The 261,041-nt window shown below is 41.0% G+C and overlaps 1 protein-coding gene across 4 annotated transcripts; it reads left to right on the forward strand.

The window, feature by feature from the left end:
• The first annotated feature begins 99,953 nt into the window (after window positions 1-99,953).
• On the forward strand, window positions 99,954-219,438 carry MCTP2 (multiple C2 and transmembrane domain containing 2). Of its 4 annotated transcripts, XM_051796688.1 has the most exons (24): window positions 99,954-100,075; window positions 114,773-114,876; window positions 115,666-116,202; window positions 121,426-121,488; window positions 122,580-122,688; window positions 134,287-134,429; window positions 135,222-135,298; window positions 136,448-136,559; window positions 138,444-138,479; window positions 146,880-147,044; window positions 148,838-148,968; window positions 156,010-156,196; window positions 156,923-157,016; window positions 160,769-160,871; window positions 162,546-162,648; window positions 171,656-171,757; window positions 172,713-172,787; window positions 173,571-173,690; window positions 196,712-196,834; window positions 199,663-199,704; window positions 209,812-209,921; window positions 212,292-212,401; window positions 214,811-214,908; window positions 217,142-219,438. In XM_051796688.1, exons 3-24 carry the CDS (start codon window positions 115,729-115,731, stop codon window positions 217,208-217,210), a joined length of 2,646 nt encoding a protein of 881 aa, XP_051652648.1. In that variant the 5' UTR covers window positions 99,954-100,075; window positions 114,773-114,876; window positions 115,666-115,728; the 3' UTR covers window positions 217,211-219,438. The 4 variants fall into 4 exon arrangements, with proteins under 4 accessions (XP_051652648.1, XP_051652646.1, XP_051652650.1 ...); XM_051796686.1 differs by lacking the exon at window positions 99,954-100,075 and having other exon boundaries at window positions 114,603-114,876; XM_051796690.1 differs by lacking the exons at window positions 99,954-100,075; window positions 114,773-114,876; window positions 115,666-116,202; ... (3 more) ...; window positions 135,222-135,298; window positions 136,448-136,559 and having other exon boundaries at window positions 137,760-138,479; window positions 148,903-148,968.
• Window positions 219,439-261,041: the final 41,603 nt, after the last annotated feature.

The raw sequence follows: 261,041 nt of genomic DNA on the forward strand, positions 1-261,041 counted from the left end.
GGTTAATACAAAGATTGCTGGTGAGCAGCAATCTCACAGAAGTTATTTATTTATTTATTTTCCTGAGCGATACAATGCTTAACAGCAAAACCCAAATTTCCCATTTTAAGTGAGGAAGAAAGCAGGATTTGGATTGAGAATTCCCCAATGGAGCTGAAGCAGAGGAGGCAATTGGTCTGGTTCCCAGGCTCTCTCCTACCCCAGAGGCAGCCTGTGCTTATACAGCCACTCTGTATGTACTTTGAGAAGGTAGACCAGGGAGTTAAAACTGCGGGGACCAGAAATAATGAATCAGTATTATTAATTTGGCCAAGTGCTTGAGAATGTGGCACTGGTTTCAGATGAAAACAAAAAAAGGAAAGAAAAAGAAAACAAAGAAAAAAAGTGTAAACATGTTGGCAAGGAGAAAATCGATCTGCAGCATGGATATTTTTAGCTCATATTCTCTACATTAGGGCCTTCTCGGATTTTGAATCCTAATGTCTGCTTTACCAAAGAGGATAGCATTCTCGCTGAATTGCAGGAAAGCAACACTGCCAGACTATTATCACAGATGATGTTACAAAAGAAACCACTGATTCATCTGCAGTGACTGCCAGGAACTCATGCAAGTCCCACAAATCATGCTGCTGGGCAGACTGTGCTTCCAAAAGTGGCTATTAGAAGTGCTGGCTGATTTCTCGCTTTCTGAGTTAAGAATCGATTGGGAAATGGGAAAGAATATTCAATGCTTTCAGAAGTTGCTTTCTGATTAATTTCTCTCTGAATCCAGCTGTCTCCCTGGAGTCTTTCTTTTAGACTTACAATGTATGTTTATTTCTATAATCTACTTTTCACCTGAAAAGAATAATAATCCCCATTTATTTTAAGCTTGGCTGAACACGCACTAGATTCAGAAATTAATTTCTCCCTGCTCTTAGCAGTTAAGCTCTGAAGGATAGAACCTCAGCTGCTATAAATTGTTTAGCTTCATTGAAGGGTATTGCCCTGTGTCTTTAACCTCTGGAAGCAAATCTCAGCTTAGAAACCATATGAAAATTGATTTTACTTGTCATGTCATTATCTTCATTTTGGTAAATGGTGTAACCGATGCACTGTCGACTCAGTCCTGTGAGGCTCTGAGTGCACCCAGTGACAGAGGAAGCACCTGCCAGTGAAGTAATTTAGAGCCAAGGTGAGGGTGCTTAGCATCCTCCAGAGGAATACTTTATACCTCACCTTTTGGTGGCACTGTTTCAATTCTGCCAGACTCAGACCTTTGAATCTCATACATCCACCCTGCAAAACTCAGGAGGTGATCTTAAGAGCTCTGAGATGATTAAATAATAACACATGGACTGACTTGCAGTTCTCCTCCTGGCTTTGAAGCCTGCAGAGATGTTCTGACAACAATTAAAACTACTTATAATTAGTCAGTTCAGGTTGTTACCTAGGCTCTCAACTCCATCAAACTTTGTGTGAGGCAGCAAGAGCCCTTTCCAGGATTTAGCACAGTGTCTGGTGGATATGGAAGAGGACAGTCCTCAGACCACAGTTTGTGACTGAGCCACTTCTGCAGGTTTATGGAGCAGAGGGTGCACTGAAACATTTGTCAGGGTATTTACTCCAGTAAAGGCTGTAATCTGTGAGGATGATATAATCTTTGCAATTGGAAACATCTCTCCTGATGAAGGAAGAGTCCCTTAAACTGGATTTGAAGGCCATTTAATAAACCAAGTATAAGAAAAATAAATTAAGTATAAAGGCTTTTATAATATTTAAGTTTTTTTCTGTATTTTTTTTTCTTGGTCAGCAGTAGCAAATGTGGAACAGGGCTCAGAGGTCTCAACACTGCTTCTGTAACCCATGAAATCATAAAAACTACATTGGAAAGGACTTTGTAAGGTTTTTGTGCTCCATGCCTCTGGCTGCAGGCAGGATGTTGGACCTGCTGTTAGAAATTGCCGATGATGATGGTTCCATACCCTCCTCCGGCAATTTATTTTAGTGCTTTAGTGGCCTTGCAGGTCACACATTCACCCCGGTCTTAAATCATGGCTCTGCTGGTGATGGGCCCGGAGGAAGCATTTGGTGCAGGAGGGGAAAGTATCACACAGCCTGGCATGTTATTGCAAAATACTGCAGACATGGATAAATTGGCATCTCTGCCTAGCACTGCCAGCTCTGGAGTTAAGGAGCTGGCCTTGTCTGCCCAGCATATTGCAGGATAATTTATTAACATCTAATGGACTCTCTCATTTCTGTCTCCTTGTGAAAACCAAAGGGTATTTCTTTCCCTTCCCCTTCCTCCACCTATTCTCTGAAATGCTAAAGCATCTGGCTGCCTCCAAGCAAGGACAAACTACAAACATGTGGGTGTAGGAGCTTTTCCCCCCCTCCCTCCTGAGCTGTGCAGCTGCAGGACAGACTGTTCTGAGGCTGTGAATGGCACCTTCTCCCCACGGCTGCCCTTCGATCAGAAACAGCCCCTGACTCTCGTGGCTTGATTTAAGGGGTCCTTACTCTGGTGCTGACCTGATTACCTCATGATGAAATGATGTGGGGCCATGACACCGAGGCATGATGTCATGGGCCCTGATGTGTCACCAGAAGAAATACAAGCTTCCTGGTGCTGGAACTGTATTACAAGGTGATTTTTGTTCCCCTGTGCCTTGATTTAAGGGTAGGTAGTGCACTTACTCATCTCTCCCCGCTGAGACCACCACAATCACTAACTCTGCTGGCAATCTCAGTGGTACCCTGTAGCATCACACCCATACGGGATGGGAGGTCTGGATGTGCCCTAAATGGAGGTATTGGCTGTCGTGCCCTGGATCTGTGCACAAAGCCCTGCTCATCCAGCAGCTCTGCGCTGCTCCCAGACGCCTAATTAGATCGAAGCCTGAAGTCTCTGGATATCATCCCATACCTTTATTTGGAATGATTTATCATGCCGTCTGAATCAATCCCTGCAGAGAGCTGTTATGAGGCCTTGTTCAACATGCTGTACACACCCCTGTCCAGTGCAGAAAATGTTCTTGGCAATGTAAAAACCACAGAATGGGAAACCAACCTTAAGGGTCTTTTGCTGCCTTTTTCTGCACACCAGCCATGCTTTCAATGGAGAGCAGTCTCCAAGGTCTTTGTCTCCCTGGATGGACACATTGATACAGGTCATCCAGGATATTGACTTCTTTAAGAGTCTTTTTATTTTTGTGTCTTCATTGGGGATTGATGAAGTACTTTCCATAATCCCCAGGCCACTGGCAGATGGGGGTAGCTGGCAGGTGGGACCCCATGAGAGGCTTGTAGACAGGTTGGCTCCCTGATATGTTGGGGTGGGTGGCCAGAGTGTTGCTGGCTCTTCCAGGCAGAAGCTCCTGGTGTGAGCATCTCTCTCCTTGCATAGGTCCATGGAGAAATATTCCCCTTTCCCAGTTTTCAAGATCATATCATTAAGCAAATATCTCCTGGAGATGATGCTCTTACCTCTGTTATCCACATGATGACATGCTTGCTGTGCTCCTTCCTGCTCAAGACCCAAATCTGGTCCCGTTATGGATCCCACTCAAATTCTCAGGAGTGCAGGATTTGAGGTACAAGGCAAGGAGAGAGCAATTGCACATAGAGACACAAGAGCCATCTCTGACACAAAAAATACCCTGCTAGAATTTATATGTCTTGCATGTTTACCTAGTGAGCAGTGCAGGATTTCTGCTGCTGATTTCACTGAAAAAAATCAGGATCTGAAATAAAAGGTGACACAATATGCTGCTTAGGTTTATTACTGTCAGTTGTTCTGAGCTGGGAGATAACTCATGGCAAGTAATTTATATAGCACTTTTACTTATCCTGCCCTTTATCTCATCTGTGGTCAATTTGTTGGAAGTCCTTCTAATTAGAGTTGTCTTTGCCAATCACATGGTTTATTTGTATTAGCTCATTGGCTAAATGTAGCTCTTATAAACCATTAATGACATATAACTGTTATGAGAATAGGAAGAAGAACTCCTTTCAACTGGAAATAATTTTTGCATTATTTAAGAAAAAGGGAAGTCAAATGAAAAAAGATATTTTTTTTTACCAAATGGAGGTTGTTTTTTTATTTTTAATTTCTGAGGCTTTAAAAGATCTGCCACATAAAGCTGAAGTAAATATAAAACTAAGTGCAGCTGAAAGCCCGTATTTTATTCCCTAAATGCCAAGGACAAACATTGTTATTCCCCACCACTACTACCCATTTTACTGTCAAAGTAATTTCACATTAATCAGCCCAAACTTGTGAAGTGTTTTGGATGGAGGAAAAAAAAAAAAAAAGGAAAAAAAGTCAAGTCTGTAAAATCTTTCCTAGCTCTATACATGATGATAAATTTGAAAACCACTTTTCTGCAGGATAGCAACATTATCCTTAAATGCCTTTGTTCCTGCCAGAGACCTCATTTGCTGGAGTATTTGCAGAAAAGGAAGCACAAAAGAGAGGTGAACAAAGGGGAAGTGGTTGAAAGATTGGAGTGAATTGGAATATCCCAGATGGCAAATGGAGGGCGAGAGGGAAAAGACAGATAACAGTGCCACCAAGATAATGAGTGATTCAGCCTTTGCCTGGGCTGAGGAAGGAGCTACTTTGATGTTTCTTCTCCCTGGTAAAATTGGCTGATGAGTTGCGGGTGAGTAAACGAGAAATACAACAGTATCTCCCTGTTTTGCTTGGATATCCCAGTGAATGTTGGTTCAGGGCTACAATCTTAGAGAAAATCCTGCCAAGATTTACCACGTCTTTGCTTTGTGAGCAATAGGTTTGGTTTCTTGGTGCTAACACAGGTCCTTGCCCACTGGCCCCAGGTTTTGTGCAGCTTCCAGCTCATGGGAATCTGCGTGTGGCTACCACAGGGCTAAGCTTCAAAATTACTGTGAAGAGCAGCCTCGTTATAGTCAGCTGGGGATCTGCCTGCTCAGATTATCCATGTAATCCATGCAATGTGAGATTAGCATCCAGACCTCGAGAAAAATTTGGGTGTGGGCTTTATTTATACTGATTTCCCTACTGATTGAATCCTCCCTACCAAAATACCCCTCAGCAAGTAACTTTGAACCTGATTTTCTCCTCTTCATTTCTGCCATGCTAAATAATTTAAACTCCTAGGGAGTTTTGCCTCAGCAAACCATGCAGGGACCAACACGACCTGACCAAATTGTAATTATGCAGACACGTCTGCTAGGAAGGAAAGCTGAGTATTTTCCTAACTGCAGCATCCTCCTGCCACCTGGTCCCACTGCTCCAGACTAAACCCTTTGACACACGTGTCTGTGCTTTTCATTCTGGGAACTGACTGTTTCCCCCTTTCCTTCCCCCTCCCATCCTCACCCTCATTTCTTTTTCTGCTGAATGTCAAAGTGGATTGAAGAAGCAGCATTTTATTATTTATTTTTAACACTCTTTGGCATAAATATTGTGTGGGGCACAGACAGCGTGGGCTAAATCGATACCGGAGCAGTTGGGCTGAGGGGCCATTCACGCCTTGAATTTAATTTCACAAATGGATCTATGCAGCTGAAGACAGGTTGCAAAGAGACAAACAGCCCTCTGTTCTCTGCTCTGCCATTCCATGGCCCTCGGAGCAAGAAGGAAACCAAACTTACCGTGAAGATGTTGACTAGTTTCAGGCTTTGCATAAGCAACAGCATTAGAAAAGCTAGATGTGGAATTCAGACTCGCCTGGGAGGAAGCCAGGTCTGGGTTTGGATTTGGGTTCTGGCTAGTCACAAATCTCAGCCCTAGATTCAAGCCTCTGGTAGGTTTGGCAGTGTTTTGTATTGTTTGTTTATTAGGGCACAAGGACTTACATTCATCTGTGCTGTTTTTTATTTAAATCAGTTAAAAACTCCGGGGGTTCTCTTCACTTTTCCTTCCCCAGTAAACTGACTGTGGGGCAATCTGGTGCAGTAACAATCATCTGTGCCAGCAGGGAGTGCAACCCTGTAGCTGGAACTGCTTTCTAGTTATGGAAAAGAGGAGGGAGAAATTGCATGTGTGAAGCCTAATCCAGTTCCTATCTGTAACAGTGGGAATCTTCAGCCTCGGTCTGTAAAACAGGCTCTGGCTGCAAGTACTCACCCCAAAGCACAGATGCATTTGGAGCCTTATCTAAGTTCTTCAGTCACATTGTGCCTTCAAAAAGGGGTGAAAAAAATCTTTGCTGTGCAGGCTTTCTACTGAGATTTCTCCCAACCCTTCCTCCCAAAACGCCAAGGCAGGGGGATGCTCCCTGTACTTGCTGTGGCCACTGCTGGTGCCAGCTGGAGCTCAAGGACAACAGAGCATGAAAAGGAATAAATGGGATTTGGGGGTAGCATGGCTGGTGTGTTTTGTTTTACATATGTGCATGCTGGGAATGTCTGAATTGTTAAGTAACCTCTAACAAACTTTACTCGGAAGGTCTGTGCCATAGGATGGTGTTTTCTCCTCTACCTTTTTAATTTTTAAGGTGTTTTCTACCAAACACAGCCCAGAATCTAATATGATGATCATTCCAAAAGTAACAACTTATTTGGAGCTTAGTCTAAACATCACCTCTGTTTTTCATATAAAGTGTTGTTGGATTTATTTCTTTAGGCCTAGACAGGACCATTGTGAGCTCTTCTCTTTTCCCCTTGTGCCAGGTTTTTATTTCTTCCAAGTAATAAATAACCGTATAAAGACTCTTTTAGCCATGGATTAAACAGTGCAACGAGTGACAACATGGTCTGAAGTTTCCTGTGCCTGACTTTGTTCTTCTAAATCTGGTGGTGATATGGAATAGCCTAATTTTCCTTATGTCTTCCAGTATGCAATGCTACTCCCTAGTTTTTCCTTTGATTGATGTTCCCCAGTAACCATGACACTGAGCAAATACCTGCTGTGGCATTTAGCAATCTGCAGCCAGAGCAGTAGTTTCACCCTCTCTGTGCCATCCCTTTTCAAATGTTCCCTACTATATGGCTGGCATTTTCCATTAGGTGAGAAGTCATGGTTTTATTTTTCTACTTGGCCATTGCTGACACCATCCTGTGATGCTCCTGCTCCCATGTGCACACAACAGCCTTACCGTGAATTTCAAGGTAATTTCCTCACATACTTGTTGTCCTTGACTAGCATAAAACAGCTAAACCAGGAGAAGTATTTTGGGATTTGCCTGTTGCTTCTCCAGGGTAGGCTATGCTGTGAGCAATTTATGCACATGGGGTGGAAGGAAACACAATAGGAATACGAAATATTTTTCCTGTGTGCAGTGAGAAGCGTTGATAAGAGCTGCATTTGGAGAGACCTGTGCTATGGCTTGAGCTGAGCTTACTCACAGCCTGCTTCCTTATGCTGTCCATTTGTCATTTTATCTTCACTGGCTTCAAGGAGTCTTCCAGTTAAAAAAGTTTCAGAATTTAGGAAAAAAGTCATATTCCAGAAATATTCTTCTTCTCCTCACATATTTTTACATGCATCAGTATTAAATTTGTTGTGTCAGCACACATTTTTTACAGAAATGTTTGTAATAGGACTCATTCTGGGAATCTGCAGCACACCCTAGGAAGTCTGCCCAGTGCACAGCTTTTGACTGAAACAGGAAAAAAAATACACCTTGCATGTTTCACTCACCACCAAATTTTGTTTGAAAGTGCCTAATACAGAGTTTTCCTGTTACAGTACTAAGAAAACAGTAGGTTAAACTGTAAAATGAAGTAGCAAAGTGAAGTTAGAAACCCCCTTTCCTGGGAATGTCCCGGGTACTCAGCTGATGGCATCACTCTCATCCTGGTGCTCCGGGCACAGCCATCGCCTGCACCAGCAGCTCTGGGGGTCTGCTCCCAGGGCTGTCTTTTAACACAGACACAGTGAGCTGCACAAAATCTGTCCTCAAGCACATGTCCTGGTGGCCAGAAGCAGCTTCGTAGCAGTTGCACAAACCGAAATGAGTCACAAGCTGAAAAAGCAACATCGTTGTGGTGGTGAACTTGAGAGCGTGCCCATCACAACCTCCCCCGGTGCCAATCAGATAGGTTTCACACCTTGTGGATCCTCATCCTTTATCACTCCTGCCATCATTTCAGCTACACTGAAAGGGCAGAAAAGCATGAACAAACTGTTACACTTGGCCTGACAGACATCTTTACCTTCAATTACTCCTCTGTAAACAGATTGAAGATAACAAGTGCAGCCATCTCGAATGGCTCTGGTCGAAGCAGCAGCGGGTTGCTCAGGACCTGCTTGCACCTGCCTGCTCACCCTCACTGCAAAACCTAAATGCATTTCACTTCACCTCTTTGATTTCCATCCTCCTTTTGTTAGGTATGAGATTAGAATTATTTACACTCTTGTCTGACAGCAAAAACCCTCAAGGAAAAATGTGAGATGCGCTGACAGATACCAGTCACTATTTTTAAAGAACGCCTAAAATCATTCTTTTTTTCCAACACTTGCTTTATTTCTGAGTTTTCCATTCAGGTCGGGTAGGACTACAAGGATTACATTTCAGGTTTGACATCTGGCTCAACATTTTCCAAGTAACACAGCCCACCATGGCCATGGCTTGCCTGAGTGCCGGTGGCCAATGAAGCAATGGCTATTTGTCCTTCAGATACCACCTCTGAGTCATCTCCTGCCGTGATTTACAATGAACTCCTATTGCTACAGTGGCAACTAGATGTGTGGCAGGTTGTGACTCTTGCTGCCCACCACCTTATTACTCTTTTGAATTTTGCAAAAGCAGATCTATGATGAAGTACCTTCATCTGTTGTTACATCATCTTTCATTTCTGTGTTGTCTGACAGAGGGGTGCCTTTTTTAATGTGTCTACAGAGTGTCTCCAGATATGTTATCAAGATGCCTCAGTAAATAGGGCATAAATAACATTACCTTTTAGCAGCAGTGCCGGTAGCTGAAGTTGTCTGAGGATATAAATGAATGTTTTTTGTCCAACTTAAAACATGTTATACTTTGTTTGGTGGCTCAGAAGGATGGTGCATATTTTGCCTGTAGGCTACTGAGTTAGTCTTTGGGAGAAGGCAGCATTTTCTCAGCTGAAACACAAGCTCTGTGCCTGATCTCTGTCCCTCTGAGTTCTGTGACATTGCTGTTGCTTTCCACGGAGCTGAATCAAGCCCTTATCACACAGCAGTTGCCAATCCTCCTGGAACACCAGGAGCCTTATTAGCACATCCAGACACGATAAGGATTTTGATTTATTCGTCAAGATTTTTCCAGCAGCAAATAGAAGTGCATCCCCTTGTTTCACACTAATATGCCTGTACAATCACCCCTGCTGTTTAGATGAGGGGCTGATTTCCCTGCCAGGAATCCTTCTTTTGTGCAAGATCCTTTTATTCTTCTTGGAACTTTGAAGATATATTATGATGCTAATTAATTCCTTTCTCAAGAATAGAGTAATTGCAAGTATTGGAAGCAACTTCATCAATGTGGGAAACGAAGGCAAAGAGATGCTCTTTTTCTTTTTCTCTCTTTTTTAATTATTATTATTATTATTTTTATTTATTTCTCTTTTGAAGGCAAAGACCACAAATTGGTCTGATTTGTGGGTTCTGACATTGACCCACTGGGAACTAGTTACATGGTCAGATGCAGCTGGATGCCAACTGATTCTGTCCAAGCTTTGGGTTTGCTTAGTTGAGTAAATTGTTATCTGTAACCCATCCTATGCTAATTTGAGTTAGTGAAATAATCTGGTCTCTGGGGCAGGATACCCATTTTTTTTCCTGTCCCTGGGCTGGAGTTCCATGGCAGGGGGTGCAGTTATGCTGCAGCATCACAGTTACAAATATTCTTTCATTTCCCACCTTCAATTTCCTCCCACTTCATCCTTTTTATGGCCCAGCTGCTTGTCATTTAATTTGCATGCCCACGTCCGTGCCTTTGGGTGCCTGCAGGAATGAGGCTGCTCAGCAGGGACACAAACTCTGTACATCCCTCAGGGCACGTTGGGAGCACAGTGAGCAGGAGCTTGGAGCAGTTGCTCGTGGAGCAGCCAGTAGGATGGACAGTGTCAGGAGAGTCTCCCACTGAACATGCCATGCACAGACCCCATTGAGAAGAGGGGCTGCCTGGCTGCCACCTCCTGCAGCAAATGGAGAGGGCCCAGACTCCCATCTCCTGCCAGTTCACAGCTGGAATTGGTGCTACTCACTGGGATTTTCCTGGTGAGACAGAAGCAAATGTTCATTAGTGGAAGACATTAATTCATTTTTGCTCAACAGGGGCTTCATGGCCATGTGAGGGGTGGATTTGGACATTTATGGTTCCTCTGCAAATCTTGGGAGAAGTGGTAGGATGGCTGCAGCATAAACTTTCTGTTCTTTATGGATCCTCTCCTGGGAATCCCTTGACCTTTTATATGCCTGATTTATATAATCCTCTCAGAGGACAGATTAAAGGGGGGATATTATCAGCCAATTAAAAAGTTCCCTCCTGAGGAGGGTGGAAAATAGCATACAGATGATCTATTTTTCATACAATGATTACCATTTTGTTGCTGGATGTTGCACTGAGGAAGATCTGTGCTGTCACATGCCCCTCCCAGACTGAAACTCTGGGAAGAGAAACCCTGTGGTGAATTCCTAAAGCTGTGTGGGTAATTAAATACTTGATGGGTGTGAAATGGACCTTTCTGATAAAATGCAACCATCAAAACTTCATTGGCTATATCCTTATTTGCCCCTAGCTGTTCCCTGCCAATTGATATTTCGGTCTAGATGATTAAGTAAATAATTTTTAAAGCCAAAGGGCTGTTGTTTTATTGCTCTTTTCTAGGAATCTCCCAGCTAACACCCACACTACACAATCTCTATGGTATTTACTCACAGCTTCATCTGATCTCCCTCTTACTTCCCTACTTCCAGCTGTTCTTTGCATCCAGTATGCTGCCAGTTATCTTCAAAAGAGAATGTGTCAGCATGTACTCATGAAGATATGCAATGCCACAGTATTTACAGCAGGGTTTTTGTCACACATGTCATATGGAAAATAAAAGATGCTGCAAATGGGAAACAGTTGCTGCAGACTCCAGGGTGTTAAGTAAAATACTCTGTAAAGCATCTTGTGAAGAGGGAAAATTTTGCCTTTCACAGATAAAACTGTGTGCTTCTGAGGTTTTCAGGTAATTCTAGTTCAGAGAAATTTTTGAACGGGGACATTTCTGCCATAGCATGTGGAGACTGTTGATCCGTGACTGTAGACCTGAAAGAGAGAACCAGATGACAGAACAGAGAAGGAGTGAGGCAGGACTGGAGCAAATCTGATAATGGTAACTGGGAGCTTGGTCCTGGGGCACAGCTCCAGGGTACAGCTGCCTTAGGCTGCAGGGAGAACCTGTCCTTCCAGACAGACACCAGCATGAGAGGGGGTTGCTCGTAGCGTTGAGAGGCTGTTGGATGTTTTAAGAGTCTCATTTTCCCCTGTGGTCCTGGGAACTGTCTCTACTGCCCACTTGTTGCTTCATCTAAAACTGTCTTTCAGAAGAGGATCAACTATCACAGCTTCCACCAGCCTGGTCTTGGTGACAACATCAGTAGGATATTTTACTACCATTTGTGGGGTGTCTTGATCCTATCCCAATGGGTGAGGGTGGGTTTGGACACCTCCATGGAGGCTGATGTGCTCATTTGGCTCCATGGGCCATGGGGAGGCCACATACTGGGGCAAGGACATTGCCTATACTTAGTTGCTGCCAGAAGCTGTGCAATGTTCTGCATCCCAAACAGAGTAAAGGCTTGTGGGTTTACAAAGCTGTGGTTGGACAAGGTCTCCAGTGCAGATGCATCCTGTGGAATGAAAGCTCCCATTATGTTGCCCTTTTAGCATGTGTCTGCCTCAGCCGGAATGGTGCTCATTAGTTCATGTCCAGTCACTCCTTGGCTAATCCATCAATGCCAGTCATGATGGATGTGCTTGTGAGGAAGGGCGTTGGTGCCTGGGAGCTGCTGAGTGTTCAAAATCCAGGTGGGACAAAAATTCAACCCATCATTCAATGACCTCAGTGGTGCCAATTCAGCAGCAGTGGTGCTGGATGGCTTTGGAAAGCAACAGAACTTCAGTCCTGAGTGTGTTTCCCGAGCTCAGCATGGTCCAATCTACATCAATCAGGTAAATTATTACCTCTCAAGATCCTTCTGCAGTCTGTGCTCCTTGCTGGATATTTCATTTTAGTTGCTTATAAGCCTATAGGCCATGGTGGTCACAGGTCATCCTCTGATTGCTAGCCCAGGACTTTTTTATTAAGGGCTGCCTGCAATGATGTGCTACAGGTGCTAAACCTCATTTCAGTCAATACACCTGCCACAGAGATCCCACCTTAGATTCTAAAAGATGTGTGGATGCACTGGTACAGCTTTTTGCCTAGATTATCTGCCACTGATGGCTTTATGGGGTGCAGTGTGGAGAGGTTGTAGCGTCTACACCTCAAATCCTGTGTTCACTTTTGGGTACCTCACTAGAAGAAAGTCATTGAGGGGCTAGAGCGTGTCCAGACAAGGGCAACGGAGCTGGGGAAGGGTCTGGAGCACAAGTCTGATGAGGAGCAGATGAGGGAGCTGGGGGGGCTCAGCCTGGAGAACAGGAGGCTCAGGGAGGTCCTTATTGCTCTACATAACTACCTGAAAGGAGGTTGTAGCCAGGTGGGGGGCAATTTCTTCTCTCAGGTAACAAGTCACAGCACAAGAGGAAATGGCCTCAAGTTGTGCTAGGGGAGGTTTATTTTGGATATTAGGAAAAATTTATTCACTGAAAGAGTGGTGAAGCATTGGAACAGGCTGCCCAGGGAAGTCGTGGAGTCACCATCCCTGGAAGTGTTTTAAAGTGTGTGGATGTGGTGCTTAGGGATGTGTTTCAGTGGTGGTGCTGGGCTAATGGTTGGACTTGATGATCTTACAGGTGTTTTCCGGCTTTAATGATTCTGATGAATCAGTTTAGGTTGGTGCAGGGGTACCAGAGGTGTTTGGTGATTTGGAGTGAGGGAAAACACATGCAACTGTAGTGAGGGATACCTGATTTAGGACACACATGGAGTAACAGGCAGCAGGCGGCAAGTTAGAGATGCAATATCTACATTTACTGTATTTAAAATCTTGAGGTGCCATGTTGTTGCAAACCTGTAAAGTGCATCATTCTGTGAACTGGGACATTGTGCTTCATTTCTTTATTGTACACAGTCATTCAGCTCCTGTACAGACAGGCTGATGTGCCCATTCTGCTCTTTGGTGTTATCATTCAGGTCATACACTTACTGCTTAATGTTCTGCCACTGAGCTCCTCAGGCCTGTGAACTGCATTTTAGACACTGACTCTCCTTAGGAATATGCTCCAGGTTTGTTACCAACATCATGGATTTGACCACTGTGATAGATATCCACCAGATGGGATGGGAAGGAGAGGAATTTCTTCATTTCAGCACACAGCTGAGTGCTGGTTGCAGAGTTTGTGCTCCCTAAAGACTTTTGAAGAATGATCTTACAAGAGCAGACATCTTACAGTCATCTCAGATAGTCCTTTCCCTGGTAGCTATAATAAGAAGGACAAGATTTTTAAATAGTCAAGATTCATGAAGAATAATTAACACCCTTTCCTCTGTGTGTGTGACTGTACCCTCTGAACTGGGACCCTGCCAGATCTCTGAGTTCAACAATATCAGCATGTTAGGGGAAAAATTAATTTTGAGGCCAAAGAGAGGAAGACAGGATGTAAAGGAGGTGGAAGGGACACCTGAAATGATAGGAGTTTTCAAGAATTCCAGATGCTCTCGAGCTGAAATCATAAGAAATAATCACTTAATATCTGGGTAATTTGAAAAACAGATGACAAGGATGGTAGAAAACAGCTGTTCCAAGGAGTCTAACCAGGTTATTTCTCAGAACAGGAGAAAAAAAACAGTCCTGTCAACTGAAAGGATGATTTAACTCCTCATGTGCTCATGAACCCCTTTTGCACTGTAATGATACTTGCAGATTCTGAGGCTATTTTCTTGTTCCTCAGGACAACGTGAATCCTACTTGTTCCCAGTTGTCTCCACCCCAGCCAGACCCCATTCCCCCTTATTAATTACCACTGGAGCTCAAGGCAAGTGCAGCTTTCACAGCAACAGCCACATCTATCCTTTTCCATTTCCTTCCATTTCTCATAACCATGCCAGTTCAGTTTACTGTGTTTGGCTTCTCTTGACAGGAGATCTATATTTTTCAGCTTGTTCCATACATTTTACTCATCAGCTCTCACCCTATAAAATTTCCTGGAGTAGGAGAAATTTGGAAGGTGTCGTTTTACAGCAGAGTATTCCTTGTTACCTGCCCTCTCCAGCCAGGACTCTCCATTGCTGAACTTGAACATCCTTACTCCCCAGATCTGGAGTTTTATTTCTTTTTGTTTGTTTGTTTGTTTGTTTGTTTTATTTTGCATTAGTTTAAATCATGATGAATCCCAACAAATTCATTGTGAATCACGAGTGAAAATTTGGTACAGCAGAAAACAGACTCACGTCCTTTTATGGTTTAAAGTGTAGCATTCCCAGCGGGTAAATATCCTGTAGTATCACTGTGGAAGAGCAAATATATGAAAAACCACTTAGTACCAATAAGGATACTAATGTAGTTAAAACATTAATCTTGCTGCAGCTGTTGTCAAACCTGTCATAGGGCTTAAGGTGGTTCTCTGCAACTCCTCGAGAGAAAACAGCACGTGTGTTTCGTACGATCTTAAGAGGAGGAAACTGGATCCGGGGCATTTTTCATTTAGATGTACAGAAAGACATGTGCTTCCTCCCCAGGATTCTTGCAGCCTGTTCTCATCTGCACAGTATCTGTGAGAGCTTGGACAACCCTGGGGCTGGAGGCTACAGAGAGCAGGTGGTGGGAGCTGCTGGGGACGCTAAGCTGTAGGATTTTGTCAGGATGTTTGCAGAAAATGGGAAAAAGTCCCATGAGAAGCGACCACTAATTTCTTACAGGATGCTTGAATGTTGCTGGGAGCAGCAACAGATGTGTCCTGTTGAACCGCTACCTTCAGTACTTTGTGTTGTTTTGTTTGGTTTTTTTTTTTCCTCCAGGATCTTTCTTTTGGGCTGATCCACAGCAATCAATACCTTCCCCTCATTGACCTTTTGTAGCCCTCTCTGCCTGGTGTTTTAGCATTAGTCTAAGTTCCATTTCAACTCCAACTAATAATAATTTATAGGGGGAAGAAGAGGGAGGAAAGACCATTTTCTTGATTGCATGGTATCCAGAAAAAATTTAAAAGTTGGACATAAATGATGCCAGTAATTGAAAGCTTCCAGGATTTTTAGGAAAACCTCAAATTTCTAGGCCTGCAGTAAAGGAGAAGGCAACCCAGCTGGGTGCAGGACACAGAAAATGGTTGAAATCACAACCTCTGAATGCTGAGGAGAGGGATGGACCCTGTTCTTTCCTTGTATGACATTTCTTGGCATGTCAGATGGTTGGAAGTGGACATGGTGGGATCACCAGCAGCTCTGTGTTGGAAGGAACAGAGGGATTTGCAGCGTATTTTATGAAAGTTTCAACTGTCTGCAACTGTGGAGAAGTAAAACTCCTTTGTCTGATGTCCTTGCAGCAGTGAGACCCTGGTAGCTGTGTGATAAACTCTTCCTTCATGGAGGAAAATGTTCCCCTTGGGTTGAGGGAGACAGTAAAAGGTTCCTGTGGACCAGGCAGGAGGACATGGTGATGTAGATACAACTTCTGCAAATGATCTCTTGTAATAAATATCTTAAGCTCTGTGAGAGAGTTGTATTTCCCAGCTGTGATCGTCCAGTAGGCTGCACCCTAAAAGCTTCATTTCACTGTACGCTTGCTGATTTATTAGTGTCCCCTTCTCCAAACTCTGGAACCCCAAATCCTGCCATTGAGGTGCCCCCATTACTGACTAGGTTCAGATTACTTGATGCCTCTTCACAGATGTGGCTTTTCACCAAAGCTGCACGTGCCTTTTAGCTGGGAACACAAAGCCAGTGTTTCAGCATGGGAAAACTAACCAGTATGTTTTCCCTCTGCATAAAAAACACTGTCACTGGGGATGAAGGGTGAGACTGTGACATTGCAAGCATTCAGGTTAGTGTGTCCTTAAGGGAGACCTTCTTTCAGCTGGAGGTCACTGCTATGAGCTGGGACACTGCAAATGAGTGTCATCCAAAATTAAACAGCTGAAGCCTCCAGTTTTACCCAAGAAATGTCAGTTCCTTTGAGGCAGCTGAAGTCAGATGTTCAGGGCAATTCCTGTCATCATCTTAATTACAGTCTGAGTTCAGGGTTGGTCATTGATGTGGGGTCGGATGGGCACAACAGACTTCTGCAAGCATGAAACACTGCAGTTGATTGTCATCCCAGGGCTGTGCTGGGAGCCTTCACTGTATCTTTCTTTGCACAGAGCCTTGGCCAGAAGCCTGGCACCACGCCGGCAGACTGGTCCTATTTCTATTTGTTGATAGATCTCTCTCATATCTGATACCTTGATTAACATCCATTGATTTCTCATCTTTCTGCTGGGTGGAATGGGTACTCTGAGCAAGCAGCAGAGGAGCTGGTGTCTCTAGGAGGGGTTACTGCACTGCATTTAAAACCCTCGGTGTGAACCAGCGCTAAGCACAACATATATTTCAGGACTTGCTTTTCCCTACCACTTCGTGGCTTTAAATGGCAAAATATTTTTGCAAGGACAAATTGCTTTGCAGGTACCATGCTGAGCTGCTGGAAAGGCTCCAAATGCCCAGAGGGATTCAGAATGACTCCCTGTATCCCCGTCAGCAAGGCGAGATGACTGAGCACTTATTTTCCACATATGAAAATTAGAGGAATGTGAAGTATTGACAACAAATTGCAGCACTGCTTCAAATTCAAGGCAGTCATGCTGCTGGAAGGCTCAGAGATTCACAACACCTCAGCTTCCCTAGAACTAAACCCTGAGTATTTTTTGTTTTTAAAGCAGCAAAATTAAGACCATTTTCAATATGCACAGGCTGTTTCTGAGTAGGAAACAGCTAAAGGAGGACTGTTCCCTAGCAAATATCACCTGTGCCAATATGATGAGGTTTGAATAAACCTATGATTCTGCCTCAGGATATGCCACTAGATTATAGAAACTGAAGAAGAATTTTATGTTACTGAATGCTTGGCGACACAGATAAAAATCTCTCCCTGACCTCTTTTGCCCAGTTTCAGTCCCCAGTGTTCCCCATTTGTGAAGATGTAGGGAGTGACTGCAGCATCATAATCTCCCCTCTTTTCCTGGCAATAGAAAACCTGTATTTGTTCTCCAGTTTCTCATACTGGGACAATGTGGTGACCCTCTGCATGCTGGATATTCCCCACTGGGAAGAATAGCAGAGATTCCAGCTTCTCTCTGCAGCATTGGCTCCCATTCCCTCCTCTCTCTACCAGTCACCTGTCTCTAACTTACCTCGGTTCACAGCAGAGGGGTACCTTGAGCTTTGGGTTTTTAACCCTTTTCTCCCAGAAGTGCCAAGGAATCTGACTCACTACACGTGTGTTCAACATGCATGTTATTTATTAGGATCAGCAGTTCTGTAAAGTTAGGCAAGAAGTTGCTTTTCAAGGCCCTGGGTGGCTCTAAACATTATTAAACATGGTCATTAGAACATGCTTTTCCAACCATTGAATGGCTGTGAACATTAAATATTTTGGTTTAATAAGTGCTTGCTTTTTCAGCTGCTGAGTGCCCTAATCTTTTTTTTTTTCCCTCATTAAAAAATGTTGTTTTTCCAGCTCATGAGCCACTGAAAATACTGTTCTGTTTTTTTCTCTTCCTTTTTCTTTCTTTCTTTTTTTCTTCTTTTTCTTTTCCTTTTTTTTTCCTTAATTCACCAATCAGTTTATTTTTATTTAAAAAAAAAAAGGAGTGAGAATTTTGGAGCCTTTGGCTAAAATAACTTGTTTTCAGCTACTAGGACAAGCATAGGGCAAGGCTTAAGATAACATAAAAATCAAACCTTGCTTGTGTGAACAAGTTCCACTGAGATAAGAACATGCAAACTATCCAAACATCAGCAGATTGTCTTCTCTGTGTGCTTTGAAAGGATGGATGAATCACACTGCTGCATGCCAGTTCTCCCACCTGCCAATCAAGCATGTCCTATTGTGTCATCCCTATAGATTCATGGGGCAAGATATGAAGCAATCCTTGGGTCAGAGGTGAAGGATGTGTGTTTTGGATGCAGAATGAAGAAGAGACGTTTGACTCAAATTTCATTTCCCGTATTTGTTCTCTATGGGAGGCCATGTTACATAAGAAGAAAGGTAATTAGGAAGAAAGGTCTTTTCCTAAAGCATTAGACTGGAAAAGCTACTTCTGCTGTGGGCTAATTGTATGGCCACGGGAAAGTCATTTGTGCCATGACTCTGTTACCTAACCATCCCAATCTTCTAGGGGTGTTCCCTATTCCTCACCTGACCTCTACCTGTCTTTCCTGGAAGGAAGAGTTCTCCTCTGGGTCCATTATTCTATCTGCTAGCACCACAAAATCTTAAGAATTACATCTCAAGAGACATTAACTGCCTCTGTTTAGGCAAATGAATTGCAATTGTAGTCGTTTTGCCTCCTTTTCCTATAATACTAAATTCCAGGAATCTGCTGGTGACACAAACTGCCCCTTACAATGCCACCATCCCCGCTCCCATAAGTCCCTGATTTTCATGGTGGCCTTGATGGAGGAGGAGACACTGACAGCATGGAAGGCAGCTGACAAGTGGCCAACACCTTGCTCAGCTGGGGAGCTCTCCTTAGGGAGCCCAGAAGTGGCAGCTTTCCCCTGTGGCTGGGGCATTTGGCTTTCTGCAGCTTCTAAATCACCCACTTGGAATGCACTGTGCATCAGCCTGGAAGGGAGTCAAACCGTTTTATGAAAGCTGCAATTAGTGGCTTCCCACAAATAGCATCTAGCACTGACAAGTGGCTGCTATGTAATGCTGTTTATGGGCTTGTTTCAGGTAATGGAATTTCACTGCCTTTCAGGTGCTCTCGCCACAGGAAGCACATATTTTTTCAGCTCTGTGATTTTTTCCACTAAATTGCACAAATCATTATATTTGGGCAAGTGCATTGGAAACATTTTACTCTGCATTTATTTTGCAGCTCAAGTCCTTCATGGAAGGAAGAATAAATATGTTCTTCTAGGAAAACAACTGGGGCGAGAAAGCAGAGAGAGAGAGAGAGAGAGAGAGAGAGAGAGAAAGAACCAAAACCTGGTCTTCACATGTAGTAAATCAGTGTATCTGTGCTGACTTAGTGTACCTGTGCTGATTGTATTGGCAGATGAGTGAATCCAAAATTCCCCCTCCTCATCCCCAGTTGTGGCAGTTTCTACCAACCACTACTTGAACCCATGTGTGGGTCTCCATCCATGCGGCTTCCTTGGGAGCCCGAGGATGTGATGTGGAAGAGTTTCTTTTCTCCTGTGCTGTTATATGCAATTGCTAACTCTGTAGGAATGGAGCAAATCAACCTGAGACTTCAAGTGATCTCTGTAACTGTAGTGGATTGATTGAATGATGTAGAAAAGATAGAATCTTTACAGTTGGGAAACACCTCTAAGATCATTGACCCAACCATTAACCTAGTACCACCATGTTCACCACTAAACCATATCCCCAAGTGCCACATCCACACAAATTTTGAACACTTCCAACACGTTATGTTGTGTTTAATGTGGGAACAGAAGGCAAGGGTAAGTTACATCGGTTCTGGCTGGCTGACATAGCACAACAGTTTACCCAGGATGATACACAGCCTCCAGCAATCCACAGTCCCTCCCCGTGTGGTCCATGCTTAGCAGAGTCCTGCTGGGCTGGCTGCACTGGCATTTGATAGGAAAAAGTATCCCACATGAATGGCAGAGAAAAGAAAGCCTGTGAGACGTGATCACTTACACTGAGCCTGTTAGGTCATGGTTAGAGGCATAAAGAGCATTTGTAAGGAAAGCTGAGCACCAAACTGCATAGCATCCTCTTTTGTACGTGAGCCTTGCTGAAATCATAAGCCTCAAAGGGAAAAGAAGGCCATGAACCCAAGGAACAGGTGAATCAAAGGCAAAGTAGTTGCTCCAAGGGAGAAAACTTGAAATCAAGGTTGCAGAAAACCACGGCTCCTAATAGGATAATGCAGGTAATACTATCACACAGCACTAAAACAATACAGAACTAATTAGCTCAAATATTTGCTGACAATGTGGGTTTTGAGGAGGGGGGGCATGGGATTTCATAAAACTTAATTAACTCATAGAGTAAATCAGTTTTGTTCATTGCCACAACGGAGCCAATCAAGATAGGCTTACTGTTTGCTCATTTGGAAAACGATTAGGATTCCCATTTAGACTTAATTACAGAGCAAAGGTTGACAATTATCATCTTTGTGGAAGCACTGGATGCCACAGTATCTCAGCTGAACATGTGCCTGTAATTATAGACATCATTTTCTTAGTAGAAAATGTAACCCACTTATTACCTGGATTTCATGCCTGTAATTACAGATAGTAGAAATAAAAAAATTAAGAAGAGGGTTGGTGCTGAGTTACTTTGGATCTTTTCATAGTAAATGACTTTAAGCCACAAATTAAAATGTTGGTTTTTACTTTATACACCTCACAGAAGGGGATTTGTAGACATACCAAGGATTCAAACTGGCCACATGGGTCATATTTTGACACCGTTAAGAGCAGCACTGCCTCAGCTTAGTTTGGTTCATAAACCCTTCCTTATACCTCCCTGAAGTTTCTTGTATTACGCAGGCATGTACTTATCACCCGAGTCACTGCAGAAGCAAACTGCTGAGACAAACTTGGTCAGTCACTTTGGAAAATCACAGCTGGGTCTGAACCACAACCTCATAGACTTACCCTGCTGACCGAAATAAACCACATTAATATCAAAGTTTGCAAGCAGTGCTTGACTACAGTCATGTTTAATACTGCCAAGCAAAATGATAAGCAGGTAGAGATTCCTCCCTTTTGCCAGCCTAAAGCCCTCCAGGAGGCTGTTTCAACTCATCGCATCCAGGGGCTGCACCATGGCTGAGATAAGAGGAAAAGAAAGTTCAAAACATTTTACAGATATTAATTACAGATAAGGCAGGAGGTAGAATGAGGACATAATAAACGCAAGCTTGATTCAATCTGGTTTGTCACTGTCCATCAGCCTCTGTTTATCCCACAGGCTTATAAAGAAGCTGTGGGAGATTGTCCTTTGCAGGGAGCAGCAATGGATCAACAGTTCTGAGTACTAAACAGGCATCATCACATTTAACAATAAAGTTGAATTAGCTCCTTCCCTTAGTTTTAAGTGCATTTATTTCCAGACCAGGGTTAGTGAGGAGGAAGTAGGCAAGATTCCAACTTTCCCACATTTGTTTCACACGGGACATGTCTGACCTTAGATTAATGTCTGACCCTCCTGGGGGAAATGGTGCAAGTGACTTTGGGGCCAGGACATCACATTTGCTTGGGTAGTTTTGTGACTGCCTACCAGCTGAAATGTTCGGTTTGCCACAGATAGCAATGATTTGCAAGGAGTAGAAAGAAGAAATGAGTTTCCACTTATATATCCTCTTGATTTTTCATGATGCATGAGGAAATACAGCATTCAAAAGTTTTTCCTACCTTTGCTCTGCTTCTTTTGAAAACCACCATTTGCCTCCTGAAACAAACATTGCCTGTTAGGAGGGGTAAAATCCCAGCTTTATCAGCTCAGACAATTCCTGTGCAGCATAATCAACAAATAGTGTCAGCAGGACTTCAGGGAGTGCATTTTTGTAGCTGATTCCTGTGGAAAAACAGCTGGGAGGCTGAAGGCAGAAAGGTGGTTTTTTTTTTTTTTGGTTCTCCAGAAATATTAACTTGTGGTTTCATCCTGTTTTTTTCATAGGTGTAGATAAAAGGGAAGAAAACAAGGTTTTGAGCGTTGGCTGTGTCCTTTTGAAAGTTTACTGTTCAGGTGCTTTTAATATTGCCTGAATGCTGAGCATTTTGTAAGGAGAATAAAAACAGTCATAAAAATAATAAAGCAGGAAAAATAAGTCCTTACATTGTTTGAGGTGCTTTTAAAGCTGAAGGCCTTTGCTTTTATTTTGTTTCTTATATCACATTCACCAGAGCTTTATGTAGCCATGGAGCCTGCATGGTATTATTTTGTTGCTTTGGAAAAGCTGAGAGGGTGGCTTTTTTGATGTCTTGGCTCCCAGCTGCCTGGCAGCAAGAAGCTCCTTCAGATGTCAGCAGAGAATCCTACTCATCTCCAGGCTTAAGAACAAGCTAAAGCCCTGGAATGCCAGACACTGCTTGGTGTGACAGCAGGAAGACTTCCACATGTCTTTTCAGATGGGAGCTCAGTGCTGGAGCATCTCGCTCGCTCCAGGCAAGTCAGAACAGGGCAGCCGTGCCCCTGCCACAGTTTGCAGTGCAGGATGAATGAGATTTCTTTTGAACTGCTGAACTACAAATTCCCCTCCTGGCCAAGCTGCCGTGGTGGGTGGGACTACAGGAGAGAAGAAAGGGTTGCTCAGTGAATAAAATACCAATAGGTGTGCATGTGTGGGTGGTGGGAGCAGCTGACTTGCCAAACCCACTTGAACTCACTCCACCGAGCTGAGCGCAGTTGGGAAATCTGGCAGGGTTTGCTTCCCTGGTACCTGACAAAGCTAATTTGGAATGCCTGATATCTCCAACCAACCCACAATTAAGCCATTAGTTGCAATGATCAAGGGTTCAAAGAATTGCAGAGCATTGAGAAGTATTCTGACTCGTTTAAAACATTTTAAAAGGATAATGGTTTAGAAGAAAAAGTGTAAGGAGAGAGGAATCCTCTTAACAGAAGCAAGAAGGAGGAAATGAACAAAGCAGAGATTTGTTAGATGCACCAAATCAAGCCTATTCACTGATTTTGTGCAGAACTTGTTGTGCCACTTCAGTGTTTATTTATCCACTACAGGAGTCCCAGGTATGAAAACAGACACAGAAACTTATTGGCACACAGGTATCCATCATCTGGCAGTAGAGACATGGGAGAGCCCAGGCAGGAGCTGCAGTGCTTTATGTGACTCTGCCTTTGGAGTGAACAAAATCAAAAGCTTAAAGATGGGGTTTTGAGTTCAAAGCCAACACTGTAATGTGTGGTTACAGGTCACTGCCCTTGGGAAGATGGGGAAAAAAGATTCAGGAGCAAAGAAACACATGCTGTAAACAACCTCCTGCAAGCTTCACAGAGCTACATCTATGTCAAACTACTTCAGCATCAGAAATCTTGTATCACATTTGCTTTCCTCCCTCACCCATCTTCAGTATGATCTTTGTCTTTTTTGGAATACAGTGCCAAAACTGTGTATTTCTGTCCCAACCAGAAGCAGTCTGAACATTCCTGTAGTTTTAACATTCCTGAATGAGTTTCATAAATGGAAGAAGTTATGACTTGTAATTGTGAGTTTTGAGAAGCAAGTTGATTTTCATATCCTTATCTAAATTCAGGCTGTCTGTGTATGTTAAGTGATTACTCTTTTTTTAAGTCTTGGAGATGCTGCCAACTTAATAGTCATCACCTTGCAGAGGTGTAAACATCATGAGAAGTCAAGAAAAGTCCATTTTGTAGTATAAAGGTTTCTGGAAGTTAAGCCTAGAACAGAATGTAAATGGACTTTTAAGTTCCAAGCATAAGTAGCTGAGAGCTGTAGTGTTACAGAGGTGCATAAAAAAATTGTTAGATTATTGCCATCATTCTATGTATAAAACTGAGCAGAGGGGGACTTTTTTCTCGCTTTGCTTTTTACTGCAGGTATTTTATACCAGTATTCTTAGCTGTGCTATTCAAAGGTGAGAGTGAGTTGTGAAAAACTCTTACATGGAGCAGGGATTTGGTGACTAATAGAGAAGACCTTGGTTGCATACAGGTCTGAGATGTATCAGTGTTTGTATTCAGCAAGGACGAGAAGCAAAGCTTGAGCTATGCTAAGCTCCTCCACAGGATGACTGTAAAATTGTTTTTAGGGAAGATCCAGGTAAAGCTCCTGCAAAAAAATAATCTAAGTGCTCAAAACCAAGCAATCTACTTTTGATACAGAGTACATCATCTTAAGGAGCTGGAGAGATAGAAAATTAATGGTGAAGTGGACCAGATCACCTTGGCTTTGGTGTTTGGAGCTTTTGAGTGCGTTACTTTGAAAAAAAGGTGCAGAAATAAGTGCCTTCTGAATATGCTATTAACTCGAGAGTATTTGGAGGGAGAGAAGCTTGTTGTACATGAAAAATATCCTTGGGAACCAGTGCTAGACATTATGCAAAGTGAATCTGGCTGAAATGATGGGGAGCAGAACAGAACTGCTAAACAGGTTTGTTGTGGCTTTACATGTGTCTTCGGCGGGAAACCTCCAGTGCTGGGCAGAGAAAAGCCTGCAGAGGACTGTGGGAAGAGGCAGAGCCAGCTTTGAATAAGAACACTTCATCCAAGGATATGATCCAAAGAAACATGGTAAATGGGTCCAGCTACATCTTCAGCACAGCTCAGTGCTGTGCACTGCATGTGCATCAAGGCGTTGTTTGCTCTTGGCTACAGTCAGACTGTGACGATCAATAACTTCTCTCCAAGGCCTTCCAGTTTTCCCTGAAGGAAATCCTGGAGGTCACCACTCCAAGTCACACCTGATTTGCAAGCAGACAGCTTCTGGTAGGGGAAAAATGAATGTCCAATTTGTTTAGCGAGGAAGTATGTTTTGAATCTCAGTGTAATCTGACTCCCTGGATCAAGAGAGATAGTGCATGGGTTTTGAGACAGAAATATATCCTGTTCTTGAAGTGGTTGGGAAAAAGCAGTAATCTGTGTGGGAAAGCTGGAGAAATGGCAGGAGGGAAAAGAAAAATTACATGCATTAGTGGTTTATGCCTTCCAGACATTTACAAACTCTGGGTAATGCAACTCAGAGGGAATTTTAGTCATTCCAAGGAGGCTGCATGATTTAAGAAGGCAGAAGGGTTGCAGTTTGCTTTACGGTTTAACCCAGAAATAAAACTTCCATCACCCAGTTGAATATCTGGAAGGAATTTGGGGGTGCATTTTTAGGAGCACGGACATTAATAAGGCATAGGTTTATTGCCTCTGTGACCTATCACCTCGGCATCGTCTGGCCCTGTGCTGCTCATGGGATGGAGAGGTTAATGTGTAAAACACACCACAGCTTCAACAGACTCAGGGAAACAAAGACAGTCTTGAGGTTGTTGCACTTCTGATTTTTTTTGCAGATGACACTGCTCTTTCTTTCTACTCCATGACTTCAAGATGACCTATCCAAACCATTTTCCCTTGCTGGCCTACTCTCTGCCTTCCAGAGAGAGTTAAACCAAGGCAGTGTGCAGCTGAAGGGCCAGTGGCCATCATCAGGCCATGATCTAATTAAGCTGAAACTCTGACTGCTACAAGTTCCTTTAATATTCTCCTACCTGTTTCATTCTGTACTATCTTCCAGTCCTTTTCCTAAATAGCTGATACCTTTAAAAAGAACCTAGAGTGTTCCTTGTTGTATTCCACTCACAGAGGCCACTTTGTTCTATTTAGTACATATTTTTATCTCAATAGTGGGATGAGTTCTCGTAGCATTTTTCTTAATAACCCATACTCCACATAGAATTCTCCCTCTTCTACTCCATTTTATTCCCTCTTTGTATTTTCCGTATTTTTCACATTCCAAAATGTTTTTCTGTCTTGGTTTTTGACATATAAACATCAGACATATATCAGTACCAATGAAATCCCTCAATCTGTTTTATGATGAACAACAGATGAGAATGACAGCAGTGAAAAAAACCACCAAGTATTCTCCTTTCTTGAAGGACATTAAAGGAATGGAAGAAAAAATATTTGGAACTGGGATGAGAACTTCAGTCTACTGAAGGGTTTAATTTTTATCCTTATTTTATTAGGAAAGGGAAACAGAGGCAGCAGGACTTGCCCAAATGAGTCATTCAGCCTAAGCAGATGTGCTGGCATGATTCTGGCATCTTTCTGAAATACCAAGACTCATTTTGATTGTGAAATACTTTCTGAAGTGCATTATCAGGGAGCCTCAAAGGGGTTCATTTCAGAGCTAGCGGTTTGAAGCTCTTCTGATGTGAAGGAAAAGTAGATAATACCTCATATTTCAATCAGACCATGAGCAAGGAACCCGAACAATCAAATTGAGCTCCTTTGCCCTTTATGCCATACTTCACATCTTACAGCACTAGGAGAGAGTCTGAGCCAGTGGAAGCTGGAGCAAACTTGCACTGTTGCAGCAATGAGTAGGACTGAGAGTAACTGAACTTGGACTCACAGGGAAATTTTAAGAGCTTTTTCTGATCCATCTACTGGGGGAATATCACCAGGATAATTTAATTCCTGTCACTTCAGGTGTAAAGTGATTTTAGTGACAATGGAAATTTCCAAAGGGATGTACTCTTAATTTGCTTCCTTTCTTCAGCCCCTCTTGGGACAGCTCTCCAGAGCAATTGGCTTGTGGTTCAGGCTGTAATTTAGTTCGTGGTTGAAGTCCTCCCTCTCCCATGTGCTCTCACTGTCCTCAGCACTCATTCCAAAGGGACTCTAGCACAGATAACTGGTGACCATTCCTAACCCTGAATTGCCAAGATAAAACGTGGGGTTGCAGTGTCAGGTCCTGAGGGTAATTAAACACCTGATCACAGCTCCTTTCCATTCCAGGTACTTCAGAAAGCCAGAACAAAATGTATTCTGCGTGGCACCAAAAGGCAACATAGAACTTCAAAATGCACCAGGAGCTGCTCAGCCAAGGCAGCAGGGAAATCAACACAGGATACTAAATTAACTTCAGAAGCAGAGTGAGTGTTGGGTTGATGCCCTCTAGTCATCTGCAGCTGCCTTGTAATTTCTGGAAGAACTGTCACCTTCCTGCTGGTTCAGGTGTGCTTCATGGAACTGCCCTCCTCCTCTGTCAAATGCATGGCCTTAGGAGTGCTCTGAAGACTTTCAGACCCTCCTTAGCTAGGAGTCAAAGTCTGAATATATTTTACATCCTAGTAAGATCACACAGAGGAGAATATGTGCTGTAATGAATAAAACATGAGGCGTGCAGAGGATGGTCTAAAAAAACCCGTTTTAACCAGTTGTTTTGATTTTCCTATGGATAAGGTTGCCATTGTTATTTGAAAAATGTGAAAATCAGCTTTTTTAATAACTTTTTTTTTTTTAAGAAGGGGGTGGAGGAGTCTGAATGGCAGGTATTTTCACTGTGACCATTTTCAGAAAAATGCCTTGCAAACATATTTCTATGAAGAGCACACAAGGCTTAGGCTGCTTCGACAGTAGCCAAAGCAAGCAGCAAAACATGTGAATGCCTTCAGACTGCTCCCAGGGTTTTGTTCTGCTGCCAAAAGCTGGGACATACCCTCACAACATGAGGCAGCAAACGTCTCTGGCTTTATGTGCTCACACATGAGGTGGGTTTAACATAAGAGGCTGTTGTGCTCCCCTTGCTTCTCGCCTTCTATTTCTCCTTTAAGGTCCTAGTCTAAGAAAATAATATGGAATAATTCTGGATCTAGTGATACTCTAGGCAGATGAAACAACTTTGCCAGTTGCAGCACATATTTATTGAAACATCTGGGCCTGTGAATGCTTTGGAAAGACCAGTTCAGTGTGTTTCACAAGGCTGCTTCTGTCTTGTGCCTGTGGATGGCTGGATATTGAGAGATTTCTTAGATACTGTGTGTGTTTCCTAAGGCTGTTCAGAATATAGGGTCGAGATGATGGAAGGACGTGTGGTGTCTGCTCAGGAGGATCTGGCTAGATACAGGTGTTTTCCTTCGTGTATCTTTCTGCCACTCAAGGAACTTGGGATGACCTCCATATCTTGTGGGTGGGATGTCATGCCCTAAGCAACAGATGAATCCCATCATCACAGGGCAACCTTTCTTAACCTCCCTTTCAACTTGCCTGTTCCCTGAGATCCTCCTCAGCTAATAGGAGTTAATTGTGTCCAGGGTAAGGAAATCAGCTATAATTCCTGGCTGCAAGGGTTTAGGCCCTTAGATATCATCATTGGCATTGGGAGCCTGCCTTCAATTAAAAGTAGTTGGCTACTGTTTGGTGAATATAAACCTCTTCAGGCAACAGCTAGAGTTTGTTGCTGTTCTAGTACCCTGGAGGAGGTGAACAGCTGGGGACTGCTGCACTTGCACCTTGAGCCCTTTTCCAACCATCAGCATGATCTGATCTTCACAGACACTTTGATGGACATTATCATGAAGCAAATGTGAGCACTTCCCTTACCAAATCCTGGTTCCCAATTCATGCAATAGCTGGAGATATGGAGAGTCTGCAGAGCATATTTTCAGGATGAGCCTTGAGGAGTCTGCCCAGTCTGTATGAAGTATGTGTGTCTGCTGGCAAACATAAAATCCCCGAATCTATTAAGGTGGAAATAGATCATGTCAGAGAGAAACTTTGATCACCCATGTGCAATTTCTCATATGCAGATGTCAGCTTTCATAAAGCCTATGGGTTCAGTTTCAGATTAATGTGAAAGTTTTGCCCTCATTTATTTTTTATCACTTAAGAAAGGTTGACTGGATTCTTAAAATGTTGTCAGTCCTGATTAAATCAACTTTTAGAAATCATCTGCTAGAACCTTGGCATGAATCTGTGTTTGGAAATCTTCATTTGAACTGTCTTCTGCTCCACTTTTGCTCATACATTAAAACAGGTGGACAGTAATGCTCTGTCATCTGCTGCTTTTGGGTTATGTGGATCTTAAGAGATGTTATTAGATGAAGAAGTGATTTCTGAGGGTTTTTATTTGGAGAATTGCTTCTGTGGGTCTCTTGCCTGTGCAGGAGTGGGAGCAAGTTATGAAAGCTTTGGAGCTGTATCAGTAAGTCCAAAGCCTCTTACCCAGATCCTCTCTAGTCTTCCCCCCCTTTTTCTGCTTCTGAACAAAGAGCTACAGATAGAGATCACAATCCAGTGCTAGGAGAAGCCGTCTTCTGAACATGTTCATGCATGTTGAATATTTCCCAGAAGCAAATGCATTTTTCTAATCTCAAGACTGCATTGTGAATTGAGATCAAATCTTAAGCAATAGAAATTCACTGCCAGACTTCCCCTCTGCTATGTACAAATTCTGCATATGAAAAGTATCAGGGTGGGATTCATCTGTACAAAATTGATTTATTAGAACTTGTGCAGCCAGGTTTTATTCACATGGCACTGGAGGTCAGCAGCATGGTTTTACTGTGGAATGGCATCACTGAAAGGTCTAAACAGAGTCAGAAATGGGAAGAAACATCTTGAATAATGATGAAGTGAAGGTGTGGAGATTTCTGCCAGTTGTTTCAGGCATCAAATGACTCGGCTCTGTCTGATCAGCTTTGAAAGTTACTATGTAAGATTAAAAATTTTTAGATGCTAAAAGCTTATGTTTTTAAAAGATCTGTTTTTGTGCTGCACCTGTATTTCCACGTGGTACCCAAAGGATAACAGTCTCTGTTGTTGTCTGCAGCCACCCTCACTGTGAGAGCTGTAAGGCTGACAGCTCTGGCCTGTCTCCTTCTCCCATGTGGGTATTTTCCCACTTAGAGCTGAGCTGGCCCCAGCACCCACCTTTTAAATATCCTCAAAGAGTTTCAGACAGGAAGAAACTCCTGGATGCTTTGTGGGTGACCCTGAGCATCAGCTGAGTGAGACCTCTGTGTGCTGATGTTAAACCAAGCACCCCGTTGTCTCTGAGCTGTCAAGTTGTCACTGGTAGCTTGAAGAGCCCTTATCTCCCCTTTAAATTGATGGAAATCACAATAGCTTAGTTTCTTATAGGCCAACGTCTTTATACTGGGACTGCCAAACTAAGGTAATTTATACACAAACATACCAAGCCATCAAAACCCAAAGACTTTTGAATTACCAATGTATTTCAAATGCAAAATCCTTACTATTCAATCTTCTTTCCTGCTGTGTGACATAAAACCAGATATCTAATCACACTCTCCGTTAGATTTGTTTTATATTAAAATAGTTTGCTTGCTTTGCTGAGTAAGCTACTCCTGTGTCTGGTTCTGATTACAGGATTTCAGTCACATAACCTTGAAGCAGACAGAGACCAGTGGAAGTAGCTTCTTTAAAAGTAGGATTAAACTTCCTTAAGAGTGGAATTGAACTTCTTTAAAAGTGGCATGAATCAGACCAGCATAAGCACAGAGAGCTGAATCATGCTCTCTGTGTTTGCATTCACAACCATTAAAAGGAGATAAAAGGACTTTCAAAAAGGGATGGAGAGATGTCATTTGAGGAAAATGCAGAGATAATCATAACTGAGGATGATCCTCATTTGGTTTTTAAAGTGTAAAAAAAGCTGGTCAGTGAGGGAATGGCTTAGGCAGAATCATGGATTCTTGTGAATTTATATTGATTACAAAAAAAGTGAAATTTAGGATGTACCTGTATGTGGAAGGTGGTTCGAATGTTTAAAGCAGATCTAAAAGTCTGTAGGTAATTTTACATTCAAAGAAACAGATCAATTGAATGTTTGCCCCTACAGCAAAAAACCTGGTTTTGGTCTGTGTGTGTAGATGTATTAACTCAATGCTACTTACTCACAGAATTGTGCTGAACAACCTGAAACCTTCAGCATAATCAGTTATTTACAATGGTAAGAGCCATAATTCTTAATCATTGCAGGTGTGCCCGTGTCTGGGTGAAATGGGGGACAAATTTAAAATCTCATTCACCTGATGGATGTGGAGGGAGAGCCACGGAAGGTGAGGACACCCTACCCAGAAGAAGCTTCCACCTTGCTGTCAGTGTCCAGGAAGCCTCTGTGGTGCAGATGTGACAGCAACAGCAAAACCTGTTTCATGGTCCTGTCCCTTGAAGGAACTGTGAGTATCATTAACCACACAAAAGAGCTGCTGGGGGGCCAGGGAGAAGAGACTTTATCCATTCTGGTGTAGTGTCATAAATCCCATCAAAGTAAAAGCACAGCGTTGCTATCTGTTGTTTTTCTGGTTTAGATTTTGTTTTTAAAACGTTTCCAGCAAGTTGGCTTATGGTTCTGAAACCCTGTAATTCTTTGACAGAAAACGTTTGTTTTAGTCTGTTAATCAGAACTGTGGCTCCAAGTATCCATCTGACACAAAGGACTTGCGTGAGTGGCTGTGATGAAGCATGGAGAGGATTATTATAATCCTTGTCACCAGGGGAACCAGCTTCAACAAAGCTTCATCTCCTCAGGTCCCTACCACCTGGCAGAACAACTTTGTTGGGCATGGGACGGATCAGGATCTGTCCTGAGGTGTTGCAAGTCTAGAGGCTGTTGTGCTTAGGGTGGGAGCTTTTATTGTGAGAGAGTTTGGCTTTTTCATGTCATTGTGGGCAACAGAAAAAACAATGGTTCATTCAGGTTGGAAAAATAAGGGAGCTCTTCATCAACAGAAGTGTTCTGGAGTAACCTCTGAACACCAAAAGTGATGACAAAAACTGGACTGCTTTTAAAACTCAGACGATAAATGAGTGAGGTACTAGTGCTAAGGAGCTATAGTGACCCTAATCAGGGTTAATTATTTTACAAGAGATATTAAGCTTGATTAGTGCTGGAGATAATTTCACCCTGTGGTTCTTGGATATGACCTGTGGAGTTACTCCCTGATTTGCACTACTAGAGAAGAAGGACGGAGCCAACATATTTTCAGTGTATTTTTTGTACTGCCGTGTTCAGATTTTATAGAACCCTACTGGTTTCCTCCCTCTTAAACACTTTAAAATTTTCTAACATAAAGTGTTGTTTGGAAACCTAGGACTATTCAGGAGGGAGGAGGTGGTGAAGTAGCCAAAGGTGTGTGATAAATTAGTGTAATTACTCAGCTTTGCACTATAGCTCAGAGACTGCACTGCACGTGCAGTGGATGTACAATATGCAGTAATAATGGTAATATATCATCAGTATGATCAGAGATGGACACGTAAACACCATCTGAAACCCACACCATTTCTAGATACATTGCCTTGCCACATCTGGCTCCATGCTAACAGAATGGGGCTTTCATGCTATTTTTACTCCAGACTTTCTTTTCATAGGACTTTTGTTTGACTTCCTACCGCCTTTCCCTCCTCCTCTTTGCTTCTGACTGCACTCCACATGTGCTTGGTCATGACAGTGAACGTGTAAACTCACATCAGCAGGCCAGTCACAGAAGGAGAGAAAATTGTAAACTCTTTTTTTCCCCTGAGACTGTTTTGTCCCCTGTTCCTCCTGGCTGAAGGACTTGGTTTGGTTATTTCAATCTGCTGAAATTGCTGCGAAAATAACCTTCCAGACTTCTTGCTCTGGCCCTATCTTTGGATGCTCACTGCAGAGCAAAACTCTCTATCACAGGGAAATTGTTTTCCTTAAAAGGTTCATATACCTTGGCACATTCAATTCATGCCCTTTTATCCCAGTCTTACCCACTTAACTCTCATCTACTGCTCCTCTATTGAAGTTTGGAATAACAGCTATTTCATAGAATCGCATAATCTTTTAGGTTGAAAGGGATCTCTGAGATCATGGAGTCCAAACTTTGACTGATCACCCCCTTGTCAACTAGACATAAGTGCCATGTCCAATTGTTTCTTGAACACTTTCAGGGATGGTGATGATTTGTTTCACTTAAGGCCAGTTACCCAAGTTTGTAAGGGACAATTCCAAGTGAGATATGCCATTCTCCAGGAGCAGAGGTATGGCAGTGGTTTCCATTATTCATCTGTGTCTTTCCACAAATGTTCACTGTGCAAAGACCTCTTTCTGGGGGAAGGTAACTTAATAGTAGAAAAATGTGTGAACAAGGCTCATGGTTGCTGTCTTCATTCTTCCTCATTGGTAATGAAAACTAAATTTGAGTGGTTCTAAGAGCCAGATCTTTGATTTTTGACTGGTTCCTTGATCAAGCAATACTTTATTGTACTACATGATTTCTCAGCTGGGAGATAAACACCACAAATAACCATTGAGCAATCTGTGAGAATAAGCATTTTCCTCCCATAAGAGATGGTTTTTAGAGAGATCTCAGTAAGATGATCTTTACTGTAGAGTTTTGTTCTACTTTCCAGTTGTACAAGTCCTGTGTAGTCCATGTTCAGGAGGGTGCAAAACGTTCAAACCAATTATTTTTATCCTTTTCTCCTCTTTTTGACAGCAATGTGAACACAGCATCACACTACTAAGAGTTTCTGCAAAGATACTCACCCCCATCTTAAGACGTTTCTAGGGAGAAGTGTTCAGTCTTTGTACTTATGCCACACTAATATGAGAAAATTAGCATTCTTCTTTACTCCCAGAGTGAAAACTTTAGAAAGTCTTTTTAATAGACTTTTGTCTTTCTGAGTGGCTTGCCCTGTGGTGCAGCAATAAGGAGTTACGAGCAACTCTTCAATGAAATATTTCACTTTGAACCCCGATTCAATATATAAGCATGAGTCCATCTGCAGTGAACTATTTTAATATCCCTTGATCAGCAATAATAACTTCAATTAAACCAAAATTAAGTTTCTACTGCTCATTTTCAGATTTATTTTTTTCCTTAAAGCAGCTCTGTTTAAATGTTCTTATGAAATATTATGAGCCTGAATGATTTCAGATGAGAATACCAAGCCAAAATTGGAATTTCTCTGAAAATATTCTAAACAAAATGCAGAACCAAGTGTTTGTTTCCTGGGATTCCCAGTAATTTGAGTAATTTATGCAGTAGCTTCTTCACAAGTTGTTTTGAGGTAAATATTGGTGGCCAAAAGCAGAGTCATAGGTCAAAAATATCAGTGAATAATGGATGGAACACGCTATAACACAGTGCACAAGCATGCTTACTCATGGTCTCTCTTGCAAAAAAATGAGCACTGCTCTCCTTTACACCTTAGTGTCTTTGATAACCACATTCAGGTAGCAGCTTAGTGAAAGTCCTGTAACAACTGGGTAGCCTAATTGTCTATTGCTGTTTCCTCTCCCTTGTGTTTTTATGCACTCTAACTAATAAGGACGTTGCAAATACTCAAGCCTTGGAAGTAAATCTTTTTCCTTTGGAATTAAAATAAACACCATTCAGTCACAACAGCTTTAACTTTTGTTCCCTCTTGTTTTGTCTTTTGCTTAAAACAATAATAATAATAAAAACCATTCTGTCTTGGTTAGGCATTTCTCGAGTCAGTACTAAACTGAACACAGAAATGACTTTCTATTGTCTGCCGGAGTTATTAGAAACACAGAGATGTCCCTTTTCTAGGGGCATCTAGAATAGGGTCATGTACACAAAATGTGCTCAGTTAAATGGATTTTGCCTTTAGAGCACCCCAGCCCAACTGGAGCACATACACTAGACAGGACTGTAGAGAGATGTTTGTAATTTGATCAGAGATAAACCTGTAACTGCAATTCTGTATCAGATTTCCAGATTATGTCAGGTTCATTCAACTGGGTAATTCAAAGACCATCTGGGTTTGAGGGTTGTGCAGGTTACAGGAAGTGAGAGCAGTGTTAATATTGTCAGTGTCTACTTTTGTGTGGGCCCTGTGGGACAGTGACTTCTAAAGCTTCTGAGATCTGATCTCACAGTACCCTCACCCTCTTACAAGACTGGTTTTGTGCTCCAAAGTAGGTATCTATATTGATTTTTTGCCAATAATCTACAACAACCTTGCTACTCGTTTCTTGGTCTATCCTTCCCCATCCTGATGTCCTGGTTAGGATTTGCTGGTTACTGACTATTTGAGATAGATTGATCTGCATTTGGCTTTACATTTGCAGTACAGTTAACCCAAATTTTGGCTGCAGGTGAAGGTTTTATGTTACCACTTATAGGTAGAACTGTGATGCTGAGGTGCAGTGAGGTGCAGTGATGCTCTGTGGTGGCCAGAAGGACTTATGTATTCATGGGGTCATTCAAAAAGACATACAAATTATAAGTGAAGTCCAGGAGGTGGAAGGGATATGTTTCCCAAATTTACACATTTCATTGTGTCTCCCTACAGACTGAATGATTGCAAGAGATTTGCTTTGTAACATAGGGCAGGTTAATTGGCATAAAATGGATGGTCCACTTAGAAAAAGAAACAGCATCTTGATGTTATATTGACTTTTTTTAAATGGCTTTTCAAATAAATGATTGTTTCTTTGTGATTCTAGGAGATGATATGTACCTGCAGTGTAAAGGGACTGGGCACAGTGTCCAAAGACACTGCTTTACTGTACATTGTTTTTACCACATTCTCTATATTTGAGTAGGAAAACCAAATATCTCTAATCACTAAAGCTTTAGTTTTAAGTTTTGAACAAAACTTGAGTTCAGCTCCTTTATTGAAATCTATCCCCAACAGAAGGAGTGTAACCATTGCACACTGAACCCACTGGAAGGGTACCGGAGTAATTTACTTCCTTTTATTCTCTGCAAAGATTCCTAAGCTATAACATGTGAATAGCATAATTTGTTTCAAATTCCTTTTCTTCCTTCTCTTTAAATTGCCTTTGGCAATTTTAAGCCTTCAAAGACAGCAACAGTTTCTTAACAGTTTTTGTGACAGTCTGCACTACTGAAGCAAGACTTTAATCAAGTTCAGTAGCATCCAAATATGATACCCTGTGCAACTGATTGATTAATTTTTGACTTCCCTAGATACCTCAGGAAAAGTGTACATATTGGAAAGATGCAGATATTTTTCATTCAGATATTTACTTTTCCTAATGTGACCTTATTTGTTCTACTGTGATAAATAGAAAGACGGTAAATGGACATCCTAAATCTAGACAGTGAATTTCCTGCTAGTCAAAACAAGATTTTTAGGTGTTTTTTTTTCACAGTACCAAGGATTAGAATAATTAAAAACAAAACAAAACAAACCACAAACAAAAAACCCCAAAACCAACCAACCAACCAAAAATACACACACACAAAACAAAACAAAAAATGCCCAAACTTCTATTAAAGCAGCTATTTTACCAAAAACTGGAAGAAAATGAGTTTTGCAGATCTGACTGCTTTACAGCTATTATGAGATTTATTTAATTTAAAGGAGGATCTTGAAACTGAATCTTCTGTCTTGAATATAATAACATAGCATCAGCCCTATTTTTTAAATTCCCCCGATGTGGCTGTTCCAGTTTGTTGATCTTACCCACCCAGGAAGTCCATTACTCTGGCTTGTCTCTCTCTCCTGAAAGTTTTTTCATGAGAATTGTTGAAAGCTTTCATTTTTGTTCTATTGTGGAATGAAAATCAAGTGTCAAAATCATGACAGCTGGGGCTTTGGGGTTCTCTTTTCCCTTTAATGGAATGAGATTGCTGGTTTTAATCTGCTTCCACGTAATGAAATGACTTCTGTATTCAAATTGGCACTACTGAGAGGAAGACAACTGTAGTTTGGTATTAGTTCCCTGGGACCTGCAACCTACCTGGCAAGGAAACCTACTCAGGTAGGTTTTACCTCATTTAAATGCCATTATTCCAAGGACTTGTCCAATCTATGTACCCTGAAGTGGGAGAGACACCACAGAGAATGGAAAGATGGATGGCAGGTTGGGATGAATGCCCTGGTTAGATTCTCTGTATTAGATTGTCGTGCTTTTCCTGGCCCAGTTGCTAACATCTAACACATTTTTAATACTATTGCCTGTTGAGATCCTATTAGAAAATGATTCAGAGTCTGGAAAGTTAGGGGGGGAAAAAAGTTAATTCCCTAGAAATAATACGGTCATTATGTGTATACACAATTCAATATGTAACTTGGGCTTTTTATGGCCCCTCTACCACCCTGCACACCAGCTTTTTAAAATTGCAGTCACATTCATTATAAAGTAAATGCCTAATGCAAGTGATTCTCAAAACAGTTTGTAATTTAAATTCCTATTGGAAATAAAAGTAATGACCCGCAATAGCTCATTAGTGGCTTTGCAAATGTTCATTATTTCCTTTCTCTTCGTCTTTCTCCTGGTTTTCTCCCCTTACAAAAAGACAGGGGAGTTTAAAGGTTTAGACTACCTTTAGAGCTATTTGTCTCTAATGACCCATGAAAATGAACATTCGATTCCTGAATGAGGAAATCATCATTCCCTGGTGTTTCTGAGGGGATAAGTGTGTTCACTTAGGAATCTATAAGGAAGCCAGATATTCCAGTTGATTTTAAGAAATTATTTTATATTTATGCCTAGGGGAAATTGTAGATGATTTTAAGAAATTATTTTATATTTATGCCTAGGGGAAAATTTTTTTTAAATTGTTCTAAAATATCAAAAGAAATGCAGAGCTGGCTAAGAAGTCCCTGAAAAGATGGATAGAGAGAATTTGGGGTTTGAATTCAGGTTGTTTTTAATGATACCCTTGATGCTGCTATACTATCAAAGGTTTATCTGGCTTCCCATTGTTTGGATATGCACAAGGAGAAATAATTCTGTGATTTTAAGGAGAGGGTAGCTGCCCTCTCTGAGCCCTACACCAGCTTCCCCCTGCAGCTCTCCTGCCTTGCTGACTCATATTTGACTTGCCATCAACCAGGACCCCCAGGTCCCCTTCCTGGCACTGCTTTCCAGCATCTCAATCCCCAGTCTGTCCATACATCTGGGGTTGCCCCATTCCAGGGGCAGAATCCAGCATTTTCTTCAACACAGCCCATCTCCACTGGCTTCTCTTTTAGATGAAGACTTAGCATCTGCCATGCAGATGATCCTTAGATTTCTGGGGAAAGGACACAGGAGAGAGGCAACATGGGGTTGCAGTGAGATTCTGTGTTGTCTACTCCCATGAGCAGGATTTAAATAGAGTGGTGTTATCCTTTAAGGCTCATCCTTAAAAATATGCTGCCTTGTTCACCTGTCCCTCAGCACCACTCCCTGTTTGTCTCCTTTATGGTGGCTCATGAGGCAGCATTCACTGTTGCTCTGGAAATGCTAAAGTGCTCTGTGCCCCAAAATCCTTGTAGTAAAAATTCTGTGGGATTAAACCTGCATCCCACATGGCTCAAGCACGCTCTGCTGTAGGGTGGTGCTCAGTGAGAAAAATGAGGGGAAAAAAATCTTATTTATCTTTAGTTTTTCTCAACCCCAGTGATTTTTTCTCCTCATTAGCAATCGAGACTTGGAGACTGTCAGTTTGCTGCTGATTGCTGGTAGGGGCAGGCCTTAAAGCAAACCTCTTTGGAATATAAAATAACAGATTGCTTGCTTGCAGAAGTCTCTTACCAGAAGTTAAGTTTCACTGACTACTTTCTGTGTATGCAAAGGGATTACTTTGGCAACATATGCATGAAACAAAACCTGGTAACATGCTTAAAAGCATTACCTATTGTTGGAATTTGGGTTATTCAGTATAGTCATTAGATCGCACCCAATAATTCTGTAAAAATTGATTTTTCCATCCTAAGGCCAATTCACTTTTATTGCATTGCTTCAAGCAGGTTCCTCCAAAGCACAATGCTCCTCTGTGAGCCACCAGCACCATGGCTGCTACCTGGTTTGCTGATGCTTATATTAGGTCATCTAAGAATTAGGTTTGACTGAGTTTGGACAAAACCAGCTCATTTGACCTATGTTGCATTACTTTACTTTTAAAAAGAAACAAGTCAGGAATGTTCTTTCTCAATGCTCTGATCTACTTCTTGCCTAAACTCTGAGACCACTTCTCTCTGACTGGTGAGACCTATGGCAAGCATCTTCTTCCCCCTGTGCTGGAAGGTGGCTGCTCTCAGCCTGTTCTTACCTCTTAAACAGAAGGTCAATTCCCAGTTTCTCATAACTTGCATGCACTTCAGTTTTTTTCTTTTTTTTTTTTTTTTTTTTTTCTTTTAGCTGTATGCTTTTTCAGATCTACTTAACACACCCACTGGCTGCTTCCTCCTTGTTTGGTGTGTACTCTGGTGTGTCACTTGTTTGGCTTTGCCCATCAGGATGGTGTCAGATGTGATACTAACCACCTTTTCAAATTTGTACCTTAAAACAATATGGTTCTCACTTTATTCACTATAAACTGACTACACAGTACCACCTGCTGATGGACCAGCATCACAAACCTGGCTTTTATTGCTGGTTTTTTTCCCAAAGGCAGAGTTGCCTTCTTGGGAAGGGGCCCTATGTAAGAGGCAGGAATGCTCTCGTGTCATCTGCTACCACTTAAAAAAGGATAATGTTGTGTCAGAAGGAGACTTGTGCCTTAGAAGAAAGAGTGAATAGCCTCCCTTTTTTCAGAGCCTAAAAGGGCAGAAAAAAAAAAATAGAGCATAAGCCAGCATAGGCCCAAGGCTATTCTGATTTACATCAGGATCTGCATAGGCTCAGTATGGCTTACAAAGCCTAGGAATCATCTACATATACTTTCGTCACTCACCCCAGACTTCAGGAATGACGTATCTGAATATCAAACTCATTTTACTTCGTTAGTCTTCATTAATATGAGAGCTGATCTTGGTCTGATCTCTTATTTCAAAACCTTTTACTACTGAGGCACCAGAACTTTGTCCTCCCAAAAATTCAAGAAATAAACTTGTGTAGTTTCAGGTTAGGAAGAAGGCTTGCATTTTTATTCTTATGAGCAATACAGTGAAATATTGATTATGGTTATTCAGTTGTTGATTCTGAATCTGTTGATCACCCCAGAATGTTCCTGGCCCAATAAAAGTTTGCAGAATTGTCCCTTCCTAGGGAACAAACTCAGTGTAATCACAGCCAGATAAATGTCAAAGAGAAACAGAGCGAAGCCAAGAAAAAGAGGTGACAGAGCCAGAACTTGGTATTTTGCAAATCCAGATTCCCATCTCCTTCAATTATCTCTCCCACAATCAAGAACAGTCTCTCCTATGGCCAATGCTGCCACTTTCAAGAACTTCCTCTCTCCCCAGTTTGCATGTTTTTTTCTTTCTCTCTTTTTTTTTTCTCTTCTTTTTTTCTTCTTTTAAGATGTGAAATACCCTGGTGCATGGGTTTTGGTTTAGGAAGGCTTGCTTTTTTCTTTTCATTTCATCAAGACAGAGTTCCATTTGTTCAGCATCTGCACAGGACAACATCTGGAGCCCCAGGAAATTCAGCTGCTCTGTGTATGACGCTTAAATGAAATTACTTTTTCATGCACTTCAGAAGAGTATCAAGAGCATCTCTCTGACCAAACAGGGCCTTTTGTTCTCCTCCAGCAAGTGTTTCTCATTAAAAATGTCATCTCCCTAACAAATTGCTTCTTTGCCTATGCAGCTGGGGTTATTGTTTTCATGGGTTTGTACTTGTGTGATTCTCTAAGGGAGCAGAGAGCTAGGAGCAGCAGGGCTTGGTTTCTTCTCTCTTTGCCCTGCGTGTCATGTTTTGATTTCCCACTTTTAGGGTGCAGTTTCATATCTTTACCTCTTCACTCTTTCAGCACAGCACTTGGTCTGCCCACACAAGGCTGCTGGCTCAGTCTGTGTGAAGCACAGGCAGCAACTTGTGTGACTGTCCCATCTCTGTTCATGAGGACTGTCCTGTGGGGCTTTGAGCAACCTGGTCTAGTGCAAGGTGTCCTTGACCATGGAAGGGGGGTTGGAATGAGAAGATCTTTAAGGTCTCTTCCAACCCAAACCATTTGATAATTCTGTTTTCTGGGGCTGTTGTGCTTGCACAGGGATGGTAGGTGAGAGTAAGGAAAAAGCAAAGTAATAAGTGTCTGTTTAAAGCTAGAATATAAAGGATGGCTTTTAAGTGAGACAAATCTCTTTCTTTTGTAAGAAACACAAGGTTTGGTAATTTTTCCAGGCATTCTTCCCAGGAGTATGTGGGGCTGTGGGGTCTGCAAGAAAACCTAAATTACCTTTAGGGGTTTAGGAAGCTTGCTGTGACTTTTCATGAAAACTCTGACTGGAAATAAAACTCGAGGCTAGTTTGGCTAAGAGAAGGAGCTGAAGGAGCTCAAAGGGAGACAGAATCAGTCTGTAGCTACTGCACCAAGCTGTAATAGTGCAGAGTATATGAAGTCCCTTACAATAGTGAGAAACACTGTGATAAACCTCGCCTAGCAACATAGAACTGAAGGGCCTATATAATTTCACTGAAGAACTGCTTAGAAAATGTCAAAACTTCAAAAAATGTTTTACAGGGTGGACATTATTTAAATGTCATAAACCCTCATTTTTTCCTCATCTCTGACTTTTCAACTAGGATTGCCTCCTTTATGCAGTTTGAAAAGTCTTCCTGCCCACCCCCCACTGAAGAGAGATATATGCCAAAATCTTAAATTTCAGGTTGGGAGAGACCTATAGAAGTCTGGTCAGCTTTGAAGTCTAATTTAAATGGCAAGTTATAAATAATCTAGAAGCTCCATCTTACTGCCATAAGTGTTCCCTGCATGGTAACACACCATCTGCTTAACCTGAGGTCTCTTTCTTGTAGGTGACTACAGATTACTCCTTAATAATTTCACTGACCATATAAACTTGCTGGGTAATCAATTTACACAGGCATAGTGCCCACTTTCACAGTTCTAGTGTTGGACCCACAGTGTTTGTAGTTTTTCTTCCTGTTGATTTCCTGAGTCATGTATTTTCCTGATAATTCAGGTTTTCAATTTTTCAAGTGGCAGGAGCTACAGAGAAATGTTGAAAGGCTCTTGTCTAGAGAGTCATAAATGAGAATGTAAGTGCTATTCCTTCATATTTATAATTCTTCATAAATCTTGTTACTTAGATATTCTGATATTTAGAGTTTCAGCTTGTAATTCCAACTTCTTCATTTAAATAGAGGATAGAGAAAGTTACAAACTTTTTTTTTCTGTTTCAGTAAGTTGTTTCTTAATGGGATGATTTTCTAGGTTTGTTTCTCTATTTCATCTGGGACACAACCAGCCATTTAGCTCACAAACCACAACAGTTACCTCTGGTTGTCTCAGGCGCAACTGATTTTACCATGTTACCTTTCCTCCTCCCACTTCCAAGCAATGAAAACAGTTCCTCCGTGTTAAATATAGCACCAGGCAGCCGCCCTGTGAGGCTGCTCCATGTCAGGCTGCAGCAGAAACATTGGGCACCACACTGTGGAAAATAAGTATGTAGCAGTTGTAAATATGCATGTATATTTATATATATAAAATAGTGCTAGAACCCACAGTCTGTAATTTGTGGGTGACCTTTTACTACACGAGGATAAATGGTTACAAATGAGGACCTCTGGTCTTGGCTGTTGTAGCCTATTTTCTTACTTCTGTTAGTAAATCGAAAAACATGTATATCCATGGGGTTTTTAGAGTGTAACATTTGGCTTAGATTTAAGCTGGGATAACTGAACAAAGTGGAAAACCAAACAAATAAATATGATTATCCTGCAGTGTTTTGTTTCATGGAATCAGGTTCTGAAATAAGCAAAGTGTGTGGGATACTTTAAGGTCTGTAAGATAGACACTTGCTATTCCCATAATGAAATCTGCTCCCTGAATTAGGTCTTTGTGCTATTAGGAGTTTTTTCTTCTGTCTATTTTGTTACAAGACTGCATTTTTGCTGGACTCAAGCAGCATGTTAAACTTTGGATTTTTGGAGGCCCTTTTGTGATGATGTTGGTGACATGATGCCCTCTTCTTGAAGGACCGGCTATGATCAGAGATTAAGCTCAGTTTCCAAGATCCAGGGTGTTTCCTGAACAGGCAGCAAAATGAAAACAAAACAAAAAAGCCTCCAAAAATAAAACCCCTGATAGAACATCTGTATGTGGATTTCCTTTTTTTCAGCTCTCTTTCTTCCTTTCTTTATCTCCATCTCGACTAAACCTTATTTAAAATCTCTGCTTCATCATCTGGGCTGTACCATACACATTTGATCTCCAGGTCAGCTGTTTATTACAGAGGAACCCTGGCTTGGTGGATGACCACGAGTCTGGCACCTCTGTTAGTGCCTGCAGGACTGGAAACTGAAAAAGTGTGTTCCTGAGAGGTAACATCACAGGGTGAAAGAAGGAAAGTGCTGCTGGCATCTTAGAGGAAGGAGTACATAGGTAGCTGGACAGGATTGCTAATGGCGACAGGATTTTAATTTGGTTACAGCTACCTAAACAGTTGCAAACAGCGTCCAAACACCCAGTAAAGCTGTGGGGGGAGAAAAAATACCCTAAATCAGTGGTGATTTCTGAGATGCCTAGAAAGATATATATCTTTTGAATTGGGAAGAATGGGAAGGGAAACAGTGTTATGAACACGACCGTAGCAAGGATGTGTGATGCACTCCAGATCACACTGTGCTAGTGCTGCCCTTATCACCAGTTACTGTTCTACCTTCCTGTGAATCCTCATGTCCTGAGTTAAACCCAGGGGCTCTTTGCACACCTAGGATACAGGAATTAATCTTTGCAAACAGTTCCCTTCTCTGTACGATCCCCAGTCTAACTCTTCTGCTGTATAGGTTTAAGGAACTGTTCATCTCTGCTCTCCTGAAACGTTTCCCATCAGTATTTTCCTTGTTCTTATACTGAGCTTCCTGATGGTTTATTCTTCTGGTTATCACAGCAATTTAATACCCAACTGTTGCTCATGAGAGAAAAGAAAGGTCAACAAAAGCAAGGTTGGGATATCTTTGGTTCTCATCTTTTTTTTACAGTTAAAAAGATCTCTTTCCTAAGATGTGAAGGGATGTTGATGCTGTGAATGTCATTCAGCTTATGATGGAAAAGGGGAATGGTTTTCATTGTTTCCCAAAGGTGCTCTAACTGGATTTGTCTCATTTCCTCTCCAAGTTTGTTCCACAGCTGCATCTCCAGCCAGGAGACTTTGTCTCTGGCTTTTGCACTTTTTGTTCTGGACTTTGTGATCTGCACTGTCATGGATAAGTTTAACTGTCCAGCCAGCGCAGACATGGACAGGAGGTTTGCAGTGTACCAGACACTGCACCAATTACTCTGAAGATAAGCCCTGAGGACCTCAATTAGGAGAGGCAGACTCAGAGCAGGTGGAAGTCATGAACTGGTTTGTTGCAGGTGAAGTCAGACAAAGGAGCAAGTCACAAGGGAGTCCTTGCTTTTGTTTCTATTTTCCTTGAGATATTGTGTCTGAATCATGGACACTGTGCACACCTCCAACACAGACACATCTGGGGATTGCAGGTGCCTTTTCTCTCAGTTATTGCAGTTGTGTAATTTCTATTATTTTGTTTTTAATATATGTTTTTTGGTGCAAGATTCATTATTATGGCTTCTGTGCCTAAATCCTGCTCCCTGAAGAGGTGGGAAATCTCATTTCCAGGAATTTGTGGCTGTCTCAGCAAACTTAAGAGCTCACTAAGATTAAGGATATCTTTCTGCCCCCAAGTCCTCCCTTTCATTCCCTTTTACTATAACCCACATTTGGGCAGACAAGGTGCTTATGCTCAGCTGCAGTCCCCTGGGACCTACACTGACCTTCACTGTGGATGTAGTTTCCATCTTTTCCCTTTTTGGCTTCAGCACCATTTCCTTCTCTCACAAATCAGGTCCTCCTGATTAACATCTGTGTGGGGGGCAGATAAACTGGTTTTTCAAAGCTGCTTATTAAAAACAACCTCCATTATGCTCCATTTCCTTCTGCTACCAACTGTTTGCCCATTTTTTAACACAAGGGTGATTACACCTTCCCTGCCCTCCAAGGCCTGGCTCCAGCAGTCCATCCCCAGCTGACCCTGTTTCTTCTCAGTGCTGCCTGGCCCTACCTCACAGTACTTGGCAGCACACCTTGTTCTGAGAGGTGTTTCAGTTACTGATGGGTGAGTGACTTGATTCAAAGTTTGCTTTGGATAAGCTCCCATAAATTGTAATGCTTGACTGTAGGTTATCCAAACTATCTGGGCCTCTTGAGACTCTAAATTGGCCTGGAAGATCTAGGCTGTTTTCTGAGATTTTGGCACTTCCTGATCCCAGAGAAGCTGTGGATAACATGGCAACAGGCTCTTGCAGGAGAAGTCAGGATTTTGGCTTCTTGTTTTAGCTGCATCCTGCAAAGGAGTGAGCAAGCAAGCAAGCCTGTCAGAACCAGGTGGTCCCATCAGCCAGGTGGGAGCTGTAAGGAGCCCTCTGACTCCTTATACTCGAGATGTGCATTGACAGGACCTGCTTGTTGGCATTTGAAAGAGGAGAGAGTGGAGAGACAGTCTGTTGGCACAATGCTGCATCTGGCACCTCAGGACACGAGTCCAGGGGTAGATCTGGACTACCCTTGTGGAGGAGTGATGCTGCACCACAGAAGGTGGCCTGTGGAGCTGGCTTTGTTCAGAAAAAAACCCCGACACAATAGATGAAGCTGTGACTGACAAATTAAAGTGTGTGGTTTTGCTTGCGCTACAACCCCTCATAACGGTGTGTGTACAGACAACTGGCTAATGCAATATCCTGTCTGTAGGGAGAGCAGGAGATTTGGATGTGAGCAGACCAAGCAGTCCCTTGGCAGAGGCTCACCAGTTCCAGCGTGCAGGAGTTTAGTGACTTTCAAGCCAAAAATCTTGTCCAGATCATTAACAGCCACTGATGAACCTTTCCTCCCAGACTTTGTCTATACGGTTTTTAAACACATTAACACTGGCCACTTATAATTACTAAGGCAGGAAGATTGATTGGGAGAGAGAGAAAATCCTGTCTTTTACAGATCTCTGTAAAGATCCTGCTGTTATAAAAAAAAAAAAGAAGTGGTCAAAGATTTGGATATGTTCTGTAGAATAACCACTTACTCCTGTAACTGCAGTTGTGGATGAATTCCCTACAGAATTTGGGGGTGGGATAGAGGTTCTACCTGCACTGCCAAGTCTGTGAGACAAAGAGAGCAATCCCCTGACCTGATGATGTCATCTATTTTCACTCAGCTTTGAATCCACACATCTCAGCCCAAAACCACTGGACAAACAATCATTTTGCCAAACACGGACGTAAATTGGGAGGTGAGGGCAGGAAACTAACCGTAAACCTACATTCCCTGTACGTTATAGTATCTTCTTTGGAGTAATTTACAATGTTTTGATGTTTTTGCTTTACACACTGCAACCCTCCCTCTCTCCAGCTCTACTCTGGTGTGCAGCCTTTCCTGCCCACGTGGTATCTGGTTCATGCAGACGTCATGAAGTTATTGCTAAATCACAGCTGTCTTGCCAAACAACTGGCTCTTCCTCTTGCCAATTTTGTTCAGCCTCTGAAAAACTACAGGACTTGTGCTGGGCCTCACTCAAACCTAAACGATGTGCTCAGTTACAGACACAAAATAAAATGCAGGACAGTAATAAAGTAGTTAAGTTTTGATTAATTCTGGGAAAGGGTTAATGGGATTTTTTTTTCTTCTTCTTTTTTTTCTCCTCTCTCTAAGGGGGGGAAAAAAAAAAGATAGAGCAAGAGATCCAAGTGGACACAACTAGAACAAAGCCCTGTTTATGATTAGTATGGCTGAAAATATCCATGTTAGGCCAGGTGCAGATGGCTAATTCCCCCAGACTACAAGCCAATTTAAACCATAATTCCTGAGATAGACCACTTTTCCCAACATTAATGGGAACCAGCTGCCTCCTATTAATAATATGGATGATTACAAGAAAAAAAAAGTGGGGGAGGGAATAGTGGAGTTAGAGAAGATATTATTTTCCAGACTGTTGGCTGTGTCTTGCTGAGGACAATATGGAAAGCTATGGAATATGAGTCTTGAAAAACCTGTCAAGTTAAATACGCACAGTGTGTTTGCTTAGAAGAAGGATGGAGTTATCAGTGTACTTCTGTGTTTTGGTGACAAGGTTATTTAAGGGGTAGTAATTGTACTTATTTAGTTATTTGCTGGTTCTTTGCTTTTGCTTTCCCTTTTCCTGACACTGGATGGTTTTGATTAGCTTCCCAGGAGGGGAGCCCATTGCCTTTGGTACATTGAGCCTGGCCGCTCCCACTGAGGCCTGATTTCATGTGAGATTGTGGAGTACATCAAAGCAGAAAGACAACAAATGATCTGAAGTGTTCTCCTGAGAGCCTGACTTGCTGGTTCAAGAAATTTGTTCAGGCTTCCATTATCGTTGTGCCTGTGTGAGATGAAATGTGAGGACGTGGCAGTTCATGGCGTGTAATAGCAACGTGTCTCAGGAGCGGGGGTTTTCCTTCTGTGTTCTTTATGATTGTTTTCCATCAGTTGTTTTTGGAAAAGTGGGTAGAATTTATTTAATAAAAATAAACGCCACAATTATTTTACTTGTTTGGAAGGCAAAAGGAAAATTCCTTGGCTATACTCCTTCTTCCCTGTGTGGACATGATTCTTAACACATGGATCATTTCTTAGAGATTGATCAATAAAAGAGAGTCACTTAAAATGTCCCTCTTGCCCCTGCAGGAGGTGAGGAGGAGCCTGTGTGCTTTTCCCAGTTATTCTGCTAGGATTTTGTGGGATTCTTGGAGACATTTAGCTACCCTGAAGGTACAAAAGGGTCTGAAGCCTTCTCAAATCATGTGGGTCTTGTACATACCTACTGCAAATGGATGAATTGCAAGGGACCCTCAGAACTTTTCCTGCTTCTCTCTCATTTGTAAGAGCAAGTGGGTGAGAAACACAGACTAGGACTCTGATTCTTTAATAACCTGATCACTTGACTTTAAGACAGAGAGCCAGGAACCATGTTTCTTGGGAACAATTTCCCTTATTTAGACTATCTTCTGTCCTTTGCTAGGTTAGAAGAAGAGCCCTTTTCTAAGCCAGGAGCAAAATGTCCTCTAGATCACCAACTCTGGCAACTCTGAGGAAAAAAAAAATCTGTATCTTTTGATCTTCTAGCTAAGTCATGAAAATAAGGACATTCCAGCAACACATCTCAGTGACACTACTTTGTTTTCATTCATGTCTTTGTTGCCCAGTCCTTCCATGGGTCACCAGAACATCTCTCTGGGGTATTTACTGTGAATAAGAAAACCTCTACTGTCCATATCCAAACTTCAGTAGTATTTAAAGCAGACATAGCAGAGGTAATGAGAAAGAGATTATTGATTTTGTGTATGTAAATAGAGCATAACTGAGTTGACAATGTCTCTTTAAATAATTGAGAAAATCAGCCTCAGTTGACAGTAGTTCACTAGATAATGAGACTAGTAGTGGAGGAACATGAATAATTAGAGAGTGGGATTCTTGCTTCATGGAATTGACCCTTGGGGGCTCAAAGAAAGAAGGATTTGTGGCTGCTCTGAAATGCTAGTGGTCTGGTCCAGCATTCCTCTTGTCAATACAAACCTTGTGTTTTTATTGGAAACACGTGTCAAAACAAAACGGCATTTGAGGCTGCTGCTGAGAGAAGGTGGGCAAGTCCAGAGACAGCAAACCTGTTTTTCTGTTTGTTGCCAAAAATACCACACCACTGCTGCCCATCATGCTCAAATGGAAGGACAGATGACAAGCACCCTCATAATAAAGTAATTCTTGCTAGACTTGTATGTACAGATAAAAAAATATCATACACTAGTGATTGTGACACTACTATGATGCTATTTACACTCAGAAAATTAGAAAAATCAGGGTCACTATGGCATCTTGCTATATTTTGACGATGTCTGGATTGAGAGCTTACATTACAGTACTTCCCTGGAGAAAAGCTGTTGCAGCAAGCAAGGATTTATCTTTCCTGGACAGGCAGAGGAGCATTCAGTGAAGACCTGCCAGTCATATGTCATATTTAACTCCCTATGGGTTGCCAAAACATTTTGAAAACTTTGTAAATTTTGGGTATTGGATCCATTATCTGCATCACAGAAAACTCAAAGTAAAAAGCTAAGAGTCCTAGTATCTGCTGTTTACACAAGTAAGTCTTTGGGTTTGTTAGGTTTTGAGGGGTTTTTTAATTGAAAATTATTTTGTTGGGCTGATGTTAAACATCTGCCTCTTTCTCTGCCCTCCTCCCTACCCCACCTCCTGAGATGGTTTTATTTCATGGGTGAATTAAATGGTTTGGGGAGATAAAGAACCCAATTTGTAATGTGCTTTAGGGGCTTTGAGAATGAAAGGCAGGGATTGAAGGAGAGTATTTGGTTATTAGTGTCTCCATATTTCTTTCCCTTGATCTACCTGTCCCATCGTGTTGTCAGATCTTCACGGTTGAGATTTGAGGCAATAATGGTGAAAGCTGGAACATGTGAGCCCTATTTAAGCCCAGCACCATCATATTTCTGGAGTGAATCTAAGCCTAATTGAAAAGGCAAGTGGATTTCTCTGGCAATAGAAAACATCGCTGTCATTGGCTTTACCAAGTTCAGTTAAACAGAGAAGAGTATGCTCTGGCATCTTTCTTTGGTTTCCATTTTAAATGTAAAATTAAAGACATATTTCATCTGTTGTAGGTTTTAAGGATGATTTACAAACTTAAAAAAAAAAAAAAAAAGAACTCTACAGCATACATCATACAGGGATGCCAGGAAATGTCTTCCCTCATCTTAATATCATCTTCACAACAGTTTCTGCAGGCTGGCTTACACATCACCTTATGGGCAGCATGTAGAGTTGCAACCATTCCTCATCATGCCTGTGATCTCTTCTTATGTATTTCCTATTGCTCTTGAATAGTTCAAGAAATAGAAACTATTTGCTTCCAAGTTCCAAAGGATTAGAACCAAGTTTTGGATTGGAGGCCCGTGGAGGTGGGATGAGAGGAGCCCCATTTCTTCCCTGCTGCCACAAGCACAAGTAACTTTGAGACACTCTCTTTGGGGGGTCAAAATGTCTGAAGGCTTTCAGGCACAGCTCAATCTGTTTTCATCTTCTGAGATCATTTTCAATCATCACTTATTTTAGACATATTTCTTTTGGTGAGTATCCATTTTCAGTTTAGAAATTGCGGATGACTTTTTTATAGTGGATATTCCTTTTTGTTAGTTTGAACCACCATGTGACGATCGTCCTGTGCCTTTTAGAATAGAATTTATGGGAAAGTTTCACCCTCAGTAATAGTTTTACCAAAAGGAATTTCCATTATTAATTAGTTGCACAAGCTCAATTGATTCTTTAATGGAAATCACAAATAGATACCCATTCTAGAAATCTAAATCCACTTGTTGTGGTCTTTTGATCAGGCACTTTGGTTTTATTTGTGTCTGATGCATTTTAGTGTCCTCAGTGCTTACTGACGACAGGCTCTGCTATGAATCAGGAACATTTTAGGAAAGGTTATGACAAAATAAAAAATTCTGGAGATCCTCAAATTGAAGAAAGATAGCACTCAGTCATCTCTGGATGGCTGCTTTTGAAGACCTCATCTATCATTTGGGAATTGGCACAGGCAGCCCTTGGATTACAGTGGAATTATAAGCACACTCTTTTCGCAGCGGTGGCACAATTGTTTTGAAATTAGGCAGATCTTCTGTGTTTACTATTTGGCAGGTTCTGTGTTTTTGGCTGGCAGCCACACTGAAATGTGTTTAGTTTTAATTGACAGCCATGGTCAACACTGCAGATCCCAGGTAGGTACTGCTAATCCTGACAAGGCAAGGCAGAAACAGACAGCAGGCTGGTGTTCCAGCCAGCTAGAGACTCGAGCCTTTGGGAAGCAAAGACATTTTGCCTCTAGACAATTCTGAACCTCAGAAACTCACCCTCCAGTCTCATCTCCACCTCTGCACCTCTTTGTAAGCAGCCCACAGCCATGGGAGCTGTCAGCTGTTGCAAACAAAATCATTGTGTGATCAGCTTTCATAGAGTGTTTTAGGTTGGAAGGGACCAAGCCTCCCTGCCATGAACAGGGATGCCACTTACTAGACCAGGTTGCTCCAAGCCCCATCCTGGCCTTGAACACTTTCGGGGATGGAGCAGCCACAGCTTCTCTGGGCAACCTGTACCAGGGCCTCACTACCCCCACAGTAAAGAATTTCTTCCTAATACCTAATTTAAACCTACCCTTTTTCAATTTAACTGTATTCCCCCTTGCCCCACTGCTACAGACCCTTGTCCAAAGTCCCTCTCCAGCTCTGTTGTAGCCTCTTTAGGTACTGGAAGGTGCTCTTAGGTCTCCCCAGAGCTCTATCTTTTTCTGGCTGACCAACCCCAGCTCTCTCAGCCTGTCTCCACAGCAGACGTGTTCCAGTCCTCGGGTCATCTTTGTGGCCTCCTCTGGACTTACTTGCTCAGATCCCCATCCTTATTATGCTGGGGTCCCAGAGCTGGGATGGGACTCCAGATGGGGTCTCACAAGAGGGAATAAGAGCAGGAGAATCCCTCTTTTTGTCCTGCAATGGGAAGCCAGGTACTTGTATCCTTGTACAAAAGATCTTATTAGAGCACAGAGACATCCCAAGTTGTATTTTCTTGGATTTAAGACTTGAAAGCCAGAACAGTTATACACAGACCTGTAGTTTAAAATATGAGACATTCCAAAAATGCATATGGTTAGATTTATGTAAGCCACAGTTTGTAATGGTTTAGATTTAACCTCCTAGTCCTTGTGAGAGAGTTTCAGTCTTACTCTCAAGAGAGTAAAAGAGTAACACAGAACATTTACAAAAATAAAATAAAGAAAAAAAAAAGGCAAACCAAAACATGTGCACAGACTTAGAATGGCTTAGTCATGACATCTAATTAGGGACAGCAATGATTTTTGTGAACCACAGAAATTTAGTTTCAGTTGGCATGAAATTCCACAGAATAATGCTTGTGACTATCTCTCAGTCTATCTGTCTCTCTGTCTATCAACTGCACTCATATGCTTCATTATTACTGATGCATTCCTTCTTGTGTTATTGTCTTCTTTATAATTTCTCAAGGAATTCTTTACCTTCCCCCTTAAGTGCCTTGTATTTCAAGTAGCTGCTCAACAGAGCTCCACAGCACAGGGACTTCCTATCAGCATATAGGTCTCATCCTTATTACTCTCTTATGTCTCTGACAGAGAAGAATAAACAGCATCAAGTTAGACACTACCAAAAAAGGACACTGAAAGTGGAGATTAAAAGCAAAGGAAATTTGGTGTGTCACCTGGGAGTACATTGGATGATTGTTCCATCCTTGTCTTGTGGGATGCCCTTGTGGGAAAGTAACCCAACCCTGATACTGTCAGTGACAGCTTCAAAACACGACTTCAGTGAGTCAAAGTATTCCCCAGCCTCCACATACAGTTACTGGTGGTACCTCTGCAGAGTGACGTCTTCAGAACAGCACAGCATTTATAAATTTTCATTATTTCTGAGAGCTGGTTTTTTTCAATCTGAGTGAAGTTAAAGAATATTCCCCAGTTTCTCATTTTTAGTGGGCTTGTGAGATAGAGGTGGAGACCTGGCTGTTCCAAACTTTCCAAAAGGCATTTGCAATAGTAGAGTAGCCCTATTTTCTCCTTCAATAGGCCTTTAAACTGTGCAGTACTTGTTCATCAGCCTCAGACTTTGATTTGGCACTGCTATGTCGTGCAGATGTAGCAATCACATTTGTGAGCCTGGAACTAATTAAAAGTGGAATATTTTAGATCAGTCATGGTGAGTGTGGCCAGATTTACAGGGAGAATACAAGGGCGCTTAAGCAGCAGAGTGATCTAGCCTTTTTAAAATGTTCTTCCTTCTACATTGGTACGTTACCTATGGGCCAACTGGGTCGGACCTTTACAGCACTGTCTTCATGCACACTCTGGCTGCTTAAAGGGGAGCTTTAATAGGACACCAGCATTTCATGGTTTGCTACATTCCAGATGCATGCAGATTTGTCTCTAAAGTCTGCCTGGCAAGACATTACTTTTTTTTTAATTCTCTTTTTTAAGAGGGCACGGTTGCCAAGCTTGTCCATCAATTTAACAGGAGACAACAAGTTAGAGGCAGTGGAGAATAGAAAAATCTGGAGATCTAAACAAAAAGCAGATGAGGAGATAGACGTGGCTCTAGCCCTCTACAGCCATACATTTGACAGCTGCACAGAATGGGGTAGGGCCATCATAGGTGATACTGTTACCTAAAACTTGGAAGCTGCACTGATTTCCAAGAGCCTCTCCAATCCTATGAACTCGGTGTGTGAGTGACTGAAGAGAGAGCTCGCCTGCAGACAGCACTGCAGGGCCTTTTGGGAGGAAAGATTATCCACAGAGCAATTATATGGTGGGTCACCATAATTTTCTCCTTGCTCAGCTCAACATTTTCTGGGCTTTTCTGCTCCTGGCTGCCAGCTCTGCACCTGCTCCATGCTGAGTCAAGCTCAGGAACAAAGCAAAAACCCTGTGGCCTCTCATGGTGTAGTCAGGGCTTATTACGGATCAGAGCTTTCTCCCTTTCCACCTCACCAACAGCTCTCTCTGGCTGTGACTGGCAAGTGGTGTGCCATGACACCAGTCACACACCAATTACACCACTCATCACAGTCTGGTGGGGACATCAGGTTCCTGTCACCACAGCTTTCTGTCACCTGGTTGTCTCCTGGGCAGCACCAGGCTGTGAGTGCCCTGAGTCAGGATCTCTTCCCGACATGCAGCCTCTAATGGGCTGTTTGATCACATCCCTGTGGGACTGCCTCTGAGCAAAGAAATAAATCACATGGATGCCCTAGATGTTGCTGCTACTGGAGAATGGAAAGCTTACATGTGGGTTGTCACATCCCTATAGGATGCACAGATGGCAAAGCCATCTGATTTGTGTATATAAAGGTGACTTCTTAGTCCCAGTACCCCCAAAGGTTTTTGATTTGCAAGCCCCGAGATAAGCAGGTAAGTTAGTATCATATCATAATAGTTTTTAAAATTATTTTAATTCTGAAAGACCTTTAAAACTAATTTGTAGATAAACTGGTAAAGTGTTGAATGCAGATGGAGGCACATGGGAAGGTGGGTGTGGGGTGTTGCACCGTGTTTTTCAATCCAAGGGACACACTGGCACCAAAAGGCCCCAAGTGTTTCTGCAAATGTCTCAGTTTATCACCCCCTCCAGCAGCCCCCCTAACAAGCATAAATAAATAAAAAATCATCTTTTCTTAAACACGGCTTGGCTTGCATTCTCTGCAAGGGTATCTGTGCAGCATGGCTTATATTACCATTAAACTGGAGACTCTGCTCAGCAGCATTGTAGGTGACATGATCCCTGGCTGTGGTGTATCCAAACAGATTGTTGTAAGGCCTTGAATAAACATTTTGTAAGTCTAGCTCTAAAGCAATTTACATCAAGCAGCATTTATTGCATGGATGCCAACTAGTTTCTTGTGTATTCCTGACAGAGCAGACAGTGTTTTCTATCAAATCTGTTGGGTGAAAACACAAAACCTATTAATAATGTGGCAGGAACCTGACTGAATGCAATATTTATGGCTTGTGCATGTGAAAGTCTCATCGAGGGTTTGTTTATTTATAAAGAGTACATGAATTCTGTGGTTAATGTTTGAAATGGTAAGAAAACATGAATAATTTTCAGCATTTTTCTCACAGGTACACCTACCCACACACTTTCATTCCTCCTGCAATATGAAGGGTTGATGCTTTTCTCAGAATAAGTTGAATGCAGAGCTCGTCAAAGCTGGTCCATCCATTGATTTCAAGAGGTTTAGTCGGGGGTCAATGCACTGTAGTAAAGAATTAGACTAAAGCATTCAAAATCTAGAAAAAGGAGCAAATTCCCAGAGCCCTTAAATTTTTCTTGTGTGTTACTGTGGTGAAATCTCAAGTTCATCCTTTGATTTCAGTGATGAGTTGAAACAGTGCTGCAATGGAGCAGAACCAGGCCTTGGCCGGCGTGAGGTGGTGAGTTGTGTGCTAAGCACCTTAAAACTGAACCTCGTCCAAACCCCAAGTCCGCAGAATGGAGATGGAAATTTCGTGAAGCGAGTCTTCAGCTGGAGTATTCTTGCTCCTTTTTGCTTTCACACAAATTAGCAGAGTTCTAAAAACAGCGCCTAAAGCTCATTTCTACTGGCAGGGCCGCTATTGATCGTGTCCAGAAAGAGGAATGGAAAGACACGGCAGAACTGGCAACGATCCTGAGCTGTGGGAGTTTGGATCTAAACCTCGATCCAAACTTTGCTAAAGATCAGGAAGGGTTTTTTTGTATCTGGAGGTTGGATTTAATCTCTTGTACTTGCATGGAAAATCCATAGTGCTGGAGTACGGTGTTTCCTCCGTGGATGAGATCTATTGGATCTGGTGCTCTGGGGTTACTGGCTTGGTGGGGAAACTTTTATGCTGGGAAGAGCGTGGCCTAAGGAGCATCAGCAGCATCTGCAAGGGAGAGGGGGCTCCAGCCATGGGAACCAGGAAAGCAAAGAATATCCCAGTGTTCCTAAATAATGTCCCAGCTCAAATGTCTCATCTGGCTTTTTTCCAGAACGGCCTTTTTTTTTTTTTTCTTCTGTTCTCTCAGCTGAAGCAGGTATAGTACTTAAAACCTGATTTAAAAGTTGACTTATGAATAGGGTGGAAAGATTTAAAAGTTGACTTGTGAGTAGGGTGGAAAGTTTAATCAGCATAAAGATTTTGGTACCATAGTGATTAATATTTGCTGAATTTCTGAAGCTTTTTTTTAATGAGTTGCAACTCATTAAACTAATTAAACTCATTGATTTCAACCAGATGTTTGCACCTGGAAGTGCATTTATTATCATTTATTATTGGAGAGGGACTCTCCATCAAGAACTGAAGTGACAGTACAAGGAGTAATGGGGTTAAACTGAAAGAGGGGAAATTTAGGTTAGATATACAGGAGAAATTCTTTACTGTGAGGGTGGTGAGGCCCTGGCACAGGCTGCTCAGAGAAGCTGTGGCTGCCCCATCCCTGGGAGTGTCCAAGGCCAGGTTGGATGGGGCTCTGAGCAACCTGGTTTAGTGGAAGGTGTCGCTGCCCATAGCAGAGAGGTTGGAACTAGATGATCTTTAATATCCCTTCCAACTCAAACCATTCTGTGATTCTATGATTTACTATTCATTGTTTTTTAGTTTTAAGCTCTTCTGCCTCTCCATTTAAAACCCAGAAATACTAGCATGCGATTGAGCCAGCCAGTATCATCATTAATATTATTAAAATCAACTAACAAAATATCATACTGTACAATTTGCAACAAGACAACAAATTGGCAATTTCTTGTCCAAACTGTATGGTAAATATGTTCCAGTAATGGGGGGTTTAGCCGAAAGCAGGAGAGAAAAGACCACAAATAAAATCAATATTATTGTAAATATTACTTGCCACAAGTAATTTGAAAAGCTCTGTTTTCATCCAAAACATTTGTTTTAAATTATATGTTGACATAATCTGGAAATAATTATGATAGACTATTTTTAAATTAGTAGTACACAAAGGACTTTCTTCTTTATGTCCTTTTTTACATCCAGTTTCTGGTTTCTGACATGCTAAAATAGACTTGGATAAGGACCCATATATGTGTGTGTGTGCATGTAGCCACTTTTATTTATTTATTTTATGGCTTGGACTATGGAATTGTGTTCTTTGGGAAGCAGGTGGTTTCCAGCATTTGCAGAGATCTGCATGTTAAACGAGTTATGTTTGGTATTGCAGGAAAGTATTGCTACATGTATTTTCATGACATTCCTTTCAAGCATCTTTTCGGGGTTGTTTCCAAAAAAAAAAAGTGATTTGCTTTCAGAAATGAATGGCTCAGCTAAAAATAATGAATATGTTATAGCTAATGTGGAAACTCAATATGTCAGGAGGGATGTGGAAAACTTTGGAGTAGACTGAGCTGAAAGGATAAATGATCCCAAGAAAGAATCAAATGAAGCTGTGTCAGAAAGTCCAACTTTTACCGGTGTTAGGACAGTTTGGAAACTACAGATGAAAGATCTCTGCTTCTTGAGAAGGATTCAGAAGAACCAGGTTTTGCTGGCTTTGGTGAATGAGTCAGTTGGTGCTTGGCCAACCTGTACTCACATTGGCCATCTCTGGGCAAAGCATCCAAGGTGTTGATGGTGCCCCAAGCCCTGTACCCCTTTATGGGATGGCCAAGTGTCCCACAGAGGCTTGTACAAGCAGGGAATACTTGTAGTTTCAGAGACAAACACAGACTTGTGTGCAGGATGAGTGTTTTGTGTGATCTCCTCTGCAGGCTGTAGTAACATTAGAGATCTCAGTTGAGACTGAAGTTTCCTTGCTGTTGTGACAGGAAGTCTTGATAGTAATGCAAATCAAGAGTTGCAGTTTCAGCAGAGCCCTGTACAACTGGTTGACAGTCCTGTGGGGTGGCTGCCCTGTCCCCACCAGCACACAGTATCTGTACCACGGGGGATTCCCCATGGCTACACGCACTGTCATGTGTGTCTGTTGTATTTGTGGTTTTACCACCAAATATCACATTGGCTAAGAGTTGACAGATAGTTCTGATGGGTGTCAGCTCTGCTTTTGAGAGCGTTCATCTTACCAGATCGCTCTGATCAACTATCCAGTTTGACTACCAAAATGAAAATTAAACATCCTACCCAGCAGGAAAACTAATTTGAAAATACATTTTTACCCTAGAGCCATCTTTTACCTGCAAACTTAATTGTGTTCCTTTAAGAAGATAATTAAGTATCCTCATGGCAGACCATCAGTATTAACAAAGCATCTCTACAGCAGATAGACATCATTACTAATACAATTGGAGGTGCAGGCAGGAAAATAAATTGGTTGTCATTGGGACATCATCAGTATAATGAACATCTGACATGAAGACTCTTTGTTTCAGATGACACAGACATAGATGAGTAGGAAAAATTGTTAAAATGAACTGCAGACAGGACATTGCAGATTGTATCTGTCTCATGAAATGTTATTTGCTGCCAACACATCACAGTAAAGAAAGTCTGTTCTACCTGGGAATAGATGAGAAAAATAAAGTGAAGAGACACTTTCAGGTATGTCCTGAGAAACTCTGCTGAATAATGCAGTTTGATTCTCTGACTGGTTTTATTGCATCTCGGTAGCTACTTTCATTTCAGGCAGGAAATTGGTAGCTTGCCTGTCTTTTATTTCCATTTACTGCTACAGCAAAATTGAACCTCTGCTTTTTGGAACTATACCATCTCCAAGAGAAATCAGTAGTTAACATTGTCATTCAGACAAATACAAAGCAGAGCTGGTTCAAGTTTTGTGAAGCCTACGGGGAAATTTTGACATGCAGAAGTGAATACCCAAATACCCTCGGCTGCCTTGGGGATTTCCGGCAGCGTCTGCAGGATGCAGGGAAAAATTCCAGTGTTGAAAACAGCTGAAAATGTTCTATAATAGTGTCCCAGCTCAGCAGTCTTTAGTCTCACTTGTCTTACGTGGATTTAAGCATGTGTTTATTGTTAAGGGTAGATGCTTCATCCAACAAGGACCCACTGCTTTTCCAAGAAGGACTGTAGCTCCTTTTCTGATTCATAAATTGTTTGGGAAGTGAACCTAGACTCTTTCAAGTCTTTCCTCTCAATATTCATTAACAAGTTTGGACGATGTGTACTCTTTGAATCAGTTGTTTCCTATTCAATTCACATGATGAGTGAACTAAACCACAGCATATAATTCCTTTTCCCAGTTTTAGATGACTGAAACGGAGTGAAGGAGAAAATTTTCACTTTCTTTACTTAGAAAAGTTTTGAATGAACAACTGCTCATGTCAAAGATATTAGCAAAGGGCTTTATCAACATACTCACACAGATCCCCACTTGTCAGGATACGTGTGAGCTAAAACTCCACAAGTCAGAGCAAAGTACAAGAAGCAATGCCACAAGGAAGCATTTTTATGCAAATAGAGCAGCTCAAAGCACTGTGCACACCCTGAGCATAGGAGGCATAAATAACCCTCTTCATGGAATGCCTCTGGCCAGAGAAAACAGAGTAGACAGAGCCTAAGTTTACATGGAACGTGAAAGTGATACAGTGTCAAAAGCTCAGATAAACATCCTAACATTTAGATGCTCTCCAAAGTTATCCAGCCTATCTGGGCCCAGCTCATTCACCTCACAGTGTCTTGAGAAATGGTTTTCCCACAAGGCTGCTGATACTTCCTGTTGTTTGGCAGGCAGGAAATACAATCCAATGAGCCTTTCTGGCTGGAGTTCATAATTTTTGGTAGGAGAGAGAATCAGGAAGTGCAGAGGCAGAGTTAGAGTGTAGAGCAGGGTGCTGGCACTGGGATGAGGGGGGAAGAAGGGATAGTGAGAAAGAGAGTTAATCAAGTTTTCTAATGCCACAGGAACACACTAGTTTTGAAAGTTATCAGCACATGTGGGGATGGGATGCTGTGCCAGGCAGCAGCAGAATGTGCTTCTGGAAGAGCAACTCATCCACTCACTGGTCCAGCCCAGGTAATAACACTTCCCTGTGACTGGGGAATGCAGCAGGATGAGAAACTGCTGAAATGAGAAGCTACAAATGCAGTTTTAAAAAGAATTTTCTATTTAAAGATCCCAAATCAGTAACTTTAATCTTGATGCTGTTGTCATTGCTCAGTGTATCTGGCATCTTGAAAAGGCTTGTCATCCATTTTTTTAAATTATTATTTATTTTGTTATTTTGCAGGGCTCTAATCAAGCACTGGACTGCCTCATAGCCTATCTATCACCTTATTGCTCCAGGGTAACAGGGCAGCAGCAATCACCTCTGGTGACGGATTAATCCATGCACATCTGTGTTGTTTTCCTACAGTGTAAGCAAATGGAGGATTCTTTGTGTGCAAGTCTGAGGCTGTGTACACATGTGTGTGAACTCTCCAAAAGCAAACAACTTGCCTTTAGAAAACCAAATTCCAAGCTAGAAACCAGCTCGGCACCTGTGAAAGGTGTCTCTGTGTTTCATTTTTGATAAAAGCACAACCCACAGTGACTCCAACCTTAGGATGTGGTGAGAAACTGAGAAGAAAAGAAAGATGGAGAGTGGGGGAGAAAGGGAAAAAAATAGCCTTCTGAAGATGAGTTCAGACACACCAGATTTCTTTGGCACAGACATTGCTGTCATGAGCCTCACAGATGTTTAGTGTTTGAGTCCCTGCTTTCTTTTCATTGGCTCTGAGCATGAAGATTTTGAAAATGTTTGGAAAGTGTTTCAGATTGCAAAGCTGACCAGTGGGTGCCCTCAACAGCACCTCCTTCATATGCTACAGGTTGACAGTGCAGGCGGGAGCCTGTCACCTGAGGGCTGTCACCAATCTGTCACTAACCTGCATCTGTTCACTGGGACATAAACATCAATGATCATTTTCCTCCACTTCAGCCATTTCTTAAACTCTTCTGGGAAAACAGAAGGCGGCCACTGGAAGGACAGGGACTTGGCATTGTAAAAAGGGAAGGGAAAATCTAGTCTGGAAGCTGACTACTAAAAGTAGGCATTGATTTCCTATCAGAGGGGCAATGTGTTCAAATTTGCTATGCTGCTAGAGATTGAAAGGCATTTACACAGTCACTGGGGCTACCAGGTGTGCTATGTTCAGATGAAAAAATGCTTCAGGATTTGTTCTGAAGTCCTGGATTTCATTTCACCAACTCCAGCCATCTGGCTCTGGCAGAGTCAAAGCAGCAGGAGTGACTTGAAGCTTGGTGGCCTCGATGTTTCTCCTGTGACGCTGTCAGATATTTTGCTGTAGGAGCACATGCTCAGGCATAAGGAAGGAACTAAACTGTTCTGTTGCAGATAGTATCTAAGTAGCAGAACAGGTCTTTTTTCTACTGAACATGTATATCCTTGAGTTGCAGTGGAAGAGGAGTGCAGCTACAAGATGAACGGAGAGCAGAATGACATAAGGAATGAAGAAACTAAGAAATGGAGCAAATGAAGTGAAAGCTGTATGGGCTGGTCTCTAGTGTTCACTGATAGGAGTATTATAGGATCTCCTGTCAGGTCTAATCAAACCTATTGAGTTGACAGATGCTGATTCAGCACAGAAACTCCGTGCCTGATCTCCAGAGGAAGATTCACAAAGGTGACCCTGAGCCTCTGCAGCAGTGATGATCACATTCCTGGGGCTGAGAACCCAGGAACTACTCAGACAATGGAAAATAACTAAGGAAAACATTAATGATGGTGTCTTATTGATAGATTTAAAGCGCTACACCTCCTCCACCAGGCCACTACAGAGGCCCAAGAGGCTCACAGCTGGAGAGAGATTGAAGCCAAACTGAGCTGCTCTGCATCACCTTCACTGGTGATGACAGGAGCGGGACTTCAGCATCCCTGGGGGAAGCTTTGCTTCTGAGAATAGCAGGTTGTGTCCTTTTAACCTCCAAAGAGGTTATGTAAGTCATGTGAGCTCTGAGTGTCTGGAAAGGACCAGATACAGGAATAATTGCAGTGGTGCTACCAAAGTACCTCAGCAGACTGACACATGATCTATACCATGAGTTGTAGTGTTTGGTCTTTGTTGGCTGGTCATTCAGAGATGCTGATTGCAGGCAGAGGGTATCACATGCAGCACCTTTGGGTACTGCTTGCAGTGGGCACAGGGAGGAGCCACAAACTTGGCATAAACAGAAACATGAGCTACCTACTGCCCCTTGCTTATTCTTTGCTTTTAGCTCAGCTCCAAAGCAGCATGATACAAAATTAACTGAAAAATGTTTCAATATTCAATATTCAAATGTTCTTATATGTATACACTAATGTACTTGTGTGGAGACAACACATATGTAACACAAATGTGTTTGTTTATCCTGAATGGCTGTGGTTCTTTAATAGCTCTATCCCTTTATCTCCACAAATAAATAACACTATTACATCTGATCTCTAATTATATTCTGAAGACCAATAACCCCCCCCAAATGTTTCTGGATGTTTTTAATTAGAATAAAAGCCAAACAAAACAACCAAAAGAAAACAAAGGGGTTGATAGAGTCTCGCTACCCCCTTGCTGAGGGTTTGGAGTAGAACTGGATAAACTAGTTACTGCAAACATTTTATGATTTTAGACCTGTCTAACTTCTCTCAGTATCCTGCAATTATTTTTGTATGAATTTTTTGTTCGTATTTTTTGTACATATTTATATTCTTTGAAATTTTGGATACATATTTTGTATAAACATGATTCAACACACTGGTAGTAAAGTACTACAAGCATTTGTGTGACACTCAGTATCCTAGTATATGCTTATACTTGGATAGCTGACAACACCATAAAAGACTGGGTGAAAAAAACCAGAGATTTTTCGGTGGTCACACAGGCACTTGCCTAAGTTATTGTAAGGATGCAAAAGTGGACATCATGACCCAGTGCTATTTTAGTATAAAGAATTATGTGTTCTTAATTTCTGTTAATTATTTTTTCAGATTATGATGAAGTTATAGTTTATTTTCAATGGCATAATCCATGTTCAAAGCTATTTTACCTTTTCTCCTTCTTTTTCTGATGATTTTCATAGGAACAAAGAGGTCCCTTGCTATAATGCAACTGTCTCAGGGATGAAGCACTTTTGGTTAACCCCAGCACAGAAGCAAATGAGATCTGTGTTGTAGACAAAGAAGCAAAATCAGGAAAGAAGAACTGAACAGAGAGGAAGAATTTGACTTTTGATGGACCTCTTTAGAAAGTACCAAGAGATCTTCAAGAAGGCAGCAGGATCAGACTTCCCATTGCTTGTGTATTGCCTGAACTGCATGAGTGAGCTTCAAGGAGAGTAGTAATGAAGGAATAAAATAGCTTACAATGTACATCAGCCCTGGAAAACAGAAGCATTTCACAAATGGTTTCACCTTCTTTGACTGGTAATATTCAACAGTGATGTACAATTACTTCTTACTGTAGTTGTTTTGTTGTATCTGAAACACAAAGCCTTCACTTTAAACCTGGTTAAAGAGTAAAACAGGAGAATGCAGCAATTTCCAAACTAGCCATTAGCTCAGCAGCAGGGTTTTCTCAGGCTGCTTTGATAGAGGAAAAAAAAAATTAAAATGAGAATAGTTTAAAACATTTGCCTCAGGGGTTGGAAACCTATTTTTCAGGCTGTTTAACTTTTGTCATTCTCAGTGCATCTGTTCGAATTAGCTTCAGACAGTGAAATAAATAGGAAATATAGCCCAAGGGTCCTTGGTTTTGTCAGATGGGACTAAGAAAGAAGTGGAGGAGAAGAAGGAAGTTTGGTTCATGGAATTTTTGCTGACACGAAATCAAACCTGACTCAGGGTAAGTTCATTCAATCATTGCAAACAGTGTAGAAGAAAATGCCAAATGTGATGACACTGGATGGAAAGTCCAAGATAAGATGTGTGAACTTCCGCAGGTTTGAACTCAAAGTTTCATCACAGGAAAAAGAATGCCAAGTAAATCTGGGAAATGGCTTCAAGGGGGGGGGGGGGGGGGGAAGAAAAGATTATTTGCTCACAATACAAAGTGGCAAAGCAGCTGAGGTATTTGCTGCAACAGAGTGCTAACTGGGCACATCAAAGCATTATGAGTCATACATTTAGATCTTAGTGTCTCCATGTCACAAGCCATTACTGTTGGTTCTAGAGAGCCAAATTAAGGAGGAACTTGGGCACTCACACATCTTAACCCAAGCTCAGTAGAGCACCTCTTCTCAGGCAGCATTTTGAGCAATTGTCTCCTTGTAAACCCTACTCATTAAAAAATCCTGGATTCTTGGTTCCTCTTCTCTCGGAGTACTACTAGATCATGGAAGTGTCTTTGTTTCCAGACTCCTTTTGTATCAGTTTTCTCTCTCCTCATTTTCACAAGAAAACCCTTCATTCCTGCAATGATGTAAAATATTGGTTTGTCACTGTTACGATTTAAATATATGCATGACCATAGCAAGATCAATAGCATCTTCCCACCTTTGTAAGGCTTCCCTCACCCCCTGATTTCCATGGTTTGATTCCTGGTGGTTTGGAAAAGCCTTTTCAGTCTCTGTGTTTGCAGTAGATGAGAAGCACAGGATATCTTGTGCACTGGACACTCATAGATGGTGATGGTTCTGGTGTAGGTGTCCTACCTATCCTGACCAACCAACTGCCTACCCGAAAATGAGCAAAGACTAACACCATCTAGGCTGGGACAACCCTAGAAATATGCCTGTCTTTCCTCCCTAGATCTTCTGGCCCTGCTGGCAGTGAGGTCCTGAGGCTCCTGGCAAGGTGACTTCGTTTCACCCTGTCTTTGTAACAGCCTTCCTGAGTGTATGTCCATGACTGCCCAGTAGGGTAAAGGACCTATCGTGGCATAGATGAACACATGCAAAGAATGTGCTCCTGATTTGATATGGTGGTTAAGGAGGATAATTTCTGATGCCAGCTCTTTGCAAGCAACAAGTTGACATCACTTTGTCTCCATTTCTACTCTCAGTAATTTACATCTTTCTCTCAGTCATATCCTTCTCTAAATGCCCTCCATTACACACTATTTAGTTCACCTGTTGTTCCTCTGTATCCTCTGTGTGCATGAATCAGGCTGTTATCAACAAGAGGAGCGTATCTCTTCTCCTTTATTGGATCTGGAGTTGCTAATACAGCCATTACCCTTATATCACAGAAAACAATTAACAGATGTTTGTGCTCATTTAAGAATAACTTTGCCTTGGTTAAATGTTTGTCTCTTACAACACAAATCCTTGCACAGCACACCTCTGGTCCAGAGCCCTTCTGGAGCACTTAGAACATCCTATAGATCAAGCAGGAAAGGCATTCCTCTAAGCAACTTCCTTAGAAAAAATATATTTTTATGTCACGAACTTATCTTGCTATTTCTGATGATTTTTCTCTAAGTCTTAAATTCCAAAATGTCTAAAATCAGCATGGAAATACACAGACAAAAGAAACTTAATGCTATTTTTCTCTAATTTGCACCTCTAGAATATTTTGTGAGAAATAAAATGCACTTCACAGCTCTCTCTGGCATGCACTATAATTACGATCAACATTTCTATGTATCATAATAATGGTGATGATGATAATGATGGCCACTGTTTCCACCTCTTTGCTGCAGGAAAAGAGCTGACTGCAACAGGATGTGCTGTGAGCTGGATTTATTCCTAGATTTATTCCTCCCCTCTCTCACAGGTAAAATAGGTCAATATTCTATTACAGTCCAAACATTTTTAACTTACTGTCCTCATATATTTTCATATTCCAGGTGAAAAAGCCCCATGAAAATAAAAATTGAACTTCAGAAAAAAGACTCATTGCAGGTGTAATTTTTAAAGTTTTCTCAATGTATATTTTCCATTTTTTTTCTCCAGGGTTTTTATGTGTGTGCACTTTGCCTTCTCAACAGAAAAAAACCCAAAACCTGAGGACTGAAAACAGAAGGAAACAAAACAGATCTTGGTGCTTGTCATTTATTTGCATTGTGGGAAAAAAAATACACAATGTCTTTCCCCAAACAAAATCAAGATTAATGTTTATTGCAATATGTGCCCCTTTTTGACAGGTGTGTCTTTTCTGGAGTTGTGTTGGAAGCCATGTAGTCCAACATCTTAACCCTGTCCTTGGGACAAGAAAAGAAAATGCCAGTGTGATTGTATTTTCTGGGTAGAGCAAACCTCTTACTTGGCAGCCACATATATTAGAGCAGAACTATTATAATTGTCTTGTCCATTTATTCAAATTACTCTAACAGAGAGTATTCATGGGTTTCTTCAGCCTTCTCTAACAGTAGAGAAACTGCAGTGAAGGAAGGAGATCCTTCTGTCTGTGTCCAAGGTTAAGACAATCTGTAAGAAAGAATGAAAACACTGAGAAATTAGTATTTCACTTCAGTAAGGTCTAAATCATTATCTGCAACATTTTGGATAATTCAGCACATTTCTTGAGCTTATTCATTCCTCTCACTCCTTTCTCTGCTGTACCTCAAGCTGCAGACCTACTTTTCCTCCTGCTGCCTTTAGGATAAATCAGGTGTAGAAGCATTGGAGGTCCAGTACTGGAGAAATGCTGGTGTGAAACTGGGCTGAGTAGAGACACATCACTTACTGGGTGCTACATGTCTCCAGATCCTTGCAAAGACCTCAGGCTGGGGATAAGTAGCACATGGTGAAAAATCCATAAGAAACACAGCAACATTTTAGATGAAATGGCTGCACTTTGGGGTTAATGGCCAGGAAAGAAGGGAAACAAATATAGTCCTTTCCAAGGAACAGCCTTCTGTCCTCAGTCTGATTATGAAAATATATTGCTCCTCACTGGAAAATAAAGCTGTGAATTCATTATTAAAAGTGGGACCAATCAATGTCTTAGCCTTTTGATTTAAACATGGAAACAGAAATTTTAGGATTAAGCATATTAATTGTTCTGCTGGTATGTGATATTTGCTATAAAGGGTCAAATATTTGAAAGCAGTCTCCTTTTCCTTTTATTACAACCTACTACAGAAGAAATTGATTATAAACACAAACTAGAGGCAGGAGGGGAGAGAGAAAATGAACAGCTGGAGTAGGTAGCAAAAAGAGAGAAGTATGAGGAAATGAAATGCAAAAATACACGAAATGACATCTGCTGTAGAGGTAACACAGAGGAAAGTATGAACTTGGATTCTTTGAATATGTTCTTGTTGACAGGATCCTGGAATTTGTATTCACCATTATTTCTTTCTCCAAAGTGTCCATATTTACTTGAACTTTTGATATTCACATAATTTACATCCCAGAGAATGTTCATTCCCTGCCCTTCCTCCAGATGTGTGGGCTGAGAGCTAAAATATCTATATTTTATAAAAATGGAATGAAAACTCCAAATCCATAACAAATATCACTGATAATGTACAAAATGATAAAATCATGTTTTCATACTTTTATGAGGTTGGGATTTGTTGTTTGTTTGTTTTTTTTTTCATCCTGCCAGTCATTTCCTCTTTGACAGACTCTGAGGGAGGAGGGTAAACAGAGACATCAGATAAATAGCTAGAGGTGGCTAGAAATGGCTAATGCAAAAATAACGACAGCTCAGACTGTCTCTTTATGCTTTGCTTGTGCTCCAGCTCACACTTATGGAATTAATTATGCTATTGTGGATATTTTTTGTCAAGCACCATTCACAGGAGCTCTCACTGCCCCAGAGCTGTGTAGCTAAATCACAGTTATGGAGCTAAATTGGCAAATTCTTCAAACTTACTTGAAAACGAAGTATGCGGTCAAAGGTACAGGTGAAAAGGCTGAATGGGCTGATGAAAGGTATTCCCCAAATGAAGGAAATCCCGTCCAGAAGAAGAGGTCACTTCATCTGCAAGCCTTAGGCACTGCAGGGATAATAATCCCCAGGTTCAAGCGTTAACGGGAGAATAAAAGACAAATGAACCCATTTGTCATTTATTTCCAAATAAATGCAAGTTTATTATGAACAAAACCTTCACCCTGTCTCAACAGGCAGATCCCAGGGGGTGATTTCAGGGCTGTTTTCCCTGGTGAGTGCTAGCTCCAGGTTTAGGTGGGTTTTCTGCTTCACTTCTTCAAGGTACAGCATTGGACTGTTCAGAGGCTGGTCAGTGCTTTGCATGTAACGCTCCTACTTTTGGTGAACAAAGCTCTTTGTAACAATTCCACAGAGTTTTCTTGTAAAGAGATTTCCTTAAGTTAACAGGAATATCTACAGTGATGCTGTGGACTGTGAAAGAAGCCCATGTAGGTGTGTTTTTACTGCCTTGGCACAAGTCTGGGAATGATGTGGATGCAAAAAGGCTGACGTTAAATTAGCCAAGATGGAAATTACATCCATTAATTGATTAAAGTATTTTGCTGATACGCAGGGAGAGACACACATGGTGCTAACAGAGAGTGGTTGGACCTGCCCACCTGTGGTCAGGAGAGATCTACTGGTGACTCCCACCCCCATGGCACCAGACTGGGAAGGGCTGAAGAGCACCAGTTTATTTGCAATCAAGCAGCTGGGAGGCAGAGTTAGCCAGAGTGATTAGCCCATAAGGACTGTGACACAAAGGAGGTTTGATTTGCCTGTGGGAGGGAATCTGTAGGCTGTGCTCTTTGGATGAAGGCTTGGAGGGCTCCTGGGCTGGGCCTTTCAGTGTCCTGCTCCATCCCAAGGGCAGCTTCGCTCTGAAAGGAGCTGAGAATGGCTATTTTATTAAGGGTGAGTAATTTTGAGGCTTAAATATCATGTTTATCTTCCATAGCTATGATAGAGCTGCTATCTAGTCCTTGAGCTGAAGCCTGGTCTATGTTTTTTGGCTGATGGAGACTTCCTAGGTTGGCTACTTTGCAGGGGGGTGGAGCAACAGGTGCTCCAGCTCATTTCCACTAAGTTCCATCTTATTCCCCTTCCTTGGCAATACTGGGATGAGAGAAACAGCAACAGCTCTTCAGCTGCCTGGGCTTTTTGTGAGATTCCATGTACTGAGGTCAAGCTGTTGGGATGCTTGGTGTAGGTATCTGAATGTGAACATCTGAAAGCTGTGGAAGTGGGATAAGATGTGGGTCTAGGTCTCTTGAACAGCTTGATGCTCTTGCCGAGGAACTAGGCAGATCATTCTCTGATCATTGTTGAGACTTGAGGGTCTGAGTTTCCTCTGGAGCAGTGGTGGCAACGAAGCGAGGGCTGGAGTACTGATGGACTCCTCTTTTCAGTTTTCCAGTGCTCACCATTAAAGTGTTTGAGGGCCCTCCAGAGGAGAGGGAGAAAAAAACATGAACAAGAAAACCAAAACAACAAACAATCTGGTTTCTGTAGTCCACTGCTGAAAAACAAATCAGTGCCTCTGTTCTGCGGCGATAAGGAGAATTTGATACACAAATACACTTCGGTTTCTGGTTTCCCAAAGAATCCAAATAGGAGGCAAGGTAATAACTAAAAAAAGAAAAGCACGCAGACCTTTATAAAGCTCCAGGCTTGTGGCCTGTTTTGCTGTTTCCCTGCCTCCTCAAGCCCAGTACACCTTCAAACATTCCTGGCTGAGGTAGATATAAAAAACCCCCATGTCTAATTTGGATTCATAGAGCCCAATCCTATCCTAAACAAACAACGCTGCCTGGAACTGCCTGCCAGAGAGCTGGCATATCTTGCAAATTAGCTAACACTAACAATAATGTGTTTCAAGAAGGAGAAGAGGCTGAACTTGGCCCTCACTCACCAGCTGAAATGCCAGTAAGGGGATGTGTGCCCCTTTGAGCCTCTCCTTGTGGAGAGGAAGGATTTGCAGATAGCAGGTTGCTTGACCCCAGCACTGAACCCTTTGTGGAAGTAGGCTGCAAGCTGAGCTGGGAGAATAATTCCACTACAAATTGCTCCAAGTGTTAAAGCTCCAGGGAGCAGATTTAATAGCTGCCTTCAACTCCTGCATTGGTTCGTCAGATTCTGGTTTATGGGCACAGCTGGATGATGGTGAGAGAAGCCAGGGAGGGGAGACTATCCTGCACTTAAATTTGTGGAAAAATTAGTTTGCACTTGTCCAGGCTTTCCTTTGTGTTGATTCATCCCTGTAAGTTTAGACGCATGGAGGAGAGGTGCAGGCTATGAGTGAGGAACTTTAATCCGGCCTGCCTGGATCAGGAATGTGGGAACCAGCACCAGCCAGACCTTACACGCTTTATGAACAGGGAAACCAGGTTTCAACAGCTTGGTCTGGAATTTGGGTGGCCATATGTAAACACCAGCTTAGCTTTCTGGTGGGGGAAAAAAAAAGTCAGGACTTCAAGCTTATATTTGTCTCAGATTTCAAATGGTGAAAGGGAGAGGGTGTATAAATGCCAACTCAGCAAAATAAATGGTTCACACAGAAAAACCAATGTCAGGAGTGAAACCTGACTCGCTGAGAGCCTCTTGTGTACTAAGGGCATGTGCTGTAGTGACAGGAGAATATCCCTGCTGCCCCCATCATAACATAATCAAAATGCTACTTATTCAAGTGTTTAGAGATCAAAATGCCAAGAGGAAAGGAAGAAAGATATCTCTTTGAAGATGGGAGTAAGTGGAAGCTGAAGTTTCAAGTATCAGCTTGGGGAGTATGAAAGGCAAACAGGAGTGGTCCTTACTGCAAGCCCAGCACAGCACATCTGCCTTATACCTGCAGGGCAGATCCTCTGACTGCTGAGCCGTGTTGGCATCTCCTTTTGGGAGGGAGTTGCCATCCCAAATGGATCCACGGGGTGTAGCTGGGAAGGAAGTACCTTAAGATCATCTGTGTCTGTTAGCTTGTGTGCAAATGCTTATCTCACCTAGCAGGCTTTGCCAAGCCTCACTTAGGAAACACTTTCTTGAGGTTCCCAGTATTTGTTTCCATTTTCCTCCCACCCATTCCTGTCCCCAGTGCAGGATCACTCTCTAGATCTCAAGGCTGGTGAGCAAGAACTGGCAGTGCTTTTGCCAGTATTTGTTCCTCTTGCCTCCAGCCCTGGGCTTGAGTGTCAGTCCTCTTTCACTGAGGTAAAAATTGTGTAGTCATATAATGCCCACAGAAAAGCTGGTGGTGCTGGAATGGGCTCTGTCCCTCACTTCTATCAAATTCAGTTCTTAGCAAGAATAAAACTTCCTCTTTTAGCTTCTGAGAAAAGTAACTACTCCAGGTCCGAATCTTTTAATTGCTCAGCTGTTGTTAGCCATTAAAAATGGTCAGAAACCAGAAAAATTGAGACAAGGGGAAATATTAGGAACGCACTTGCAAAAACCCCCTCAAACCACCAAACAAAACACCCCAAACTGTAAATGGCTGCACCAAACAGAAACAGACAAGTTGTTCAGATGGCAAAAATACTCTGTGCTTATCTAATACCTCTTCAGACCATTTCTAGACGCCCAAGGCTGTGCAAGTTTCCACCTGCTTGTTCATGAGCTTGGCCACACTTTCTGCTTTCCAGCCCCTGATCCAGTGCCAGGGTTCAGTGATGCTCCCAAGTCAGTGGTGTGGACCTGCCTGCACAGGCTGGGCATGTGGGAATGGGGCAGGTCCCCCTGCAAACCCACCTAGCCAGGTGCGCCAGGGGGTGTGCAAAAGCCACGGGGGATTAAAGGGTGACAGAAAGCAAAGTGAGCATGTTATGCTGTGACTGTCCCAGATGTGCTGACATCTGCAGCAGTTCAGGAGCTCACGTGTCTTTTAGCTGGTTTTGTCCATCCCAAGGGATGTGGAATGCTTGAGGCATCAGTGTTTTACCTCTTGTAGGGAGCAATGGGCTGTCTCCCAGCAAAAGGGCTCCTTCCAGGTCCAGTCTCTCTGGAGGCACTTTACCTGTGAAGGGGGCTTTGTCAAGCTCTGCAAGGAAAACTTGCTTGTTACAGTCAGAAATTTATGGAAATAATCTCGTGGAAATTTGGAACCTGTCTGAGAGTATTTGTTAACTAAAATCCAAAGAATTTGACAGCTTTTCCAGAGCCTTCTGAGTGCTAATGTCCTTTGTTGCAGCAGCTGTGGAGGTCCAGCCCCAGAAGGTAGGCAGTAAGTCAGGAGCAGGGTGGCTGCTTGGGGAGTAATCCTGTCAAAAAGAAGTATGTATGTAAGAAGGGATTTCCTTCTATGGAGGAAAGGAGGAGGCATCTCTATTGATCGAGTGTTGGGGAGCTGGAGATCCCCTCCATCATTCAAAGTAGCTTCTGGGCCTTGTTATTGGCTATTCTAGGTGGGAACACATCTGTGCATGGACCATTTAGAGCAAATTTAGCAATGCTTGTCTAAGATGCCCTTCTTTTGCACAGTCTAATTTTGCAGTTTTGACTGTTTTGCTGTTGAACATCCTCCTAAGGTAAATGGAGCAAATCAGAGTGAACATTCCTGACAAATTTAATGGCCAAACATATTAGCAGCTCTGAAATGAAATGCCTGCACATCACATGAATTCATTTCACAGTGTTTATATATTTGTGGAAATGTCTTTGAATTATAACCCCAGCTTTAGCAGAGATGATTTCTTCCTCCATTATAAAGCAGGTTATGTGGTGATAACTTCTAGACCCCTATGAGCTACTGGAGCATGTAATTATCTTGTTCCACTTATTAATGATGAAAGGTCTATGCAAGTCTCAGAGTAGCTGAATGTACTAAACTCAGTAACTTAAAGAGGCTGTCTAAATTTAATTTAGTTTAAAATTTAGTTGCTGACTTTAAATAATCTTCAAATAGGAAATATAAATGTTTTAGGGCATTTAAAACTTTTCAAAATTATTAATAGATATGGAGTACTGGAAATCTAAACTTAACTTTGTGGTGCTAACATAGGAAACTGAGAAAGTGGACTGTAAGAAAAAGAAGCTGACCAGGCTCTACTCTGAAATGCATATTGCAAACATCAAGCTAATATGAATTAGGACTCAGACTTTTAATTGTGAAGTAATATTATTGGTAATGGAAGATATGTTAAAAATGAGTTTCATCTTGACATCCTTGGAAGGTGGCCAATTTATGTAGTTCTGGGCTAGAGATTTGCAAACCTCTGTTCCCCAACCTTCCTAAAATGGCATCAGTCATTTGATGATGTCTCCCAGCTACAATCTTGCTTCTCCAATCTGCCATAATAATGCTAATTAGTTCTGTATGTAAATAAACTATTGTTGACAGGACACTTTAAGCAATTCACATATGACTCACGGAGAGAGAGAAAGAGGTTTTAAAAATGATTTATCCATAAACAGAGATTCCATATGTCCTAATCTGGCATGGATTTCTCTCCTTCTCTTTATAGCAAGGAATGTGTGTATGCCTGTAAAGCAGGGCTATAATGTGACAATTTGTCTCGAAGGGAAACCAGGATTTATGGTACTTAGTGGAGACCACAGAGGTAAAATGAACAGCAGGCTGTATTTAATCATTTGAATTTTCAAATATTTCTTTTGCTTGGGTAAATGTGTCTCTGTTCCTTTTTGGAAATGTGCTCAGCTGGCAGATTGGTTCCTATAAAGGTGTCTGAAAATACTGCAGGCATACTTAGTGATGTGCATGCAGGGAGTGGGAGAGGGGACACTTCTACAGGAAAGTGTTTGGGCCCCAAACTCTCTAGCTGAGTATACTTCTGGCAAAGTATTAACACTTCCTTGAAGAAAATGCACTTATTGGGTGGCCAATGCACATTTCTGGAAATATGGACATATTGCACTGATCCCAGATAAATGCCTTAGGAAATCCAGGCAGAGCTAAAAAAAGGAATTGTGAAAAGTTAAATACTATTTATTTCTCCTGTAGGTCCTGATTCTGTGGCCTTAGCTATGTGATACTGTTCCAACCATGAGAGGAGTTGTGCTGATACAAATGTAAGAGGGAAATGTACCCCTTGCAGGGTTTGAAATTTTCACTGGGAATGAAGCTTAGACCAAAGTACCTTGTATATGGGATTTTATTTTTGCCCCTGTAGTCTGGACTGGAGCATATATAACCTTCTGGTGATGCTGTTTTTTCTCCCTGTCCCTTTTATGTCTTGGTTTCCCTTTACTGGTTTTTGGTTTTAGCACGGGTCACTGATGTTACCCTAAGTAACTTCTGTAACATGCTGATTCTACTCTTATTTTAAATCAAAGCCAGGGTTCTCAGAACCACAAGATTTCAGAATATGGAGCTTTGGGTAAAACAGCCAGAAATCATGGAGTTTGATATTTAAAAAATGGCAGCATGGATTACCTTAACAAAGAGAAAAGGCAGAGTAACAGCCCACAAACCAGTGGCAGGTGGTGTTTGTGCCTTCATAATTTGAACAAGACAATGCTGCACATGTGACCCATAAAATGGGATGAAGCAAAGTGCTACTGGCAGTGACTTGTGATGACAGAACAAGGGATTTAAAAAAAAAAGCAGAGTTGAATTTTGATTATGAGGGGGCAAGGCTGGCACCTGCAGGGAAAAAGGCTGGCTGCTTATTCATGGCAAAGATGCCAGCTTTGCTGCCAGTGGAATTGGAGCCTGTTTTCTTCACTCAGAGAAAGAAATCTCTCTAGGGGTGACAGTGGTTTGATTGGGATGGCTTGTTCCAGCCTTTGGGCTGCGAGTCCTGGTGAGGCTGCCAATGAAGTGCCAGCATGGAGCAGATTTGTCTGCTGCAAACCCATGTCTGCTGAGAATTGGAGCAGGCACTGATGCACTGGCACAGCTGCTTGTGGGAAAGGCAAAGCCAGAACTGCTTTTGCCTCCTCTCTTGAATTTTCAATGACTTTCCCCCACTGGGCTGTGCAGGGGGGAGAAATAAAGGCAGTGGGTTGCCCCATCTGAAGGAAGGGATCAGTCAGATCCGACAGTTTTGGGGCCCTTTCCTATTGCTAAAATACATCACTGTCTCTGACCTTTGCTTACCACTTAGGCTTTTTTGGTGTAAACACATGGTGATGATAAAAGTGAAATAAAAGCAGATTTTTGGGAGGCAGAGTAGAAATTTGGGTGTGAAGTTGGAGCTGCCTTTGCCCAGGTCTGTCAGAATTTCCCTTTTTGCCCTCTGCAAACACTTGACAGTTTAAAGAAGGATCATAGATCACATTTTTCATGCTGTTGTCGTTAATTAATGCTTGAAAGTTGAAGTGAAGAGTTGGGCTGCTGTGAGGTGAGTAATGTGTGTTACTGAGTGGTGATCTGCTGCCTGCCAGCACACCTTGGCTACCTGTGCTAACTGGTTTTAGCCACAGAAAAGAGCTTGGGGTTATGTTGTGTTTGATCCATTTAAAAACAAAGGAAAGGGAAATTCTTTCCCATCTCTAAACAAATTCCTTAATGAGCAATATCCCCAAAACAGACTGAGCAAAAGGGTAACTAACTATTTTGGTCAAACAGGGTAGTCCCATCCCAGAAGCCAAGTCATTCTCAGGGAGCTGGGGTTCCTGGAGAGTATGGATTTTAAGAGTGAAGGGTGAGCTCAGAGATATGACAAGGGGGATTCCAGTATAATTTTTCAGGGAGTTTTGGACACTTCTAAAAAGTCAGGTGCCCAAGAAGCTCTGTGCTCTCATGTAGTGGTAGTTGCTCTATGAGCTTGCATTTGAACACCCATGCAGAAATGTCAAATATCCCCTACATTCTAGAAGAGTTTCTATAAAGGGATGATTTTTTAGACCCCAGAAATTCTGAGTCAAAGCAAGATAAAAGCATAGAAAATCCTTTGCTCAAATTAAGTCTTAAATTTTAATTGTTTTGAGGCAAATAATGTGACTGTATTTGGAAGTTTAAGTATAGGACAAGGCCACTGAAAATTCATCTCCTATTCCCAACCCTCTGCTTAGTTTTTCTGTTACAAATATTGAGAGAAAGGCTGGTGCTGTGAAAATCTTGTCATATTCCTCCTGGGAATCTTTTGTCCCAGAGACCAAAATGTGAAATTCAAATTTTCCCTGTGTGCAGCTCTTCTACATGGGCATAAACTCTGAACAGCAAAGGCAGGACTATGGCCAGGGCTGACTGAATAATCAGTTACAGAATTTTTGCAGAAACACCCTGCAAGAATCCTCCCAAAATTTCTAGGTTTTATGTGAAAATATAGGTCATGGGGAAAATGTAAAATTTGTTTTGCAGGTGCAGCTGGCAGTTTAGTTCTCAGATTACCTGTGTGTGTTAGCAGATGGTTGTGGTTGCTGCTTATCTTCCCATCCTTTGGAGTGCATTGTTAAAGGCTAATATTTGCAGTGATGGCTGTGGATTCCCCTGGCAGAGTCAGAAGTGTGTGGGCATAAAAATGCTGATGGATTTATGTGAACTTGTGTTACTTATTAAAAGTCCCTATTGAAAGGGACTTCCTATTCAGGCCTTGTGTCGCCGTTTCTTTATCTGATGTGAAGTTCTATTTTTCCTGTGGTGATGCTTCACTTTAAGTTTGATAAGTCTTTTAATGAAGCATCTACCCAAGCCTACGAACACACAGAAGCTGTACTAGTTATCCCATAGACTGTGTGAATTGTCAGGGACATGGGTGCTTTTTGTGAGAGGTGAAAGAAATTCAGCTTGCTGAAAAGCTGTTGATGACCATGAACGCTGCTGTGGGAGTGTTTGGTGTAGGCTGTGACAAGGAGGTACCTGAGATAAGAGAGCATGTTTCAGGTGAAGTAGCTGTTTATTGAAATCCTGTTGCCTCCGAGGAGGCAATGAGGCTGGGTGGTATTTTAGGACCCTGATTTCCTGTTGACCTATAAAGAATTCTTCAGAAAAATGTGGCAATTCAAGGATTTGGTGTTTCTTGGTGCTATTAGCATATTCCGTTTGGATGCAGTGGAAAGGTCAGCTATCACTGCAATTGGCATTAGGACATTGTTTGGGTACCTTCTAAGCAATGCATTTTGCTCTGGTGTTCAAGCAGTTCCTATAATCCCTTCCAATGCCTGGAGAAAGAGGGAAATTGGATCTGGCGTGCCAGAGGGAATAGGAAGTTAAAAATTCAAGTGAATCAACAGCAACTCGCATTCAACAAAAAGGTAAAAAAAAAAAAGAAAAGAAAGAAGATATTGGTATTGTTCTTTCAGTGCCAAACAGTCACTGCTCTTAACAGCTATTGCCGGGAGAAGCTGTGGCTGCCCCATCCCTGAAGTGTTCAAGGTGAGGTTGGATGAGGCTTGGAGCAACCTGTCTAGTGGAAGGTGTCCCTGCCCATGGCAGGGGGTTGGAACGAGATGATCTTTAAGGTCCCTTCCAACCCAAACCATTCTGTGGTTCTACAAACCAGAGTACACCTGCAGCTTGGCTGCTCTTCCTTAGTAAAGTAGTGGGACCACCTAAGAAATTCCAGTTCACCGTGAAACAGGCACCATGTGGGTGGCTTTGCAATAATTGCAGAAAGAAAGACAGGAAAAAAAAGGATACCAAACTGGTCTGCAAAAAAGGAATTGCATCGGAACAGGTGTGGATAAGTGATGTAATCTAGAAACTCTTTGGGTTTATTTTGCACCTTCTGAAGAGCTTGTCTGAACACAAACTTCAAAGTGGATCAGAAAGTGAGCCTGGCAGGATCTAAACTTACACGTATTACTTGAGATCCATGTTTTGTTCCAGGCTCTGCTACTGGCCTGGAAGGAAGAAGAAACTTGGAGAAGATATTTCATCTGTCTTTGATTTCCTGTAAAATCAAAGCAGTGATACCAGCTACCATGAAAACATGTGGAGATAAGCTGGAGGAAAGTTATTAATTATACTAGTAAAATCACTTCCATGATTGTATGTGGCAAGTTTCCCAAATTAGGCTCTTGAATTAGCTTCTTTTGGTAAATAAAATTCCCTTGTTTATGCCTCTCTACATCTCATGTCCGGAATACAAGAGAGATCTCAACTTTTTGTTGCTTCCACTTAATTGGATTAGTCATCTACCTCCAAAGGTATGTGCCTCAGGTCCAGTTCTTGCTGACAACCAAACCAATGGGCCATTACATGAGGTAGATGGAATCCAGCATCAAAGGAGAGAACAATTTGGCCTGGATAGATGCCAGGACCTTTTTGTGCTTAACCAAATACCTGCATGCATAGAAATTTTTCTCATTGCTGCTGGTGCTTTCTTATTGCATGTTGGAAAGGATTAAAACCTCTGCTCATGAGTAAGGTTATGCTCCCATTATCTCCAGTGCCCAAATAAAAATTATGTGGGGTTGTTTGTGATGTCAGAGATCACTTCTCACTTTCAAAAGCTGGTGGCTCTGGGGAATGAAAGCCAGTGCTGTAAAAAAACTACCAAAACATGGGATTTTTAGCAGTGCTTCTATATGATCATCTCTTCATCTCTTCCTGTCAAAGAATCAATGAAGAAAATTAAGACTTATCATTGCTATAATGTGACCAGAGGGGGTTGCAAGGACATGGGAGTGCAGAGCTCTTGCTTACTTCTTCTAATGAGGCTCTTGCTGCAAAATAGCTTCCAAAAGATCTGTGAAGGTCCCCTGGAAAGCCTGTCAAAGATATGACATTTGCAGTAGTTTGTGTTGCCCTGGTATAGGTCTCAGGAGTGTGCTCTGTTCTCCTGGCTTTGGTAGCCCACAGCCAGTGTCCCTGTGGAAGAGCCATTTGCTGTAGCAAAGGACCACTTGCAACCCGAGAGCAATTCCTAAACAGACACTGGGAAAGCTGGAACTGTGCTCAAAGTACATAGAAAAGCAGAAAAAACACAGATAAATATCCGTTCCAGCATGTGTGAGAAATTAATCCCCAAGACCTCTATGGAGCTGAGTGCAGCTGTTTTGCAAATTGACCCCTTTGGTTTCTACATTGAGCCAGATAGCTCAAGAGAATTGTGATTACTGTGTTATTTCTAGTATCCTCCCAGGAAAACTATCTTTGTGTATCTTTCTGCTGAGGACTTTGGAAGCAGTGACAGAAGAAAGGTAACTGGGCTCTGCTGCTTCTTAAAGTTACTGTGAGGCCAAGCAAATGCACAGCTAAGGTAAGCTGGAAAGATCTGCTAATCAAATTGTTGTTGCTGGGCAGAGCCCACCCCCCTTTCTGTGCATTAGTCTTCATGTTGAAACATGGGATGATGATGCTGATCTTTGGATTACTTTGTCTGGAAGATGAAAGTAACATTTGAGCACTTCTTAGGTGATGGGACCTATTTGCTGTTGTTTCTCCCTCATTATCACTAGCACAGAAAATTGACACCTGTGTTGCAGTAGTGAGCTAACAGGAAGAGCAATGAAATCATATGAGTTTGCAAAAAAAGGTCAGGCCACCTTTACAGATGCAGCATTTCATAGAACATCTGCTAAAGCTGTGAGAGACCTGTGCTAACTTATTGGGAGCAAGGGTGTTGGGCTGGGGCACTCTTTACGGCCCACAATATATTTACAGCTACTTCTCCACCAAATCGAGTGCTCAGGTTTTTGTGTTTTGGTTTTTTTATCAGTCCCTGGCTGCCTCCAGTCCTCCTGCTTTTGCTGTGCTGAGATTCAATTTTTTCACAATCCGTGGGGCAACTTGCCCATACAGATCAGGCAGGTACAAAGACTCCTCTTGAAAGTCTTGTCCTGGGGGTCTGCATCTGTAAAACCTGGCTCTATAAAACTAGCATTTGGTTATGGCTGTTCCCAGCATAGGATAATGTATGAAGTCAGGAATTCCAGTGTTAGTAGTGGGTGTGGATTTGCCACTCTGACTTTTTTCTTTTTTTTTTTTCCAAGGAGAAGATATTCTTGCTTTATTTCCAGAGGCGAGCCTTTCCAAAGCTGTGAACACAAGAGATTGCCAAATATTAGCTTTCAAGGTTTTAAGTCACACAGTGTTTACTCGAGTTACCTCTTCTTGAAGTCTATATAAAGAGTCATGTTTGCTCAGGCATACTCCTAAAAGCCCCAAGACATGGCTCTGGAAGGAGGTATGCAGCAGCAAATGTAAATATTGCTGTTCTTAAAACTGGAAGCCCTCTGAATAATCTATAGAAGGAAATAGTAACATGAAGAAAAGACCTTAGAAGATTTGGAGGAAACTTTATAAGATTTGGAGGTGAAGAACACAAAGTAGTACCTGGAATGGACAAAATACAGAAATTCAGTGATATTGTAAATGCAACTTCTCTCGGCCAAGGCTTAGCCCTGCAATCACAGCTGCTCTCTTCTGTTCCCCTGTGTTTCCCCTTGCTGTCACCAAGGCAGCATTTTCCTGTATCCCAACCTCTGAAGCAGTTGCTGGGAACAGATTTAGGGAATTTGCTGGCCAAACTATGGTGGCCTCCTGCTGTGGGAGGACAGTTGGAAACAAAATATTTGTCGTACTTAGCAAAGTGATTCCCTCCCACCTTTTGTCAGTAACAGGAGTCATTTTTCTGAGAAGGTTGTGGAAACGTGAGCTGAATTTCAGGTGCTCTGTGATATGATAGTCGTGAGGGGAATTTTCATGACAGAGTGAGTAAATACAGTGCAAATAAGGAAAAACAATTGAATTAAAATGCAACCACAGTATTTACAAGTCTCTCTCCCTGCCTATATATGCAGTTATGCTGAGACAAAATTCACATCTTGTTTCCTGCAGCTGAGACAAGTAAGCAGAGGGCTGGGTTGGCTGGGGAGAATATTTGCCCTTGCCATGCGACTTTTTCTATGTATCAGGAGGCAGCCCACCAAATTTCTGCTTCCTTTCTTCCCTCTCTGTAGACTGCTATTATCAGCCTTCCCACAGCAAGGGCAGGATGTAAAGAAATGCAGCTGAAGCATTTCTATGCTGCAGCAGAAAACCCTGTGCATGAGTGAGTGCAGAATTACAACACTTATCAGTGTATTTATCTAACGCTGTGCTGCCTCGATGAGTGAAGGATTGCTGCAGAGCTGGAGGCAGCCGGACTAGCTGTGGTCCTGCATCCCACAGATGGATTTATGGTTTCCCGGTGCCATCTGCTGGCATAGAAATTGCTTGTGCACCGAGCCCTCCAGCTCCTCTCTCCCATAAGCAGATGCGGCAGCTCTCCACGTCTGTGCAGGGGGTGTAACCCCAATCCACCTTTTCTGGATGATTTCTTGAGCTTTGCAAAGCAAATGTTCCCTGCAGCCAGGCACCTGTAAAACTGCTCTGCTCATAGTCCCTACTGGAGTTTTCTTCATCTGGGTGCCCCGTAGGCTTTCCAAACCTCCCTTTTTCCTGCTGTAGTGCTTCCAAGCGCAACTGCAGCTGGAGCTGTTTTGTAACCTACCAGGCTAAACTTTTAAATCCATGTCGTTTTGAGGGAAAGGGTTTGTCTTTGGTGTGGAGTGATACTGCTGGAAAGCTTTGAGAGAAATGGAAGCTTGTGGGTTTTTTTGGGTTTTTTTTGGTTTTTTTTGTTTTTTTTTTTTTTTTTTGGTTTTTTTTGTTTGTTTTTTTTTTTTTGTTTGTTTGTTTGTTTTTGTTTTTTGTTTTTTTTTTTGTTTTTTGTTTTTTTTTTGTTTTTTTTTTGTACAGGTCCCTGAAAAATACCACAAAATGAGTATCCACGTGGCAGAGGGTGTAGGGAAGTTTGTCCTTTTCCTGTCTTGCAAAACGGACCCTGGCAAGCAAAGATGAATTTTGATAACAACATTAGTTAGTGATATTCCTTTGCTTTTGCTGTTATCACTCTAGATAACCTGGTGGAGCTGGTTTTATGCTTTAAACTGGCATCACTACCTCCATCACAATATCTGCTCAGGGAACTGATCTCCAGATCTTCCTTGCTGCTTGGAAGAACACTTTGGCATGTTTCAAACACCTGGCTGTGCCCACGTGCACTGCATGAGCCTAAAGACAGGATGGATGTCAAAGCAAAGTCATTAATTCACTTTTAAATCTTCCATTTTTTTTTCAGAAGTAATATATCATTTTGTGTAAACACCACCAAAAAAAAAAAAAGACTTGCTTCAGGCACCTTGCTTTGACTTCAATCCAGGTTTGCCCCAGGCTTCCCTTATTTCTGCCCAGGGAGATGTAGGAAACTTGCACTAGTTAAACCACAAATAAAGTGGAGTTTCTGACATGTAAATTCTAGTATGACAGGAGTGGGTAGTGACAAGACCTAACTGGGATCTGTATTAGCATGTTTGCAGATATGGATCAGAGGCTTGAAATCCAGATGATGTGAGGATGAATGAAGAGGAGAAATTGCTAATCAAATTCTCCAGGGCTGCAATGCAATAAACCAGGGTAACTTGATGGAAAAGTTAATCAAGCCTTCCAGTCTGTTTTTCAGCTACATCTAGGCTTCAATTTTTCAATCCTTATGCCTCTCTGTCACATGGACTTTAAAAGGAAGGAGGATGTCCATGAGGATCAATGAAATATCTCATTTTTATGAAGCAAGTCCAGTAATTCTGCTGAATAGATTTCCCAGAGGCTTCTTTCTCTTAAGTGGGGAAATATTGCAGAGATATTCTCCATCTTCAGACCATGATTAGTATACATAATGCCAAAGCAGAAGCATAACACTGCAGTGGAAATGGATTTTTCACCCCTTTTTGTTCAATAAGTAGTTAAATTTGAGGGTTGTTTTCTCTATCTTGCACATATATAAATCAGTTTTTCTGAGTTTCAACACCTGATTTTATGCTGAAGGAAATTGGTACTTGTGTCCACTGTCATGTTTATCAAAATGATCCAATTAAATGCAGAATATTTATCAGTATAAAGGGTTCATAGGCCTTAAATTATAATGGACCATGTTTGTTTTTTTTTTTTACTGAGATGTCTGGATTGCATTATGGGGGGGGAGGTGTCCCCTTCCTTACAGACTTCTCTGAACACAGGAATCTTGGGTATTTTGTATCTGTAGGATGAAAGGAGCTGAGCAAGTTCATAAGTGAAGCTGCAGGTGTTGGCTTTCTACAAAGTAGAAAGTTTTTCTCTGAAAAATGCAGTGTAAAAACACAGCAATAGCTGACATACTGCTTCCATTTTGAATTTGAGCCAATACTTAACCCTAAAAAAAGTGACGATCAAGCACTTTGGGTTCTGTAATACTTTAGGCACATCACTTTTCATGTTTCAACATTGGCCAGGTGGGAGACAATGCACAGAATTGCTGCTTCAAGACTTAAAAGGTCTCTGCAAATGAAGCTCCTAATTTTTCCTTCTTTCTTCCTAAAATTTGCTTGCAGGTTGTATGTGAAACATTGTTTTGACAGGAACAGCCTGATCAGTTTTCAGGGAAAATCATAAACTGGCAGCAAGTTGTGTGCAGTAATGGAACCAGATTACTTTAAGACAGAACTTTTTTAGTTCCTTCTTAGATTTGTAACTTGAATACCTACAAAGGGGAGTGTGCATGTATCCTGGGTCATCAGTAATATAAGGATGTTGTTAATTCTTCTAGGCCATGCAATAAATAAATAAAATAAAAAAAAAAGAAGAAATATTTAAGTGGTCAGACCTTGCACCGGGCATAATCTTCAGATACTGTTTAACTTATGTTGGTCCTAAATTTGGGGGATTTGAAATGGCATCTTTGCCATTCTGTTGCACTACATCTTTGGGAGAGCTGGACAAAGCAGGAGGATGCTCTGGCTGCCTCCAGCTGGATAAAATACAGGTTTGATTTGCTATTAAAATAGAAACAAAAGTTCAGGAGTCAAATGGAAGCAGCTGCCCTTGGAAACTCTCATGTTGTCTGCTCCTATTGCCTGAAATTTTTTACATTTCTGTTCATGTCATGTAGGCTCCCAGGACCTGGGAACTGGATGGCTTTGAGATGCTGCCCTTGCTTTGGGCTGTCTCCCTGCAGTCAGCAGTTATCTGTGAATAACAGTGACTGCTGCTCTGATGCTTTATGGAGGTTTGCTTACACTAGGCCTCCAAGTTCATGGGGAATAAGTCTCTATGCCATAGCCAAAATGGGATCTGGAAGAAGGCTTTATGTGTTTCCATGCATCAGTGTTAATATATGCCGGGAGGAGACATGAGAGTCTTTATACTTTGTGTTTTCATTTTGCCTCTGCACTGTTTTGCACTCAGCTGACTTGGTTTTGGGGCTTGATCAAAATTTCCATGTGGTTTACCTCAGAGATTGTTACACTTGATGGTAGGAGAGGGTTTACCTGTATTTGAATTATAAAAATAGTGAACTATTTAGGGGATACAAAATAGGAAGTGCTACAGGAAAACAATGAGGACTCTTATTTAGCAGCTAAATGGTAGAGTATGGTAGAGGGAAGACTGATTTTTTTTGTGTGTGGTGATTTTTAAGGTCCTTCATGGACCACTTTCACCATTGGAGGTGAGGGCTGCAGAAAACTGTTCCTTGGGGATGCCGAGAGCTCCCATTCAATTTGCTTTATTCTCACCAGGATACTCATGCTCAGGTTCTAATTTCTCAGCTTTCCCATCAGTTAAAATGTATATTTCTTTTATAGTACCGCATTTTGTATGAAAATAAGCAACATAAGCCATCTGTATAAGAAAATACAAGGGCTGGAGTCTGTGATTGTAGCCGTGGAGTTGTCTGAATTACAGCGTCTTGCCTTGAGATCTTTGCTCCCAATGGCCACACTGTGGCAGCAAAATCCAAACAGGTTTCCGCATTCTAAATCAGTGTATCAAAAGTAGGAATGAGCCCATGAGAGCTTGAGCCCATGCTGCCAAGGGTAATACTTGAGTGAGATGAATCCTGCTGCTGGGAAAGACTGATGGGATTCATTTCTAGCAGTGCTTGATTCCTTTTGTGCTTTGCTCCTGGAGGAATTGGACTGGCTGGGAGTGACACAAACTTTTCTAGACAATTCTAATAAGTTTTGGTTCAGTTTAATGGTTTTTCAAGGAAATTAATAATTTATTTTTTTTTTTTTAGCATCTCTCTAAGGCATAATGGAAATCAGTCTGGTTTTGGAGCATATTGCTTTACTTCAGTCTTGTCATACTGTCATTTACAGCTTCACGGTCCTGTTAGGCTGTGTACTCTACAAACACATCATAAAACCATTCCTTAAGTAATCCCTGAAGCCTAAATAAAAAGCAATAAAGAAAGGACACTTCCATCACAGATAAGTTACCAAAGCATGGAGGCAAAGGAATACTTCCTTTTTGTGGCTAAGGTTTTGTCTAGAGACAACTAAGGAGCTGAATCTCTTTTTAAAGAGCCCAATTCCCTTGGGATGAAGTCTTCAAGTGTTTGAATGCTTCTTGCTTAAACTACACTGGAAATAGCCCAGGTAGGAGACTGGAAAGCAGTCTTATCACAGCCCTCTAGCACCATAACATCTGTGGTCCCAAACCCCCTTGCTGCCCCATGGCCTAAGCCATAACCAACAAAAAAAGACAAGGTTGAAAGGCAACTAATCATGTATTATAAAAGAAAAATAGCGCAACTCAAAATGGATTTTTACCTCCTGATCCATAAATCTTCACAGTTTCTCTTCTTGTCTAGAAGGACAGGAATTTCTTTGGAACCAGAAAAAAGATGTTGGCTGTGTCTGTAGCGTGCCTAGCTCAGCAGAAGGGAAATGCTTGCTCATTATTTGCAGCCACAATTAGTATAGGACACTAGTTAAAGGAGGAGATGTTTGCTAAGTAGTCACCAAGTGAGATATGAGTGTCTGGGAGCAGTGAGGAGCAGCACCGGCAGAGCACTTGCTCGAAGGAATGTGGCCATACAGGAAAACAGGGCAAAACACCACCAGGTGTGCGAACTCTGAAGCAATTTTTTTTTGCCTGCCTTATGAGTGGATTAGAGACAACCTGAATATCTTCCTTAATTAACACCATTTCCTCTATATGGAGTAATTTACTAGTTTAAATAGGAAATTATATAGTACAATTTATTAAGTGACTCATCAAGTAAAGTAAGATGGATTCAGGCAACCAGTTTACGCCTATCCTGTAGGAAGGGGTATCTGAAGCTACAGTCACATAGATGTTCTGTACACCTACAGCAAAGACCATTGCTTTGGGCTGTACCTCTTGCATTTGATCATGGGCCTGTTTAATACTTTTGTTCTCTTGTCTTTTCAAGTTCATCAAAAATTAAGCATTACAGACCTGTCAGACTGACGTCAGTGCCAGGGAATTTTATGGAGCAGATCATCTCAAGTGTGATCATGTGGCACATACGAGACAACCAGGGGATCAGGACCAGCCAGCACAGGTGTGGGAAAGTTAGGTCCTGCTTGACCAGCCTGATCTCCTTCTATGACAAGGTGACCTGCTCAGTGGATGATGGAAAGGAACGTTGTCTACCTATACTTGGCCTTTGACACCATTTCCCACAGCATTGTCCTGGAGAAACTGGCTGCTCATGGCTGGGGCAGGTGTATGATTCTGCTGTTCGTCTTCTTAAAAACTGGCTGGGTTGCTGAGCCCAGAGAATGGTGGTGAGTGGAGGTAAATCCAGCTGGTGGGCTCAGTACCAGGACCAGTCCTGTTAAATATCCATTTCTGGATGAGGGGATCAAGTGCTCCCTCAGTCGGTTCACAGAAGACACCAAGTTGGGCAGAAATTTTGATCTCTACAACTACCTGAAAGGAGGTTGCAGAGAGGTGGGGGGGGCATCATTCTATTCTCCCGAGTGACAAGTGATCAGAGAAAAGTAAATGGCCTCAAGTTGTGCTCTGTGTGTGTGGGGATTACATTGGATAAAAGAAAAATTTGTTTACCAAAAGAGCTGTCAAGTATTGGAACAGGCTGCCCAGGGAAGGGGGTGAGTCACTGTCCCAGGAGGTATTTAAAAGACATGTAGATGTGGCACTTAGGGACACGGTTAGTGGTGGATTTGGCAGTGCTGGATTAATGATTGGACTTGATGATCTTAGAGGTCTTTTCCAGCCTTAACAATTCTATGATTCTACAGTTGAGATGTATTTATCTTGCAGCTTACAGCAGTTGGAGGTAATAAAGAGCCTATTGCAATTTTAAACTTTTCTTTCTCTCACTAACTGTTTATAATACAGAAAAGCAGTTCAACCCAAAATGGATCTTTACGTCCTGGTCCATAAATCTTCATGGTTTCTCTCCTTGTCTAGAAGGACAGGAATTTCTTTAAGGTACTATAGATCAAAATTAATGCTTATCTGTGTTCAAGGTTGAACATGAGACCTGAACACTGGCATAGCCTCTGCAAACTCCTTATGATTTCCCACTATATTTTACAAATGACATGTTCTAGCATGAAATTTGTAGTTATTTAATTGCAAATAGCTCTAGGAGAGCTAATCTGACCATGAAGATAAACCTGGAAGGTTAGGTAAGTTTTCCTTCTGGAGAAAGGAATTAGACATAAAACTTACAACCCCATTCATAAGCCAGCCTCTGACGAGCCTCTTGCTGTTCCTGGGAGGGTACAAATGCTTGTAAAGTATATACACACAAATAAAGTAGATATGCACAAATGCCCTGGACTTTACCTGATACATTTTCATGTATCACTGTTTTTCTTCCTCTTATATGTTTATTCTCAACCCCCATGATAAATCTTTTATTTCCCTCCCTCATTTGGTGGTCAGACTTTCATCCCCCTCCGTGCAATGCCAGCCTTGGAGCAGGAAGGGTTTGGGTTTCTCCAGGGTCCAGTTCCGTCAGCTCAGGGAGTTTGTGGTTGGGCTTTTTCCCTGAATGCGTCCAGATCCTGTTATTTGGTGTCATTCCTGCTTGCACATGTTCTCTGAACTTTTGCTGGCTGTTTGCATAACCAGGAGCGTATTTCCTGGCTGGCACATGGCCCTGGGATCTGTTTATTAGCGGGAATCTTGGATGGGGGTGAGTTGGCATTCAGAGCTATAGGCTCGTTCTCCACATGCTCTGCAGGGTCTCCCAGGGGTGTAACTATTTGTCTCACTTAAAGTCAGCCTGTGACTTGATTTAATTTCTGTCCTGTCCCCCCTCCCAACTATCGGCCTGCTTATGCAAATAGAAGATTCCCACCACGATCCTGATGATCTGAGAGAAGCTGTCTGGTACCACATTGCCTATTTCAGTTCCTCTCAAAAGTGTCTGTATGTTATCCACCTTCTCACCATGCAACTGTAAACTAACAGTGTCTTGAAAGCCACGTTTCTGGGATGTGGGATCATTTATGGAATCTGAATACTAATAATGCCTCAACTGCACTTTGAGCTCAAGATTTTGGTATTTCTATATATCCATTTGTTAGCACAGTCTTTCTCTGATTTTCAGATTTTGTGTGGATTTCTTTCAGACTACAGTTCTTCCTTTCAAGTCATCTATCTATTGAGTGTCAACTGAGCATCTTTAGTGTCTCAGGCAACTCAGAAGACAGTATTTCTTTGCTTTTCCCTCCCGTGCTTGCCATTTCTATTGCTCATGCTTAATGGCTGTTTAGTACCACAGCTGCACAACTGCACTTCCCTCACCCACTGTACCTTTTGTCTCTTCTGTCATCAGACCTGCTCTCTCTGGTTTTTGGACCTTCCAGCTCATCTGGGGCTGAAAACTGCAGTTCAACCACAAGGGAGGAGTGTTTGCTTGATGCTGAGATGAGAACAACCTAAGCCCATTTGCTTGTTGCACGCTGCAGAAGTGGCCTTCTTCCAATATGAACAGCAAACAGACACAAATCTGCCAAAAATGTAGCCAGAAAACAGCCTGTGCCAATGGCTTTGGAGCCTCATGCTGGAAGATGCTCCAGATGGGTTACTATTCAGCTTCCTCGTGTAAGAGTGGTGCTGTTCTGAGTACTATGGCATGAAGTTTAGTGGTAAAGAATGTAGAAGAAATCAGGTGATGCTAATAGGCTAACAAACCTTTTTAATATTATTTAATCCAGGTGTAAAGCAATTCCTATGCAAGACAAACAAGTGGAGAATCTGAGTTTTCTTTTCAACAACAGCAGCTATTTTTTTCTGTAGAGTTGAGATGCTCTGACCATTTAAAATGGAAAGTTAGTTAATAGTGCAAATGTGTATTTGACACATCCACTTACACATGCAACAGAACCCATGGCCTTCTATAACCAGAAGGAATTATGTTATAACAAGACTATGATGTGGTTTTTCCCTGTCAGTGAGAGGCAAAGGAAGAGAGGGAAAACAGTCATTTCAGGGGGAGGAGAAGGAGAGACTTCCATCAAGTCTGTCTTGTATTGCCAATAGTGGAGAGAAATATTTCATGTTTTTTTATAACTTTACTAAATCATATGGGAATGCCAGATTCTGAATAAAGAATAGCATGGAGGAAAAGAATGACTCAAAAGTCGATCTGTCTTACTGAAAGCACAGTTAAACTCTGTGCACGCACTATTCCTGAAACTGTTTTCCCTGCTCTTAAGGTTTATCCTTGGAGTCTCTGAATTACTAAAGCTATTGGAGGAAATGAATGTTGGAGTCTGTACAGGATGTTTGTAATTCTTCTAGTGGTATAAAAATAACTTTCCCAGTTTTGATTAAATTGAGTCCTCATAAAGATCATTTTGAGTGTATGTAATGAAGTTTGGCAAATTCCTAAAGATATTTTCTATTTAACTGCTAGTGTTAGAAACAAGATTCTCTGTACATCATTGCTATATCAGTTGTTAGGAAGGATAGACTTGTAAAGAAGCAGCATTTTCCTTCATACTTAGTTTAGCAAATGTGAAAATCAGCATAGTAATCTTCACTTTTAGATCAGACTTTATTCCTTGCTCATGGATTTTTTTAGGTTTTTGAGGTTCCAGACTCTTAAAGGCAGTTTATTTCCTTCTGGAAATGTGACATTTTGATCTTTTAAAAAAAAATAGTCCTAGATTTCATTTCTCTGTAAAAACTGTAGAACTTAATTTGATACCTATGTAAGTTTTCACTTTTTCTTCTAAAAGCACAAAAGGTGGTGGTGCAACACTTGCTCTTTGGATAGGCCAGAAATTAGAGCAAGTCTGCAAGCATTAAGGATGTTTATGCTGTATCAGACTTTCTCAGCACTCTCATTCCTTCTCACTAAGGTTTAAAGCTATGTAAAATACAGCTGTGTGAAATTTTCATAAAGGCAAATGAAGCAATAATCCACACTCCACTCATGTGGGTTTATTTCCCATGCACTGAGAAACAAAAGGGGGAAATGTTTTCATCTTGCACCATTTTTAGATAGACAAATTCAATCCAAATATTAATAAAAAATCTTTAGAAAGGAAATTCACTTCAGGAGGGAAGCTAATTGCTTTGTAAGAATCCACATCTGAGCTAGTTAATCTGCTCTGTCTTTGAGAACCAGGACAAGACCAATAATTCTGTTGAGAAGGTGTGATTTGAAGAAACCATAATGAACCCTATGGTGTGATCAGAGTCCTTATAGCTAAGATGCTGGAAAATATTACTATTTCCCAGGTGATCCGTGTCCCATCTCACTGCTGGAAGTTGTTACCTCATGGGAGGCTCTGGCAGAGTGATCTGGTCCCCAGGTGGACTGAGTTGGGTGAGTAGCAAGTTGCAGGAGGATCTGGAGGGGCAGGAGGCAGACACCAGTGTTTAAAAGGCTGTTGAAGCCCAACTTCTCTTTTGTAGCTACAGAGGAGAAGGGTTCAGGCAAACCTGATTGTCAGCTTGTGTAAGCCAAACAGCCACTCAAATTTATGCAACCAGTTCAGGTTTTTCCAAGTGATGCAAAACTAGGCAAAGTGGCACAGCCTCACTGAAACTCTGGGTTTCCAGAGCTGAATGAAGAGCAGAACTCAAAGGCCAGGCTGTTTGGGAAGAGTTTTGTGAGACCTCAGGGACAAGCAATGGCTCTAAAATAGTTTTTGTGCCTCCTCAGAATGTAATTGTTTAGCAGAATTGCTGCCAAAGGCAGTGAAAGGGGCAGGAAGATTCATGTTGGGTGCTTGACTACAGGATTAGAGGGAGTGGGAGGGCAACCTTGAAGGCATCTTCTAAGTAATTAAGTTGAGCTGCATCAGTATGAAAAGGCACTGTAATTTAGTGCAATAACTGCCCTTGTGCTATTCCAGCCCAGTGAGCAGTGGAGGTGTCTGTTCCTGTGTGTCCCTATGGCCCCATGCCTTGAATTGCAGCAGCTGTGGCCTCTCTCCTCTTCCAGGTGGAACAGGTAAGTGTTTGGATGCTGAAGACCCTGCTCATTTCAGCTTTTTTGCTTAGAGTATCTTTGCTTTTCCATCAGGATTATATCAGTCTTGAATTTTTTCCTCCCCATCTAGTTATGGAACATTCTGAGAGTATTGGCCACAGGCAGAGAAATGGTGTGAGTCAGTCTGGGCATGGAAAATAATTCAGATATTGACTAGAGAGTATTGCTCTTTTTTGGAGGCTTTAGTACCTATACTGTCATGGACCTTTAGAGTCTCTTTATTTATTCTGATGTGGTACAACGTTCTGCTTTCAGGGACTATCTGCTATTTTTACAAAGTTACTCTCTTCATGTTTAAAATATCTTCCTGCTAAAGGAATCTAAAAGAAGAGAAAATATTCTTGATGGTTTTTTCTGAGTTTTTGTGAGAAACCCTGTTTTCTACAGCTTGTGATCTCCTGTGAAATAGATCTAGATTGGTCCTAAGGCACCAAGGCATAAGGTGTTTTGTGGCATCTGGAATAGCAAGTAAGAGTTGTGGGTATCCCTCTGGACTGATCAACTGAAGTAGGGTTGCTTTTGACTGCAAAGCTGAGTAATGATGATCTACCTTCTTTTTGAAATTCTGAGGTGTTTACTGGTGTTGGGGAGAAGAACTTACACTTTACAAGAAAACAAATATCTGTCTCTTTTACCCAGTACACATCCCTTTTCTCCCCATGGTCCTCTATCTAACTCTCCAGGTTACTTGCATGTTTTCAAGGTTAGAGTCTGGAGGGGTTCCCAGTTTGCTCCACTTGGGAACCATTGCAATTATAATTTCACACTTGGCCTTCAGCAGAATGGAGTGTCTCATCTCTTGGAAAGGAATATGCATAGGAAAACAAATAAAAGCACTTACCAGCTGGTGCCTGGTGAATTATACTGTTTGAAGTTCAAGGATATCGAGTATAGTACATGCTGATTGGCATTTACGTGGATGTTTGACTGGCATCGTTTGACACTTTCTAGCACTACACTCAGACAGACATACACTAGTGTAGTTTCTGTCTTGCCATGTGAAAAAGATGCTTAAACTGTCATGAACTTTCCTTGTTCGCTCTAGATACTTGATTCCTTCTCACCAACAAATGGTCTAGGTTGGTTCCTGTCTTTCTTGATCCCACAGAATTGCTTTCTTTGGTCCTCATGTCATAAAACAGAGGTGGAGACAGCCTGTAGCAGCAGCTGGCTGCCAGGAAGGCCTTGATTGCTGTGTGGTTCTAGCAAGGAGGAGATGTGGTGTGATTTGCTTGCCTGCTGACAGCCCCTAAGCTCTTGCATTACTGCTGGACAACTCTCCCTCTTTCCTCCTCCTCCTCATCACCCGGCACCCAAAAAGTGGCTTCAGAAACCATATGTGAGGAATAAAAGGAAAGTAAAATGATTTAGTCTTATCCTCCTGGTGTAAGAGGTGTCATGTCACAACTTCCTTCACCAGCTGCTAGATCATAGTTTGCAACATGGAAATGCTGTCTGTGTTGAAAGAAAAAGTTAACATGCAGGAATAATTTCCCCAGAACCACTGCATATTTGGAGCCCTGGTTCCTTCTGAACTTGACAAACAATGCAGTTGCCTTCAGTTGTCTCCAAGATTTAGGAAAAGTAAGACATTTTGGTGTGCACTGCAATAGTGGTAAAAATCCTCTTTTTGAAGAACCAAATCTTTTCTAACTTGGCTGCTTAGTCTTTCTCAATACTAAATTATTTGCATTAGTTGGAGACTCATAAAGGAAAAGAACAACAAGATGCTTAAAGTATACATAATGTTGAAACATCCTGCCATGTGATTTATAGAAATGCCACAAAAATGTATGTATTATGCTAAGCATTAGAAAGCCCTTCAAAACACCCACACTCAACAGGTTGTTTTTCTCCTCTGTTTTCTTGTGCTGTATCTTAGCTCTAGATATTGAGGATGGTAAATGTACAGATACAATCTGTTTTGGTCGTTCTGAGCCATAACCTTTATTCATATCCCTATGCAAAGCAGAACATGCTTTTATTCCCAACTTATCGATGCCTGTATATCTCTTATCAGCTGTGCTGAAGCCGGATGTGTAAAGCACCTGACTGTCAGCTCTGGCTGTTACCTGGAAACATTACTCAACTTTTAGTGCTCTTTCACCCAGCTAGTCCTTAGGTTTATATTAAAAACCTCACCAGTAACCTCTTGGGTTTATCAGGGAGGCAGGCAGGGGAAAGCAAGCTCAAAATACTTTTCTGTATACATATTTATTTTATATCAACCTTAAGCTGCTGAGACAAGAATTAGGTGGTTTTTTTCAGGCTGCAGTGCCATAAATCTCTAGACTGGCTCCTGTAGTTTATTGGGACTGAATGGCTGTGCTGATCCTCCATAAACAACTTGGACATGTGTAAGATGAATTTAATGAGTGTTCTCAAAGCTAAATGCTACCTCTTGCTTCTACACCTCAAATTCATCCATTTTTTATTTTTATGTTATATCAGAGGCTGCTCTGTGCTTTTTTTCCCCTCTAATTATCTGCACTCAAGCTGAATTCTGTCAAGCCCAGAGGAAAGGGAACATAGCTGTGTACACAGAGGAGAGGTTTCCACCTGGCCTCACTTGTGCAAGGGTTTAAACTCCCAGTCTAAACACCTGGACTGTTAAACAGGAGGGATTAGAGACTTGTGCTCAGGGATTGTTTCATTTGCTTTTGCCTATGCAAAAGGCTTTTGTGTTTCATGTCCTGTCTGCAAAATGTTCAACCTTGTTCTAGGAAAGGCTCCAAAGTAAATTAGAGCAGCCTCGGGGGCTGTTTTAAATCATAGCAGCTGAGGCCTTACCCCAGCACTTCACACTCCACCCTGTGTCTCTTCCACCAACACTTTCTACAGTAACCTCAGATCTTCACTTTTTCGCAGAGAGAACTCTTTGCTTTCCATCACTGGTAGGTTTTCCTAGGTAGGCTGGGAAATCATCACATCTGGTTCACAATAAGGAAAGGGAATGAGAAACTGAGCCCACTGGCTTTGCTGGGAAACGGACAGTCACCAGTTACTGTAATTCATCATTCCTGTTTATATTCTGGAGTGCACAGGCTGACGAAGTAGGAAAAACACAGCTAGAATAATTGCTCCTGGGTATTGTGCTTTCATTTGCAAACTCAACCATTCCTGAAGCTGCTGAGGACAATTTCCCTGAACTTCCAGCATTGTGCAATTGCCCATATCCCTTCTCTGGAGTTTCCACTTTTCTCAGCTCTGACAAATACTGGTCCCTGACGGAGGCAGAGCAGGGAAACTGATGGATCAGTGGAACGATCCATTACCAACAAATCCATAGTTACAAAAATAGGCAGTTATTCTTATCATTTCCTTGTTCTGACACAATTTCCTGCCCTCCTCTTAGGCTGTTCTGAAGATTGCCTGGATGACAGACCTCCTTTGAAGCCTGTCAAAGCCCTCTGCAGAGCACCTCTCCTATTAGGAATTGCTGTCTTGGAGAACAATGGCTGAGAGTGGGGTGAGGAGCTGTGCTGTGTTAACGGCCTTTGATCACACCTGGCAAGTGTCCAACTGGGGCCTGCTTGTGGGCACTGCTGGTTTTTAACATTTCTGATCCTATCGCACTAAAGCACAGAAACTGTGCTCTGCTTGATGAGTTTTATTATCCCTCCTACAGATTTAGTCATCTCCAGCCTTCTTGGAGCAGCTGAGAACAGGAGAAGGGATGGGGGTACTAGAGATGCTCCTATATGAGCTAGTTAGGACATGACTGCAGCAGCCAAGGGAGGAAGGTGAACGAGTTTAATTAATAGGGTTCTGCTAGTGCAGTTTATTTTGACAGAAGAGGATTAATGAGATCTCACAGCTGCAGCTCTGCTGACAGGTCTGTGTGTGATAATGTCTGGCTTGGGGTGGTAGTGTGCAGATGGAATTGATAACCTCCTTGGCAAGTGCAGCTGTCCTTGGCATAGGAAGTGTGATAGCCTTTAACAATTCCATCAAGCCCCTTAGGGATCTATCTGCTGGTGGCTCTAAGAATATACGTGACATTTGGCCTGGCTTTGCAGGCTGGTCACCTTTAACTTGTCATTCTCAAACCATGTTAAGCTTAGTTACGGTAATTCTCAGCTCACCTTTGGTAATTTCTGGGTCTTTAATATTAAAAAGTAATTCCAATTAAAAGGCTAGAGTCCATAGGTCAGTGCTTTTTAGAATGGAGTCTTTCTATTTGCTTATGGGATAACACACTGGGAGAGCAACACCAGGTGAGGCTCTAAGTAGGTTTGTGGCCATGCCTATATGTAAACACTTGTTCCGTTCCAGGAGCCTTCATATTGAATAATTCATTCAACATCTAGATTTATGTGCAAGACTAATATCCCTCAGAGTCAGCATTTCTAGTTGGTCTGATTAAACAATGTACTGGAAATATGTATTACCAAGAGGGATGGGGTCTACTGTGCTCAAGTTTTAGACTTTGGATTTTCAGCTTAGTGAGATTTTTGTACCATAATGAAGTGATAAAAAATTTAACGGTAACAGAAATAAAAACAAGAAACTATTTTTCCTGATTCAAGTCAGTTGTGAGGAAGGCAAATCTTGTTTCTTAGCTATCAATTATTAGTAAACACTGTGTTAAAACCTGTGTGTATAACTTTCTTCCTTCAGCTATCCCAGATTGCAATTTATGAGCAAATACCAATTCCAAGAGACGTGGTTCAGGGTAGGAAAATACTCTCTTAAACGTGCATTTTCCTAAAAACAGATATACAGGAAAAAATACCTTACTTAATAGAGTCTGGAAAAGAGTAAAACTCTTACATTCATGTCCCTATTCTCTAGATCCAGGACTAGGTCTGGAGTACACCATTAACCTCTAATTTGTGTTTGCATGTTCTTCCCATGAGGATCACTTTGTGAGAAAGCAGGAGTAATGATACAACAATAATCTGCTCTCAATAACTGTACTTGAAAGGGAGAGGATATCCAGGGGAAATTTTACAAAGAAAAAAAAGAAAGACTGGGTTTTTTTTTTTTCATTTTCCTAACCCCATGTTCACAACTTATTTGTGTTGTTCAGACTCTCTATAGCTTGTGAGGTGCCAGCATCACCTATTCCAAGGGCCAAATGCCTCCCTGCAGGAGGTGGCTGGGAGGTGAAAACTCCACGGATCCAGTTTTCCCCTTTCAAAAAGTACAAGCAGAAAACCCAAACCAAAATAAGTCACTCACCATCTCCTTCCCTAACAAACACTTCGATATTACTGGAAGGATCAAATTTTCATATTTTATTCCTGACTGTCACTGGTTTCCCATCTGAGCCAACCATCAAACTAAAACTGCTCATGTCAGTTTTCCTTATGACAGTACTTCTGAGATGTATGATTAATGCTGGTAAGTTCCTTGGAGATTCCTGGATACAATTCCTTGCTCAAATCCCTAAGTACCCTTTTGCTCTAGAGGTTTTCTGCTGCTCTCATGAGCCCACAGACTCACTGCTCAGCTCTGCACTACTCTTGGGATGAATCAGAAGCTGAATTTTCAAATGTTCTAAAAGTTCATTGTTTGCACAAGAAACAGTCCCCTGCACTGCTGCTCAATAGATTGTCAGAAAAATGACTGATATAAATACTTAATTATAAGTTCTGTCACAAAATACAGCCTGCTTAAATAGCATTTAAAAGCTGTTAATCCTGAGTGGCTGAAGCAATTGTCTCACATCTTTGTTCTTTCTCACCAGGTACAGCTGATCAAAAGGTAGTCAGAACTGTTCAAATGGTGAAGCTGCACAGAAACAGGGCATGGGATTGAAAGAGAGAGAAGAGGAAGCTTGAGGCTGTGATGGTTTCATTTCTTTGAAGTTCAAGCTCAGGTTTCCACATGCGGTATTTCCGCTGTTCAGACAAAAAATGGCCAGTGACATTTCAGAGCAGAGAACCCAGCCCTAAAGAGAGTATCACACATTTAGCTGATAAGGTGAATCATGCTGACGTTAAATGGGATAAAAATATGTGGTTTTTCAAGGTAATCTGTTGGAGCTGAAAGTGAGTAGTCAAGCCATAACTAATTATCGTTATTCGTGCATTAATCTCAAACTATTGACATGCTTAAATCTCCTATGGTCTCGAGTGCATTTATTTGTGCAGTTGCACAGAATGGCTTAAATCTTGCAGTTAGCTTAGTTTGCATTCTGGGAATGGCTTAATGCTTGCAGACCTGAGGAGCACTCTTGGTCCTGCTCCAAATTCTGCCTGTAAACCAGGTGCTCAGCTGCAAGGAAAATGAGCTGCTACTTAGGGATTTGTAATTCTTTGTGTTGGGGTCATCAGGACTCCTAGGACCCACTTGTCCAAAAGAAATAAAACACAACACTTAGCTCTTGCAGGAGATTTCACTTTGGGTTTTTAAAAAGCCTTTTGAAGTCCCATACCTGAGAGATTGTGCCCAGGGCTAACAAATGTCCAAAGCAATCTTTTAAGCAAAGTTCTGTAAACAATTCAGTAAAGTTGGTGGTGAACAGGTGATGAGTGCAAACAGAATAGCACAAAATCATGATAAAGGGATCTTCAAAACTTCTGGTGGTGTTTCCAGTGAACACCTTCTACCTATGAGATAAAAGAAGGAATCCAAAGTCCAAGACTTGTTACCAGACATACTACCTATAAGGTCAGGAGAAAGGGTGTTTCAACCTACATGGGAGGGAAATTTAGGTTAGACATATGGAAGAAATTCTTTACAGTGCAGGTGGTGAGGCACTGGAATACATTGCCCAGAGAAGCTGTGGATGCCCCATCCCTGGAAGTGTTCAAGGCCAGGTTGGATGGGGCAGTGAGCAACCTGGTGTAGTAGAAGGCATCCCTGCCCACAGCAGGGAGGCTGGAACTAGATGAGCTTTAAGGTCCTTTCTAACCCAAACCATTCTGTGACTGTTTTCTTCTGTGATTGGATCTTCCTGTGCTGCTGCACCCTCCTGTGTCTTCCTCATAAACCTGAAGATGTGCTGCTGTGAACAGGCTGTGCAGACGGGTGGGCTGGATACCAATGCTTCACTTGCTGCCTCTTTGAAAGGTTGAAGATGAGCCTGTGATTAGGAAAGGAGCTAAAACTATTATCTTCAGCAGCCTCAAACTGATCCACATTGGCCAGGTTTTGGTAAAGGTTGATGAGGTCAGTTTTTTTGTTTCAGCAGTTAGAATACAGGGGGGGAAACGAGAGAGTTGCATTTTTTCCCTCTGTTGAAAAGACAGCTTTTCTTTTCCTCATGAGAAAATGACATATTCGCACAAAAAATGAGTAGGACTTGATAACTCCAACTGTAGTTCTCAATTATGTGTTTTTTTGTTCCCTCAAAGGAATTAATAATGCCAGCCTTAATAAAATCCAGAAGAAAAACCTTTGAGTACATGAAGAGAAGGTGTACAGTGGCTCCTTGTGAGTATTTCTGGAAAGCTAATAACAATAATAATATATAATAAGCAATAACAAGAAGAAATCTTATGCACACTTAAATTTCTCCTACTGGAATATTTTTGTTTGCTGTGTTTTTAGCTGTGCTCTTTTTTTTATGATGTGTTTTACAGTGGGATTTAATTAGTGCTCATCTTTAAGTCCTATACTTAACAGAGTACTGTTATAATAATGCATATCTTGGCTCTCAATGACTTCAGATTACATTGGATGCATTCACAAAATACCCTCACATTGATGTTTTCGTGACACTTCCAAACTGTCATGTTTTCTTCTGTCTTTCCCTCAGCCTGCCAGTGATGGAAAGTTCCTCTCCCAAGGATCTGTGCAGTATTATCCTCTCTTTCTTTTCTTGGTTATCAGCAAAGTAGCAAAGAGCCTTGATACTCAGTATGCTGTGGCCTCATCAGCATACTTAATACAGTTACACGATGTCCAGGAGAAGAAAATTTCTCAACCTAATATTCTGCAGAGCCAATATTTGGGTAGTCTTGTAATAGTTAATTCATTTATCTTTTTATTGCCACTAACTTGTGGCAAGCATTCCTCATTTGGGTGGATATTGGGTATGAGAATTTAATTTCTGTATCTCTTTCTCCCGTTGCATCCAAGGAGCACTGTTACATTTCATTTTGGCAGACATACACAAGCTACTTTCTTTTCCTACTCCAGAAATCAGCTGCCACCTTTATTAGATTGCCTTTGAGCATGTTTACAGTTTTTTCTCTCTTGGCTGTAGCCTTTGGCAGAACATGCACAGAACTATATTTGATACACATTTTGTGGGATCACAGACCCAAAAGAAAAGTATTTTGAAGACCGTGTTGTTTTAGTTCTAAACTTATCTAATTATTTGAATCTGATACCTTTCTTGGTTTAGATGAAAGGAAGACAAAGACATTAGTGGCATAAGTTTTCTTTCTTATCTGTTTTCAGTTGAGGTTGCTGATTAGTTTTCTGTTCTCAGCCAACTTCCCCTTGAATTTTTGATTGCATGAGCTGAGTAAAACTGGCCTGTTTAGCATTTAGCAAAACTTTGGGAAGTTCTATGCACTTTACGACTTGCTGTATGCTTATTGTTGTAATACTGATTGCAGTAACCCATGTTATTGTTGAGGTTGTGCTGGAACAGCAGGATCTGGCCATTTAAACATGACCTTTAAGTCAGGAAGCAAATTGTCAATTTTTTTTTTTAATGCCCTGTTCCTCTAAAATTGCTCATGTGTCCAAACAATAATCTTACTGATGTGTAGCTCCTTAATCCTGAACTGCTGGCTCCTTGATCCTGATTTTGTGGATCTGTGTAGGACTGCGAGTATGTCCGAATTCCCGCTCTCCAGATCTGGTTGAAAAAATTGGAGTAATGGCTTTTATATTTTCCCCACATTTTTATTCAGTGATTAGTGAACAGTTTTTTGCACTGTGACAAACCCTTACCACATGTCCACGACAACTTCTGTGTAGCAATGGCATAACGTGGTTGCATCACCAAGTTTCAGTCGATGGTGTGAGGTGAGTGTCACTACGTCAGCTATGCCTTTAGACAACATGTAATTTCTGATTGGAATCATATGTCTGGAATGTAAATATACTCCATCACCAAGCTTTTCTTTCCCCATCCCATTGCTCTGCACCTCATGTAGTGATACCACCCTCAATGGATGTTAAACACCACAGGTGGGAGTGGTGACGTGTGTGAGCTCTCTGGGAAGGTGTGTGGTGGAGTGTGTGACCCAGGGTGCTCCAGAAACACCCTGGTGCTGGAGGTGCTGTTGGGAGGTGTTTGCCTTTCCATGCTGTGGTAAACTCATGAAGAAACACGTGTGGTGCCATGTTTCAGCTGCAGGTAAGCATGTCAGCTCACCCAATCCTGCCTCAGTTTCCTTGCCTGGAACACAGCTACCGTCCTTGGCTCCCTTGTCAGGCACCTGGAGATGCTGCCAATAAAACATGTTGGGAGATGCAGCCAAGAACAAGTGTTACGTGGCAGCAGTGCCGCTGTTGATTTTATTTCCCTTGGCCCTTCGTCATTCCTGTAGTTTCCTTTCTGGCTCCACCCTCACCCAGGACTCTCCCAGGAGGGAAGTGCTGCCAGTCCCCTGCCCTCTGCCACCGTCTTCCCCGACGTCCCTGGGTTTTGGGGACAAAACTCTGGGGTTTTAGGTTTGGGTGGGGGGAGTGCTTTGGTCTTGGTGGGGAGTGGGCGGGAAGGATAAAGGTCCGAGAGGGGACGGCGATGCTCCGAGGCAAACGACCCTCGGAGGGATGTTCCAAGAGGACGCCCCAGGGGGATGCCCTGGGGAGGCGGTGCGGAGGGGATGCTGGCGGGGGCGGGTTGCAGGAAGCCCCGGCGGTTCGGGGGCGGGCGGGGAGCTGAGCGGAGCTGGCAGGGAGGTGCCGGCAGGGAGGTGCCGGCGGGCGGCACCGCCCCGGGAGGCGGGAGGGGACGGGCGGCGGTGACAGCGGCGACAGCGACACGTGCCCGCCCCGGGACCGCGTCCGCCGAGCGAGTCCCCGGCGGCGATGGGCGGCTGCGGGCGCTGTGCGGACCCGGCCCGGAGAACAGGTAACTTCGGCAGACAAGTGACCTCGTCAGACAGGAGACCCCGGGCGGGGACCCCGCTCCGCTCGGGGAGAGCTCCTTCCCCCCGCCCTCCGCCGCGGGGCTCCGCTGTGACAGAGGAACCCGAGGAACCGGGTTGGGGGGCGGTTATGTAGGTTGCTTGTTTGTTTTGTCTTTTTGTTTGCTTGTTCTTCTGGATATTTGAGGGGTTTCGCCCGTTTTTTCGCCAGCCGAGTCGCTCGCTCTCTGTCCGTGCTTCCCCCGGTCACCCGACAGAACTAACTTTGCGGTGGGAGGCTCGGGGTTGCTGCGCGCTTTGCTTTCCTGTCTGTATCGCTTTAGTGATGCTGCATCAGGTGCTGCTCGCACCTTGTGTGGATAAATCTTTGTTTCGGCTCGTGTGAGAAAACGATGCTGGGGAAATCCTCTCCTTACCCAGCCAGCTCGCACTGAACTGATTCATCCCGATGTGCGTTTGCTGACTGAAACTGAGTTGGTTGGTTATTGACTTTGACTAAATAAATAAACCACTTAGTAGTAATAATAAAACAATCCCTAAACTGAAAACAAACAAACAACGAAGAAAAACATTCACAAAAGTGCATCAGTGGAGGGAAATTGCTTTAAGAGCACCTTTGAGGGAAATGTAAGGCGTAAGATACAGTTCTTTAAAAAAGATCTGTTCAAATGATTGCAAATGAAAAACAATGTGATTTTTCATTGGTGTTTGCCTCCCACTGGCAAGAAACCAGTTGTTGCCCTTAGTTTTATGACAGTCAGTTGTTCAAAGCACACTGAAAGCTGAATTGCTGCTGCGTGGCATAAAGAAAATAGAAGTTCTCACCTGGATATTGTAGTATTAATTTCCTGTGATTAAGCTGTAGAATTTGTCATGTATTTTGCAGTGATTTTGATTTGTTCTCAGGAGATGATACTGTTGAGTGGGTCGATTTGGCTGTCAGGATGAATGGGTGTATTTGAGTAATAATTTTACTTGTTTGATTTCTAGCTGCTGTGCAATACCATCATAAAACAGCTTATCGTAAAGCAAATAAGTTTTCATATGCTGTAGAAGATGGATTCAGTATTTGTAGTTTCACTTTCCAGTAGCAGTGGGAAGAATAATTTGAAGAAAACTGTGCAGAGAGGAAATTTTCATTTTATTTCTCAAAAATTTTAGCATTTTTTTTTCTTAGGGGTGTTAGATTTTGTGCTGAGAAAAGATTTTGTGTTAAGAAAAGTTTAACTATGATTATGTTAAAGAAGGTATAGCATAGTTTGTAGATGTGTGTATTTGAGGTGTCAGTTATAAACAAGGGCATGAGGAGGGGCACTGCTGTCCTTGTCAGGAAAGTGGGTATCTAAATAGCAAATGGATTCTTGTAATCATCCCCTCTTGGGCTGGTGCATGAGACCATAACAGTGCTAGAATTGTTGCTTATCATGTCATTCGAGGTAATTAGTACCATAATTGTCTCAATTTCACTGCAAGGTTTTTTTTTTTATATTTGGTTATATAAGCAACTGTTTTTGGATTACCTGCACTGATGAAATATCTCTTTCTTGAACAGGTGATTATTAAAAAATGTACCTACTCAGGCAACAAGTGATCCTAAGGAGAACAGTGGTTGTGCTTTGTTGAAGTTTGCTGGAATGTGATGAAGCTGGGGTCAGGCTTTGTGTGTGGCTGAAGTGGGCTGGGAACAGGGGATAAACCTCATCCCAGAAGCTTCTTTGTTTCTCCCACTGAGATTTCCAGGCAATACTGAGTTTTTGATACTAAGAAGCTTCTGCTCCTTTAGTCTCTACTGTGCAGATTTGACCATCTCATCTTACTAGTTTCTTACTGATAGCTGAAGGTTGCCATGAGGCCTCCACCAGTGGCCATCAAATACATGCAAGATGTGCAACAGCTTGTGCTGTCCCTTTGTTATGAGAATTTTGGGGTTTATGTGCTTTGTTCACCAACACCTATATCATGAACTGGGCTTTTAATTCCAGTGTCCAAGGTGCAGAGAGTTGGGGTCTCATCACTTCCATGTTGGCTGGGGTCCCTCTGCCTGGGCACTGGGGAGAGGGAAGTTTTACCTTAGTGGAGGAGAGCAAAGCATGCCAAATATTCTCTGCATTTCCTCTGTGTTGTTTCCATTTTAGAGTGGAAAATTGCTCCCGATTTCCTCAGATTTGAAAGATTTACATTGGCACCCTTCCCACATTCCCATTTTACTTCCATTTGTACTTATTAGATAACACGCTTGTATAGATGCTTTTTATAAGAAAAAGATAATTTTTTCATCAATCTATTCCTGATGAAGTTAAGCACTTAAATGTTCCCTGGGTTCAAGGGATCTGTTTCTTAGGACTAAACTGGTGTTTGCAGGATTGTGAGGATGTTGGAAGCAGGAGTGCCCTAAACTCTGATTTCAAATTGTGTATCCGAGTAACAGCTGTACCTGAGTGCACCTTTATTTTCTAAAAAAATCAAATCATAGAACCAGATAGAATATTCATATTTAGGTACTACTTGTATTTCAATGGCAAGTCTTTCTTTCTGTATTCCACTGCAATCCATGTAAGGTTTTCTGTACAATATGTGAGAATTTAACACCCCACTGTCTACTGTGTGAGAGTCCTGATGAGGAACCGTAAGAGAAACTGGGCCACGTCTCCCATGTTTGATCAAGTGATTGATCATCTTATTATCTGCCTGGCAATTTCTGCCTTGAAGAAATCAGCTTGGGTGTAACTACAGGTTTACCAGCATAGCCATGGCGTGGGCGGATTGCTGCGTGGGCAGATGGTTTTGGTCCAATTTAGGGATCAGTAGTAAGGAAGCTTTGTCAATGGAAACTTCACTTCTGTTAGATGTCCCCCATCTTCCCTGGCTCATGTGAGTATAAGGCACTAGGGATATGCAGTCTGTCTATCCTGCCCTGATGATGGCACCTCCTAAGGCAAACTTGACTTTTGGCACATGCCTGTGGCCACATGCCTTGCTGTGCCAGGGCAGGGTAAATACTTGCATGAGTATAATTGTGTTTACACTAACTCTTCATATATCTACTCTGGAGTGATATAAAGGAGGATCTTGCTATCATTTTTTTAAGATATTTAGGAATTGCTAGTTTTTCTTAATCAAAAAATTCAGTCCTTTGAAAAGCTACACAACCAGAGGTAATCTTCAAACTGTTTAAACTATTCTTTCATCTGAGAAATTATTTGGTAAAATATTTGTTAAGACTGTAGAAAATAAGATGCTAATTAACTTCTCTTGAAACATTCTTAGATGGTTTTGAACTTGGGTTGTTTTGTACTACAGTACATTTTCAGGCAAATCAATTATCTCAGGAAAAAAAAAGTCTATGGTGTGTGCCAGTTAAGTTTGGATGGGGTAACATTAACCAGGCTCCTTGAATGAACTGTGCTTTTCAATTAAGAGAGCTCATTAGAGAGGAGAATGCAGAAGTGGGTGCAATCTGAGTGATGTGGAGTAAGCAGAGAACAGTTACTCCTAATTTCACATAACTCAAGGTTTTAAAGAGGTGAGAATAAATGAGCAAGATTCAGTGATTTTTCTTTCCTATGGTACTTTTCAATAAAAGTGAAATGCTTCCATAGCTAAATTATGTTTCTGTTTCACACAAGCATAATTTGTGTATGGAACTCATTACTGCAATATCTTCCTTTAAGATACAAATGAATTTTAGAAGTTGTTTGGCAAATTAATAGAGAAAAAGTATGCTGGGACTGTTAATCACAAATATGCAGATACAATTTTTAGCTGAAGCAACTTTTAAATCACAGATTCCTGGAAGCCAGGAGATTATTTTGCAGGCAGAATCACGGTATAATTTCCTGACCTTATATTCTTTCCCTGAGCATCTGTTTTCAGTCAGAGTTAGAGGCAGCTTATTGGGCTAAATTGATATTTGGAGTGATGTAGTCCCCTTGCATGCTATGTGTGACGGAAATGTGGATGGGTTTTCCTGAGATCACTGCTACTTTGTCTGGAATGGTTCCAAGCAGGTGAAGGTTAGATGTAACTTCAGTTTTCACACTGGGGGGAAAAACGTGAGGTAAATAGTGTGCTCAGTGTTGTGTTTCTTTAAATTTTGATTAACTGGCTATTCATAACTATAATCTGTTAAGAACACAGATTGAGCTGACCTTTTGCAAGGCTACACTACTGCTGCGAAGCTCAATTGTTTTATCACTTGTGAAATGATTGGATTATTGTGTGAAAATCTGGAGGATGTTATGATTTCAGTTTTGATTTCTATTTTCTTAAATGTCTACTGCTTTTCCAAGGAGCCTTTTTTATCATCTTTATATAAGCAGCCTGCTGACCTTTAGGCATTTTTTTTTAACCCTTTCTTTTGATACTTTCACTGCCTCCTGTTAAAACCTGTGTCAGGGCTGATGGGGACAAATTGTGTGTTTCCTCAGTCCTTTCCCCTTGGCTGGTGCTTGTCTAAGGAAAACAGATCCTTGAGCTGGGAGTCTTCCAGGCTGCTTGTGGAATTGGAGCTGGAACATTTCCAGTGCAGTCGTGTAGGTGTCTGACCTCCCCTGGCACCAGAGAGGACCCTTGTGTGGGTAGGTTGGTCTTGTAGGGGAGCCTCTTGGTAACACTGTCTGGTGGTCCTTAGTTAAACCCAGTTATTTTGCTTTCTTGCTCCTGGTTTGTTGGTTAAGAGACGGAGCAGAGGGACCCAGGGGGTGACTTTTCTGCCTGCCGTGGTGGGTGCCTGTTTCATATGTATTTACACAGGTGCTCCTTCACTAGCTTGTTTTCACTTTCCCACAAAAAACAACTTGCTAAAATGCGAGCTAAATACTAACGTAGGTTTTGAGATCTTTTGTTTTGTTTTGTTGGCCTTTTGGGATGGGGCAAAAAAAAAAAAAAAAAGGGGAGATCTTATTCATATCCTTCCTTTCTGGGAAGTACTTGTACCCTTGACAATTCTTCCTGTTCCCCACTCCTAAGAATTACAGTTGTAGTCTGTGAAGTAAATTTTGTTTTGCTGGAAATTTTAGGTCTGGGGGAATTTCATTGTTTTGGAAATTCTTGGAATTGTATAGCTTTGTTGCCTTAAGATCTGAGAAAAGAGCTAATTTAGAAATAAGAGATTTCTAACTTTGTGTAACGCTGTAAATTAAGACATAGAAGCAGCTCTTTTCAGGATTCATGAGTGTGCTTTCATTCTTCCCTCCCATATAGATAAGCCCTGCTCTAGAAGTAAGTTTCTAGCCAGCACAGGGTATATAGTCTATGTCGTTTGAAAATCTTTTAATGGAGATGAATGGAAACGAGATGGCCATGCTAATTTATTTGAGCAGGCATTTGTCGTTGTTGCCATTGATGTGGAGGTGGCGATGATCTGGAGCTGTCAGCGAGGATGGGGCAATCTCTCTCTTAGCTCATTTTGTCGTGGCTATGTTTTGGGTTTTTTTTAAAGCCTGAGTCATTTGTGTTTAAGTGAGGAGGGATTACAGAGCTCAGTTCTTTGAAATTTTATTGGACACAGGTTCCCCTTGAAGTAAAATCCTATTGAACGTAATGTTTTTGACAATTTCAAATAAAAATATCCAGATGAATGAGCATAACTCACCTCCTTGTTGCTGCTTCCCTGGGTTTCAAGAGGAATGTTTTTTTGCTGTCTTCCCTCATGGGAAACATCTGCAGAACCAAATGGCAAGTCATTAATGCTCATTCAATAGCAGGCTTTGTTCCCAGTTTCTTGTACTTGGAAACAATTAACTGTAGAGTTTTGTTTTGTCTTGTTTCTCTTTTTAAATGCGAACATCTAATTCCAGTTATATATTCTAATGGATTTTGTAGAAATCCTGCTATTTGAGGTTGTTTGTAATTATTTTAGAATATATACTCCCTACCCAAATTCGGATAGTGGGAATAGTGCTTTTGTGGTTGGGATGTGATTTTATTTTATTTTTAATGTGTAAGTGGCTGAATTTTGTTCATCTCTTTAAAACTATAATTTAAGATACAAATCTCTTTACAAGCTAAAGGAAGACGTTTGTATTCAGTTCACAAAGATTTCTGGTCTCTCACATCAACCAAGCAACCTTGCATGCTTTATAGTAGCATTTAGCAAAAAATCTGTCTGGTCTTTGGTACCAAGCAAATGAAAGCTGGAGAAGATCATGCATTCATCTACTTGGGTGTAAAAGTTGTTTGAATCAGAAAACTTTCAAATCTGTATATCTGACTGTGAGCAGTTTGTGTTTCCTGTCCATATCTGCTGGACACAGGGAACTGGAATGAGAATAGTTCTTAAATCCATTAAAAAACATTACTACATCTTTAAAGGTTTTTATTGACGCCTGTTGAAAAATTTTGGTTTCGAGCCAAAACAGGAGATTGCATAATTATGACAGCTGAATTAAAATACCTTTTAGTCAGTATTCACCAGAACTATACATCCGTGATTAATAAACTCTGTGTTTTGTCAGTTAATTAAGGGCTAAGTGGTCATAATTTGTTCACTTAACATTTACTTTGAGAATATATGAATGGGGCACGGTAATGACAAGTGTGGTGGTCAGCTTGATCTGTTTTAAACTATCCTGCCTGAGGCTATGTATGCATGAAAGGAGAACTAAAAACAAAAAAACCCACTGTGGTAGCAGTGTACAAAGGAGCAGCCAGTGTGGTTGGGCAGCATGAGAAAGAAGCTGTAGATATGCTTATGGGAAGGCATTTAAAGTTTAGCAAACTTAACCCCACCCTGCCTATGGCGTATTTACCCCAGATGAATCAGAACCAAGTCGTTTCTTAACCACTGTATAATGTGTCTGCAGGTTTTCACAGAGCAGGTTTGTCACATAGAATCATAGAAAAACTGAAAGTGAGTTTTAAATTGCTTCATCAGGTGTCATTCTGGCTCAACAATGCCAGTATTTCTCTTTTGGGGAGCTTTTCTGATTAGATCACTTCCAGGAGCCAGAGTTAACAAAACCGGGCTTTGCTATACTTGAGGTTCTCTGAACTTTTGCAGGTAAAATACTGAACAGTCCACTTATTCATCCCAGCATGATATTCTTATATTTTTATTTTGGACCCCTTTATTCCAGCTTAAAATAGTTACTGGAGTTGTAGTTGTGGTTTTCTTTATAATGATGCCAGTGTTTAGGGACTTCAGCTTTAGCAAACTGAAACCTCAGTGTTAAGACTTTGGAAGTGCCAAAGTGTAAATGCCAGTGCACATAAGTTAAATTTACCAACTTTATCTGATCTCAACTGGAAAATAATGCTGTAACAGAACCTGGAGACAAGGTGCCTATTTCTAGTGCCAGGAGGCTGAAAACTCAGATGGTATAAGGAAAGATAAACCTCAAGGCTGATTTGTTTCTGTGAGAAATGACTGGCATTTAGAGATGTGTGCTGGCATATGTTTAGTCTCTACAGTTGGAAATAAAAAAGTTTAAAGGAGTTAAATGAGTCTTTAGGTTTATGCTCCCATTTGCATGCTGAACATTTTACTGTCATGACTTCAGGGGAGCAGTGTGACTGACTTGAGTTGTATGCATTGGCTTAATATTTAAAGTGCTAGATTACTGTCCAGGATGAGACCTGCAAACACTTACCTTCACCAAGAGCTTCCTAAGGGCTTTCTTTGTATGTGGGTTTTCCAGTCTCCCTTCCAGCTTTCTCAGTGGCAATGCACAACCCCAGATCTGTAAGTGCAGTGATTTTCTGTAAGGAGGCTCGAGGTTCTTGCAGAAAATGAGGACTATTACTGGTGCAATTCCCTCCTTCGGGGCTCTGCTACAACACACCAACCTTCCTTTAGGGACAGTTGCCTTCAGCCTCCTGCCTGTGGTAATTAAAAACCTGCAAAAACACTGGGTCATTTTATCTGGAGATACTCCCAAACCGTGTGGAGATGTTAAATGTGAAAGGACATTTAATCACGCAGGTCAATACAGATTCAAAGTAAATCTCAACTCTCCTGTGTGTCCAACTCTCACCGTGAGCTCTGGGCCTGGCTTGTGCCATTTTGCTGTTGGAATATGCCCTGGTAAGGAAAAAAGAGGGCAAACCAACAGTTTAGTGTAGATTTTTATCCTGCTCAAGTTATCATCAGGCCATTTTTATGAATCGGAAGTGTTCTGTTTGGCAAATTGTTGTTAAATAAAGGGTCATGCAGAGCTTTTAATAGATCTTTCCTCTGTAGTCACTGAGTTTTGATAAGAAGTGTGACAGTAATAGTAGTTATTTAGGGAGCAATGCTGGTGCACGCAGAAGTAATTTGCATATGGCCACAAACTTCTTTTATTTAAATATATTATTTAAGTGATAATAAGAGGCACTGGTTGATTTGACCTGCAGTGGAAATGAGTCTCCAATTTCCTTCCTAGGTTTGTTTTCCCTGAGAGTTATGGAAAGGGAGAATCTATTTCTGTGCACCTCTTGTTATAAAAATAAACCTTTTGTTATGAGAGAGGGGAACAGGGGGTTGAAGGAGAGAGTGAGGAGGGAGGTGGTGCAGGGCTGGATTCCCACTGGAGCTGCTCCAACGGGTACCAGCTCCTTCAGTGTTTGTGTATCTGCCTCTTGTGTTGTTCCTCATGTGAGCCCTGATAAACCTCATTTCTTTTTGGAGCTCTTCTTATCTCTCTATTGCTCTGCTTGTACCTACATCTCTCCTTCCTCTTGCTGCTCATCAGCTTTCCCTCTTCCCCTGCTCCAGGTATCACCATTCCCAGGGATCACTCGATGTGGTTGGGAACAATGAGGCAAATTACAAAACAGATACAGTCAATGGTGAAGAGCTATCCCAATTTTTGGTGTGATCTCAGCACATGGCATGGTGCATTCCGAGATCAGGATCTGTCAGTCCAGGTTCTTTCCTGGAGTCTGGTTTGAGGTGCACATCATCCCCTGTGGCACAGGGCTGCAGGAATCAGATCTTCATGCATAGGTGTCCCTGGAGAGGTCTGATGCTCAGCAGGTGTGTTTGCACTGTAAAGATCAGATTTGATTGTACCAGCTTGGTACAATCCCATGAATTAGACTGAGAAGATTGAAAGGGCCTTCTGGCTTATACAGGTACAATTACAAGCCACAATATTTTGAAGGAAGCTGAAAAAGTGGAAGGAACTTGTGAAACATTTTTGTAAAAATACACCCAAACACTTCCTCCTTCATTTCCTCCACACATACTCATCATTTTTCTTGTATTTTAGAATAGACAGAAGCAAAATGAAAGCAATACTTTCATAAGCTGGAGGCAGGTGTAGGTTTTTTTCCCAGTAACTTTCACTATCAGATGCTATTTTAAGATGCTTGTAGCAGCTGGTCGTTCTGTTACTTCTCATAGCTCCTGTCTGCTCATAAATGTTGAGAAAAAAGCTCTCCAGATTGTGCAAAAGAGCCTCTAATGAGTTAAAGTGCCCTTGTTCCTCTCTTGTGTGATAAGTGGAGGAAGATGTGTGCTTGTTTCATGTGTTTGTGAAAGATGAAGCTCATCACATTTGAGCCACTTAAAAATCAGAAAGCCAAACATGGGATATAAAAGCCCAGAGCCTAAAATCTAGGGATCTGTAAAAAAGCCCAACCCAAAACAACAAAACTCAAACCTAAATTAGAAAATATTAATTCAGATGTCTGTATTATCTGCATGTAATAAACAAGATTTTTCTTAAGCTTTGTATTTACCTTGAGTTCTATTTGTCATCTACTGCAAGGACTGTAGATTTCTTTCACCTCACATCAAGAAAATAGGGCTGATTTATTTTGGTTATCTTATTTCTATTGAAGCCTATAAAATTGTCTCTTATGAAGCACTGGTACTAATTTGGCTGACAGCAACAGGTCAAGTTCCTATTTTACTTCAGTTTAGCGTCCTGCTATGCTTTGCAAATGAGTCTGTTACAGCAGAGCAATAGAAGAGCAGGATCTGCATCCACAGACTGGCATCATTTGAACCTACAGGGAAGCTTAAGCACAAATGCAATGGGAAGATTTGGAAGCTGGCCAAACCTTGACCCTGCTTTAGCAGCAAATCACCTGTGGAATGAAGATGTTAGCTACACCACAGCAGTGTGCTCCCTTTGATGCTTGTTAGTGCTAAAAATAATTCCAACACTGATTTCCCTAGGGTAATTAGCCTGTGCAGAATCAGATTGAGATTAGACTTTTTCTAGTGCCTTATCAAATTTAACTTCAGGTATTTACCATATGCTGCAGGAAGAAAAGGCTGTCTCAGTTGCTCTATATTAAGATGTATGTGTCTAATTCAGTGTCCTGCGTTACCTTCTGGGATCATACCCAGGGAGAAATGTCCTCGGGCCCACCTACCTAGGTCAGCCTTTCGTTTTGGACTTGTTTTTTTTTCTGCAAAGGAAGTGCAGCGCTGGCTTGAAGGTGTTGATAATCCAAGGGACATCCTGCCCCTGGTAAGGTATTCCCTTTTCTTTTCAATATTATATATGAGTGTAACTAGTGCTGGGTTTGGAATGCTCCAGTACAAACTGGAGTTACTTTATTTGGATGATATTCTCTTATTTCTGTGTCTGTTGGTGCTTAGCATAAAGTTACTGTATTTCCAGATAAGGCACTGAAATAAGCCACTGCAAAGAAGGAAGTTTTGGTTTCTTTAGAAAAAGTCATTCCTCTCAGTAATGATTTATATTTGACTGTGTTTGAGATCCAATCATAATTAAAAACCTGGAGTGCTTGGTATGATCTGTTATAGAAATAACCAGCCAGCACACACAGTGGTTGTTCTGCCAGCTGAGAGCTATTTTCCTGATATTTTCTTTTCTCTCTCAGGGAGCAGTGGTTTAATTTATGGCTTCTAGGGCCAGAGAGTGGAATTTATAGCAAAAAGATAAAAGAAGGGTATGAAAAAAAAGACCTAAGTCCCTTACTCCCCTTCTCCCTTATCTCCTTCTGGATGTCAACCTTGTTTCTCAGCACACTAAATTCAGAAATTATAAACCTAAAGAGGTTATACTCATATTAGAACTTTCCATAGCCAAATACTATTTTGCAGAGCAGAAGTGTAATTAGCTTTGCTTGTAATTTTTACAATGTCTCGTGTGTTAGGTTTTAGGTCAGTGAGTGTGCCAGGCAGGCAGAGATTGGGCTGAATATCCTATGCCAGAACAGCCAAAATCAATAGAGGTTTTACAGAGGGAGTTTCATTAGTTCCTTCTAATTTGAACCTATTTTAATATGCATCCAAGCGAGGAGCATCTTCCTAACAGTCTCTGATGCATGTTGGTGTTTTCAGCTGTGATGGATTGCTATTTAGTTGTAGCTGAAAACATACTGGCTGAATCAGACCTTAGAGGTGGGTGGTGCATGCACACTGACCCAGAGTTTTCACCTTAATTGGATAAACAAATTGAGTACAAGGCTTAATAGATTTATGGAAGCTGTAATAGTAGTGGTGTGGTGCTCAGCAGTGTTTCTATCATCTTGCTGGTTTGGGAGATGATGCTTAAAAGTATTAGGAAGAAGTGTCTCATGGTGCCTCAGTGAGCATCGTGCACTTCTGGGTGTGCAGGGAATGGTTACAAAGCGAAGAAAGACAATCTGTTTCATAATTTCCAATGTGTAAATGAATTTGGGTTTGTTCAGTTTATTTGTTTAGTTACATTGGGCACTTTTATAATGTTTTCAGACTCTCTTGCAGTATTTCTCACTTGTGGCTTTGCTGGCTTCCTGACAAGACAGTAAGTGAAGTAGAATTGCAGAATGATTTCTCTAGGCTTTCAATTGCATTTGAAATATCTCGCAGAGCCACCTGTTAGAACATCTAAAAAATAATTTAAGTCTAAATATTATAACAATTTAAGAGAGTACATACGGAGTGTTACAGTGAAGGAAAACAAAGCACATTAAAAAAAAAAAAAAAAATCCCAAGGACCATAATGACAAGATACTTAAGGGAGGATAAAATGCTGGAAATATTTGTCCAGTCATAGTGAGCTGTAAACAACTCTTTTATCACTAATCCTTTCCTTCTTGCCCCTATTGCCCCTAAACGAGGAGACAGCAAAAGAAAAGGATACAATAAAAATGACACGTGCAATCAAAGTGGTCTCTCCATAGGAAAACATTAAACTATGTGGATTCTTCTGAGCATTTGAGATTTAGCAGCATATTAAAGAGAGGGCTGAAGAAGATGGGCTAAAAAGATATTTTTTTTTTCTCACTGCATAAAAGCAAGGAGCCATTCAATTAAAACCAACAGAGTTAAAATTGATAACAGGAAATGTTTCTGTTTGAATGATTACTGTTTGCAGATTTTTGATACAATATGCCATTGAAAGGTAGAGAATAAAGAGGCCAAGCTTAGACCAGGAATTTGGCAAAGTATGTCTTTTTTCCTTGTGGTTGCTTAGGGAATATTTGGCAATGTGGTTGGCAATGAACTTCTGAGGCTGGGGAAGGAAGAAGGAAAACTTCTGGCCCGTGGAGGATAAGGACTATGTGAACAACATGTTGGTGCTGAGAAAAAACGTTTTAGAAGCAAGGGCGAATTTCTCTCTCTGAAATTGTTTCTGTTGATGTTGCTCAATAGGGCATGGTAGGGGGTATCCCAGTGATCCTGGCACCCCTGGCTCCAGCACGGTGCTGGTGTGGTCCCAATCCCCCATCTTCTGGTGATCTCTAGGGAACAGATTTCTGGTCGTGGTGGTGATGTGTGTGTCTTCTGCTTGAACTGGGGAAGTGAAGAAAGGGGCAGTCTGCAGATGGCATCTGTGAGGGTGCATTTGCCATTCAGATTGTGAGGGTACATTTGCCATTCAGACTGTGAGGGTGCATTTGCCATTCAGACTGTATTTACCCTTTTCTCAGATTAGAACAGATAGTCCATTTTTTGTTAATGGTGTATCGTAGCCATCATTTTGGTTAACTTATTTGTAAATACAGTATTTATATAGGAGAAGTTGTAGCTGCAGCAGGAATGTAAAGGTTCAGAGGCAGAGTATGGCCAAACTTCTAAGCAATCCAATGACCAGGGATGGGCTTACTTTTTCTGTGGCCTCGGTTAGGTAACTTGGTGCTCTCTGTGCAGCAAATACAATCAATGTATTGCCCCAGTGTGGGAGCTGCAAGGTGGCAGGTTACTGGAGCCACCCCTGCTGCCTTGAACAAACCCCAGAATCTTTTCATCCAACTTTTTTTTCTCTTTTTTTAATTTTTTTTTTAGTTCCACCGTTTTCCTACCTGGCTTGAGGAGGACTCTTCTCACTCTGGGTTAAATGCAAGTGTGTCTCAGAGATACAGTACGGTTCCTGCACCATCCTTCCTGAATGGGCATTTCTGTTCAGCAACTGAGGCAATGTAATTATGAAAAAAATCATTTGACTTGGGGAAAGTAACTGGAAAAACCTACAGGAACAAGTCTGCTGCTAGGGAACAAAATCTCAAAGCAAACAAAATAAAAACATCAGTGGTGGGTCATCAAAATGAGAGGGGTGGAGAACAACAGGAAGGGAATAGGAAGCGGTAGGAGCCTTGGGAAGTGGATGTTGAGCTGGGCTCTGCCTTTATTTGCAATATCTTTGCTTCAGCAGGTTTCTGTGCGTGTAGGCGAGCAAAGCAGAGGGCACTGGCAGCAGATGAGTTCTTTAAATGAGTCCCAACAGTGCGTTTCATAATGTTTTGTGCAAATGTGTGCACAAATGTGCACACATTGTGCCTAATAACTTCTGTTGCTGGCATGTGATGGACGTGATGCTACCAGGGAGGCCTCGTCAAGATTTTATGCAAAGAGGGAAGAGCTGAAGTGAAAGCTCTCAGCTGATGAGAGCAAATTCAGACACATCTCAGTGAGCTTGTGCAAGGCATCAGGTGCTGCTCCAGCACAGGCATCCCTCCACCTCTGGTCAGATAGGGTTGGTATTTATTTCTTTTCTTGTCCCTCCGTAAATCTGTTCATCTTATGCTTCAACCTGAGTTCAGTGAGAAAGACAGACCCACCATGCCTTTGTGTACCTCAAATCTTCCTCTATGAGGTTCAGAAAATTGTTTTTACTTCTCAGTGATGCTGCGAGGGAGAAAATAATTTCAGTTTGTTCATGAGCACTTTATTACTGTGACTGACTTCTGGAGATAGAGGTGAAAATGCTACGTTAAGCTGGTATATCTATACTGGCACACCTTGCTATTTGGGCAAAACTTATTATTGCCTCCTGAATGCATGGAATTACTGATATTTGTTATTAGTATAAAGGGAGGAGGAGAGGATTGTGCAGCTTTAGTTACACAGTAATACAGTTAGAGCATTTTTTTGTAGAACCTGAACACTGCAAGTGTGGTAAGGTTAGTCATAAAGTTATTTAAATAAGTTATTAAGTAACTGGCTCTGCAACCTCATCAAAATTAATGGTGTAAGAGTAGATTTCTTTGGAAGCAGACTGATTTCTTTGTCTGGATTCATCCAACAGTTGTATTTCTGTTGCCTGTTCTCGCCTTTTTCCTAGTGATCAGGAAAACAGTGGGATAAATATTTTTTTGTCAGCTGTGCAACAGTTAGGAGGTAAATATGCTGTGAGTTTTGGGAGCAGCCATCATGTAGTTAATGGTTATATATTTCTAAGGACACGGGTATATGCTGTAACCTTTGAGTGTGTGACTATAAAGGAGTAAATCTATAGGTTTCATCACCTTTTTTCTTACTGAGTTTTGATGATGATTTGACTACCTCTGCTTCACAGAATAAGGATGGTTGCTCAGCTGTTAACCACGGAACAGTCTTCCTGTGAGGATATTCCTGTGCACAGAGGTGTCAGTTTGACTGCTCTCTTACAATGCAGATACAGTAAGTGATTTTGTTGTACCCCTTTTCTTCCCAGCTGACTAAATGCTAAGGATGAGTTAACTCAAAGTTGAGTCCACCAATAGGTTTTCAAAATCTGTAGCTGATCCAGCTATCCATTTTTGTCCTCGTTTTCATTCAATTGCCTTCTTTATGAGGAAAACTATTCTATAGCATCAGCTTTCACTGACTGGGTTAATGTAAGGGCGTGTTTTGGGGTCCCAGCTGGGATTCCTTGTATCCAGTGTGCCCTCTTCAGCCTCAGCCACCTACTTTGTGGAGCTGTTTTTCTTGTGTGCTTGTCCATTAACATGTCCTGTAAGAATCCACGTAGCCTTGGAAATAGCCAACAAAACCCTACATAGCCTAGAAAAGTGTCAGCAGAAATGTCAGTACCAGCTTTGCCAGCAGGTTTCGTGTGCTCGCTATGTCACGATTTAACTCCCATCAGTAAGTTTTGTACAGAAACAGTTTTAAATTGGATAAATCTCAAGTTTTCACAAATCAGGACTTGGCAAAAGAAGAAATATAACGTGTCTTCTTTGCAATCATGAAGTAGTGGGCAGACATTGCATTTTTGTGTAGGAATAAATACTTGTTCTGGCTGTTTTCCTCCTAAATAATCAAACCTACCCACCAGATTGTATTTGAAAGCACTTACTAATGTGACATGCTCCGTTTTAACTGTTTAGAAAAATGACTGAAAGTTTTAAGATGAGACAACATGAATCATAGTCTCCAGCGGCTGTTCACTTCTGTGATTGACTTGCTTTCTTCCTACGTTCCTTTTAGTCACCCTGGGAATCGCTGAAGCTGTTCTGTGCAGGAGGCATTGCTGAGATTCCCCTCGCAGCAATGGACTTGGATAAACCATCCGTGTGGGGATCCCTGAAACAGAAAACTAGACCATTCCTGCAAAACCTGAGCGTGAGGAAGACGAAGAAGAGGTCTAGCAAAATGATGAAGAGGACAGTGCACTCCTTGGACCGATGTCTGAGTGTGTCGGTGCCTGACATGCTGGAGGTGGAGACTCTTACGGAGGAAGAAACGACTTATTCAAGTACTCAGGTGCTGTCGAGCAGCTCCCCCAAGAGCTTTTCCAGGTCTGTGATGTCCCTGAAAAGCAGAAGCGCTTCAGCGAGGGCAGTGGGAGAGGACTGGCCGTGGCTGTCACAGCAGGTGACACGGACAGAGGTGATTGTCACCCCCCCAGACTCGCAGGCTGCAGGCAGCCCCGTGTCCGAGGGCAAGAGGAAACCCAGCGACGACCTCTTTGAGCTGCTGCAGAGCTCCCGCCTGAGCGCTGCTCTGACGGACGAGGGGGCAGAGGTAGGTGCTTGAGCATCACCCAGGCTCAGTGGCCACCTCGGGCTCGTTGTGCTCCTCCTTAATTTTCTGGGTTATAAAGGGGTGGAAGATCCAACCAAGGCCAGGTTGGACAGGGCTCTGAGCGACCTGGTCTAGTGGAAGGTATCCCTGCCCATGGCGGGGAATTGGAACGAGATGATCTTTAAGGTTCTTTTGAATGTGAACCATTCTGTGATTCTGTGAGGAGGGGGCTCTATTCAAGGAATGAATGGGGAATACAAATAAGCATAAACTTTACATGATATACACATTATTCAAGACTAATTCAGCTATTCTTTCTGTCAGTCTGGAGCTGCAAAATAACCCTGCTCCATTTTTTAATTTTTCTATTATTATTTTTTTTATTTTATTATTTTTTAATGGCACGTTAGATTTTTCAGATTTATTGGAGTTGCTTGCTTAAATCAAAAGTTGTTGCAGCCCTTTGAGCTCTGAAATGCAGTGCATTTGCTTTTTAGTTACTAGAGTTTACCAGGATTGCTGTATAGCGAAATCAACTTACCATTCACCCACTCAAGATCCAGATGAAGGTAGTGGGTGAAAGATGAGTGAGCAAAGTGAACTCTGCCTGTCTCTGGAATTAACCAAAACAAGCATGTGATGGAGAACAGAACATGTAGTACCATACTCAAGACTGTCCTTTGGGTTTTCATCGTGATGATTTAGAGGAGGTGCAAAACCAGAATGCTCCCTCTACGTTTCCCATCTTGTTCCCCTTATCCTTCCTTCCCATTTCTGTGGTCAGTATTTATGTGGCTGGACATAATTTCCCATGCACAGGAGGATCAGAGACCAATGTGCTCCAAAACTGACATGAAACTAATTCCTGCTTGGCCTGAGCAAATTGAGAATCCTGTGGAGTTGCACGATGGCTTCATAAAAGAGACAGCAGGTGAAGATTGGGCTGCATGAAACACTTCAGGAAAAATCTGCTTTATTTGTATTTTGTGGAAGTATGTGTCCTGCTGTTGAGTTCTCACTGGGAAGGTTAGATTTTGAACTTTTTGCCGCCTTTTTCCCATTATCTAATTGTTGCAGTTATGGCTGGTTTCCTTAGTCATTCAATATTCAAAAATGGCAACCAGGCATTTTGGTTTAAACTCCTCCTCGGAATGGTGATTTCACAGGTTAATTATTTTTAACAGGTTAATTATTTTTTAACTGCACCATTTCAAAATGATGGTTAGTGCTGCTGTGGGGAAAATGGTCCTTTCTGATACAAACTGCTTGTTCTGCACCTCGAAGGCCTGTGTATTCCTACCAAATCAGTGTTGGCTCCTAGTCTGTTGTGGTGCAAAGTGTCAGGCCGGTAGTTACTGACCATCACTTGCAGTTTAGTGTTGCTAAATTGTTCACACATTGGCTTCATCTTAGTGGAGTGTACCATTGTTCAGAGGGCTCCATAAAAAAAATGATTGGAATAGTATATTGCCTTGTTTCTGTGCTCAAACTTTACTCTAAACTTGTAGCACCTCAATCAGTATATGGCAAATATATGGACTCTCATTATTGTGGGAGTTCTTCCATGTTGTTTTAACGACAGCAGCAGTTTTTTCCTGCTGTTGTAGACCAGAAATCCTAATCTAGAATTAACCACAGCACACCAAAGTTAATACTATATCCTGATTTGATTTTGGGCAAATGAAGTGTTTAAGGAGAATGAAGTACCTGTGTAGTGATGGAATAACTTCAAGTCAAGTTTCCTCCAGATGTACAATCTGAGTCTGGCTTATTTTCTGCAGCATTCATATCTTTCCCTAAATGTATGTACTAGTGTGTGTAAATCATTTAGTATTTACTTTTATGGCAAATCATCTCACTATGGGAATATCCATCCTTCCTATAATCTGCCTCCAGTACAATTTTTAAAGGCAGAAATATCTTTTTCCTCAAAAATACATAGGAGAGAATGAAGCAAAGGAAAGTAGAAATGGATAAGGAATATTGAACAAATTTAATTATATTGAATCTGATTCAGTAGCAGAAGGTGTCGCTGCCCATGGCAGGGAGGTTGGAACTAGGTAGTCTTTAAGGTCCCTTCCAACCCAAAGAATTCTATGATTCTATGAAAACCTCAATATTCAGCTTCTCTTGTACGTGAATGAACAGCTACAGGATTTGTGCTCTGTGTGTCTTGGATGGGAACAGTTTGTTACAGAGGTTGTTAGTCTCTGAATACTGGGTGGGGTTGCTGTGAGGAGCAACACGTGAGTTCAGAGAACAAGCATTGTTCTTTTGCGAGCATCACTCACTGTTCGGGGAGGTAAATCAGAAGGAAGGCAGATCCCTGGAACAAAACAAACTAAAAAAAGCAAAAATGTAGGTTGAGCTTTTCTTCCCCCTGAATCGCTTGTCGCATGCCGCCTACTCATTTCCTGGTTGTCTTTGGCCACCCGATGTCGTGAGATGCTTTCGGAGCCTCCTGCATGATCGTCAGTGTGGGCTTGTGGTTTTCCCATCGCTCTGAACCCTCCGTGCAGAGCTGCTGGCGCTCAGCACGTGCCATCCTCAGCAAAGGCTCTTGCCACAGGAATCGTCTTTAACATTTGTCGAGAGATTTGCTTTCTGTTCTCCATTGCAGCCCAACCAGGCGAATCTGAGGGGTGAAGAGGCAAGTGAATTTGCATTGAATCTCCCCTCCCTGCCTGGTTCAGGTTGTAAAGGGTTCCAGTAATAACACTTTTTTTTTGTCCGTGCCCATGTGTCATTGCTGGGGTGTTCTGACACCACTTGGTCTTCTTGCTAGCGCTTTGCAGTGAGTCACTGGCAACCCCCAGCCTTGTCCTGTTGCTGATGCACTCAGTGCCCTTGTATTATTAATCATTCTGCAGAAAACGAGGAGACAGAGGTTCCTCTTGCCAAGAGGAACTTTTGATTTATTTAAATATATATGTGTTCATACACACACTCTTGCTTGCTTTGTTTTCACGCAGATATGTTTGGGACTATGGCCCCCTTGGATGTGTCGACTTTTGTTTAAAGTTGAGAAATGTCACTGTAGTTTGATAAAAATCAGGATTTCAGGACCAGATTTTCACCAAGACGTTTATCTGTATTCAGTGATCTCGTTGCAATTAGCTACCTAGTATAATAGTAATTTATGTTATGAGGAGCTAAAATGAAAAAACTAAGCTTTTTTACTTAAGATTATAATTGCTGTTCAAGATCTGTAGGTGTAATGCCAGTAAACAAAAAGTTGAAAAAAGACAAAATCGTAACTTTGAGAGTAATTTTTTTATTATAAATTATATCAAGCTACCCAAGACAGTACTTTTTAAATTATTATAATTTCCATGCACTTCTTTGATCCTGTGTTTGTGCCATGTAAAGCAAGCTGTAAAGAGAAACCATTATGAGTGCCAATGATGGTGCCTGAAGGAGATTCTTGTGAAGCCAGAGACTCCAAGAAACACTAAGTTTAATGCACACAAGTGAGATTTTATGCATACTAGTCAGAAAATTCAAAGTTAGGGTTCCCCTAGCAGCTGTAACTCAGCTCTGTTGTGTGAGAAAATTCTTCTGCTGCTCTTTATGATGATAATTTTTTCCAGTTTTAATGTGTTTTTGCAAGGTGGCCAAGTTACGATTACTGTGGGAACCATAATGTTAAATTTTGTCTGTCATGCAAGGGAAATTTTACTTGCAATGCTGAATTACTCTACTTCCTGATATGTAATATATGTATTTGGGGGGAGGAGGAGGTGAGGAATTACACAAAGGATATTTATATTTATTTCAGCGTGTCAATATATCTAAGATTTATGTACTTTGGTGCAGGAACTGGTTCTTTTTTTAATGTCTCTATAGTGCTCCACACAATGCCTCTCTCATCTGAGAGGTTTGGATGTTACCACACTGCACATAATAACATTTTCACATGAGGATCGAATTCCACCTTGTGTGCATTTTTGTAGACTGAGGTTATTCATTGCATAAATCTTTGTATTTGAGTGGGCTGTGAGTGCCCTGCATTAGACCAAAAGAGTTGCCCAGGCATGGGCAACTCTTAAACTTAAATGATCATAGGCTGTTCTAGCATTCAAAATAGCATCAGAGGTGTCTTGACTGATGAATCCCTTCTGTGTATCCAGTCTAGATGTCGTGCCAGTGTAACCTCAAGTTTTTTGATGAGTCAGTATTTAGGAAGAAATGTTTGACTTTCTCTCCTGTGCTGGGCACTGGATAAAAAACCTTTGGATCTTCCACTTACTGCAGAAAGCAGGGGGAAGTACATGTCCAATGTATTTTTTTTCTCTTTTGTCATGGTTTAACACTACAGGCAGCTAAATATGACATAACTTCTTGCTTACTCCCCCCTCAGTGTGAGACATAATCCTCCATCCCAGAGTGTACTGGGGAGAGAATCAGGGAAAACGAAGATTAAATTGGTGGGTTGAGATAAAGACAGGAAAGGAAGAGAGAATAATTTAAAAGAATGACACAACAATTAAAATATTCAAAACAGTGTAGTTGCTTATCACCTGCTGACTGATCCCCAGCCAGTTCCTGAGCAGTGGTCCCTGTCCAGCAACAACTAAAACACCTGCATGTTATCAACACTGTTCTCATTCTAAATCTAAAACACAATAGTGTACGAACTACTAGGAGGAAAATTAACTATTCCAGCCAAAACCAGGACACCTTTCCCTTTGACCATTTCTTTTTAACTTTTCCCCTGAACATTTTTTATTTCAAAAAAACCGAAACAAACAAAACCAAACACACGGACACACAAAAAAACCCCAAACAAAACCACACACACACAAAACCAAAACAAAACACCCCACCCAACCAAGCAAAAAAATCCTTTTCATGGAACTTACCTTTGGGATGATGAAGGAGAAATTGTAGTTAAGTGAGAGTAGCCTATCACCAGATGCAATAACCTTCAGGCATCAGGAGAGTTTGTGGTGAGGACCTTCAGCACTTGCTACTGGGGAGGAGAAGTTATTCCAATAGCTGGAAGGAGGTACTTATTGTCTTGGATTAAACTCAAGAGACTAAGTGCTGTTACTGCAAAACAGGAAAAAGAAATGTATGTTTAAATTGTTGAGAGAAGGTTCTATAAGCAGAAATAAAAGAATTTCACGCATTACATGTATGAGTAATTTCTTGACTCCCACTAGCAGTATTTTATTTTCCTGTATTACTGTTGTCTAATTCATTGTATCTTTTGTTTTATAGTACCCATGTGGAGAAATGGATTTTGAGTCTTCCCTATCATCTCAAAATTTTGATGATCAAGTGGTAAGTCGTGTTGTTTTAAAGCATTTGGAAACTTGATCAGAAGCACAATTTATTTTAGCTTCAGATTTTCTGCTTCTTATATATTTAAAAACCCAGCAAGTGAAGAAGCCATCTGTAGATTTGTCCAATGTGGGGTTTTTTTTGTTGGTTTGTGAGGGTTTTGTTTAGTGGTAGTTTTGTTTTTTGTTGTTGTTTGGTTTTTGAGTCGTTCACAGCAGTTGCTGATGTTTTAAAATTGACCCAAACATTCTGGATTATATAATATCTACATTGTACTGGTAACTGATGAAAGCATCAGCATAAAGACTCATCTAACAGCCTAGGAACAAATTGGATTAGAGTAAACACAGCAAACACAGCTGTAGGGTTTGACAGACAACAAAACCAGTTTTAGGGCAGTGTGAAAAGGCCTTGGCAGTTTTGAAATGTTATTCTTGTATAAAGTACGTTTGCCTATTCTGGATGAACTTCTCTGCCTTTGGCCTCTTGATAACCTCTCAAGTGCTGTCCAGAAGCTGTTTTCACTGAAGGTGCCTGATGCTGAGGTGTGCAACCCTGGCAGCATCTCAGATGAACAAGAATCCTCTTGAGTTTGCTTCTGCAAAACCTCACAACTAGTATTGCCTGCTGCTGGGAATCTCTCTTTTAGAACTGTGTGGAGGTGCTGTTCTCTCATCTCAGTGGCTGTGTGAGATATGCACTTCCTTGTGAGTTTATCAGATGAGCACAAATGACTCGATGAACCTCTTCCAACTTGAGATATTCTACGAATGCACAAGAAACAACTAGGAAAAAAACATGCAGTGAGCTGATAAGATTTGGAAAAACTGTGCAGGCATCTGTGGTTGTTAATATCGCCATGCTTCGGCTATAACCCTCCTTGTGTTACCCCTTGTTTTGTTGAGCATACCCTGTGCTGATACTTAGCTACTTGCGTAGTGAAATAAAGCCTGGGAGAGAAATCTTTTATCTTTTTCCTTTTTTTTTTTTTTTTCTCTTTTCTGTAAGATTGCCCTGAGGAAAACACCTGCCTCTTTCATGGTCTGCTTTAGGAGCTGCGTGTGGGTGACTGATGTCTTTGTTCTCCTTAGGCTCTGGAGGAAGCAAACGACTGCTTGAGTGACCTGCCCAGCCCCTTTGCCTACCTGCTGACCATCCACCTGAAGGAAGGCCGGAACCTGGTTATCAGAGATCGCTGTGGTGAGCCCCACCTTTCAGCTGTTTTCCTTTGATATTCACACAGCTCTCCTTTCACTGATTTCAGATTGGCAGCACATTGGCTTCTTTTCTTATCTCCGGTGCAACAAATCATTGACTTGTATGTCTTGTCCTGGTCAGAGCAGTAAGAGATTGGGTTTATCCACTGTAGATACACAGGGGAGGGAGCTGCCCTCTCCTTGCTGCTCCTCCTGCCTGATGGTGCAGCTTTAAAGCACCTTCTTGGCTACTCCAGGCACTTTTACCTATTCACTGAAAGAAAGTCTATTTGAGCTTAAAAAAAAAAAAACCAAACCAAAACAAAAAACCCCAGAGAATATTTAGAGATTTATTAAATGATAGAGCTGCTCTAGGAGTGCTTTTGGAGTTATCTGCAAAGATGTTAATAAAAGGGAAACCATAGGAGCAGGGCTGCAAGCCAACAATCCTCTCTCTAATCTAGGATGTGACTGAATGATGATGACATTCTAAAAACCCCAAACCCAAAATCGAGCCCCAAATGACGTATCAAATAAATTAAAAAAGATTTGGGGAATTCCTGGAAAAATTATGTGAAAGTGCCTGCTGTTAGCCTGGCTCTTCTTCAGGCTGTTGCAACAGGGAGTGAAAGTGCTTTTAAGCAGCCAGTTGGTAGTTTCTCTGCTTGCTGTGGAGGGAAGAACTGTCCTGGCAGAGGTTCTGCAGGGGCTCTCTAAACCTGTCAGAGAGCTCTTTCATATGTTCAGTCTTTATTTAAGTTTTTTTTTTTTCTGTGTGTGGAAACAGTTCTGATACTTCTGTGTTGCAAAATGTCTGAGCAGTTTCTTTTGAGATGAAGCCATAGGGTTTATTCTTGCAGTTTTAAAGAAAATAAGCTTGCACAGTCTCAAGTCCTGTGAAGGTTTGCACCTGAAGGGACCTGTCTGATTTAGAAACTCACATGGGCTGCTTGTTGGGATTTTTATTGTCCTCTATGTCAGTTAACTTTTTCCATGATGGTTTTTCATGTCTTCACAAAACTGTAACTTTTGGCCAAGTTTTTTGCCTTGTTTTTCCTCCCATTTTTTGGAAGGAGTGAGTGAGTACTTAGATTAAGATCTTTCCTGGTTATACAGAATTCCCTAACAGTGTAGCAGTTCATCAGATTTACTAGCAAGCTGCACAAGCCAGGACACATCCAACTGCTCATATGAAAAAGATGCTAGAAATGAGCAATTCCAGCTGAGTAATATTTCTAGAGAAGACAGAGCATACTTTGCTCTAGGCTGTGTTTCTCGTTGTGTAAGAAAGCTAATACTTGTCTCAGTGCAGCACTGGACAACACAGTGAAACAGCATAAGGGGAAAAAAACCATTTTGATGAGTCTGTTTTGTGGCAAATGACCGCTCATTTAGTAAACAGAGTGGGTGAGGTGATACATAATTCAATAAAACTCCTGCTTTTTATTATACAGGTAGTGGAAGGGGAGAAAATAGTGACTTGATTATTCTTCAGTCACCACTGTGCTGCAGTGCTGGCTCCTCAACACTGCTGATATGGTGATGCATGTCTTTATAGGTCTCTGCTTTTGTACTGGTAATGTGGCATCTTTGCATGACACTCAGGCTTGATTTACAACCACTGTGCTTTTTCAACATGCTTTTAAATGTGGGAAGTTGTCAACTTTGCTTATCTCTCCAAAGTGAGAAATCCTCAGGCCTTGTGGGCTGAAAGGGTGTGACTTCCCTCTCCTGTCCCCACCCTGATGCTGGATACAGCCACCGAGCTGGGGTATCAGTGTACTCTGAATAATCTGAATATAGGAACATGTTGTCCATAGCCACCATGTCCTGTGAATCAGATTGTGGCTTGGGCTGAAGGCCAAATCATCCTCTTCCACATTTTGGGAACACCAAACCCAACTATGCTGCCTGACACAGCTGGGAGCGGGCTCAGACCCTCTTCCCCACAGTTTTCCTTATGCAAAGAGGTGCCAGGGCTCTCCAGTGGGTAAAGCTTTGATGATCCTTGTGCATTTCTTCTGACTCAGGATGTTCTATGATTCTGTGAAAGCTGAGTTGCTGGTCCTATGTTTTAAACCCTCCTCTGGTCACCTTTGTGTGTGCAACTTCAAAAATGCTTTGGTTAGGTGGGAGTGGTGGCAGAGAGTTGGAGTTTCTAGGCAGGAGTAGAAATGTCCTGGATTTTTCAAATAAATTGTTCATACTTTGCCAACCAACTCCAAATACCATGTGGAGTATTCTATACATTAAATAACAAAATATTCACGTGTAAACCACAAACTGAGCGAAGAGTTTATGCCAGCATCTCTAGCCTAAATCAGATTTAATGTAAGTCTTGTAATTTTCCTGAATTTTAATATTCAGTTATTATGTTATCAGCAATTTCTCTGGGGGAAAAAGTCTCAGAGCAGTCATCAAGCCCTTTTTAGAAGTTCTTTACTGACAGATAAAAAAATGGCATTTAAGTGTGTTGTCCTGCGTTCTTCTCATGTTTGCACTTTTCCCCTTAATTTTATCTTGCAACAGTTTAAATAGCTCTGAAGGGAAGCAGCCCCACAGCACGGGTGGGTGATGCCCTCTCCTGGCAGATGAGTAAAGTCTCTTGCACCGGTGACTATTTTTGCCTGTTTTATCCCAATGCCAGAGGTATTTGTCTGAATGTGTATATAAAAATAAATCTAAGGTGTGTGCGACCAAGGAGAAATATTTCTGCCCTTGGAAACAGCTGCTGCTGAAAAATCCTGTCTCTCCTCAGCAAATGTACAGGATTCTCCCTGAATTTACTCATTATATGCTTAACAGTTATTAATTAGGAATTAAGTTTGGCTCAGTGAAGGGGATCAGGAGTTCTGCTGATAACTGCAGGCTGTAAGACCAACATGTGGCTTCACTTTTTTCCAACTTTCCAGGTATTTTCCTGACTTTTTGACTTGCTGCGTTCTGCTCTTTCCAGGATATGTTCCCTTTGGTGTGATTTAAATTCCTCCTTCCTTTTACCAGATTTTTATTGCTTTTACCCCTCCCTTCATAGTGTTAATCCTGTTAACACTGCTCTGTCCTGTTTTTCTCTTCACCTTTTGCCTCTTGAGTTGCTTTTTGTCTGTCTGTTCTTTCTGGTCCCTGACTTTCTGCAGCTCCTCTCCTTGTACCCGCTCTTTATAGAGAGGATCTGTCAGCCCAGGAGCCTGGCTCAGCTGCATATGTTCCCTGGTGCTTCCTCTAAAATACATAAGCAATGCAGGAAAAAAAAATATTTTCAGTGTTTTCTTCCCCTATTTTATCTATTTTTTGAAGTGTAAATGAAAGAAAAAACTTCCATACAGCAACACCCAATATGTACCCCAGCAAAGGAAGCCAAGTGCTGTTAGAGCAGGATCTTGGTTCTGGTGGAAAGTGGAGAAGCTCTGAAAAATCCCTCTTTAGCTCAAAATTGCAGTGGGGGGGCAGGATGCAGGATGAGAGAGGTGTTACCTGCTGATCTTCAGCTTGCTTGGAGTCTGATTTACTTGCTTACAGTCTAACCCAGTCATACATTAGAAACTGCCTAAGCAGATGGTAAGATGTGCTTGGCATCTTACCTGTGTGTACCTTTGGTACCTTACATTAGACAGCACATGGGTCCTGTATTTAAAATTCTTGTAATTGATGACCCAAACACTGAAGGTCACAGTTCTCAGTGTGTATATACACAGCACGAAAAACTTGATTTTTATGCACTTTTTATAGTATTATTGTTACTAGATGACATGATGCATTTCAGTGATAGTGAGGAGTTTGTGTCTATGTAGTTTTAATACTGTAAGTAATAAGAAAAGAGGAATGTATTTTATTGATTAAAAATCTGTTGAGCACAGCAGCAGTTCTGCAGAACAGAGAGGTAACTATCTCATTTGGCTTAAAAAAAAAAAAAATCACTGGTGCTGTCAGTGTTGCTGTCTTGTTACACCCTTAGTGGTTTTATGACCTTGTTGACCCTGTTTTTGTGAAGCTCCCAACTTCCTGCTTTGAACTAGGAGAGGCTGGAGCCCATTTCTACCTGCTGGTTCACTTTCACAGGGCAGGGTGATGCCTCATGATCATTTGAGTCAGTCTAATGAAATCTGAAAGGTCCTGCTCCCTTTTGGCTCTGAGGTTCTCTGACTGTGCACATTTGCTGCCTGTACCAGTCACCTTTGCCCAACAGTGATGCTGTGACAGGGAGCAGCAACGTGATGCCACAGCTGTAAGGAAATGTTGCCTTCCCTTACACCCTTTGCCGCTGTTAAGAGTAAACAGAAACTGGGTTTTGAGTGCCTGTGCAGGTGAGAAGCCCCTCTCATTTCCAAATCCTGTACTTTCAAAGTCTGAGTATATTTTTCGTCTGTTAAACAGTGTGGTTACACGAAGTACACTTCTTGGATGTGATGTCAGCTGGTGAGTGGCTGTGGTTGGTGTCTTTTTTCTTTTTTCCCCTCCTTTAAGCGCCTTGTTCCAGCCTGAACTTTGTGTGTGTCTCTTTTCCACATGGTTTTGTGTTTTGTAGGTTTTTTCACAAGACCTTTGTGCCCCGTTTCTATTTCTTTCTTTAAAGTTTCATTTGTTTCCTGTTCCTGCACTTTGATTTTCTTCTCATTTCTTTCCCAAGGCAACTGAACATGTGAAGGGAGCAAGATGGGATGCAGTAATACAGAGGATGCCATTGTCTAGATAGGTGCACCCGGCTTTCCATATCCAGAGCATGTCATCATGTGCTCTCATGTCTAACAGCCCCCACTGCCAGAGGGTCCCAGTGGGCTCCTGGAGCTGGCAGGGAGGCTGTGCTGCATGGCAGCTCTGGAATCACTGAGAGCTGTGCTAGAGCTCAGCCTCCCAAGGACAAAATAAAATGAAAGAAAGGGCTTAGGATAACACACTTTTAACTTCCAGCAGTAACGAATCTGCAGTAGCCCAGCACTCACAGCTCTGGGCTGTCCAGGAGCTGGACTTCTATGATCCTTGCGGGTCCCTTCCAGCTCAGGATATTCTGTGATTCACTGTCTGGGTCTGTGCTGATACCAGGGTGCCAGAGGAAGGGATATGTGTGTGTGCTGTGCTGGGTATTTGTCAGCTTAGAGCAAGTAATTGTTTGGAAAGCAAATGCTCAGAGCAATTAGGCTGAATTGCTCTCTGCAAACACGCTGATTAATTTAGACTTTCTCTGTTTTCAGGGTATCTGCAATTAGATCATTAGGCTTTCAGATTTATTAATTATTGAGATGTATTAGGCAACTTTTCACACTTCTTTTTGAAAGGCGTAATCATGCCTAATTTACAACTGCTGAGAATTTGAATGGTGCCGAGGACTTATTTTGATATTTTCTGTATGCTGGGTAGGTCTGCGTACAAGAGCTGGTGCTGCAAGTGTTTATCTGTGCCAAAGGCAGTTTCTGGAAGTGCAACATGTGTGGCTGAAACTTTCTGCTTATATGCAGTGCTCCCTGTGAGCATCCTTCCTGGATTGGCTGTGGCAAAGGAGTGCACAGAGATAGGAGCCTCGGGAAAATAAGAGGAGATCAAAAAAAGCAATTTATGTGCATATCTGCCCTTGGTAAATTAATGTTAAATTAGGAAATGTAGGAATGGCAGCATAGAAAGAGAATATGTAGGGCCTAGAGAATACCCTGTGACTCTTCTTTTGTGGGAATTGTAATTTAGATAACGGGTTTCTTAAACTGTAATAGCTCCATCAGTCGTCAGAGCTTGCTCTTCGGGGGCACCTGTCTGCATTAACAGCTCACACGGCATCTTTCAGGTAATCTGTAAGGAGATTTATTAGGTCAAAGACTGAGAAAACAAGAAAATCTGAATTGGATAGCTCAACCTGGAGAAGAGATGTTTCCAGAGAGACCTTAGAGCCCCTTCCAGTGCTTAAAAGGGCTAAAAGGGAGCTGAAGAAGCATTTTTTTACAAGGACATGTTGTGACAGGACAAGGGTGAATGGCTTTAAACTTAGAGATTAGGGTTAGATTAGATATTAAGATGAAATTCTTTACTGTGAGGGTGGTGAGGCCATGGCACAGGTTGCCCAGAGAAGCAGTGCGTGCCTCATCCCTGGAAGTGTCCGAGGCCAGGTTGGATGGGGCTTGGAGCAACCTGGTCTAGTGGAAAGTGTCCCTTCCCGTGGCAGGGGGTTGGAATGAGATGATCTTTAATATCCCTTCCAACCCAAACCATTCTGTGATAAGATACCACAGAAGTTTCTCAGTGCTGCCTGGTGATGTAAATGTACCTTCTGCCCTGTCCTTGTGACCTCTTTTGAGTTCATACCTGAGTCCTGACTGGGAATTCAATGTTCCATTGGACCGATTTTCACCACAGACAGTTCTGTTCTTTATGTCACGTGTCTCTAACGGATCCCACATGGCATTTTGGTAGGGTTTTCAGTTGGTTTTGCTCAGTTCCTTTACCTTTTTTTTTTTTTAAATGATGTTTCTGAAGTGTCTTGAATAGGAACTCCTGTATCTGCATTTTTCACTCTGTTAATGTTCAATTCAGGCATTTCCCCCCCTCCTTTATTCCCCCATCAACTGTGGGTTTACACACTTCCTTCACACTTCTCTGGTCTTTTTGATTTATTGTGTTTTATTGTGGTGGAGGTTTTTTTTTTGGTTTGTGTATTTTGTTTGGTTTATGGTCTTTTTTTTTTCCACTTGTTGGTTTGTTTTCCCTTGGAATCTATTGGTGCTGCTTGTTTCCAAGCAATGTTTCATTTCCATCTGGCCGTGTAAAACTAGCTGGGCACAAAACTTTCCAAAATTACCTGAATTTCCTGCCAGCAGAATACTTTTTTCTATTTCCCCTTTAAGCCTTGATCTGCGCTATTCCACTACGAGAAATATAGTGGTTTTCCACTTAAAATGAAAAATGTGTGTTCCATTTTAAAACGTCTTTACTCTTTGTCATAAATAACTCCAGTAATTCTATTTCTAGGAAGATTTTCAGATATTTATTCTTTACATGCATATAAAATAAATCTTTAATTTCCTTCTTCAGAGTAAAATTTAGTTTTTTAACCAAAACTTAAGATGGTCTAGGTTATATTTCACACTGTTCTTTGATTTTTCAGACTTTTAAGGCAGCTTGCTGGTAATTTTTATTTATTTATTTATGGAACAAGACTTGTTTCATATGCTATATTTCCAGTAAGTTTGCTCCTATAAAACAGTGTGTGGCTTGAAATTATATTGGGTCTTCTGGGTTTGTTGGGTTACTATTTCCTAATTACAAAGCAAATGTGTAGCAGTATGAGACGGTCAATGTGATCCATCTCTCGGTAGCTGCTAGAGGGCAGCAGTATCCATTTAAAAACACCATTAACAGTTTCTTGGGCTACTGAACCCTCTCCTACTGCTGTGTCCCAGCATCATTTTACTCACTGAAGCTTTCTCATGATTTAGGTGATGTCTGATCTGCCTGCACTCATTGCTTTTTAGTGTTAGTGGTAGAAAATAGAAGTGAAATAGATATTATGCAAAGGAATTCCAGGGAGCATCACTGTCGAAATGAATGTTGTTTCTCTAATGGGGAAACAGGCCTAGCTGATGGAATGATTTCTTTTTTTTTTTTTAGAGGTCATCCTTTTTTTTTTTCTACTCCTATCGGGTTTGCTTTAGGCTGAGAAGTAAATTATCCTGAGTTTTTATATATGTTTTGTTGTGTGTGAACCTTTTTGTCATTGCGTAATATTCGAATTAGCCTCAAAGCATCACACCTTGCCTTTCCAACGAGAGAAGTATTTTTTGGGGGTAAAATTCTCAACTGACTTCAAGGATGATCTGTTCCCCCATTGACATTGCTACAGTTGGTGTGATTGAGATGAGAGATGAGCAGGTTCAGACCTTATGTTCAGAAAAGCCTGGGTGCACGTGCTGAAAAGTTGTTGATTCAGTTGCCTTCACTAGGAAATGGCTGCTAAAAAGCCTTTTTTTTTTTTTTAATTGATGTGGCTTCTTCAGAAAATTATCCATTTCTGTCACACTTCAAAGAAGATTATAAACAAAAATCCTTTTTTTAGACTGGTTCATCTCTAAAATCACTAGGCGCTTTTCAAAAGAAGTTATGTTTTTCTGCTTAGATTGTAGATTGTCTCTAATAAATAGCTTTTAATAGGTCCAGACATCTTTCTGAGCTTGAATCCAGAAGGCTTCAGGCCTTGAATTCAAATGCAGTCAGTATTTTGCAGTCTGTGCTGTTCATCCCATCAGGAGAGACTTGTCCACCTGGGTTGTTTCTCATTCCCTGTCTGCTTTTTAACCTGTTCTGTTCACCTGGATGCAATGGGATGTCTTAAAGAAAACCAGAAACAGCCAGAACGATGCAGGGAGCTTCGTCAGCATCTTGGGAGTGGCTTGGGGGAAGCTCTGGGAGCCCCAAAGGGGTCGTGGTGCCGTATCCACTCCCAGCATCTCTCTCCAGGCCATCCAGGTTCACCCCACCAAGCCCTCTGTGCTCCAGCTCCTGCTGTGGAGGTGACAGTCCAGCTGTTTGCTGGCACGGAGGTGTCATCCCGTCATTTGTATGATCCAGGAGCCGCGCTCCCGTGCCGACCCCGTTCCCCGCCTGCCTAGTTGAGATGTTACCCCTCTGACAGCCAGACAGGCGAGCGCCGCCGAGCCCCCGCCCCTCCACAATTATTTTCCCTCACAATTAACACCGGTACTAACTTGACACCTTTTCCTTGTTTGGCTTTTGTAAACCATCATCCCTTTCTCTATTAATTCCCGGCATTAATATTTTCTCTCGCCCGAGTGCTGCCGCTCACCCGTGAAACAGTTTGAACATTATGTGGCTGTCAAGATAGCGAGGGATTACCCAGCCTGCCTTGCTGGAGTAAGTGACACCACTGAGGCCCTGCTTTGAGATGTTTATTTTGAGAGTAAGCTGACAAGCATGAAGGCCTGATCCCAGAGTGGCAATCTTATTTAATTAAAGGCCTCTTTTTATTATAGCTTTCCGCCCGTCTCTCACTGTTTTTTTTTGTTTTTTTTTTAATATACAATATATATATTTTTAATATAAATATAGATTTATACAAATATATATTCCTTTCATATGCACATATATGTTTCTGTGTATAAATAGATGTAAATATGAGGGTAGAATTTATTAAAAAAAATATGAGAATGATTGCTAAAGCCTGGCTCACATGAGCAATGCTGGGCAGCCCTTCTCCCCCTTTTATTTTCCTTTACTGTATAACAACCTGGAAAGCTTTCAGAGCAATAATGCAATTGGGATGCTTACTTAGCTATAGCTTTCCTGCTTCTCAGCCTCGAAGAAGGGGCTTGGAGTTTTCTACTTGTGGGTATTGGACTGGCTGTTTGCTTTCTCTATATCTCCTATTTTTCTCTCTCTTTTCAGGTTTTGCCCTTGTTCATTGGTTTTCTCTGCCAAAAGCAGATGAGTTATGACCATAGACCACCTGCTTCCATCACCCTCTTCGTGCTTTCATTTCATCAGTTGCTTTCTCTGTCTTGGCCGGTTGCTATTTTGTGCACAGAATGGGTTGTGGAGACATTATTATAACTCTTATTTTTAATAATGCAGCTTTCTCCTGCTTACTCTGTAAATAAAAGTCAGGGGATTTTTTGCCCCTTTTTTTTTTTTAAATTTTTAAATGTTTTTGAAGGAGGTGCAAGAAGCTAACACCAAAGAGCTCAACGATGTTATTTCTTGATTCTGCATCCCCTGAGGGCTACTGCCCACATGGTGGGGCTACAATTTATCTGTATTTTCCCATTCCTTGTGGAAATAGTGCTGTTTTTAAGATGTATGCTTTATGTAAGAGTATAATCATAGTTCTGAGAAGTTTTTAGGGAAAGGTCTAGCCCTAACCCATTGGAAACAATGAGAAGCTGCCCTCTGACTTCCCTGGCTTTGGACCAGGCCCTTATTATTATTCTGTCTTCAAGGAGAAGAAAAAGAAAATTCTCTTTAAGTTTGCAGCACTTTTTCACAAAAAAGGGGTTTATTTCAACAATTCTTATTTAGGAAAAGGATCAGCTGCAGATAGTATTTGAAAACCAACTGGTATTTTTCTTCTGTGAATGAAACACCCTTTATGTGCAGAATGGGCAGGGTTCTACAACTCCTCTCTTTTGAAATTAAAGCAGAATCAAAACTGTTTACAATTCTTAAAAATAAGTTTGTACGTCCCACGAGCACAGTTCTTTTCAGTGCCATGTAATTCCAAATAGATGCTTATATATAACTATTTTTTCTTGAGTTGAAGTCTGTCTTCACATAACACTTATCAGAGCTTTATATATTTAAATATGGACTTTTCAAATTCTCACTGTTTATCACCAAATTACTGACAAGACTGAGTATTTCTCTTAGACTGGGTTATCCTGGACTGCCATGTGTTTGTCAGTCAGCATCTCAGTGGGAACCTGGGAGGACAGGTTGAGATTATTTCTGGCTGTGAAGTCTGGTGTAGAAATCAGTCTTTCCTACCAGGAGCCCTTGCTGCAGGCTGGGGGGCAGCCAGGACCATCACCTTATTCTTCCAATGAAACTGAACTGTTAAGAGGGAAGTTTAATATCATATTCAAAATACAAAGTATCATAGAAAAAATATTGGATATGACAGATGAGTGGCACCTAGGTTCAGTTAATTGTATGTGCTGCTACATCTCAGTTTTATTTTTTCCCCTTATTTGCCACTTGTGATATATTTTTGCTAAGTCTGTATGAATAACCAAGTCAACCATCTAGTTAAATCCTCCCTGTACCTTGTTCCCCCTTTTGTCCCGTGTCCTGCACGGTGCTTGGTGTTAGTGCAGATGCTGCCAGTTTAATAACAATAATAAAAAGTTGATTCCCTCTTCTGTTTTCCTTTGACAGCTGCAAGTCCTTCTATTGCTGTCGAGTGGCACGAGCCTCACGCTCTGTCCATGGACATCTGCTCCATAAAAATACGGGACATTATTGCCGTGGCAAATTGTGCCACTTGGATTAAAAAATGTGTTACCTGAACACTGCCTGGTTTCACAGAGTCTGTTCTGTGTGTGGTTTTTATCCTGAGCTGATGAATAATGTCGGTGTTTTTTCACTGAGACTTCAAATTTGTTTTTAAGTAAATTGGCAAGTGACACCCAGTGATGAAATCCTGACGGGTATTTTAGCTATTGTTACTGGTTTCCTTGGAGCTCCTATCCCAGTTACGATGCTTTTGAGTTTTGGTCCTTTTATATATTCATAGTCACAGGATCACATTTTCTCTCTTCCACTGTGCCGTTAGTTGGCCTGTAAATAGTCCTTCATCACTGCTGCTGTTTGCTCTTTTTCCAAATTAAAATGTTAACTAAGTTACTAAAGAATAATTAATGTTCTTTACGAATAAAACAGCAGAGATTAGGCAAACTATGAAGATTTTTTTGTTGTCTGCTTTCACACAACTTTCTGGTTCATCTATAGATTTCCTGTATGAATGAACAATTTTTATATAGGTAATTAAGTATATGCATGTATATATAAAATAAATAATGACCATTTATTATTATTTACTATTTTATGAAAATATAATTTAATATTATGGGGTTACATGGAGGTTTGCTAACCTATTTTTTTATTATCACAGGTACAAGTGACCCGTATGTGAAGTTTAAACTGAATGGGAAAACTCTCTACAAAAGTAAGGTTGTCTACAAGAACCTCAACCCAGTTTGGGATGAAACTGTTGTGCTGCCTGTACAGACTCTTGATCAAAAACTGTGGATCGAGGTAAGTATTGGTTTTAGATTTTTAAAAGATGGGTCAATATTTTTTTAAGCAATCATTTTCAACTTCAGAAACATTGATTTTTATTCGCTGTAGCAGCATAACATAAAACACAATCCAGTTTAAGAGTTTCAGCAATTTCAAATTAAAACGCACATATGTCTTTTCCAGATTTTACTTGCATGTTTTGCTTTTCGTCTGCAAAAACCTAAGTTGAAACAAAACTCCTTGACTGGATCTCTTTAAAGCTGTGGAGTTGAATTCTTCTCCCTCTTCCCGTGCTTGTGCAAACTCAGGAAAACCAAGAGTGGTTTCAGGAGCACGTTTTAAGAGTGTAATTTGGCTGGGTTGCACAGAATTATTACCTGGGATGCAGCCGTGACAAGTAGCAAAGCCTTTTCTCATTATGAGTAACGTTATAGTTACCAGAACCGCAAGCTACCAGTTGTGAGCACTAATTGCTAAAACGTCTGTAACCAGAAGTACCTGATTTCTGTGCAGTGTTTCATTAGGCTGTCGCACGGAGCATAAAGGAACAGGCACGATCCATAGCAGCACACATGTCTCTGTTTACATAATATTAAGAAGATACTTTCAAAATGCTAGTTAAATATTTAGTTAAAAATACAAATTAAAGCAGGGAGATGGAAAATGATCCCTGAATTATATCTAAGCTTTGATCTTTCAAATACAAAATTGAACTGAAAGGGCTTAAAATATCTGTTCTTTCATCGCCTGGGATAAAACTGGCTTATGATGTGAAAATTGGAAATATTTGTCTTATTTTGCTACCAGGTGTACGATCGAGATTTAACCTCTTCAGACTTCATGGGTTCGGCATTTGTAGCGCTCACTGAACTTGAACTCAATAGGTAATGTGTTTATTTAATTAAAGGTTATTAATGCAGCTTAATTGATTAACAGAGGGAAATAATGAAATGCTTTTGTTCTGCCTTGGAATTTGTCTATTCATGCAAACTTTTTTTTTCAGCTAGAAGTATGGGGGGGAGCACATTTTAAGGGAAATCACTTGAGATAAATCTTTTACACACGTGTTTTCATCCGGCGTTACGTACCGGATTCAAATCCAACCTGGATGGAGCCCAATTCTAGGGCTAACAATTTCTGTATGTGGCATTGTTTAGGGAGAGCTACACCAGAATAATTTATGGAGGTGGAAGAAGAAAGAGGGGGAGAAGGTTGAGACCTGTTCTTATCCCCACGTAGCACAGGGTGCCTTTCCCTGCACACCACTGGGCTGGGGAGCGGTTTTCCCGGCCGCTGCCAGCGCCCCGTTTCCAGCCTCCCCCCGCAGCCATCCATCCCTGCGGCAGCTGCATCTGGCCCTGATTTAGTGCCGAGGCAAACCCTGTGCCTTTTGTCTGCTGCTGCTGCTGCTTGGTCTCAATGTGGAGCTGGAAGCCAGGAATTCAAGTTGTAGTTCTCTCTTTTATACTCCCTTGCTGTGCGACGACTTTTTTGGAGAAGATGAGTTCTCCCTGCACGGGTGTGTTGTAGGTCCTATGGCTGTTGTATCCGAATTTCTAGAAACATTAATGAGTTTATCCATGAGATAGTGCCACCAGGTAAATACCAGCATTCCTGTTTTTAGCAAGGGAACAGAGTCAGGGAGGGAGATTAAATGCAGGCAGAATAAATATCTCTGGAGTCAAAACCAACCACTAATATTAGAAAATTCACTTGGATGAGTTTCCCTGATACTCTTCCTGTGAAGTGAAGGTAGTAGTAGCTTAATTTGGTGTGTATCTGCATATGGAGAGTTATGAGTAGTAAGCAGTGCTATAGAAACACTGCGCTGTGTTATTAAAAGAGGGGCGTATTTTGTAAGAACTTAGAAGGAACCCTCCAGATTTCCCATTTTAACATTTAAACTCAATATTGGGAATTTCAGACAAGAAGCTGAAATTTGCACAGCTCAACCTGACCTTTAATAATCAACTCGAGTTAACTGCAGTCAATAAATGCACGGTTTTTTTTTCTTTTTCTTTTTTTGCTTATAGAACTACTGAACAGATTTTAAAACTGGAAGATCCCAACAGTTTAGAAGATGACATGGGAGTGATTGTATTAGACTTGAGTCTAGCAGTCAAGCAAGGAGACTTCAAAAGAAATGTAAGTGGCTTAGGAAATCAAATTTATAGCTGGAATTTGTAGGGGAGAGAAAAGAAGACCTGGCATAATCTGATTTACTGGGAAATGCCACCTTTATTTTCATCCTCTGAGACTCAATATTGAAATCGAGGTAGATCATAACTTTAAAAAAAGCCCCATATTTATCTGGGTTAAAGTTGTGTAGACATTTGTAGCTGGATGCTTCTGTCTCAGTGCTGTGACATGCACTGTGACAGTGCTCTCCGTGTGCTGCAGTGTGTCCACCACTGCAATGGGCAGGTTGAAGAAAAGTTACTATATTTCTTTTTTTTTTTTTTTAACAACAGTGAAAAAATTTATCCACATGAAACCTAAAAGCTGAGCTTTGATGTTAAGACTTAAACTGCCCCAGTCCTGCAGAGGAGGACACTGCTTGTAAAAACCCTGAGTTCAGTTGAACTTGGCTCCTTATGCTAAAACATGGTGCATTTGGTGATGCAAGAAACCCAGAAGAGCCTGGGCAGAGATTGGAACACCATAACTGAAGCTGATAGCTTTTAAATTTGAGATCCTACATGTTTGGGGTTTTTTGCTTTTGTTTTATCTTTTATGATTCCTGCTAGTGTTTTATACAGAGTGTGAAGCATACAGATGTTTGTGAACTAATCCTGCTCCTGGCGAGCAAGGGGTGGGGAAAAGCCAAGATCAGGCATTTATCTGAACTGTCTTAAAAAACAGAGCTGATTTTAAATATATATGTAATACATATGTTAAGAGAAAATACTCCTACAAGTTTGCTGCATTGTCTAATATGAAAGTTACTGTTTACAGCACATTATTGAATTATAGATATGGAACTCCAGCCTGAATGGGATTATTTATAGAGATGTAAATGTTTCAATGGGTTTGAAAGCAAAATCAGAAAAAGCTAGTGTGGGATATCTGCTATTCATTATTTATTTATTTATTCATTATTTATTTTTCAAATAGTTGCTTTCTTGAGAATTGTAAATTCTTAATTAATAATAAGATAATCATAGAGTTATTTAAACATCACTGTGTGATAATTTAAAGGCTTAATGACAATATTTTAAACACTGTTGTATTTATATATCTGTATTATGAGGTGGCTTTGATCTGGAATGTGAATTGCCCTCTAACTTCTACAAGAGAGCATTGCTGGCACATGGCACTGGGTTGCAGGAAGGGGTGAAGCAAAGACATAAAGTTACTATAGCAAAAAAAAAAAATGTAACCAGAAGAACCTAAGGAATTCCTCTGTGATTTTTAGGAATACCTGGGCTAAATTGGACTTAACCATAGAAACAAAAAATATATTGGTTTAAACAGCAGCTTTTGGTACTCTTGGGTGCTTTGTTAACATTCAGAGTGCAGACGATAGATGACCTGATGCACATTGTAATTTTTTTTTAAGGACAATGTTTTAAGCCCTCGTATTTCAAATGCAGATTTCTCAGCCATTTCCAATGGAATCAGAAAAGTCAAATGGCTCTATCCATATTAGCACTTAACAAGAAGATGACTTTTTTTCCTTTTTAAATTAACTTACTGTAGAACCAGATGGCACCAAAAGTATAAGCCATGTTTCTTACTAATGGCTCTGGGTCCCTCCACTTTTTATTCTCAATTACTTTTTTTTTAATTTCCTCTTTATTTTGGTGCAGTGCAGGTATTGTGTGTTTGTTGATTGTTATGTTCCATGAGGGAGGGAAGGTAGATGGAAATGCAGTTGTAGATCCAGTCCCCTGTTTTGTAATAAGCTTTTCTAACTCATTTGACAAGCTGCTGTTTTAATTATTTTACTAAACACTTTCCCCATTTTACTCCTTCTCTGTTTCCTTTCCCTGGATTCTCTTTGATACAATAATGGGGACTCATGAACAGAGATGGTCAAGTCGGAAGAAGCGAACGTCATCCAAGGTAATCTATATTTTTTTCACTTAAAATAAAAGTCCCCTCTCAAAATCTGTGCCCTCCTCTGAAACAAAGAGGGTAAACAAAGGAAAACTGAAGTATAGGTGCAACCTGTCATAATGTGAGGGCTGTGATACCTTTTTGCTTTTTTGATTTTCTTTTCATTTTGATGACAAATTGCATCTGTTTTCTAATTGTTGGTGCTATGGTAATGTTTAGAGAATAAGATCCCATTCAGCAAAGAGCTGTAGAAAGAGAAAAAAATCTGTCTGTACTAAGGAAATGGGTGTAAATTCAACCAAAACCAATGAGCTGTGGAGGATTTGAGTAGTTAAGGACACCCAAAACGTGGCCGGTGGTTGGTACTGGATTTGAGTGTGGGTCTCCCGGATCCCAGTTTATCTTTTGGGTTGCCTCTCGTCACAGGAGGAATTTTGTGAGGCAGTATTTCTTCTAGTTACCTCTGTGGGTTTTGAAATTCCTTTTGTTCTTGGGATGGAGACGGAGCAGGGAGTTTTCATTACCTCTATTGTAACAGGATTTCCAAGGTTTGTGTGTTCCCACTTATCTACATAACTTGCTTCCCTCAGTCTCCTGTAGTATCTCTGCAGGCTTCCATTACTTTTATATTCCTGTATCATTTTTACATTAGATTTTGACTTGTTCAGGAAACAGACTGTGGCTTTTTGTTTGTTCTGTAAAGCTTTAATTTGCTATTGAGTAAATAATGATATAGAAACTGCAAGCCTCAGTATCCAGCTTGAGAGCTGTACAGTCTCACTTCCTGAAAAGCAGAATTTGGCTCTTATGAGAACACATGCATCTTGATATTTTTCCTGTATAACTATCGGTTTGTGCCTAAATAAATTGAATAATTAACCTCCTCTTGTTTTATTCATTACAACTGCGGTGTGCTGTGTAGAGAAGCCAACCATTTCAGGTATTGTGCCAGCAAGAATATTTTTGTCAATAGAAGTAGTGCAAAGTACAGCCCTTGGAGCCCTGATTCCAGGGATATTGCAGTGCTTGGAGCAGAGAGTTGCCAGAGCTCCCTGAATGCCGCGTGATAGAAAGTGATGGAATAATTGAAGAGCTCAGCACTTAGTTTTTAACTGGAACTCTGGAAATTACTGTGCCCTCATTCAGTCAGTGTCACTTGGTCTCCCTGTTTCTCACACAGCTGTCTTTGGACGCTGGTTGGCTTTGGGACCTGGGGAAGGGAGTCAGGTTTTTAAACTCTGGTCTTTTTTCTCCAGAATAGCCAAATTCTGTCTTGATTGCTGTCACTCGAAGTTTTTTTCTTCCTTGGTCATACGCAATATCTCATTGCATTTTGAATAATTTTTTTTTTTACATACGTGTTTTTGAATCTTTAGCTGTCAGTCTTCAACTCTCAAGACTCTGGCTTGTCCCTTAACATCTTTGAAAATAAAATTAAGGAATGCTGAGGCGTGGTTCTGATTTGGGAGACATGAAAGTACTGTTTAAAAGGAAAAAAGCTTCAACTCTGTGCTCTGTTCTGTTCCAGTCACTAGAGGGTAGGAGAGCTTCAGCTCTTCCTAGGGAAGACACAGTTCATGCTCCAGTGTGATCTCTTAAGAAAACCTCTGTGACCATCCAAAGGCAGTAAAAAATATTTCCCAGCATGCACAGGAAAAATCTGACAAAGCAGTATTTCCTAGTTTATTGATTCTGCTACTGCACTAAAACACTAGTACTGTACATCAATAACCATCTTTAGTTAGGAAACTCTGGTCTGTGGAAGCAGTACTAGCAGTTTGTGGCAGAACATAAAGGCTAGGAAGAAAAATTGTGTGCATGGGGAATATAGGTGTCTAGGGAAAGCACAAGAGGTTATGGAAGAATAGCCAGAGAGTATGATGGGGTAGAAAACAATGTTGCTGGACGAGATAAAGATACAGGAATAAGGGAGGCCGGGGAAATGGAGAGAGCTCTGTAATGGATACACAAACTTGTCTCTTTTTTGGCTCCTGAGCTGACTCTGGTTGGGTGTTGCAGGAGAAAAACACAGTATACTTTCCATTTGAGCAGCTGAACTGAGACAGATCTAAATTTTATCTCTGCAAGTTTAGGCAAATGAAAGTTTTCTGTTTGAAATAGTTTTCATGGGATTTGGTTTTTTTTTTTGTGTGCTGAACTACAGCTGACCTGAATTGTAATATTTAGATTTTCTCCTTCTATAAATACAGGGAAAATGACTTATTTTAGGGATGGACAAATGAATATAACTTTCACAGCTGTTTTTTAATCTGTATTGCCTATATGAAAGAAATCTGATTATCCTCTAATTTGTCTATTTTATGTTATTTTAGTGCAGATTTAGCACATCAGTGTCCTAAATGAGTCTTTTCACATTAATCACAGGATTCTTGCTGACTTCCCAAATTCACCCCAAATGTTGATGGCATCAATACCTGTTGCAACTCCATGTCAGACTGGCAAAGAGGTTCATGTGGGCTCTTGTGGATATTGTGTACTCTTCATCTGTGTGTCCTCTGAGCTCCCTTGCTGTTTTAAGAAAAAGCTGCATTTCAGACAACAACAAAAACAGTTGTACAAGTAGTACAAGATGGCAGTACAAGATGTCCAGTCCAGCTCCAGTAGCCTCACGGTCTGCATATGTAATATGCAGGAAAGATTTTGGCAACTGAATATTGTCTTTTAAATCACTTTGGAGCAAGAACTGTTGAACTGGATGATTTAACTATCTGTTGATTACACAGTGTATATTTTTCACTTCTACTAGAAGGGAATCATTGCATATTTGGGAGGACTCCCAAGACATGGGCATGACATCCAGATCCTTCATTTTTCATGGGAGCCAAGAACAGCACTGTCTTCTGTGGGAGCTTATCCCAAGAACGCAACTTTCTTCTTTTCCTCATGAAGGGTGGCATTGAAAAGGAAAGAGGATACTATTAGGCAGTATTCATATATTCACTCATATCTATGTATTGGCAAGCTCTCCCCTCTTTTCTGTTTTCCTTTCTGGGGCTCAGAGGGAGTTAGTTGATCTCTCTGCTGGAGCCCAACATGCTGATGCTCAGTAGCCTTGTTTGTCCCGGGTGGCTTGAGTCTCACCCTGAGTGCCCGGCACGCTATTTCCAGCATTTGTACAACTGAATAACCTTAAAGTGTTGAACATCCGTGAAGCAAATAAGCAGGTTTGCTTGGGGTGGATTGACCTGCAACAGTCCAGTCCTGAAACAAAAGCGACAGAATTGCCACCTTGATAGCCTAAGCTGATTGAATAAATTGGCTGAAAGGCTGACCGGACCCAAGTGCTCCTGAGCATCTCATCGCAGGGGAAAATCCCTCGCTCTCCTCTTTTTTTTTTTTTTTTTTTTTGGTGTGGGCTGTTAGGTTTCATTTTTGTCTGCCTCATTGTGTTTGGCTTTCTCCCACAATACCCTGTGGGCAGCCAAGCCCTCCAAGCGCTTCGTGGAGCGGAGGGACTCGGTTGCCACAGGGTCACGCGTCGTGGCGGCAATCTCGTGTTGGTTCACTTGCCTTTCTCGCTGCCCTCTCCTCTTTCCCAAGGGGAGATTGCCTCTGCAAAATGGTTTCTCTGCCTAATGAGGAGAGGTCCAAAGAGTCCTCCTATTTGTGTGTTGTTGTTTTCTCAAATGGCAAATTACGTGGCCCAGTTTTGACGTTGACCTCTTCACAGGGATTGCAGCAGGCTTTCTGTTGTCCTGTCTCATCCTTTTAAATGAAAGATGGGAGAGATGGGCTCACTTCACACTTGGCCACCTCGCCGTGTCATTTAAATGTACAATTTTTCTGCATCTCTTTATTGCTTCAAAAACAAGTTTGAACTTGGGGCATGTATGTGTGTGTCAGGAAAAGAGACAGATTTGAAAGCAGCCCTGATGCACCAGAGGGGATTTGCTGGGTGCCTGTGGAGGGAGATTATATACAAATGGAGTTATCAGGGAGACTGGAACTCCTAAAGGATTTTGTGAAGCTGGGTCAATGAGCCAGTTCTTTCCCCTCCAAAGCTCTGTCATTCTTGTTCCTCTCCTGTATTTGGCTCTGTGAAGGCAGAATATGGCCCACCTGCTCATTCTTGTCCAGCTTTCTTTTTTAAACCAGAAAGTAATAAAAAATGGAAAGTTGATGTGAGAAACTCTTAAATTCCATTTAAGATGGTAATGTGAGCACTGATTTTTAATTTTTCTATTCAGAGATGTGGGATGTTTTCTGTGAAAATGCTCTTTCTAACCAGTAGGGAGAAGAGCAATCTTCTGGTCCTCATGTGGCAGGGTCCTGCTTTATGACCAGGCCATACTTTTGCCTCAGAGAAGATTATTCATTACTTACCTGATGTTGCACAGTCCCTAAATCTGCAACAAACGTGGGCTCTTAGACTTCAAAAGATCTAGTTTGTTTTTAAGAATAAAGATCTCTGGATATTTTTGTTCTTACTGGGGTTTTTTTGGTTGTTTGTTTGTTTTCTGGCTGGCTTTTTTGAGGGATGCTTTTAGTTCCAGTTGTTATTCATTTTACAGCAGTGAACTGCTCATAAAGGTGACCTTTATGGTATTAGTGGTTATTTGCACATAGAGGCCAGCCCAAATCAGAGCACTATCTAGAGACAACCCCTCAAATTCTGGTCTCAAGGCTACCTTGATTTTAGAAGTGATGAGGGGAAGGAATAAGCAAGCTTGTCCAATGTTTTGTGCTTGGGATATGTGCCAACTTCCATCATAAAGCATGTGTTTACTGATTTCAAGCCCTATAGACTGATCCTAGCTTCAGCCAACTTTTCTGCACCTCTGTAATGCACCTTTACTTTGGTCTGGGATGTAGCCAGAGTGTGAGCAGGCTGAGTGCAGAGAGCTTACAGGAAAAAAGAGCAGGAGAGGCCTGAAGGACCTGGCACCCAGTCTGGGAGCACAGCTGGAAAGGGCTTGGGATCAGCAGCAGGAGGAACTGAAGCACCCAAGTGCGGAGGCGTCCATAGCCTGGGAGGTAACAGGGAAAGGGAAGAGCTGAATAGATAAAACAGTTCAAAATTGCTTCTGATTAAGCAGTTATGTCCTTATTTTCTGGCCAGTATAGACAGGGGCTTTGACTTTTCTGGTCTCATTGTGAAGGCAGGTTAGGGTAGTGGGGGCTGGAGGGAGGGAGGGAGGGAGGGAGGGAGAGTGTTTGGGGTGTTTTTTTCAGTGCTTGTTTTGCACCTGAGTAACTTTGTTGGACTAATCACTGCACTCCTCTGTGCTCTGCTCTGCAATAGTTTTGCCAGCTCAGAGGGAGGCTATGAAGTATAATCAATTAACTCTGTGTAAATCAGTTTGAAATGAGTAGGTGTGGGGTATCAGAGAGGAGGTAAGACTTCTAAAATAAATAATGTAATATCATTTTCTTGTCACCTGGGAGAAATTTTCCATAGTGCAGACTTCCCTAGGCAGCACTAAAGTTGACTCATTGATGACCCAGGTGTGTGGGTCTACCACACATCTGAGTTTCCCCAGACCTGCTTCCTTCCAGAAACTGTGAGTGGAATCTGAGACACTGCCTGTTTCACTGGGATTTCCATCAGGGTGGTCAGAGGAACAGCCTGCCAAGTACCTGGGGAGGCTGGAGAGGTGGCCACAGAGCCTGCACAGAGGGGCTCTTTGGTGCATGTGTAGGTGCTACGAGGCACAGGAAATGTGCCAGACCTGCTGAGCAGACTCTGTGGGAGCAACCTGGGCATGTCCAGGAAATCCAGAGCATTCCTAATGTGATGTGTCTCGCAGGGGTGTAAGGCAAGCAGCCCCCAGGTGCTATGCTGTTCTCTCTTTGGAGAGAAATTTGTGCCAGTGGCAGGGCTGGCGTGGGGGGAGGTGGGAAGCAGACTGCAGTCCTGGAGCCTGTGTTGAGGTGCTGCAGGTCAGCACTGTGCCCTAAACCAGTTGCAAACATCTTGGCTTCACTATCCATTGGAGTGCTCTCAAGTGATGCTAGATCTCCTCCAGGCCCTGTTAGCAGGAGACCAACACACCCCTGTTCTGAGCACAGAGAGTTTTACAGCTGCACAGCCATCTGAGAAAGGAGTGCACAAGGATGTTTGCTTGGGGCCACCTGTTTTGGAAGGTCAAGGTTGGTGCTCTGTAATGTGTTCCAGTAATACTGAGTGCAGGTGCTGATTTTTCCTGTGACCGTGTGGAATCCAGGGTGGTTTGAGTACCTCCCAACAGTCCTTTGAACTGTCAAACCACTGGCTACAAGGCTGGGGTTATGTGTGTTGCAGAACTGGGGTAGGAAGATCCCCAGTGCTGAGTGACTCCCTAAAATACTGGCCTGGATAAGAAAAAAGAAAGGAATCCAAGTTTGATTTGAAAACTGAGTGATAACAACTATCTTTTGTGTTCAGCCTGGATGCTTTGAAGAGAGATGGATGCTTTGTTTTTAAAAGAAATTGTAATGTGGATAATAAACTTTGTCTTTTTTTTTTTTTTGTGAACTAACATCAAATATCTCTTCCTCCTCTGAGGAAGGAGCGGCAGGGAGGGAAAATCCTTGCTCCTAAAGCAGCAAGTACATCACATCAAACATGACTATGTTAAATACTAAAATGTTCAAAGTACAAGCGAGATAGATAAAGGCTTTGATGGGAAGTGGATATTTCCCAGGGACATTACAAGCAATAATCCAGATGTTATGGTGTAATGCAATGAGTGTCCATGGATAGATGGGGAGCTCAAGCCAAGCAGCGCCTGCTGTAGGCCTTAGCCCTCCACTCCCATGCTGTTACGCCATATGGAAGCAATCTCCAGGCCCCCTTAATAGCCAGCTTTGGATTCCATTTTCACAGGGCTCATAGAGCTAAGTGGAGCTGTTTTATGGACAAGTTAGATAGAAGCCTTTCCAAGATAAACATCCAATTCGAAATTAGGACATACCAAGCTGCAAAATTATTTTAGGGCATATTTCATGGAAGCACTGCCATTTTTCTAAGGCGATTGCCAGACTGTAGAGTGCCCTTTGATCCCTTGTGGACGTTACTCCCTTTTTTATAAAAAGGATTTTGAAATAGTTGCAGTGTTTAGGGAGGAATATATCTGCTGGGACTTTGAAGTATGTCCATGGGAACAGTCATGCTTTAGCTCTTTGGCCCAAAAGATGAACTTTAAAAAAAAAAAGAGAGAAAAGAAATTACACTGCAGCTGGATTTATGAATCAAAATCTCGTTTTCTTTTTAAAGGTAGGAATTTCTACCCATTGCACCAGGAAAGCCAAACGGGGTGTTTAAATAGAAGTATATTAATATGCTTGTGGGATTCAGAGTTTGGTATTTTAACCAGTAAAAAGTGAGTAAAAAATTTGTGAGTTCACCACCTATGATTTAAGAATTTTGTTGCCGGGTAATTGATCCATAAAAAGTAATCTTCAGACATCAGGTGCTTTTGCAATAGTTTTATTTAGCAACAACATTTCTTACTTGCTTTTAAAGCTAACACGTCCTGTTTTAAAGTGACTTGTGAAATCTTCTCCTCCGTCTTGCTCCCACCTGTATATGACATGACTGAAGCTCCAAAGTGTGGCGAGTTAAAAGTTGCTTCACGAGAATAAAATATGGCAGGATTTTTACTGCGAGAAGAAAAGTATAGCCTTGAGTTTTAATGTTTCCAGCTCACTCCCCCCAAATAAAGGCCTATTTAATCATCCTCTGTCCAATAAAATATTGCCAGTTAGCAAACTGTTAGCGCAGCCGTGCTCTGTAAGATGAAACTGCGAAGGTAACAAATGTGGCTACCAGGTAACCATAACTCCAGATAAAGAGCCTGGTGGTGTCAGTGTTTTTTCAGCAGGCATCAGTATTTTTGATTCGTGGGCTCAGTTTCTGGAAGCAGGAGCAGCAAAGGCAGCAGGCAAAGAGCTAACGCAGACGGCGGGCGGTTGAGTGATGGAGGAGGTGGAAGATGCGTGTTCAGCCTTTCACCTGGCCATAGGCTTTATGATCATGGGTTGTCTCCCCTGAAAGGACAGACCTGCGTTTTATGGATGTAGCTAGAGACATTTTTAGAGTTTACTTTAGTTTCTCCCCTGTTCCATCTCCCCATCACTCTCCTGTGTCTTTCCCTGAGCCAAGGTAACAGATTGCTCTCAACGCTCAAGGTCTGCTCTTGCCAGAGCTCAGCCAGGTTAGCTGAAGTCGACTTCCGTGGTGGTTTAAGGTAACCCTGCTGATTTTACTGTGGTGCTGAGCCCTATCCCTTTGCAAGGCCAGCCGGAGTACAGTCAGAAAATCCGTAGCATCCTACTGCCCTGTCTACTTACTCTTAGGGAAGCATGGTACCTCTCTTACTCCTGGTGATTTTATATCACATTTAACTTGAGCATAAAAATATGTTTGGGTCTGTAAACATTTTCTGTTGCTGACTTGCTTTTCAGTCGAGTTTCATGCGGAGCATGCGACTCTCCGAGTCTTTGCGCAAGAACCAGTTGTGGAACGGGCTGGTCACCATCACACTCTTGGAGGGGAAGAACATGCCTGGAGGGGGCTTGGCAGAGATTTTTATTCTCCTCAAACTGGGAGATCAAAGATACAAGAGCAAGGTAAGTATTAAGGATTTTCTTAAGTTTGCTGAAACCAGTAAGGCACTTGGTGTTTTAGTGGTGTTGCTACCTCAGATGGAACTATTCTTGATACCCTTTTATATAAGTGAGATCAAAACCAGGAGAACAGATCAGAAACATTAGTGTTTTACTAATATGCTTTACATGCTGATAGAGAAAGAGGAAGTTAGGAATATTGTGTGTATCTATGTTTTGTGCTTTTAACATACTCATCATGGTGATGGATGTTTGACCTCAATATGAAATGAAGCTACACACACCACACATGTGTTTTGTTCTTTGCCAGTACAGAAGTTGGGTTTACAATGTTAGATCTGCTGGAAAAGCAGACATGAAATGGTTCCCAGCGCAGGGGAATTATTTTTTTTTCTTTTTTTAAAGCACCCTTCTTGAAAAATGTGTTACATATAGTGGGAGCCCCTCACCCCAAACAGACAGAATACTCCATGGTCTTGATTTTAATTTTTATTATTCTAGGCTGTGTGAACTTGTATCCAGTACTGTTTAATGGGAATCTAAAAAACGAATGGAGTTCTCAAAGATATACATTTCACCTCCAGTGTCTAATAATGAGAGAGGCTGTAATTAAAATAATATTCTGTTGAGAAAGCAAGAGCTCTGCATGTCATGAACTGGAAGTGCAGAGGAGGAGGAAACAAACCTCCTCCTGTACAAAACGTACAGAGCAAGTTCACAGAACATAATGTTCGGATGTAGGCGCATCTGAAACCTGCACTCTGTCCCCCACATCAGACCTCAGACCAAGGTCAATGTTTTTTATTTGGAAAAGTAGTTTTGAAAAATAACAAATGAATTAGTTAGTTTAGAATAAATGTATGTTATTCCTGTTATGATCCCTTTTTGTGTTACTCTGTAATGGTCCATAGCCCATGTTGTGAATCTGCAAGGATGGGCTGTTTGCAGTCACAGAAAATTAAGATACTGAAAATGGGGAGTTAAGTACAGTGTTGCCTGTAGTGAGTTAATTACTTAAAATTTCCGTCTGAGGTCCAGCAAAAGTTGGGGGCCGGTTCCTTTACACCCTAAGACTTCAAATTTGCAGTGCTTCATGTTCTTTCCTGGAGTTTATTCAAATTAAAAAGTACGATCTCTCGTGATTCAGAAAAGCAGACAAGGTGGGAGAAATCTCAGTCATCGTCCAGCTAATCCTATCTCCTGGTGACCATACTGATGTTGACAGTGGGCAGTGTAGTGTGACACGAGCTGCAAGTGATTTAAGTCCCAATCCAGTTAATAGTTGGAGTAACCTGAACACATGAGCAGTCTCGCTGAACTCAGAGGCACGATTTACAGATATCAAATTAACTGGATATTAAAAATTCCAAATCTACTCCTTCTTTGCCTGTATCTTACACAAAAGGATAAAAAATACTGGGTTAGGTTCCTTAATTCATTCAAACCTGTTTCCAGGTGATTTTCCTCAAAAGGGTTATTCTTGATTTCTTCTGGTGTGTGATGCTGGATGATGTCCACAGTCCATGGGAAGTGGAGCTGGTGGGTCCATCCTGCATTTCAGAATTTCTCCAGCCATTCATTCACATCACAATTGCATATTTCTTATTGAGAGAGAGGAAAGAAAGTATTTAGGAAGATGAGACTCTCTGTGATGGGCTGGGGACCTTTGGTTGGAAAGACCTTAGTAACTGATGTTCTAACATCCAGCCTTGTTCTGTAGAAGAATTGCTATGTGCTTTACTGTGGAAATAAGTACTGTTTAAGAAAAGTAAATATTATAACTGCATGTTTTCTAGACACTGTGTAAGAGTGCAAATCCTCAGTGGAGGGAACAGTTTGATTTTCACTACTTCTCTGACAGGAAGGATATGTTGGACATTGAGGTCTGGAGAAAGGATAACAAAAAGCACGAGGAGCTTTTGGGAACGTAAGTTGGGTTTGGCTTAGATTTTTTTCGGGTGGGGTGGGGTAAGTATGAAAAATAATGTGATTTTTTTTTTTAACTGGTCAATTTATTTTTATTCCCAGCATCATAATGTATTTTTTTTCTCCTTTTTGCGGTCATGTCCAGATTGTGTTTACATTATGTTTATTAAAATCTGTTAATGGGTAGTTGATTAGCCACAACCTGAATGCAGAGACACTGAAGCTGCCTCTAAAACCCAAAATACTGTGGGAGCTCAGTGGCAGCTGTTTCTGGAGAGCCAGTGGCATCAAGGAGGCAGGATTTGTCTGTATTTGTATGGTGATATTGCTCCAGATCCTGATGGTGACAACCCAAGGATCTTTGTGCTCCTTTTGAGACACTGGTATCCCTTTTTTCTGTTTGCACTTTGATGTTGTGTTCTTGTAGTTCTTATAAACTAATGTTTACATATGGGTCTTGCTACCTGGGTTTGCTTTATTTGGGTAATCTCCCCCCCGTTGCCACAGAGGACTGATCTCTGTGGGTTTGGGGCTCCACACTCCTGCACGAGCTTATTTGGTTTAAAGCATCATTTTTGGGGGGCAGCCTCACTGGTGATTTATCCATCCCCTGACTGCTACCAGATCTTGTCCCACTGCATTATTCCAGTACTTGTAGGGAGCCTATGAGAAAGATGGAGAGACTATTTATGGGAACATGTAGTGACAGGAAAAGGAGGAGTGGGTTCAAATTGACAGAGAGTAGGTTTAGATTAGATATTAGGAACAAATTTTTCTCTGTGACAGTTGTAAGGCACTGGAACAGGTTGCTCAGGGAAGCTGTGGGTGCCCCATCCCTGGAAGTGTCCAAGACCAGGTTGGACGGGGCTTGGAGCAACCTGGGATAGTGGAAGGTGTCCCTGCCCATGGCAGTGTGTTGGAATGGGATGATCTTTAAGGCTCCTTCCAACCCAGACCATTCTGTGATTCTGTGATATCTTCAAATTCTCAAATAGTGGTCTTTTTCCACATTGGCAGATGAAACTTTTTGTGAGATAGCAGTCAACCTTTGTAAAAGGAATAGAATAGAATAGAATACGTTTTCTACTCTTACGTCAGAACTTGATGATTCTTATGAGTCCCTTCCAACTTGAGATCTTCTAGATTCTATAATCCCATTCCACTCTATCTCAGTTTACACAGTGCTGTTTTCCTACTAGTAACTCTACCTTCTTCCTTCTTTTGGCTTGCAGCATTGTCATGTTCCCCAAACTCCATCTGCACTCCATGCAGCAACATCAAGAACCATTTAGCTTCTGGAGCCCCTCTTGGGTCTGCCCATGCTTATCTGCTTGCAGGATCATTGCCACAACCTCTAAATTTCTTGGGGGCTGGGATCCTGCCTGCAGTTCTTTGCTGTTCTCACCTGGCCAGGGTTTCACAACTTGCTGACTAAATAACAGTAACAATAACTCATAAGAACATTCTCTTACTTTAAGCATGCAAATAGTTTGAAACTATTCACTGAGAAGAACAATGCCCTTTGGCTCTACAAATGTTTGTGGTTTTGCAGAGCAGGAAATGCTTTCTGGCTGACTGCTGTTGCTCATCACATGGAGAAGTGGCTGAAGATGAATCTGTTCCTTCCATTCTCACAGTTACTTCCATTACTTCTGATATTCTGTTTAGAGTTAAGAAATAAAGCAGTGGTTGCAGCTTGCCTCAGGTCAGTCTCCCTTATGCCAGAGAAATTCTTCTTTATGTTTTTCCCCTCTTTTTTATTTTTTTTCTACTGGTTTCTGGCAGGTGATGTTTAGTGTGGCAAAAACTGTCAGCAAAATGCTTATTCTGTTCGGTATTGGTGAAGTCTGTGTGGCAGATTTACCTTAAAGTAAAGGTAAATCTTCCAGGGTAAATCCCTGGAAGTGTTCAAGACCAGGTTGGATGGGGCCCTGAGCAATCTGGTCTAGAAGAAGGTGCCCCAGCCTGTGGCAGGGGGTTGGAACAAGATGATCTTTAAGATCCTTTCCAACCCAAACAATTCTATGATTCTATGTTGAAAGTTATTTTTGATGTCTGTGTGAAGAGAAAAATTTTGCTTTTCTTGTCTAGAGCATAGTAAATTTGCTGTAGCATCAAAACAGGAAAGAAAATATACTAGTTTTTTAAAAGCAATTGCAAGAATAGGTAAACACCAAATGCATAATAACAAGTCTTTTTTTGACTGTGTAGAAACTTTTGTCACCCAATAAATAATATTTTATGAAGGGTTCAAATACCATCTAATCTGGAAAAGGATTCTATTGGAAAAGCAGCATTATGAGGTGCCATGTTTATTGTCTCCATGATTTCCAAGTTGAGTTTTGAGATTTCTGGATTTCACAACATCATTGTAAGAAAGATTCTTTAGTAAAATATTTGTGGGTTATATTCAGTCATAGCACATGCCAGTACAGCCAACTACCCTCAAAAAATTTGCATGGTTTTAAGTAAAAGGCAAAATTTTCTGGATCTGAATTAATAATTTTGTGGTCAATTTGTGAATAGAGTTAGAATTCGTTATACTCCCCTCCAGCCTGTTCAGCCCAGAACTGTGTTGGTTAGACCTTTAAATATATGTATGTTTTTATTATTCAAATGAAGTTGGAGATGCTCAAAGTGGAGTCAAATCTGTTAATCCAGGCTGCAGAACTTTTGTGGCTTAAAGACTCCTATGAATTCCTTTAAACCCAGGATTTCATATAGGATGGATGCCTTACAACCCTGGAACAGGTCTCTTTTCCCAGGCATAATTTGGTTTCAAGGTAAAAATATTATTCCTGAAATAGGACCTGAAGTGTCTGTGGAGACTATGGAACATGTAGAATAAGGAATGCCTTGCACCTCTGGTGCTAAACACTAACACCTGGGATGTTTGTCTGCTGCTGAATTAGTGAGGAAACATTTCATGCCACTCTTCTATCACAAAACAAACCCTCACTGTCAGTGCACATCACAAGCTAAATTATTACATTCGACCTACCTGCAGTCTCCTTAGATTTTCAGCTGGGTCCAATTGCTCTTCCTTGCTTAAAATCCTGCAGCCTTGAGTGGTTCATCTGCAGGGTCTGACACTGAGGAGTGGCTGCATTTTGGTGCTGGATGAAATAATCCCTTTATTTAGTCTGCACAGGACTGTTAGTAACGTTTATTAAGTGCTTTTTGTGTCCTTTGGGATAAGAGGCATGCTATAAACAGGAGACGATGTTAATGTATATTAATAAACAAAGGTGTTAACGTGTGCAGAATTTGTCCGGGCAGAGTTAAATTGTTTATGCCAGGGTTTTAGAGAGTGTTTCTGCAGTAAGGGATATGTTTTAAAAAAAGAGATGCTGCGGAATGTTGAAGGGTTTTCCTTCACATATTTACCTCAAGAAGAGATTTTACAAAAAGTGCTAGACTTAAGACCATGAGCTCTGAAACTGGAGTGCATCCAATATCTTTTTGATGAATGCCTCCAGGAAACTGTCTTTGCAACAAGAAACAAGCCTTATTTAAAGGCCTTGATGTTGGGATGGAGCAGTGAAATCTACTATGACTGTATCCAAACCTTTAATTTAAATTTCACCAGGTTATAGGATGAATCAGACAACAAAAATTTATCTGTAGAATGAGTCAGAATAAGACCTTATTAATTGTCTCCCTGACACCTGTGGCATTTGAAATTCCTCTTCAAATATTAATCATAGATGCATCTTGCTGGACCCTGTGGTAATGATTCTGACCTCTTTTGTGAAGGATTTTCAAGAATTGTGCAGGGGCTAGTAAGAGGCTAAGCTCAGCACCTTTTAGTGAAATTTTAACATTTGATTCCCAAATGTACTGTGTAGTGTTCTCAAATAATATTTCTCTGCAAAATGAATAAAAAAGGGGGGGAAAGTAGCTACAGATGAGGGCTGTAAGTCAAAAGAATAGCTTTAAATGAAAACTAAAGCTGTGGTGTAATCCTCTACAGGACTAGGGGTTAATGTAGAGGTGCAGACCTCAATATTGATCAAGAGGAGGAAGGAAAGCATTTAATTAATCGTGGTTAAAAAAAAAAAAAGGTGCTACATTTGTGTGCACAATGCACTCAACTTACATAATTGCATCCCCTACAGATCTTACATACAACCACGTGTGTGAAAAATTATACCTGAATTTAATATGTAATGTAGCAAAAGATGACCACAAGCAGAGCTATTCTGTTCTGAAATAGGAGTACTGTGTTGAGAATTTAACTTGGGAGATCATTTGCATCACGTAAAATACAAATAATCTGAGAGTTTTGCCCTTTGCATTCAGATCAGACAACCTTTAAGCAAAAAGTAGATTACCTCCATTAGTTTTATTCTGTGCCCATCGTGATAGTCTCTTACCACTTTCCTCTGAAATAATTATCTGTAATAAGGTCTTGCAGATAGAAAGCTGAGAAAGAAGGAAAGGAATAGTTTCTGTTTCGGGAGGATGAGGGAAGTAGTTTGGAAATCATTAGACTCGTTTTAATAGTGTAGAGGCATTTGTGTGGAAACTGCTGAATTTATAGAGTAAATTGAGTGTCTAATTGTTTTACCAAGCTGCATTCTTTTCAGTCTGATCAATTATGTTGTATAACCTAAATGAAACAGTTTCTTTTTTTTTCTTAAGCCTTTTGCCATTTGCAAGTGCAAATGTGGATTTTCTTTTCAGTTCCTCACAAGAAAATACAGAGTGAATTTTGCTTTCTCTCACCTTGAGTGAACACAGATGTTTTAAGGAAGTTGGTTTGCACAGAAATCTGAATGATTTGAGGAAGAAATGCTTATACACCATCTCCTGCTGTTCTCCCCTCCACATGTGCATCCTTCCTACCCCCACATCCTTATACTCCATCTTTTCTTTGAACTTTGGCTATTCAAATTCTTTTACTAAGAGAAACAATTCCAATATGCCAAAACAAGCTAGAATTATATTTAACTTTGCCTTCGAGATATGAGAGATTTCTGAGGTTATCTATTGGTAGGAGATGCACCATTTTCTGAACAAGTTAGCTTTTCTCTCTTACCCCATGGAAAGTTTTTAACATAAAAAATAATTGCAGCTTTTCCCAGTTGTGGACTGTGTTGAGTGGGTGGTGTATGAAATGCTGACGTGGGAGACATGGCCTCTGTTGCCAGCTGAACCACAGACCAGCTGGGAGACCTTGAGATTTCCCCTCTCCTTCCTTCAGTTTCTTCATCTGAAAAAAAAATAAAACTAAACTCCAAGCTAATGATACATTCCCCTTTTTGTACTGATACCCAAAGTATCAGTGAAACTGCTGTGATCTGAGGTGCAACGGTGTTAGTGCAGCCAAGGTGGTGTTGACCTCCAGTGGGGAAGTGATAAGGTCTTTTTCTCAAATAAAAATAAGGTCTTTTTCTCTCTCTTTGTTGTTGTTTTGTTTTCCTTTCTGCTGTAACTTTTCCTGTCATATCTTTCTGAGGAGTCTAGGCGTAGCAATGAGCTTAAAACGCAACCTCTCACACTTGGAAATGGTGTTGAGAGGCAGCCTACGCGCCGAGCCGTCTTGGTACTCTGCCTGGTTTATTTTCTTTCTCTTTCAGAGCACTTGAAAGCAGTTAATAAGAGTAAACTTGAAACCTGTTGTACATCCAATGCAGTGTACAGCAAAGAGCACACTTAAGGCAAAGTCATTCCTGTTGATTGTGGTCAGAGGAAGCTTAAAGAGTCATGTTTTAATACACGGTGCTACTGGATGACTTTCAAACTCATCAGAGCAATGGCTTTTACTTCATAACACTGTTTCTTGGGTTTTCAGGCTGAAATGTTTTGAGATTTTTTTTTTTTTCACCCCCTTTAGCATTCACAGAAAATAGGCTGTTAAGAAGCGGAAAGCATGCAATTTATAGCAGATGGGTATAAACTGCTCCAGCTCTACTACTGGAATGGGATCAATCAGGAACACTACATGCACCATTTACCCAGAAGAAACCCACCTGGGGGAGCCCTGTGGAATTTTAGCCTATTAAGACAACACCTTAACAAGTTTAGTTTAAATAAAAACTTGTCGGCAGGCATTTAGCGGAGCAAAAGCTCTCGCTCTCCATCATCCACTCGCCGTCGCTTTGAGAAATGTGACTCCTCTTGCAGTGTGGCAACCAACTCCCTCCTTCCTAATTTTTTCTTTTTTTTTTTTTTTTTTTTTTCTTTTTTTTTTTTTCCTTTTTCATCTGTAACTTTTGTTCAGCCTGTCCTTAAAAGCCAGGCCCCACAGAGGTTCAAAAAAGTTCCACTCCATTTACTGGACTTCTAAATAGAAGGCATTTAGCCGAGCCAAGTGATTAGGCTTTTTGTTGCGTTTAACCGCTCCCTTCGTGTATAACTGGCTGCCTAGTGATCTCTCTGCTTTAGCCCATACTCATCTTCTATTATTGTCTCTTTATGAATGTTTTTCCTTTATCGTCCTTATTTTTATTTTTGGGGGAAGTATCAGGTTAATGATACATATTATGTGCAGGGAGTGGGTGGGGGAGGACTTTTAAGGCAATCCTTCCCTTTGGGAAATAGTACACTGGAAATGTAGCTCTAGTAAGGCTTGTAAAAGAGATTGGGGCATACAGTATAATGTAGCATAAAATGGAGAATGTGACTTTAAAGAAACTAATCTATTTTAGGCTAATGTTTTAAATTTTGTGTTTGCCCCTTTTCTTTTCCCCCAGGTGAAGTAAAATTGTGTTTCAAATCCATCACAAAACACTGGGGGATTTTAGAGGGGAAGTGAGGCAGGCCAGAGTTAAGTTTTCCTCCTGTACTTGCAGCCCATACCTCTTGCCTTTCCTTACCAGTAGACAGACCAGAAAGCAAAACTTGACAGTAAGTGAGACAGAAATTGGCTAATTTGTTTCCTAATTTTAATTTTGGGATTTTTTTTGCATTCTTTTCATCCTGAACAAACCATAAGTTTTGATGCCTGCTTGCTACTAAAATCAGTATAAATGTTGCTTCATAATTTTTTTTTCCCCCATCTCCTTTTTCTTGTTAACCCTTGGCAATGTTGTTCCAGGTGCCAGGTTGACATTACTGCCCTGCCCATGAAGCAGACCAATCGCCTAGAGCTGCCTCTGGAAAAACGTCCAGGGTCCCTGCTAATGCTGATTGCTGTTGCCCCATGTACAGGAGTATCTATCTCTGATCTGTGTGTCTGTCCTTTGGGAGACCCCAGCGAACGGCAACAGATTTCTCAGCGTTACGTGAGTTTGTGTTTATTTTTTGTTTGTTTTTTTTTTTCTCTCCTTTAGTTTTGAAAGTAGCCAAAATCGCAGGAAAAGAATAAATTCTCCAGTCATAATAACACGTCTCCTACCAAAGAAAACTATTATATGGTAGAGTTATTACATTTAGAAAAACAAGGAGATGGGCAGAGCAGATAGACCCAAGCAATTTGGCTGTTTGTATTTGTTGAGTTTTAAACTAATGCTGTTCTTTGCAAATTTTAATTGTATTAAGAGATTATCATGCAGAATGAGACACTGAATATCATTAAGAGGTCATAATATACTTAGCTTCATTTCCTCCTTTGGGGAGGTTATTTTCTGGACTTTCAACTGTTGGAAGATAAAGCTATATGATGGCTTCCACGTCCTCAAAAGCTGGCCAAGAAGGAATAAGTGTATCTCAGTGTGCCAGGAGAGGTTCAGATTGGATATTAGGAAACATTTCTTCACCAAAATGGTTGTCAGGCATTGGAATAGGCTGCCCAGGGAGGTGGTTTAGTCATCAGTGCTGGAGGTATTTAGAAGATGTGTAGATGTGGTTTAGTGGTGGGCTTGGCAGTGCTGTGTTAATGGTTGGACTCAATGATCTCAGAGCTTATTTCCAACCTAATTGATTCTGTGATAAGTTATTTAGTAGTTCAATAGTTTCTGTTTCTTACTGAATTACAAACAAAATATATCTTTATACTTTCCTCCTAGCAGTGTATAAAGAATTCTTTTCGGGACATAAAGGACATTGGCTTCTTACAAGTCAAAGTTTTAAAGGCAGTGGACCTGTTGGCAGCAGATTTTTCAGGTATTTTGTTTCTGTTTTGCATCATATGGTGTTATAATATATTGCAAGTGATTGTTAGATTTTGTGCAGTACTGTCGGTGGATCAAGGAAAACTAAATCTTCCCATCATTTCTCCAACTGTGAAATCTGCCTTGGGGAACTGAGATACTGATTGGTTTTGAATGCCAAAAGTATGTGGGAAGGTCCAGTGGATGGAGGTCTTAATTTCCCTTTAGATCTGAGCAGTATGACAGATACCTTTACAACAGCACATCATGCTAAGTGTTTTTTCCAGCAGGAATATGTAAAATAAGTGTTAATATAAAGTGATGGTGCCTGCAAAGCACCTGCAAAGCAAAGCCTCTCCATCTTTTATCAGGTGTCTTGTGAGTTTGGAGCAAAACTGAAAGATTTTGGGGGTGTCTGACATGGTGCTGGATGTGTGGGTTTGGGTGATGCTGCAGGCTGTCACCTGAAAAAGAAAGCTTGTCAGCAATGGGGGTGTGAGTGTGATGGTTTCTCTCACAGCTTATATGAGGCATCAATTTGGAATGACCCTCGTGGTGCTCTTACTCCACAAAAAGGATGGATTTTCCACTGAGCTGTACCTCAACTTGTGACTGGTCCTGACAGCAATGGACACTAACACCTTTTAAAACCACAACTTTATATTGTCCCTCCAGGGAAGGTCTGGGGGATTGATACTTCTCTGTAGTGACTGCCTGGATACTATTATTTTTATTAGCAACTTCTCCAGGGTTCTGGAGACCTTTTAATTCCCCTCTGTGTCTCGCAGCAGCTCATAATTCACAGACACAGCATTGTGTGTTGTGTATTTGCTGACATAGTCATTTTTTTAAGATAACTTGTTGATAAAGGCAGAAAAGATGCTAGAGAAAAAACACTTTTGTCCCATTCCCTCGTATTTGTGAAGGAATTGTTACATAAGAGAACGTTGCTCCTAAAATAAGGAGCAAAGCATAAAGCTTGCAATTAATCATGGTACTATGTCAGTGCTATTTTCAATTCACTACTTAATCCTGAAGTGGAAAAAGAAGGTTAGTGTAGAGAGCAGTACTTTGAGGAACTGAAGAACTTAATTTGAAAACAAACAGAAAACCTGCCAATAATGAAAGGAAACTTGCAAAGAAACCCATTTCTAAATTGACATAATGTGTATGTCCATATATTAGTAGTGTAACTGCACCTTACTGACTAATTTAATAAGTGTAGCACAGCAAAGCAGAACCTTTGGCACATGGCAAGGCTGAGGCTATCTACAAATATATGAGATTTTAATATAGCCAGTGTTCATGGAAAGAGCTGAGCCCGGAAGGTTATTTACCCTTTGGAAAACTTTGCTGATGCTAAAGCAGTTTCATCAGTGATGGATTTGGCCCCCTTTCCCTCAGTACTTAAACAGGAGCATGTGGGTGGATAATGAACATTGGAAGAGACACGCAGGTTCTTGATTCTGCAATTCAAAGACTTTTCATACGGAGTATGTGACACACATTCCTTGTGCATAGCACAGAATGAAATTCTGCTTAAGTAAAAGGTTACTCAGTCTGTCATTATATTCAAAATAACCCAGGCTTTGAGCCTGATTCATGAAGCAAATGACAAATTGTTTTTCAATGGCAGTGCTGAAAATATCCTAGTATTATGCTGTAATAGACCCACCAAATTGCAAAAGGATGCAGCCATTTTAGGTAAAAATAGCATAATTTCTGATCGTGAAATGAGAGACATAAAGATTAATTATCTGTTCTGAGCCATTCATAAATGATTAGTGCAGCAATTATGGGCTTCCATAATAGAGCCCTCCTAGAGCAGTGCCATATTTCCTGCACTGCCAAGGAGACTGCTCAGATTTATTGTTATTGATAAAAGTAAATTCAAAGTCCAGCTAAAAATCTGATAAAGGGAAAATGGCAGAGACAGTCAGAGGTACAAAGATTTCCAAGAGTTAATGGAGGAGCAGTGTGAGCAGTGTTCCCTCCCTGTCCTGTCCCATAATCTTATGTCCATGAACTTCTGCAGACCAGTCATGTGATGATGGGTGTAATGCCACCTTGTACCTTATTCCCATGGTAAAGATTGGATTTTGGTGTGATTGGGATTTCTGTTGTCAGTTGCTTGTATGTCAGCATTATAGATTTTAATTGCAAGTTTTCAGCCTGCTATAATAATAGCAATTAGAAAACACAGAGTATCTGCTTTGGTTTTGAGCAGTGTTTTGAAAATCCATATTTCACTGTTCATAAATGTCAGGCTACTTTCCACACAGCTGTATCATACATGCAGAAGCTCTTCAGCCACAGCTAGCCCAATTTGAGCCTTCCATACTTTTATGTTCTTGGATAATAGTTTTGTTGACGTGGAAATGACTTTTTCTGCTTTGTTGGATGTTTTCTGTGTACGCATGAGAGTTCTTCTCAAACACTGAATTTGCTCACTGACCAAAAAATAGCATTCAGAATACCAAATTATACAGTGGGATTGTTTTTGGCATATACCAGTTTGCATTTCAAGCAGTTTGAAAGGCTACATGCATTTTCCACACTTATCAGGGAATGGGCACATAAGCTGAAAAGGAGAAGACAAATAGATTCCAGTGATACACATGGTCTTTAAACTTTACCAGTATTGACTAGTTAATACTCACTGTTTACATAATGAAAAGATTCCTGTTTAGTTTTTAAACTTCTCAGAGTAAGACCCTTAAGAACTCTGCATTAATAATACTAAAAATAAGGATTAAGGAAAAGGCAGCTTTTGCTTAAATATCTTGTTTGTCTGCTGTCTAAATCCCTGCATTGCTGACATATTTAGTTGCCTACATAGAAGTTAGGCTGGGATGTCTGTGGCTGAGTTGTACATGAGCACTGGAGATGAGATTAAGTCAGATACTGAGCCAGACATGCTGATAAGGGGCACTGTGTTCATCATGGAAACTGCTGAGCTACAATAAGTTGGGAAAGCTACAGATTCATGTAATGTGAGCTATCAAAAAATACATTAGCAAACGTGTCCTCACCATAATAGGTTCCATGTTGAGATCCTTCTTTTGAGAGGAGGTTGGGTTTTTTTGTTGTTTTGGGGGGGTTTGCTCTGTTTGTTTGCTGTAAGTGTGATACCTGGTTCATGCATGGATTCTCCACTTGATGTTGGGTTCTGTTTAAACTGTGGCACGGTGTGGAGTCTTCATAGCTTCAAGGACTTGTTCACATGGAACTAATTGAAGAAATGCTGCTGATTCAGTCGGTGTCTTGCTTTTTTTCTCATGGTGTGGATACTTAATCTTGTAATCAGCTGAAGGAGACCACAAGCCCTAAGGAGAGGATAAAACAGAGTGTAACTGCAGCGCTGATGATTCCCTGGCTCAGAATGATGGTACTGCTTTCATAATGTCATCTGAGTAATTGTCAGCATGAACAGATTTTTCTTGCTGTAAAGACTTAGAGATGATTCAGTTTAAGTCTCAGATTTCAGGTGTTAGAATGAAGCCCCCTGAATGAGTTACAAGGTAAGTGTTAGAGTTTCTGGAACTGAGGGTGAATCAGAGATACTGTTTATTTAGCAAGTCCTTCCAGCAGAAGGAGGCACTTTGCAGTTGTCTTAATGGCTCTAATTTTATTTGACCAATCACTTCCTCAACCCTACTGCAAAGAAAGACTCTGAATGCTAAATACCAGAACAGTTCCACATAATTTTTCTTCTCTCTCTCTCTTTTTTTTTTTTTTTTTTTTACCTATCTGATCTTCTCCTAGGCAAAAGTGATCCTTTCTGTGTATTAGAGCTGGGAAACGACATGCTTCAAACACACACTGTTTACAAGAACCTCAATCCAGAGTGGAACAAAGTTTTCACATTGTAAGTGGATTGCTTTTGAAACCAGGCTGCAACTGCAGTTAGCAGCTTAACTAGAAAAGCTATTGACTTTGGGAAAATACAAAGGTCAAGTTTAAGATATGTCATTTTTTTCGCAGTCAGAGAGGATGTTGGAGAAATCTCAAATATAACTTAATTAAAGCCTTTTGCCTTTTACTAGTTCTTGCATGGAGTTTATTAATAGAAGTCATTAAAAGAAAAATTACTGTGATATTTATAGGAAGAATCATGAGTAGACATAATGGAGTCATAGCTGGATCCAAGAGATAATGTAGCAGAAAGTTGAGACCAGATACTCACGCCTACATTTTCCGTATATTAAAATAAAATATGTTTCATTGAACCTTGGTAGAATCCTTGTTGAATTTGAAGTAAGCAGAAAATTAGAGCTCATGTTGGTTTTGGTTAATCTTCTGAATTTAAACTGATCAAACACACTTCAGATTAGAAGCATAATTTTTTATGGAAATCGAAGTATTCTTTTTTCTTTTGGTGACTTTATTAATAACAAAAGTTATAATTCAGGTATTGCTTTAAATCAGCACAATTTTTTAATCTTACTTTCTACTGACAAAGATTTTTGTGAATAAGTGAATGAGATATACATTTCCAAGACTGTTGCAGTTTGTGCAAGGAAAGCAACCACAAGGGCTGGCGATGGAGCATTTTTGACATTTACATCTGTCCACTGGAAGAACAGTTTGAGAATGATGAACTTCTTGCAAAAGCAACATTCATAAATATTAGGCTGGATGAGAACACAGTAAAAAGTATCTGATTTGTTTCATAGAAATACCTTCTGGGTTTCTGTTTAATTCCTGAGTGCAGCTGAGAGATTGTCTCTTGGAGTCAGTTCTCTAACTTTGTTTTCAAGAAGCTTCCTCTCATCAGTGTTTTTTCTAAGATTGTGCCAGCAGATGAGTCTTGTTGGATGTTCAGCCAGCAAAATAAATCCAATAAGATTCCAAATTTATTTTATTAAAAAGGAAGGTTTGTGTCTATACTTCCTGTGGGTCTCAGGAATGTCATGTACAGACTATCTCTAACTTTCTTACTAATGTTGCATGGATAATCCAAGCACCAGAACTGCAGAGCTAGTGAGTCACTCCCATCTCTCCTTAGATTTTTGTCCATTTAAAAAAAAATGAATTAAACACCTTAAAAGCTATTGATATTTTAGATTTATTTTGGAGCAGTGTGAATTGTTTTGTGTGGTGAGTCCATTTCACCTGGAGCATTCAAAGCCACCAGAAAGCCTTTCCCATCATATTTAGACTTTCTGCAACACACTTATCTGTGTGTGTCACTGTGCAGTTTTAATGCAGTGAAGCCAGGTTTTGAATTCATCCCTTGACCTCTCCCACTCACCAGCTTTCTCTGTTAGAGAGCTGAGTTTTACATTGATAGCATTGCCAATAAACACAGAAAATGTCACTATCTGGTAGTGATTCCACTTAGTTATGGGACTGAAACATGAGGGGAAAGCTTGGGAAATACCCATAATTTGATTCATTTTGGGGGGAATTTAATTAAATTCTAGTTTTATACTCCAAGGTAATACAAACTTAATTAGTAAAACAGAATTCTCAGATCTTTGTGGAGGAAACTGTGTGCATGTACATTATTTTTTTGTGTGTCTGTACTTTTTTGTTGCAGCCCTATTAAAGATATTCATGATGTTCTGGAAGTGACAGTGTTTGATGAAGATGGAGATAAACCCCCTGATTTTCTTGGAAAAGTTGCCATCCCTTTGCTGTCTGTAAGTTATCTTTACCACATGTGTCATTCAAACATTGATGGATTTGCTGGGGACAAGTTGCATGTCTTTTTCCCGTGGCACAAAGCAACACAGTTTTAGAGATAAACAGGTTTTGTGATCTGTGCATGCCTTAGTTGGCAGTGTTTATAGTTCTCCTTAGTGTAACGAGCATTGTCAGCCCATTTTAGTATGAATTTGTTTGATTGGGAAGAAAATTGCAGAAATGTCTGTACTTCATCAGCACTGTAAGCCATGTAGGTCTGAAAACATAATTGAGTTGTTCTGTATGTTTCCACATCATCCTCTGAAGGTAACATTTTAAGCATGTCTTTGTTCCGTCTTGCTTCTTTTTACTCCATGGAAGTAATTGCACATCACAGTAGGATTGACTAGAGATAGCTGTTGTTATTGGCACAGCTGAATAAAATTACCTAAAAGGGGTGTTTTCCACTCCATAGTGCTTTTAAAGACTGGTGGCTTTTGTTCTGTAAACAAATATGTGAGGAGTGAGCGCTACCATGGGAGTATAAAATCAAAACTGGAAACAAAGAGAGCTCATGGGAAAGTGGTTGCTCTGGAGATTAAGGAGAGTTGAAGCTTTTTTCAGAAACAGCCAAAAAAGGCCAGGCTAAAGAGAGTGGAACATGAAAGGGTCATTAAAAGACTTTAATAGAGAAACGGGGCGAAAGCAGCTTTGTGTTTGGTAAGACTGATTTAATTTTGAAACAAGGCTGGTAATAATAATAAGTAAACCAGATCAAGAGGATGTAAACAACTCCATGTGTATGTGCAGTGTCACAGAAGATTCTGGTAGTTTTTACAGTAACATTTAGGAAGAACTTTCTATGCTGTTACTTATTAAATCAATTAGTAGACGAGGCTTGAAACATCATGGGACTCTTGTGTCATATTAGTCAAGTCGTGTAAACGCGTTTAACTGTAGGCACGGGGGTTTCCACGAGTTTTGAGGCAGAGATGCTTTGCAGTAGGTTCCCTTTACAGAGGAGAGGATGTGACAGGTATTTGCACAGTGAGTACTGCGTTGAACCCTGTACAAACATTTGTGGTGGTGATTTGTTGTACAAACATCATGGTGTGGTTCTTGGGGTTGTCCTGTGCAGGGCCAGCAGTTGAACTCAGTGATCCTTACGGGTCCCTTTCAACTCAGGATATTCTGTGATGACATTTATGCTTGCAATATGTGTGTACCATGATTCCAGTGATACAGGCAGTGGTGAGATGCTTTCGGTAATGCACAGTGTGATGCTGTGGGTAATAATAGCACTCTCAAATAGGCAGATGGTGGATCCTGAGTGATACAGAGTACAAAATTGTTTTGAAACATCCCTGTGAAAGCATATTCACCCCTGCAGAAAGGCTGGCACACATCTTTTCAGGGTTAAGGCAAGAATTTGTCTTTGAGTTTTAGAGGTGGGCTGCTGTAGGAAAGGCAATGGCAGGTTAGTGGAGCTCTATCCTAGCAGAGACTGGAGAAATGGGAGATTTCTAGAGGGAAAGCAAAGGTCCCATCTGATCAAGGCAGGCCATATAAACCCGACAGCGCCAGCATAGTTTAGGTGAAGGACCTGTCAAGATCAGAGGGGGGAACTGCAAATATTTGATGTTTCCAAATAAATAATGAACTGCCCAGAAAACTCTTGAACTGACTTAGAGGATATGATCCCAACCTAAGGAATGCTTTATAGTGGTAAAGGAATAGGCCAATGTGCTCCAGCTTTGTTTTGATTTTGTCTAAATAAGTGTATTTCTTGTGTATGTGGATTAAAAGCAATGTAACTTCTGAATCTCTTCAAGAAAGTACGTTTGTCTCCATCCACCCTGTGCCCTTTAGAGTTCACACTGGAGTTTGAAATGGGAACCCCTGCAATTTGGGGATATAAAGAGCCTAAGCTATAGGAACTAGGCTGTAAATACTGAGCTGTTGATGCCCCACAGGCTGTTGTGTTCTTTGCAATGCTCTTCCCTCCGTTACTCAGATTGCAAGTTCTTTTTGGGGATATTTTAGCTTGTTCGTCTGTTTTAGTGGCTTGAGTTGTCAATATCTCCTATTTTAGAACAATATTAGAGTCAGTTGGGCATGGAGGATGATTTGATGTTTACAGGGAGGAAAAAACCTCTTAACATCTTTTATTCCATTTTTGATCGCTTTGTTAATTTTTCCCCAAGTCCTCGTATCTCTGATGTTACTGGAAGAGAGTGGCTGGAGCAGCTGCTCTCCTGCAGATCCAGTGCTTGCCAAATGGTCTGCATGATCGGCAGCAGGCTGTGTGGGCTCACAGTGAGAAGATGTTAGATTTGGATTTTCTGTTGATTTTATAGGCATTTGTCAAGTATCCCTTAGGAAGCATGTAACAAGGCAGAGGAGGGGAGTGCATGTGTGTGGTAATGTCCAAACTATTTGGTGTAGAGTTTTTTTGTCCAAGGTTTGAGACAAAAAAAATAAAATAAAAATTGTTTATGCTTTCCCTTGCCAACCGATCTTCTTCCTTCCCATCCAAACTTCTCTGCCTCCTATTTCAGTCAAATCTAGTATAAATATACTCATCTCTGCTTCTGATTAAAAACATTTTGCACCTATTAACTTGGTCTGCTCAGACAGAAAACTGTAATTTTCTAAGCTATTTTTCTTGAAATGGGAATTTCAATGTATGTTGTCATTTTGACTATAAGTTTGAATGTATCCTTTGAACCATTTAGATAAATATACTAAAAGAGAACAAAAGTTAAAGATGCCAGGAAGCCTCACAATCATGTAGGTTTAATTTCTCTAGGTAATCAGGCCTGACATTTGCCTGACATTAAATTGTCTTTTGAAAATAGATGTGCATTTGCCATTTTTTTTCTTGTTAAAATTGCAAAAGTTAGACTTGTGAGCTGTCAGCACGTGAAGTAAGTTTACTTCAAGAATTGTTCATGGATGACTAGATTTTTTTTCTTAATGAAAAATTGCCTTGAATAAAGTATATGTTGGAGGGATATGAAATGTTTAATTAATTTGACAACGAATTTTGGGCTAAATGTGTTCAGTAGTCCCACACTGACATTTTACAAACACAAGTACACCTTCATCATCGCATTAACACCCAAATAATCTTATTGTACAAAACTTTAGGGATTATGAAATTATTTATGCTTTGGCTGTGATCAAGGCTTATGCAGGCACCAAATAAGAAAAATAGAAAGCTGGGCAGCGTGAGAAGAGTTTCAAGGTACCAAACGATGAATAAAGCTGCAAGCTTCACTTTCTTCTGATAGACATGATGAAGTAGCATTGGATAAATACACATTTTGGTAGCAATACACTGAATTTGGGGATAGAGAGAGAGAAGTTATTTGCATTTTAGCTTTAGCTTTTCCATGTCGATCAACCTATCTCAAACACAGCTCTGGTCAGCCACATTCACAGAAGCAGAATTTAAACTGGAAAAGACACAGATTAGTGTTGCCAGAGTATTCAGCAAAATGGATCACTGTCTTGTCAGAGGTGACCTGTAGACTCTGTCTTGCCTAACCTTTGGGCTGAGAGGGAGATTGCCATCTTGGAGCCTGGGGAGTGAAAGAGAAGACCATGTACATCACTGAACAGAGCAGGCTTTTGTGCTAGAAACTGAAGAAGAACCTGGGGAACAGAGAAGTAGGGCAAAAACTTTATTACTTCAAGAAAGAAGTTTGATAGGTTTAGAAGTTTTGTAGGTTCTGGGGGACTTGAACTAATTATCAAAGAAGTCCTTTCTACCTCTGTGTTCCTTTGTGTCCTAGATCTTAGTAAAAGCAACCGTGCGTCTCTTTGTGAGGGTCTGTCTTTTTTCTTTTGCTTCAAGAGACTCCCATCTCCTAGAAGGCTGCAAGTTATTAGAGACATGGGAGCATATAGTGTGCTTCAATGAATTTGAAAGCAGAGTATATCAAATATCCTCATGTAGAAAGACCTTTGAGTAAAGAGTTGTAGCGCAGAATGGAATGTTTTTTATCTGCTGGATTATCAGATCAGCGTAGTCCTCAGCTGCACCCTTTTTTCAGCAAACAGGAAGAGGTCTATGAAATATTTTCAAGTGCCAGTCAGGGTCAGTAGCCAATGATACACTGAAAACAAATAGTGTGCCTTTTGGAAGCTTAATTGTCTAAAACATGGCCTGGATTCAGAGAGCAGACACCCGATGACTGCAGTTACTGAGCACTTGACCATAAGTACACAGTATTTTCCAGGAGAAAGTCTTAGAGTTTGAGAAAGTGAAATTGCTGTGTTTATGCAATAGAGGCAGCTGTGAAGTGTGTTGTATGTTCTGACTTTTATCCTGATCAAGGACCAGGATTTTTGGAATGGAGAAAATCCCCCCACATCTCTTCCAGAAAAAAAACAGCACCTTGTTTCTGAAATTAGATTCTCCTCTGACCATGCACTACTCACTGATATGGTATCCACAGGAATGTTTTCTCAAGGACCACCTAGGATCCTTATGCTCCCAGGGTTTTCAGCTCCTCCCCAGACTGGCTGGAAGCCCTCGTGTGGCTGCCTGCTTTCAGTCCATATCTGTTTGGTCTTTGGATAACAATCCTTTGCCAAGAACCCAAATCTCCATTCCACTTTGGATCCCATGGAAGGTTGTTAAAACTGGCACATTTGGGGCAAAGAGTTCTGGGGTGAATGAGCAGGCATTTTGTACAGAATTGGTGCACCGTATATGGCAAACCTGGAGAGAAACAAAACATTGTTTATTCATGTACAGGTGGATCACATATGTGGCTTGCTTTCCTCTTTTCCTGGGGAAATATGTCCTTTGATAAGGGTAGGTGTGTGCCTGTTACAAGACAGCTTTATGTTATGCAGGGCAAATGGGATGACATTGTGCATCAGCAATGAGCTCAAGCAGGAATATCAGAGGTCCCAAATGCTTTAGATGAATTACCCTTGGAGAGTAGCCATTACCCTTTCCACACGTCACGGGTGTTGATGTACAGAGGTTTAACCCAGCGTTCTTCTGTCAGGTCATCAATATATGACATTGAATCTGCATCAAAGCTGGATACAGAGTGAAGTTTTCTTAAAATCAATGTAAAAAAAAAAACCACTAAACCATATTTCTTTGAGACAAGAGCAATGAAAAAACACGCTTTGCTGCGTAAGGGTCCTGTCTGCTCCGTGTTTTGTGTCATATCAATCTTGGCTTTTGCTATTTCATTAAAATTCCCAAGCGGTCAGAAGGTTGTTGCTTAATAGATTTAGCATTGGCTGGCTACATCAATACTGTGTTTAGTCACATTTGTTTTACTGGGGACATCTGTGTGAAGAGTTTAGCAAATATATTCATTCATTTGAAAGGAACCCGCTGCACTTTGGACCTTGACTGTGTGGTGGTCTTGGGTACCTGAACATTTCCTTCAGTTAGAGGCAACTTCTGGCAGTGTTTTGCCTGAAGTGCTTCTGTAGACCGAAATATTTATTGCAAAAACAATTTTAGATGTTCTTCCAACTGGTAATTTCCTTTGCATGGTCCTGTATGGAGAAGGGATGTGATATAGAATATACAATTTGTTCTGTGAAAATATGGACATTGCTTTGTCTTTCGGTGTTGACCCAGAAGAGGAAAATGTCCCAAGTATGAGAAATTCCCATGGGATGAAAATCCAGACTATTTTTTCTAAAGGTGACCTTACAAAATGTAGTATGTTGGTAGGGTAGGCACTACTGTCCTGAGGTTAATCCCAGGGTTAGGGCGGTCTTGGTTTGTGGTTGAGCCTCAGTATGCTGTATGATATTAAGAAGCTTCCAGAGGATGCAGGCATTAGTATTCAGTGAGGATATAAAGCATCATCAATAAAGGAATAATATCGATTATGTCTCTTTAAGGTGCTTACCTGCCGATATTTTCACATTTAATTTGAACAGTCCTTTCCTTCCCTTTCCCCTAAGTAGGTGTTAACATTCTTAGGAAGGATAACCTGTTTTAGACACAGCTATCAGAAATATTCATTGAGTCAAATCTGTGCGAGATCATCAGGTATGTAGCAAAAGATGTTCGGGTGATAGAAGAAATCTGATCTTTCTGACATTTGAGGTTCATCCTAGGACCCCAGCCCTGGCTGCTCACTTTTCCACTGCTGGAGAGAGTGTTTAAGTGGTCTTTGTGAATAGCAGAGATTGGGGAAAAAGTACCTAGAGAGGAGAAGGAAATAGATCCAGAGTGAAATTAATATGACTTGTCTTTCTCTCGAGGTTGAGGGAGAAGCTGAATAAAATCTGAACTCTGGCCCAAGAACAGCATGCAATGAAAATGTGGAGTATTTAAAGCTATTTTGCATGATTTCTTCTGGGCACAGTTGAGACATGCCACCGATCTAATCTCCATGCAGTCATGGGTGTTAGAATTACCCTGTACCTTTTGTTGAACCGCACTCCTTTAGCACATTGCCAAAAATATGAGAGAGTCTTTTGTTTGATTTCTTTTTCAGTGTTTTTTTCTTTTTATCCAAATGAAAATGCAATGGAGGCAGACCATTTCAGAGCCTGTCATTCTTTTCTCTTGTGCTTTTTTCTCTCTGAAGAAGGTCAAAAGCTAGGATATCTGTATGATTGTTTAGTCTTAGGCTGAGTTATAATTGCACATCTTTTTCCAGGCAATTCAAACACTTAGAATTAAATATGCCAAATGAAGCTGATTGTAAAACTGTATTTGCACTGCATTACTTTCTACCCTGTTCAGTTTTAGAATAGTAGCAACAAAAATAATGGCACCATTAAAAAAGTTTCCCAAGAAACAAGGAACCACTTTTTCCAGATACAGACCAAGATGGAAGTTATTTGCTTCCGATTTAAAACTTACTGTTTTAAATCTGCAGACACACCTGCAGACACACCCAAAATGTTTGATTCAGCTCCAGCTCTTGAAATAGTCTTCCCAAAAGTCAGAAACATTTTTTGAGTGCAGAATACCACAGTATCAGACTCAGATACTCAGATACATTTATTTTCATTTTTCTATCAATTTAGTGGCATATGACTTCTTTTTCCTTGTGGTTTTGCTCTTGAAGATGTAAGAAATATATCCCAAGGAATATGAAATGAACTTCCCGGTAGTTGTTGCTCCTAGTTTAGCAGGATAAAATGTGATGAACATATGTGTAACTGAAATACAGGGAAATTCAGCTCCCAATTATTAACTATGGAGAATCCAGAATTACGATACTGTGATACATATTGGGCATCTACATCTCTGCAGACAATCTGGGAACACAGTTTTCTCTTGTTTCAGGAGAGTCCCTGAATCAAAGCTCAGGCTAAACCTGCTGCTGGGGCATCCTCTTAGACCAACAACCTCAAACCAAATCCTTCTGGCTTAGTGCCCTTACCATCAGTAAATCCATTTTTCGCTTAATTTGGGAAATTGAACAGAATATTCAATTTCAAAAAAGAAATTGTTTTCTTACAGTAACTTTTCAAATTAATTTTTTGCCCTTGTTCGAAGGGAGAGAAAAAAAACCTGGTGAAATAGCAGAAACCTTTATGATGGGTTAACAATGCTGTATGTGGCAGTTGCCCCAAGGACCTTCTGGTGCCAGTCTATTTGCCCCTAGAAGAGGGGCTAGTCTTTAAGCAGCATTTCTATTTTGGAGCTGCAGATCTGCAGAATAGTTTTTTTACCTGCCCCTTTCCTGGGAGCTGCATCATCCTTTGATACCAGGTCTAACCTTGTGCTCTTGTGGTGAAATAAATTCCACGTAGGTCTCCGTAACTGGTAAAGCTTCGGATGATAAAATAGAAAAAGGCTGGAATTCCTGGTCATAGAGTGCGGAGGATGCAAAGTTGGTCCTTGTGAGAACCCTCTTCCCTTTCAGTCCTTAGCCAGAAAACCCATCTACCCTTTGAACTGTTTAGTATAGAAAGGGTGGAGCAACGTTGGGAAAGAAAGTGCCCTTTCCCTTGTCTTGTGAAATCACTTGGTTCCTATTATACCTTCTTTTTTTTTTTTTACCTTGCTCGTTTCTGCCATGGTTTATATGAGTGCCTCTTCTAAATGCCAGAGCAGCAATAGCCGTTTTAAATATGGTTGCAATTTCATGCCCCCAAATTTCCTCTGTTATCTTTAATCTTTGATCATTACAGTCCCTCAATGTTGCTTTTTGGTAAGCTGCAGTTTTTTATGTTACTGCTGTTTAGAATTAACTGGTCTGCTTCCTAAAAAGCCAAATGTTTAATCAATACATATCCTACTGTGTATAATAAATACATTTCTGCCATCACTTTTTGAAGAGAGAATGCTTTTGATTTGAGCCAAATAGTTTACAAAATGGTGAGGGAGGTTTTTTCCGTTGGTTGTTTTTTTTTTTAATAGATGTTTAATGAGATAGGGCCAACCGGTGGATTAGAGCATAGAAATGGTATTGAAATTCAAGGTGGGGTGGGGGAGAAGTCTCTTACACTAATTAGTTAATTTTGAACATTTGTTACATTAGCATTTGCTCTACTTCAGCTGATTCATTTCTTTGGATTGTGTTTGTTTGCTGGGTAATAATTTGACAACGTTGCAATAAACTAAGCATTAAGAAGTGGTTTCGTGTACTGGAGTGTGCAATAGGTAGGTAAAGTTGTTGTTTGTGGCTCTTTTCCTGAACTTTGGAAAAAAAAATCCCATTTTAAACCTGTAATAACGGAGGCTGATTACTTCCCATCAACTGACTGGCTTCCAGGGCAGAATTTTCAGACTGGTTATTGCGTGCACTGCTCTACTATAAAGTACAAGGTCTGTAAATTAAAGTTGGACCATAAGAGATTTAATCTGCAATTTTATAGGTCTCTAATCCAACAGTCGTTTTGTATTTCAGGCTCCAAGTATATTATCAGGGTTTGGGGAAGGTTGTTTTTTTTCTTTTTTGTGCGTGTGCTTGAGTTATATTTATTTATTTGTTTGCAGTGTCTTTAAATTATATTGTGAATTACAGCCAGGAAAATATTGATGCTTTTTCTTCTCCCCTCCACCCCAAACTATAGATTAGAAACGGTAAACAAAGTTGTTACACACTGAAGAATAAAGACTTGGAACGTGCTTCAAAAGGAGTAATTTACTTGGAGCTGGATGTCCTATTTAATCCTGTAAGTTGAAGTATTTTCTCTCTGCTTATCTCTGGTGTAAGAAAAGTGCGAACCTACAAGGACGAGGGTGGGGGGTGATGCTTTACAAACCAGGATCCAAGCAGGAAAAGTCCTGACCCGATTGCATCTGGTGGTAGAGCGATGTTTGATGTTGTGGGTGAGGAAATATTGGACTGTCAGAGCTGTGGCCCCTCCAGGTGGATGGGACAAAGCAGGTGCAGTTTTGGTTTGACAAATAACCACAAGTGCCTTGGGAAGGAGGTGCCGATTGCTGTGGCCAGGGCTTCAATTGCAATAGCCAAAAAGGCGCTTAATGTTCATCTTATTATACATTAATTTTAACACCTACTTCTTCCCCAAAAAGCTGACCCAGGATATTCTCTTCCCAGGGTGTTGACAGGAAAATTAATGAGGCATGGATGCAGTGTGCTTAGTTTTTAGGTGGCTGAGTCAGTCTCAATCGTTTACACCCTACAGCCTTTTACCGAGTTTAACTCCTATTTATTAAGGCCATCATGGGCTGTGCCACAGCTTTACTTTTGCTGAAATGAGTCCAACCTTGCCCAGTTTAACTCAGCTGCATTTTTCTTGGCACAGAATGGTTTGGGTTTGAAGGGACCTTAAAGGTCATCTGATTCCAACCACCCTGCCCTAGTCAGGGATACCTTCCACTAGACCAGGTTGCTCTGAGCCCTGTCCATTGAATATTTCCAGAGATGGGGCATCCACCACCTCTCTGGGCCACCTGTGTCAGTGCCTCACCATCCTCATTGTAGAAAAGATGTCTAAAAAGCAACTCTTAAACCACACAGAGGCTGAAAAGAGTGATATTGAAATTCCTAATCTTCCTGAACAGCACTAATGATATGAAACTAAAATAACACATTGAAAACTGCATGATTTTATTTTTATAATTTTCTTTTCTATTTCTTTTTTTTTTTTTTTTTTTTTTTAGATAAAAGCAAGTATTAGAACATTCAAGCCCCGAGAAAAGCGCTTCACTCAGGAAAACCGCAAATTTTCTAAAAAGGTGAATATTGTGTCTGGGCTGAGCTTTTGCATCTGTTTTGGAAAGATTTGAATTGCTGTAGCACAGTGGCAAGAACAAAACCTACTTATGCATAAAATGCTGAACACATGTAAATTGAGTGTATTTCTGTATATATTAAAAGGTTTGTTTGTGTTAACATGAAATTGCTTTCTGATCTAGCTTGCATCAGTAGTTCTGCTTTGTGCTTCTGAGTGGTAAAAATGATAGCTGTGGATTTTGCACAGTTCGCAGCGCTTAAAGCTCAACGAGAGCCTTATTCCCTCCTTTGGGAAGGAAGAAGCCAGGGCTAAATTCCTTATGTAAAAAGCCCTTAGGATTTTAGAACAATGGCCATTATTCTTTTTAAAATGAAGGTGTCCTGTAATAAGTCCCTATTTGTTTCTATGGACTAGTCCAAAACATGTAGAAAAGAGGTTCAGACTACATTTGCTCTGGCCCTTTTCCTGAGGCATTCATATATTTTGAGAATCAAATGAGGATAAAGGTAGGTTTGTGTAACTGTTTTATTTAGTTTTGGAATCAAGACAGGCCTTTTTTCTTTTTTTTCTTTTTAAGGGCTGAGGAAAATCTGGAAGGTTTGGATGTAATCAGAAAGCAGACAGGAGCTGGAGAATGTATCTGAAATAGAGGCTTTATTTGTAATATGTGCCCTGGCGTGCATTTGTAGCTTAAATTATCCCTGTTTCTGAAGCAATAGTAGAATATTAGTGTGTTTGATTAAACTCCTCTTCTCCTCCCTTCCTCCCACTCAATATTTATCAGATCTTATCAAGAAATGTTGATCGTGTGAAAAAAATCACCATGGCAATATGGAATACAATACAATTCCTTTGGAGCTGCTTTCTCTGGGAGTCCACGGTAAAGAGCTTGATAGCATTTGTGGTAAGTGGATTTCTTCTTTTATTGCATGAGGCTAAGTGATATAAGATCTCGAGTGTTACCGTGCCTTCCTCTCCACCAGCGTAAAGCCCTTTATCGTTTGCTGTTATTGGTGTTTTATAGCTCTGTGGCTGCAGGGCTGTGGGTTTCAAGGCAGCTTGGGCCACACTGGGCCTGATGGGGACGGAAATTAGACCTTCAGGAGTAGCCTTTCTTCGCTTGGAGCAGAGGTATTCACCACCTGCACTGAGCACTGGGGATGCCCATGTCCGTGGTGGGTGATGCCACCATGTAATGGCTGTAACTGTCTGGTGACTCTGGAATTTTTAATTGTTTTTAATTTAAGACATGGCAACTTGGTGGTAGGAAAGAAAGGAAGTGGCGACCAAGAGGGTGTTGTAGGGAGATACCTTTGGTCTGAGTGAAACAGTGAGCTGATGGGTCTTGTTCATTCCGTCTTCCATTGCACTTCACTGCAGGTTATCAATTCCTGCTATGCCTGTGTTGACATTGCCTGTTGCAGACTTATTCTCTTGACTGTAATAATACATTGTTTAAAAGAAAAAAAAAAAAGAGAAAAGGAAAAGGCTGGTCAGTGAATTCTGCTACACACTGCAAACAAAAAAACAAGTTCTCCACCTGCCTGTCCTGCTTTTCATCTCTCTCCTTTTTCCTCTTGGTAGTAAACACCCCATTTGCAGTTTTCTCATAATCCACTCAAGCACAAAAAGGTTTTACCTGCTCTTTATTCTGCGGTGTGACATTTTCTTCATGCTTGAAATGTTTGGCATGCCATTAAAGGTTGCAGAATCATTTTGTGGTGGTCCAGCATGCAGAAAGAAAGTTTTTGAGTTGAGTGTTTATTAAGCAATATAACAGTCACATCTCCAAGACTTTCTCCCGCTTTTACTGTCTGTGAATTGTAAGATGCTTAAAGGCTTTTTTAAAGAAAACACTTCAGTGTATTTACCAGAGATGAGTAAAGTAGACCATTCCTGATTAAAGCTCCAGAGTGAAGATAGAGGAGCTGTCTTCATCCTTAGGTCAGAGAGATGGCTGACACATAGGAGTGGGTAGAATGAGAGGGTCTTTTCTCTGTAAGTTTTTGTCTTTCTGTTGCTTGTAGTTAATTTAGATCATATTATATTTATTACATAATATATATATTATATATATACTATATATGGTTAACAGCTTGAGAGCTGGTGGAGAGCAGAGTAGTTGGTACCTCACCGAAGTCTGTGTGGCTGTGCAAGGGAGTTCTGTGATTGTGCCCAAGGGAATCAAGGTCATACACACTGGGACTGGAAAAGGAGTATCCTGTGTGAAATCCCAGAGTCACTGTCCTACCATCAGTATACAGCAAGAATCTAAGCACATATTTAAAAGGTTTGCTCTTAAGAGATTTTACACCAAAGTACTTGTGAAGTTACAGCTGTGAAGTTTGGTTTTCCAGACCTAGGAAAAATTTGGAGGGGGTGAAGAGGCAGAAAAATAAGAAGGTGAGAAAGTGGGTCTGTAGAAAAAGGAATTTATTCCTAGTGGAAAGGAGGGTGAGCAGGTTACAAATTACAGACTGTTAACATCTTTACTGGATACCATAATACTCCCGGTTTCCTGAAAGAAAGTGGGTAATGGGAAAGGAATAAAAATACTCAACTCTAAGAATAATTACCACAGGCTTCTTCTACAACCCAAAATTTAAGTCTATCTGATTTTTCTCACATGGAAATAATTCAGCTCTGGCACTTAAAATGAAATGCTAATTATATATCTCTCTCTCTCACTATTTCCAGCGTGAGTGTTCATAGTATTGAAAATACGCACACAGCGTGGTAGGTGCAGCATCCCTCCCTGCCTCAGTCTCTGTGGAAAATCCACTCTTAACATGTGGGTTAAAAGATGAGGTGAGGAAGATGCACAAAGCTTCTCTACCCATTTTTCAGCTGGGTTCATAAAACCCTCACTGGTAGCTTCAGTGCCAGTCAGGCCCTCAAACCATAAAATGTCTTTTTAGAAAAGTGCTTTTCCTTACAGATGTTGTCCCTTGGGCCACTGGCAGTAACTGTTTTGATCATATTCTGCATTTCCATATATCTTCTCAGAGATAATCCCAGATACTGGGTGGTCCTTAAAACCCCCCTCTCCTCTTGTAATGCTCTCTCTTTCCCTCTACAGGTAGTCCACACCCCTTCCTCCAAGGGGGAATAAAGGGAGGGAGGAGGAGGAAGACAAGCAGACAGTGTAATCATGGGAGCCCTGTTTTTAAGGCAATCAGACAAAAAAACACTGCCAGACAGACGAAAATATTTGTGAGCTCATCAGAGGACGGCAATAGGCAAGGACACAGTATCTTACACCTTCCTGGTTTAGTCTTCATTACACTACCCCTCCCTCCCCATTAGTGTGACAGCTCATGTGTGTGACAAGGACATCAGCTGCTACTTCTGGGTGTGCAAGAGAAAAAGAGAGATGGGTAAAGAGGGAAGAAACAGAGGACAGCACAGGCAGGACATGAGTGAATAGAAAAATGCTATCACTATATTTTCTCATTTATAAGATCCATCATCCCAAGCTAAATTTCTTATTAGTTTGTAATGGTGAGAGGAGACAATCCAAGAACATGTGAGTAGATTAATTTTTTTGTGCTATAAAAATGAAATCATATTATTCATTAGCATGTTCTGCTTTTAATCCAATGATTTTTCATCTGAGTTAATTGTATAGGCACAGAGGGCACTGATGGGCTCTGCTCAGGGACATGTAAAATCAGAATTTTTTCAGATTTAGAGATTTTGGAAAGAGAGTTGAAAGGGAGGTGAGGTGAAAAACAGAATTTCCTTTTCAGTCATGTTTGCTCTGTGCACAAAGGGTTTGGTGCAAATTGTGTTACACAAATTCTAGAAAAAGCATCCTTGGTCAGAGAAAAGAGTCACACACAGGTTTTCTGTGTTCTTCGAAGTGTACCTCTTATTGTTGGTCTGGTGTAAAAAAATTGGATACAAGTGGCTGGGAATATCAGGAATATTCCCACATGTGAAAAGTGCTTCCTATAGAGTTAACAGTGTTCATATACTAAGGAATACCTTTAAATACATTTTCTGTGTACTCTTCTTCATTAATTCAGGATTGGGGGAGAATTTGTAGATTTTTAAAGCCAAAGACACCTTCAAACATTCTATTCTGTTTAATTATGATATAGTGATCTCTGTATTCAACCCAATATGTTGTGTTTTGATTGAAAAACACCTCTCAAAAAGGTCTTTCTTTGAAGAGACCCAGATACATAGTCCAGAAAATCCCTGCATGGCCCTTCTTGTGTGCCTGACATATTTCATATCCTACCTTGGACAATTTTCTACCAGTTTCCAATGTGAATGTTGTAGTTTTAGCCTGGTCCTCATCACTCCTTCCTCATCACACTTTTCTCCATTGGGACATCACTTCCATGCAGGGTTACTGGTGTCCAAAAAGCTGGAGCTGCATGGTCAAATGTGCCTGTGGGAATGTCTGCTCACAAATCATTTTATATGTCTGTGTGATTATAAACTCTTTGTTTTCCCCACTTACACATATGAAAACTCGTGTTCTTACCCTTCTGATGCACACTTAAACCAAATTTTTGAACCTTCCTTCTACATAAAAACACTCTCTGCCTGCTCTGCTCCCCCATCTCCTCTGGTCATGGAAGTGAAGTCTATATTAACCAAATCATTCTTACTGTACTCAATATATTATCTTAAAAATATTTTAAAAGTTAATTTTAGTCACAGAATGATTTTCATGAGGAATTATGCATCATTGCACATTGTGCATGTGATTTTATACAACATAATTACACCTTCTATTGACAGTTTTCTCTGCATTAATGGTAATTATGCCATTTAATGAAATTACAGTAATTGCATTAAAAAATATAATCTGGTGTGAATTAAAAGGATATATTGACTGGAATTTTTACTATAATGTATATTTTTTTTAAACTTTGCATGATAGTTGGAAGAGACATTGACAGGATCAGGCAAATGATGGGAAACCAGGCACCAAAGCACCTCTGGTGTAACTGGCAGTGCTTGCTGCTGAATTCCTTCAGGGTCCCTGCACACTCACCCATGCCAGAATACTTCATTTTTACTGGCAGCATTTCCCGCTATATCAGGTTTAGGCTTCTCGCTAATCAAGGCTGCTGCCAGGGTGGGTACAGGTGGGAGCTGTTTTTCCAGCTCAGCCCTCGCTGGCAGCCTGGGCCAGCCAGACAAGGACTGCATCAGGCACAGGCAGTGTTTGTTTATTTAGCAGTGACATTGCAGTGTGTTTGCTAATTATTTTATGATGGCTTAGTACAGGGAGGAAGGGAAGGAATATGTGGTGATGCAGCATGACATGTTATAAATGTGGAGTTTTTGGTCAAACTCACTGCAGTTATGTAATGGTGGGCAGCTGGAATCATTTTGGAGCACTCTGGGCTGCCCAAAGAGCCAGCTGATGCGAGAGTAGGGAGGCTCTGGGGGTTTGGGATGCCCAGCAGAGCTGCTGGGGGTTGTGAATGCAGCAGCAAACCCAAATGTAAGCTTTTGTGCTCCTTGCTGCAGAGGTGAGATTTTGAGATTTTGGTACCATTCTCTGTTGAGATCTCCAAAACTTTTTAAATCTAGAGAGAGCTCAAGGATGCCCTGTTTTTTCTTTTTTTTTTTTTTTTTGCACTGACCCCTTGGGCTGTGGGAACTTGGAAGTCTGAGGAGTCACAGGGCTGGGTGAGGCTGCAGGTATGTGCAGTGCTGTGCCAGTTTGCTTCAGGCCTAATCTGGGGTAGTAGCAGAGAGATAGGTCAGGCTCTGCAGCCCATGAACTTCTGGGCATCTCTGCTGAGTGTGCCATTGAACACGCTGCCACTTCAGCTCGTGATGTGGGAGCTGGATCTGAGCCCACCTAAACTCATCTCATAGAGAAGACACCAATCATCTTATTAGGTATGAACAGTTTTTGATCCCTGTCGAGCTGGGCTATATTTATAGTGATGAACTATGGACAAAAGGCCATTAGTTTGTTGACAGTGTCCTCTAAAATTGCTAATTGCCTATCAGTAAGGGAAATGTTCTTTTTCCCTCAGGAAAGATGTTTGTTCAAAATCTAAGCCTTCTGGAGTTTACTTGGGGTAAATCTCTCATTCTGCATCTGGACAAGTGTCTCCTACTTGTTATGGTTTGATTTTCCCAAGCAAAGCACAAAATGTTCCAGCCCTGTTTGTACTGAGCATAATTCAACCCCGGACATGACAACAATATATGGGTAAAACATCCAATTTAACTCCTGCATTGTTTTGAAACACAATGATTTATTTTATTTTTTTCCTTGATGGGAGGGGAGTTATAGATCAATAAGGGGAAACTCTTGAGATGAATGTTTCACAGGGAACATGAGAAATCTATGGAGAAGGGAGACCAGTTCCAGCCATGAAATCCAAACAACTTAGGATAGAAACTGAGTCACCAAACATCTCTTGGACCTCTGTCCAATTCAGCAGAGGATAGGGGTTAAATTGAACTGAGACTTTTGATTTACCAGTAGAAGATAATAATTCACTCTTCTATATGATGGGGAAGGAAGTTGTGCTCTCACATGAGCTTCTCTAAAATTTTTCTTATTTTCCCCATGAATTGTCCACTAATTTTGAAGAAGCAGTTGCCTGATACAAAGCACAAACCACTCTGCCATGACTACATGTGTAACTGATGAGAAGAGTATAGTCTTTTTCTCCTTTTTTTTTTTTCCTCATCCTCGTAGCTAAAGACGAAATATAAAACATTGTTCCCAAACTATCCGGGAACAGCATTAAAGTAATGGTAGATTAAAATGTCTCCACATTTAAAAGCTAAATAAAATGAATAGATGTAATCCTAAAGAGAAAAGAATGAGTATTCTTCAAACACTGAATAGGGAGCTTGGAAAAACAAGAAACTTTAGAAAAAAAAAAAAGAAGAAAAAAGTATTAATGCAAAAGAGATGGTCTTTACATCTGCTTTACTGTAGAGCTTTTGCTGAGGGCTGTTCTCAGCCCATTTGCAGCTTGTGTTTTGCTACAGTTTTAAAGAAGCAGTCGGCAAAGGGACTAAGGCAGTTTCTATTTAAATAGGGGAGCTATAAAATAACACTCTGGTACAAAAATTTGCTCATTTTAAGTCTAGAGCTGGTGCTGGAGGAGCAGCAAAAGGCAGGTTTCGGGAATCTGACCTAGTAAGTAATCCTTCAGAGCCCCTAACATTTCCTCCCCTCTTTCCCTCTTCAAATCCCTGGCAAAGGCACATCTTTAAAATTATTGTCTCGAGCTGCAGTGAGAAGGCAGGATTGGAGGTATGTTTTTATTCCGAGCTATTATATCCCAGTAAAAGCATTTTCCTAATGACGGAGGAAACATTTACATCCTGCTTCCTCCGCACGGCTCATGGCAGTGCCTGTGAAAACGCACCGTCTCTGCTGGCAAAGCTGTCAGGAGCACGTTACCTGACACAAGTGGCTGCTCAGATGAGAAACAGGCTTCTCTAGACAATTAAAGGAGATGGTTTTACCCTTTTTTCCCAGCAGTTTTTACATTTCCAGTATTATTCTTCTGTGGTTGAGGGGAATACAATTTAAGCTTGAGATCCCAGACTTTGCTTTGCTGCAGCAGTTAAAATTCCTGGAATAGCAACAGTGATATTGATGATGCTGAGAGACACACAGCAAAGTAAACACATGTTATTTCCAGCTCTTTCAAAAATGCAAGAACAAACAAGGACAAAGTTAATAGGGAAATAACCACTTAGAAGCTTGACAACAGGATAAACATGATTTAAAAAGCAAAGTTTGAAGCTTTGGAGTCAGGGTGAGATGGAGCTGAGCAGAGACCAGTACAAATATCCCCTTTAACTTTGAAAAAAGGTGGATGGCCTTATGTTTCTATCTCAGGAGTTTTGGGGATTTGCTTTTGACCAGTGAGATGCTCCAAAATAAAAATAAAAGCAAAACTATGTTTTGCATCTGAGGAGTCATACTCATTTCCTATGGGTGTGCTTAACAAGGCATTTACCCAATATAGCAATTCCCTTGATTTTGGGGCTAGGGATCTTCCTCTTAAATTAAGTCTATGCTGCACTGATATTTTAGAGGAATAGTCACGTTTTCTGTGCCGTGTACTCAAAACTTGAATGCATCACATAGGAATGATTCCCTCAGCCCTGGTAAAGAGACAGGTCTAAATCACTGCCTCTCACTCTTTAATTGCATTATGTTGTTTTTAACTGATGATAAAGCCTCTTAATACCTTCGCTGTGTGTGTTAAACTCTGTAGTCCAAGTATCTGGGTAGAAGGACAGTCCTGTCAGAGGATAAGCCTCTGTACAGCTGGTCAGCAGGAATGTGTATGCAGGCATCCAGTCGAGAATTAAGGCAGTGAGAAAGAAATTCAGCTTTGTTTCAATATATGGATTTATCCCTAGAAGGTGTCTGCGTTAAGATACAAGTATTGTATTTAGCTATCTGTCAGTCTCCAGAACTGGAGTGGAAATATAGTTTTCATCTCTTTGGCTATTTAATGACAGTCCACAAAGCCAAGATCAAAGGTGGAAACATTTTATCTAATAATAATTTAAAAAATCAAATGAAAAAGGGCTCTTTCTAGCTAAAACCTCAACTAACTGCATCCAAAAACCCTTCAGCCTGCCTTTGTGCTCAAGTTGTGACCTGTTGGAGAACTCTGCTCAGTGCATTTCCAGCTAATTTGATATCGGATTTTTTTTTTTTTTTTTTTTTTTTGGTGGTTGAAGCTTTGTCATTTGTTTCGAAGCTGTCATTTTTATTAGTCTCCCTGGCTGATCTTTTTGGGCTCTCGTCAGGTGGTGTGTGTTCTCCATTGTCTGCCTGGTCTTGGCAAGCTGTAGGTCCTTTTATTGCCATATGACGTGGGCGTGCTTGCAGCAGTAGCCTGTAATTATACCCACCACAGGTGACAGTTACAAGAGAGCTTTGGTAATAATTTTAGCTGCCTGATCTGATGTTTATGAAGAGCAAACCCTCTTTGTGGTCTGGCTGGAGTTTGCTATATTGTTTTGTACTTTAGCCGTTTGATTTATGAAGCCCTTTTTCTTAAGTTTTATTTTTCCTTAATATATAACGTCTTGTGCCTTTTGAAGTTCTGAAGTTTTGTAAAAGGTTATTGTTGATCTTATGCTATTTTGTACATTTTCTGTTTATTTTTGGATGCACTGTATTTATTTTTGCTTTGTTCAGCACAGTAAAATAATACCCTTGCCTGTTGCTGGTTTTATTTGTATATTTAGCGTTGCTGAGCTCCTGTAACTAACCCCTCATTAGCAGATATGCTGTGTTCTCCTAACTGTAAGAGTAATCACAGATTAGCATTTTTTTTTTTAATTTTGACTATTATTCAACTGTTTTATAAAAGGTGAAATTCCCTGTCCACAAAGGCAGCTCTGTTTCCTTTATTCCTGAAGGAATTGCAAAGCTTGCATATGTCAAAAGTGAATTTAGCTCATGATTCTTACTGTTGTCTTGCAAAGCTCCATCACAATTTTAGGAATTTGCCACAGAAAAAAACGTGGACAAGACTGACGTGCCCATTGCCTGATAGCTGGTTTCTGTCTTGTGCTGTATTTCTTTTCTCAGTTCTAAATCCTTTAGAGGAACTTAAAATTAAAACTCTTGAGCATCTTTTGAATGTTTGATTCTTATCACAATATTCTGATTTGGTAGGTTGAAAACCTTGGGAAATTTATTTGTAACCATTTGCTAACCTATCTGATCTTAAAAAGATGATATTCCATATCAGGATCCAGTCATTTTTATTTTCCCAATTTACCTGTTGCCTTTATGTGAAAGTTCACTTTATTCACAGATTAGAAATTGCATAAACGAAGATGAAATTAGTATTCTAAGTTGAATGAATGCTGCATCTGCGTGAGACTCATTAAACAGGAGTGTGAGACAGAAGCTACTTAGCTACTTATCCACCACTATTGGAAATACCAGAATTTGAGAAGCTTATTTGTAAAATTCCCAAAGTTTGGCGTGGATTTTGACTGCACAAGCTACATGGAAAAAGGCATGCAGCCCAGCCCAAACAAACAAACAAAAAAGGCAGGAACCCCACAGTATGTATTATGGAAAAGGTATATATTAGGAACTGAAAATGTCATTAAAATTAAAATTTTTTTTACTAAGTGTGTTCTTTTTCCCCCCCGGAGCCACAGGTGTATTGATTTTCTTTCAGTCAGCATCTGCCTGGGTTTGTCTCATTATTCACATTACTTTGACCTGGCACCTCTTAGAAAGTACTTTAAAGCACTCAGTTTTACAGGGAATTTGTAGACATTGACTGTTATCTGCCATGTCATTGGTGAAGCAACCCTACCAGTATTTGTTTTTCTTCTTTTTATTTTCTTTTAAATTTTAAAAAGGCAGATCATTTATTTTTAACACAGATGTAAGCTTAGAACAACACTGCATTCCCTTGAAACATAGAGGAAGTTTTTATTCTTCCAAAATGAGGGAATAAGTAAAGACATGTCTGTAGGTGGTTTAAATCACTGTAAATCCATTAACTTCAGCAAACCTATGTTATTTAACATCAGTTAAAAATCTCCATCCTCATTTTGGGGCAAATCCTGTGTGAATAGGAATAGCAGGTTTTCTGAGAAGAGCAAAAGCCTGTAGATGGCGATGGACCCTCAGGAATGAGCCAGTTCTGGCATTAAGGCTTTTGTCAGATTTTTCTGGCAGGTTTTCTTTCTTTTGCTTGAACTATTTTATTTTTAATTTAATTCACCCTTTCTCTCAGCACTAATCTAAAACTAGTTGCAGAAATCGTGACAACTGGAAGAAATTTCCTATTTGAAGGTAATGCAACATTTTGGTTTTATGATGGAGACAGATGCACCTTGAGGGATTTCTCTTAAGGCATTCTGCTTGTCGGGCTTTTTTTGCTTTTTTTAAATAAGAAAGAGTTGGATACTTTACAAGTTCTGAAATAAAAGGGGATTAGTATAGCTACAGAGCAAATACATTTTTTAAAAAGCCTATTCTCATTTAGTTTTACTTTTCTTCATTAGAAACTAAGATGTGCTTGAACTTAGAGGTTGATCTGAAGTAACCAGAAAGTTCTTGGGTTGTTTAAGGATAGCAGTAATAATAAAAATACCTTAAATCAGGATATGTCCCTTTCATTTTTTTTATTTATTTTTTTTAATTCAGTGGGAAATAAAGCTGGAGCAATAGGATGACTGCAAAATCCCAGAAATCTGATTAAAAAAACCTCTATTATTAATTGTGAATAAATTTGACTGCTACCACAGTAAAAGGTTACACTCTGAAAAATATCAACAGTTTTGATCACTTCCCCGACAACTTCATGAAAATGAAATCTATTATTTTTAATTCTAGCATCCATGCTGTAGTCAAGCTTAGCTAGTTTCCTTTAGTTTTGTTTTGTTTTTGTTCCCTTAAGGTAATGATGTGATTTTGAGAAGTGTTAATAAATATGTAAATCATGTAGTGTTTAGTACCAGTCTAATATGCTGATTTATTTTACCCTCAACATAACCCATGTAAAGTCAGCATGTTTACTGGGAGATGTGTCATAGGTGAGCAAAAGTCTTCAGTAGAACAGCCTTTATCTACTCTGCTAGCTCAGGTTCAGAACTTTCTGCTTGCTTTTTGGGAGAAGTCACTGTCTTCTATACTTTCCTTCAGCTTTCATCTTTTAATGGAAGAGAAGAGCAGCACAGCTCTGTATCAAAGCCAATTGTCAGCTTTCATTAGATGTAGTCTATTGTTTGTTCAGATTAGAAATAACTGCATTACACTTTGACTTTGAAGGCTTGTTTGTTTTTAAATATACTGGGTATATGTGACCTTTTTGTCATTTCTGATGCACTTGGCTTGGCAAATTTGAGATACCCATTTAAACAGCAGCCAAACCTATTTGTAACACAGGTACTTTGCAAAGGCACTTTTTGTAGGTCAGGAAAAGTAAAACAAAACCCTGCTGCTAATAAAAAGCATTAATAGATTCACATAAAGCATTTTTAGCTAATACTTCGAATACATTGCATGGGGGTAACCCCCAGTGCTCAGTGAAATTGCAGCACCCAATATTTAGCAGTGGGTGGGAATCCAGTCAGCTGGTTTTATCATCCCATTATGTGCTGGCCATATGAGATGTGGCCTCTGTCAGAACATGATGGCAAGAAAGTCTAATTCCATTAAAAAATTGCACTAAGCAAATTTTCTTAAAATGTTTAGAATATTAAATGGGAAATGCATAATTGATACAGCGATATTAGCTTTTTTTTTTTAACCGAACATGCCCATCAGGAATTAGATGATGACTTGTTCTTGCAGTTAAGAAAACTTCCCCAGATACTTCCATGTACACATTTGGGAAAATTATTTGCAATGATATATTTCAATTTCCTTAATAAACTAGACCTGTCTTCCTAATTCCCTTTCCCTTAAGTCCCTCCGCAGGGGTTAAGAAATGAAGTATTTTGAAATTATTACCAGATAACTGTTTCTATGAATAAAAAACTAATCTAAGCTTTTTTTAAAAATAGATTTATATTCCAAAGCCGGGAAATAAACAGTGGCAGTAGAAAGGAAATATGAGATTAATAAAAATGAAGACGTTTTGCAGAGCTATTCTGGGTTGTTTTAATCTTGTTTTTTTTTTTTCTTTTTCTGGGAAGTTGTACTTCTGCAGCAGCCTGCATTGCAATGAAGGCAATTCCTGCTTGCTGTTTTAAAAGTTATGTGAATACTGGCAGAGACAGTGGTCCTTCAGTGCCCAGTGAGTCCTGTCTTACACACTGATACCTATAGTAACACACACAGAGTGGCGATGAGATCAAATGCTCTGGTTAAAAAGCCTTAGGGAAGCATTATGTGTCTGAGGTCTGATCTATTGTCTGGGAGGTCGGAGAGTGTTAATGCACTCTGCAAAGATTAGACTCCCCCTCTAATTGCTCCAACACTTCCTTAAAGGATTTAAACAGTCAGGAAAGGTGATGCTCCTTGTCAGTTTTTGTCTTCTGACAGCTGTTGAAGTTTATCTGTCTTTCCACGGAGACCACTAGATCATGCAAACCGAGCAGTGGCAAAAGCACAGACCCTGAATTAGGACTCAGAGCAATGAATGCCACTATTTAGATGCTGCAAGACAAATCCATTATTTCTGTTTTTAAATACTTGAAGGGCTGTGTCCAGGATTGCTCCTTCGTGCTGTGCCATTTACTTTTGGTGCCGGGAACTCCCGAAGTCCCACGAAAACTTTAACTCCCTAGTTTGATGAAAAGTCACCCTGTTAATTCTGAGAGTGAGTCATATTATGGTCTGCATCCCTTAGAGCTTGGCTGATGCTTCTTTAGCACATCTCTGTGGTACCAAGTCAGTCATGGCACAGCCACTGCTTGTTTATCCAAGTGCAGTCCTACAGCTGAGCTACTGTGAGGCACTCTGCTATTTAATACCAAATTTTCCTCTCCCTCACTAAATCTGATAAGGATTTGAGTTCTCTTGGTTCATTAAGCCTGAAACACATATAAAAAAATTTGCTCAGAAATCTGGTAAAGCTCATGCAGGAAAGTTTTTCTGCTGCTGAACTAGAGTGTCTACAAGTACCTGACCCCTGTCACTAATTCTGTGAAGCAAAATAGAAATTTGTCCAATGAATCAGAACCACATAAAAGAACCAGTTTGTTATTTTGCAGCCTAGATATTTGAAATGGCTTACATTTGCAAAGGATGCTACTTTTGCTTGGAAAGTACTTTAAAAGCAAGGGATGCAAAAAAAGATGAATGTTAGTGAGAAAGGAGAAACATAACTCCACCCCAGGAGATTTTGGGAAATTTAATATATTTATGCAACAAGGCCCTGCTATCCTCAGGTTCACAGTAGGGTAACATTTATTGTAACAAGAGTGCAGTTTGACCCATCTTTTTAAAAATGTCCATTCCTGTTTCACAGACAGATGTGAATGTGTCCTGTTTCACTGCAGCTCACACGACATGACGGGTCCTGCAGACCAGAGAGCCATCCTGTAGTTATTTCTTCTGGTGCATCAGAAGCCTCTCAGTTTGATAGTGTCTGTGTTTTTGCTAGTCTTGCAGCATCTAAATGTGTTGGTGTTTCTAATCCATTTCACACATAAATGTATAAATATGACCTATATAAATATACATATATTTAATGCCTCTTTTCTAGACTCTGAGCAGATGACTAATACAGCTGTTCAAAGGAGAAAGGGATTTTTTTTTTCTTTTTTTTTTTTCAAAGCCCTCTTGGCTCTGAATCGGAAATTGAGGAGCAGAATTCATCAAGTGTATTCTGATCGTTCTCACATGGGTAGTTCCTCCTTCCCTTCCTGCATAGCATGTTCCTTTGCACTGTTGCTATATTACATGAAATGTTTCATCTGTATATAAAAATTAAAAATTCAAACAAAAATCTGGCCCACATGAAGAACAGGCCCTTTGGGCATATGGTTCATTATGCATATTCGTTTAATTACTAAAACACTTGGGATGTCTCTACTGCCCTTGCTTTCAACTTGTAAAGTTGGATCTGTTCTGCAGCACAGAATATGTTGAACAGGCATGTGTCATAAAGGACTTCAGTTTTCTCCTACTTCAAACTCCATATAATGTTCTTGGCTGAATCGTTAGAATTTACTGATTAACAGTTCAATCCACTGCATCAAAACAGCGATTCAGGATCTCTTTTCTCTTAACACCTTCTCTAACCCCAAAAAGGCAAGTTTTACAGTGGTTCAGAGTTGTGTTTAGTATCAAAGTAACGTGAGACTCAGGATTTAGATTTCAGGCACATTCCCACAAAGCACCTAAAGCTGCATGTTGAAGCTGTATAACTTTTATTAGCTAGGAAGGGATTGCTGTGATAGTGTGACTTTAATTGATTTTCAGGGCAAACAGGTGGTGATGGTTTAGGCATCCCCCAGTCTGCTGCCATTCCTAATTTGGAGCTGCACATATAATAGCTTTATTAAAATAAACAATCTTCTGGCTTTAGTTTTACCTGAACAGCTGCCTGAAATTGCGGGAGTCTTGCAACTTTTTTTTTTTTTTTTAAGATTATTTTGGATTTTGGAAAGCAAAATGCTATAGGTCTGCTAGTGGAAAATCTCTATTACATAGTCATGCTGTCAATATATTGGATTTTTTTTTGTGTGTGTGTGTCACTGCTGCTAGATTACAATGGTAACATATCCAGGGTATAATTACAGTGAGTCTCACAGTCATCTTCATGCATTTGTTCTGTAATGCAGCAGTTTTGTCACACTGCAGATGAAGAACCTGCTGAAATAGTTAAGTGTAGTGTAATCACTCTGGGTCTGTTCCTGGGTGTGTGTCAGGTGTGGGGAGGGCTGGGCTCCAGTTATGAACTGCAGTTCTTCCCTTGACTTCGGGAAATAGATCTCTGGGTTTACTGGTTCGTTTTTGGTTTGTTTTTTTTTTTTTTTTAATTAGTTTTTTGTTCCTTCTGCTCTGTTTCAATCTGAAAACATTTTTTTTAGGACTGGAGGTTTTGGAAAAGAGGGTACCAGGCAGTTTTGCAGCAATAGTGTGTACAATCATATATTTCTTATTTAAGTGGGTTTACTGCAATCTGTGTTTTGATTTTATTTTTTTTCCCCCATACCATAACTGGAGACTGCCAGGGAAGTAACCTTGGGTGCAATTCTCCTGCCACTGGACTAAATTTAACATTTGCTTTATTAGAAGCTCTTTTTTCTTTACTCATTCAGCTCTAATATACACCATGAACATGAAGGAGGAGGTCATTAAAGTAGTTTAAATGTATCATTTCAGACTCCCATTTGCTACCAATTGGAACCCAATTAAGAGCCCAAATTTAAGAACACTTCCACCAACACTCCTTCCATTCCTGTACAATTATGTCACTATCTGACCCTGTCTGCTAATGTTTCTCACAATGCTAACAAATATATCTCCAAATAAGTGGACATTTATCAACTCAGCTAATGATTGTTTTTTTCATGACCCTTTTAAGGTGTTCACCTTATGCAGATAAATAAAATCAGCCTACATTTTTGCCTCCTTTTAAATAGCACAGATATTTTTTTTCTGACACATTTTGGAAGAATTATTTACTATGGGACCAGGCTTTTAACTGGCATAATGCCTGTCTTCCCTGCAAATAGATTATAACTTTCTGTATGAGAATAATTCCAAAATTGTCACCCTTTTGATAAACCAAAACATTAGAGTTAAAAATGAGAATTTAATTTATCTGTGATATAAAACAACAGATTTTTTTTTTCTCTTGCATACCACCCCATCTTTATTTTGTGATCTTTCCCCATTGCCTTGGTCTGTGATAGTTACCCCTTTGAGAAATAACATGCAGATTTATTCCCTGACCCATTCCCAGCAGATTACCCCAAAAGATAGAAAACTTGTAATATTTTTTTTCTTCTGTTTTTTTTTTTCAATTTTAAGCTTCACTGCTTGAGGGTCTTAACTGTATTTTACTTGGCACAGAAAATGTAAAATACGTTAGATAAAAGCATGAGGGAAAAATTAGACCAGTCAGCATGTTGGCAAACCGCTATTTCTTCGTGTCTACTGCCTAAAAGGATTTGAAATCTTTTACTCTAAAGCTGTTGTACATACATAAATATAGAACCCAAAACTTGTGATGTAGTTGATTTTGTTTTAACCTCTTTTGAGATTAGGGATAAAGTAGCAGCCACAACAAAATTGGATAGAGGCACCCACTAGACTTGTGGTGGGCATAAGGCTTTGGGGTTTAAATGTATGTGTCCTAGAGGACAAAGGTGACACCCCCAGACATAAACCCTTTTGTGTTGGAAATTGTCATCCACCCTGACCAATTTGCCAGAGTTGTCAAATAGCTGGAATGCAATATAGAAATCTTAACTTACATGTAGTCTTAACAGGTGATAAGTTCAGTGGAATAAACTTGAACCAAGTGCCTCTTCCCTGACCTCCTCATTAAACAAATACATCTAACTAAGGGTCTTGTTTCCAGTTTTCTAGGCTGGCTAACATCATTAATGTAACCAAAATAATCAGAATAAAAGAAGACCGTCATTTTTAATTAGTGTGGGTTTATTTTGTGTTGTTTATCACTTTCTGATTCCAGGCATTGTTGTGAATAAAGAACAAATCCGTTGAACGTGTTAATGGCAAGAGTAATTCAGGCTCAGAGTGGGGACATTTTGTAAGTGTTTGCAGTCTTAAGTGTAGCATCCCAACCCTCCCTGATGGAGTTCTGCACCGCAGTGTCCCAAGAGGATGGTGGAGAACAGATTGTAACATTGTCAGCTCTTCTGATTTCGCTGTGACTTTTGCAGAAGAACATGCTTCTTCTTAAAGCACCATTTCTGAAGAGTCCTGTGATTGCACATGAATCACAGCTTTCATTTAAAACACAAATGAGTCTCTACTTCCTACCAGCAGCAAAGAAAATGAGATCCCCCTGAAGAGTCTAAATCAGGCAGTGACAAAAAAGGCCCTAACACATATTGACTTAAACAGTGTAAGTTTTTTCGCATGGTTTTTGGGACTATTTTTGTTGGTTGCTTTATGTCTTTTTTTGTTGGGAGTGAGATACATTGGGATTTTTTCTTTTCTTTTTGAATGTTCAGTAAAATTGTGACCATGCTGACCAGAGTTCTCATCCTTCACAGGCTTTATTCTGTCACTCCTCTTCCTTGTTGTATCCTCACATATGATGTAAATTGTTAAGCACAAGTTGGGTATCTCAGGTTCCCCCTTAAGCTCATCCTGGGCCAACAAGGTGCAGTTGGGACAAGAAGAGATGGGACATACGGCTCTGGCAACAGGACATGGCTTTGCTTCTGTGTCATTTAGTCTTTGCAGACAACTGAAGTGGGCAAATGTAACCATGTTGTTTGTTACCCAAAGCATCTTCTGAGGAAAAAAAACAAATTAGGTAGATCTACATGGTAAAAAACTGTTACATATCCTTTATTTCTACTTCTCAGTTCTGTGCAGTCACATATGTGATGCAGATTGAGAGTTTTTGAGGCATAATTTGGTTTGACTTTGGAATGTTTAAGTGGATGTTTTGTGCCTTGTCTTTGTTTTTAGATTCCATTTGTGTTTGCACTTGCATCAAAGAGCTTTTTGCTCGTAGTACACCCTTAAAAAATTAGTAAGTTGTAGGCTGATGTGTGGAGCAATGCAGAGATAATTTGTAATGTGGCATTAATATTTAAAGACCTCTATTCCTTCAGGTCATTTTTGATTTTGGTCATTGCTGTTCAATACAGCGCACGTTTCCCACTGCCGTTGAGACGCTCTGTGTTCTTCTGCTGGGGACACAAAAAGCAAATTGAATCTAAAGTAAATAGGTTTCTCCTGCCAGTGCTGGTTTATTTAAGTATAATTTCTCTTCCTGCCACATTCTCCATTACTGCATTGCAACAAGGGAGCGACTCCACTCATAACTGACCCCTCCTTGAGCTCTGGTTTAGTGGCCATGAAGTGGCATCAGCAGTGAGGGAGCATCATATGGATGTGGGAATGAAAGTGTTGGTATGAGCAATTCTGGAATGCATTCTTGGAAGGAGGACCTTTAGTGGGAAATACATGCTATGTGGTTGCCTCAGCCTTTTTTGCCATGCCCTGAGGTGGGGCTGTGTTAGGCTAATTTCCATTATTTTTAATGGCTTCTTCTTTAAATATTCTCATTAGTCCCATGAACGAGCCAACCCAAGAGCACAAGCCTCATTAGTGCACCCACATCAGGCTGAGCCTACACTGGGTACCCTGATTTTTGTTAGTGTGGGCTCAGCACTACTCTGTTCCTGCATCTAGATTGTCCTTATCTGGGAGAGATGCCTCTGTATACACAGCTATATATATACATATACACAAATGTACTGCTCTTTGTGAGTGTGTTCATTCTCTCCTCTACTCTTGTACTCTCCCTTTCTAAGGGCAGGAATAAGTATCTGTCAGAAATAATTTGTTGTCGACAGGCTTATTGCCTCCAAGGGATTTGAGTGCCCTTTTGGGGAGCCAGTATCTTACATTATTGGCTAATATCCTCTATTTTGTTTTGTACTGAAAACTTAAAAAAAACCCCAAAAGTCCAGAGAGTTTGTCCCTGCATACTTATTTTCAGAAATTTTTCCTTTTTTCTAGAGTTCATTTGTGCATACGTGGCAACTTGAAACTACATAACTCTGAGATAAGTAAGAAATACAGAATCCCTCTCCCCTGTAAATAAAAGGGGTGCAAATCTTTGTGTCTCAAATCAGAATCAGTGATTTGGCTTAGTTCAAAACCTAACTTGGACATTCACAGCAGTGTCAGCTCAAGTTTTTCTCCTGCCTTCATGAATTACACAGATCGTGTTTATAAATCGCATGAAGCTGTTTGGAGTTCAGTTGAATTGAGGGTTTTGAGACTTTGAGTTCCAAATAATATTTTTCACAGCTCTGCTGATGAGGCATTTCATTAGCATTGGAGCCTATACTGGCTGAGAAAAGAACTTTTTACCATAGGTTCCTCGCATGCGTTTAATCTCCTTTCACTTTTATTTCTTCCATCTGATGGAATGTATCGCTCTCCTCCCATCACTGTTGTTTTCCAAGAATTACTCTGTCGCATAACACAGCATCTTTCACTTTTCCACAAAAGCTTACCAGGTCAAAGAAAGCCTGTTTTTTACAGTTAGAAAAATTATAATTGCTGCATAGAAAAAAAAATCACATGGAGGATACTATCTTATGCTAGGTTTCTAAACCTCTTAAAACTCTTCTATCCTCTGACTGTGGGTTTGCTGGTGACAAATGTTTTATGGGCATATTTTAGTAGACACCCGTCTAAAATCTGGTCTTAATAGTCAGATCCTAAATTGGAACCAGAGGGGCAGAAAAACCAGATTTGAAACGTGTTTCTAAGGGTTTGTTTTTACTTTCAGTTGAGGCTGCCTTCTCTCATCTTTTGTACTGCTGTCAAAAGGGCCACTCTCATGGTTGTTCAAACTCCATGCTTCTTGACAGGAACAGTTGGACCCCTCTTCAATGATTTTCAGATGAAACGGCTTCCAAACCTCCAGAGCTTTAACTTGTAGTTATTAGGCCCTTTGAAATAGCAACACATTAATCAGCTGAAATCAAGTGGTCCTTTCTCCAAGGCTGTGATATTGCTGTTCTCTTCTACGTAGAGCTCTAGTCTAAATATTAGTTTCAAGAGCTCTTTTTCTTTTTCTTTCCCTCTAGATACGTCTGTCCCGTTTCTGTTTCTGTTTGGATCAGTGTTTTAGAATGCTGTGAATTAAATTGTTCGCTCCTATAATAGGCTTTTATACTCTCAAATGGCATTAAAGGAAGTAACGCAGAAAACTCGCTTCCACTTTTTTGACTCTTAGTTTAGAAATCGGCTGTTGTCCTTTTAACTTCTCCCATGCACAGTGTGAAGCCCAGAAGAAAAGGTGTCAATGATGTAATGGATTGTGTCTGACACAGCTTGTTCTAACAATGATGTGAAACATCGAAAAAAGAAATGGTTTGTTGAAACTGGATCATTTGAAACAGGGCCTTGGTTTGTGTCCCTGGCTTCTGGGGTATTGAGAAAGTGACCTGAACCTGTTAATGGATTCCCTTACTGGTCTGTGTATTAGGCAAAAGGCAGACTGGGGATGACAAGAAATCAAGATGATACTGTTCCTTGCATTAGCCATCATTTACATCAGCAGACAAAGCATTCTTGAGTTTTGGCAAAAAAATATTGAAAAGAAAATAATTTAGGGAGCATAATGCAAGACCTTCTCCCAGGCATAAGGTATGATTGAGGAGAAAGTAAAAACATGCATGATTGAGAACCTTGTCATTTGGGGAGTGGGTGTCTGTGTCACAGGGCTGCTGATGCTGTGGTCAGTGTCAGTGAGCTGCCTGAGAGCTGATAAAATAGGACATGGGCCTGCTTGGGATCTGCTTTGAAAACTGATGCTGCAGAACTACTCAAAAGGCTGTTAAATTGCAGAAATATTTCTATTCGCTTTATAAACACGCTCTGAACTTTTATTATGTACTGTATGTTCACAGCAATCATTTCCCATACCTCCGAGGCTAAATAATTTCTGAATAGCTAAATCAATTTGTCTTGTGTCTGTGTTGTGTCACAGTAATGAAAGTTCCCTGTACTGTGGCAGTAGCAGTAAAGCAACTCTTGTTAAGGAGATGTGGGGGCTCTATCAAAGCGTCACTGTCTGAGTTACAGCTCAGCAGCTGATTAACCAGTCAGCATTAGAAAGGAAGAGACAGTATGCCTGAGCTATCCACTGAGCCTACAGTGAGATTTTGTAATGAAGTTTGAAGTTTTATTTAAGGTCTGAAACTTAATAATACACAAAATGTACTGTAAGATCTAAAATCACCAAGGTCTTGATTTCGTAGCCTGCCTAAATGACCTGTGATTGCAAGGTTGTGTTGCACTTGCAGCAGAGCAGAGTGATGTTCACACAGGATGGTGACAGATGCACTAAAATTGGGTCAAGTCCTGCAATTGAGTGAATGAAGAAAGGTTCTTCAAGAGCTTCATTGACTCCTTGTAGGAAGGACTTTGCCTGGCTGGGTGCTGGTGGAGCCTTTTTGCTGCATTAAGGGAAGACTGAGTTTGCTCGTGCCCCAGGGAGATGGTGTAAATGCAACCCCCTCCAATAGGCTGGAGCAAATGTTTTGAATTAATAACCTGGCAACATGAATTTCCGTGAAAGGGTTTACATAAGGATCAGATGTATATTTATATGTGTGTGTCTGTTTTTATCTGTCTATATGTACGTGAGAAAGATATCTGTGTAGAGATGTACAAGAAGAGATCCTTGTTCTTTGGAGTGACATTTGAGGTAGGACAGGAGCTGGTATCACCTTTACTTTGTCTTACAAAACAAGCAGAGATTCATCCGAGGGAGTTGTAATAGTTCCAGATGAACTTGTTCGGGTTAGAACTTTTCATTTATGGGAGACTTTTCAGCTGGGAATATAACAATTTTGGAAGTCTTTATTAGCTATAGTCATGCAAGACTCCTGTAAGACAGATCAAGCACTGTGCCTTCTTGGCCCAGATTCATGTGTTTCTGTTGCCTTGCTTACATATGAAATGTGGCTGTGTGAATCATTATCACTTCTAATTTTTTAGTATGTTGAAAAGCAGGATCAAAAAGGAAAAAAAAAAAAAAAGGGAAACCAAATCCTCTTCTACATTCCTGCGCTGCAAATCAATAGCATGGGGATATATTGCCTGGATGTCAGCCCATTTTATAAATGAATATATCTCAAAGATTGTTTTACTGGCCTACAAATGCCAAGAACAGGATGTCAGTCTAATTCCTTGCATAGCAACAGCTAACATAAAATCAGGTTCACTTTAGAAAATGCAATGCTGTTTGGGCAAGGTTACGGATACAGGCATTGTTTCTCGGTTTAGGTTTGGCCCGTGGTAGATATTAACTGATCATTTGTCTGATGTCAGACAGGTCTTTTTGTTTAAAAGTTACAACAGCTGCTGTTCTGTAGGAGTATAAATTCTCACACTGCTGAATGCAATGGGAAGTATTTCTCTGGTACAGTGTGGTTACACTTTCAAGTCCATAACACAAAATACATTGCCATAAATATCCCATTCTACAACTGCCAGCATTGTCTTTATGTGTAATATCTGATGGGCCAAGGATGAGGGGAGGTAGAGATTTAGATTTCTCATCACACATAGAGTTTCCTTTGTTGTGGTTTGAGATATATTTACTGGATCTGACTTATTTTCACTTACCTGTGTTATTCTAAAGATGTGATTGTTGTTTCTGATCATTCCAGGTTCTTTTGGGGGAAGAAAAATGAGAAAAATGTGTTTGTGCCTTGTCTTTAAAGGAGATTGCTTAAAATAGCTTCAAGTTGCTACCAGCATTAGGCAGTTCTTCTGGAAACACTATGTATGAGTAGAAAAGGAAATGGGATCACAACATGCATTTTATGGCAGTTCTGGATTTAGTTTATTAACTTTGCATTGCCAACCCCTCCAAGTTTGCAGTCTGTTCAGGTATTGTTGGTACTTTTAAGATAGGATTGCAGTTTGGCTTGGTACATTTTTTTTGAAAAAAAACCTATGTGCTTTTTAAATCCCCATCACATTAGTTGTGTGTTTTGCTGTTCCAATTTGCAGGACAAAACGTCAAAATTTGGCTTCATGTTTTGCTGTTAGTGAGTTTTGTCAGATACCACTCCAAATACACAGACTCATACTGGTTTGGGGTTAAGAGAGTCCAAGCAACCAGTGAAATTAGAATATGCTGTGCTGAAAAATGGCAAGAGTATGAGAATGGAGACTAGGCTGACTGGATCCCTTTCCAAAATAATACATCATGTGCAACCTGAAGCCTTGCCTCCTGGATGATAACAGTCCTTTCTCTGTGCTGTTGTGCCAAGAATATAGGTGGATTAATGGTGAAGATGTATGTGCTGATTATCCGCTGTGGAGTGACAAGGGATCTCTATGGTTCCTGTTGCACAAGAGGAAAAAAACCTCTCTAGCCTGTGAAAGACCTCCTGGCAATTAGGGTTTGATGTAGTGGAGCAGGTTTACCTCTATAAGTGCATCTGTTCTGCACTAGCACTAAGGACAAAAGGCTTTCAGGCTTGAGGGGGTCCCAGGAAGGAGTGAATAAAGCCTTTGGAGTAACCTTATGTTCATGGCCTTATACTTCCCCAGATACAGGGGAGGAGGACCTAACAAACAGCAGTCTAATGATCTCAAACAGAATGGAGCGAAAGCACACGCTTTGCAAGCTGATTTCTTTGCCAAAATAATAATATGAATGAGGTTTGAGGTTAACAGACATTCAAGGATGAATGTACGGAGTGATAATGACTGAAAGGCTTTCTTACATGTCTTTCTCTTTAAACACTTGTGTGTATTCCCTTCTGCTGCTTTATTTCTCCCAGGTATTTGTGGTCACCGTCTGGAACGTGGAGCTGTACATGGTGCCCCTGGCTTTGCTGGTGCTCTTTGCCTACAATTTCTCCCTCGTCACGACAGGGAAGGTCAATAATGCCCAAGATGCCCAGGCAAGTAAAGTGGCAGTAACATTTCTGGCAGCCCCAGTTTGCCCTTGAGCGAAGTGTCACGTGTTTTAATGGTGTTAAGCTGGTTGTGTATCTAAACAGCGGTTTTATTTCAAAGTTAGTGAAAAGAAACCTCAACCCTCTCGATTTTCATTATTTGATTAAAGCAATAAACCATTCAGACTAGTAGGAGAAGACAACGAGAGTGTGTAGGAGGAGGATTTCACTTATTAAGTAACTACAAACATTTTTAAGTTGAATTAGGAAAGGCTTCCAAAGCGACAAGTGCCATGCCTCTCCTGCCATTACACTTTGCATCACGCTAATGATTCATGATTCACAGAAGAGCAAAGTCAATAGAAGCCAGAAGAGAATATAGTTATTTTTAAAGTTATTTTGTTGTCCTGTGATCTGAGGCTTTAAAAAACCTTTGTTCCTCCTTCCCACCCCCCACCCTTAAATGACAAGTGTTTTTCTCCCCCAGAAATTTAGCCTTCGTTTTTTTAACTTGGGAGAAAAAAGATTTTAAATGCAGAAAATAATCACAAAATACCAAAGTGCTACTCTTGGGGTATGAAATGCTGTTTGATGTTGACCATTGTCTTTACTCATACAACAATGGTAATTACAGCTAGGAATGAGCCTAAATTCATGAATGTCCATAATGTTCTGTTTTTAAAAGTGAAATAAATACAGTAATGAAATGGAGGCCAAAGTGTAGCTTCCAACTTTTGATAAAAAGATGATTGACATTGGTACCTTTACCTGAACAAGTCAAGTGGATTTTATACAAAGACATAATATTGTAGAATTTAAAAAGTCAGTAACTGCTCTGTTAGTTTTAGTGAGAAAAGTTGCTCCTAGTTCAGTTTTCATCCATTCCCTAGTGGAAAGATTCTTAGAAAATAGGGGAAGTTGCATTATCCAGACCGGGAGACGTTTAATTTGAAAACATGGTAAAAGAAATTCTTTTCTCCAGTTTCAGCCACGTCCAGAATAACACAAAAAGATACTGTGTGTCTTCAGTGACTACTTGATTTCATCAAGAAAATAACTCCCCATGTGGTAGAATCCCAGGCAAACAGCTGGTTTTGGTTTTAATACAAAAACCAATAAAAAAATAACAATAATAACTTACCCAGAAAAAAATACACAGAGAATGCCTTCCAGCGCCCTCACTCATCCTGTAGTGAGTTTGTTGCATGTTCAGGTGAGGTCAGTCTCACAGAAAGTAGAAAAATTGAGCAGAGGATCATTTAGGTGGATACTACAAAAAGGATACTCTAAAAATACAGCTAATTGTAATAATACTCAAGGAAGGTCCATCAGAAATTTGGCTCTCTTCCTGTCACACACTCTGTAAGCAATGCAGTGCCGTGAAATTCAGGGGTGCATTTTGCATAAGCAAAATCACACATCTGCCAAAGTGCTTTGCAGGATTGAGATCATATGGAACAAGTAGTCAAAGTGCCTTTAATATTACCTGATTTCTTTTTTATGTGTGTCTATGATTCTAACCATCTGTAGGTCAAAAATAGACAATCAGGTGCTACCCCTGGTCACATCTGTCGTGCAGATGAGATAAGGTTTTCTTCAAAATACCAATGATTTTTACATAGCCATTTATTTATCTTTTGCTTCTTAAGCCCTTGGCTACATGTTCACTGCCCTTGGTTTTTGTGTGCTAGCACACACTTTTTGTGTATATAGAGGAATGCAAGCAACAGTCTTTGCAAAAGTGAACCTTAAATTCTCTCTGATTTCTGTGCTATAAAATGTGAATAACAGTATTAACCTTGTACTCCTGATCCAGTTGCCAAGAGACTAAATTTGTGATTATTGGTAAAAATGGTTTATGATTTACAGATGGGGAGCTTCTGTAGAAATTTAAACCATGATCAGTGTTAATTCGGCTGCTCAGGGTATTCCAGAGAGCCAAAGAGTACATCTGGGTATCTCAGCTCCCAGTACTTTTTACATACTAGATGAAACTGCTTTTCAGGGGGAAAAAAAGAAAGAAAAAAAAACCCAAACAGAAACACCCAACCCCCCAAGAAAACCCAAATTCAAAACATCTTTTTTATTGTGATTCCTCACATTCTTTGCATGTTTGCTGTATTTAAACTTGTAGTACACAGATTCAAATGTAGCTATTAAATAACCAAGAAAAACCTGGAGGATCCTGTTAGAGACTCAGTTTATTAAATACCTGAATTGAAAGCCAAGTGCTCCTAATTCCAAGCCTTAGCCAAGTCTTTTGTTTTCTCCCCTACCTGTCAGCATAGAAGTTAAAGGGAGGAAATAATGCTGCATAGAAATCTGACTATGATTCGTGAGATTGATTATGTTCATACTGATGTGTTTTCTAAAGTCTAATGTTTCAGTAATGGCCTTAAAGGGAGGGAGCAGTCATTGTAGCAGAGAGGATGGAACAAGTTGAGTATAGAGTCCTCAGCCTTGACATACCTTCTGGTTCATTTGCAAGACTTAAGTACAAAGCTGTTTACAGACAGTAAAAGTTGGCAATGAATTTGAAAGCCTGTTGCCTTCGAATTACTGGACACAGCCATGAGTGCTTTATTTAGGCTTAAAATTTGTATAGGGTATTGCATGCTTTGTTCAGAATATCACACACAAAAAAAAAAAAAGGTCCTTGAATACAAAACATTATTTCTGAAAGGTGAAAGTGGTGAGTTTTTTAAATGACTTTCAGTAGAAGTGGGAGAAAATTGTATAATGAAATGTTGTGGGAGTATCATAAGCTTTTTGAACATTGCCTGTTGCTGAAAAATAAATGTAATGTTTTGTAATATGGACATCTGCTTCTGCAGGAGCTTATGGGCTTGGATGAAGATGAAGATGAAGATGATAAGGTAAGCATATCTCATGATTATGTTGGGTAGTATCAGAAGGAACGTGGGAGAGCACAAACCCACCATCTTGTCTCCATGAGATCTTCATTTATTATCTGTATTAAGTGGGAAGACAGTTGTCAGCAGTTTGCTGTTTGGCAAATTTGAAAGTAGGAGAAGACTGGTTTGTGTAACCTTCCATAGTGGTATTGCCTCCATGAGACCTCTGAACATTAATTGAATCTGAGCAGCTCCAGTTTGTACTTGACCTTGTAATGGGCACATGTTCATGTATGTGCACCAAGAGGTGTGTGTATGGGTGCACGAGGTGCAAAGACATACACGAGTGTGTAAAATCCCCCATTGCCTCCGAGTGTTGGATGACATTCTGTGCTAGTGGCTTTCCCGAAATGATTTGGCATTTCCACTCCAGTAGGCCAGAATTAGTGTGATTTGTGGGGGACTGGTTAGAATTTTCTCAACGTTTCTTTCAGAGCCTGGGAAAAAAAGAGTTTTAGTTCATCGGCTGAAATGTGGAAAGAATTGGAATTGGCAAGGCCTGTTTTTTATTTTATTGGAACGTACTTACTCATTCTTCTCACTGTGAAAAATTCATTGGATTTTTTTCCAAGTTTATCAAACCACAGTGACAAATGATAAAAGGATTAGAGGGCATGACATATGAAGAAAGATTAAGAGAACTTAATGTATACAGCTTGAAAAAACGTAAGTAAGTGAAGGAGGATCTGATAATCTATAAATACTTTAAAGCTAAAAGGTGAGGAATTATTTAACGAGCAACAGCATGCAAAGGAACATTAGCTGTTAGGAAGAAAATGTTCACAAGGCGATGTGAAACTTTAAAATTGCATACAAAGTTAATAAGACTCTTCTTGAATATTCTGTATTTTAAAAGTGTTACAGTGAAATTGTTGATCATTGAGAAGTAAATCAATACCACAGCAGGCAAGTGCACCTTAACTCTTCTCAGTCACAGACCCTAGAATTGAAGCTCAGCAGACTAATTGATGGGAATAGTTATTTAAATTTAACTTGATCCTCTGTGGTGGTTATATTTTAATGAGCAACCAGAAATCCGTCAAAGTTATAAAGTGAACTTTAGGCAATCTAGTTGAATTACAGGTTTCTTGCAACACACAATAATTGTCTAAATGTTCTCATTTATAATTTACTCTTTGCGTCGTAAAATTCGTCAACTGAATGGACCAATATCTGGAACTCATCAGAAGTTGCTAAATGAAAGCTGCCTCTTTTTCAAAGGAATAGTGTGTATCTCTAAAAGTCAATAATTTCTATTTAGTGGGTGTAATTTCTATACAGTGCTAGACACCTGTAAATATTGACCCTCTGCATATTATTTGTGTGATGCCTAAAGGTGTAACTTATTCGCTGGAACAATCCCATTTACTTTCTTCTATTTTAATATTCCTCTTTTTCACTTGGAAGTGCTGAGGTGGGAATAGAGAAGTAAAAATGTATTAAGTAGGTGTATAATCCTCTGTTTCCTGTGCTGTGCAAGAGATTCATTGCTGCAATGATAAAATATTCTAGGTTATGTTTACCCTAGATTTAACTCCCGTGACTTTGGTTCTCTCTGTATATACAGTTGGGTTGCTTAAATATGGATTTAATGACTTTACAGTTTTGCCTCCCCCCAAACAACTTCACTGTAATTCTCTTTCTTGGTTTCTTCTAACTAAGTAGGTAGGTTTGGGGAAACTCCTGAGAGTCAGTGTTGAGCTGTTGATGATTTGATTTGGCCCTGCCATTTTGTAATCAGTGTTGCCTCTGTCTCCATTTCATGAGACTCTTGAGCTGGTAGCACTGGCTTAAACTACTCACAGTAGATGCCAGCAGGCTTTCTCATCAAGGTAACCCTTTACATCCCGACATTTCAGTAATAATAATTCATAATTCATATTAATTGTTGTACTGGTGTTACAGGTCTATGGAATTCTGACACAGAGTTGCCAGAAGAGACAATTTCCAGCCACTGCATATGTCCCATGCTTTCATTCTGCCCTGTGTGTATCCCCTGTGCAGCAGTGGTGGACCATGCTTGCACTCTGATGACTTGCATCTTTAAGTACATTAGGTTATTCTAAGTGACTTTTCCAAGTCTGAGGGTGGCCAGTGCTCTTTGGGGAGTGTAAGAAAAATGTAATTTCATGACATTATCTCATGGCAATGTCAACATTTAAACAGACAACTATACTTTAAAAAGAAGTCTGTATATTTTTTTCCCCTCCCTAATACAAGAGCTCCCAGAGTTGAAATCTGCTAGTTGGGTTGTGGTATAGGAGGTCACTGTTTCTGTTTCCTATCATCGTGCTGTATCAAAATACGCACACACAGAGCCCTTCTGGGTTCTGCTGCCTGTTAGACATAACAGACCGTGCTTCTGGGAATTGTAACACACCCTCTAAGAGATGAACTGTTTACAAATTAAAAATACACAGACACTTAGTTCAAAAACCCAAGAGCAGATTAACTCCCTGCACCTAAACTATCTGTCTTAAATGATAGGGCTTAATTGCCAACTCCCCCGTCCTTTCTCCCTTTGCCCTCCCCACATACCAGCATGGAGGACTGTAAAAGATAGGAGAGCGCTGTCCCTTTGGCACAGCTCTTCGGTGGATAAATGCCTTCTCGGATTTGTGCCATCTTGGACACAGAGTTCAGGCTGTGTCCTGTCGGCTCTGGGCTCTGTCAGGCTGCCTGAGTAAGGATTGTTTTAAAATTACATCACTGAAACATCTTTTGCCTGCCAGTAAGAAGGTATAGACAAGTTACATGCAGCTTACATGCAGCTAATTGTTGACCATTTCTATTTATTTTATTTTATTTTCTGGTTTTGATAATGACTGTAGAGCTTCAAGAGCAGACAGTTCTGCTGTGAATGAGTGTGTCATAGCACTTGACTGGAAAAAGTCTTGGAGTCTTCTCAGTAGTTCCTGTGTGGGCTTTTTTTTTTTTTTTTTTGGAGGGTTTCTATCCTGTGGTGAGCCAATGTAGCCCTGCTTGGCTAGTGGGATGTAACAGGGAAGGATCAAATGATACCGTGGCGTTAAGCCAAGTTATTTGGCAACTTCCAAGGAAGGTTTAGTATCTTATGTATTGGAAACAAACAGAAGTGGGTAAAATAACCAAAGAATAAAAATCCAATTTTATAATGTAGGAAATTCTGTCAAAAATAGGTAACAAAGATATACAAAGTTTTATGAACAGAATTCAAAAGGACTCCAGCCGAACAAATTAAAGTCAAATTCATCCAGTAGCAAACAGCTGACATTTTCCATTTGAGTTAGATTCAGCATGTGGAAACCTTCCGTATGGATCTTATTTGTACGGGTGGATTACGATGAAAATTGCATTAATTTTCTCCACAGTAAAGGTCAGTAATTGAAACATGAACCAAGACTCTATTGTGTAAGATGCTATATCCCCATACTTAGGAAAGGTCATTCAAGACAATATCATCTCATTGTTTTCTTCCCTGGAAGTATAAATAATTTCATTAGTTTTTCTTTTTCTCTTCAATGCAACAATCGCAATATAATATTTCAACATCTCCCATTAAAATTGCTGAAGAGAAATGATTGTAAGGACTTGAAAATACCCTGTGATACACAGGGTATGTTCAGACTGACAAGGATCATCCACCTTCTCCACAAAATTTTGGGCAAGATCGTGTCCTAAAAAGACCCAGTGCAGGGGTTGCTCGGACTGTGCTTTGTCTTTCCTTGGGAGCCTCCTGTGTTCAAGAAACTGGAAGATAAATGGTCTCTGGAAGATAAATGGTCTCTTGTTATACCTTATTTGCACTGCATCATTGTCTAGGACTGTTCTTATCCACAGGCATCCCATAAATTGGCACGGTTCTTGTATCAGCATCATGACCCACTCATTCACAGGTGATGGGGTAGCAGAGTTGAAAGGAAGAGCTTGCAGAGGACTTTTAGACATCCTGGGCACTGTGGTATGTCTCTCCTCAGAAAGAAGCCTTAACAGCCCTGTGGCAGTCTAAAATTCTCCCTCTTAGGGAGCATTACCTACCTAGAGGTAGGTGAACCAACTCTGTAACTTCTCTGACTCTCTGGAGAAATATTAAGTTAGCAGTAGACAGGTCACTGGACTGAGCACATAAACCTCAGGGAGTCCTTGTCCCTTAAAAATTCCAACTATTTAAAATATTAAATTTTATTTTGAATAGGCCAGATGTATGAATAGATCTGTCTTTCCCCTGTACCCCAAATTGCTAAAGGTCATTATCTAGATTATAGATGATGATCCGGTAGTTTAAGTCAAATCACCATGTGATTGTTCTTAAGTCTCATGTATTTCCAGGAGAAAGCACTTATTTTGACAGAACTTGTTTTCTTTCCCCTTCCCTTTTTTAAATCAAAGGTGACTGATGACTTTTTATCTCCATTCAGGATTGATTCCCTTTGCTTCCCACGCACATGTTCCTCACCTGAATGGTGTTTTATTCTGTTGTGAATGCCAGTATTGCTTTAAAACTTGTAGCAATGCCACTGGACTGTGAGTTACTTTACATGTCTCTGAAAACGTGAGCAAGTACAGATAATGCTTCTTAAAGCCCCTGCATTTCACGCCTGTGCAAAGAGAAAGCAACAGAGTTATGATCTAAGGCTTTTCACATAACATTTTTCTTGGGTTTGGCTTAGGAGACTTTTTGCTGGTCTCCTGTGCACAGATGAAATTCATCTAATGTAAACAAAGAAAGTGTAAGCATGGCTAAGCGAGACATGAAGTGGTCATCTTCTGCCCTATAGGCAGTGTTGCCCAGCCTTAGCTGTAGGATCATGTGCTATTGCTTTTAAAATCTGTCCTTTTAAGACCAATGCTGCTTTCCTTCATACCAGTCTGAAGTGATTCTATTGGCTCTGGTGGAATTATTCCAGATTTCACACCTTTTTAACTGAGAGCATAAATTGACCTGTATGTGTTGCATTTCCTCTATTTGGTAATTATTTCAAGTACACTCAGATTCGCTAAATTTCCACAGGCAGGCACATTTGCAGCATGGTGTTAATAAACAAAAAGATCCTGTGATGCACAGTTTCAGGACTGCACGAGGCAATTGCTCAGAGTTTGGCAGCCATCCTCTCCGGGTACCCGTCCTCCTGGAAGTGCCGAGCAGCTCCCCTCGACAGGCAGCAGACATTGCAGCACAGGGCAAGACAGTGACTCAGCAAGGCAGATTGCTGGGTTCATTTCAGCCGCCTTTGGCTCCCACCGAAGGCAGGATCCAGTTCAAGGTTGCTGTGGTGACTGTTTTCAAAGCTCTGCCTGGAATTCATTTTAGCTACCAAGAGACTGTCTGTCACTCCATGGCTACCACCTCCCACAAGAGCTTCATTCTGCTGCTAGACTGGAGCTGTTAGTGGAGTGTTCCCTGCAGACAATAGAGGCCAGTGGTCTGCTGTTTATACCCAATAAAATCTTTCTGGTTTCAGAAGTTCTTCATGGACGAGTATTTTGGCCTTAAGCTGTTGTTTGGCACAGGTTTTTCTGGACACCGGTAAGGTCAGAGTTTTGTAGTCTAGCACAGAGCAAGTTGCAAATTAAATCCAACTTTGGCTAACTCTGCTTTTCTCTAAATAAATACAGCATGTTTTGTTTTGTTGTTTTTTGTTTTGTTTTGGTTTTTTGTTGTTTTTTTTTTAAAGCAGAATAATAGTGGAGCAAAAAGCAATGCGTGTCTGAGCTGTTTTCCTTTCTTTTCACTTTCCATCAATCCTGTTCGTTGCTAATACAATGAGGAATTAATAACTGGTATGTCAGATAAATCCTGGTAAAACATTGCTGTAATGTGCTTGCAGCAGTAGCATAATGAGACAGCTACTGTAAGAAAGCTAATCCCAAAAGTTAGGCCAGCCCAGGGCTCGGCAGAGTAATTCTTTCAATCTCTGAAGATATTTATGATTTTCATTCCTGACTCAGTTGGCTGTATCCTGTTTTCTTCTTCCTTTTGCATTAATCCCTATTTATGTTTTCTCCTCCCCTTTTCCTCATCTTTGCCCCCAAATGTTCCTCAGCTTTATATATTGAGTTTCCCTTGGCACGCCAAAAATCTGCTGATGAATACCACTTGTTTGAAAGTTGCATGCAAGATTTTTCTGCGAGTGTTTTATATGAAATCCAAGTGAGCAAGAATTTAGAACTTACTCGTGGCTTCAAGCCTAACTTTTAGTTGTGTGCATATGATATTTGCAGTATACATCAGAAATACCCTTAGAGAGTAAAAATTGTCTATGTGTTTGGAGCACTGCTTACTGGTTTGGATATATCCAGAGGAAAAATATCTGCAGGATAGATTTAAAAAATAGGAAGCAGCTTTCTGTAAAGATGAAAGCTATTAATCATTGAAACAAATGATCAAAAGAAGTTAGGGGATCTCCACCATCGAAGCTTTCAACTCTGTAATGGATGCTTGGCTGCAGAAGAAGCAGCAATGGGCAGTATTTGGTCTTTGTTCCAGAGCAGACGACTGAAGAATTTTGCCTTCAGTCTCTTCCTCCACAAGTTGTATGATTTTCCCTTGCAAGCCCAGCTCTGACCATTGTAGCTCCCCAGTTGTGAACTGCTACTCTTGTGCTGGGGTTGTCCTCTCCTGGCCTACCACATATTCCCACTCTTTAAAACTCTTCAGCATTGGAAGTACCTCAGTGTTTAGGTCGCGTGAAGGTTTCTTTTGCAACTGTCCCTGAATGTCTGGGAGCTGCATAAGTTCCTTCCCTGGAGGGAAGATCACAGAGCTGTGGTAACCCTTTGAGTGTGTTTACATGCCCCTCTTAAAGTGTTACATATTTCAGAAACAGGAAAATCTAGAAACCACTTCCAGTATGGCAGAGGTTTGGTGTCTTCATTTACGAGTTTAAGTTGATGTGCATTAGCTGGACACAAAAGACTTAATTTATGAAATTGCTGGGTCTTGGTTGGTGTTGTTTTATTTTTCTTCCCCTGACATGCTTAATCTTTTGTAAACCCCCTTTTGTGGTTTTGTTCAGGCAATTAATGTAGAAATGAAGGTTTCTTAAATCAGGATATGCAAGGAAGATTTGAAGCAGCACACTGATTATATAATTAATTCTCAGTTGTAAATTCATTTTGATGGAGTTAATTCTTTCCCAAAGGCCGAAGACTAGTTTTGGTCTACCCACAGTACTGTAATCAGCTAAGAAATAAAGAAGAGAAAGGCCTTGAAGGAATGGAATTTTCGCGACTAGTTTTAGGGAAAAATTGCCAGAAACGGAAAGGATATTTTGTTTTCAATTCAAGCATAAGCTTCTGAGCTGTGATTTTGAACCATGGATATCCAAATCCTGTTTTCAAGCAGCACAATATATTGAGTTCAAAAGAAAGCAGAAAGGAATGATACTTGAAGAGGCTGGAGAAAAATTATCTGAGTGGTGGGATCTTGCACAGATGGGAAAGTCCATTTAATGGAAGATGTATTTAGGATTACTTTTTTCATCTTCCACAAATATGGTAGTGTCCAAATATAGCTTTCTCTGTGACAGTTGCCCATTTCCTAATAAATAGGGGCCAGTGACTGTCATCCTGATGGACTCCTACTACTTCTGACAGTGCTTTGTGAGGTGCTGACTTCAGAAAGCATAAACAACACTCCAAAATCTAAATAATTTGAAAAATCCCATTTGCTGTACTTCATTTGTCTGCTCTCTCTTGCTTAATCAGTGACCTAATAATCCTGTAGATGTATTTAGTCTGCAGGTTTCTAGAGCAAAACAATAATAACAAAGAAACATTGACAAATTCCCAGGATTTTTAAATGATTATGCACATACACTGTAGTGCATACTGCAAGGACAGTTGCAGCCTATTTTACTCTTAATAACTGATTTTATTTACAAGGCTTTCTAATCTCAGTTTGTCTCTGCCTTTACATTGGTTGGTCACATTTTATATTAGAAGTTGAAACCATCCCTGTCTAGGGGTGATTTTAACTTGCACGCCAGGTAAGCACAGGCATGCAGTTGTCATTATAATCTTTGGAGCTGGTAGTTCATGTTTTATTTTCCTACTCTGCTTCATGGCTGCAGCAGAAGTTGTGTTGTGTTGGTTAAACTGCGTTATCACCACATCTCTAAGCTCAATCGAAGATGTGTAAATGAAGTCAGCATGATGCAGATAGAGCTGACAGATGATCTGCCTTGCAGCTCGGGGTAGCAAGAGTAGGCTTGCCCTGCAATATCACTTTATTTAAGTGGTTTCTTTACCCCTCTGTCTGAATTTGGACAGAATGAAATTCCCACTGTCTGGTTTTCCATGAACTGTTCTCCAACTTTTACTTCCAAGTTTGGTGGAAAAAAAAACCAACTGTGGCAGAGGGACCACTGTACCACTCCAGTGAGTGAATAGTTAAATATAATTCCAATGTGTCATTTACATTTGAGCCTAACGAGGTTATAACTGGAGCTGTGTGAAAATGACTTTTTTGTGCTATTTTCACATAAACTGACTATTTATTTATTTATTTTGTTCTGGGGTTATTTCACACCCCAAGGGTTTCATTTTTGTTGGTTGTTTTATTAATGTAAAAATACTCATTTTCACACCCAAATGTGTGATTATTTAAAAAGCTGCTTCTATTCATTGTGCACTCACTTGCAACCTAAAGGCAAATATTCAAATGTCTGGAGCTTGATAACTCCATGGTGGTTTTGGCTGGCTTTTTAAAATCAAAAATTACTGGGGAGAGAAATGGGCAGTAAGTAATTCCAAGTGTTATAAGAGCTATACTCCCATGCCTCTCTTTCTCAGCATCCAAGGATGGGTCAGAGGTTATTCCAGCACATGCTGGAGTGTGGTGCTCTGTGTCAGGCACACACAAACCTTCTCCCATCACGGTAGTGCCAAAAGGCTGGAGCAAGAGCCATCACCTCTGTGGTGCTGTGTGACTCTAAGTAGCCTCTGACCTTCTCCTGCATGGACATATAATGTGGATGACAACACAGAGGCAGAATTGCAGCCGTGTTGATCCACACGTCTCTGGCCCTCGCTCGTCCCCACCCACCCTTTCCGCTACCCTGACTGGTAAGGACCATGGAGAACATGGATACAAAATGCTTTTTACCATCACCTCCCCTCTCTGGGAACCAGTTGGTTAAAGCACAGCTTAAAATGTCTTATTTTTGCTAAATTGGCCTGATTTTTGAGTGTCTAAAAGTGATGTAAAATCAGTGTCCAGGACTCTGCGTTTTGTAATAAGTGAATGTTTTGCTGATTTCTCACTAGAATATCTGCAACCACACCAATTTGCATGCCTGTATGTGTGTTAGATTGCTGGCAAAGAAATGCTGAATGCTGATAATTGTATACTGATTTTCAAGCCTGATTTAAGTCATTTTGATTTTTAATTCATTCTGTGCTTCCTTTTTATTTCTGCAGTTGGGTAGTAATGTCCTGTAATGTTGTTGCCTAAAATAAGCAGTAAGAAACAAAGTTGTGAGATGGCCACTGTGAAGGGAAAAGGACATTTCTTCCTTTGATTCTTTTTTTTTTTCCAGTAAAAGAATAAGTCTCTGTATACAGAATGTTCAAAAAATATTGCATTCACTATCTTGCTGCTAATTTATATACACAAAACAGCATGGCTGTGGGGAGCCCAGAAAGCCCAGAAAAGTGATATTCAGAAGTTCTGCACAAGAATATTCTTGTTCTTGAGGAGCACTGAGCAACCAGCACTGCACATTGGGAGTGCTCAACACCTCTTCTGCTTTGGGGTGAAACTGAAGTTCTTCAGGGAAGTCCTGGTTGAGATTCTGCAGTTGATTTGCATTGGAAGGTGAAGAAACCTCTACCCATGTGTTGAGGAAAAGGAAGAAAATAGGGATCTATATTTTCCATCTATATTACATACGATTAAAAAATAATGTTAATTGTATGTGATAAACCCTGAGTGTGTGTTCTTTCCTTCCTTCAGTGACATACTTGAGTTCATGGATACAATAACAGTTCTGGGAATCTTACTTTGTTCACATATCTTTGAACATCCGCGCAAATACTGAATATATTAAAAAAAAGTTTTGGTTTTCTGTTTTGTTTTTTATGTGTTAGGAATCTGAGAAAAAAGGGCTAATTGACAGAATCCACATGGTCCAAGAGATCATCATAGCTGTTCAAAGCATCCTAGAAGAAATAGCATCGTTTGGAGAGAGGATTAAAAAGTAAGTAATAAATTTTTTATTGCTTAACTGTGATTTGCAGTGAAGCAGAACCAGGAGGACTAAGGTGGAACGAATGCCTTGCTCCAAAAATGACTTCAAGGTGCAGCAGGTTATCCTCACCAGTCCCACCACTGCTGCTTCTCTTACAGTCATTTATTCCAAAAACCTTTTCAAAGCCTAGAGAAGAGGTGAAGCCAAGTGCTTTACTGATACCTTCCACATTTGCCTAAATTTCTGGTCTTATTTGTTTGTGATGGAGTAGGGAGTCATGAATGACATAGATACTTCTTGAAGATGTGGGCACAGAAGCATCAGGCATTTCTTTTCACTCTCATCACAGAAAGTAGGTAGGAACTGATGGTTGCTTTTCCCACGCCCTCCGTGTCCAGACCTGGCTGCAGGGGTTACCAGTCACTTATGTCTCTGGCCAATGCGTTGATGTTCTTTTTCTCTTTGCCATTTTGAGCTGTCTGCTTCCTGCTGGTGCCACAAGGAAACCCAAAGGGGGTTTTCAGGGTCTCGTTGCAAGGGGAGGCACACAGTGTATTACTGACCTTAAAACGGAGGGAGGTGAAGAGCCTAAAAAAAGAGAAAAAATCCCACACACAAACACACACAAACTTTTATAACTCAATCTACTGGAGCTTAATTGACCCACATTGTTTTCTGTTTTGAACACAAAGTGATGGTTTGTGATCGAGCCACACTTTAATGAGGAGCTGGGTTCAAGCTAAAAATACAGCAAACGCATGTGCTGTGGTTCCATGCCGGACACCCCAGCTGGGGTGGAAATGGCCCAAAGATGTATTCCAGTCTATGAACAGGGCACTGTTCTGCCCAGCTGCATGGCAGGAAGGCTCAGAGCACTTAAACACTATTAATTCTTGTATTCATTTTGGTAACAATGGTCTTAAAGAACACATTGGGTATTAATGTGGAGGCCCGATGTAATTTCAGAAGAATTCTGTTGTAACTCAACAGTGATGTACCATTAAAAAATTGCTATCAAAGTTTTTTTGTAAGTGACAGACTGAATTGTGCTGCAGTTTCCGTCTGTCACTCCAGTTACACAATCATAGGGAGTTTTCTCTGAATTGAGCTATTTTGCTATTTTTTTTTTTTTTGCTTAAGCTACTTGATTGATGATGATGGGTCCTCTCCCACCTATCTTTACTTAATATTTAATACGTCTGTTGAAGCTTAAAAGTAATTCTTGTAGCGTCCTATTAATTTTATCTGTCAAGGGAAGTTTGTCTTATTTTATAGCCTGATCAGTGGTCCACGTTCATTCTCTCTTCTTCCTACTCCCCGTCATTGTGATGTGATGAAGTTAGCAGGCAGATTGTGAGAAACAGAGATGCCCAGATCTGTAAATCCATCTAACTGGACTAAAGTCAATGTAACTGTGGAATAACTGGCATTATTGTAGTCCAGGTATCTCAATATTTGTTGCATGCCATAGGGTTATGTCTTATAAGGGCATGGAGGGACAAAGTAACTTCAAAGGTATGTTAGCAGTAGCTGCTCACCTTAAGTTTGTCATTGACTTACAGATGAGAGGTCAGAGTGAAATAAAGTCCTGTTTTTCACTACAATGTTGTAAAAGTCTGAAATACTTTAGTAACTGAGCCTCTCAAGAGTGCTTCCCTTGGGAGAAATCTGATGCAGATTGTTGGAATGCAGAAGCTTGGACTGCTGCTAGAATATTACAGCTTACTCAGGCCAGCCTCCTGTATACAGTGTAGTAAGGAATTGTTGAAAATTTAAAGAAATAGAAGCAAATTTATGTATATAAAGAGAGATTTATATAAAACATTATTCCCTAATGCTATACAGAGGAATTACTCTAACTGCTCTTTCAAAGTTTAGCATCATAATTGATCCATTCCAAGTTACCATCAGGGTTGACTCTGGCTACCTGCCACGTTTGAGTCGTGCACTGACACACATCTCATGTCATCTCCACTGTGGCCCGGTGGAGCCAGCTCTGATGGCTCTGTCTGCAGATCAGATAATCCACCCATGAATAATGAAGAGCTGACTGGTGAGCAGAGATGTGAAACAAGTGCGACACGTAGGAGAAAAAACAAAAACAACTCACTTACAAGCCTAACAACTTCACTGAGCTCCCCTGGGCTCCTTTTCTCTTTCCTTATCGTGATATCTGCCTCTCAGATATCTCCCTTAATCCATTATAACATCCAGATGTAGGAATCTGCTTATCCACCTTCCAAAGTGTCTGCAATTTATGGCATATCTGACAGTGCCAACCACTGCAAAGAGGTCATTAAATTATTATTGGGTAGCAGAGTACAAACAGTGTCCAAGAACAGAAATGTTGAGAAGGATTGTTTGTTTTTTTCCTTACAGCACATTCAACTGGACGGTGCCTTTCCTCTCTGTCCTGGCCTGCTTGGTCCTGGCAGCAGCAACAGTTATTTTGTATTTTATACCACTGAGGTACATAATTTTAATCTGGGGTAAGTACTCCACTGTGTCTCATTTATATGAGATTAAATACAATATATGTCTACAGAATGAAATCAAACAAGCTTTAAACAACCTGTTACACAGACAAAGAAGTACTGTTGCTTAGAGGTGAATAAAGATGTTATGAACTTCTTAAAATTACCATTTCTCCCCCCTTGGTTATCCGATAATTTGCTTTTCTTAGGGTTCTTTATAAGTTTCCAACAGCACTGCAAGAAGAGCATTAGCCTAGATAAGCTACTTTCAGTGTTATTATTCTTCTGCAAGAAAGTAATTAGCTTCCTGGTGCTGTAGCCCCCCAGCTGGGAAATGGTAGGAAGTGGACAAGAAGTGTTTTCAGAGCTGGACCACGTAGACCTGGACCCCAGGAGCCTTTTGGGTCTGAATATCCCTGCAATCAGAACAGGCAGTGTGCCCAGAACCCAGTGGGAGACCCTGAGCATCTCCTTTTGTCATGGGTCAGAAAGCATTTGTATGAAGATACACCATGAAGTAAAAGAGGAGCTTTTAAAAATTAAAACTTTCCCAATGGTGTTATGAAGAAGTATAAGATCATCTTTTGCTAAAGGAGGTGGCATTCAAGGGCATGTAGTCACAGGACAAGGGGGAATGGCTTTAAACTGAAAGAGGGTGGGTTTAGATTAGATATTAGGAAAAAACTATGATGGTGATGAGTCACTAGTATAAGGGGTGGATGCACAGTCCCTGGAAGTGTTCAAGGCCAGGTTGGATGGGGCTTGGATGAACCCGGTCTAGTGGAAGGTATCCCTGCCTGTGGCAGGGATGTTGGATTGAGTAGGTCTTTAAGATCCCTTCCAACCCAAACCATTCTGTGATTCCAGCTGCTTGAAGACTTTCTACATCTCCAAATGGCCTCCTGTCTTATTTAGGGTAGTGACTTTTATCTCAACCTTGAGGTAAAATGGTTGAGAATATTGTGCAGGTAATCCCCACTGACCTGTGGAAGCTTGACCCTAGTGTGGCTCTGGGTTGTAGGGACCTCCTGTCACCCCCCCAGGGCTGAGCCATCTGCAGCTGTCTTGGCTCTCCTGGATGTAGAAAAGGGAGGGAATGAGAAGGTGGCAGTAAAAAAAACCACTCCTGGGCAGCAACAGCAGCCAACAAAAAACAAATAAAGCATTAAATCAAACAAAAGAAAGGGCAAAAGGAAAGGAGAGAAATTGCTGGGAGTAAAAAGTTCAGTAACAAAATATTGCTGTTCTTGTGTGGAAGACATGGTGGGTACATGAAAACTATACATCCGTTCAACATCATCTAGAGTGACAGGGCCTTCAAATATGATACATGTTAAACAACTACCCTGTGGCAAGGCCTCAAAAGACCTTATGGTATTTTCTGTTTTTTAAAAATCAGGTACACAGAAAATTGTGTTGTCATTTTGCTACAAGTATGTGGCTTAAAAGCTGAATCTTGGATGTGAAGCAGGTACATTTCAGGGAGAGGAGAAGGCTGGAGCAGCCTCCACATTCAAAATCACTTTCAGGGAAACCGCTATGAGATTTTGGACAGGGGCATGATGGAATTGCATGCTGTATTATGATCCTCAGAGACAACCAACATTTGAATTTTTTGCTATTCTTTAAAATGGATTAGCTGATTTTCTTCACCTAGAAGAAGACCTCATGCAAGGCAAGAGAAGAGCTCATGAACTCCACAATAATATGAACATTAGACTCCCATAGATCTACTGTCCAGACTAGGGATCACCTCTGACAGCTGAAGCTTAACTAAGTCCATGGAGATGGGGAGCACAGTTGCTGCAGTTAGCAAGCCAAATTATTCACACAATGATCAAAATAAAGTAAACCTTGTGAAAAGTTTTTAGAGTTTCCCACAGCATCATAATATGGTCAACTTGTCAAATATGGCTCTGCAAAGAGGGGATAAGCTCTGAGACATGATGGGGAAAGGAAGCTTTCATTTTGAGTAGAAATGGAAGGAAAAAAAGACCTTTCCCTGCCTAGTTATTTTCAGAGTCCTCCAGTTGCCTGGGCAAGAGGAGAGGCGATATATTTGGTCATCTAGGACAGCAGATTTAACAGCAGTCTTGTTTGTAAACGTGTGTATTCTCTCCCAGAATATCCCCCAGAAAGAATTCATGCTGCAATCTCTTTTCACCACCTTGTTGGCAACAGATGATGCCCAAAGCAGAGAAATACCTTTATCAATAATGCCCTCTCCGTCCTCCAGGAGGCACTTGCAGATGATTCCACGTGACAGGGAACATGTTGTGTGGCTTTAAGGCACTGTTTTCACACTAATTTTTACTTGTGAATCCCTCTTCCCTTTTTCACCTTGCCTGAACAACTTAGAGGGGGAGAGTACAGAGGGGTTGCATTATTTTGTTTGCCTGTATTTTTTTTTCCTTTTCTTCCTAGGCATAAATAAATTTACTAAGAAGCTTAGAAATCCCTACGCCATCGACAATAATGAGCTACTAGATTTCCTCTCCAGGGTACCATCTGATGTTCAAAAGGTAAGTAATGAATGGCCACTGCCAACGGAGGCCACGAGTGACAGTGAGAGCGGCCGAGCGCTCCGCTTGGGAATACAATGGCAATGCACTTTTGAATAAGGGAGATAAGGAATGGGGGAAAATCCACAAAGGGAGGGGGGAGAGAGGGCGTTAGAAGAGAGGAGAGCCAAAATCCTTTGTCAGAAGGATAAAATGATTGCAGAAAAATTATCCTGAAAAGACCTACTTAAAAAATGATCTGGAAAATCACTCAGCGTGGTTACTGAACTATGGTTTTCGTCACCTTTCTGCTCCGGTATTGGTATGGAGGGAGGAGAAAAATAGTCTCTTTGATAGAGATAACCATCCAAAAGGATTTGCTGAATTCTCCCTTTTCTCAAGGTAGGGGGAGGAATGGGGGGAATTATTTCTGTGACTTTGTGCTTGAGCTCCAAGCCTCCTTTGGACAATGCCCTGCTCATCTTTTTCTTTAAAGAAAACCTTGAAATGTGTATAAAATTCTCTGCAGTTGATCAGATCAATCTTCTGCCATTATGGAATTATAAGTTTTAATCTAACCAGAATCTATCCTCCCTGAATTTCAGTCAAGTCTTGTCTCTTCTCCTATTCTTTGAAACAGCAACAGTGTCTTCAGTAATCTCGCCTGTCTTCCTAGAAATTATTTGAACAATAAGTCCTTTAGAATGTCAAGATCTGTTTATTTCTCTTGGAGGAGGGAAAATAGTCTTGCTGGGTAATGAAGCCACACGATATAAAGGATTCTTTCTTTTGTTTTAATCAACTGGAGTCTGTGTCCTCAGGCCCTGATCCTGATGCCCTGGATCCCACTGACATTGTACTTTTCTCTGTGAATTGTGGCACTTTCCCTGTGAGATGCTCCTCGGTGGGAATAAGGGAATCATAATCTCATGTATGGTGACTTTATGCTGTTGGAGACAGAAATATAATTGCTCACAGGCAGTGTCAAGGCATCTGGTAGAAACAAGGTTGGGAAAAGCTTCTGGTGACATTTATCTCAAGAGGCCACCAGATCGGTTGGTGGCAGCACTAATAACTGGAAAGAAATCTCACCATAGGCTGGTGGGAGGAAAAATGCTAAACAGGAACAATCATAGAGACGTTAGGCTTCAGTGTAGTTTTGTTTTTTGTCATTGCTCTTGTAGAGGCCACTGGATTTGCAGTGATGGTTTGCATATGCCCTTTAAGTGTTTATGTTTAAAGATAAGCTGCTTTTCTATTTATGCTTTATTTAACATTTACATTTATAACATTTCCTTGAGTGGTTTCTATCATTTTGGGATCCTTTGAGCTCTCCAAGGAAAATGATAACCACTTTCTATGGGAGGAATGATGAAAGTTCCTCAGATAGGACAAACCTTGGAGTTTTCTACTAGTGCTAAAAATAGTGAGGCCAAGTGACAGCCACACTCTAGTGAAAAGTCATCCATGGAAGCTCCAAAGCCCCTGCTTTGTTTTACATGCTATCAATGCATCAGCATTTCACTGGGGTACTGCAATGAGTTAGAAAGTACTTCTGTCTGTACATTTACCATTTACAACCCACATGTGTTGGACAAAAGACAGAAAAGGGGTAAAAAAGATGGCATGTTCAGCCAAAGTTTCCCCATGATTTCAATGGGAATACTTTTCTCTACCACAACAGACAATTTGGAGATTACACAATCCTTTGCAGTTTATCACATGTGTTTTAACCATTATATTGTATATGAATTCGTTTTGGAAGGTGGAGGTAGCTTTGCCCAGGTTCTATTTGGGAGAATACTTTCCTTTTTTGGAAATGATTAAGTACATCAACCTCCCAAGGTCTGTGTATGGTTTTGAAAACTGTCATCTTACTGTCTATTGGGATCCACTTGAATTGAAACTCCTGAGAGAAGTTTATTAAACTTATAGGTTAATGCCAGAGAGATAAGAAAAACAACTCCCAAACCAAAACAAACCCAAAAGATCTACCCTACGTTGCTGAAATCAGGTAGAACCCCATGTATCTCATTAGAAAAATCTGCTTTTAATATTTTTGTTTCAAGAAATGATGCATGACTTCTCAAATCCTTCCTGCAATTAATCCCCCATGTTCCTGTGTTTGGAAAATGATTCATTACTTTTGAACCTTCCTTAGTTTCCCTTGGTTTGTCCTCAGGGAGCCATTAACACACACTGTAGTGAGCTAGAGTTACCTAACTGCAAACGTCATGTCTATTTGTTTTTACAGGTGCAGCATGCTGAATTGAAACCATACAGCAGCTCCAGTCCCATTAGGAGGAAGCGGAGTGCGCTCTAGGATGCAGCGGGATTTCGGAATGCAGCATCTCCCTCCATCCACACGCATGTGCACACAAGCTGCAACCCTCCCCTCCTTCTAGCTTCAGAACAATAATACTAGAATCACTGCCACAGGCTTTTTTTTTTTTTTTGAAGATGTGTTTTTTGATAAACACCTATCCTGGGTTTCTTTTTTGGGATGTCTTTTTGGCATGGAGTCATAACCCGAAAAAGAGCAAGGTGGAGTGTATAAATTAGCTTGTGGGGTGGGGAGGAGGAGAATGGGAGAGGATGGTGCAACTGCACCTTTTATTTTTCTTTTTTCTTTTTCCCTTTGATTGCAGAGACAAGGCTGGATGTGGCAGCACTCCCTGTTTTATGTAGGAAGAGATAATTCCGCTTAGTGTAGCAGATCAGCTGAGCTGATGTGAGGAGATGCTCTGAACCAGTTTTTAACATATCCAACAGATTTACATTAAGATATGAAAGCTATTCTTTTCTGAGTTAAATCACTGTGCCTAGAAAGGTTTAAGCTCTGAATTAACGAGTCTTTGATACCCATCTTCTGTTCAAGCAGTGTACATTTTAGAAAGTTTTTTATCATAATTAGCAGAAAGAGCTAGGAGCTCCAACAGTATCTCAATATTTCATCCAGCACTTGTGGGTTTTTCTTTTTCCTTTTTTTTTCCCCTCTTTTTTTTTTTTTTTTTTCTTTTAAAGCCCACCCTGTGGTTAACTGTTTGGATACTGGAATCATCAGAGATCCATTGCTGGCAATGGATGCATGAAAACCTTATGCCGTGAAAGGATTAAGAGACTGTGGAAAAGGCTAACTCACTGACCTGAAAAGACTCTGTTGACTTGCCTTTTATAATTCCATCTCATCAGATAATTTCAGCATTGCTGTTGTTTTCCTGTCTAAATCCAGAGGGGTCAACACTACAGATCCAAGAGAAAAAAACACTTTATAGCCTTAAAGAAATAAGTACTTGTGCAGAAAGAGAACCCTGTGCCCAAAGATGTGGTTGTGCAATAGTCTGCAGGCTTTGGTCAACCACTGATGTCTTCTTGTAGTCTTTCCTGGTGGTTCACAAGGAGAGGACCAGAAAGTGAAGTCATATGGAAACTGAGCAAAGACAGAAGAAAGGACCCCTTATTCTGTTCTGAGGAGAATGTGATTTCTTGCTTGCTTACCAGTCTTTTAACTATTGTGCTTTTGCTTTATATATTTCACATAACCAGCATTATTCAGATTGTTTGACTGGGGTAACTAAAACACAGAATCATATGTAAACCTGCTTAATTTTGGTGATATTGTAGCCCTTGGTCCTTTAGGTGCTGTAGGACATTGTGGGAGTGACTTGCCACTGCAAGAAGTCACTGCTAGCACAAGAGCTGGAGTTTTCTTCTTATTCCTAGCCAGGGGCTACCACCAGCATCCCCTGTGGTAGTTCACAGAACAAAGAAATAAAGAAACCTTAGAGACAGGTTTCTTTTTACCAAAAAATTAATTTGGAAGTCACCTAATAAATGGGTGGGTGATCCAAATGGAGTTGTGTGTGGTTCTGTGGGCCTGTTGCATGAATTTGAAGAAGGAAAACTAACAGCAGAGTATCTTCCACTGGATTATTTACCAGATTCAGTAATTTTTCGTAAGTTTATTTTTCAAAGTCCCACTGTGCCTTTGAATAAGGACAGGCACATTTTCATATACTTGATTGGATAAAGAATGTATTTTGCTCATGCAAAGTGTGTGTAGCTGCAAATGGAAGGATAGAAGAAAGATTATCCTGGTTTAAAAAGCCACAAAAATGCCTCTTTGTTTGCACGTGTGCTTGTGTACCCATGTGTATACAGAGTTGTGTATAAAGAGTACATGTATAATGTATTTATAGGAGAGAGTGTGTGGGAAAATGGGTGAATATACAGATTGAAAAACCTTGAAAATGTTTATGAAAAATGCCAAAGATTCTAAAGCTTATCATCTGCGTCTGTTCTTCTTCATTTTGTATCTTTCCCGGCATGTCTCTCTGGCTGAGCCAGATCTCTGCATGATTTGATTTACTTCAACTTAATGAAGCTGGTTGGAAAGAGCCTTGTAGAAATTACAAAATCTCCAGTAAATCTCCTTCTTGTACATACAATAGATGTCCACGGAACCCTTTTGTTAAACCAGTTTCTCAATCTTCTCTGTAAACAATGCCTCATTGTCTCGCTTAAAACTATCATCTGGTTTATCAAACTGAAGTCTTGTCATTTTGTAAGGACCAAAGTCAGACATATTTAAGCAGGCATGTGAGATCTGATGGTTTATTTGAGTGAAAACATTCAACTGCAGGAAAAATTGCTTATTTATTCAGAAAGTGGGATTCATACTTTAATAGATTTGTTGAGTTTTTTCCTAAGATTTTTCCACGTGGAGCTTATTTCTGTTCAGGAGACAGGGTCACTTTTTTTTTTTAATTTTATTTTTTAATTTTTCCTTTTTTTTGGATGTAGATATGTTGGGTTTCAGAATAATTTGTGTTAATTGTTGCACTGGGGACATACCAAATGAAGGGGTTTGGATGGTCCAGTACCTATATATGTTGTAATGAGCCCTTTTTTTGATAACTGCTGTTTGAAATGCAATAAACATCTGAGGTTAAGCTGATGCTTTTAATTTATCTGGTTTAGGACATATGTTTCCCATTCTTTGCAAAATACTGTGCTATAATATTTACTATCTGACTAGGTAAGCAAGTACATCCCTTGGCAGAGCAGTGTAACAGCTAACACTGGAATTTACTTGGAGTAAGGAGCATAAGTATATCTGTGCTGCAGCAGGAGATGAGGTAAAACCTTACCCCACCTACATAAAACTCTTCAGTGGGATTTCCTAGGCCCTGCCTAAAGGAGAAGAGGGTTATGTGCACTTACTGCATTCTACAGTCATCAAACTCTATATTCAAATTTTTCATTTGGATCTTAAAACAAGAATATTAGTTGATATCTGTGTGTCCATTTGCCTGTGCAGATTATCAGCATTTACATTGCTAATCTGTTCAATGTACAGCATAGAAATTATAAACTTATATTTTTAATTTAAGGATTAAAAAGACGTTTCAGTGCATTTGCAGTCTAAAGTCTCTGAGACCAGAAGCCATTTGGAAATTTAAATCTAACTATGTGTCTTTTGGATTTTAGAATCATGGAGATATGGGAATATGAAGCATATCCACTAACTGTACAGTGTGTAAATGCCTGGGTTTGACGTGTATGTGCAAATGCAGTGTGTACTCATGTTTGCCCAAACAAAAGCTTCTGCTGAAAGTTGGTTTCTTGAATAATCATGAATAGGACTGAGGACTCGGCTGCCCTATGGAGCACTGTCAGTGAAACTCAGTCACTGAAGTGCACCTTGTGGGAAGCAAGCAAACAACTGAATAAAGCACAGCTGGTGGAAATGTCACACACCTTTCCTTTTCATCTGCTTGCAAAGCTCCAGTTTTAACCTTCAGCCCTGGTTCTGCTTCCCCCCCCCAGTCCCCTCCTGAGGCCCGACAAAGCTGTGGAGAGCCCAGGCTTTGCCCTGCAGCCCAGGGATCCCAGTGGAGAGCCCTGCCCAGCAGACCAGCACTGACACCCGTGTGCATGGGAAGGGGAAACTGCTGCTCCCATAGAAATTAGACTGGCTGCTGCTAATTCCCTGCCTGGGGTAAGAGTGCTAACAACTCCCTGAATTGGGCTGTCCCACTTGAACACAGAGACTTGCCATTTAATTTCCTGTACTCTACATGGGGCTAGGTTTTATTTTATATTTTTAATTTGGAGGGCCTGATCCTGCAGGCGTTACCGCAAGGGGAACTGGAGTTATTTTCTCATCAGACCAGTAGGTTCACATCAAGAAGGAAATTTGGCGTCTCTGAACCTTAAGAAAAAAATTGACAAAATACATTCTAACCGAACCTTAACCTTTAGATTTTCCATCCTTTTACTAAGCTGATAGACTGTTTTGGAAATGTTAGCTTTGGCTTTAGAGACTATGGCATGTGTTACTAGTGAATCCTGTTCTTACTTAATGCTGTACTTGCAGTTTATCTGTAAAGCTACATAAGTCACGACCCTGGTGCATCTCCCCCTTCAAATCACATGGAGGCATGATAAGAATATGTGCTCCTCAGCATCCTAAAAGTTACCAACTCAGAAGGAAGCTGAGGTACTACAAATGATGGTTAATCTGTTGGACTGTTTTAATCATTCTAAATTTGGCTAAGACAGGAAAAATACAATTTTGGGACAAAGTATCTACCTGACAGTAGGGAAGACCCTCAGCAGCCACAGTAATTATATTGTTCAAGGAACTTGTGAGCAAAGGATATGTTTATGATTAAAGTAAATATTCACAAGCATTTAGAAATAGTGTTGGAATGAAAAAACAGCCTCTTGAGATTATAGCATTTTTAATCTACTTTTCTCTGTGATACTTTGACTGAAAACAATGCAGCATTTCAAGAGAATTTAGAAGGTCATTTTGTTTTGAATAAGAGACATTCTCTTCTAACATAAATCATGAAACTGAGCACAAAGAAGCAGGAGGTGGCATTCAGGTCTCAGTATTTGCAGCAGCAGCACCTGGGTGGGCACAAGTTCAAACTCTCAGCGTGGCTTTCACCTGAGGGCTGGTGATTCTTGTTAAATTTTACGTGAATGAACATTTGCCAGTCGGTTCCCGTGTGTTGGATTGAACACCTGCAAATTCCCTCTTGGCTGAAAAAGATGATGTACCTCTTGCAGGGAAGAAAGTCAGAGCTGGAAGACATGCTGGTGTAAACTTCATTTGTGCTGATGTTGTAGTGCAACCAGCCTTCTAAACACTTGAGGACTTCCTTGCAGAAGGAAGGTGGGACAGGCTCATGGTCTGGGTGCATATATCTAGTTCTGGACATTACAGGACCAACCATGGTCAAATTTAGATAGTCAACAGATTATGCCTCTCACTCTTAACTACTGGCTGCTAGAATGGCTTAGCAAGCACATTTAAAGAGTGGCTTTCAGTCCATAAAAGAAAAATAAGGCACTGGTCTTCAGAGATTGGGAGGGTAGATGGGTAGGTATGGGTATGGAACCTGTGCTAGGGAGTGCTTCCTCAGGGGACCTAGGGGCTGTTTAGTTAGGGATTTCTCCTCCATTTGTTGTGAGTAGATTTCTGGCAGATGAAGGAATAATTTTTTTGCTCTTCATCTCTGCATTTTGGTAAGTTATTATTAAATGCTTAACTGTCATCTACAAACTGAAGGTGACAAATCTAAAGACTTAGGCCTGACACTTCCAGAGGTATGGTTAGCCCTGATTCTCCTTGAGGCCCAAAGGGATGTGGGGATAAAATGATTCTGGATCCAAATGCCTTCAGGGCAGTGCAAAGTCTGTTCACCTGTAATGTTCCAGTGACTTCAAAGATGCTGGTCAGTACTTCAGCTTCACCTTCGGAATGGTAAGTGAATAAAAGGGGGAATTATCTTAACGACACTACTTTTTATTCCTATATATTTTTTTTAATGGGGTCACATGAAAAGAAAAAAACCGCATTATTTCTTGAGCAAACACTTGCTGCTACTTCTACCTACTGTATGTGGAATATGGGCTTTGACTAGTTTTTGATCTCTCACTAGTTTTTGATCTCTCACTATCACCTAGAGCAGCTGATTCTAAGGGCCTGAGTCTATGTGCAGTTAAACCATTTATTTTTCTCTTGCTCAGTACTGCCACCTCCCAAAGTAAAGAAAATATCTTCATTTTCAAGTGGAGATGCACAGTGGAAAGAGCATATGTTCCTACAGACAAAAAAAGACTGTTAGATGCAGTGTCTTGTGTGCTAAATTTTGCTTTCATCATGGCTGTCTGCTTTCTCCCTCCATCTTCTGTCTGCCTGTGGTCGGCTCATTCCACAGAGTGAGTATCCAGAGCCACACAGCAGCTACAACCTCAGAAGAAGGGGCAGCAGGGGGGTGAAGTCTCCCTCCAGCTCTGGCAATAGACGACTTTACTGAAAGTCAATGCCATTCCCTTGCATTTATCACTGCCACTCTTGCTCTGCATATTTTTGGTATTCGCCATGCATTGTTAGCAGTGATTGTCATGTAATTAAATCACTGCTCATCACAAGAGCCTATTTTTATGCTGAGATAAGCATCAGAAGTCTGCTGCAGCGTCCCCCAGATCAATAAAGATGTTCCCTGTAGGATTACAAATAGTCTGGGGTTGTACAGGGCACTAGAATTAATTAGGAATGATTTCTCTTTTTCTTTCTTCTTTCAATACATTTTTAATTGTTTATCCATTTTCGATGGGCTTGTTTTTAACTCTGCCGTGATGGCCCAGATGCTTCTGCTCAGACCTTTTGAGTATGATATGATATCAGTTTGGGCAATACCAAATTGCTGTGAGCAGTCACTATTATCATCATCTTTCCATAGCCATGTGTGACTGTTGCTTCAAAATATGTTTTTGAATGATATATTTGCATCTCAGGCTTTGCACTTGAGATTACAGTTAAATCGGTTTATAAACGATTGGATATCCAAACACAGTGGTTAACCTTCAGGTGCTACGCTGAAGATTTTGGCATTTTGATCAGAAGACCAGAGGGCAAGTGGAGAAACTTGAGCCATTTCCTGAGGAGGCATTTGCCCAAGGTCACAGAGCAAGTCTGTGGCAGAAAGAGGAGTAGCACCCTGGATTATTTTGGTTTAGACTTTCCTAGTCTCAGCTATCCACTTCCCTTTGCATTGTTTTTACGTTTTCTTCTGCTTGTGTGCCAAGGTGATTTTATCATCCTCCCTGGACCATGGTCCATAGAAGCTGTGGGCTGTCTATGTAAGACACTGTATGGTGGGGCAGAAGTTTCTGGAGAGTTTCTAAAAACAGACTGGGAATGTCCCTGAATGGATGAGGCATAGGGAAGTTGAAAGTCTTGATTTTCACTACCCTTAAGCCAAACAGCTGAGTACCTCATCCTTCTGATCCAGCATCATCAAAAATGGAAGTGGCTTTTTCAGCTGTACTGGTGAGAGAGCGTTTGCCCTCTTGAAAGCACAGGGAAAAAGTAAATTCCTTTTAGGGAATAGAAACAGTGTCAGGATTCCTGTAGGGAAGAATAATCACTTCTCTCCATGAAAAAGCAATGAACAGTTGAGTGTTTTGCACTTGCATTACTGTACAAAAGTGTTGTTCTTCATGAGCTGCACCTGAAGTGCACTGAAATCAAATGCGTGTGGAGCAAAAGAGGCTTTGGATCAGTCTGGGTACTTCTATGGAAGGGATAAACAGTGGCCAAATTTGCCATTGATAAGTGGGATGCACTTAATGCAGAGAGGATTCCATCAGGATTCAAGGCCACATGAACTTAACTGGATCACAAACCAGCAGAAGGTACCTGTGCCCAGAATATGATGTGATGCAACTCCTGTCAGGCAGCCAGAACCCACCTGCCCAGGATTGGCGTAGGGCAGCACAGGAGAAGAGCTGGCAGGCTTAAAAGCTTGGTGAAAACCCTCTGAGCAAGTCTCTTCTCAAATGAGCAGTCAGGAGGGAGCTCCTGCACAGACCACATTCTGCAGCAGTGGCTTGTTCTGTCCTCCACTGCAGCACTGTGCACTAATAGAGGAAAGGACACCATCATTCTTGCTTGTGCCAGCAGAGCCCTGATGATTTCAGCACTTGCTTCTGGTTTACCCTGTGCAACAGAGAATTCAAGCTTGCCTCTTTTCCACTTACCAGCTCACTCCTTCCTGGGAAGGGGCTCTGGGGGATTTTGTTTCTCCCCTGAAACTCTGCAGGGCTGCTGCTCACCACAGGCAGGGGTCTGCATAGTGGGCTTTTGGCAGCTCTTCTACTGCATATGCATAGTGTTAGGCTTCTTTACAGGGAATCTCTTTCTAAAGTTATTTTCTGTTTTCTCGTGTGTTCAGTCATTTCCATCATCACAGTGTGACTTGGATTAAGGTAATTCAGAGCAGGAGACTCCTATGAAAGGTATGTTTGCCTCAGAAATTTTTACAAGAAATAATTCTTCTATTGCCAGCTCACAAGGTCAGTTTGCTTGCCACCAGCCTTCCCATTTTTTAAGTAGTATTATTAGAGCTCAAATGTATGAGATGAATTTAACATTGCCATAAATTTTGGTTGACTGCAGATTTTTGGGGGATGGTTGGCATCCATGCTACATCAAAATGCTCAGTGTTATGGAAAACTGGATTACTTAACCAAAGGGGGAAGTATACTGAGATTTTCAGTGGGCAGCTGTCCTAAATCCAGCGAGCACCATCCCAGTCCTGCTGAAGTCAGTGCAACTCTCCCATTGTTCTGAAATTAGCCCTGGACAGCCTTGCTGGGTGGTGACCTCTGTGGCAGTTGCACGGTCTTCTCATAGATAATCTGCAAATTACCCATGAACCATATGTACAAATGTGTTTGGTATGGTGCTAATTTACTGGCAAGGTCTGGGTACATGAATCCAACATTCTGCTTGGGGGGAGTGTCAACAGTGCCCAGCAACCAGTGTAGAGGTTTGATTTCTGTGCAGCATGTCGGGGATATCTGAGGAATGGGCTCAGCCTCCCTTTCACATGCGTTTAGAGATCTCCAGCCAGGCCAGAATTTGCCAGATGACAACGATGGGGAAGGCATCAGAAATATTTCTGTAGATATAACCCCTCCACTCCCCAAAAGAAATTTATCTAGTTCGTGCATGGGTGTTACAAAAACCTTGTTCAGGGCTACAGGACGTGGCTGGACATTATCAGTCCTGTGTTCCGGCCGAGTTTATTTTGGGGTGGTCGGAAAGGAAATCCTAGTGTAGAGGAGGGCGGAACAGTTTTGTTGAACTGATGTGAAAAAGAAAAATACCTGGCCATTTGGAAGGGTTTGAACTCTTAGCATAAGGCTCTGGGAGATGGATGAATGGTCAAAGGGAGGTGATGGGTGGGTCAGAGGTCCGATGGCATAACTCATCACTGTGAGAAGTCCCTATCTCACAGTGAAAGTCTAAGAACTGGCTGGCAGCAGCGTGACCCATAGCAGCTAATTCATCAGAAGGATTTCCCGTCTGAATATGCAGATGTGTGCACAATTATTTTACCTATCTTCCCAAACAGAGCCCGTGTCCCTGCACGCTTAAATAAATCTTGGCGCTGTCCCTTCCAGAAGGCATTTTGGGTTCAGCCTGGTTGCCTGCATCCTGAATAGTTTTGTTCAGCAGAGTCCTTGCAAACAGCCCATCTCCTCTTCCCTTTCCGCTTCCCCTTCCTCCTCCTCCCATCCCACTGCAATCACTGCTGCCCAGACCCATCCTTCACTTGCACAAAACTGATTTCTGTTTATGGAGCAGCTGGCAGCAGCAAGGCTCGAGCACTGAGCGATGACTAAGAAACAAGCCCACTTTTCCCTTAGCTGTCAGGAGCTTTTAGAAATAACACCCTCCTCTGAGGAAGTCAGAATAGCAACAGGAAAATAAGTAAAACCTATTATAAAACAGTTGTCCAAGAACTTAGGCACGGCGCGGGGTAGAGATCAATATGCTGTGAAGGTTAAATCTATTTTCACACTGTGTTCTATTTCACAGTTTAATGGTGTTTTAATGTGTCTGTCACTGAACCCCCTTCATGTTATGCAGGTAGAGCCTTTACAAAGGAGAAATAACATTGGCTTTACAAGCTTCACAGTAACATCTTATTTACCAGCTGAGATCTGACGCTTTCCTCCCTGGACGTATGCCAGGGCTTGACTATTTTAGTTTACTTATTTTATTATTTTATTTTATCTTATTTTTATTTTATTTTGCTTTATTTATTCATTTATTTAATTTTTATTTTTTTAGAAGAGGTAATATGGTGTTGCATTTACAATAATTTTTAGATGGCTTTTGGGGAATGTCTGTAAGGATTGGAGCAGCAGGAGCATGTGTGTGCCTGTGTAGAAGGGACAGAAATATCTACTGCTGTTTATACTAGCTAAATACATGGAGGATATGCAGCATTCCCACAGCTGAGTTTGCATCCAGTCCAAAATGGTTTCAATGGTTTAGCTTGAACTTGGCTGATGCTGGGATGTTCCATTGGGCTTGGGAAGAACATGGAGGGCAAAGTAAAGATTCTGAAAGAGGATGAGGGAGAAGGAGAGTTGATTTCAGCCTGTGCTAGTGGAAAGGATGAAAGGGGAGGGAAAGAGAGAGAAAGGGGGCAAAGGCCAAGAAGGAAGTGTGTTATAAAATCCAGGGTATGTGCAATGCTAAAGCACACATACAGAGCTGTCTTCACTGTTTGAGATGAAGAATTTTGTATTTCCAAGGCTCAGCTCGCATCCTTTGTTTAGAAGATGAAAAAGGAAAAACCCCTGTTTTGCTTTAATTATCTCTTTTGAACACCACCTAGGGAAGGGAGAGGCTGGGATACCCTCGTCCAAGGGTACTGCTGGTTCAGGGCTTCCGATGTGGAACAGGGCAGGCAAATGCTGTGTGTTGGTGTTGGTGTGCTGACCTGCTTGGTGGGGATGCTTTGACAAACCTCCCACTGCCTGTGGCTGAGCCAGCAGCTGGACATGGCCTCTGGCCATTTACACCCCCCTGCAAGGAGTCGGGGCTGCACACCAATGTATTTTCTCCCACTGACGAGTCTGGGAGAGCCGCAGTCGAGCAGCTCCTCTAGTTTTGCCATGAGCGAATCTTTGTGCCTGTGTTATCCAGAGGGACTTGCTCCAGCCATCCTCATATTGTAGTTGATGTGTGGAATTGCAGGAGGACAACCTGCTTATGCCAGTGGCTTCTCTTGGGTGATCTCTCTCCCATCTGTGCCCTCAGCAGCTCCCTCACATTGCTGGGAGAGCTCTTTCCTTTGCCTTCTCACCTCCCTCATCTTTTGCTCCCTCCTTTGCTCTTTACCCTCCTCTTCCTTTGTATCACAGCCAAATGACTTAACTCAGCTGAACCTCCTGGGAGGGGTAGGCTGTGAGAAGGGAATGCATCAGAGAAGGAGATATAATATTAAATCTTAGGAGCAACTTGTTATAAAGCTCATGCTTTCCCTCAGCCTTTGCTCTGCCTGGGTCTACTGAGGGCTGGTGCTTGCTGGAGTGTGAGTTTTTAGACTTGCAGAGCATTGACTTGACTTAACCTGCATATCCCACTGCAGCAGAAGTGTCTGCAATGTGTGTTTTGGCTTTGGTGCACTGTGTGCTCTGAGTTCATCTCTTCCCCCCTTCCGCTTTCCATTGTTGGAACAACAATCTTCTGCTGGATGCAGAGCTCAACCAACCCTGTATTGAGGGGCCAAAACAAACTCTCTGCTAGCGTGTTTTCCGTCCTCCACAAGGTAAAATACCAGTGCTGAGAGCAGCTGCCCCCCCCGGTGGGAGCCTGTTGTCTGAATATCCAATGACCGACTTCATGGGGCAAAACTTTGCCTCAAGCAATGCTGCCGAGAAATGAATTTGAATCCTTTGGAGCTGAGGGATCAAAGGGTTTGAACTAGTGAGTGAGGGTGACTCACCTTTGGAGGAGTTTCCTCCTCAACCACTGGCAACCACCAAAGTGCAGCCTGTTGCATTAAAACATCACAAATACTCTGGACAGCACAGCACTTACTTTATCCATATTTTCCAAGTGGATGGAAACCTCCAAGAAGGCCAGAGCTTGGGGACAGAAAACCTTAGGGAGACAGACTCCCAAAGGACTTCCAAAAATAGATTCAGTCCCTTTTTTTGCCCAATTTTTCAAGTCCGAGATAATTAAGGAAGGTGGCCACCCAATACCCTTTACTCAAAATCCATAACACATTCACATCTGGCCTTGTGTGAAATGGTTATAAAAAATATCTTTTGCTTGATAACAGAGCCTGGTGTTTGAATCTTGTGCCTTTGGGGTTTGTTTTGTTCTGTTTTGTTTTTTTCACTGGCCTTTACTGTTTAAGAGCTACTTCTACTTCAACTGTTAGACCAAGTCCACAAATACCTGAATTACAAACTTGAATGTACACTTTGAGTATTTGCTGGGACTCATGTTGGGAGCAGAGCATGGTGGCAGAGAGAAACTTCAGAGATCTGTGCAGCTCCTTGGAAAGAAATGAGTCTGGTTGCTCACAGACTGAGGGACAAGAGAATTACTGAACATCAGCCAGGGCAGAGGTTATGTTCCTGTTTGGAGAGAGAGAAAGATGCAGGTTTACTGTCATGGTCCATAGAAATGAATGGCTTTTAGAATATAATTTGTATTTTTCTTCTACTTATTCTGTTCATTAAGCTTGGGAAGTATTATTCAGAACTTTTTCAAATGAACATTTGAAAATGCTAAATGTTGTTCACATGGAGACCTTGTCCTGGTGGATTTTTATGGGCAACCTGAGATGTCATGGTCCTGAACTCTGAGGAAAAGAAGTTCTTCAGAAGTTCATAGCCAGTTCCACTTGCACCTCATATAATTTCCATTGGATTCTTACCTGTGGAAATTTTGGGCTTCTTGAGTATATTTTTGAAGTTCTGTTTCTGATACTGATATTCACTTATGGCTGCTCATAGTTTTCAAGTATCTAAAATTTCTTTACTTCACATAAATTTCTCTCTGTGTAAAATTGACCCTACAAAACACCCAAGAAGCATCAGCACCGTTGAAACAATTTAAGTGAATTCAAATAGCTGAAAAACTGTTTAAAACCCTTACCTGGACCTAATATTTTGTGAGATTTGGTGGAGAATATACATTTCAGATACTTATGAGAAGAAAATCAGTTCATAACCTGATAGTATCAGTGCATAACCTCACAGTAAGTACTATGATACAAATTTATCCATTGCTCTGAAATGCTGAGACCTTTTTGCCATTTCTAAAATGGAAAGTGACAAATTTAGTTATATGTTTTTTTACATCTCCAGCTATGTTTTATTGCAAGACTTTGGAAAATATTTTGTAACAGTGCAATAGTTCTGACAGTAAGTCAAAGGAAGATATCATAGAAAAAAAATTCTCAACAATTATCCTTCCCACCCAAACCTTTTCTTAGAAACAGTATTAGAAGATTTTAATGGTGTTTTACTCCCACCGTTGGCAAAAATAGTTTTTTCATTGACTTGAAGGGAAGAAATGTTTAACCCCTTAATGTTTGCATTAGCAGAGAGCAGTAGTTAAGTCATTAGTGGATTTTGGATTGACATGTAGTTATAATAAATAAACCTAGCTCCTTTTAACCTAAATTGAGCAGCTCAGAGTTCACTGCAGTTGAGGTTCTCGTCCTCTGCTTGCACACCCGTCTAAAAAATCTCTGCTCAGGTGCCATCATGATGCAATGAAAAAAAAAATGATCCACTGATTATGAAGAAATTGCTACACTGTGCTGCAGGCAATGCAGAGGTTGAAACGTGATAGTCCTGGCCCTGACAGTGCCGACGGGAAGCCAGGAGCTGTCAGAAAGGTCAGGATTTCAATGACGTGTCTGTGCATTTCCAGTGCTCGCTGCATTCCCTTCTCCTGCTCTGTTCTTTCCTTTCCTTGTCCCTCTGGAGCAAATGCATCCTCTCAACAGACCTTTCCGGACAAACAAATAGTAAATAAATAAACGAGAAAAGTTTCAAAGTCAGAAATCTCCTTCAAAGCCTTATAGAAGGAGGTATATTTTGGAGCATGAAGACTATTCTGGATCATTGAGTTCTCTCTCACACAGCTCTCCTTCCTATGCTGAAAGTCTTGCACCTTTTTCTGGAATGATTTGTTAATGCCCTTCTCCTCCTCTATGCACCTACCAGTTCTCACAGATGTTGCATAAAACAACACATTTAAAAAGTGTGACTGACCAGGTTTGGGTCTGAAATTTGCTCCACTACATTTAAAACTCTGATTTATGACTGCAAAATTATATCAAGTGCAAATTAGATAAACTCAGGATACCAGTTCTCACCTGAATTTCAGCCTTAGCTGAAAACATCAAATCATTATTTAGACTTGTGCTGGGAGAAGTCAGTGTAGGCTGCCAGATCCATCTGAGGAGCTGGATATGTAGCAGGGTTAACTCCTCCTGAAAAGGGTCTGACCAGCTGGCCCATGGTCACACAAGACAACTCTAACATATCTGGGGAACAAGTTGTGGTCTTCTGTAATTATGATACCATTCTTTTGAGCAGATTGCGGATTTTTTTTTGCCACTTATGGGCCCATAAAACATTACCAGTGGAGATGAGGATTGCTGTATAGATGTGAGTTTATGAGAACAGGCTTGACCTTCACAACAACCTTTGCAGATTTTTTGGATGTACATCTATAGCTCCCTTCAGTTCACATGTTTCATGGTTTATTTGAAACCAGTTGCATAATATTTATTTTTGTCTTTAATTAAACATTTATATTTCTTCAGTGAACACAACAAAGTCACAAAAATTAGTAAACACTTAACAAATGCAGAGATATTCCCCAAATCCACATCCACAGCCAGTCATTCCAAGCAAATTTTTTTTTAGACATATATTTCTACAGCCTCTTTATTAGTGCTTTTTTTCCACATTCAGTCTTCAGGTTGAGCTGAGACTTCATTCTGTTGTGGTCCCATCTTACAGCTCTGCCACATGATTCCCAGGAGTGTAACAGTGATGAGATTCTGCCAGGAAGCAGGTGGACCTCACTCTGACTGGAGAAACTTTTATCCTGCTGGTGAGTGCCCTGTATAGTGATGTGTGTGTGATGACATGAAACATCCTATTTTTATCTCTTACTTTTGTCCATTTCTGCTTGCTTCAGAACTTGGTAATGATTGCAAAGCAGCAGCTGGGGAAACAGGCACATCTCCTGAGTAATATGAGGGGGATTTTAAGCATTGCTAAAATCAAAAGAATCAATGGGCCAATCTCGAAGAACTCAGATGCAGAACATCAAATGGCCAGTAGGATTTAAAATGGGCATTTATTCCAAGAGCTTGTAGCCCTGCTTTTGAATAATTGTACCTAGATGTAACATCATGGTTTGAGGGAGAAATCCCACTCATAGAAGGAGTGTTAATAAATCAAGTAAGCCAAGGGGTGTGGGGAAAGCTAATATCTTTTATTGGACACACTAATCTCAGTTTTGGACAGGGAGACAAGCTTTCAAGTGTTGAAGCCTGTTGTCAGGTCTGAGACAACATGCTGGTTGCAGCTCTCCAATTCAGGATTGATGATTTCTGATTGTACCTCAGCAGATAAAACCACTACCTGCACATCTCTTTTAGTGGGAGTTTCTACTGGAAACACAGTTCTCTTCTTCTGTTAAATTCTTTAAGAATGAAGAATTATTCGCAGTTGCTGGATTATGAACTGGACACAGCAACTGCAGGCACTGTATAGCCTGAAAAGGAATGTAACTTTCAGTTTGTTTCTTAGCAAACTGGCGTGTGTTTTCCCAGCAGGATTGCTGGAGTGTAAGTGCCCACTTTGTTCTGGCCCAGAGTAATCTGCATTTCTAATTAAGACTATTCGCACTGTCGAGTGCAGATGGCAAAAACGATGCCTTGACAGTGGCACTCACTGCTGCAAAGGGTTGGGGCACTTTCGGTTGTTCTGATCTTCTTTCCATCTCTGGGGGTTTCCCCATTTAGACACTGAGTGTTTTGATAGAAATGGCTCTGTGTTCTTTTAGGTCCTATTGTTTTGGGGTAGTTCAGCACCTTGTAAGGCTGGGTCTGCTGCTGGAACTTGGCATTCATATTCCTTCACCTTAATGATCCTTCCTTCTTTGAGTCCTCCATGGTTTGTTCAGGGGCTGAGCTGAAGCATCACTGTTTTCAAACCCAGAGTTTCTTAAGTTGCTCACTTTTGAAGTTTCCAGTCCTTGTTTTCTTATCTCTTTTGGAAGCAGAGTTAGATTTTGAAACTCCTAAAACAGGTTATACTTTCAGCCTTTCTTCTCATCACTTCTAAACACATTTTTGCAAACACTCTCTTCTTTCACCTTACACCTCACTTTGAGGTTCAGCTTCTTTCAACCACCTTGCCACCCTTTCTTCTTGGTACCTCATTAGCTGGCTTTGGCTCTGATGTTTGCTGCCAATGTACCACACTCTTGACGAAGCCCCAGGTTGGGTGAGAATCATCCAACCTGCCCCACTGCTTAGGTTGGTTACCTCTGGTTTGGGAACTGCTCAGAGACAGGAGAAAATGAAGTGGTAACTGAATTTCCAGAGGTGTGGATTATCAAGGGAAAGGTTAAACACACCTGGAGTGTGGGTTGTTGATAATTCCTCAGAGAATTTAACAAAAGAAGTGATTCTGGACCAAAATTAATTGTAATTGGAAAAGAGTTTCCAGTGGTCCTTTGTTTTTCTTTTCAATTTTCAAGGCACAAAAATGCTTTAATGGATTTAAACACCACATTTCTTCAAGTTGTCTAGAGAAACTGAGTCTGGCTGTTCAGGGGTTTTTTCTATACAAAAGTAAACTTGAGATAAATTGTACTGTTTATTTTCAGCTTTACATTTCCAGTGCTGAGAGAACAAAAGCCTTAAAGATGCATTGGCAGAGGAGTACACCACAACCTCCCTGTGCATTCAAATGTGGGACTTACAGAAGAGTTCATTTTGGGGTTTGGTTTAGCTCTGGGGACTTCTGCTGTTGCTGTCAGTAAAGGCATGACCTGCAACATTAGGTCGTGGTTTCACTTCACAGAGCTTTTCTCCTATGACAAATTTTTCTGAAACCCCACTCAGTCCTTCCCAAGTACATCATCCAACATGGCATATCCCAGTGTTCAGAAGTTGCAACAGGTTTGTCTAAATCATGGATTGCTTTAAAAAAAGCAAGGAATTTCAAACTCTGTGGGTTTTTTTTAGGCTTCCTCTCGCTGCTAAACCTTTAGCAGTCCCTTTTTTCTATTATTCATGATTTCTCCACTCTTCTCATAATAAGAGGTTCATACTGATTTTTGCTTTTAGAAGTCAGTGCTAAAAAAAAAGTAATTAAAAAAAAGTCAAAATATCAATAGACTTGTGATATATAACCACAAGACTTGGCAATACTTCATTTTCCTTCAAATTTAGTGTCTTCTGTTCATACACAGGTTTTCTCAGTTTTCTTTTGCTTGAGGAAACAGTCTGGAGCTTCTGGGCAAAATATAGAAAGAAGAAGATAGAGTAGTGGACCATTGCTATAACTGGGGAAACCTAATTTTTGTCTGAGTCCATCAGTGAGTCAATTCTGGATGGATAGAGAAGCTTGCTGTTGTGATCAGATGCAGAAAGCTGGAATTGGGATGTGTAACCTGAGAGCTCCTCTGTATGAGAAGACAGGAGACATAACTTGAGGGAGTATTCAGAAAAGAGGTAAATAGCCTGTGAAGTGGTTAATCTTTGTCCTGTTTGGGCTTTTTTTTTCCTATTCATTGTTGTATTGCTCTGTCCATCCTTTGGTTTTTTTGCACCTGAGGTGTGCCAGGCACAGCACCATTTGTACCTTTCATGGTTCCCTCTGCCTCTGGCCTTTGGCACTACAATTTGAAGAACCTCTTGGTGAACAGGATGAGAGACAGATCCATTTCAGTCATTTCTCACCTTTGGCCTCTTCCCATGGTCTAAAATTCAGCAGGATCTCCTCCCTGGTGTGATTCATAGCCCAGAAGACAGGAACACAGCTGGAGGCTGCAGTATGCAACAGGTATGAAAAGGAAGGGAGATATTTTGTGCTACTGTTGTCATCAAAAATAGGTCTGCAAGATCAGTGATAGAAACCATCAAGATTAAATACAAATAAGAGAGAGCAAAGGTGAATCTTACTCTTTGGTTAGCCACAGAGAAATAAATGTTAGGGACATACACATGCTTCACAGATAATCCCAGTCTATGACATTCAGCTTTTCCTTTTCAATAAAATCTTAAAACAATAACAAGTAAAAAGAGAATTTCCTACTTCTCTCAGTCATTGCAGAAGCCCAAACCAAGACATACCACCTGTGACCACCTCGGGCTAGGGAGGTCAGACCTGAGCAAGTCTCACCCACTGTGCAAGAACAGTGAGAGCCCACCTCCCTTGCCCATCACAGACGGCAGCACTGGAAGCATGGGGGTAAAGAGCTTTGAGATCCTCTGATTGGGAAAGGTCAGGAGAGCATCGCCGTCTCTTTCAGGAGCTCCAACACCAAGGGGAAAAATAAATCACACAAAGCTTAAATAGGAAACCACAGCTGCTGTCAGATTAAATCTGTTACAAGTGCATTCCACTGCCTCGCTGAACAGTGTTTTATTTCACACCTCAAAATGTGAGGCCCTGTGCCACGGACTTGCTCCTTTTTCCCTATTCCCCCTAGATGACTTAACAAGCTGAAAGTGCAGCTGGAAATTAATGCTTCCTGTCTTTTTAAATAATGTGACATTGAAATCCCAGTATTTAATGCGTTGGCATTTAACATGCCACAATATTTCTGTTACTTTGCACTGGTTGGGGTGCAGAAGTGTTATTACAGCTGTTCTGAAATTCTGACAAAGAGGTGCATTTCTCTCTTCTTTTTTTTTTTCTTTTTTTTTCCCCTTTTTTCTCTACTCTGTCCCACCATAATTGCTTTTTGCTGCATCTCTGAACCGTAACCATGGCGATCCACCACATTCATCAGAGGACCCTCTTGTTGTTTTGCTTGTGTGAATGTAAGAAGGGGAAAAAAAAAAGAAAAAAGGAAGAGGAGGCATAAAATATTTGCAGAACTTTCCAAAAAAAGCAGATTTTTCTTTTTTTTAATCCCCTCTTTTTTCTTTTTTTTCTTTTCTTTTCCTAAGGACAGAAGCTGCATTGGAGAAGTGGCCTGGCCAAAACACCCAGGACTTGTTCATAGCCTAAAAAAGGGAGAGGAGGAGTCTGGGTGTGGAGGTGTCACTCCTTGTGGAAAACAGACTTTGATAACTGGAGCTTTCAAACCATTCCCCCTTGAAGGGAGGAATTGTCATGTGCAGAAGGGGCAGGAAAGGTTGACCCTTTTCCATTTCTGTCTCATGACAAACTGGTCCTTGTTTGGAGAACAAGTTCATGCAGAACATCATTACCATAAATTCATACTGTTTCTGACCGGGGAAGGAGAAACTGCTTGGATCTGGACAAAGATTTGGAGCTGCCCCTTTCTGAGTTTGCTGGGTACATGGTCTGTTACTGGTGCCGTGCATGGTGAGGAGGGAGAGTTGTCAAAAACTACTGACTGTTGTGGGGCAGGCAGGAGATAAAGGGGAAAGGGGATGTTCTTGCTCTGAGATGTTTTTCAGCATCTGGAACCTCAATATACTTCTCTTTCACAGCTTCAAGAAGTTTTGAAAATCAGCCTGGAGACTTTCATGTTGAGAAACTTGGGCAGTTCATCTTTGCTCATGTCCTGAAGCTACTTATAAGAGATGGGAAAGCTGTCTGACATTCAAAGTGACCTTTGCTCAACTTTGCCCACCCAGTCCATCACTGTTGGTAGACTCTCCAAGACACAGGGAGAGAAAAGACAGTAGTGGTTGTTTGAAGGTCTTCCTGGGATCCTGGGTGTGGTATAATTTCCAGTGTCCAATCTGTCACACGAGATGGCTGGGGATGAAGGTTTGGTGTCCTGTAAAACCTGGCTGGCTTATCTGTAGAAGTGAATTGTCACACTGTAGAGGTAATACAGCTCATTTTCATGGAGCAGAAACAACTAACTGGTATTATTTTGCTATCCTTCGACATGACAGCCAGGAACAGAGTGATGAAGCAGCTGTGCTCTGGATCCTATGGCAGCACTCACAGGGTGATTTTGAGAGATTTCCTAAATGTCCTTGCTGTGGCAATCAACTGTGGCAGTACCCAGTTGTCTTATAAAGCAGTAGCTCTTGACATAAAGCTTCATCTGAATGAATAATTGCGTGTCCCAAGGCTGTAAGTTGTTATAAGCAGGGACTGGGCTTTGTTTTGGCTTTACAGCATTTGTCACAGGAGCTCTGGTGCCTGGGACTTTAGTGCAGCAACAGGCTGGTGCAATTCACCCTAAACCCCAGCATGAAACTCCTTCACTCTGAATTGTCTTGTGTTCCTGCTCTTTCTTGGCTGATAGTGCTCATCAGCAATGATTGTGGAGCTGTGACAATTAGGGGAGCTTCTGCTCCTCCTCCTTTTCTCTCCCTCAGACACCTACATGCTCTCTGCCTTCCTCAGCAGTGGTTCTGGTGGGTCAAAACCTGTGTGCGTGCCGTCCGTGCCCCACTCCACAGACTGGGATCTCAGCACAAACCTGTGTCAGGGGTTTCATCCAGCTCGCTGGACCATGCTGGTGCTGGCCGAGGCAGGGGCACACGCATCCCCTCCTGCCATCAGCACAGAAACCCCAGAGGAGGCAGGAAGGTTCCTCAGGCAAAGCTACTTATTGACGTGCCTCAGCGTGGGCATTTGCTGGCGAGGCAGAGCCACCAGAGCATTGCTCAGTGACCTGAGAGGTATTTGGTTGGAAAATGTCTGGTTCTGTTCTCGTCTGGGAGCCATTTGATCCATCCCCAAGGATGCAGCATAGCAATGGCCCTGGGGCCCTCCCATGGGTGACAATGGATACATTGGGGTCTGCAGAGCAAACTGGGTTGTCTAAAAGTCAGAAAGTCTTAGAGACCCGTTTGTAGGTGGGATTGTCAATACAGAATAACAAAGCGAAAAGCACCCTAGGCTAAATGTTATCAGTGATTATTTTTAACTTTATTTTTACTGTTTCTGATGTGTTCTTCAATCTGTCTTGTTGATGTTTATTTTTTCGTTTGCAATAAGGGTCATATGTCATGCCTCCCTTGCATCAGGTGCCACACAACCATGTACTGTCCTCCCCCCAAACAGTTCACAAAGTCTTTCTCCGTGGGTGATCTTTCACTGGCACTGCAGTCACTGAGTCGTACATACCCTTTAATAGTAGCTTGTTTAGAGGGTATAGGACTCCTCACTTCTCTTTCCAAAAGCAATGAAAGAGGTATGAACCTCCTCTTGGAAGTAAAATACGGCATAAAAAGCCCAATAGCATTTGAAAATATTTTCCCTAGTCAAAATTCATAATAATTAGTAACATCTCAAAATCCAGTGGTTTGGATATTTATATAAGGATATTTATAATATAGGGAAGCTTATTTGTCCTGGGATTATTTTCTTGCTTTCTGCTCTTTTTTTACCCCACATAAGGAAAATGTATTTCCTCCACATTTCCTAAAAACCTGGGAATTAAATGGTAGTCTCAAAATAGGTTTTCAGGAATTTATCAACCATCATATAGAACTTTCAAAATTCCCTGCTGAATTCCAAAGAAATGTTTCTCCATGGAAAAATGCTGTGTATTGTTTTCAATGGGCAATCAGAGGACAAAATTAAAACCTTTTTTATGAGTTGGACCTGCACTAAAGCCTATTCCACCGTGTTTGATTAGGAATTCACTGAGTACATTATGCAGATGTAGAAACCTAGTAGTGAAAATTTTGTATAAAGCTAAAGCTACTCACTAAATAACTTGAAACAAGGTGAATTAAGTAATGATTAATAAAAAGTGAAACAGCAACTTTACACTGAATAACTATCTTAACTTTCTTTACAAGGAAAATAGGACAATGAAAGAACTATGTAAGGTCCCACTGGACCAAGTGAGGTCCATCTTGGGAGGCTGCAGCAGCTCTGGGAATGCAGCATCTCATCTCAAGGAAAAACGGCCACAGGGTCAGGTGGGCTTTGGAGATAGTTGTCAAACAGTGTGTGTGATACAAGCCTGAGGTGTCAATTTAAACTTAGCTTTTTTTCTCCCTAAATGTGAGTAATGCCTGGAGTTTTCAGTCTCCTGTGGATGAAAAACAATAAAGAGGTTCTACAGGATGTGTCTTGGTGGGGCTAGAAAGGTGCTCTTTCCGTACTGCTAATCTCTGAGGTAATTGCTCTGGTATAAGGTAGGTTTTGAGCCACAAATGACTGCAATTTTTTTCCACTCTCTGTTTTGGTTGTTATGGCTGAACACAAAACAGGGCTCAACGGGGCCATTTGGTGGAGCTGCCGTAGGTTTGAGGTTTCCTCGGAGCACCATTGCTGTAGTCTGTGTGATGAGCACCAGAAACCGTAATGCCAGGTAGAACACATGGAACTCAGAGCTGAAAATTAAATATTTTTAATTAAAATCCACATCTGCAAGCTGCTTGCTGAGAGCCAGGGTTTGGCTGCTAAATTATGCTGCCACGCTGGGATCACCAGCGTCAGAGACGGTAATTCCAGAGAGGCAGCCAGCAGATCTCACTGGTTAATATTTAAAAAGGTGCTGGCGCCCGATGGAAACTGTTTTGTGAAATGCTTTTTCAGGAGTGATTGTATCTGCTTGTGAGTAGTGTCACAGGTGGGGGTAGTGTACCTGTCACTTCTGTCCACGGGGCAAGCCTGGCCTTGATGCAGGTTCTAAGATGTCATTAAGCTCTTTCTATGCGAAGGCCACTGAATTTGGTGTTATGCCAGCAGTGGACCATGAGCTCAAAGTAAGGCACCCTCAGAGTTCCTCCAGGTTGCTCCTCTAGATTGATTCTATGATTCTATGACTGCTCTTTCAGTGGCCTTGGGTAGCATCTCCTAACCACTCTACCTTCTCTCAAATATTTTTAGGCAGGAGGAGGCTGAGGAGAGATGGCTAATGTGCTGCTGGGGTTACCAAGGCGGGGGTTTGTCCTGCACACCCCATGTGCCCCACTCTGCTGCTGGCTCCTGCCCCTTCACTTCCCAAGCTGCTGCCTTGGCCACCTCACGGCCACGAGCACATCCCTGAGCAGGGGTTGTGTCTCTGAGTGGTCTGAAGAGACACTCTGGGTGCTGGAAACACGTGCCAGAAGGGGTTTCATTTCAACTTTTTTTTTTTTTTTTTTGCTGTTAATGGAATAACTGAATCGGTCTCATGCAGTCCTTCCTAATGCAGCTACAGAGGCAGGGAAGAGCTGAGGAGAAGTTAATTACATTCCTCTGCACCTCTCTGTGTATGTTATAGGCCGTGAGAGAACAGGTTTGAAACCTGTTAGCAATGATTTCAAAACTACAGAATAGAGCAGCACATTTATACCTGGTTAGTATGCCTCAGCTCTCATTAGCATTTAGCAACCCCCTACCCTGCTTTTGATGCTGGATTGGTTTTCTATGCAAATAGATCTAATAGTATGTTTTTCATTAAAAACAAACAATAAAACCTGTATCCTAATTCTTTTAGCAGGAAAGGAGTTATGCCAAGTGGCAGATTAAGAAAGACATGCCAGAGATGTTTTAGAAGGGCTTTGGGGAAGAGAAAAGTTAGAGCTTTCTGTTCAGCTCCTAAATTACAGGTTTGTTGTTTAGGCTTGTGTCTGCTTAAATGGAGGAACAGGAGTGGTAAGAGAGAGATGAGAATTTACAGACTTCAAACATGAAGATTTCTGCAAGACAAGAGCTTGTCATCCTTATGTATCTTCCCAATCAGCTGGGAAACAAGACTTAATCAGTTGAGACAGTCTGAGCAAACAGGGTTATCGTTCAGCTTTCTCTAAAAGTGGCCAGATTAATACTTAATTCTGTTGAACAAGAAGTGAAGTTTGGAGAAGCCAGCCTGCCTCGGAGAAGGGCGGCTGTCAGTGCACAGAGCAGGCGATGAAACACGGATGGTCAGGTTCACTTTTGTTTAAAATCAATTTAATTTCCTCTAACACAACCTGGTTGTGTTTGTATTTTCGGTAATGGCTGGGAATAATTAATTCTCTTCATTTAACAGGTCTCTCACTCTCTTGTCACTCTGAAAAAACACCCAAATTATATAAAAAACTTACTGTGACACCAAATTAACTCAAGGTTTTAAACCAGTTGTCAGTGTCCCTTTAAGTCAAATCCTCTTTCCACTTATAGCACAGACGCATGAAAGAGGAGGCTGCTGTTCCTCCGTGAGCATGGAGGAAGATTGAGTTGTGCGTGGGAGGACAGAACAGGAGAATACTCCAGTTACTGGGGCCACTCCTCCAGCAAAATTAATAAGTATTGTTAGAAAGTACTTTACAGGGGAAAAAGAAAAATTAATCTCCTAAGTGTAGTCGAATGATGGGGCTGAGCTGGCAATAATAATAATTAAAGGGAAAAAAAAATTTGAAAAAAGTTGGGTAATTGTCTTCGCCATTCAGATTTATTCTGGGGAAACAGGAGATAGCATTTTTGTCGCTGTTTCCAAACTGGATAAATCACCCAATCTACAAGCCATAACAAATCTTTCTTCTGTTCCAGCTCTTTCTGAAGTTATTTTTCCTCCAGAGAGGGAGGATTGCAGCCCCAAACTTGATTCAGAAGAGTCCAGGATATTCAAGCCTTCAAAGGTCATTCAGGCACAAACTAAGACAGACCATCTAGCATGCATGTGGGGATCGAGTTCAAAATCAAATCTAGGTACTACAAATACCCAGAAGAATTTTCTTTCCATTTTCTATTTTGCCCCATCACTCATATATTGTACTATTGAGTTATCTAAAGAAATAAAGCATGTTTATGTCATCTAGGCATATTCAGCAAACTTTATTCCTCTCTCAAGAGTTCATCCATCAGTTCCAGCCTCTATCTAAGCTGGGGACATGTGGATCTGTAAGTATATCACTGTATCTTTCTGCATCCTGTTCCTTATGGTGCCGTATCTGCAATACTTCAAAGAATGGCACAAACTGGACCCAGACAAACCCCACAAGCCTGTCAGAAGGAAAAAAAGGGTGAGGAAGGGATAAATCCTTCTTGCTCTCCAGAAGTAACCACAGAAACCTGATGCATAAGGTAAATACAATGCAAATAAAGAGGAATCCAGTCTTCTTTCAATCCTTTGGGGTTTACTGGCATGCAGGATTCATGTCTCCTTTGCAATATAGTCACTTTCAAAGGCTTATCAAATTTGAGTTCATATTCCCTACTGTTTAATTTTAGAAAATGATTACAGAGTTTCAATACTCAAATAATAAATACTTGTGTTATTTTATTTTCATGGTAAGGTTATTCATGGTCAATCTATAATTAACTGATCTAGTTCCAATACTGTCTTTCAACTTACATAATCTTTCTCTACTGTTCCCCTGACCTCACCATCCTAAACCCTGAATGCATTTAAGAAGTGTCATCATGACCTCTTGTAAGTTGTTCAGTGTTTAAATAAGACAAAGTCCCTTAACTTCTTCATGAGGGAGCCAGTGCCTTCCTGTGACATATTTATACCATTCCCTGTACTTGTCCCAGTAAGGTGTATGTTCTTAAATACAGTTACTAGAAGAAATATTTCCACAAGTTTTTATCAGTGCTTTGATCACTGACAGCTTTATACAGCAAACACCTCTACTAACACGGTCTAGCCATTCCTTGACTGACCAATAAACCAGATTCTTTCTTTCCTCTGTGGCATTATTGGATTATTTTTTTTCAAGGCTTTGGCATTTCTTTTTCCAGGACATGGTGAATCTTTGGAAGAGTACGTCTGTGACAATAGCAGTTTGAGGAAGCCAGAGTACCACTGACCTTTGCCTGTTGATGGAATCTTAATATTCAGTTTCTGCTTGGCATCTCTTCAGCCATTTTCAGCATGACTTGTACTTGAAGCAGAGCAGAGGTTATTTCTGTGCCTGACCAGAACTGGTAAGATGAAATACAACTCACAATTCTATAATGATGATAAAAACAATAGTAATAATAATACCTGCATGATAGTCTAGGTGACCCCCTCTTAGCCTGTCTTCCTCATGTGTTTCCAAATCAGCAGATGAAAAGGGATTTTCAAACAAAATGAGAACATTATCCATGGTCCATCTTTTGCTACTAATTTTTGCAAAATTACAAATAAATGTGCTTTGCCCATCAACTTTTCTAAGGGCCACAAAACAAGTTGAAGCAAATTATGGGGACTGTGGGAATTGCTCAGATGATGCTTCAGCAGTTTCATGGTGGTTTCCTGTGTGTCACAATTTTAGACCAGTAGAGACTGTCCCAAGTTATAATTCACATTTAGATCAAAGATCATATTTTGATATGAAGAATGCAATTATGAATAGTTTATAAACTCTTAGTAAATTATTAATAGAGAAGAATACTCAAGTCATGAATAACATGTTATAGATTATTTAAAGCACATCAGTTCTAGTAGTGTATGTGAATATAAACTTGGCTATTAAGCCCAGGATTGAACAGCCCATAACAATTGATTTACTCATTATTAATATATTTATTACTACCTTATTAATGTGTTGTTCACTCTTTACATGATTACTTGGACAGTAAATGAATCTAAACTGATTTCTTTTGAAACAATAACTTGGAAAAGTCATTCTGCTACATTCTGTATTTGGAATTTGTTGAAGAAAACACATAGTAAATTAAAAATATGTGATTGTTTTTTATGGCTACCCAAAAGGTGGCGTTTCCTCTGCCACTGCCATCAAAACCCCTTCTCATAAACTAATCAAGTTAATGTGGAGGCAAGGGAGTAAATGAAAATAATTATGTTCATCTAGAGCTTCGAAAGGAAAAAAGCTGACAAGTGGAAGTTAACAGGACTGTTGGAAGTGTGGTCCATATGTAAGTACCTTTATGAGATGGGTGGTATCTGCAGCTTTGGTTGCACACAACGTTGTCTGAGCACAGCTCTGGGGGTGACACTGAGGAAGGAGTAGGTAGGGTGAATATCAGGAAACGTTTCCTGGCAGTGAGGTCTGTCAGGCAGTGGAATGGTCTCCCTGGAGAAATGGAGGAAGTCCTGTTGCTAGAGTCAATTAAAGGCTAGTCTAATCCTCCATTAAGATATTCTCCTAAGCAGCACCCTTGTAGATGGGGAGGGAAATGACATGAGAGATGGGAAAATGACCTCATCCATCTCTGTCACCTTTAAAATGCAGAGGCTATGTTGGTGTTGGCTACCACTCCACAGAGGATGGCAGTAAAGATATTAATTGTAGAGATGGTTTTGTGATATGGGTGGGAAGGAGACAGTAAATATCAGTGACTCATAAGGACTGGCAAAAAGGTCCTTATGACGTGTCTTCTGGTGACTATTTTTTTGGTGAGGTCTGTATAATAATTAGCTGAGCACATGAGATAAAGTCTTTGGTCCATTAATAGTGCCCAGCCAGTTACTGTTTGAATTTCATCATCTTAAAAGATAACAAAAGAAAAAAAATTAAATTGCAGTACACCTAAAAACATTGGAGCATTCTACACTAGAGACAGTCTTCTTGGCTCCATCCACAGCTGCATCACTCTAGAATTAATGCTGTAGAATCAATAAAAGGAGCTCAACTATACCCAGGTAATTGCAGTAGGCTTTATTTTATCTCTCATGGCAGACCTTGGCCCTGTGGTCTGTAGCAGCAGCAGCTGCTTAGTAGCCTTTGCTGACGCAAAGAAACCATCCCAGTGGGAATGTTCATACCTGGAACACCCACCGGCAGAATGTCGCTGGCAGCAAAAGAGGGATCTAAGGACATCTCTGCCCTCTCCATCCTGGTATCTGGCAGATGGGACACAATCAAGGACCCCGTCTGCCTGCCTGGCAGTGAGGTATTGTTGCTTTTGCAGGCACCATGAATGCGTTCGGATTTAGGGCTGCTCCAATTTATACATCATTGGCACCTCCAAGACATCTGGAAAGCAAGAGTGGCTTTAAAACATCTCAGGGATGCACTAAATAAGTGCTTAGCTCTGAAACTAGCCCTATGCCTCATGTAGACTGAAAAGGGTCTGTCAAACTTTACCAGTGCTGAAGAACAGGCAGCAGATAATGATAGCTTTTACCTTGCTAAGGTGGGAATTATTTTCATCCTGTGCAATAAAAACTTAATAATGTACATGCAAGGCACAATTGTACAATTCATCTCATAGCCAGAATGTTATCCTGAAAATTACATTTTAGTTAACAAAACACACAACAATCCTTTTCTTGTCCAACAGCCAAAAGTCCTGAAAAATCAGGTAGGGAAGGCAGGCTAGAAGTAATTTTCTTCCTCTCACAAAACATAAATTGCTTTTGAACTGTTTGTTTTTGTTTAGGTATTTATTTATTTTTTCTAAAGTGAGTTTCCAAGGTCATTAAAAATGAATGTGGGCCTTTAAATTTCTAAATACCAGAGGATCTCCCATTAGCTTTCATCCTCCTGTCAGTGTCTTTTTCGGGAATATTGAAGCCACAGATGCGGAGGAAATGCGCCCAGTCGGTAGATAACGCCTGACTGGCCTCTGACCCTGGGGTTAAACTGCTGTCTGGGCTGTGTGGACCAGTATCCCCCTTCCCAGGGATGGAAAGCTGCCAGCCAGCTGTCAGCGTGCCAGGGCATTGCATCCAGCACAGGGACATGACGATATGATATCTTTTTAATGTCCATTCCTTTCATGCCCCTCTGCGTTAGCAGGGACGGAGGGGATTGTGCACTGAGCCTCCCATCAGTTGTGTTTTCATAGCTGCCAACTAAATCTGATTAGTTTGTCTGCATTCCCGGGAAAGTAAATCTGCTGTTTATCGCCGGGTCCATCAAATCCTGGTTATTTCGACTGATGCTTGTTAAGTCATATTATTATTTATTTTCCTTATTGTGCAATAGCCACAAGGATTTTTACAGTCTGTTGAATTATAGGTAAATGGATGGTTTATCAAGCTAATACAATGAGACTGGTAAGGCAGAGCCAGGCTCTCTGAGCCTCTGGTGCAATAAGGGAAGGGACGGAATGACAGAGATTCATGCAGCTTTGATTTGGTCCTGATGGCACTAAGGAGGGAAGAGTGATTGTTGTTGTTGGAGCTGGGCAAGCCAACAAAGAGGTTTGCTTGGAGAGAGGGGTCTCCTCTGACTGCCCTGCTCACAACAATCCCACCATGCCCTGATCTAGAACAATCCCTGCCTGAAATGCTTCACCAGAACTTGCCATTACCAAGACCTGGATATGCCATAGCTTCATTAACACCACCTCAAACTGAATAGGGTTGGGTATGAGGGAATGAGGGACGCTTTCCTGCCAATCCATTATAAATGGTGGTGTTTGCTGCCACTCTTGTGACTCAGCCCCTTTCAGGTTCCTCCCTGCCCTAGCAGTGTTGCACTGGCAATAATACTGGGAGTTTAGGAAATTGAGTTTACTTGGCTTGCCCCAAGCTATACACAAAGACTGTGCAGAGTAAAGGACTGAATGGGGGAAGCTCTAGGTCCTGAGCTAACCCCTGCCCATTCCCACACCATCCTCCTTCCTCCAGCCTGAGGTGGAAAACACTGGTCATGACCAGGCCTGCTTTAAAGCATGGCAAATAAGAGAGTGGACATGAGACTGAACAGCTTCCAAACAGGATCTTCCTACCTAAAATACATCCGGCAGTTCAGATGCAGAAAAGACTCATCACTTCCCTCTATATATTTATGCTTAGCTGCTGCCTAGCCCAGATGTGCTCACATCTTTGGTGGGTAAAATGCCACCTGGGAGGACACAATCTAGACAGGTTTTATTAGAATCAGTTTTCCTGCACTTGGAGTTTCCCATGCTTTGACTCAGAACTGTCTCTTGGTGTGATGCAATGTGGTCTTTCAGGAACACACGTGAACAGAAAATTGCTGGTGCTCATCAATTGCATAGGCAGGATGTTTTGCTCCCAATGTAGAAGCTCTTAATATTTGTTTTTTACGTATTTAAAATTTTTTATTATGTATTTAGAAAGTGGGTTTCAAAATATCTATTTTTTTCCCCACTGTTGTAATGAATGAATTTTTAGGGAAAAAAAACAAACTCAGAAGTGATTTTCAATCTGGGAGTAAAGAAGTGAGTACCACGACAAAGCTTAACAGGTTCATAACAGATCTTTCCTACAGGTTGTAAAGGCCTATGGTTAGACTCAGTTTGAGTCTTGACTTTATATACTTAGACAGAAATTGGAAAATCAAACTCAAAATACTGCAAATGCAGCAGTTTTGGTCAGTAGAGTATCTGGTAAGAAAGTGAAGGGTAGCACAAGTAGAAATTACTCTGATTTAGGTGTAAATCATTGCATTTGCCTTAAACTCAGCATTGTTTGAGCTTTCTCCATACCTCCCTTCCACACCAGAACTCCTCAGACACTAAAGTATTCAAGTCTATGCTTAAAACACGTATAGGTTTGGGAGAGCACATCTGCTGGCAGCAGCAGCAGCTGTACAAAAGCATCCTCTGCTTGCTTTCATCTCCTTCCTAATGGAAAGGAAAATGGAGCATAAAGATATTCTGCAGAAGGTTAAGTGCTCCTGTCTAAATGCGGTGGGTTTGGAGGAGTCAATGAAGCAAAGCGGGATTGGGGGGGTGGAGTGGGCAGGGGGGGCCTGGAGGGGATGCACCAGGCTCTGTTGTTTGGCTGCAGATGTGTTATTCCAATTAACTTGAAAGTGGGAATGCGAGGGGTGAGCAGGAGGGAAGGTGAGGAAGCGTTTTTATGGCAGGAGGTGCAGTTTGCACCACAGACAGTGATGGAGATGGCCCTCCTGGTCTCTCTAAGGTCATCTGGTTTTATGTGAGGCGAGAGGTGCAAAACCAGTACGTGAAACCCAAACAGGAAGGGTCTGAATGGCACATGTGGAAGAGCTTAACAGGCACATGCTTGACCCAGGGCTTGGATTGCTCATCACTGAGCAGCCTCGTAATTACAGGCTTTGCTGGACAGTCACTGTATTAAGTTACAGGATAACCCACTTACCTCCATTTGATGATAAGCACTACAGTTTGACTATGTGTGGTTGTCAAGGTCTTTGGGCTTGTTGGGTGGATGGATAGCATTAGGATGTAGATAGAAAAATAGATACTTAAAACATTCCTGCAACATTTCAACACTGAAGGTACCTATAATTGCAGTGTGGTGAGAGTGGTGAGCTGAACAGCATTCCAGGCTGAAAAAGAGGAGGAAAGGAAGTGTGTGTGTGTAGGACACAATAATACTGAGAATAAAAGTTAATTAAAAAATAAAATCTAGAGAAATGTGTCTCTAAGGCCACTTCTTTCGCAGAGACCACCTGTCAAATGGTTCCCTGTCTATAAAACCCAAGATTGGCTTCCAATCTACTCTGCAGTTCTTTAATTTTTAATGCCCCTCCCCTGGTCTCACAGGTGGCTATTACAGACAGAAGCTGTCGCCTGTATAGATACAGATGTGTGTAATGCACACATTGAACATGAGTGCTCAGGATTTGGGAACTGACACCAGCCAGGAGCGGGAGCTGCCAAAGGAGGTTGTTAAACTGCAGAGAGCGAAGTGTCTTGGCATTGTTAGGGATTGCCACGTTTCTTCTTCCTTCTCCTTCTTTTTTTCTTGCCTCTCCAAAATGTCATCTTCGAGAATTTGAATTGACAACAGCACTAGATGGTGAATTGCAGACAGAGAATTCAAGGTGTGGGTTGTGTTTTGTGTGGGATTTTGAGGCAAGAACTGCTGGTTTTAATCCAAGCATCCTCTGTGTTCCAATGCTTAGCTTCCCTGTTGCCACAATTCCAGGTAAGAAAGAAAGGAGTCGTAATTCTTTACCTGACTCACAGGGGTGTTGTGAGGCTCAGTTAGTTAATTATAGTAAAGCTTCTGAATAATAATCATAATAACACTTAGCAAATGAAAAGCGAGCATTATTATCGTTAAAGTAATGACAAGGCACCCTGCTGAAGGAAGCAAATATAATGCTGATTATTAAAATCATTTGTATTTAGTAGCAAATGTTGCTGCTGCTTTATAAACTTAGAGATGTAATCTTGTCCTCAAGCCATAACAATAAGTAATTCCAAGTGCTTTGTTGTTAGGCTTCTCAGGATATAGGAACAAACAGGTACCTTCAGTCAGAAGGGATTTTATTTTAAGAATGAAGAGAACAATGGAAGAAAAGAGAAGAAAAAAACCCACCTTGCTGAGATGAGGCCAAAGATGCGTGTTTTATCTGAGCCCTCATTGGCTGCTTTACCCTCTCCCCCTGGTACCAGCACACCCCAGGAGCAAGGGGGGGAGTTTGGGAGAAGTTGCAAGGAGAGTGAAAGGAGAAGAGGAAGCTTGAGTTTGGAGGATATCTGAAGCCAAGATTTTGGTACAAATAACACACACTAACTGATTATTTCCACCAAGGCCAAGGGTAAGCTCTCAGGTTTGCTCCTGTGCATATAGCTCATGTGTCTTTGCTTTTATATCCTTCACCTCCCTTGCACAACCTGGCTTCTCGGGCTCCTCTTTTCTTTCACATGTACATGGTTGAAGTTCTCTCACAGGAAACCTTCCTACCTTACCCAGGGTATAGCAGGAATATGCCCCAAAGCTGCCAGGGTCTAAAAATAGCTGTTCTGGGTTGAGGAAAAAAGGGAGAGTTTGGGTTAAATCTAGTGAAGGGAGAAAACAACTTGTGATTTTGAAGTAAACATCCATCTTTTGGGTAATACTAATTTTTTTGCTTCCTCTTTTTGCCCTTTAACTACAGTTTAAGGTTTGAGCAACTGGAAGGAGCCAGTCAAAAAGTCATTGCTGTCAGCTCATGGAAAAAAAATACCTGTTCCCATCAGAAATAGCCCCACTACAGCTAGTCATAGCTGGCTGACACTGTGGATAGAGTCTCGGAAAAGGGTAAAAGTATTGAACAAGTCTCTCGAGGTTCTTATCACTCTCCAGATGTGCTCTCACCAAGTCCTGCTTTAAAACAAATGGTGAAATCTGCAGAGTCACTGTTTGCATTACGTATTTTGTGTTGATGGATGGGCTCAGTCACTAGGGCTATTAATCCAGCAATTTTTTTTGAACATAAAATTAATTTTTGGAGGAAATAAACTACATAAATAAAATGAGTATAATTGGATATCGCTCTGGTTCCACTGATTCTAGGGTTGTAAATTGCACTTGATGTTTGTGGTGTCAGGCTCCGTGGTCTTTAATTCTGCTCCTTAAGGATGACTTATGCAGTCAGGGGTGAGTGTTTACTTCAGCAAATTTGACTATCTCAAGGGGATCCCAAAATTGCTATAAAGGAGAAGGACTCACTTGTTAATACAACCTATTTGCTTTTGGGCTGCAATATTTCACCTTAAAGCTGGCTTTTGATCCCAAGAATGGTTATTATTGATATAAATCTAGCATATGTGAATGTGGCATAAATATTCAGGTTGACATTCAGGTATTTGTATTTTACTCTTGGTTGTATTGCAGTTGAGGTTGTATTATACTCTCGGTCCTGTGACTGCACATTTCTGCTTTCAAGGTATTTTGTGGCCAGTTTTGGAGGGTTGAATTATAACTATTTTCACACCGTGGGGTATGAACACATGTATTTCAGCTTGTGAGCCTTCAAGATTACAAATATGGTAAATCTAAGAACAGAATAAGCTTTACAGTACCTTAGACAACTCTTTTTTCGTCCTAGGAACCTACTACTAAGTGTTGATCCATTCCTGGAGGGGCAAGTTTTGAGGCACAAAACTTTGCCTTGCCATAACTGCAGCATCCTTAGACAGCTCTGAGGGCTACCAAGAATAGAAGACATACTAGCTACATGAATTTTCTTTACCTCTTATAAGGTCTTATCTTGAAGCTGGAATCGCCCTGGATGATTGTGTAGAAGAGAGACAAAACCCATGGAGGTTTCTCTTCTAGTCCAGTCTGACAGAGGCACTTAGGACCTCTTAAATCCTTCACTTTCTTTGTTTAATTTATTATACTGTCATGTATAAACATCTTCAGGAAAATATTAATTAGAGTGTGTATTCCTTGACAACTAACTCTAAATGGATTAAATATGCTTTGCTTGATGAAGCAAAGAGGTGTTGATTAAGAGCAATTGAATTGTATCCCTGAGATAATTTTCTGTCCCTGTGTCTGGAGAATATAGGCAAAACCAATGCTTGGAGAAGACACTGAGCCACTATGCTACAAGTAGATAAAAAATAATATTCAGGACATACATATTAATTGATTTAATGTAAAAATGCTTGATGCAAACTTGTGCTGAGACTTTAAATTGAGGTCCTGACCATTCTCTGTGGTCACTAGAGGATCCCACAAGAATGGGAACGACCTGGCAATTTCCAGTTTGGATAATTATGTTCTGCTTCCTTAATGTTCCCCATGCCCTTTCAATTAGTATGATAATCATCTTCACTTTGCGACCTACACTGAAGTATAAGTGATGGTACATGCTGTTAAATAGCTGCTGTGCTCCACCCCAGAATCCACCGTTTTCCAGCAGTGATGCCAGAGCTTTGTCGTGTGGTGGAATCAGGAAGGTGAGGAACTCCAGGACTGTGGTGGAGCCAGAGCTGCCCCTTTTCTGTAAGCTATTTCAGAAATTCTTCTGGATGAAAAGTCTAAAATATGTAGCAGATCTCGCTTTAAGGGAAAAAAGAGACAAATAAAGGAATATGGAGAGGAAGAGAGAGGCATTAAGTATAGTAAAAGAACAGCAAATGAGGAAATCTCTGCTGCAGCTCAGGGGTGAATTTTTAGTACGACTGGTGCAGTCCATCAAGCAGCTGTGGAGGAATGAAGAGGTGCTGCAGCTCCTCTCTCCCTGACAGTGTGATTTAAAGAACTGCTCTTTGCTAACCTGGCCTTGTGTCTTTCAGTTGCCTTGAAAGGGAGAGAGAACTGTGTCTCTGCTCTCTCATTGGCATTTGTCTTAAAAATAATAAAATTGAAAAAAAAAAAAAAGGGCATTGAAACAAGGGAGCATTTGGTTGTGTGTGGGAGAGGGAGTTCTCCATACCGAACCCCTTGGTCAGCCACTGAGTAACAAGACAACAGAAATATTTCACTGGGCTGCACATGATTTGTTTGCATTCACCTTAATGGTAAAAGGTTCTTTACACCAGCCTTGCACCTCGTAACAGATACAGTTTGCAGCACCACAGCAGTCCCAGCTGCCTTTTGGATATCAGAGTTTTCTTGCAAGAGATATGTTGCTATTTTATGTTTTTGATATGCAGCCCAAATGAAGTCTCTGAAGGAGTATCTGTCTTTTGCTAACAGCCATCATTTTTGTATAAAGTCGGAGGTATTCATATTATGTCTTCATCTTCTATATCTCAACTAGTAACAATATCACAACTACTCCCTCCTGACAACTATATTCATTTCTCATTAAAGATATTTCATGTTTTATTCAGGAATTTAAATGAAGCTATCAGAGCCTGTAATAGCAACAGTTTGGGATAATTGTATCTCATTGATGGCAGCCTCAAGAGTTCTAATTAATATATATTTAGCTCCCTGGCTGTCTTTAGACCAAACGCCTCAATATGAAAGACAGGGAGAGGCGATAAGGGGAGGGGGAAGGGAACAGACTCCAAAATAACAGCCCCTTTTGAAAATTTGGACAGGAAAATCTGTGTTGTGAGAAGGAACGGCACACTTTGGGATTATTTCTGCTTTTTTCCCCCTGTTTGATCCAAAATAACTTTTGAGATATACAGTCCTTCTCAAGAAATGAAAACTCAGGAACATAGGTTTACTGCCCACTTGTCTGGGGGGGAAAGAAGGATGACAAATATGTATTTTTCTCCTCCGATGATACACCTGATATCCGAGTTCAGCTTATCAGTGGTCTCTGCTTTTATTAGCTCTTTCCCTGCCTCCTCCAGCCAGAGTGCTCCATTCAAAATTGCTCTTTTTCACAGATACGATCTGCAATGCAAACAGGCTCTCATTACACTTTCTCATACTAAAAAAAAAAATATCTTACTTTCGTATGTGCCTGATTAGCCCTCACCATACAGCTCTCAATTTTCTTATCCCCTTTGGGCTTTTTATTCCTCCCCCCTCTTTCCTTCAACACTACCTTTCTCTCTGTTGTATGAAATGAGCTAGGAAAAGATTTGGGGAGGGGGTATTATTCTGTCATTGGAATTCATAGCACTTGTATTCACTTACAAGCCTGAACTATTTTCTCAAATCACTTCAGTCTCTGTGACTTTCTCAGACTGTAGTTTATAAATCACTTTTGTGGTACACTATCTAGAGGGGATCAAGACCCCTGGAAGCTTGAGTCATATTGAATTGCATTGTGTAACGGAGAGTCATTAGGAGTTTACAGTCAGGGGGAAAAAAGAAGTCTTATAAATAGGCTAATTCAACTGGCACTTATATGTTTTAAAGGCATTATTGAGGAAGCAGGATGGTAGTATTATTTGCTCCCAATTTTGCTCTCATCAGCAGCAGCTAAGGGTGGCTCTTGAATAGGACAGGAATAGAGATTTTATAGACCTCCAGCTTTAAAACCTCTATTTTTTCTCTCCCCTTTATTATTTAAGCAAGTACTAAGGACTGTTTAGAGGTTTATTTAACTGGCTTCCATGCTGGAAGCTAATCCAGACTATACTGGCCGAAATTGCCTCAGTTTCTCCTGAGTAAGAGTTGCTTTTCTCTTGCCTCCACTGTTTTTTTCAAAGGTATTAATTTAGGAGAAGTATCTTGTGCAGAACAGGGGCTTTCTGACAGTGAAAGGATTTTTGGTCAGAAGTTTACACAGCAGCTGCATTTTTTCAGTCTGATTCTGAGAGTATGGCTATTCCAGTAAAGCATCTCTTTTTTTCCCCCCTTTCTTTTAAAGCTAAAAAATGAGTGATGGTGTAATGAGAAGGTATTTATTTCGTTCGGGTGTGTTTCACTTGCAGAGTTGTCAAGCCCTAGGCGTTGCCCTGCTGCAGGCTGGATCTTCTTGGCTGAGTTTGGAGGGTATCGAATACCTGGATATCCTCATGCTTACAGGTGTGGTAGAGGGAGAACAATGACCAGAAGCAGGTGCCTGGCCCTCAGGAACTCCAACTCGCTGCCAACAAGCTCAGTCCTAGCTGAAATTGCTGTTTTTATAAAAAAAAAAAGACAATTTTTTCAGTATTGTCTGCAGATCTCAGCCCCGTGTCATCCACTTCCATGCCATCTGCGGGGTTGCTGTGCTCGGCATGGTCAGGACTTTCTCAGAAAAACAAAGTGAACCCAAAACGAACCCTTGGTTAAAAACAAGAGTGGAGTCAGAAGTTCAAAGGGTGGAGAGTTGAGCGGGCTCGCGTGGCCGGCAGCGGCTCTGGGTGAAGAGTCTCCCTGGGATTCGGTTGATGGGTTGCTTGGCAGCTCTGCCCCGGTGCTTCCATAACCTGGGTTGGAATCTAGCCCAGCCCTGAGAGATGGAGGGTCAGTCCAGTTTGATAGTGTAAGGTCAGAAATGGAATGAGGCTGGGATATCTCAATTGAGATTCGAGTGTATAAAAGTATAAATCAAAAAAGCAAAATCCTTGAAGGGACACCTTGCAGCCGTCTTGGGAAATGAAAGGCTTTAAAAATAAGAAGGCTCAAGAACAGGAGAATCCTGCAGTCGGTGCAACTAATAACGTTCTTTGGTCTCAACTCAGAGAATAATAAAGTCCTCTCTGTTATCTGGAAAAGTGGACGGTGTATGGCAAATGTGGGGAGAGATGCTGCTCCTTAACACAGAGAGCTGGCAGCATACTGGGGAGGCTGTATGTGCACATAAATATAAATCACAGCTTTTGTACTACTACTTTTCAATCAAATACATTGAAAAGTTTATTCTAAAAAGGCTTTACCAGCTGTAGGGACCCTTCTTCTGTGTCCTTGAAAACTCCCCATAGGCTCAAAGTTCACCACCAAAGTCATGGAAGGGGAAGAGAATGGTCTTTTTTATCCATGCTACTACTGAATGCTGCTGTCTCATTTTTGCTGCAGGATACTCATAATTTTATGCTTATTTAAACAGACACATATCTAGTTTATGGGCATATTCCAGGGGAAAAAAAAAAAAGTCATGTAGCTTAGAGTGCAGTTCTCATGGGCAAACACCTGATCCCCTTTAATAAGAGATAAAAGGGAAACTATTCCCTTGCCAAGCTGCTACATTACAGGGTTTTGCTTGCAGTAACGTGCTGGTAAGCTGCACATCTGACTAGTGCATGGCACGGCACGGGCTCAGCTTGCAGGTACAGGGATTGTCAGCAGCTTCTGCCAGCACCACTGAAACCCACCCCGGCAGAACTCGGGTGCAGCGCCGAGTGCCGCGCAATTAGGGTACGGGAGAGGGTTCAGAGTCCAGGATGTGCACATCTGCTAGTCAAGCACGGGTCAAAGGTGGGCCTAATTGATGTTTCAAGCTGCATCAGCTGGGATACTTACTGCTTTAAGGATTTTAGTGTGGTGTTTTTTTTCCTTCTGTAGCTCCCAATGGTTTTGGGGTTTCTTATTACTGTTAGTATTTCCTTGAAGAAAGCGAGTTAAGTGCTGAGCTTCCATGTGCTAGCTCATTTCCCCCTTTCCAAGGATATTTTAAGTTTGCTTTCATGGGTTTGCTTTGAAATGGTCCATGCTGGGGCACTTTTATACTCTGTAGCTTCTGTCATTAGTTGCAAGCTTTGTCTTGCCCAAAGAGATGGTCAGAGCAGCTTCAAAAAACAAATGGCTCAGCTGTGTAAAGTGTTAAAGGCTGTGTAGGTGACAATTCTGGACCTGTTTTGATAGGCATAGCCATAAGGTGTCTTTTCACAAAACTTTAAAGCTGCTGCTTCTGCAGCTTTGTTTTTAACAGGTAGTACAATGAGAGATGCTAAAGGCAGGTACCTGACACCCAGCTAGTGATCTGGGATAGCTGAGGACCCAAAACAGAAGAGATAGGCTGATCCCTTTAAGTGTTACCCTACTGTACACCACCACCTGTGTGACAAAGAATAGTGCCATGAAGACTGTTTTAAGGAGATGGAATATACAGAGTTTGGTATTTTTTATGACTTAAATAAGGAAGGCTATGGGCTCACTTTTCTGGTTTGGATTTGTGTATCTGATTTCGCTTTTGGTCCCTCCTGGATGAAATTGTGCTTTTATTAGCTGTTTTTAAGGATATTCAAGGGTTGATCTCTAGGCACAGCATCACTTGAGATCTTGGATTTCAAGAAAAGCCACTATGGGTGAGTTCAGTGGTTCTGACAAACCAAAGTCCAAAAAGTCCTCTCCTTCACTTTAAAGCAGAAAGTAAATATTGGAGATGTTGACTGAGTAACTTTGCAAGCAAACTTGTATCTTCACTGAACCAGAAGGTATCTCTTATTCACAGCAATATGGACACACCAGGAACCCCGTAAGAAACTACATTTAGGAGAAGGTTCCAATGAGCAAACCCAATGTGCACTTAGTTCAGATAAACCCTGGAGAATCAACCAGTGAGACCTCAAAGTCCAGTGTAATTTGTGGTCTGATGTATCCCAGCCAAACTTCACTGCTCTCTTTCTACAAATGAAATGGAAAAAATCAGGTAAAATCATCAGGCACTCAGATGTGGCCCTAGAATAAGTGCAAAGCCTGCTTCGTGTCTGATTTCTGCTCATATGTCACTCAAGAAGTCCATGTAGGTTTTAATTTGACAGTTAACCTGTGCAGAAGCATCTACATACTTAAAAATAAGGTCAATGTTATTCAAGTGTGTCTCAACTTTAGCGATAGTATAAATGAATTATTTTCAAAATCCTTTATTTTAAATGTCCTGTCTGGGCAGTTGTGCTAAAAAGCAGCAGTGATAAATGGCTAACCTTTTTCTCTCCTCAAGGAACTTGGCAAAATACTTGCATCTAAAGCTTTCTATGGTGCCTTTTACAGAGTTAATTAGTGAAGGAAAGGAAAATATCATGGAGGTGCGGCTCAAAAATTTCTTCAGATTTTTCTAGCAGCCACATAACACAGAGGGTTCCTCTATGAAGAATGCCTTGTCCTCCTGGGTAGGCAGAGGGGATCCTTGCTAGATATTTTAGCAAATTGCTTAAAATACATAGATAAAATGCAGAGTCCAAAGGTCTGGTAGCAAAAGGAAACATGGTTTGAGAGAGGATGGAGCAAGCAGGTGTCCTCTCCTTACCCAAAGTGGTCTTCCCTGGCCTCATTGTCTTTTAGTATTTGGTCAATGCTGTTGCAGCATTTCAAATTTCTCTGTTTTGAACCTGTTACAGTTTTTGTTGTCTCTGACAGCCTTTCCTTTTCTAAACAAGAACAGAAACCTGCAAACATCCAGAGAACGTAATGATATTGAAAATCTGCTGAAAGCAGGGTGAGAGAGAAAGGAGAGGAGAGGATTAAGGAAAAGCCCTGCTTTGAATCCCTCCTTTTGTTTTATGGCCGATGTAGCCTTTCCTTGACATATCAACAAGAAACAAAGAATTGAAATCAAATGAAAGGGTTGGCGATTAGAAGAGAATTGTCTGTAGCATTTCAACAAAGCCACCAATCCCTTGTGCTGGCGTTGGCTGCTCTCCCCCACCTCTCCCTCTCCATTCCCCCTCGTTACACGATACTACTTGGGAACATGTTATCAAGGACTGAGAATCAGGCCAGTGGCTGCTGATGTTAAAAGGACATGACATGTGCACAAGGCAGGGCATAGGGGCTGGCTGCACATATTAAAGGCAAACACATCACAATCCAATTAGTAGAAATGGAGTGTGTGTGCTGGCTCTGGGAATTTTTTTTTTTTAAAGTAATACTTCTGTGCTTTTTCTATTGATTGATTTATTTTTGAAAGGAGTAATTCGCTTCTAGCTTTTCTTTCTCCTCTCCTCCCTCCTTCTCCCCACCTTCAATTCCTTCATCCCTGTGTTTTCACCTCACGGGAGCTCCTGAGGAACAGGAGTTCAAAGGCAACTGGAGTAGAAATAAAAATAAAAACAAAATATTGTAAATGCAGAGTTCTCTAATCTCTGTTTGACCTTCCCATACAAAAGACAATTTCTGCAAATCTACCACAAACTTGTAAATGTTCTGTACTGGGAAAAAAGCAACATACTAGAATTCACTAGAATTTAAGCTGACTAGCTCAATATGTGTGTGTGCATGTATAGAAATTTCTCCTTGCTATGTTTTTAAAATAGTTTTAAGTGTGTCTCATCTTCCTTAATATGCTACCTAGCCACCAGAATTTTTATTATTTTATTGGAATGCATCTCCTGTAGCTTTCACTCACTATTTCAGTAGGAATGGTGGGAAACAAATTCCTAAAGGAAGGACAGAATTTAAAATTCTGACACTTGAAAAAAATACAGTTTTCATTAGATTCATTCTGAATGCAGAATCAAGAATAGAGTCGGTATTCAATATCTACAGCGATGCATTCAGGTTCTGATATAATTTGCAATACTTTGCTATTGGACTGTAGTCTTCCTGCTTCTTTAGCTCCTAGTCTAACTGAATAAACACATGTAAATTTAAGTTTGTGTATAGTCCCACTGAGAATAAGGGAATTTCTTGTCTACCTAAAGTTAGATTCACTGTAAGTAGCTTGTTGGTTGAGGCCCAAAGTTTTATCTCAAGTCATTGTCCTCAAAGGTGTCCTTACTCAGCAAACTACTTTAACACATTCTCAATTTAAAGTATATGCCCAAATCTCAATGCTTAGAACTCATTTTGGTAAGATATGTGGCCATGAGGTTAGTCTGAGGGAAAGGTCAAACAGCAGAGAAATCAAGACAGGCTTTTCTTTACACTCATGGTGGTAAATACATAGAATTTAGTGAGAGGAAAACAAAACTGCGGGGAAAAGGAGAAGTTCAAATGAGGTAGGTGGACCTACATGGGCATTCTTGCTTCCTTCCTTCCCACAGTTTCCTCTGTTCCTATAATCTCAGCACAGATGTTTCCTTTTTAATCCCTGGCTCCAGCTGGCAGCGCATCTCTGCTCTACCGTACTTAGTCGCAATTACTGCAGACATTAACTCTGCACATGCTTCGGAAATTGACTGCTTTTTCTTCCTTGGAAATGTTGCTCATCATCAGGTTTTTAACAGCCAGAAATAAAGGCCATTTGTGTACTGATGAATCCGATTCCCTTCAAGATTTGTAAGAGAGATAAAAGGCGCAAGAAGCAGACTTAAAACAATTGCTGGCGTGGTGGAAATTTTGGATATTGAATTTACAATACCTTGCTTTACTAGCGCAGGGAGTCTTCATCAAGTGATAGAAAAGGAATGGGAAAGATGTCAAGCAGATGCCATAATCACCTGCCCGCTGCTACATTTTTAAATCAACCACAAGTGCTTTACTTCTTTATTTTGATTAGCAAAGCTGAGACTTGGTATTCTGAAGTGATTTCAGGGTGTGTCTTTTTGTAGGTTAACTTTCATTTACTGATGGAGTAGGGGTTTTTCAGAGTGTCTGGAGTCAAACCCACAAAACCCTTCGCACCAAAAGGTCAGATGCACTCTTTTCCTTGCACTCAGGCATGAGACTGTGTCACCTCAGGGTCACCGATTTGTGGTGTGGTGCTGCCAAAGTGCTACCAGAGGTGGATGTGACCTGGGCCAGATTCTAGTTGAGAAAAATACAACTACACCTTGGGCTTGGAGCAACACGAAGTCCTCCAGTTGCTGGATTCAGGGGTCCCAGTTTACCCTGAATATCCTGATAGTGTATTTTTTTCCATATCCAGCAATTTTCTGTTGGATGTAGGAGCAATATGAGACAGCCAATGGGATGGATGGACAGAGGAATAATGAAGAATCTATGAACCCACCACACCAGGTAAGGCAGTTGATTTGATTTGGTGAAAACTCTTAAATACTCTAAATAGACTATATGAAATATCTCTAAAAATATCAGCAAACCCTTTGGTTGATCTGGACTCTGTCTTTTTCTGCATGATGCTCATGGATTCAGATTTTCTATTTGATTCTTGGGAGCAAACTGATTTTATGCACTAAAATCTATTGATGAAGTTACTGTGTTGCTCACCTTGTTCTCCTCACTCCCCTTAGCACTTGCTGGAAGCACTGAATGCATTCCCATTGCATTCCACCCTATTCCTGTGAAGGAGGCAAATGGATAGCACACCCAGCATTCAAGTGCTGCTAATATGACATGTACCACTTCAGACATTTATGTGAGCACCCAGAATAAGAGAATAAAGTTGGCAACAACCTGAGGTCATCTTGCCTATAAACCACCTAACCACTGCCCTCCAGGTAAGAAACTGGAAACCTGTGCTTATCTCTACTAGTTAGTGTTCTTAAGCGAGCAGACCATTGTGGATTAGATAGATGTGCTGTTACAGACACAAAAACCTTTTAAAGGCCCTGGAGAGCTTTCAGTATGGATTCGTACCACCTCTCAGTCAATAAGAAACACAAGATTTGTTTGACAATGACAGTTCTAGGACTAAAATGAGAAAGTTCTGGCAAGTGATAACAACTCTCTGTGCTCCTATGGAAAACTCGCACAGACCTGTGTACAGTTTTCCCAGGAATGACCTATAAAATGCAGATAATTATATAAAAGGAGAGGTTTATTTACGCTGCACTGCCTAATAGTCTGTGCAGCCTTCAGTATCACCACACTCCATTGAAAGGGCACAATGATTGAGTATTTTGGCTTCCTACTGCTATTGAGTCCATTCACTGATGGGGAACAAGAAAGGAGAGTGAGAAGAAGAAAACAAAGCTGAAAGTGCTTGAGGACAATTCAACTTTGAAATTGTTTTCATTACATACAGGAAAAGTGCAAAATGAGCCCACTGAAACTTGTTGGATAAAAGCTATTATGAAAGCTTCCAATATTTTTTTTTGGCTTTGGCTCTTGCACTCCTCTAGACAAGATAAAGTGTGTATGAAGGCATCACTGACATCAGCTATTGGAGAATAAAGAAAACAGTAAATGCAGTTTGGCTATTGCAGAGAAACTGTGCAAAATCAACAACATAAGTAAAGCAGAAAGAAAAGAGAAAGTTAATGATTTTTTTTTATCTATGGGACTTCTCTTTGATCATATTTCATGTAACATGCCCAAGAATGACACAAGTAGTTTGATATCTACAAGAAAAAAAAAATGGGTGGGGGCTTTTGCTTTGAGGGGTTGCTTTGCAGGAAGAATTTGTTTAAAAAAATAACACACACACACCAAAAAAGAAATAAAAACCCAA

Source organism: Manacus candei, unplaced genomic scaffold (genome assembly GCF_025592945.1).
Source record: "Manacus candei isolate 608988 ecotype Guabito, Panama unplaced genomic scaffold, ASM2559294v1 h1tg000046l, whole genome shotgun sequence".
NCBI classification, from domain to species: Eukaryota; Metazoa; Chordata; class Aves; order Passeriformes; family Pipridae; genus Manacus; species Manacus candei.

Bases quoted from the DNA above. Each gene is read 5' to 3' on its own strand.
- MCTP2 (XM_051796688.1), top strand. From the start codon at position 115,729: ATGGACTTGGATAAACCATCCGTGTGGGGATCCCTGAAACAGAAAACT. The intron at 156,197-156,922 runs GTGAGTTTGTGT...TCCTCCTAGCAG, and splicing joins AACAGATTTCTCAGCGTTAC to TGTATAAAGAATTCTTTTCG. The intron at 171,758-172,712 runs GTAAGTTGAAGT...TTTTTTTTTTAG, and splicing joins TGGATGTCCTATTTAATCCT to ATAAAAGCAAGTATTAGAAC.